The sequence below is a fragment of the Balaenoptera acutorostrata genome, chromosome 15 (genome assembly GCF_949987535.1).
Source record: "Balaenoptera acutorostrata chromosome 15, mBalAcu1.1, whole genome shotgun sequence".
NCBI lineage: Eukaryota > Metazoa > Chordata > Mammalia > Artiodactyla > Balaenopteridae > Balaenoptera > Balaenoptera acutorostrata.
Genome location: NC_080078.1, coordinates 11,777,453 through 12,065,810, shown reverse-complemented (window position 1 = coordinate 12,065,810; position 288,358 = coordinate 11,777,453). Strand labels below are relative to the sequence as shown.

General features: G+C 42.9%; 2 long non-coding RNA genes, 1 other non-coding gene and 1 pseudogene across 4 annotated transcripts; 2 read left to right on the top strand and 2 right to left on the bottom strand.

Annotated features, from left to right (window-relative positions):
• Positions 1–14,820: 14,820 nt before the first annotated feature.
• Positions 14,821–14,920, top strand: LOC114238479 (U6 spliceosomal RNA; annotated as a pseudogene).
• A 65,673-nt stretch (positions 14,921–80,593) lies between these two features.
• Positions 80,594–213,264, top strand: LOC130704819 (uncharacterized). The gene is made up of 3 exons (XR_009005297.1): positions 80,594–80,693; positions 173,610–173,761; positions 213,163–213,264. It is a non-coding gene; the product is annotated as an uncharacterized LOC130704819 (long non-coding RNA).
• Positions 158,471–167,661, bottom strand: LOC130704818 (uncharacterized). 2 transcript variants are annotated; one of them, XR_009005295.1, is made up of 3 exons: positions 167,538–167,661; positions 161,987–162,106; positions 158,471–160,444 (listed from the first exon to the last, which is right to left on the bottom strand). It is a non-coding gene; the product is annotated as an uncharacterized LOC130704818 (long non-coding RNA). The 2 variants fall into 2 exon arrangements; XR_009005296.1 differs by lacking the exon at positions 158,471–160,444 and adding an exon at positions 161,642–161,732.
• On the bottom strand, positions 168,443–168,515 carry TRNAE-CUC (transfer RNA glutamic acid (anticodon CUC)). Its single transcript has one exon. It is a non-coding gene; the product is annotated as a tRNA-Glu (tRNA).
• Positions 213,265–288,358: the final 75,094 nt, after the last annotated feature.

The window sequence follows — 288,358 nt, the reverse complement described above, 5'->3', positions numbered from 1 at the left end:
AGCCCCAGCTTGGGTGAGAGTGGCCGGGTATGGGATGAGGAAAACCTGGGCTTGTTGGGCTTTTATTTCTCTCTGCCCACCACCCCGCACCACCTGCCCGTGCTTCATGATTCCTTCTTTAGTGGGTACAGATGCTGAACTGAGTTGTTCTTGCATCCTTTCATATGTATTAGTTTGTTCTCTTCAAGTAGATATTGCTTTCATGGAGGGCTGGAACTGGGTCTTTTCAAGGGGTGTGCTGGTAAATGTTTCATAAATGGCTCTCTAGAAAAGAAAAAAAGCCCTGGTTTGTAGCATTTGCACATTTCTAAGGTGGAAAAAGCCTTGCACCGTGGCTGATTTCAGGCTACCAATGGGACGTCACTGAAGCCAAAAAGAGATGGGCATAATTGGCTCTCATTAGCCAATATGAACTGGTATGAGCCAGTATAAGCCAGTAGGAGCTGGCTTCAGCACACTCTTATGGCTCTGAGTGCAGATAGCACAGTGCTGGGAACACACAGTAGGTTCTCAGGAATTGCTTATCAGCAGCTTCCGCCCTGTGAGGATGAGCAGGAAAAGGGGGGTGAGGTATGCACCACCGGGGGCATTTGTTGTTAGCACCTTTGGAAAGAGATCCTCTGCCAGATGTCTTTCCCATCTTCCATCTGTGGCCAAGGAATCTCTCAGATACATTTTGGATCATGTCACCGTTTAAAATCTTCAGTAGTTCCCTGTTGCCTACAAGATGAGTTCTAGATGCTTTTGCATGGCATTCGGGGGTCCTTCAGTGTCAGATAACCAACTGCCTTATCCATTTCACCTCCAGCATTCCTTGACATGGATTCTATGTCCCATCTGATCTGCACTTCCAAACCACTCAGAATGTCCAGTGTCAAGCCTCCTGACCTTTGCAAGTGCTGTGACCTCTGCCTTGCTTGCCTTTCTTCCCCTCACCACCTGTAGAATTCTTAGTCTTAAGGCCTTGCTCATGTGTTGCCTCCTTTAAGGTACCAGCCCTGGCACCACTTGGGCAGTTAGACTCCCCCTAGAGTGCTCCTTGCAGTCTTTAGATAACTCTATTGGAGCATTGATCACACTGCATAATAATGTTACATAAACGTTTATCTATTGTGAGCTCCTTGGGGGGAAAAGGAACATTTATTTTTCTTATCCCTTGCACCCAGAGCTCTGCCTGGCACATAGTAGGTGCTCAACAAGAGTGCGTTAAATGCCTAACCAGAGAGAGAATTGTACTTCACATCTCCCCACTCTCTCTGTCTGTGATTCAACTGCGTAATTAGGAATTGGCAGCACTTTGAATTCTTCCCTCCCCACCTGGGCTTAAACCAATACTAAAAAGTTTTATTTGGTTGACTGTTGTCCTTTCAGGCAGATGAAAGTGGCAATTCAACCCTCTTTTATCAAACCCTGCATGTGTCAGAGCATTTGAAGATGATGTGTGTGGGAGCTCCGGCTCTCTGGTGATTTCTCTCAATTTAATTAGTCTGACCTTCTGTGATAATCCCCCTCGGATGTCCCTGGCTCCCCCCTCTCCTTCTGTATCATATTCAGGCTTCTGCCATCGTCAGCAGAAGACCAACTGCTCAGCTCAGCCTGTAGCACAATTCACAGCTTGGCTCTCAAAAATGAACTTTTACTCCAGTGGAGCTGCTCTTAGCATTAAAATTGGCCTGAGAGAGCTAGGAAAGTTTATCTTGGAGCCAGCATGGGGTCCGTCCCTCCAAGTCAAATATTTCTCTTCAAAACTAGAATGAGCTTTAGTGTGGCACTACCAGTGGCTTCCTGAAATATTGGTATATCTTTAAACATTAACATTTAGTTACAGTGCTGAAGGCTTTCTGGAGAGTTTTTAAGTCTTTCCTACCCCTCCTCGGAATAACCAGGGCTTTCATACCTGCTTTCCTTTCATTTCAGGGCATGGAGGAATGCACTGAACTGGTGCAATATGGGGCTAATCAAACAGTTATTTATTTTCAGTCCATCCTCATAGGATTTCCCAAATGGAGTAGAGAGGCCACTTTACAACAATCCAGAAAGTCAAAGTGGTAGCCCTGGAGCTTCTGGTCTTCATGATGCTGGGAAAATTCCTGGGGGTTTAATGCTCTCCTTTCAAACCCTTAGCCCAGGCTCTGAGCTAGAAAATTATTATCTTCTCCATTTCCTGTTTTGGAATAAAAATCTAGCAGTGTATGAAGGAATAACTTCTTTCTCAGCAGTATTAGATAGAATGGGGCAATTTTTAACATGGGCTTATTCAACATTTATTGATACATTCCCTGGGCCAGGAAACATTCTATCCCCTGGAGATACAGGGACGAATAAGGCACAGCCACTGCCAGTAAGAGATCCACCAAGTGGAAGAGATGAATGTGCCAACAGAGAAGCACAATTGAGGCACGTTAACAGGGTATCTGGAACCCAGAGCAGGGGGTAGCTAACTCTGTTGGGGAGAATTGGAGAAGTTTTCATAGAGGGTGGGATACTTGAGCTGGGTATTATAGGATCAATAGAGTTTCTTCAGCTGCTACAGATTGGAAGGAGCACTCTGGGCAGTGCTGTAGCACCTAGAGGAGTGGGCATGAGTTTGGGTTGGCTTGAGCACAGGGAACACAGGAGCGAGGCACTGGGTACTGAGGCTGGAAGGGACTTTGGAACCAGACTAGAAAAGGTTTTTCACTCAGTTCTAGGGAAATTGGATCTGTCCTTTTGGCACAGTGGCTATGGCAAGATTTGAAGGAGAATAAAGGTATACTCAGATTAGAATTTATAAAAGATAATAGAGGGTGGTGTTGCGGAGAGAGGGATGGAAAACAGTTAAGAACACTATGATGATAGATTCAGAAAAGAAATGATGAGGACCTCAAGGAAGTCAGTGGCAGCAGAGAGAGATGGGAGGGAGCTGTCTGTAGCTGCCAATAAAAATCAGCATGCAGGGGCTCAGAGGGTGACACTGGTGACAGCAGCCATCAAACACTATGGCTGCTGAGGAGCCTGTGAGTCATCAGAAGGGGATGTGAGGAAGCTTGGTGTCATGATGATTAACCAGATATGCAGGAGATGTTTCAGGGTCAAAGGGCCTCTAAGATTGTGTGGCAGAATACTTACTGCTCCTTGAATATCTATCCATGGGCTCACCCACATTTCCCAGCCCTCTTGCAGTTAGGTTGAGCCATGTGACTAGTTCTGGCCCCTGGGCTATCAGCAAAAGTAATCTATGTCAGTTCTAGGTTGAAGCAATTAAGAGCTGGCTCTTCCCTTGCCACAGTGTCCTGGAAGCCATGTCTTCCAGATGTGTAGCTATAAAATGCGAACCTTCTGGATCCGTGAGTCTGCCTTGGGGTGTTGCCAGATCCACAGTGAACTTTGCACAGTGATCCACAGTGAATAAAAAGTGGAATCTTATTGTTAGGCCACAGAGACTGTAGGGCTCTTTGTTACTGCAGCATAACCTAGCCTATCCTGACAAAGACACTTCCTTCTTTCTAAGGCTGCTGAGGCCTGCAGTATCTATGACTGCAGGGTATTTTAGCTCCCTTCCCACAGCTGATGCATCAGGAAAGTGTTTGGAAGAAACTACATGGCAGAGGTATGCTTATCTGCCTCAGAACACTTTGGCTTCTCTTGGCTATAGAATATGACAGTTTTCTCAAGCAGGCAGACCCTTGGGAGAAAAAAAAAAGATTATATGGTGAAATGCCAGAATCCTTTACAATGCCACAGAGATTGACAGTAATTCTTAGTACTCCTGGAGTATGTGTCATCCTGAGAAAGCATAAATGTATTACAGGCCTCCAGGGGCAGGATGAAAGCTTCTCCATCATCAATAGTATATGCCTCTTGTCAAACCTGAGGCGGAGAAGGAGGCCTTGGTGGGAAGGAGATTCGTCATCATGTGCCAGAGGAGGAATGGCTAAAGAACCTGGGGATGTTGGGCTGGAGGAAAAAGGACTTGGTGGGGGTTGCACTATTAAGTCTTTAGAAATTCAAGGGCCATTATGTGAAAGAGAGAGCAGATTTGATCCTGGTGGCCCTACAGGGCAGTTAGCCCAGTAGGTGGACGTTGCATGCAGATAGATTCCAGCTCAGTAGGATAAACATGCTACTAGAAGATGAGTTATTAGGGCTGCCTCAGTGGGTGGTGAGTTCCCCAACATTGAAAGTGCTTCATCATAGGCTGGAAAGCCACTTGGTAGAGAGGCTGCTGTGGTGAAAGGGGTAAGTGAACTGGAAGACAGTCCTCAAGCTGTGTGACCTTGGGCAAGTCAAGTGACCTTTCTGGTTTCTTTAATTGTGAATAATAAGTCCTACTTTCCAGGATTATGGCAGATATATGATGTGAAATATATTTACAGGCTGATGTTGAAAAATATTGGTAATAATAACATCATCATCAACTCCCACAATAATGGGACCTCATTTATTGGACACTTACTCTGTGTTAGGCACCATGCTTTGCACACATCTCATTTGACACTTACAATAACCATATGAGACAAGTACTATTATTAACCCATTTTACATGTGCGAAAACAGAGAATTGGAGTGACTTGCCCAAGTTCACACAGTTAGAAATTGGCAAAGTTGGGACTCTAGTCCAGGTCTGTCTGGCTCTGGAGTCTAAACTCTTAATTATTATGCTTGTTATAACTCTTCAGGATCAAAGTAGCAGATGCATATGTGGTTGCTGTGAATACTGCAAAGGACTAAGGTTTTTTTAAAGTTTAATTTAATTTATTTATTTTTGGCTGTGTTGGGTCTTCATTGCTGTGCGCGGGCTTTCTCTAGTTGCGGTGAGCGGGGGCTGCTCTTCGTTGCGGTGTGCGGGCTCCTCATCGCGGTGGCTTCTCTTGTTGCGGAGCAGGGGCTCTAGGCGCATGGGCTACAGTAGTTGTGACGCACGGGCTTAGTTGCTCTGCGGCATGTGTAATCTTCCTGGGCCAGGGATCGAACCCGTGTCCCCTGCATTGGCAGGCGGATTCTTAACCACTGTGCCACCAGGGCAGTCCCAGGACTAAGGTTTTATTTGAAGAGGCTCATTATTGGATGGACAACTGGTCTTGATGAAATTAAGTTTTCTTCTAATACTATCATTGTATGCATACTATTCAATTGTGTTATGGCTGATGGTTTACAATATGTTCCAGTTACCTACTGCTACATGATAAACTACCCGAAAACTTAGTGACTTAAAATGACAATAACTATTTTATTATTATCTCTCATGGTTCTGGAGGTTGACTGGGCTAAGCTAGATGGTTCTTGCTCAGGGTCTCCCGTATGGTTTCAGCTGGGACTGGAGTCACCTCAAAGGCTCCCTCAGGACATGTCTGTGTGGTGGTTATTGCTGTTGACTGGAACAACTACATGTGGCTTCTGCATGTGGCCTGGGCTTCCCCGCAGCATGGGGACTCCATTTCAGATTAAGCATATCAAGAGAGCCACATCTTTTGGCCTAGCCTTGGAAGTTGTATCTTTTGACCTAGCCTTGGAAGTTGCAATACATCACTTACTCCAGTCACAAGCCCTCCCAGATTCAGGAGGAGAAACCACATCCCCACATCTCAATGAGAGGGGTGCAGAAATCACATTGTACAAAGTGCATGTGAGATAAGCAGTGTTATGGAGGCAATTTTTAGACAGTACAATTTGCCACAAGCTGATAGGATGCATTCATTCAAAGGTTTCCTCTTGGGAGAGTAATAAATAATGAGTTTGGAAAGAAAGAACTGAGAATTTCAACATTGTTTCCATTTTGAAGAAAACCATCCCAGTTAGTATTTTCTATAATTTTTGTTTACTTAGACATTGGTCAACCCCTCATATAATTTTTATCAGCTTAAACACTGGCTTTTAATGCATCAGCCAAAGGCTGGTCTCTACCCTTCATGGAATATATTGTTATGTATTTATATATAAAAATGACCATCCAATGGCTTATAACTTCAACATTTATAGTTATATCTTTTTCTGCTGGAAAGATTTTGCTGGAAATTATTTTATGGACATTTGTTGACTGATTTTTAAAAAATTTCCTTATTTTAATACTTAAGAATGGGTGAAGGGATGTGGTGGTACCAGTCATGATACATCTGGTGGAAAGGAGAAATTTGAAAAAAGACTAAGATACTGTCTCAGGTTCACTTGGCACAGCTCTCCCGTTTGGGAATTATCCTTAGCAGTTTCTCCTTTGAATGGTCTACAAGGAGTGGAAGAGGACTGGATTCTCTTTGACTGAAGTGTGTTCTGAGGAAAATATGTTTAGGGACCAAGGATTTAGCATCGCCTTTGGGTCCTTTAGCTCATGTTCTTGATGGAAAGAATTCTGTCAGGGGAACCTAAGTCAGGAGTTAGGGAATCATGTCATCTGCTGTTTAATTTTGATGACTGGGCATTTAAGTGCCTGCCAGGCTATGTGCACAGAGAGAAAGATGGAAATAACAAATATAACAGCAGGAGTGAGAATCCACCTTGGGTCTTCAGGACGTTCTCAAGGTGTTGCCTTGCCCTAGTTTCTGGCACTGCGCATGCTCCTTCTCCTGGGGCTGCGAGGACCCACAGGTCTTCGGGCTCTTATTGGCTTCCCTTTGTTGTCTGTCCAATCCCTTGGAATCCACGTTAGGTGAGCACCTCGTAAGCCCTTTGATCTGCAAAGCAGTGCCTTTCAGAGTTTATGTCAGTGAATGGGGCACTGAGGAAGAATTGATGAACTCTATCGTGGACTGGAGTGGGACTAAGAATTTATAGAGGAAAACCAAGGCAGATGAAAGGGCACGTGGAAGAAGTGATTGCAGGCTGCATGGAACGTTGCTCTGTCCACCCAAAGAGCGACTATGTCTTATAGTATATACGCATGTATAAAGCAGATGGGATTCTTGTAAGCCAAGCAGGATGTGAACCTCTCACTTGCCCAGCAGTGAGACCTAAATAGAGAGAGAGAGAAATGAAGACTGATGGAGATAAATGCTTTATAAGAATAATTATTTTAGATTTTTAGACTAGAGAAGTTAGAATTTATAAAATGTATATGATATATATCACATATATGCTAAAAATCATATGTATGTCTTATATGTGTTGACATATACATATATACAGCTTGAAAACACACATATACATACACACACAGAAATAATAATGCAGGTTTGGGTTTTTTTGTTGTTGTTTTTTCTGGCAGGGAGGGTATTATTTACATTACCTTACACAGATTTTTCACTTTACCATAGAATCCCCTGAGGGTGACCAGCTCTCCTCCCTCCCTCCCCACTCAACCCCACTCTCCCTTCCTCTCTTCCTCTCTCCCTTCCTTTTTAATCTTATTATGGAAATTTTCAAGCAAACACAAAATTGGAGAAAGTAGTATAATGATCCTTGATAAAGCGTTCCTCTAAATGCCTCTTCTTTGGAACATTTACAGCAGAGTTCAATTTACAAAAAAGAATTGCCTGGGAAGTTTAGAAAGGTTCATCTTTGTGTAAAGTGAAGAGTAAATATATTTTATAAAATTATTCTTGGGAGATCTTCTCCTGACCTAATATAAAATCAGTAAATCCAGTAGAATAGCAATATCAGAAAGGCTGCTTCTCCACTGGTATGTTTTTTTTTTTTTTTTTTTTTAAATCCAGCCTCATGAGAATTTAAATCTGAGGAGAAACACTGAAAATATTTGTTTAGGCCAATGCTTCTGGCCAGTTTGTTATAATGCATGACATATGATGCAACTGACCAATTATTTCAGTGAAATAACCAAGTTGATAGTTTTAGTTTCCCAGCAAATTGACCAGTGGTTTCACAGAACCAACGTTTTAAAGCATGATTTAGACAGCACTCTTACTACACCAATGCTGTGTGGCCCAGTTGGAGGAAGGAAGGCATATTCGGAGCTGGAGGGGGCTCCAAATACGGGCTTAGTGGTCATCCAGGGGGCGAGGTGGATTGAGCAGGAGAAACTGGCCTTTGGGTCTCTACTCTTGAGGGGTCCCAAAGGTAAACTGAATTCCTGGAGTTGGCAGGTGGTGGCCAAGAGGTGGACTTGACTCATAGTTGAGGAGTTGAGTGTGAAAGAAGTCTGGCTTCTGAGGGGCACCTGGGAGGTGGGGAGGGGAAGGAGCTGAGGAGAGGTATCTCAGAAAGGAGAATGGTTCATGATGGAGTCTGTGATCCAGAGGAAGGTGTCAGAAATCTGTTCCTAGTGGGGCTTGTCCCCACGGCAGGCTAGGACCTCTGCGAATGCTGAGCCACAGTGAAACAGTGGCCTGTGTCACCTGCATGGAACCATCATGGGGAATTGCACAGAGCATGGCTCTCACAGTGCTGCACATTACAGACCCTGGGGAGATTTTACAAATTTCCATGCCCTCCAAACAGGTCACACTCCAAACAAATTAGGATCTCTGCAGATGAGGCCCAGGCATCAGCATTTTAATTTAATTAATTAATTAATTAATTAATTGACCATGCAGCTTGTGGGATCCTAGTTTCCCCACCAGGGATCGAACCTGAGCCCCCTGAATTGGAAGAGCGGAGTCTTAACCACTGGACCGCCAGGGATGTCCCAGGCATCAGCACTTTTAAAAGTTCCTTAGGCAACTCCAAGGTGCAGCCAAGTGAGAAGCAGTGGCATAGAGTATGAGACAGGGCACAGAGGCACTTGGGTTCTGTCTGCCACTAACACTTGCACGTTATATGATCTTGGACAAATCATTTAACTTCTCTGAGCTTCAGCTGTTCAGCTGGAACTTGAAGGGGTTGTAATAAATGGTCTCATTGGTGGTTTAAACAAACGACTCCAAGATTCTTTGAGAGCTGGAGTCTGTGTCCCCTCCCCTTGAATGTGGACTTCGTGATGACTTCCTAACCAATAGAATATGGTGGAAATGACACTGTGCCAGTTTTTGGGTCTTAGCCTTAAGAAGCTGACAGCTAGGGACTTCCCTGGTGGCCCAGTGGTTAAGAATCCATGCTGCCGGTGCAGGGGGTGCAGGTGCAATCCCTGGTTGGGGAACTAAGATTCCACATGCCGCGTGATGCGGTCAAAAAATAAAAAATAAAAAATTGTAAAAAAAAAACCAAAAAAACCCAAAAAACCCCAAACAACCTACTTGTTAAAAAAAAAAAAAAAAAAAAAAAAGCTGACAGCTCTATTTTCTGCGTCTTGGGACACTTGCTTTGGAGCCCAGCCACCATGCTGACAGGAAGCCCAGGCCACATGGAGAGACCACAGGTAGGTGCTGACAGACCCATCTGAGGTCCCACTGGATCTCAAGCATCACCTGCCAGGCATGAAGATGCGTCAGATGATATTGATCCCCAGATGTTGAGTCACTCTCAGCTTCAAATCTTTTTAGCTGATACCCCAGATAGGTTTTGTGGACAGAGACAAGGTGTCCCCACTGTGTCCTGTCCAAATTCCTGACCCACACTGTCCGTGAGCATAATAAAATGGGTATTTTACTTTATGAAGTTTGGGGTGCTTTGTTATGCAGTAATGATAACTAGAACAATCTCTCGGTTTTACCATTTAGGGAATATTGGAGATTGATAGTATAGCAAAGTGTTTAAGGGGATGGATTCTGGAGGCAGACTGTCCTGGCTCTACATTTCTCTGGCTATGTGAATTAGGGTAAATTATCAACTTTTCAAATAATTATCAATTATTCAAATTCTCATCTGAAATAGGATACTAATAATACCTACCTCATAGGGTTGTCATGACCGTTAAATAACTTAATACATTTAAAGAGTGAGTCCCATGCAAGTATTTACAAAGATTATAATGATGGTGGTGATAAAGGACATGGCTACATGTTACCTGTAGTTTGCAAAATGCTGGGATGGGGTGGAGTAGGTGGGGGGCTGTTGCATAAACTGGGCACGACCTGCCTTTGCCTAGCGTGCCTCCCATGTTGCTAAGTACATCCAGGGATCCACATTGTTCTTAGCTATTCAGCAGGTGTTCAAAGGCACCTTGGAACTGTATCATGTCTCTGGACCTGTCACTGTCACATTGCTCAGAAATTGGATTCTGCAGAGTAGAAACATGTGGCTTGTTGGCAAGGCAACTGGTTCAGAGCAGGGACATTTCCAGGCTGAGAGAGCTCGCCTTTGTCAATTGGGTTACAGCCCTCATAAAAACCTGTCTATTTGTGTTCTTTTCTGGATGCTCAGAGATGTCAGGCCACCTCGAGGGGGGAGGGGGGGAGTGCCGTCCTCGCATGGGTGGCTCCAGCTGCACCTCTTTCTTTGTACGCCCAGCTGCTAAAGCAAACCCTGGACCTCCTACGTGTGGGGGGTACCTGGGCCTGGAGTGGTGGTATAATATCTCTAGCGGGGAGGGCCTGCAGCTCTGAGTGCTTCTGACTTTTCTATTTTTGCCTCCAGGTAGATGGAGAGATTCGGGCGCGGGTTTGCAGCTCCTATGCTCCTGCATACAATGTCATCAATTTCCATTTTAAAAACCAGAAGGGTAGCCTTCTAATATATTGAGTTTTGGGTGTGACAAATAGAAATTTATGGCACGAGGGTTAACTGCTCAACTAAGATCTGTCAGCAGTGCCATTATGAATGAAATGAAAGTTGAAAAAAGTTTAGGTACTCAGGGTGGCATGGTGGGACTTGGTAGCTGATGACAAATTCTTGGTTTAAATGCTGGCTCTGCCATTTGTGGCCCATGTGATCTTGAGCCTCCACTGATAATATAGAAAGGGAATGCTGATGGCATCGTATCAGAGTACTCTCATGAGGGTTGGAAACGCTTGACAGATATCCAGCTATATAGACTGGGTTGGGGTATCTTCAAAAAGGATCCTTACACTAGTTTGTCAAGCTCAGATAAATGTTCCTTCATTCGTTTATTCATTTACTCATTCATTTATTCAACAAATATTTTTCAAGCACCTGCTATGTGCCAGGCACTGTACCAGTTGCTGGGGGTATAATTAGTGAACAAAACAATATGACTCCTGTATTTCTGGTTTAATTCTAATGGTGAGAAACAGACAAAATAAATAAGAAAAATGTGGTATATTAGACCGTGATAAGTGCTATGTAGAAAAATAAAGCAGAGAAGGGGGATGGGGACTCAGGGGGTGGGGGAAGCATTTCGGTTTTAAATACCATGTCAGGAAAGGCCCCTCTAAGAGGGTGACATTTGTGTAAAGGTTTGGAAGAGGTAAGGAAGTGAGCCACAAAGTTACCTGGGGGGAAAGCTTTCCAGGCAAAGCAGACAGGACATGTCAGTGCCCCCGGAGTGCACCTGGTGTGTTTGAGAAACAGCAAGGAGTCCGGTGTAGCTGGAGTGGGGTGAATGGGAGAGAAATGGGAATGAGGGCACGCTGGTTTCAGAGCCAGATTATGTAGGGCCTCGTAGGTCATTCCGAGAACTTTGGCTTTTTCTCTGAATGAGATGGGAAGCCCATGGAAGGTATGGAGCAGAGGAGGGATGTGATCCTACTTAGTTTTAAAAAATGTAATTAAAAAATTTAAAAAACAGCTTTATTGAGGTAAAAGTGACAAACAGTAAACTATACATATTTAAAATGTGCAATTTGAGAATTAAAAAAATTTTAATTATGGTATAATACACATAACATAAAATTTACCATCTTAGCCATTTTTAAGTGTATATAGTTCATTAATATTAAGACTATTCACATTGTCATGTGACCAGTATCACCTTGCAAAATGAAAATTCTATACCCATTACACAAAAACTCCCCATTTTCCCTTCCCCCCCAGACACTGGCAACCACCATTCTGTTTTCTGACTATGATTTTGACTACCCTAGGTATCTCATAGCAGTGGAATAATGCAGTATTTGTCTTTGTGTGACTGGCTTATTTCACTTAGCAAGGTTCATTCATGTTGTAGTACTTTTATGGAGAGTCGCTTTAATTTTGATGAAAACCAATTTATTAGCTCTTTAATGGGTTCGTTTTTTTAAGGTGTCCTCCTACTTTGATTTTAAGAGGATCCTTCTGGCTGCTGTGTTGAGAAGAAAGTGAATGGTGGGCCAAGGTGGAAGTGGGGAGACCAGTTAAGAGGCTATAACGAGAAGACCAGCAAGAGGTGATGGTGGTCTGGATTGCAGCGGGGGTGGTAGTGGAGGTGATGAGAAGAGGAGGGATTTGGGTGTCTCTTGAAGATAGAGCCCATGGGATTTTCTGATGGATTGGATGTGAGATACGAGAGAAAAAGAGGAGTTAACGAGACTCCAGCTGAGGGCTTGGAAGGATGGCATTGCTGTTACCTGAGACGGGAAGGCTGTGGGCAGGGCAGGTGAGGGCAAAGACTTGGAGCTTGGTGTTTGACATATTAAATTTGAGATGCCTGTTTGACATCCCAAGTAGGGGAGTGTTGTTTGGACCTGAGTCTGAGCTCTGTGTGATTCAGCCTCTGGTCATGCTGGGTTGTGTGTCATCCCCTGACATTTCTCTTCTGAATTTATATCCTTTGCTGAACTGTCACTTCCTTTATTGGAGCTCATATACCAACTGCATAAGTTCTGACTCATGTAAGCAGTTGCTGACGATTCAAGCTCAAGACCACAGCCTGAATCGACTTCATTTCTATACCACAGCTACACCAATTCCTACCTGTCCTTTACAAGCCTGTCACAATGTAGGTGCTGAGAGTGGAGTTACTTTCTACCTATGCCTTTGTAGTAGAGATTTTTAGGCCTTGCTGACTTTTGGGAGGAGAAGCCAAGGGACACCTCTAGCTTTTTCCCTCATTACTCTGAAAACTGTCTCTCCGGTGGTTTGAATTGTTCCCAGTTTGTAGGTTAAAAACCTGGGGGGCTAACACTAGCTAAGTCTTTGCTGAACACTGATGGTAGCTTCTAGTCACATGACCAAAGGGAGAAGTAACGACATTCTCCTTGGTCCTGCAGATGACCTTCCTCACTGCAAAGCATCTCCCTTGGAATGTTGCTGTTCATCAGGAGTGGACTTGGATCTATTTCCCAACTACATGGAGATTTGTTTGAGATGCTTCTGAGTCTCAGTTTTAAGAAGGAAAAAAAGAAAAAAAAAAAGAATTAATCTTGAAAGAAGACCGAACGACTAGCACTAATATATTATTGAGGCCAATAAATGCCTCCTTGGTCCCTTGGGCAAGTGAAACAGCGCCATCCGCTGGCCAGTTCCCCACACCATGTGACGTCTCCAGGGGGCACATATGCTGAGTTTATTATTTCAAGTGTCCTAGAGGCAGTGATCCCAGATTTAATATGCGGCTCCTCCAAAGATGCCAATTCCTTTTTAGGAGATTTTTGTATATTCTGTTTCCCTCCAGATTTCTACGTATTGTACTAAAACCAAAATAATTCCAAAAAGAAAAGTGATTCTTTTGCTCTTGCCTTGCTTTTTGCAGCATGCATTTTCATTATTCCTTCCTCTTTCTGGTTCTCATCTGCTTGCGGACATATTTACATTGCTGTAATCGTATTGAATTGATACAACTTTGTATTATCATTATTCTTAAAATTTACTGAGTGCTACTGTGTACCATACCCTGTGTGAAGAGCTCACAGCCATTTAAGAGCTTCATTGGATTCTCTTAACTACTCTTTAGGTATTCTTATTAGCCCTATTTGCTGGATGAGGAAACTGAGGCTCAGAGCAGATATTCACAACCACCCACTTTAACATTGAGAGAGCCTGGAATTTGGTAGCAAGTGTTTGAGAGTCACTTGTGCAAATCACTTAATTTTTCTGAGTCTTAGCGTGATTCCTTCCCACCTCCTGGGACCCTTGAGGGCTGAAAGGAGTCGTGTATATGAGAGTGCTTGATAAACTGTAGTTTTTATTGTAGTTCTAAACAGTAATTTGTATTTTTTAAATAAATAAATAAATTTATTTATTTATTTATTTATTTTTGGCTGAGTTGGGTCTTTGTTGCTGTGCGCAGGCTTTCTCTAGTTGCGGCTAGTGGGGGCTCCTCTTCATTGTGGCGCTCGGGTGTCTCATTGCGGTGGCTTCTCTTGTTGCGGAGCACGGGCTCTAGGCGTGCGGGTTTCAGTAGATGAGGCTCACGGGCTCTAAGTGCAGGCTCAGTAGTTGTGGCGCACGGGCTTAGTTGCTCCACGGCATGTGGGATCTTCCCGGCCCAGGACTCAAACCCGTGTCCCCTGCATTGGCAGGCGGATTCTTAACTGCTGTGTCAGCAGGGAAGCCCTAAACAGTAATTTTTAACCTTTCATTAATAATCTTCCTGTTGTTGGGTTCAGGTGGTCTTTCATTTATTTATTTTGGCTGTTAAAATGACATTGCAATGAACATCTCATGTAGCTTTAATTTTTATTCTTTAAAATATCCTTAGGATAAAGGGATATTATGGACTTTTAAGATGGTTCCTGATATGTATCTCCAAGAGTTGATATCAATTTATATGGCGTGTGTGGGGACTGGTTTTACTGCAGTGTTGTAATACTGGATAGTTTCTGAAGTTCCTCTAATGTAGTGAGTGTATTATGCTACCACATTATTTGAGGGGGCATTTCTTTGATTACAAGAGAAGTTGAATGTTTTCCCAGATGCTTGTTTACTAGTAGTATTTCTGTTTTTATGAATTGTCTTCTCTAGTTTTTTGCTAGTTTACGTATTGGGGACTTAATGTTTTGGTATCAATATGTATAAGTTCTTTACATAACGCAGACACGAACCCTTTGTTATATTTGCTGTGAATGTTTTCTCCAGATGATATTTTCCCTTTGATTTGAGTTATTTTAGTTTTGTCCAATGGTTATCTATTTCTATAATGTACAAACTGACCATCCTTCGTAATTTATTTCAACTTAACTTATGAAGTTATCATCTCTTGTGCTCTCTTTAGCAGCACATATGCTAAAATTGGAACGGCATAGAGAAGATTAGTCTGGCCCCTGTGCAAGGATAAATTCATAAAGTGTTTTATATTTTTTATGGCGTAAGAATTATATCTCAATGAAGCTGTTACCAGAAAAAAAGAAAAACCAACTAAAGAGTTACAGTAAAACAAGTTTCTTTTTAGAGTGAGGATTTTATTTAAGCTTTTCCTATCCATATTCACTTGTGATATGTGCCTGTAATTTTCTTTTTGTGTATTTTATCATTATCAGATTTTAGGAAGAAGATCATGCTTGCCTAATGGATATAAACGTACTGTTATCTCTTTTTGTGCTCTGGATATTTTATACAACATTGAAATCATCTGTTTCTTAAAAGTATGAAAATTGTTCTGGTGGAAACATTGGAACAAACTGCATTTTTTTTTTAGTTGTTATCAAATTATTTCTTCAGTTTCTTCCTCAGTTATTATTCTGTTTAGATTTATATTTCTTGAGTTATTTTTAGTAATCTATATCTTTCTAGAAATTATGCATTTCATTGAAGATTTCAGTTTATTAGCCTACAAGTGTGCATAACATTCTCTTCAGATTTGCAGAAAAAAATCTATTTTCTGTATTTTGTCCTATCTCCTTTCTCATTTCTAATTAAAAATGTTCCCTTAATTATATTTGACAGAGGTTTGTTTATTTTAGTAGTCTTATCAAAAAAACCAATATTTGAACTAATTTATCATTCTACAGCTTTATGTTTTACAATGTATTTATTTCAGCTTTTATCTTCATTTACTGCCTCTTTTAAAATTACTTTTCCCTGTAATTTTTAAATAGAAGGCTTTGTTAATATCAATTTGGATAATCCCAGCCTCAATAGTTTTATGGAGACTGAAATAAGTTGTGGGGAGAGAAACTGATGTATTATCATTGTGTGTTTATCAATCAGGGACCAGCAAGGACCAGAGAGGCTGCACCAGCCGTTTCAGTAGAGGGAATTCCTACGGGAACTAGTTAGGAGGTGCTGGAAACACTGAAAAGCCAAGTGGGCTGGTGAATTGGTGTAGAGATGAGCAACAGCAGCGAGCTGCTCCTCCCCACCCACACACAGCTGGAGGGACCGAAGAGTTAGGAGGGAATGTTCCCAGACCCCAGGGAGCCAGAGGCACATGTCTGCTGAGAAGCCACAGAAGGCAGAGCTGGGGCTGGGGACGGAGAACAAAAATGGGGAGGGTAACCTGGATTTTACTACCCTCCTCTCCCCAGTCTCCTCCCAGTGCCTCTCTTTGGCAGAAATTAACCAGAAGCCAGTTGGCAAAGGAGCCTGAGAAATGCAATTTGCAGGGAGTCAGGCTGAGCGGGGAAGGGCAGCCAGTGGACCCAAGAACGGACAGTGACCAGCACAGACACTTGCCCTTCAACCCAGGTGAGGTCAGAAGGGTTTTGTAATGCTAGTAAGATGACAGCCCCAGTACCAGGATGCTGTCATAGCTTTGCTTCGTCCTACGGGCCTCAGCTTCTCTACCCTCTTCTCATTCTCCCTGTCTCCCTTCTTGCTTTTGATCGCTGAGCCCATTTTAAAAAGTTAAGTCAAGTTTCTGTCCGGGCTCTTTCCCTAGTCAGTTCTCTCTCCTTTGGCCACCTTACCCACAGCCTTGATTCTAACCTGGACCTGCTTATGGGGGTACCCAGCTCTTTATTTCTATTTGTGATTTCTTTGGGCAACTCCAGACCTGGATTTCTAGCTGTCTAATGGGCATGATGGATGCCTCCGAACCCTTGTAGATTGGATTCATAATGTTCTTTTCCCCCCACATCTCTTTTGTCCCCTGCATTCCTTTCTCAGTTGATAGGACCTCCTCCATCCTGGCATCAGAGCTGGCCAGCTTGGAGTAACCCTTAACCCTTCCTTCTCCCTCCCATCACACACAGGTCTCTGCACATCTGTTCAATTTTGTGCCCTAAGATTTCTCTGTTTCTTTCTTCTTATCTCACTGCACCTGCACCAGCTCTGGCCTCATTATTTCTCCTCTGGTTTCTTCTAATTTTTGTCCCTTTCTCTATTCTCCCCCCTGTTCCAGTCCATTCTTCACATTAATGCAAAAATGATGGTTTTGGAAACACAAACTGGTCATGTTACTTAAGCTGTAAACTCCCAAAGGGCCTCCAAGTGCACAGGGTCTGTGCCAGGTGTCTTCACTCTGGGATCAGCTCCTGCCTCCTCGTCCCACCTCCTCTTTTGCCATTTTCCATCACCACTCTCTGATCCAATTGTGTTAGATTACTTTCTCTCCACTGAGCAGGCCGGGTTGTTTTATATTCCTGCATCTCTGCACCTTCTTCTCTCTGATTCTGAAAGGCGGTGGTTCTCAAAGTGGGTTTCTGGGCCAGCATCAGCATCACCTGGGAACTTACTGGAAATGTACTGATAGTGTCTCAGTTCCCAACCATACCTACTGAATCAGAAATGCTGGAGGTGAGGCCTAGGAATCTGGGTTTTTAACAGCTTTCCAGGTGATTTAAACGCAAGGTAAGTTGAGAACCACTATTGTAAAGGACTCTCCCTTGCACCTTGAGTCTTACTCAATTACAGATGCCAGCTTTGGGTAGCCTTTCCTGTTACCCCTGGGCAGGGATAATCACACACACGTATAAATACAATTAAAAAATTATTTAACAGACACTTGCATAATGCTTACAACCAGGCGCTGTCCTTAGCACTATAACAATTGAAAAGCTTTTAATCCTCATAACAACCAGAAGAATCAGGGGCTGTTATAACTACCACTTTCAGATGAAGGAACTGAGGCACAGATTGGTTAAAGTAGCTCAAAGTCATGCAGCCAGTGAGTGGCAGAGCGGTGGTTTGAATTCTGGTGGTCTGGCTGCAGTTTCTGGCCCTTTACCCCCAGCCCCCACTGCTCCTCAGCAGTATTAGCTGTATTCAAAGGATGCGCCGAGAGGCTGTGTGATGGGCAAACCAGTCTACTGTGCATTGCAAAAGTTTTCAACGGTGCTGCGTGTGGCTATTTCTTCACCGTAGCCAGCACCCGCCCCCGCCAAAGCCACTGAGAGTGGGTTCAGTGCAGGGTAGCTTCTCTGCAGGCTCACAGGTCTGCTTACAGGTTTGCTCTCTCTAGCTGGAGAGGGCCTGGGCTAATGATCTGGAAGAGCTTATTTCTTTTGAGGGCCAGCTGGCCTGAGGATCAGGCTTCAGTTGGAGTTTTTAATCTTGAATAAGTCAGACTATTTCTTGAAGTATTTTGGAGACCTTTTAGAAGATAATACGTGACAGTATTCTCCCCAGGATAGCATAGGCACTGCCCAAAGAACAGTTGGCTTAACTAGAGGTTTATAGAAATCAGTTGCAATTCTGAAGCAAGTTTCCACTTCTGTTTGGTTCCCTAATGCACAGGATTTCTAGAGTTCTCCAGATGAAAGGACCTCAGTACTTAGTGCATCTGTGTTACGTGTCCAGCACTGCATTCTCCACTGTGAAGATGTGAGAGAAGTATAAAATTGGCTTATGGGGGTCTCCTAGTATATATAGTTGGAGAGAAGAGATAAGGCACATGCATGAAGAATTAGGACAAGGCGTGATTTTATATATTAGCATACAGTAATTAGTGTGGATTCAAGTGCCAGATTGAGTGATACCAACAATTAGAGAACAGGACGGCACGTTGTAAGATGAAGATTGTATGTTATGAATAGTAAGTATAAAATGAGTTAGAGAAAGTAGATAAATGAAGGCTGGGGTGTGGAGGGGAGGTTTTAGGAGGGAGTGAGATTCGATCTGAGTAATGCAGGAAGATGATAAATAACATGTAATTGAGATCTTTACTGTGTGCTGTGTACTCTTCTGGGTGTTTTTCATTAATTCATTAGATTTTTATAATAGCCCTGCGAGGCTTATGAATAGCCTCATTTTACAGATGAAAGTTAAGTAATTGTTCACAGTGACACAGCTGGAAGGTGGGGGAGCTTGGATTTGAACCCACAGCCTAACTTCAGCTGTTATGCTTAACCACTCCACTATAGAAGTAGAGTTTGCTCTTTCTTCCAAGACACTTGGGAGTCCAACACTTGGGTTGCAAAAGGGTGAGGCAGGACCAACCAATGAGCAGCAGCATATGGGACAAATGGGGCCTGGGTGGTATTGGTCACTAGCTGCCAGGCAGATAGTCCAGCCATGTGTCTACCTGCTGAAGCTGGGCAGAGAGGCAGAAGCTATAAGCATTAGCTACAGGTGGGAAACAGGAATTGGCTGACCCTTGGGGGCGGGGGGTGGGGTCTTCACGTCCTCAGCCTCTGCCTTCTGTCACTTCCCTCCCCATCCTGCTAAGAGTCCCTCATTTCAGTGACTTGTTTCAACAGCCTTCCTTCCTAGCTTCTCTCAGCACCTGTCAATCATATTCTCCCAGCAAGGCTCCAATTCTGGAAAAACCCAACTGTCTATGAACTTTCTCTGAGCCCCAGAGATGAGCAGCCAAACTCTGGTAGAAAAAGTTACCCATCAAGGCCAATGGGGTTTATAAAAAAATCATGATTGCTGATCGCAGCTGCATCCTTAGCACTGCCCATCCATCCATCCTACTATAGGTACAGAGCTGTTATCTCTTGTCTGGATGCCTGAATCAGCCTCCTAACTGGTCACCATTCTTTTTCCCCTACAAACCAGTTCCCAACAGCACCCAGAATTAAAGAGCATATGATGTCCCTCCCTGCTTACTTCTCAGGCCCCCACTTGCTTCCTATTACCCTGAGAATGAAATTCACAAGGTCCTTCCTGACCTAGTTTCTTCCTGCCTCTTTGCCCTCATCTTCCCCTATATTCTCCCTTACTCCACTCCACTCACAGCGGGCTTTTCTGTTCCTTAGTACTTCAGGCCTTGGCACTCATTGTACCTGCTGCCTGGGGCTCCCTTCCCCACATATCCCCATGGGGGACTTCTTTCCACTATTCAATGCTGTCTGTTTAGAAAGGCCTCTCTCCCTGTCCCTCACCGTGGGTAAAGTTACTCTCTCTCCATTTTTTCTCGTATTTTTTTCCTTCAAAATATTAGCACCAGATGAAATCTTTATTTGTTTACCTCTTGTGACAGAGACTGTTAAATGCTTATTCTTTTCTTTACTAACAGAACTCTATTTTCTTTGTGGCAAAAGTACATCCAGCTGGGATTATATTTCCCTCTCAACCTCCCTTGAAAGTAGGAGTAGCCAGTACATTTTACATATTACGTATGGGCTAGGGCTTCAGGGAAGGCTCTTTAAAGGGGCCTGACTTAGTTGGGAGGCACCTCCTTTTGCATTTTCCTTTTTCTCTTTCTTCCTGCTAGGCTGTAAAAGGAATGGCGCTGTGGCAGCCATTTTGGAATACGAGGTGCTCTGAAAGATGGAAGCCACATGCTAAGAATGGTAGATCAGAAAGATTGGCAGAGTCTATATTACCCATGACATTGTAGAGCCACCCTATGAGTTTTGAATTGCCAACCCCCAGTTTTATTTTATGTGAGGGGAAACTAGACCTGTAATTTGCTTCAGTTGATATTATTTGGGTTTTCTGCTATACTCAACCAAGCCTATTCCTAACAAGCTTATTTATAATCTTTCTTCCTTGACTAGAATGTAACCTTCATGAGTTCAAAGACTTTACTTGGTCCTTTACTGTTGGTAACTTCACTGTTACTACTAAATCCCTGGGACCTATAATATTATCTGGCACATAGTAGGTGCTCAATAAATATTTACTGAATGATGAGTATATGGTAATGGAGAGGGCCAGATGAGGTTTCCTGAGGTGCTGTTTGTGGGGTATGGATCAGCCAGGGTAGGCTAGGTTATGCTGAAGGAATAACACCAGAATATCCGTGGTTTACACAATAGGAGCTTATTCCTGCTTTATTATGGTCATCTTCAGGTCTCAGCAGGTTTCCAGGTAGCTGTTCTCTCTGTCCACCATTCCCAGCTGCTTTGACATTGTAGCGTCTTTTCTCAAGTTCACCATGCTTCAGAGTTCACCCTGGCAGAAGAAGGGAGCATGGAAAACCATGATTAAGTGCTGAAATGCTTCTGCCTGGAAGCAGAAACGGTGACACATACCATTTCTGCTTATATTTCGTTGACCAAAGTTGGTCATACGGCCGTGACGAACTTCAGGGGGGCAGGATGGGGGAGAAATGGAAATATTGGAGAACACAGGGAGTGTCTGCCATAGGCTCTAGGCAACCTCTGAAACTGCTGGGGAGGGAGTGGGTAAGAGCCCTGAGCACACTCAGACAGGAAGAAATGGTAAGTAAATCCAACTGAGGACGCCAATCCAGGGGGGAGAAAATAAGCCATATGCACATTGATGCTTCCTTGAGTTTATGTTTTTTAAGTGTGAACATGACAACTTCTTGACCACACCGTCCAGCCTGTTGCTCATCCAGGATTGTTGATAGCATCTGCATGTGTGTATTAACTCTGGACCTCATTTTTGGTGCCTTCCGACTATATTCTGCTCTCCCACTTTGTCCTGCTATCTGGGCCTGCTCCCTAGGCAACACATTTTAAACCCTGAACTTCCATATCACCTGTTCTCTCATCCAAACTGTGTCCCATCACTTTAGGGTTTTGAATTAAGCCATAAACGAATTCAAGCTAAGATGTGAAAGTTTGATAAAATAACTCACCTAACATATTTGCATTTTAATGGAGGCTCTCAATGCCTTAAAGCAGAAGGGTTGTAATTTCAGGCACCCTGGTAAGCAGGTTGGGAAAATATTTTTCTCTAGAGGAGACTTTTAGTGCTCCTTAAATCTTTCACACTGTTCTGCAGACAGAACAGGGCTGACTCTCTAGGCTGATTTCTGTCACGTTCCAAGCCAGATACCACTTGGGGAGAGGGTGCAGTGATAACAGCGTAGGCCCTATTTTATTAAGTATATTGGCAAGAGAAGAAAGGAAACCTATTCAGAGGAGATGGACTCAGGTGTGCAGAGAAAAACAAATAAAGCATCCCACTACTCTGTCCCCTGATAAAACATCCGTTGGCTTTTGAATTATGCAGCTTTTCCATAAAAGACAACTCGTGCCTTTTGTGCAGTTGTGGAAACAGCTAGGTTTCTTCCCCACTGTTTGACATTTTCCATGCTTGTTGCTAAATCTTTGACAGAAGCATTAGCTGGGCTGAAGAATAATAGTGTTGTAAGAAAGCTGATAATGGCCTAGAAAAAAAAAGTATGTATAATACATACCTTGACATTGAATCGCTGAGTACTTTAATAAGTAATGCACACAAACGGAGGCCTTTTGTGTTGACATAAAATGTAAGCTCTACCTTTCTTCTCATTGAGAAGCATAAAGAACAGGAGAGGAAAATAGATGGAAGAAATTCAAATATTTTCCTTTGGGGACTTTGATGTACCAATGTGCTATACACCAATAGGTTCTTTTTAATTTTCTCAAGTGTTACAGAGAGAATGAGAGTGAGTGAGAGAGAGAATGAGAGAGAGGGGATAAAATGTGGGTTGCATTTCTTGATGTTTCCCAGAAACCAGTTCCAGACGTGAACTGGTTTCTTAGTCTAACGTGGCTTTCAGAATCACGGGGGGCACTCTCTGTAGGCTGACTTGTAGTGAGCACCACTGAAGTCAAAAGGGTCCAGGCTCCAGTGACCAAGAGCCAACCTCGGTGCCAGAGTGAGTTTGTATGACCTGAGATGAAGCATCTTCTGGGGTGGAGCCATTGGACAGGGCACACGGTCACAGACAGAGCCTTCAGGATGGGGAGTGAGTAAGAACAATGAAAGTTGTCGAATGTGTGAAGCAGGTTTCGGTGACTCCCGCAATTTTTTGACTTAGACTTTTTTGGAAAAAAAAAAATCCTTATACATTTTCACTGTAAAGACTCCCCTCCTGGAGTGTCAGATGACAAACGTGAAGCCTTCTTATTCTTTTCTCTCATTTTCAAGCTTTCTCTACAAAAGCTATTACTGCCTTCACCTCTCCCTCCCATCTTTTGCCCAACCTTCAAGCACTTATTGAAATGCCTCTTCCTTGGTGACAGCTATTTCCCTACCCCATGATGGCATGGAATTCCAACTCCAAATATGCCTAGTTGCCTCCTGTAGATTATTCTTAACCCTGCCTAGAAATTGATTGAGTTAAGATGTATTTTTGGCTGCAAGTAATCAAAAACGAGGCTCACAGTGGCTTGAACAACAAAGATAGTTGTCTCACATAACAAGAAGTCTGCTGTTAGGAATTCTGTGGTTGGAGTAGTGGCTTCCAAATGCCATCAAGGCTCTTTCTCATTTTCCACTGTGTCATCTCTGGGTATGGACACTGGGACCTCACGCTTAATGCCTCATGGTCACCATGTGGCTGCCGTAGCCTTTTATATTCAAGGAAGGAAGCAGGGATCTGAGTGACAAAAAGGATCGTCCCTTCATTGAGGAGCAAAAGAATATTTCCATGAAGTTCACCAACACATTGGCTCTCAAATCTCATTGTCTAGTGCTTGATCACATGGCTATTCCTAGCTGCAAGATGGGCTGCAAAAATCAGTATTTTGCCAAAGCAAATAGGATTGTCCACAATTGACTTAGACTCATCATGATTCATTGCCTGGAAATGGGTAGGTCCTGCTAGTGAGAAAAGCACTGAGGGTTCATAGGCAACTACAGCTTATATCTATCTGTAGAGGGTACATTTTTATCCTGCTCTTGGTTTGTGCCACGGATGTCTGTCTTACTCTGCAGTATATGTATGTCCCTGGGTAGTGACTATAAATATTTATACATTAAATAATTATTTTTTTCACTGATTTTCATTAAAAAAACTAAGATAAGTTTATAGGGAAAATATTTTGCCCAAGATTATACCAAATCACATGCTTAAAATAGATAATACAAATGTTGAAATATAAAACTCTATAGGCAATTTCCATATTTGAGCAATAGATGTGTTCCAACAAAGTGCCCATAGGTGACTTTATGTAAAATAAACCCTAAACTCTCCCGCAGGGGCATGACAAGTGGAAAGGGAACCCATGAATATCTGAGCATGCACTTTGTGCCTGGCACTGTGCCAGGCAATTTAGAGCGGCTTAGGTAAGAAATTGGCTCAAAGTCATACTTACTAAGTGAATGAGTTGTCATTCAAACCTTGCTCCATGTAGATCCAAAGTTCATGCTTGATTGTACCCCCACTGTCTTTATATAACTAGTGTAAGTTTCTTGCATCCACAAACCTTCACAAAGCGCTCAGAACCCCCTTTGCTGCTGCTGCTGAAACGTACAAACAAAAAAGAGTGACCCTTTAAAATTTTGAGACTAGAGGTTATATGCTTGTACTTGACCATTTGTTCTTGATTATGTCTCAGGCTAATTGTTTATCTTATGAATGGTTAAGGCTATTAGGGCCGTAAGTGCTGCTAACACATTCTGGGGTTTGGCACATCTGGCTTGGGATGACGCACGGGGAGTGTTCGGCTTGCCTTTGGAAGGTGTTTATTTTTCCTCGTTAAGTCTCTGTGCAGTCTGTGCTTTCTGCACATGACGATTTCTCCCTTCAGACTTGCTTTCAAGAGGAGTGTCCTGGAGCAGGTGCCTGGCTGCATCCTCGCTCCTCTCATGCCACTGGATCTGTTTTACGTGGTTAGCTCTTAGCAGAGACTCTGTGTGTGGGGTTTTTAAATTTCATGAGAAGGTGTAATATGCAAGACATCCGAAGGCCCTGGGCAAGTTGCATCCTCTCCCTGTACCTTCCTTCCTGGCTTATGAAATGAAAGGACCGACTAGATGATGTGTAAATTCACAACCACCTCTAAGGGCTAATTGTTTGCGATTTGTAATCCTTGCTTCTCAGGCCACGGGAGAAGGGTAAGAGTCTGGATTAGCTTCCTGTACAAAGTTCTGCGTGATTGTGGACCCAAATGCCTCTCTAGCATCATTTCCTGCCACTGCTTTTCACGGCCATGCTATAACACTAGCTGTTTCCTAAAAGCCCATGTTTCCTCCTGCCCTCACAACTCTGTCCATGTGGTTCCTCATCCTGGAAGGCCCCTCTGCTTTAAGGCACTCTTTCTTTATGGCTTAAATCCCAGCTCAGACCTCAGAGGTAGAAGCCTCTGTGAAGTCTTCCACAATCTCTGCCACTTCACACAAGCTCCCAACAGTATTGAGAGTTTTTTTTCTCTGCCTTCCTGTGTCCTGTGTGTATCTCTAATAAAGCAAGATCACCCTTTACTGCAATTTTTTGTCTCTTCTTTGGACTGGGAATTCCCTGAAAGACCATGGCTTGGTTCTCGGTGTCTCTAGCTCCCTAGTACAGTGCTTGGCATGTACATGGCACATAAATGATGCCATATGTGGTGAGCGATTGAATAGCTGCCCCTTCCTATCCTGCGAAGTCTACAACTCCTCCAGCTTTGCCTTGCCTTGCCTTTCCTCTCCTCTCCTCTCTTCTCTTCTCCTCTTCTTTTCTTTTCTTTCCTTTTCTTTTCCCACACCAGCTTGTGGGATCTTAGTTCCCCGACCAGGGATCTAACCCAGGCCCCTGGCAGTGAAAGCCTGGAATCCTCAGCACTGGACCGCCAGGAAATTCCCTCCTCCAGCTTCTTCTGATGCTAGTGCTGACTTCTATCTCATAATGCTGGAAGGATGTATTGTAATTGCCACTCCCCCTCTAAGTAATAGGGGTAATACCTTTAGGTTCGGTGGAAAAGTGGGGTGTCTCCAGCTTCTGGGTGCCCATTATTGAATTCTAGGCAATTTACAGCTTCCTGTATCTGTGCTTGCACTAACCCCTGGCTTGTGGTGATTTGAGATCCTTGAAACTTTCTAGTATTTGCAGAGAATGATCAACTATTGCTCTGGCTTCTGTGACACTTCAGATGGGTTGAGGAGTGATTTAATCAGGGAATGTGCCAGATGGATTGAGGGAAGGAAAACCAGAAGGTAGGGGGGAAACATAGAGGGAATCACAGAAGTCAAGGGAGATTCTGTGTTTGGTTTACTAGGAGGATGATGGTGTTGCATTTGTAGACATGTCTAAGACGGAAAGAGGGTCAAGTTTAGGAGATAAGATGATACATGTTTGATCATGCTGAGCTTGAAGTGTTTGTGGGACATCATTGTGGAATTGTTCAATAAGCAGTCAAAATGGAGACTTGATGCTGTAGGGAGATAAAGGTCAGAATCATAGTGAGAAAGACTAGGCTTGCTGAAGTTGAGGGGGTAGATGGGATTGCCAAGAGAGAATATACAGAGACAAGGAGATGCTGGTGAATGGGTACTTGGAGAACGTCTAGTCTAACTGTGAGCCAGAGGGATGCAGAAAGATATAAGAGTCCCAGAAGAATATAAAACCATTGAAATTTATGGAGAAGAGTTTGTTGAGAGATTGTTTGGAGACTCTCAAAGGGAACTCTTACTGACATATCCTAAATGAAAAATAGAATTTGTCTTCATGTTATGATACCCTCTTTAGCTATGTGCAGGGTGTTTGCAAGTTTGCATTTGAAGCCTGGTGATTTCACCCAGTCAACCTGATCAGCTGAGTGAGCTCAGACAATAGGCAACGAGAAAGACTTTGCATGGGGGTGGGGGAAATTTCAATAAGATGGGCGGGTTAGGAGTGTCAAATGACACAGAATCACTGGGTTTTTAATACTGGTAGAATTCTTGATTGCTTTTTAAAAAATAATATATGTATATGTGTGTGTGTGTGTGTGTGTGTGTATATATATATATATATATATATATATTTTTTTTTTTTTTACTCTCTTGTCTTTCCCTATGAGCAAAAGGTATATTTCTGGTTTTCAGGTAGAATAACTGGATCCAGGTGGGATGACCCTTATGCTTTAATTAACTAATTTATTTTTGGTGTTCATCCAGCCTCAGAAAGAGGCCGGTTTATTGGCAGCTATTCTATTGTTGTTGGTTTTTTTAAAATAAGCAGTTAGTACTCAGAAAGTACATTGGGAATTCTTATTTATTTATTATGGTAAAATATATAAAAATTTACAGTTTTAACCATTTTTAAGCATATAATCCAGCGGCATTAAGTACATTCACAATGTCATGCCGCTATCACCACCATCCATTTCCAGAACTCTGTCATCATCCCAAACAGAAACTATGTCCCCATTAAACATTAACTCCCCATCCTCTCTCCCTCCAGCCCCTGGCAACCACCATTGTACTTTCTGTCTCTGAATTTACCTAGTCTTAGGTACCTCATATAAGTGAAATCACATATATTTATCCTTTTGTGTCTGGCTTATTTCACTTAGCATATCCTTGGGAATTCCTGCCAGCTCCCTGGAATTTGGCTATCCCAATGTCTTGGCTGCAGATTTCTGGAGTGTGTGACATAATTCTTCAAGTATTTTCTCAGAGGCTTTTGCTCTGCCCTGTCTTGAAATGGTAAGTAGAAGTTTCTCTCCAAAGGAGCCACTTTGCACATTTTTAACACAACTTCCAATTGCAACAACTGTGCGATGGTAACCCTGGTGGTGGTTTCAACTTTTGAATTGTGGTACGTGGCGGTGTTGATCCACCACAAAGGCACCCTGCGTCATGTACTCCTGGCCACGTAGGGGCCCCTGGAAATCCTTCATTATGTTATAAAACACCTGGGCTTCCTTATCCTGAGTAATTGCGACCCTGTCCTATGAACACTTATCACATGTCAAAATACTTCTTCATTTTAATGGCTTTAATAAAATTTTTTTACAAGCCCCCATTTTTTTTATTATTAGATTAAACAGACATAAAATTACTCTGCCAAATTGACATAAAAAGTTTCTAAATGCTTATTCCCAATTTCTGTAATTATCTCCTTGTGGCCCAGGAGCACATGGTCCCCAGACCACACCCTGCGTAACACCCCTGTCTGGAACACCACATGTGGGGGCAGGTTGCTTGGAAACGTAAAAGATTTTTGTGAAGGATATTTTCTCTCAAGAAAACTTTCCTTCTTACTGACTCTTGACTCCTCATACTGTAGGCAGGGATTGGATTGCCTGAACTAATATCCAGCTATTACCCAGCTTCTGGGTAAGAGGCTGTCTTCCTATTGTTCTGAATCATGTTTGTGTTAAGAACCCTGATGTGAAGTAATGAAATACCATTGGCTAGAATTCTCATTTGGAGCTTTGCAGTTGTCAAATTTGGTTCTCTCAATATACTGTTGTAGGGTTTTGTTGTATTCATTCCCAAGATGGGTCACCAACATGCTATCCAAAAAAATCCTCCAGGCCACCTTGCTGAGCTAAGTGGTGCAGCTCTGCAATATATATACCAATTTCCAGCCAACTTTTTTGGTCTTATTGGTAATATTTAAATCTCTGCACAATTCCTGGTGCTGAGGATTGGATGTCTTCAATAACTCTACAAGTTAATTCGATGTTGAGTCTTAAGTGGCAGGTAAGTCTTAAGAGAAGCTGGGATCATGGGAAATCTTATCAAGGCCTATATTTGGGCTCCACAGATAGGCAATACTATAGTATATTTCTTTTCTTTTTTTTTATAAATTTATTTATTTATTTTTGTCTGCGTTGGGTCTTCATTGCTGCACACGGGCTTTCTCTAGTTGCGGTGAGCGGGGGCTACTCCTCGTTGCGGTGCGCGGGCTTCTCACTGCGGTGGCTTCTCTTGTTGTGGAGCATGGGCTCTAGGCATGCGGGCTTCAGTAGTTGTGACGCACGGGCCTAGTTGCTCCGCGGCATGTGGGGTCTTCCCGGACCAGGGCTCGAACCTGTGTCCCCTGCATTGGCAGGCGGATTCTTAACCACTGTGCCACCAGGGAAGTCCCTATAGTATATTTCTGCTTACAGGGTCATGATTAAAGTCAGAAGACAGCTTCTTAGCATATGAATCTCAGGATGCAGGTCAATGGGCTTCAAACATCTTGACATAGCAGGAGGCCTGTGGTGTAGTGTGTAAAATACGGATGTTGGAATTTAGATCTGCATTCGGTTTCTCCTCTGCCATTTATAATCTATATGAATTTGAGCAGGTACTTAACCTCTCAGAGCCTCATGTATTAAAAGTGTTAGGAGGATTAAATGAGAGTGTATATAGAGCTTGGTGCCTGGTGTAGAGTAAGCACTCACATGTTGGTTTCTGTCTCCTCTGTGATTTCTCTACTGTGGTCTAGAAAGCAGCTTTTGAATGCTCAGGTTATAGGTGGAAAGCACAGTCAATTGCTTCACAGTAGTGGTTGAGAACAGATTTATACTGCCTGCTGTTGCGTTTTTTGTTTTTTTTTCCTGGAGAGTTTGCAGTCCTTGTCGCTTAAAGAGATTGTGTTTGGTAGCAGTAAATAGGCTTTTAGGAAAATGGCTCTTTGATCCTGTTCAAGCATATTCTGCCCTCACAATAGAAATGCAGATGAAAACTTAAATGAGATATGACCTTTTACCTCTTGTTTGGGCAAAGATAAAGAGTCTGATACTGGACTTCCCTGGTGGCGCAGTGGTTAAGAATCCATCTGCCAATGCAGGGGACATGGATTTGAGCCCTGGTCCAGGAAGATCCCACATGCCAGGGAGCAACTAAGCCCATGCACCACAACTACTGAGCTGGCGTGCCACAACTACTGAAGCCCGCACACCTAGAGCCCATGCTCCACAACAAGAGAAGCCACCACAATGAGAAGCCTGCGCACTGCAACAAAGAGTAGCTCCCATTCACCACAACTAGAGAAAGCCCGCGCGTAGCAATGAAGACCCAATGCAGCCAAAAATAAATTAAAAAACAAACAAACAAAAAAAGAGTTTTATACCATGATGGGTTCAGGAGGATACTGGACAGCATGCACTGGGGGTGGGGGTCGGCGGGGAGAGTAAATTGGAACAACATTTGTGGAGAGCAAATTAGTAATGTCTGTCAGAATCCCGAATGCACATTTTACTTTTAGAAATGTATCTGTGCTTGCTCATATGCAAAACAAAGTGTTTACTGATATCATGTCATTTTCAAGATACATTTTTTTAAAATTAATTAATTAATTTATTTATGGCTGTGTTGTGTCTTCGTTTCTGTGCGAGGGCTTCCTCTAGTTGTGGCAAGTGGGGGCCACTCCTCATTGCGGTGCGCGGGCCTCTCACTATCGCGGCCTCCCCTGCTGCGGAGCACAGGCTCCAGACGCGCAGGCTCAGTAGTTGTGGCTCACGGGCCCAGTTGCTCCGCGGCATGTGGGATCTTCCCAGACCAGGGCTCGAACCCGTCTCCCCTGCACTGGCAGGCGGATTCTCAACCACTGCGCCACCAGGGAAGCCCCAAGATACATTTTTAAGTGAAAGATGCAAGTGGAGAAGAATGCATACAGGTTGCATTGTATGTATAGTATTTTTATTAAATAAAAAGAAAAAATTCATTCACATATCTAAAAAAGATTATTTTGGGCTAACCCAGACATATTTAACTGTGGAAACACAAAGGGAACAAAATGGGACCACAGTCTTAGCAGAAATGTGTAATAATATGTAGCTTTCGCTGTAGGTGTGAAACATGGGTCTTCCATAGCTCTCTTTTCCAGTAAGTTACATGAGGTCAGGTTGAGTCTGTTTTGTTCCACTCTCAGCACCTAGGACAGGGCTTGTCTCAGTAAACACTGTTGAATGAATACATGAATGAATGAATGAATGGATGAGGAAACTTGACCTTTTTCCTGAGCTTGCAACTGAATGAATCCTCCTAGCAGGAACCAGGGAGTTAGTGTATCACTGTATTCACCTAGTGTTCACTGAAAGTGTTTTGGAAGATCGCAGTTGCAATGGAGGAGACGCACAACTAGGACCCGTATAACCTGGGGCCGAGTGACCTGATAATTGATTCCTGGAAAGAGCCAGCAATATCATACAAGAGAATACTTGGCACCACTTGAAAGGGTAATTTACATAGAAAACCTCCTGTAACCATGTCAGTTTTATTAGTTATTTTATAAAGAAATATAACTGTTTATAATAGAGAATAAAGATAAGCAAACAATAATAATTAGTAGTCCCACTAGCCAGCTAGAGCCACTGTAGACATTTTTGGATGTGTCCTTCCAGTCTTTTTTTTTTTTTAACATCTTTATTAGAGTATAATTGCTTTACAGTGGTGTGTTAGTTTTTGCTTTATAACAAAGCAAATCAGCTATACATATATCCCCATATCTCCTCCCTCTTGGGTCTCTCTCCCACCCTCCTTATCCCACCCCTCTAGGTGGTCACAAAGCACCGAGCTGATCTCCCTGTGCTATGTGGCTGCTTCCCACTAGCTATTTATTTTACATTAGGTAGTGTATATATGTCCATGCCACTCTCTCACTTCGTCCCAGCTTACCCTTCCCCATCCCCATGTCCTCAAGTCCATTCTCTATGTCTGCGTCTTTATTCCTGTCCTGCCCCTAGGTTCTTCGTGACCATTTTTTTTTTTTTTAGATTCCATATATATCTGTTAGCATACGGTATTGGTTTTTCTCTTTTTGACTTACTTCACTCTGTATGACAGACTCTGCGTCCATCCACCTCACTACAAATAACTCAATGTCGTTTCTTTTTATGGCTGAGTAATATTCCATTGTATATATGTGCCACATCTTCTTTATCCATTCATCTGTCGATGGGCACTTAGGTTGCTTCCATGTCCTGGCTATTGTAAAAACTGCTGCAATGAACATTTTGGTACATGATTCTTTTGGAATTATGGTTTTCTCAGGGTATATGCCCAGTAGCGGGATTGCTGGGTCATATGGTAGTTATATTTTTAGTTTTTTAAGGAACCTCCATACTGTTCTCCATCGTGGCTGTATCAATTTACATTCCCACCAACAGTGCAAGAGGGTTCCCTTTTCTCCACACCCTCTCCAGCATTTGTTGATTGTAGATTTTTTGATGATGGCCATTCTGACTGGTGTGAGGTGATACCTCATTGTAGTTTTGATTTGCATTTCTCTAATGATTAGTTATGTTGAGCATCCTTTCATGTGTTTGTTGGCAATCTGTATATCTTCTTTGGAGAAATGTCTGTTTAGGTCTTCTGCCCATTTTTGAATTGGGTTGTTTGTTTTTTTGATACTGAGCTGCATGAGCCTCTTCTGTATTTTGGAGATTAATCCTTTGTCAGTTGCTTCATTTGCAAGTATTTTCTCCCATTCTGAGGGTTGCCTTCTCGTCTTGTTTATGGTTTCCTTTGCTGTGCAAAAGCTTTTAAGTTTCATTAGGTCCCTTTTATTTATTTTTGTTTTTATTTCCATTTCTCTAGAAGGTGGGTCAAAAAGGATCTTGCTGTGATTTATGTCATAGGGTGTTCTGCCTATGTTTTCCTCTAAGAGTTTGATAGTGTCTGGCCTTACATTTAGGCCTTTAATCCATTCTGAGTTTATTTTTGTGTATGGTGTTAGGGAGTGTTCTAATTACATTCTTTTACATGTAGCTGTCCAGTTTTCCCAGCACCACTTACTGAAGAGGCTATCTTTTCTCCATTGTATATTGTTACCTCCTTTATCAAAGATAAGGTGACCATATGTGCGTGGGTTTATCTCTGGGGTTTCTATCCTGTTCCATTTATCTATATTTCTGTTTTTGTGCCAATACCATACTGTCTTGATTACTGTAGCTTTGTAGTATAGTCTGAAGTCTGGGAGCCTGATTCCTCCAGCTCTGTTTTTCTTTCTCAAGATTGCTTTGGCTACTTGGGGTCTTTTGTGTTTCCATACAAATTGTGTAATTTTTTTGTTCTAGTTTTGTGAAAAATGCCATTGGTAGTTTGATAGGGATTTCATTGAATCTGTAGATTGCTTTGGGTACTATAGTCATTTTCACAATGTTGATTCTTCCAATCCAAGAACATGTTATATCTCTCCATCTGTTTGTATCATCTTTAATTTCTTTAATCAGTGTCTTATAGTTTTCTGCATACAGGTCTTTTGTCTCCTTAGGTAGGTTTATTCCTAGGTATTTTATTCTTTTTGTTGCAGTGGTAAATGGGAGTGTTTCCTTAATTTCTCTTTCAGATTTTTCATCATTAGTGTATAGGAATGTAAGAGATTTCTGTGCATTAATTTTGTATCCTGCTACTTTACCAAATTCATTGATGAGCTCTAGTAGTTTTCTGGTAGCATCTTTAGGGTTCTCTATGTATAGTATCATGTCATCTGCAAACAGTGACAGCTCTCTTTCTTCTTTTCCGATTCGGATTCCTTTTATTTCTTTTTCTCCTCTGATTGCTGTGGCTAAAACTTCCAAAACTATGTTGAATAATAGTGGTGAGAGTGGACAACCTTGTCTTGTTCCTGACCTTAGAGGAAATGGTTTGAATTTTCCACCATTGAGAACGATGTTGGCTGTGGGTTTGTCATATATGACCTTTATCATGTTGAGGTAATTTCCCTCTATGCCTACTTTCTGGATGGTTTTTCTCATAAATGGGTGTTGAATTTTGTCGAAAGCTTTTTCTGTATCTGTAGAGATGATCATATGGTTTTTCTCCTTCAATTTGTTAATATGGTGTATCACATTGATTGATTTGCGTATATTGAAGAATGGTTGCATTCCTGGGATAAACCCCACTTGATCATGGTGTATGATCCTTTTAATGTGCTGCTGGATTCTGTTCACTAGTACTTTGTTGAGGATTTTTGCAATAATGTTCATCAGTGATATTGGCCTGTAGTTTTCTTTCTTTGTAACATCTTTGTCTGGTTTTGGTATCAGGGTGATGGTAGCCTCGTAGAGTGAGTTTGGGAGTGTTCCTCCCTCTGCTATATTTTGGAAGAGTTTGAGAAGCATAGGTGTTAGCTCTTCTCTAAATGTTTGATAGAAGTCGCCTGTGAAGCCATCTGGTTCTGGGCTTTTGTTTGTTGGAAGATTTTTAATCACAGTCTCAATTTCAGTGCTTGTGATTGGTCTGTTTATATTTTCTATTTCTTCCTGGTTCGGTCTCGGAAGGTTGTGCTTTTCTAAGATTTCATCCATTTCTTCCCGGTTGTGCAATTTATTGGCATATAGTTGCTTGTAGTAATCTCTCATGATCCTTTGTATTGCTGCAGTGTCAGTTGTTATTTCTCCTTTTTTCATTTCTAATTCTATTGATTTGAGTCTTCTCCCTTTTTTTCTTGATGAGTCTGGCTAATGGTTTATCAATTAAACCAGCTTTTAGTTTTTTTGATCTTTGCTATTATTTCCTTCATTTCTTTTCCATTTATTTCTGATCGGATCTTTATGATTTCTTTCCTTCTGCTAACTTTGGGGTTTTTTTGTTCTTCTTTCTCTAGTTGCTTTATGTGTGAGGTTAGGTTGTTTATTTGAGATGTTTCTTATTTCTCGCGGTAGGGTTGTATTGCTATAAACTTCCCTCTTAGAACTGCTTTTGCTGCATCCCATAGGTTTTGGGTCAACATGTTTTCATTGTCATTTGTTTCTAGGTATTTTTTGAGTTCCTCTTTGATTTCTTCACTTATCTCTTGGTTATTTAGTAGTGTATTGTTTAGCCGCCATGTGTTTGTGTTTTTTACAGATTTTTTTCCTGTGATTGATATCTAATCTCATAGCGCTGTGGTTGGAAAAGATACTTGAATTGAAATTGTATTTCAATTTTCTTAAATTTACCAAGGCTTGATTTGTGACCCAAGATATGATCTATCCTGGCGAATGTTCCATGAGCACTTGAGAAGAAAGTGTATTCTGTTGTTTTTGGATGGAATGTCCTTTAAATATCAATTAAGCCCATCTTGTTTAATGTATCATTTAAAGCTTGTGTTTCCTTATTTATTTTTATTTTGGATGATCTGTCCATTGGTGAAAGTGGGGTGTTAAAGTCCCCTACTATGATTGTGTTACTGTTGATTTCCCCTTTTATGGCTGTTAGCATTTGCCTTAAGTATTGAGGTACTCCTATGTTGGGTGCATAAATATTTACAATTGTTATATCTTCTTCTTAGATTGATCCTTTGATCATTATGTAGTGTCCTTCTTTGTCTCTTGTAATAGTCTTTGTTTTAAAGTCTGTTTTGTCTGATATGAGAATTGCTACTCCAGTGTTCTTTTGATTTCCATTTGCATGGAATATCTTTTTCCATCCCCTCACTTTCAGTCTGTACGTGTCCCTATGTCTGAAGTGGGTCTCTTGTAGACAGCATATATATGGGTCTTGTTTTTGTATCCATTCAGCCAGTCTGTGTCTTTTGGTTGGAGCATTTAATCCATTTACATTTAAGGTAGTTATTGATATATATCTTCCTATTACCATTTTCTGAATTGTTTTGGGTTTGTTATTATAGGTCTTTTCCTTGTCTTTTGTTTCCTGCTTAGAGAAGTTCCTTTAGCATTTGTTGTAGAGCTGGTTTGGTGGTGCTGAATTCTCTTAGCTTTTGCTTGTCTCTAAAGGTTTTCATTTCTCCGTCGAATCTGAATGAGATCCTTGCTGGGTAGAGTAATCTTGGTTGTAGGTTTTTCCCTTTCATTACTTTAAATATGTCTTGCCACTCCCTTCTGGCTTGCAGAGTTTCTGCTGAAAGATCAGCTCTTAACCTTATGGAGATTCCCTTATATATTGTTGTTTTTCCCTTGCTGCTTTTATTATTTTTTCTTTGTATTTAATTTTTGATAGCTTGATTAATATGTGTCTTGGTGTGTTTCTCCTTGGATTTATCCTGTATGGGACTCTCTGCACTTCCTGGACTTGATTGACTATTTCCTTTCCTATATTAGGGAAGTTTTCAACTATAATCTTTTCAAATATTTTCTCAGTCCCTTTCTTTTTCTCTTCTTCTTCTGAGACCCCTACAATTCGAATGTTGGTGTGTTTAATGTTGTCCCAGAGGTCTCTGAGACTGTCCTGAATTCTTTTCATTCTTTTTTCTTTATTCTGCACTGTGGTAGTTATTTCCACTATTTTATCTTCCAGGTACTTATCCGTTCTTCTGCCTCAGTTATTCTGCTATTGATTCCTTCTAGAGAATTTTTAATTTCATTTATTGTGTTGTTCATTATTGTTTGTTTGCTCTTTAGTTCTTCTAGGTCCTTGTTAAATGTTTCTTGTATTTTCTCCATTCTGTTTCCAAGATTTTGGATCATCTTTACTATCATTACTCTGAATTCTTTTTCAGGTAGACTGTCTAGTTCCTCCTTATTTGTTAGGTCTGGTGGGTTTTTGCCTTGCTCCTTCATCTGCTGTGTGTTTCTCTGTCTTCTCATTTTGCTTAACTTACTGTGTTTGGGGTCTCCTTTCTGCAGGCTGCTGGTTCGTAGTTCCCATTGTTTTTGGTGTCTGCCCCCAGTGGGTAAGGTTGGTTCAGTGTGTTGTATAGGCTTCCTGGTGGAGGGGACTGGTGCCTGTGTTCTGGTGGATGAGCCTTGATCTTGTCTTTCTGGTGGGCAGGACCGCGTCCAGTGGTGTGTTTTGGGGTGTCTGTGACCTTATTATGATTTTAGGCAGCCTCTCTGCTAATGGGTGGGGTTGTGTTCCTGCCTTGCTAGTTGTTTGGCGTAGGGTGTCCAGCACTATAGCTTGCTGGTTTTTGAGTGGAGCTGGATCTTAGCGTTGAGATGGAGATCTGTGCGAGAGCTTTTGCCATTTGATATTATGTGGAGCTGGGAGGTCTCTGGTGGACCAATGTTCTGAACCCAGCTCTCCCACCTCAGAGGCACAGGCCTGAAACCCAACCGGAGCACCAAGACCCTGTCAGCCACCTGGCTCAGAAGAAAAGGGTGAAAAAAAGAAAGAAAGAAAGAAAAATAAAGAAAATAAAGTTATTAAAATGAAGAAAAAAAATTATTAAAAATAAAAAAATTAAAAAGTAATAAGAAAAAAAGAAAGAAGAGAGCACCAAACCAAAAAACAAATCCACCAATGATAACAAGTGCTAAAAACTATACTAATAAAAGAAAACAAAACAAAACAAAAAACAAACCCAAAAAACGGACAGACAGAACCCTAGGACACATGGTAAAAGCAAAGCTATATAGACAAAATCACACAAAGAAGCATACACATACACACTCACAAAAAGAGAAAAAGGAAAAAAAAATCTATATTAAAAAAAAAAAGGAAGAGAGCAACCAAATCAATAAACAAATCTACCAGTGATAATAAAGTCTAAATACTAAACTAAGATAAACATAAAACCAGAAACAAATTAGATGCAGAAAGCAAACCCCAAGTGTACAGTTGCTCTCAAAGTCCTCCACCTAAATTTTGGGATGATTCGTTGTCTATTCAGGTATTCCACAGACGCAGGGTACATCAAGTTGATTGTGGAGATTTAATCTGCTGCTCCTGAGGCTGCTGGGAGAGATTTCCCTGTCTCTTCTTTGTTTGCACAGCTCCTGTGGTTCAGCTTTGGATTTGGCCCCACCTCTGCATGTAGGTCGCCTGAGGGCATCTGTTCTTAGCTCACACAGGACAGGGTTAAAGTAGCAGGTGGTTAGGGGGCTCTGGCTGACTCAGGCCATGGGGAGGGAGGGGTATGGAATGCGGGGCAAGCCTATGGCAGCAGAGGCCAGTGTGACATTGCCGCAACCTGAGGCGTGCCTTGTGTTCTCTCGGAGATGTTGTCCCTGGATCACCAGACCCTGGCAGTGGCGGGCTACACAGGCTCCTGGGAAGAGAGGTGTGGAGAGTGACCTGTGCTTGCACACAGGCTTCTTGGTGGCTGCAGCAGCAGCCTTAGCATTTCATACCCATCTCTGATGTCCGCGCTGATAGCCACGGCTCACGCCCATCTCTGGAGCTCGTTTAGGGGGTGCACTGGTCTCTTGCCTCTTAAGCAGGTCCAGACTTCTTCCCGGACTCCCTTCCGGCTAGCTCTGGCACACTAGACCCCTTCAGGCTGTGTTCAAGCAACCAACCCCATTCCTCTCCCTGGGATCTGACCTCCGAAACCCGAGCCTCAGCTCCCAGCCCCCGCCCATCCAGGCGGGTGAGCAGACAAGCCTCTCGGGCTGGTGAGTGCTGGTTGGCACCAATCCTCTATGCGGGAATCTCTCCGTTTTGCCCTTTGCACCCCTGTTGCTGCGCTCTCCTCCGTGGCTCCGAAGCTTCCCCTCCACCCACCCCCCATCTCTGCCAGTGAAGGGGCTTCCTAGTGTTTGGAAACTTTTCCTTCTTCACAGCTCCCTCCCAGAGGTGCAGGTCCCATGCCTATTCTTTTGTCTCTGTTTTTTCTTTTTTCTTTTGCCCTACCCAGGCAAGTGGGGAGTTTCTTGCCTTTTGGGTAGTCTGAGGTCTTCTGCCAGCGTTCGGTAGGTGTTCTGTAGGAGTTGTTCTACATGTAGATGTATTGCTGATGTATTTGTGGGGAGGAAGGTGATCTCCACGTCTTACTCCTCCACCATCTTGAAGGTCTCCCCTCTCCTTCCAGTCTTACAACACACACACACACAGAAACACACACACACACACACACACACACTCCTTTTTAAAATAATCCCCTTTTTGTTTCACATAAAATAGAAAATTTCTCTCCTTGTTTGGCCTTATTTCTTCCTTTGTCCTTTGCCACATGTGAGCAATGATTTACTATTCACCTTCTCTGAGTTACAGTAAGTCCCCTACATAAGAACGAGTTCCATTCCGAGAGTGCATTCGTAAGTCCTATTTGATCTTAAGTCCAACAAAGTTAGACTAGGTATCCAACTAACACAATCAGCTATATAGTCCTGTACTGTAATAGGTTTTTTTTAAAAAATTAATTTATTTATTTATTTAGTTTTGGCTGCGTTAGGTCCTTGTTGCTGTGCACAGGTTTTCTTTAGTTGCGGTGAGCAGGGGCTACTCTTTGTCGTGGTGCGCAGGCTTCTCATCGCGGTGGCTTCTCTTGTTGCGGAGCCTGGGCTCTAGGCACGCGGACTTCAGTAGTTGTGGCTCGCGGGCTCTAGAGCGCAGGCTCAGTAGTTGCGGCACACGGGCTTAGTTGCTGCACGGAATGTGGGATATTCCCGGACCAGGGCTCGAACCCATGTACCCTGCATTGGCAGGTGGATTCTTAACCACTGCGCCACCAGGGAAGCCCCTGTATTAGGTTTATAATATGTTTGCATCTTTGAAAGTTCACAACTTGAAGGTTCGTATGTAGTGGACTTACTGTATTCCCATACTCTGGGTATTCTTACACTGACACTCTACCATACTGTTTTAGATTGTAGTGCTCTTTCCTGATTATACTCCATAACACTAAGATGATTTCTTCTATCATCATACAGAATGACTTTCAGTTCTCTGAAATGCCCCATCCTTTTCCTTTGTTCCTTCTTCTGGACTTCTCTCTGCCTTGAAAATCACTCCAATTTCTGTTACCACTTAGTTCTTTTGTGTTCTTCAAACCTTGTTCTCAAATATTTCCACAAAGAAGGCTTACATAGCCATCCATTCAATTAGATGTCTCTTCTCTGCATTTTTGTTATACATTGTGCAGACTTCAGAATCTTAGTGTGCTCATGGTATACTGTTATTTTCGGCTTCCTTGTCTGTTTCTCCTACTAGAGTATAATCATTTTTTTAAAAAATTTTATTTATTTATGTTTTGGATGTGTTAAGTCTTCGTTGCTGCGTGCAGGCTTTCTCTAGTTGCGGCCAGCCAGGGTTACTCTTCGTCGTGGTGCACAGGCTTCTCATTGCGGTGGCTTCTCTTGTTGCAGAGCACAGGCTCTAGTTGCATGGGCTTCAGTAGTTGTGGCACATGGGCTCAGTAGTTGTGGCTCGTGGGCTCTAGAGCGCAGGCTCAGTAGTTGTGGTGCACGGGCTTAGTTGTTCTGTGGCATGTGGGATCTTCCCAGATCAGGGTTTGAACCCATGTCCCCTGCATTGGCAGGCGATTCTTAACCACTGTGCCACCAGGGAAGTCCCTAGACTGTAATCTTAAGTAAGGGAACAATGTCTTGTTCAACCTAAAATCCCTGAAAGCGAGTGACAGGACTGAGCACATAGTAGATGTTCAACAAATGCAGACGGGTAGAGCAAAAGCATAAAATGCACACAATGCTTCATAGTGTGTGTGAGGGCTTTCACATGCTTTATCTTGCTCAGCTGGCTTTTCCTGGTATTTCCATTTTAGGTGGAGAGAGCATATCTTGTGAGCCACCTTTGGCTGTTCTCTGCATATTCATCACTCCTCTTCATGGGAGCAGGGGGGTCTATCTGATTGGTAGTCTGAAAAGAGTAATCTGGACATGCTGTTTCCTTTTGGGAGTGAGCTATGCACCCAGAGTCTGAGGTACCTTGTACTCCTCAAGCTCCAAGCCTTCCTTCAAAATCGCCCTGGCCCCTGGCAGCCTGTCCCAGCCCAGCCTGGCCTGGGACTAAATGAGCTATCTGCCTCATTCTGGGGTTCTGGTGGCAAGGCCATTTGTCTTTCATTTTACTCTGTCTTCCAACCTGCCCTCTCTCAGGAATAAAGGTAAAAATTCTGGTCTTTGTCTTCTTTTTTGTCTTGTTTTTCGACTTATTTAGGGCTTGGGTGGTGAAAAGACATAATATTTATTGAGGTGCCCTTTGCAACCCCAATAGACGATTTGACCATTATTTTCATTTAACTGAGGAGGAAACTGAGACTCTGAGGGGTCCAAGGACAGGTCTACGGTCATGGCATTGCAGGGACCAGATATCAGGTCCTCTGACTCTCCAAACTGTGCTCTCTCCCTTTGAGGTATTTTTTGAGTTTTCTTTCCACTATCTGGACTGCAAGCTGTAGCCAGAATTCCCACACTGGGTGGAAGGAGGAACTCAGGAATCTTAAAGCCTCTTCCAAGTCTGAGTCTATAATTCATCTCCTGGGGTGGCATATGATTATCTATTTCTTTTCTATTCCTCCCCACGGGTACACACTGTGTTCGGTACATGTATGTTCACCACCAGCCTGATTGTTTAGCCTGAGAGGCCCTAAGAACAGAAACAGGCTGTGTAAACATTCACTACAGATGGTTGCAAAGGAGCAATGAAGTCATGTCTTCAGTATGGGAAGCACTGAGCAATGGTTTTCTCAGTCACACCCATCGGCACAGGTCAAGGCACCATCAATCACATCATCCTCAGAAATAAGGACTGTCAGCATAAGCCTGAGGGCAGGAGCTGATGGGCTGCCTGACCACCGTTTCCATCCCCTGCTTTTGGGGGAGCTGAGCCAGGCTTCCTGTTACAGCGTGCAGTTTCTCCAATAAGCTCAGCTTCGGAAAACAGTTTCCCTTTACTTTTTATGTGTTTTCTGGGCTTTCAAGCCCATGGGTATTTTGAGGGAAACATAGTCCATATGCTTCTGATTTACTTACATTAAGCTTGCCAGAAGTTTCTTTTGTAAAATCTATCTCACGTCTGGGAAACCTTTTCAGCCTGTTTTTTAAAGCCTTTTAGCCTGGATCTTCACACTCAAAAGGAAGCAGAGAATTGAAACAATTATTAGGATATAATTGAGACCAGAAAACTCCCTTTGCCTTTGTTACCTGAGCATTTCTGGGAAAAGGTAAAGCTAGAAGGCCTCAGCTATAGAGGTAATTGCCCTAGTTATCCACTTCACATTTCATGTGTGGACACAATCTTTAAAGACTAACATCTTTCTTCAAAGCACCATGTGCAAGGTTTTGGTTTTCTAGTTAAGTTAATCTTGGCAAAGTGTCCCTGGTCTGTTTCCTATTCAGAAATCTCTGAATTTGAGTAGGTTATAAATTTGATAAAGTGCTTTTATTTATTTATTCTTTGCTTGGAGGAGAGAGCGACATAAATCCAAGGAAAAATAAATGTACATAAAACTTTCAAACGATACTACTAACTTTCAGATGATAAGTATTATTATTTTTATTAGCAGTAAATGTCAAAACACTGAATAGTGCTTGGGAGAGTTGAAGAGGTGGGAGAAAGAATATACTGAAAGACAGATAGGGACGATCTACTTAAGAAACAGGGAAAGAGAATTAGAGCTAACCGCCCAAAATACACATCAATTTAAGAAGCGAAAACTCTGTTTTTATAGTCACGTAAATTCCTAACCTAGAAGATTGGATGGAAGTCAAATGCTGGTGTGAAGCGCTGGGACCCCCTAAAGAAAAGAACAGAGTCTCCCGTTACACCTCCCACCCATCCAAGCAGGGCTGGAGTTATCACACATTGTTTACGTATACCTACTGTCAACTTTCAGCTGAATTTCAGTTATTCCCTTAAATTTTAGAACATTTTCATAAGGTGAAGTTCTGATTTTGGAATTTGATTTTCTACTTTTTTCCCTTTACAACATTGAATGTGTGTTTTCACTGAATGGTGTTTATGCTGAGATGTTTCCGAAATTACAACTAGTGAAAGTAGAGAGACCCTGCGATAGTAAAGGAAAAATGAAATGTCTTGGGAAAGAGCACAGACTTTTTTTTTTTTTAACATCTTTATTGGAGTATAATTGCTTTACAATATTGTGTTAGTTTCTTCTGTATAACAAAGTGAATCAGCTATACGTATACATATATCACCATATCTCCTCCCTCTTGCATCTCCCTCCCACCCTCCTTATCCCACCCCTTTAGGTGGTCACAAAGCACCAAGCTGATCTCCCTGTGCTATGTGGTTGCTTCCCACTTGCTATCTGTTTTCTTTTTGGTAGTGTATATGTGTCAATGCTGCCCTCTCACTTCGTCCCAGCTTACCCATCCCCCTCCCCATGTCCTCAAGTCCATTCTCTGCGTCTGCGTCTTTATTCCTGTCCTGCCCCTAGGTTCATCAGAACCATTTTTTTTTTAGATTCCATATATATGTGTTATCATACAGTATTTGTTTTTCTCTTTTTGACTTACTTCACTCTGTATGATAGACTCTAGGTCTATCCACCTCACTACAAATAACTCAATTTCGTTTCTTTTTATGCTGAGTAATATTCCATTGTATATATGTGCCACATCTTCTTTATCCATTCATCTGTCGATGGACACTTAGGTTGCTTCCATGTCCTGGTTATTGTAAATAGAGCTGCAGTGAACATTGTGGTACATGACTCTTTGTGAATTATGGTTTTCTCAGGGTATATGCCCAGTAGTGGGATTGCTGGGTCGTATGGTAGTTCTAACTAAAAAACTATTTTTAGTTTTTTAAGGAACCTCCATACTGTTCTCCATAGTGGCTGTATCAATTTACATTCCCACCAACAGTGCAAGAGGGTTCCCTTTTCTCCACACCCTCTCCAACATTTCTTGTTTGTAGATTTTTTGAGGATGGCCATTCTGACCCGTGTGAGGTGGGTGATACCTCATTGTAGTTTTGATTTGCATTTCTCTAATGATTAGTGATGTTGAGCATCCTTTCATGTATTTGTTGGCAATTTGTATATCTTCTTGGAGAAATGTCTATTTAGGTCCTCTGCCCATGTTTGGATTGGGTTGTTTGTTTTTTTTGATATTGAGCTGCATGAGCTGCTTATATATTTTGGAGATAAATCCTTTGTCAGTTGCTTCATTTGCAAATATTTTCTCGCATTCTGAGGATTGTCTTTTCGTCTTGTTTATAGTTTCCTTTGCTGAGACCACAGACTTTTAAAGGGGGAGCATAGGTTTCCAATCAGGCCCTGTCTTTTAACTTCCACAGTGCATGGAATTCCCCAAAGGGGTGGAGATGTTGGGAAAGATGAGGGTAGGAGAATGACAAAAGTTGGTTCCCAGGGTGACTTTGTGGGACTCCTTGCTGTTTCAAGTCCTTTGAGCAACGACTTCTAGCAGCCTTAGGGCTATGATCATATCCATCATTGTCTCTGTTCTTCTCAGTCTTCTAAGAAAAAAAAAAAATCAAATCCTGCACTTCGGATTAACAAAGGGCCATGGTGATTATATAATCAAACATTTTTATTTTACAGTTGAAGACACTGAGACCCAGAACTATGACGTGACTCTCTCCCGGCCCCCCAGCTTGTTAGTGGCTAATCTAGGACTCAAACCAAAGTCTGTTGACTTCTATTCCAGAGGCTTTTCCATTGCAGCAAGTGTCAAGATATAATTTGTCCTCAGAATAGATATAAGTTGCTCAAAATCGTATGATATTAATATGTTTATAATTTGTCATTTAAACATTTAAAATCTTACAAATATGAATGTTCAGGTAATTATGTATCACTAGATATTGCTTCATAATATTTCAGTCTGAAATTTTGTATGTTGAGCTGGTATAAAATCAGGGATTTCTCTCCTGTCCCCAAGAGCGTACTACTTTTCTTGCCTACTTAAAATGGTTTATTTTTAAATAAGAGAAACGCTTCTTTTCCCCCATCCAAATGAAACCAGATGAAATCTTAACTTTCATTTTCTCCCCTTGGAATTATGCCCTGCCTTATCTGAATATTTGCCTTGCCAAAACGTTTATCTGTAAGTCAGCTGGTTCTAAACTTGGTTCTCCTACTCCCTATCTAGGTAGATTTGTGCATGTGGTTTACATTCCCTGGGCATCCATGTCATGATTCAAGGAAGGCAGTACTTGGGTTAAATAGGCAAGTTTCTTTCTGGCATTATATGATCATACTCAAAGCAGATATATTTTCCTGTTTCTTTGGGAAAAGTACTCGAAGAAAAAAAAATTTAGTAGCTAATCCAGAATACTGGTGACTCCCATCTTTCACATAGGAGAAGACAGAAAATTAATACAGGTAAGTTGACCACAACATTTTCTGAAAACTTTACCAGGTGGCACATGCTGACATTCGTGTCAGACTACTGTTCTCTGATGGTGCAATGTGAAATGTTTTACTAGTACAGCTGTTTTGACATAGTGTACTAACATGTTCCCGACACAGGCATTTCCCATGTGTTGCTAAATTCAAATCCTCTTTAAAGAATAATTCCAGATTGATTCCATATACAGGGCTGGGTGGAGAGTGTGCATAAACATTGTCCTCATCATACGTCTTAGGTACAGGGGACAAGAGATTCAGCTGCACTCCCATCAGGCAGACACCACAGTTCTGAGTGTAATACAGAACAATGCCACTTCCTTGAAACAGAGAGTCACCACTGGCTTCTCAGCGTGGTGGTAAAGACATGCTTTTAGGTCACTTCTACATCATTATTGTGACCTAGTTTTCATTATTCAGTGGTTACATTAGTGTATATTTTATTGTGTGCAAGTTAAGATATGCAAGAGCAATTTGTGGTTGTGCTTCCATTTGTCAAAATCTCTTGCACAATTGCCAGCCTTCTTCCGTAATAGACCAGGGCCTCTGTTTTGGGTGCTGCCAATGCAAAGCTTTCTTATGAGAACAAACCGCTTAAACCAAGGTCAAACAGTTTCTTAATGTGCTTGAATAGAAGTTCAAAATTAAGGTTACAGAGGGAGTAAATGCCAAAGGTCAGGAAAGTACAGGTTCAACGTCAAGTCCTAATGTTTCTGCTTTTCTGGCAAGAAAAGACAACTGGAATCAGAGAATGGAACGTCCAAGGAAAAAATAAGCAGAAGATGATACTTCAGTTGTGGCTGAGAACCTTTGGACAACTCTCCTCTTCTTCCTTACTGTAGGGGAGTCAGCCATCTCTCAAAGCCTGTCAGCACACTCTGGTCTTCTCTGAAACTTCTTTGTGAAATAGAGTGGAAAGAATGCAAGTTTCAAAGTCAGCTGAGCTTCAACTTCTAGCTCATCCATGTCCTAACTCCATGACCTTGAGTATGTTAACTTCTTGGAGCCTCGGTTTCTTTACCTTTCAAAAAATAGAGGCAGGGATTCCAATTCTTCAGCATAATGTGAGGAATCAATGATACAATACGTGTAGAAGTGACTGTACTATACTTCCCACATAGTAGATGCTCAATAAATGCTACTTCTCCTTAATTTCTGTATCTGCCTATATTAAGACAGGAGCTATTGTTTGACCTTACAAGTCTTCCTTTCTTTATGTGGATGTTGGCCTGCACAGTGTTTCAGAGCATTGTTTAAAGAGAGGCAAGGGCCTCTGGCACAAGGGCCTCTGGTCTTCGCTTATGACATGGTTCCTGTGGACTCTTTAATCTTCCAAATATCAGATTCTGCATGATTTTCTACATTTTCTTTCCCTTAGTTGATCTCCTGGGATTTGTCTCCTTGCCTACCTAAAACTGCTGTACCTATGAGGTCTCTGAAGCCTGACTGGTCCCCTTCCCTTCCAGCCTGAGTTTCAGTATTATCCCACAAGGCTCTAGTTATTTCTGGCATCATAACAACAGCTAATAGTTGTTTGGTGCTTACCAGGTGTGAGGCATTGTGCTAAGTGCATGATGTCACTTAGTCTCACTTAACATGATCTCATAACAACCCAAATGAAGAAGATGCTTTTATTATCTTCATTTGGTAGTCACGTACCTGAGGCTTGAAGAGGTTGAGAGACAGGCTGAATAAATGGCAGAACTAGGATTTGAATCCAGGACTATAAAACTTCAAAACCAGTGCTTAGCTGCTGTGCTAGAGAGATTTTTCTGGACTACCTGGCCACTGGACTCGCTGGATGCAGTTGGTATAGAACTGGAGGGCGTGAACACTTCATCCTCCAGGGGGAAAGATTGACAACAGAAGTCACCCAGCTGAAATATTCAGTGGCTATCAACAGGATGCAATTAAGCCTGTAATCTGTTGTGATCACCTGAAGGATCATTTGGAAATGAGAATTCTTCCCAACGAGCAGTTCAGATGATGTAGGTGTCCATGTTTGATACCCATAATGTCTGTGCTTATCATTCCAGATGGACGAGCAGGAGATATCTCTGAGTGTCTTCAGAATGAACAGTTGTAGGAGTCTGAGTAGTGACCGTGCAGCCTCTCACCCTGTAGGATTCTCGCACACAGTAGAGCTCTTAATTCAATAGCTGTGTCCATCCTTCCAGAGCAAGAGAGCAGTATGGCCTCAGCCTTTGGGAAGACACTATTGACTGGTAGAGTTGGTGACAAGTTGGAGAGCTCCCTTCCATTCTGGCCCTCAGCACGGTGACATCACCTCCTTTTGTTCTACAGCCCTGGGGGAAGGGATCCAACATGGAGTGGGGGTGGTAGATTTTGACTGCTAGTTTAGAAATAACTCAGGGAGGCAGGGCACCCAGGTTGATGCTTACAGAAAAAAAAAAGAGTTTCTAAAGTTTCTATAGATAGCGTGCACTTATAGTCCCTTCTCCCATTTTGATTACCAAGGCAAAGAAAGCAGGACTGCCCCAGTTTACTGGGGATTTGTGACCTAGCCAAAGGGGTGCTTAATTTGGAATCAGACAAGGCTGGGTTTGAATTTCCATTCTGTTAATTTTTAGGAATATGATCTTTGACAATTTAGTAATCCTCTTTGAGTTCCCCCGACTTCATATTGGGAATAATCACATAGTGGCAATTAAAAACTGGCCTCAAATTCTTTGATCCTCCTCCCAGTGAAAGGTGGGTGTCTGTGTCTCCTCCCCTCATATCTGGGTGCATCTTGTGGCTGTTCCAGTCAACAGAATGTGGCCGAAGTGATGCTGAGTGGCTTCTGAGGCTCCTCCCATCCCGTCTCCGCTTGGGGTCTTGGGACACTTATTCTGGCAGGGAGACAACTCCAGTGTAAGAGGTCCAGCTACCCTGGAGGGGCCACGTCTGTAGATCCTGTTGAGCAACCAGCTGGCAGCAGCATCAAGGGGCAGCCATCTGTGTGAGCCATCTAGCACGTCCAGTCTAGTTGAGCCCTCAGATGACCACAGCGTAGCCGATGTCTGACCACAACTATGTGAGAAGCCCCAGATGAGAGCTGCCCAGCCAAGCCCTTTGCAGATTCCTGACTCATAAAACCATGAGCAAAATCAAATTGTTGTTTTATACCACTAAGTTTTGGAGTGATTTGTAATGCAGCATCATTAACCAGAGCACATACCAATTTTGAAGGGTCACTGCAAGGATTAAGTGGGAGAACATCTCTGGAAATCCTTTGTGCTTAATAACTGGTGAGCAAGTGTTTCTTCCACACTGGTTCTCTTCCCATCTAGGGTTGTCATTGTTGCCCAGGATGACCTTGTGTCCCCAGGATAGTGGGGTTTTTTGCAGAAGCTGGAAGCATATAATGAGATCATCCCCTGAGTGATGCCCTCTCTTGTGGTTGTGTGTCTTGAGCCCAAGTCATGGTCTTGGGGACACTTGTGTTAAATGGAGGCCATGTAGGTAGACTTGAAAACTGGAGTAATACCTGGAAAGGTGGATACCATCATTGAAGTCTTACTGCCCCTCTCAGAGCTCAATGGGCTTTTCTCATTGCCCTTGCTGCGGGAAATTCCTACGGAAGTGATTTAGACCACCTGCTGACTTCAAGCTGGCTGCTGTTCTTTTTCTGGTCACTTACTATGTTCAAATTTGTCCTGATGTACCAAGGAGACAGGGAAAATGGAAGTACTGATGGAAAGGGGTAAGGTTGTGGGTAGAGTAGTAAGGTCAGGCCCTTGAGAAAGAAGAGTCACAGGGCATCAGTCTTTATGGGGTGACAGTCCTACACGTGTCCTGGAGGGGGAGGTGGGGTTTGCCCCAGTTAACAGGAGGAGTCGGTGACAGAACTAATTCTACCTGGCATGGATGGTGGAGGAGTTCCTGAGACTTAGCTGGGGATTATTTACTTGCCAGGAACATAAACCACCACACATGCTAATGTAAGAAAGAGGTGTTTTTTTTTTTTTTTTTTTTAACATCTTTATTGGAGTATAATTGCTTTACGGTGGTATGTTAATTTCTGCTTTATAACAAAGTGAATCAGCTATACATATATCCCCATATCTCCTCCCTCTTGCGTCTCCCTCCCACCCTCCCTATCCCACCCCTCTAGGTGGTCACAAAGCACCAAGCTGATCTCCCTGTGCTATGCGGCTGCTTCCCACTAGCTATCTGTTTTACATTTGGTAGTGTATATATGTCCATGCCACTCTCTCACTTTGTCCCAGCTTACCCTTCCCCCTCCCCGTGTCCTCAAGTCCATTCTCTATGTCTGTGTCTTTATTCCTGTCCTGCCCCTAGGTTCATCAGAACATTTTTTTTTTTTAGATTCCATATATATGTGTTAGCATATGGTATTTTGTTTTTCTCTTTCTGACTTAATTCACTATGTATGACAGTCTCTAGGTCCATCCACCTCACTACAAATAACTCAATATCGTTTCTTTTTATGTCTGAGTAATATTCCATTGCATATATGTGCCACATCTTCTTTATCCACTCATCTGTCGATGGACACTTAGGTTGCTTCCATGTCCTGGCTATTGTAAATAGTGCTGCAGTGAACATTGTGGTACATGTCTCTTTTTGAATTACGGTTTTCTCAGGGTATATGCCCAGCAGTGGGATTGCTGGGTAATATGGTAGTTCTATTTTTAGTTTTTTAAGGAGCCTCCGTACTGTTCTCCATAGTGGCTGTATCAATTTACATTCCCACCAACAGTGCAAGAGGGTTCCCTTTTCTCCACACCCTCTCCAGCATTTATTGTTTGTAGATTTTTTGAAGATGGCCATTCTGACTGGTGTGAGGTGATACCTCATTGTAGTTTTGAGTTGCATTCCTCTAATGATTAGTGATGTTGAGCATCCTTTCATGTGTTTGTTGGCAATCTGTATATCTAAGAGAGAGGGTTTTTATAGTCATGATATGGGGGAATCTCAAGGCATCTAATAGTGGATTCAGAGTGGGTCTCAAGGAGCTGAAAAGGCAGCAGAATTATATCCTTTCTACCTCCCTTCTTCCTTCCCTTCTTCTGGGGCCACATGGTTTCTTGTCTTGGCTTCACTTGGCAGACTGATTTCATCTTCAATACTCTTAATTTGTACTCTGATATGACTTCTGGTTACCAGTGGCTTTGTGTTACTATGGTAATAGAAATGGTAGTAAATATGATAATAATTGTTATTATATATGGAGAGCTTGCCACTGTCCAGGTCCTGTTCCAAGTGCTTGCCCTGAAGTAATTCTTGCGAGAACCCTATGGGGTAGTTAACTATCAAGGTCTCCATTTCATAGGTGACGAAACTGAAGCCTAGAGTTGTTAAAAGTAATTGCCCAGAGCAGCACAGCTAATGTGTAGCAAAATTGGAACTCAAATCCATGTCTGTTGTCTTAGTGCCCAGCATCAGTTGCCTATCCACAGACCTGGATCTCTAAGATAAAGTTTCTTTTTTTTTTTTTTTTGCCCGCACTGCGCGGCTTGCAGGATCTTAGTTCCTCCAGTAGGGATTAAACCTGGGCCCACGACAGTGAATGCGCCGAGTCCTAACCACTAGACCGCCAAGGAATTCCGAAGCTAAAGTTTCTTTAAGGGTAGAAATTTAACTAGCTGTGGCCCCGAAAGTGGTTTTGAGTCAGGTATCCAGTTGGGGTGTGGCATATAAGACCTCTGTAGGCTCAGGGTTGGGGTGGGGTAAGGGGGTGTTCCCTACAAAGGGAATGTGAGTAGAAAGGAAATATTGGGCCTCTTTAGCAAGCCAAGGATTGAGGAGAGGTCAGAGCACAGAGCAGTGTTGTCCCTGTGGCCCCTCTGCCCCAGCAGTGACCTCTAGCCGGAGCTGGGACTGGCACAAGCCTTCCCTGGCAGAGGAGGCCAGTCTGATGCGCCAAGGCCTTCTTCCGCCCGTGTCCAGTCAGGTCTGCTCCTAGTCAACTTTCTGCCTTTTCCAGGTGGACTGTCCCATCCTCTCTTCTCTAAGGGACCCAAACTTCAGCAGAGACCTATGATTTAAAACAAATACAGTGACTTTTCAATGTTGAGATGGAAATCACAACAACATTGGAAAGATTTATTCCTGCCTTTATGACCTCAAGGCCAGGCCCATTTCTGCCCAGTAGCCCAGTTGCATGAATGCATTAGCATTTGCAAGAATGCCACGTGGTTCTGTGATCTCTCTCCTCCCCTTCAGACCATGTAACTTCTGGGAGGAGTTACCGTTCCCCTTGGTTCTCTTGACCTTGGCTAGGCCACAGGCAATGAGGGGGCTGCAGCTGGGCTCCTTTTCAGCAGTGCCTTTGGGAGGTAGGGAGGCCTTTGGTAAAACACTATGCTGGGCTCAGCTCCCTTAGTGAGTGAATTGAGATAAGAGACCCAATAGAACCAAACATTTGGGTGTCAGTGTTTATGTTTGGGAGGGAAGGACTTTATTTGGAGACTTGCAAAGGAGGCTCTGCTCTTTATAAAACAACAGAGGGAAGTTTAGCCTCTGCGTGGGCAGCTTCCATCAGGGAGCAGATGGGGCTTTCAAGACACAGGAATGTTTCCAGACACCACATGTGCCTTTGGAAGGCAAAGGACAAGTTCTGTAAGGAGCTGAAGGGAACAGGGTTGCCCCTGGGCCTTGGGAGTCCTGATCATTCCTAAGAAGGGATAAAGCTCCCCTCTGTCCCCCTTGCCAAGGACCACCCTCAGCCAACACTGCCGACAAGAGCAAATCAGGCAGGACTGATGTCTCAGGAGGACAGCTGGCAGGGAGGATAGGGAAGGAGATGGATCAGACTAATGAGCCTACTTATCCTAGTGTCAGAGTAGAAGGGCATGGGGCTGGGGGCATGCAACAACCTTGATGTGGCCTGAGTGGATCAACTTTAACCTGTGTGTTTGCCCAGCACAAGACCTGATCATTATTACCCTGAACTAGTTCTGGGAGAGGATGCTGACGGTTGATAACTCACTCGTGGGCTCAAATGGACACCTTTTTGCCCGCTTTAGGGCTGTATGTAGTCTGCTCATGTTTTGTCGTGGACTCTCATGTTCCTAAGGTGCTAAGGACTCCCAGGTGATGTTACCTGTCTAGTGTTGGGTTTGAGGTGTAGCAGGGGTGCTGGACGAGACGGTGTCTGAGAGTTTGATTCAATCTGCACATCCTTCCTGGTTGGCAGAAAGAGAGAATTAAGGGTGTTCTCTGTACGGCCATTAGTCACCCTCCTTGGCTACACGTGAGTGTTTGCATATGTGCACGGGTACACACTTATATGCGTGCATGTGTATTTGTGCCTGCATATGCTTAGTCTGTTTCTTATTATGGTATTAAGGGAGAATTTGTGGAGAATATGATAATGGATATTGTCATTCTATACAATGAATCTCAGAAGTTTAGGAGTGCTAAAAAATATAAAAGAAGTTAAGACATGCGGCTATTATATGAGTAGGCTCTGGAATCCATCTGACTGGTTTGAATCTCAGTTCTACTCCACATACCAGCTGTGTGATTTTTTTGTTATTTAACTTCCCTGAGCACCAGGTTTCTCATTTCAAAGACCAGGTTAATCATGTGCTTACCTTACGGGGTTATTGTGAGGCTTAAATGAGATAATCCATGGAAAGTATTTGGCACGCTGCCTGTCCTGTTGTAGAGGATTTATAAGTATAAGTTACCACTATGGTTACTCAGTATCTCTAACAACCTCTCCATATTGCATTATGGGTGGGCATCATGTCTTTATCTAAATCTTTGCTGAACTCATGCATACTTGTAGCTTCACTAGCCTTTGGAGAAAATGCACCCCAGATGGGTGTCCCTGGGCAGCTGGAAGCCCCTGTGAGCAGCAGCCCTCTTCCAAGTCACTGTCGCACATGTCAAGCGGAGTGTCTGCTGGCTTGGGATTTTGAGTGCCTGTCCTCTCCTGGCCTCACTCCAGGTTGGGACTTCTGGCCAGATTTACCAGAGCTCTGTTCTCAACTAAAGGATCAAAGCAACTTCCCTCCAAGATGAATACGTATCCCTCCATGAGTTAAATAAGTTCATTACCTAATTGAAAAAGCCACGCAAATGGCAAGAGATGCCGTGGGAGAGAGTGCATGTGGTGTGCAAATGTGTGTGTTTGTGCATGTGCGTGTGTGTGAATGAGTGTGTTTATGGCTGTGTGCACCCCCATGGAATGAGGTGAAGGAAAATGAAAACCATAAATCCCCTACTGCTGTTCATGGAGCATCTTTGGAGTTTGAGTCTGAAGATTATAGTTGAACTCTGCCAGTTCATTCATTATTTAATCCTTTAATTGATGACTGTGGTGGAAAGATGACAGCAGCACATCCTTGGCAGGGAGGCAAATTCCATTTATTTGTTTATTACAGTTGCACGATTTAGCTAGTGGAGAGCGAGTGATGGGAGGTCACCCATGCTTCATGGTTCAAAATGTTGTTATAAAGAACAATTAATCCACTTAGATATCTGGCTCCATTCAACCTGAAGAATCTCACTGGATGTAAAATATTGTGGAAGAGAATGTGGAGGAGGGAAAGGATTTTTCCATTTCCTTGGCTCCCTCTTACTGTCTGGTCTTCCAGAAGTGCCTGGGGTTTTCCAAGATGATGAATATTCAAGAGTGTTGGTACCATCTCTTAGCTCCTGTTGTTTTACTGCCAGCATCCTCTCTATGGCAGTTAACCACACGTTACCTTAGGATGTTTTCCTGAATTGCTATGTTAAACTATTAAAATTTCTATTATTCATTTGTTATCTGTATATTGTCTTCTTAAAAAGATTACAGACTCCTTGAAGGCAGGGATTATCCCTTAGCTTTGGTACAGGGGAGATGCTTAATAAAACAGGACTAAATGAGAACTGACATGAAAATTGATTGAGCTCCTATTGTGGACCAGGACCTGTGCTTAGAGGCTTCATATACGTTTGGCAAGATTTGAATGTGGAGAAAATGGAGATACAGATCTATCTGAATTCCAAAATAACATAAAACATAACACAGCATTATAACATTAGCATAACATTAACACAACATAATAAAGGAAAAAAATACAAAAACTGTAAAACAGTAAAAAGAAAGAATTCAGTTTTATAAATTTGGAGAGAATATGGTAATCACTCTAACCAGATCCTCTTTACAAGAGATTTAAGTTTCATATTTACACTCGCAATCTGAATGTTTATATTCACAAAATTTTCACATTTACCATGGTCTTCACATGGCTCTTTCTAAGGTTTCCAATATACTTCTGTTGGCAAATCCACAGGTTCCTCAGGTTTAGTGCGGAAAATAGAAGCTATTCTGGGTACAAAGAACTTTTTAAAGAGTAGACTTTATTATTATTATTTTTTTAGAGTAGTTTTAGGTTTACAGCAAAATTGAGCAGAAAGTGCAGTGAGTTCCCATATACCCCCTGTCCCCCACATCCACATGCTCCCCCACTGTCCATATGCCACACCAGATGGTACATTTGTTACAATGGATGAACCTACCTTGACACATTGTCACCCAAAGTCCACAGTTCACATTAGGGTTCGCTCTTGGTGGTGTACAATCTATAGCTTTTGACAAATGTATGATAATGTGTATCCACCATTATAGTATCACACAGAGTAGTTCTGCTGCCCTAAAATCCTCTGTGCTCTGGGACTTAGTGGTTTATTTAGACATTGAAAGACATAGGGGACTGAAGTGAAGTTTGGGGTAATCTTTCATCAGTGATTTTAGCCTGATCTACCAAAATGAAGGGTTCAAAAGTGTTCACTGGGAAGTCACAGCAAATCTCCTGTTTGACCCTGTCTTGTTTCATCTCCCTTCAGAGCATACATAATGTGCTTTTGTTCTACCTTCCAAATCTCCAGTGGTTGCCTCTCACTGGGACACTAACTCACCACATATGGGGAAGGGGACTCTGGGAAATGCAGTTCTTGGCTTTTTTAAAGTGATGCTTACGTGAGGAGACCTCCAAACGGACTAGTAGTGCTGAGGTGACAACAGTCTTGTCATAGTTGACCATTCTATAGAAAGTTGACCTTTCTATAGCATTACACCCTCACCCTCCTGGAAAGTTCACTCTCCAGAGAGGCTCAGCCCAATGCACTGAATTTATTTCTGGACTAAGCATTTATCTTGAATCCCTGCCTCCTTCCCTGTTTTGGAATCCAGGCAGGATAATCTAAAGGAAAATCCAAAGACACCTGTATTTCTTCCCCCTTGAGCTTAGAACATGTCTAATGCCAGTCAGAAACTGGAATCAAATCTAGATGACTATGGTCTGTTGTGTTTTATAACTTCAAGATCTTTTTTACTTCTTGGGCTGTATCATCCTATATTCTTAGGCCAAAATATCGTTTCTGACCCTCTTCCATTTCTTTTCTTAATATAAAAAATAACATTATACCTTCAAACTGTGTCATTATTTTATAGTAACATATTGTGTAAATCTTAATCACAGCACCTCATAGTGGAAAGAGTAACTTGTTGAAACCAGAGTCTTCTAGAGGGCAGGTCATGATTTTACTGAGATATCCAGGGGTTAATTTTGGGACACCAGATCCAGCGGCAATCCCGAGCCTTATCCCAGGCTCTCTAGGACTTCCCAGCCTTTTTTGCTCCAGTTGTAATTGATAAGTGGCTGCTTTGTCATGTGAATAGTAAGATACAGCAGGCACTCAGCTCAGCACTGCATGTGAGATAGGAATCACTTGGATGTCATGGTCATTGTCATCAAATTGATGTGAGTCCATCCTGTGTAAAGCCTTTCCATTACTAAAACAAAAGAAGAAGAGCAGTGAGCTTGCCAGCATTTATTTATTCAAGGAGGCTTGAAGTACAGGTGGCAGCATTGATAGCACTGAAGATAGTTCCTCCCTGCCGAACAATTTCATTGTTTTGGGGTCACACTTCACAGTGAATGGGAACCTCTGAAGATATGAAATGTGTAAGTAAACCTCCATAGAAAATTATTTTCTGTTGTGCACCCCCTACTTGCAGGTTCAAGTTGTCTTTATATTTTGCTCCTTGTATTTCTAAAGCTTCAAATAAGAGTTAATGATTCATTCCTGCTCTTCAGATGGTTTTGGTGTCATAAATAGAGGCTCTTTTAAATTTGTGGCCACTTAAGTTTACCAGCCCTTGTCTCGTCTAATCAAATTTGGATCATCACTTGAAGCATCAGAAGGCAGGCTTGTCGCCTAGAACTCCTGAAAGTTAAGAAAAACAAAACCCCTTTTGCTTTTTATTATAAAAACAATGCAGGTTTATTTTGGAAAACCTGGAGAATACTGACAAGCAAAAACAAAAAATAGAAATCATCTATAATGCAGTGCCCAGGGTTGACCACTATCAAGATTTTGGTAAACATATATGTTTTTAACCTCTCTGTCTTTATTTGTATACTTATTCCAATTCCAGGCCCATCTATATATAAACACCCCTGCACACAATATATCTTATCAGTGATTATGGATAGGTACACTATGCACTCTGCTTTACAGTCTGGATTTACTTAAATATTTATGTATATTTCATTAGTTATTCTGTAGTATCATTGCTAATGGCTACTTCCTGCCTTTTAATGGTTCTTTACACAATGATGTTTAATTTTATTGCTCATAACCAAGTTTTCTTAATACATCTATAGTAAAAGCTTGTCCAGTCAAGCCAGAGAAATATAGATGTCAGAGTAATCTGACCAAGCCCAGGCCGAAGGTTATTATGTTTACTGTCCCGTGAAGAAAGATTTTGCTGAGCAAACGTGAATGTTGGTGCCGGGGATGTGAAACGGATCTAAAAACAACTGTGTTTCAGGAAAGTAATTTAGCAACAGTCACTTTGCCTCTCTGACTTGAGGACAAATATAATTTCCTTTACTCCTTCCAATATACCTAACGGGGGCCAGGAAATACTGATTGTGGAGCCATTTGTAGGCAGTCATAAACTATACTACAACCAGTCTGTATGTATATGGTATTGAACATAAAGTATGTGCAAGAAATTTTGGTAGATGTTTGAAAAGAAATAAGGACAAAATCCTCCCACCAGAAATGAGTGTCAGGTGCTTGTGTCTATACTAGTTACCCACTCAATATCCACTGCTTTCTTATTTTTTTGCTAACAGTGTCCCAGTTTTGTTGTGGGTATTGTTGCACGTGCCTTGCTCAGATGAAATGTTCACTTTCCAGCCTCCCTTGCAAGTAAGAGTGGCCATGTGATAGTATCCGGGCCAATGAGTTGTAAGTGGGAGAGTCTGCAGTGGGGCTGGGGGGAGGGGAGCTCTGGGAATGTTTTGACTTTTTCCAGCAAAAGAGACAGACTTAGCTGCCATGCTCCTTCTCTTCTCTTTCTCCTATTTTCAAGCACTGAACCTAGATTTGATGTCTGGTGGTGTGGCAACCACTTTTTGATCTTGAGGTAGGGAAAAGGAAAAGAATTCCTGATCTCTGGTGGCATTATTGAGCAACTAAACTAACAGCAGCAACTTCCCATCTCTGGACTTGTTATATGACAACAATAAACTCCTAATTGTTTACATCACTGTTAGTCAGTTACTCTTTCTTACAACTGAATACACTCCTGAAAAACACACTATTTGAATGCAGAGATCAATAACAAATGCAAATGATCGATGGTGTTTCTTAGGAACCGTGCAAAGTTTCATTTGACTGGAATGGCGGATATATCAAGAATGGGGGATATGAGTTTTTGGGGATAGATTGGGGTCATAAACAGGGTTTATATGTGAGGCTTGTCTGGAATATCTTGAAAGTAAGTGAGTTTATGCTCAATTTGGTAAACAGTAAGAAGCTACTGATAATTTGGGGTCAGAATTTGGGAAGTGTAAGCTGGCATTAGAGAGATGGATTGGAGTGGAGACGGGTAGGAGATGGGGCACAAGTCAGGAGGCTTTTGCTGCAAACCAGGTAAGAAGTCCTCAAGTAAGGTGGTGGCTATCTTAGTCTACTTGGGCTGCAAAGTAGACACATGGTAACAAAATACCATAACCTGGATGGTTTAAACAACAGAAATTTATTTCCCACAGTTCTGGAGGCTGGGAAGTCCAGGATCAAGGTGCTAGCCAATTTATTCCCGGAGAGGACTCTCCTCTTGGCTTGTAGATGGTTGCCTTCTTGCTGTGTCCTCACGTGGTAGAGAGAGAACGTTCTTAGATCTCTTCCTCTTCTTCTAAAGGCACCAGCCCTATTGAATTAGGGTCCCACTCTTATGACCTCATTTATCCTTTATCGTCTTCTCGCAGGCCCTATCAACAAATAGAGTCACACTGAGGGTTAGGGCTCCAACATATGTACTTTGAGGGGACACAAACATTCAGTCCATAACAGTGACTGTGGGGTGGAAGTAAAGGGTTGGTGTCTGAGGAACTGCAGCAGTGGAATCTACCAGACCTAACATTGGTTGATGTGGGATGCAGGCAAGTGATGAATCAAAGCTGTCTCTGCGAGTCAAGCTTGAGTGACTGCAAGAATAGTGGCACCGTGTATAGAATTAAGAACCTTAGGCAAAAAGGCATATTTTAGAAGAGTTGGGTATTTAGGCCAGTTGAAATGGAGGTGCTGACATGACATTCCGGAAGAAATGAAATGATGTGGCTTGTTATACATTTGGGAGTGGGGTGTTTCCTATGTATTAGTGGTCCTTTGGGTGTAGTATGCCATTTAATTATCAAACCACCCTGTGGAGTACAGCTAGTGTAGTCTCTGTTTTATAGATGATGAAACAGACATTGTGGTATCCTAGGCTGGAAAATTATACCCCATGTTATTGGAGGAAACCTGTCAAACTTGATCATCCAAACTGCTATGGGTGGTCTTTGTGAACATGGAGAATGTTAGTGGTTTGGAAAATTGGAGACAAGCAAATGGAGCTTGGATTTCCAACCAAGAAAGAAGATGGAATCTGCAACTAAATAGGTTTTAAGAATGCCTAATGGAAGATTAAAGGGCTGGCACGGGAGCACCTAGAAAAGGAAGCCGTAGATCCTCGCAGCCAGTGTGGGTTTGCCACGAGCAAGTTTTGTGTGATTAACTTCATCCAGAATGCTGAAAGTCAGCATGGTGTTTGACAAGAAAAAGGAGAAGTGAGTGGAATAGTTACTGATTAAAGAGCTCTATTTTTAAAGGGACTGATTTAAAAGTAAATGTTAATCCAATGAGAAGTGTCTAGTGACATGCTTTGGAGCTTTGCTCTTGCATCCTGATTTTTTCCTTTTAATCTGTGATTTGCATGAATGTTTAGAAAGAGGTTTATTAAATTAACCTACAACATGAAGCTGGAAGCCTAGTAAGCATGTTAGAGATAAAAATCAATATCCTGAAGGGTATAAACGAAAGGATGAGGTGGCCAGATTTAACCAGATCAATGCATTGGGAAAAGTGTCAGGTCCCATACACAGGTCCAACTGCTCCCAGCTGGAAAGACATGGCTTAACAGCACCTCCTATGAAAAGGAGTGTTAGTTGAGATAAACTATGTGATATGGCTGAAAAAAGAGTAAAAGTGGGACTTCCCTGGTGGCGCAGCAGTTAAGAATCCACCTGCCAATGCAGGGGAAAATGGGTTTGATCCCTGGTCCGGGAAGGTCCCACATGCTGTGGAGCAGCTAAGCCCGTGCGCCACAACTACTGAGCCTGCTCTCTAGAGCCTGCGAGCCACAACTACTGAGCCCGTGTGCCACAACTACTGAAGCCCGCATGCCTAGAGCCTGTGCTCTGCAACAAGAGAAGCCACTGCAATGAGAAGCCCACGAACCACAGTGAAGAGTAGCCCCCGCTTGACACAACTAGAGAAAGCCTGCGCGCAGCAATGAAGACCCAACGCAGCCAAAAATAAATAAATAAATTTATAAAAAGAAAAAGAAAAAAAAGAGTAAATGTGATCTTACCTGGCATTATTGCAAGCATATTGCAAGCACTTAACATCTCTGAGCCTCAGCTTTCCCATCTATAAAATGGGCATAAAATCCTCACAGAGTGCTTATGGGAATTAAATGAGGTAATGGAGGGAATGCATCTAGCAACTGCAGTGATACACAGTAAACCTCAGTAGATGGGCTTGTTATGTGATGAACGGATCAAAGCAGTGCTGGTCCTCAGCTAGGAGCGGGGAGGACTCAAGACACACATTTGGTATCTTGGGGAGGAAGGATTGGGCTTGGTCTCCATGGCTCCAAGCAGTGGAACCCAGTGGGTGAAAGCTTCAGAGAGGCAGAATTGAGCTCAACTCAAGTCCTGAGAATGACAGGTAACTTGAGAAGTGCTTCTAAGGTAGCAAGTTCCCTGGCACTGGAGGCATTTAAGCACAGGTTGCTGCTGCCTTGCTGGGGATATTGTAGAGGGACTCAACCATCGGGTGAATAGTTGAACCAGAGTTCCTCTAACTTTGAAATGTGATGATTGGTAATTTTGGCTGTGGGGGTGGTTCTAGAATAGGAGTGAATCAACTCTTGAACTCCTTTTAAAGAACTTTTTATTTACTTATTTATTTACTTACTTACTTATTTATGGCTGTGCCGTGCGGCATGCGGGATCTTAGTTCCCCGAGCAGGGATCGAATCCACACCCCCTGCAGTGGAAGTGTGGATTCTTAACTACTGGACAGCCAGGGAAGTCCCAGAGGAGTTCTGTTAGAACTTTATTTTTATTGGTGGTCTCTTGACCACAAGAAGAATGGGCTTCCTTTGAGCAGTTAGAATCAAGGTGGACGTGTGCACCTGGAGCCCTCAGAAGGCCAGTCCTACCTGCAGAAGCACCCCTGTACTTTGAAGGAAGACCTTGACACAGCCAGGTTACCCTCACCCAATCCTTATAGAATCTGGTTCAGCCCTGGCACGTAAAACCTGTTGAATGAATGTTTGAATATATGATTCAGTGAAATAAAAAAACCATCATCAGAACCTAAGCTTCCAGCATTGCTTATCTTACCAGCGTCAGGGCCCTATTCTGGAATTTCTCAGCTAAAAATTCTTCTCGTGCTCATGCGATGTTATAAATCTTTCAGAATATGTTATAACCACATCTGAGTACTGTTAGTTCGTATAATAAGCCAGGAGGAGGAATTCGTTTTTGGTGAATATGAGTAAAAAAAAAAATCCTTCTGTTTAAGCCCACACCTCTTTGAAGGGCCTGGCATATGTTGCTGCGAACCCAAAACTACTACTAACATACCCTGCCTCCAGCGAATGATTTGTGTTCCTTTGGAAACAGTCTCCCATGGGAAGTGCTAGAAACAGAACCCTCACTCCCCCTGCTTCCCCAAGAACAACACAAGTCAACAAATCTGGAATCCTTGCCTCTGTCCTTTTTAAAACAGTTGTTGCTGAGAATCAAAGTCAGCCCACAGTGCATATGGCTTGATTCAAGTGGCTACGTAGAGAGAACACAGCTCCAGGAATATATATAGTACATTCTCAGACTCTCTGCTTTTGCTCCTTATCACTCCATGAATCAGTAAACAGCAGCTTGTCACCATCAGCACCAGTAATCAGCCGGACAGATTCTAGTGGCTGTAGTCTCATCTCTTATTTCCTTTGAACTCCTGAGAGGCGAAGACTGTCAGAGGTTTTATTCCACTGTTTTTGCTTTCTGATGCTTAAAGTGAGAACTGCGTTAAGTTGGCTGCATGGTCTCATCTTGGGAGTGATTGGGGACTTCGGGCGGGGGTGGAGGTCTACTGTGGGTCCAAGACAAAGTGGAGACCTCAAGAATATTGGGGAATAGGGAAAAAGGTTCAAGTCCTCCTCCCTGGGTTTGTCTTGGTATGTCTCTCTTTGCCATGTGAAGGTGAAGCAGATGGTACTCCAAGGTAAAATCTTAAGGTAAAGAAATGGGAGGACCTTTTGAATCGCATGTGGGGCTCAGTCTAGATCACCAGGCTTTTGACTAGAGAGCGATTTTTTAAAAAAATTTATTTATTTATTTTTGGCTGTGTTGGGTCTTCGTTTCTGTGCGAGGGCTTTCTCTAGTTGCGGCAAGTGGGGGCCACTCTTCATCGCGGTGTGCGGGCCTCTCACTATCGCGGCCTCTCTTGTTGCGGAGCACAGGCTCCAGATGCGCAGGCTCAGTAGTTGTGGCTCATGGGCCCAGTTGCTCCGCGGCATGTGGGATCTTCCCAGACCAGGGCTTGAACCCGTGTCCCCTGCATTGGCAGGCGGATTCTCAACCACTGTACCACCAGGGAAGCCCTAGAGAGCGATTTGAAGTCCTGGACTCTGCTAGGAATGTAGCAGGGATGGAATGATGGCAGCCATGGCCAGTGCTGGTCAAGAGTTTGGGGTCTGGTCCATTTACCTTTTACAATCACTAACAGCAGTTGTCCTTCAGCAGGCAGAGGTGAGTTTATGCAAATAAGTTGGGGATTTTGGTTTAGCCTCCTGAAGAAACTTGCATTGTTAAGAGAAGCTCTGGTTTTCATTAGCAAAACTCAGAGAGAGAGAGTTTGTGCCTCGAATCTGATTAGCAGGAAATCTGGACTTGGTAGGGGCTCAAACTTCTGAGTTCTTGAAAAAGCTCACTTCAAAATAAGTAGACTTCTGGTGTAAAATGCCTTTAGTATCTGGATCGTGGAGTGACTTAGTATTAGTGGACTCAAATTTCATTGTATTCTCTGGGTTTTTTTTTTTTTCCATTCAGAGAAAATGTTCCGTAGAAATACATAGAAGGTGGGTTCAAACATTGCGAATTGGTGGTGTTTGTCCAAGAACAGATTAAGCAGAATGGGGATGAGGCTTCTGTATGCAGGTGGTATATAATTTAAGATTGAGTCACAGGAACAACTTAATGGAATTATCTAAAAGTGAGTTGTTAAGAAGGAAGCAGAGAGCGACAACAAAACAATTTCCTATTGCTAGGAATCAAGTTTGCTCATTGGAGGTAGCAAAGTACTTCTGTATCCGAGGGTAAGGAAGACCTACCGTAAGGGACTTGAGCATCTGTGGATTTTTGTATCCACAGGTGTGTTTTGCTGGGGGACGGTTCCTGGAACCAATCCCCTGCAGACACTGAAGGATGACTGTACAGTAAGTGAGTGAGATTATTTGAGAATTGGTATGTGAGCAGATAATGATCAGATCTTGGGAGGTAACTCAGGGAGAAATGGGATCAGCTTAAAATACTTTTCAACCCTTTAGGCCTGGAGACACCTTTGGGAAGAGGACCAGGTGGTGAGAAAGATGTTGAGAGGTTGAAAATGTCTTAGCTCAGAGGGAGGCGGGAGGAACAGGAGCCCCTCATCTAAGGGCAGGCTGAAGGTTTAAAAATGCGTCTGAAGCTGTGTTCTGGGAAAGTAGTGTTGAAGCTGTCAAGGCTTGGGGAATTCAAGTATTGAAAGAAGACAGGTGTTACGGGATTTTAGACCTCATGCTATCACTGAGAGCAGGTTTGGGAAATTCCCTATAGGCAGCTGAGATTCAGAAATCCTTCAAGTGGGTTTCTCCAGCTGGGGCAAACATGGAAACTAAAGAGGATGTCCTCCTTGGAGGGAGACATTATGGGACAAAGCTAAGGCATATCTGAATGGGAGGAAGATGCAGCAGCTATAGAAATGGAAATGTTGCACAAATAAGTAAGCCTTGAGAGCCTTCTGATTTGGAGAAATACAGACAAGGGTATGTATGCTCCTGGGGTCAGGGGAGGGTACCAGGCTGTAGATTTTTGATGGAGTAGCTGCTGTGTTACTGGGCAGAGCCCTATTCCAGGAAGTTTAGGGTGCCAGGTATGCAGGGTTGGAGAGAGAATCATGCACAAATTATCGGGGGAAATACGAAGTTTTATTGGCTGGACCTTAAAGGAAAGGTCTTGAGGAAGGATGAGGTGACTGGTTCTTTTTGCCCTTTCCAAGAGGTGTTTTCTTAGGATACGGCAAACTTAGTATCTTGATGAAATTCTCTTCTTCAGGTGAGTATTAACTTTATAGGTGGTGGACTTTGGATACTGGGCAGGACTGACTGATGTGGTGGAAAAGCTGAAGCCACGTGGGCTTTTTGGTTCCTCCTTTACTTTTTTTTTTTTTTTTTTTTGGCTAATCCCTTCACTAAACTAATATGAACTCCTTATCTGTGATTGGTGATAACAACATGGATCTAGATTACATGAGATGTTGGGTTTAGGAAATGTTATATCCACTTGGGAATTGACCGTAAGATTGTAAACTACTCTAACAGTCATATTTGGTTTGGGGATTAAGTGCTTTTTCTAAATATTGTGGAAACGGGCCTCATGCTATTGTATTGTGTTTCCTTATAATTCCCTGAAATCCTGGAAAGATCAGACATTCAAGAGATTGGGATAATCACATTTGGAAGGTGTTAATGTTCCTGTGGGAAATATACCAGTCTGTGAGAAAGCTGAAAAAGAAACCATGGCCTCGAATGCACTTCCTTTGGTTGGGGTTGAGTGGATTCAGAAGGAAAGGGAAGAAACCAGGCGACTGTGTAAGATGATATTGAGGCGTTAATTGCTCTGAATTAATCTGAATGAATGAGGAGGGAAGACGAACATATACAGATTTTTAAATATTGAATCAGTTTTGCCTTTCTGGCATAACCCCAATCTAGTCATTGTAAATTATTATTTTTAGATACTGTTGGATTCATTTTGCTAATATGTTGTTTTCAATTTTTGTACCAACATTCATGAGAGAAATTGACCTGTAATTTTAATTTTCCAGATCATCTTTGTCTGGTGTTGGTATCAAGTTATAGTAGCCTATAAAGTTGCCTATTCTCTGAAAGAGTTTATATAAGATCGGAATAGTATTTTCCTTGAATACTTAGTGAACTCTACTGCACATCCGTCTGGGCCTGGCTTTACCTACGTGGAAAATAATTTTAATTACAGAGTCAATAATTTGACTTTCATGATTATAAGACCATTCAAAATTTCTATCTCTTCTTGGGTCAGTTTTGGTAATTTATATTATTCTAGAATTTTTTCATTTCACTTAAGTTTTCAAATTAATTAGCATATTCTTTTCCATAGTATTTTTTTTAATATATTTATTTATTTATTTTTGGCTGTGTTGGGTCTTCGTTGCTGTGCGTGGGCTTTCTCTAGTTGCGGCAAGCGGCGGCTACTCTTCGTTGCGGTGTGCAGGCTTCTCATTGCGGTGGCTTCTCTTGTTGCGGAGCATGGGCTCTAGGCGCGCGGGCTTCAGTAGTTGCAGCACGCGGGCTCAGTAGTTGTGGCTCACGGGCTCTAGAGCTCAGGCTCAGTAGTTGTGGTGCACGGGCTTAGTTGCTCTGTGGCATGTGGGGTCTTCCTGGACCAGGGCTTGAACCTGTGTCCCCTGCATTGGCAGGCGGATTCTTAACCATAATGCCACCAGGGAATTCCTTCCATAGTATTCTTGTATTATCATTTTAACTTCTGTTCTATCTTTAGTTATGTTTCATTTGAAATTTTCTGCTATTATTTATTTGTGACTTTTTTATTTCTGCTTTATTGAATCTCATTAGAAATTTGGGTATTTTATTGATCTTTAAAAATAAATCAACTCTTGGATTTGTTTATTCCTTCCACTGTACTTTTGTTTCCTATTGCATTAATTTCTGTTCTTATCTTTATCATCTCCTTTCTTCTACTCTATTTATATTCTTGTCTGTTTATCCCCCTATTCCATCCAAGTTCTTAAGTTGGATGTGCAACTCATTAATTTTTAGCTTTTCCTTTTTTTTTTTTTTTTTTAATGAGGATCTTGAATCAGATGCGTATGTTTGATTGATTGATTGATTGATTGATTTTGGCTGTGTTGGGTCTTCGTTTCTGTGCGAGGGCTTTCTCCAGTTGTGGCAAGCGGGGGCCACTCTTCATCGCGATGCGCGGGCCTCTCTCGTTGCGGAGCACAGGCTCCAGACGCGCAGGCTCAGCAGTTGTGGCTCACGGGCCCAGCCGCTCTGCGGCATGTGGGATCTTCCCAGGCCAGGGCTCGAACCCGTGTCCCCTGCATTAGCAGGCAGATTCTCAACCACTGTGCCACCAGGGAAGCCCTAGCTTTTCCTTTTTAATGTCAGAATTTAGAAGTGTAAATTTCCTTTTACCTATTCCTTTATCTGTATGCCACAAGTTTTGATATATAGTATTTTTGTTATATTGTATTTGATTATAAATGTTTAAACATTTCTGTTATTTCTATGTTGATTCATGAATTATGGGGAAATATGCTTTAAATTTCCAAATGTATTGATTTTTTTTAAAGTTAATTTTAAAATTGATTTCTGTCTCAATTGCGCTGTAGTAAGAGAACATGCTATGCATGATACTTAATTCTTGAAAATATTTTGAGAATTGTTTGTGGAATAGCTCATACTTATTTTTTGTAAATATTCCTTGTGTTTTAGAGAACAGTGTTTATACATTAAACCTAACTTGAGAAATGTGTTGTTGATATCTTTATATCTTTCTTTACTTCTTGACCCTTCCTTTCACTTAGAGTGTGGTCCTTAGGACACTGTTTAACGCAGAGTTTTTAAGGTTTCTCTCCCCTGCTTTGCTTGGACACATAGCCTGGTCTCCTCTTCCCTTAGGTGTGGCCATTAATCTCCAAAATTCTAGAGTCTTGGAATTAGCGTTTTCCCAAGGCTACCCAACTTTGGTGTTTACTTACGAGTCTCATGTTATAAAACATTTTTTTTGCCCTTGGGAATTTTCCTTATTTTCTTGTGAGCTCAGCAGTGCACTTACATTTTTTGTAGTTCTTCCATCATCTGACTGTTTTGTGGGGCTGTTTCAAAATATCTGAAGCATCATATTGCCAGAGGCAGAATTCTCTAGATATTCTATACCTACTCATCCCTCTGCTCCCTTCTCACCTTTTGATGAGGTCTAGAGTAAAACATAGTCCTCAAGGATGCCCAGTGATCTGCCATCTTCTTGGTGAGAAGGAGATAGAGCTCTTCTCCTAGAAGAGAAGCAATTTCAAAAGCATTATTTTCTCTCCAACCCCTATTTTTAATGTGTGACTCTTCTCTCTTCCATCCCAGCTGGAACAGCTGGTCTGAAATTTCATATTCGTTTGGTAATACTATTTACCCCTCACTTATTTATACAGAGATGTTTTAAGAGGAATTTCAAAGAAAGGTAGAATATCACGGTGGTAATGATGGTACACTTAGAGGGAAGTGGAGGGAGAGAGCAGGAAGGAGACAAAAGGAATGGAAAAAAATGAGATTCGGAGTAGGTCTTAGTTTAGACATAAGTTACATAGTATAAGTGAGAGGCTATTGGCATAGATATATGTGCTGGGCCCCTAGATTTTCAGAAAGGATTCCCTTCGTAAGTTAATACTAGTAACATAAACAGATAAAATGACAAAAGATTGCTTTCCTACTATGTTTATGCTCTGATTTAGGGGATCAGCGTTCAAGACATAAGAAACATCTCTTCCATTAAGTGCTTACCAGTTAGTTTGTTGGACAAGATATAAACAGCAATAAGAACAGTACTCAGCAGTGTATGATCCCTGCCAATGCAGAGTGGTAACAGTGTTCCAATTGGGGCAAGTTCACTGCAAACCAATGGCGTCGAATAAGTCTTCATAGAGAAAGAAAGACTGAAAGTGGCTGTGAAGGATGCATTCGATTTTCAAGGAGCGAAAGAGAAACAGGGACCAATTCTCTACATAGAGGAAATGTCTGTCTATCTTCCCCACTCCTGACGTGGGCCAGCTTGTGGGGCAGGTTGCCCACATGACTCAGAATAGAAACCTAATATTGCTGACTTAAGAGTTCTACAGCTTTCTAATTTTATAAATGAGGAAACCGAGATTTGGGGTACAAGGTCATAGACCCCAGGTCTTCTGACACTTGGTCTATTAGTCTTCCTTCACATACTGTGTTTAAAACCTCCTATAATTATACTACTAGTTCTCGGTTGGTCAGGAGTTACTTCAGACCATGACTGGAGTACGACTAATGCCTGGACAGCATAAGCTTTGCACGGACAGTAATTATGTAAGAAAGAGTTGTTGATTTTTAGTTTTTATCTACTTCGGAACTTTCTAATTCAGTGAAGTCCCTGCAATAAATAATTAGTTGGTATTTGCAAACGCTTACGTAACTCTTGAGAAAGGTGCTATATTAATATAAAGAAAAAGGCCCTTTGGTGTCAAGCTCAGTACCTCTGAGCCTGGAAGTATCAATTAGCTGACAAATTCCTAGAACAAAAGTGGATTTGATGATCTGTTACACAGAGGAGTCAAGGCAAAGACACAGTAATCACAAGTGATTGAGCCTGGAAAAAAGAGGGAAGACTCCATAAACCACCAGAGAGAGGACTCTTGATTTTCATCTAATTTTTGATGATAGTTTTAGCAATATCTGCAAAGGGGAATATGGTATTTTAAGCTGCCTTTGTGTGAGGTTAACAGGCTCTGTCTGTTATCCCTGTGCATAACTGGGTGGATGCTGTAACACTGCAGCGAGGGATACTAGCACCAAGTTCTGGTAGGTAAAACCTCAAGGCAGATAAATTGTCTTTTGAAATAAATGGAAACCATTTGATGATAGCCTGAGAGATTGCAAAAATCAGGCATATATTGAAAAAGAAGAATGGCTTTTCTCATAGGGCAACTGGGAGCTCCAAGAAATAATGTGTTTTACAGTAACTAACTAAATCTCATTCCTCACTCTGGAACCATCTTCCTCGGGTAAATACTATATATTAGCTATTGGTTAGAGCCGTGTGGAAAGGCCCAGTCATGTTTCTGGGCCTGAGCCTGGGACTGCAATTCTCTGGAAGCTGATTTCTTACTGTCCAGCTTGATTTTCTAACTGGCGCGTCTCCTGCAATTCCACCCATCACTTTTGGGGTCCATTTCGCCACAAACCTGCTTCCTCCAGCCAAATGCCGATTCTTTCTTCTATTACTCCACTTCTACTGGAAATTCCAACCTTTTTTTTTTTTTTTTTTTTTTTTTCAGGTTAAGGGTTTGAAAACATCATCCTAGAGAAAAGCGTTCCTTTCTGTTTCTAAATCGATCTCTCCTTTTCTTGCAAGGTGCCACGTCCTTAAGCCATGTACTGAGAGGAGGCTGCGTGGGTACTGGTGCTCATTCCTGGAACTCCCAAAGAAGACTGGAAGGGGTCTCAGATAGAGTACCACTGTCCCCATTTTTCAGATGAAGTGAAAGAGGCCCAGAGAACTTGTCAATCATGTCATAGCCATATTAATGTAAAGCAATTAGAAAGAAGAGTACCTGACACACAGTACACAAATTATTTAAATTACCAAGAGACAAAGCAGGAGCTTAGTCGGTGTAAGACGGACCAGTTTAGAAGGGGATGGTAGGAGACTTCCCTGGCGGTCCAGTGGTTAAGACTCTGTGCTTCCACATGGGTTCGATCCCTGGTCGGAGAACTAAGATCCTGTATGCCACGTGGTGTGGCCAAAAAAGAAAAGCGAGGTGGGGGGGGGGTGGTATATGGGGTCAAAGAAAACCCACCAGGGTGGTTCACAGTTGGTGCTTCCCAAGTTTTGCATGCCCCAAGTTTCACAAAATGGTAACACTTACAGGGCACACTCAGCTTGCTTGGGGCCAGGGATGTAGGGTCCAAGGCCCACCTGCTACCCTGACAGCTGGGAGATAAGCATCTCAGCTCCCTGTAACTCACTATGCAAAGCCCAAGTTAAGCATTTGGGAAAAAAGTTGAGACTTTGACAGACAGTGGATGGGAAGTTTGGCTGAAAGGCTGTGTGGACTGGTAAGAAGGATGGCTCAGACAGTTAAGATGTCAGTGGCAAGGAGGCCCAAGAAGATGTGGCTGGCTGTGCTTTGAGGTGCAGCCCAAGAAGAGCTAGGCCAGGCCTGAGCACAGATAGGAAAGCCCTGAGGAAGTCTCCGAGAGTCCTGTGTGAAGGTAGGGCCCCATTCTTGGGGAACTGAGGTCTTGGAGACACTAGCGGCGCTCAGTGCCCTGACCTGGGATAGAGTTGGCCTCAAGGCAGAAGGGAGGATTGAGCTGTAGGTGGGGCCTGTGGGGTGGGGGATGGGCAGCCAGACAGGCCTTCAGAGGACATGGTGGGTGTCCTTGTCTCTGACTGTGGTCAGTGTTCTTCCCTCCACCGCACACAGTGATTTCAGCTCCTCAGTAGGTCAAGTGGGCAGTTTCCATGTCAGTGGCACCTACAGGATGTAGGTGCCTTGCCCGCTGGGAGTCATCCCTCCAGCTGTAACCCAGCCAGAGCCTTACCTCCCTTTTCTCCACAAAAGAAAGTTCTTTCCATTAGCCACAAGCAACAAGATGATCTCCCATCTCTAACCATAACTTCTTACAAAAATTAGTTCTCTTTTCTCTGATTATAAGAGCCATCAGTTTTGATCCAGAAAATGTAGAAAAGATAGAAAAATACAAAGACGTGAATAAAAGCATCCACAATCTTACTGCAGTATCTTAATTCTTCTAGACGCCTTTTCTGTATATTACAGCAGAGTGGTTAGAAACAAGGGCCTGGAGTCATAAAGGCCTGGAGTCATAAAGACCTGGGTTTGAGCCCTGCCTTTGCCACTGATTAGGTGTTTTATCTCCAGCAAGTTGCTTTACTTCTGTGTATTATTTCATTAGCTATAACTTGTAGGTATTGATGCCTTCCTCTTGGGTTTTTATGAGAATTAAGTAACATAATGCATATAAAGTACAGTTCGTGGTACCCAGTAAATATTTAATAAAGGATAGTTTTTTAAGAACAGGGATCATGTGCTATATAGTATTTTAAAAAGTGTTTTTTAATTTAACTGTGTAATCTTAGTATTTTTTTAATTTTTTAAATTTTTATTGGAGTATAGTTGATTTACAATGTTGTGTTTCTGCTGTACAGCAAAGTGAGTCAGTTATACATATATATATATCTACACTTTTTTAGATTCTTTTCTCATATAGGTCATTACAGAGTACTGAGTGCTATACAGTAGGTCCTTATTAGTTATCTATTTTATATATAGTAGTGTGTATATGTCCATCCCAATCTCCCAATTTATCCCTCCCCCCGACGAGTGTATTACATATGAATATTCTTTTTTTTTTAAATCAATGACACTTTTTTTTTTTTTAATTTTTATTTATTTATTTATTTATTTTTGGCTGTGTTGGGTCTTTGTTTCTGTGTGAGGGCTTTTCTCTAGTTGCGGCAAGCGGGGGCCACTCTTCATCGTGGTGCGCGGACCTTTCACTGTCGTGGCCTCTCTTGTTGCAGAGCACAGGCTCCAGACGCGCAGGCTCAGTAGTTGTGGCTCACGGGCCTAGTTGCTCCGCGGCATGTGGGATCTTCCCAGACCAGGGCTCGAACCCTTGTCCCCTGCATTGGCAGGCAGATTCTCAACCACTGCGCCACCAGGGAAGCCCACATATGAATATTCTTAAAGAACAGTCATTACAAATCTGCATAGTGTTTCTAACCCTAAATTCTTATTCAACGATGCAACTTGCTTGGACTGCTATTCATAAGAGTCAGATTAGAAAGTGTTAATAGTTGAATATATTCCAGCAATCACTTTTATGTCTGTTATAGTATGTTTTATGCTGAAGATATTCTGGTTTGCACTTAGATAAGTCTAGGATCCATGTGCTTGAGTTTTCATTATTAGAGTACCTGTAATTAAAAGTTTGTTTACACAGGGAATTAAGAGTTGTCAGATATTTGCCAACAAACTTTAAAAATTAGACCCTATTCAAACGTGACTCTATTTAACACAAACTTGTATGGCATAAGTGTTTGGTCAGTTTGCAGATGATTTTCAGATGTTTTGGCAGTGCTAAATATAAAGCAAATGGAAATTGCAAATTTTGTAAACAGTATAGGATTTCATGAAGTTGATGAATGTGATATAGTAGGATGGCTCATTTCTCTCAAATCTATTGACAAATAAGGATCTCACAAGCAATTGAATAAAAGGAAATCAACCAAACCGAATAATAGAAAACAAAGAACAAGATATTAAATAGAAAAAACTGGAATGTCAAAGAATTTAGAGGAGCGCCTTTCTTGGGTCCTCTGAATATCTTATAAGTTATGCTTTTCATGATTGTGTCAAAGGTGTTGTGAAGGGTGATGTATCTATATTAACATAAAACGTTGTTGGGAAAATTGTGCCCAAACTTCCCAGTCACCCCTTAAATCCTTTTTGCTTTTAAGAATATGATTAGAATTTTAACCTATAGTTTATTAAATAGAAAACAGAATCATCTCTTCATACCTTCTCATTTTATTTTTCAAGATGAAGTTGCAGTCAAAAACTTTCCACTCTTCACACTGAGATTTTGGTCCCTGCTTTACAAGTATTCTTTTAAAGTAGCCCTTTTCCATTTTCTGGTGCCAGTCATCCTATCCAAAACCTTCTGTGTATGTTCTTCTGCATTGCTAACAACCAGTGTAGTGTGTTTCAGTGGGTGAGTGGGCTACACCCAGGTTACTCGCTCAGTGTGCTTCCCAGTGACTTGGTGACCATAACCTTCAGTAGACAAGACCTGAACATCCACTTGAATTAGTATGCCTTGAACTTTTATGATTCGTTTAATCTTGATTGTCCAGCTATGCTTATTATTGTGGCTTAATTAATATTGTTCAACTGGAAAGAGTCAGTGGGGGAGGTTTGCGGATTTCCCTTCCTGGATGGAGAGCTTTGAAAAAGAAATAGATGAGCATCAATTCTAGATTCTGGAGACTTTCATCTGCTTGCAGGTAGAGGGTTGAACTCATATGATATCTTTGATGTGTCCTCTGGTTATTGCATATTCAAAAGTGCCCCGGCATCTTCAAGCTGGGACCTTTCAACCCGCCTCTACCTCTCTTTGTCATTTGCATTGACCAGGTAGAAACAGAAACGGTATAGTTTACACCCTTTGGAGTTTGCACTGATTCTACTCTCCTTTGGTTTCTGATGATGGGCTAGTTTACATTCAGTGGTTGAGCTAACTGCCGTGCTGTGGGTTCAGAGGAACCCCTTAGCCTTCTCCTGTCCCCTTGTTCTTGCTCTGGTCACCATTCATTCTTTTCGCCTGTGTGTGTTTTCCAAATTAGTAGTTTGCTCTTGTGTGTTGACCTTTTTAATATTCTGTATTTTGATTGGTTGGTCTTAGCATTCTCTCTCATTTTCAGCCTGGCTGACCCTCCAGGGAAGAGGTGAAACAGCTATCCAATAAAAATACAAAATACTGAAAAGGTCAAAACGTACTATTACAATAAATTACCATAACTCAAACAGGGAAGTGGGCATTAAAATTCCCATACGTACAAGGATGGAGATTGGCATGAGAGTTGAAAATGGCACCGCATTAATGCATTTGGATGTCAGAGTTCACCCAGAAGAGAGTAAACATTCTAAAACCAGAGTCTGAACATTATCTTCTGAGTCTCCTATGCTGTCACATCCTGGCATTGTTGGATAATATAAATGCTGCACGGAACCAACTGCTTTCATCGTTTCTCCTTCTTCCCCAGAAGTGGGGACAAGAGGGGAAAAAAAAAGAAAGAACAAATATAGTCTCTGCAAGATGAAACTCTTAAATCAGGCTTGCAGAGAACCACTGACAATTTATGGCTGGTCAAGGCACAGAGCATCCGTTTTATTTATTTTATTATCTGGGTTCTGTGGGCTGTCACTCGGCAGAAATGTCATGCGTATAAGATAGAAGAACAATTTTCAAAGCCCTTTTATCCCCTTCCCAGTTGGAATATTTATTCTAGGGATACTCTGCAAGATGTTGCAGAGAACGCTGAATTGGGAATTAGGAAACCTAGTTGTAACCCATCTCTGTGGTGGACTTCCTCTGGCTTATGCAAGTTACTTACACCCTTAACCTCGTCTGCCCTTACAATAACATCAAAGACTTTGTGAATCTTACACAGGACATTGGAGATCAAAGTACCGAAGTCAGTGTCTATCACTTTGTGAGTATCAAGCAATACCAACTCCCAAGCTCCCCCTCCTCCCAAACGCTGTGATCTTGGCAAGTCCCCTAACCTCTCTGAAACGGGATCGTCATCTTTTTCCTAGAGCTAGAAGAAATCTAATGGTAGAGTGTATGATTCAATGACTTGCCAGGAAGTCCCCCTCCTCCTTCCATCCCATGTGAGAAGCGGAAACGAAATAAATCAAATCTCCAACCTGGAAGGCCATTTCATATTGGTTGGATCAATCGCAAATCCATTTTCCCTGAGACGTTGCCAGCAAACATCACCGGTGGCTACTGACAGCCGGGTTGTTGGCAGCTGTGGCCTGCTCACCTCGCCTGCCTGTCACCCGTCATGATGGCAGACCCCCACAGGGAGCAGGGTGAGCCGTCAAACGCCTGACAGAACTTCAGGGGAGGGAGCCTCCTGCTCAGGGCCAACCACAATCTAATTGGCTCCTGCTTCAACAAATTATCTCTTAAGTGGTGGCGTGAAGAGAGCTGTGTTAATCTACTAAATCATAAACCTTCCCCGCAGTGTGATGCTAAGATCCAGACAGATACTAATCTCCAGCCGTACTGTCAGTTATGGTTTTGACACCAACACTTTGAATTGCCAACAGAAAATTGTATTTGACATTTAATTCCAATCATGCAGCCTTTCATTGAAAGCGCTGTCAGTTTACCTTTATTTGGGAGAAGGGGAGACAATATGCTCGTGTCTTCTGGTAATTTTTCTTCTCCTGGTAGGAGGTGGGGGTGGAGAGGAGAAAGGAGGAAAAATCAAACTTCAAATAATGTACCAATTGAAGAAGTACTTTAATCCTCATGGCAGCCTGATGCTGAATCCCACATGCCTTTGGTTTTTAGAGTCTCAAATTTGCCGCATTCCAGCAAATCTCCATCATTTTACACAGATTAGGAATTAATTCAGGTCAAATAAGGATTAATTAATCAGTAGAAACCAGCCAGTGGCATCAGTGTGCCAACAAGCATTTTAAAATAATCTGCTCTGATTTTGAATAGGTATTTTCCGAGGGTGGGGCCTCTGGAGTATTATTGCAATCAGGTAGCCAACAGAGCTAGAAAGGAGGGAAAATGTCAGTTTAAATCTCACCTGCCACTGAAATTCCACCTTTCTTAAACTGGGTCCTGGGAAGTGAAGAGATGGAAAAAGGGCTGGAAAGAGGTGCTGTATTCAGAGGGCAAGAGAACAAGCCTTAAAGGCTAGGGTTCTCAAGCTCGAGAGTGCTTGGGAATCACCTGGAGGGCTTGTTAAAAGACAGATGGCTCACTTTAGTTCCTTTTTATGGCTGAGTAATATTCCATTGTATATATGTGCCACATCTTCTTTATCCACTCATCTGTCGATGGACACTTAGGTTGCTTCCATGCCCTGGCTATTGTAAATAGGACTGCAATGAACATTTTGGTACATGACTGTTTTTGAATTATGGTTTTCTCAGGGTATATGCCCAGTAGTGGGATTGCTGGGTCGTATGGTAGTTCTATTTTTAGTTTTTTAAGGAACCTCCATACTGTTCTCCATCGTGGCTGTATCAATTTACATTCCCACCAACAGTGCAAGAGGGTTCCCTTTTCTCCACACGCTCTCCAGCATTTATTGTTTGTAGATTTTTTGATGAAACTGAATTATTTGTAGTGAGGTGGATGGACCTAGAGACTGTCATACAGAGTGAAGTAAGTCAGAAAGAGAAAAACAAATACCGTATGCTAACACATATATATGGAATCTAAAAAAAAAGAAAGAAAATGGTCAGAAGAACCTAGGGGCAAGACGGGAATAAAGATGCAGACCTACTGGTGAATGGACTTGAGGATACGGGGAGGGGGAAGGGTAAGCTGGGACAAAGTGAGAGAGTGGCATGGACATATATACACTACCAAACGTAAAATAGATAGCTAGTGGGAAGCAGCCGCATAGCACAGGGAGATCAGCTTGGTGCTTTGTGACCACCTAGAGGGGTGGGATAAGGAGGGTGGGAGGGAGGGAGACGCAAGAGGGAAGAGATATGGGGACATATGTATATTTATAACTGATTCACTTTGTTATAAGGCAGAAACTGACACACCATTGTAAAGCAATTATACTCTAATAAAGATGTTAAAAAAAAAAAAAAAGACGATGGCTATTGGGTACCACCCCCAGAGTTTCTGATTCAGCGGTTGGGGGTGGGGCCTGAAAATCTGCAGTTTTAACCACTTCCCGGGTCATGCTGACATTGCTGGCTCTGGACCAAACTTTGAGAATCACTGCTTCAAAGTCAGTATAGCCTTCAGACAGGACAGGATGGAATCATGTACTATGAAACAAGAGAAAGGGGCTGAGCAGACATTGACCCCCCAAATAGTACAGAAAGCACATCAGAACTTTCAGGTGTGGCAGGTAGGTCAGACACGTGACTCCAAACCAGCCAATATTGGAGGACCAAGGGATCAATAATGTGGTGTGGCTAATCTTTTTCCCTTCACTTGTTGCCTTCCCAGCCCTTTGACTATTTCGGCAATACAGAGGGAAGGAAGGAGTGGGGCCAAAGGTCAAACTGAAGGTAACCTATCTGAAGTACTGGAGATGAAATGGAAGGGAAAACTATTGGTTGGATGATGTTTTCTCATCATTACTGGGAGGCACTCAGGTATAGTGGAAAGAGTACTGGATTGGGATTCAGAAAAATCTAAGTTAGGGTTAAGTCTTGGCTTTATAACTTAACTGTTACTTGAGATCTCTAAGCCTCAATTGCTTCATCTGTAAAATGGAGGTAGTAATATCAAATTAAGTGAGAAAATGCACAAAATATTTGCTCAATAAATGTGTGCTTCCTTTCTTTCCCACAGATGTCCATCATCCAGGCCATTTTTTTCCTTCATGTGAGAGTAGCTGTGTTAGTGTAATAGGGAAGAACCTTTTGTATTCTACTACAAGTTAATCACTAAAGGGGCGTTGCCTACAAGCTTTAATTATACATAATGGCCCATCTCTGGGATCACCTCCAGGTCAAGGGGACATCGTCCCAGGTAATGAGCATTAAGCTAAAATACCTCTGTTGGACTTCCCTGGTGGTGCAGTGGTTAAGAATCCGCCTGCCATTGCAGGGCACATGGCTTCGAGCCCTGGTCCGGGAAGATCCCACATGCCACGGAGCAGCTAAGCCCGTGCGCCACAACTACTGAGCCTGCGCTCTAGAGCCCGTGTGCCACAACTACTGAAGCCTGCACACCTAGAGCCCGTGCTCCTCAGCAAGAGAAGTCACTGCAGTGAGAAGCCTGCACGCAGGAACGAAGACCCAACGTAGCCAAAAATAAAAAATAAATAGATTTATTTAAAAAAAACAAAACAAAAAACCTCTGTTTAGCTCACAGGAAACATCCGGACCAGGCCCACCTGTGAATGACTGCAGGGAGGAAGAAATTAACACATCCCTTCCCAAGGCTGATGGGAACCAGGAAGTATTTGACTTTACTCCCTCCCCTTTTAGTATAAAAGGAGCCTGAATTCTAAATCAGGCAAGGTGGTTCTTTGGGGCACGAGCCCACCATCTTCTCCATCTGCTGGCTTTCCGAATCAAGTCATTATTCCTTGCCTCAAGAACTCATCTCTCGAGGTTTGGCCTGTTGTGTGGCGAGCAGTACAAGCTTAGACTCCATAGCATTAGTATCCACTCCACTGTTGTTATTGAACAGATAGAATTGCTTGAAATGTCCCCTTGACCTGGAGGTGATTTTGTTACCCCCACTTCACTCAGATCAGACACTCATCTTTGTGAGAAGACCCTGTGAGGTCAGTTTGCTATCTGAGCATTTGGGCTGGATAGGAAGGGAGGGGGAGATGATGAAAGCTGGAGAGGGATAAAGAGAAGGCCTGAGGAGGAGAAGGAGGTGGTCTCCCCCTTTTTTGTAGACTCTAGGGCCCCTAGGATGGCATCTAGTGCTGCTCGGGAGAGGAAGGCCTGATCCCTGCAGTGGGAATTCCACTCAGAGATGTTGCTGGGAAGAAATACTCCACTTATATGAATGTGTCACACAGGAGGCATTCTATTCCCATGGCAACAGTGACAGAAACAGGCAAAACTTAGTCTCCTTCAACTGGGCTTTTTTTTTTTTTTTTAATATTTATTTATTTGGTTGCACCGGGTCTTGGTTGTGACAGGCGGGCTCCTTAGTTGCAGCAGGCAGACTCCTTAGTTGCGGTAGGCGGGATCCTTAGTTGTGGCATGTGAACTCTTAATTGCAGCATGTGAGCTCTTACTTGCAGCATGTATGTGGGATCTAGTTCCCTGACCAGGGATTGAACCTGGGCCCCCTGCATTGGGATCGCGGAGTCCTATCCACCACGCCACCAGGGAAGTCCCTCAACAAGAAGCCAAGTGTGTCTCTTGGCTTCTTGTTAGTAATTCTTCTGGGTTGACTTAAACTTTCTAGCCCTTTGTATGTCAACCACCCAAGGGGGATGCCAGACCGCCATGGCTTGGTGAGGGGGTTTCATTCAACAACTATTGGCTGAGTGCCTCCTTGGGGGGCTGATTGTTAGGGGCACACAGAGGAATAAGACACAGACCTATATGGCCCTTGCCCCAGAGGACTATAGGGTCCTGTGGGGGGACATTTAATCTCAAAATTATTTTGCACTATGGAATGTGTTACAACAGGACCAAATAAGATGACAGATGACAGCCACTGATTCAGCAAGAAATAATCAGGTGGATTTTTATGATGAGGAACTTGGCCTTGAAAGGAGAGACTAGCAAAAACCTGGCAGGTCTCTGTCCTGGAGGAAACAGTGTTGCAGGCAGTTTATAAAAACGGGTCTGGTGGCCAGAGGCCGGGGTACAGGTGTTGTTATGGTTAATTTTATATGTCAACTGGATGGGGCCAAGCCCAGATTAAACATTATTTCTGGGTATGTCTGTGAGGGTGTTTCTGGATGAGATTAGCATTTGAATTGGCAGACTCAGTAAAATAAATTGCCCTCCCTAATGTGGGTGAGCATTATCCAATCCTTCAAGGGCCTGAATAGAACAAAAGAGTACAGGAAGGAGGAGTTTGCCCCTTTTGCTGCCTGCCTGCCAAGTTGGGATATCGGTCTTCTCCTGCCCTTGGACTGGGACTTACAGCTGTCAGTGTTCCTGGTTCTCAGGCCTTTGGACTCGGATTAGAACCATACCACTGGCTTTCTTGGTTCTACAGCTTATAGATGGCAGATCATGGGGCTTAGCTTCCATAGTTGTGGGAGCCAATTCCTTATAATAAATCTCTTTACACCTATATCTCCTATTGGTTCTGTTTCTCTGGAGAATCCTAATACAGGTGACAATGGGGAAGAAGCTCAGTTTTCAGAATTAGGCTATCTAATCAAAACTGAGCTGCCCTAAGTCTGAATGCTCAGGGTGTGGAAGTCGAGCTCCCAATTCTTCCCAATTAAAAGCAAGAGTGGCCCAGAGGTTTGGGAGGGGTTGAGCCTTCACCTGGGCCCAGGAGGCTCCAGGAGGGCTGGTTGGGCAGGGATCAAGGTAGGCCCTTATTCTCATTGGCTGCATCCTGTTTGCAGGTGGTGGGTGTACCAGACAAAATCTTGAAGGCCCTGTACCACTCTTTTCCAGAAGTGGTCTGTCTGGTACTAAAGGGAGAGACTGGAGAAGAGAGATTCCACTGGGGCCATTGGGCTGTAACCTTCAGCTGCAGGAGGACTCCATTGCTCTTCTGAAGCTTCCAGCAATGAAAGAGGGGCCATTCCTCAAATGCTTGCTGCCTCTTTTCTTTTTTCCATATTCCCTGCCATTTCTTGGGAGTGGAGAATGGGGTGTAGGGAGTGTGTGTGTGTGCGTGTGCGTGCACTTGTTTGCACATGCTTCCTCGCTGGTCCACGTCTAATACTCTTCTTTTTGTGAGAAGACCTCGAGGCAGCGGCAGCCAGAGCGGCTGTGGCAACAGCAGGGACCCACATTGTTGAGAAACTCAGAAGATGTGTGAATTGTCCATTTCACACTGCTCCTTTAATGCCAACGCCCTCCCTGGTGATAATGAAACAGGAGGACAGGAATATTGTGTTTTCTCTTCCTGCTACTTTCTGGGGCAGCTGGCTGCTATGCAGTCTTGTGAAAACTGTAGTCACCAAGTGAGAGCCACCTGACCAGGGTGCCGGATGCCTCCTGGTCCTCTGGGGTGTTTGTTTATTGCATCTTTCACCATATCAAGGCCTAATGAGAGTAAGCCTATGTCTCCAATCTTAACTGGGGGAAGGGAGCCTAGCACAATGCCTTTCCTGAGGTAGACATCCAGCAAACATTTATTAATGATCATGATGGTGATAAGCACAAAGAGAATTGGAAATATAGTGATGGTAAGATTTGGTTGATGCCTCTTCCCCCGTCCACCTGACACCAGATTTGAACAGGAAGAGTTATATTAGTATTTGGAGGTTTTTTCTCTACGGAGCATCATCTTTATAGAACATCGCTGCCATCAAGGTCAACATGTAACCTTGGATCAGTAACTTTGCATCTTTGAAGTCTCAGGTCCCCCCACTTCCTGGAGTTATCATGAGAATCAAATAAGATCAAATGTGCTTAGTATAAATTAACTCAATATATATCAATGGTTATGATAATTGCATGGCATAGTGGTTAAGGACGTGGACTCTGGGGCCAGACTGCCTGGGTTTAAACTCGGACTCTGCTGCTTACATGCCATATGATCGTGACCTCTCTCTGTCTCAGTTTCCTCATTTGTGAAATGAGGATATGGGATTTTATGACAATTGAGTAAATTAATTTTTGTAAAGTGCTTGGAGTAGTTCTTGGCATGTAGTAACTGCTGTCTAAGTGTTCACGAAATAAGTACATGAAATTAGGTATTGTACTACAAAGTATCATATGGAGAAAATCTCTTGACAATGAGGCAGACAGTAAAATCCAACTTTTCCTAAAATCGCCACTTTTGGATGATTTCTGTATTGGCCAACTTTACCCGCTCAACATACAATCTCACATCTCAGTGGCTTACAGAAACAAACAGTAATTTCTTGCTTGTGTTTTAGGTGGGCTGCTGTGGGTCTGTGTGTCTCTTCTCCATGTATCTCATCACTCTGGGACCCAGGCTGGAAGAGTAGTCCCAGTGTGGGACATGCCCACACTTCTGACAGAGGAAAATATCAATTATTCTGAGCAGAGCTCTGCAATTACATTGAAAACTTCTGTTAGGATGTGGCATGGTCAAGCCCAGGCAAGTCACGTGGCAGGGGACTTGAATGCACAATTTCCTTTCTAGGAAGGGGCTAGTGTAAATAGTGTAGCTCTCTACTGCAAGAACCAAAGTAGTGAGGAGATATGGTACCATTTCACATGAAGAACACTTGAAAGCATTTCTGTGAGTTCATAGAGATACTCATCCTTTTTTTTCTCCCTCGTTATGGTACAGGTGACTGAATTGTTATCCCATAATTTGTTTTAACTAGTCATTTATTGATGAACAGGAAAGTCATGCTTTTACAAACAATGCTGAAATAAATAACCTATGCCCATGTCATTTTGCATGTGGCATTGCTGGGTGTGCAGGACCAAAGATTTATGTTATGTTTGTCTGTCAGCTTGTTCTATCATGGACTGGGAGAACCGAATTAAAGTCTTCTGCAGCTGGCAGGTTGCTGTTTATTTTTCTGTATGTCTAGATAATTTCTGCTTTAGGAATATTGCTGCTATGTAATATGTAATCAGGTATATAAATATTCATAACTGATATCTTAATTGTGGACTGTACCCTTTAGCATTATAAAATGTCCTTCTTTGTATCATTTAATGCTTTTTGGCCTTAATTCTACTTTGTATAGTATTAATATCATAAACTCTGCTTTCATTTTGTTTGTATTTGCCTGGTATACCTTTGTCCAGTCTTTTTTAAAATCATTTTGTTTTATTCTATCTCTTTACAACATAGAGTTTGGATTTTCTTTATGCTATAATCTGAAAAACTTTTACTTTTAATAATGATTGAGGCTCATCTACATACTGATATGTATGCTTGGGTTTAGTTTTTCATATTATTTTATGTGTACTCTTTATAATTGCTTCTGCACATTTACTCTGTGATCTTTGTGTGTGTGTGTAGTTCTTCTGATATTTAGGAAGGCTGGTACCTTTGTTGTAGTTGCTACCATCATAAAATTAATTATAGCTTTATATAATTCTCATAGTCCCTATTTCTTTACACAGTATCTAACGGTTTCCTAATATGAACAGTTATAAACTTAATGTGTTTCCTGTTCTTTTGTCCTTCCTTCCTTCTCCTTAGTTTCCCAAATTTAGTCAATAATATTGTCTTGCTTGCAGTTTACATTTGAACTGTCAGTAAGCTTTTATTTTTTCTCATACACCTCGGGTACTTGATTTGTCAGCTTTAAATAATGTTCTTGGACTCTTATCTGTTACAGATGAGGTAAATGGCAGAATTACTATATCTCCTTCCTTCTTGGTCTTCCCTGGTCCATTTTTGTAAACTTTTTTTTTGTTGTTGTTCTTTCTAGATTGTCAGGGTATATAACACTTACATTCTCTTCCACCATCCAAACCTATGTTTGTGTTTCATTTTTTGCTCTTAGGTGAATGTATTTAAGACTCTTGCGCTAGAACCCAAGGCATTTCTCACACTGCTGTGGATTATCCTCTGTAAGTTTCCTCAAGAACTGCTGTGGAATAACGTTCCTTGAGTTTTTGCAGGTTCAGAACTGTTTGTTCAGAGTCATTATTCTTGGAGAATGATTTGGATAAATATAAAATTCTTGGCTCAGATGTTGAATCCTTGGGGATTTTTAGGCACCTCTCCAGTGTCTTGAAGTGTTGAGTGTGGAGAAATCTGAAGTCAGCCTGATCTTTCTCTCTTGTAATCGAACTTTCAAATGCTGGATCAAAAGATTCTGTATCTTTAAAGTCCAGCAACTTTGCCAGGCAATGTCTCAGTGTTCACTGTTCTGGGTCAGTTTTCCTGACCATGAGAGACCTTTTCAACACGTAAAATCAAGCCTTTCATTTCAGGCTGGTTGAATTGTATTGTTAAATATTTGTTTTCCTTCATTGTTCTGGTTCATTTTATTTTTTATATTTTAAGGGAGTCTAGTATTGGGTCTCCTTTGTGTGTCTTTCACATCTATAATTTTATCTCTCATGTCTGTAACTCATTTCATTTTGTGTTCTTTTATTCAAGTTTCACATACCTGTCTCTATATCCCTTATTCTGTTTTCTTCAGTGTCTGTTCTGCATTTTGCACCTTAATGCTTTTGTTTTCATTTCTGTGGTGTTTATTCTATTTATTTCTACTTCTTCCTTGAGCTTTGCCAGCCACATTTCATTGTAAAATTTTTGAAATGAATAATTTTTCTACCTTTTGTCCATATTTTTTCTTATAGACTCTCTGCATTGGTGCTGAAGCAGTTATCTCTATTATTATTGTTGTTGTTATCTGTCTATAATCTATATGATACATTTTTTAACCTTTATATCTAAATTCTTTTTTTCTTTTTAAATTTTTAAATTGAAATATAGTTGATTTACAATGTTGTGTTAGTTTCTGGTGTACAGCAAAGTGATTCAGATATATATACATACATATATATATAATCTTTTTCATATTCTTTTTCATTATGGTTTATTACAGGTTATTGAATATAGTTCCCTGTGCTATATAGTGGGAACTTGTTGTTTACCTATTTTATATGTAGTAGTTTGTATCTGATAATCCCAAACTCCTAATTTATCCCTCCCCCACCCCCTTTCCCTTTTGGTAACCATAAATTTGTCTTCTGTGTCTGTGAGTCTGTTTCTGTCTTGTAAATAAGTTCATTTGTATCATATTTTAGATTCCACATATATGTGATATCAGCGGAGATTAGGCACATTCAGGGTGGTATGGCCGTAGACAACGTGATATCATATGATATTTGTCTTTTTCTGTCTGATTTACTTCACTTAGTATGATAATCTCTAGGTCCATCCATGTTGCTACAAATGGCGTTATTTCATTCTTTTTTTTAACGGCTGAGTAGTATTCCATTGTTTATATATACCACTTCTTTACCCATTTATCTGTCAATGGACATTTAGGTCAGCGGTCCCCAACACTTTTGGCACCAGGGACCAGTTTTGTGGAAGACAGTTTTTCCGCAGATGGGGTGGGGGGATGGTTCAGGTGGTAATGCCGGCGATGGGGAGCGGCAGATGAAGCTTCACGTGCTCGCCTGCCACTCACCTCCTGCTGTGTGGCCTTGTTCCTAACAGGCTGTGGACTGGTACTGGTCCGCAGTCCAGGGGTTGGGAGACCCTGATTTAGGTTGCTTCCATGTCTTGGCTATTGTAAATAGTGCTGCTGTGGACACTGGGGTGCATGTATCTTTTCGAATGAGAGTTTTCTCTGGGTATATGCCCAGGAGTCGGATTGCTGGATCATATGGCAACTATATTTTTAGTTTTTTAAGGAACCTCTATACTGTTTTCTATAGTGGCTGCACCAATTTACATTCTCACCAACAGTGTAAGGGGGTTCCCTTTTCTCCACATCCTCTCCAGCATTTGTTATTTGTAGACTTTTTAGTGATGGCCATTCTGACCAGTGTGAAGTCGTATCTCATTGTAGTTTTGATTTGCTTTTCTCTAATAATAGTGATGTTGAGCATTTTTTCATGTATGTCTGTATGTCTTCTTTGGAGAAATGTCTATGTAGGTCTTCTGCCCATTTTTTGATTGGGTTGTTTGCTTTTTTGTTATTGAGTTGTATGAGCTGTTTGTGTATTTTGGAAATTAAGCCCTTGTTGGTTGCGTTGTTTGCAAATATTTTCTCCCAGTCTGTTGTGTGATATTATAGATGCGATTACTGCTATTATTATTCTTGTTCCAGCAATGAATAATGATGATAACGCCATTGTTGTTGTTGTTGGTGTTATTCATAACGGAATGAGCTGGGTTTTCTGAGCCAGCTCATGGGCGGGAGATCCTATGTGGGGAGGGGCCCGGGCAGCCTCTGATGCTCGCTCCCTCCCGTGCTCCACAAAGATAGACTGCTGCTGTGAGCCAGCGGGGTCCCAGAGCGTCCAAGTCACCTGTTCTGGCCACCTAGTCCCTGTAAACATTCAGTGAGCCTTCACCTTCAGGCCATGTCATTTAGGTGGCACTTTCTGAAATTTGTCCCTGCTGGACTCTCCCGTCTCTATTTTTTCTTCTACTCTTCACTTCCCCTAACTGAATCTCAGTCCAGTCGCGGCCTGTTCAGGGCACCCTTACATGTACTTTGGGTTATATTCATCTTCGAATTCTGTGGAAACCACAGTTTGTGTAGTTTATAATTCTCTTTTTGCTTTTGTGTGACTTCTAGGGGGAGAAGGAGTAAAATGAGGAGAAACCTACTTATTTACGTAGCCATGTTCAGACTAGAAGTCTTGCTTCTGAAACCAGCTTGAAATCCATGTACTGTTGATATTCTTTTGCAGCACTGTTGTGTGGCTTAATTTAAAGCCTGGGGTGCTTGGTTGTAAGGAGAGAAATTTGCTTTATAAAATAGAGTTTTCTCTCAGCAAGGGACAAAGAATACTCGGAACAGTGTTATTCTTCATGATAATGGTACTTTTAGTATCTACCAATTCTGGATAACTGTCTCAGGAATCCAGAAAAGATGCTTTTACAAAGCAATTATCAAACTTGTATCATTTATGCCTGCCAGCTCTGAGAGTGGCTGTCCTGTTTATTGATTTCTGATCCAAAGCTGGAGAACGACTAGAATTTTGGCACCCAGTGGTGACATCAGAACAGCCCTGGGTTATAGTGCAAAGGGTGCTCTCATACACAGTTGGTAGGGATATAAATTGGTACAGGATTTCTGGAGGGACTCTGGCAGTCTGTATCAAGAGACTGGAAAAAAAAAATCATACCCTTTCACCCAGTAAGCCTATTTTTAGGAATTCAGCTTACAGATATAATCAGAGACTCAGTCAGAGATCAGTGCCCAAAAATAATTACAAAAAATTGGAAACTGCTTAAGTGATCAAGGGTACTAGTTAAACTGTGGTGCATTCATAGGATGGAGTAGAAATCATTCATTAAAATAATCTTTCTGTTAACATTTCAGTGATGTGGGAAAATGCTTGTGGCACTATGTTAGGGTAGGATATAAAAATCTCTAAACCTTGTGATCTTAGTTATGTGAAATATGCAGAGAAAACAACTGGAAAGAAATCAGCATTAATAATGATCATTTCTAGTTATGAAACAATGGAGTCATACTTATTTGCTGTTTATACTTTGCTGTGTTTTGAAATTTTTCTACAATGAGCACACCTAATGTATTTTATATTGTCCTTTTATTTTTAATTTAAGTTTTAAGGACATACATTCAAGTGGGACAAATTCAAAAGGTATAAGGATAGATAGCAAACATCTCTATCTCTCATTCATTTGTTCACTCATTCATTCAGTTGCCTACTTCTTCTCCCTGGAGGCAGCAGTATTATTAGTTTCATTGGCATACTTTTGGAGTTATTCTATGCAATCCAAGTAAATCCCCCCACACAGATATCTATTTTTCTCTCTCTTTCTTATATAAATAGTAGCATACCTATATGTACACCATTCTGTTCCTTTTTTTTAACTTAGTAATATTTCTTGGCAGTGATGTCATATCAGTATTTAAAGAACTTAGATTCTTAGGAATTCTGGCATAGAATTTCATTCTTCACAAGTATCTCAGTTTAAAAAAAATCAACACAAACTATTACGAATCCTTTTTTGTTGTTATAAACAATGTTGTGATGAAGAACCTTGGACCTATGTCATTTCAAACATGTATGGCTTTTATAATCAGTAACAGCTGATTACAACTGTCAACAGGGCTCAAAGAGGTGGCTTGTCAAAGACAAGTTCTTGTCTCTGTCCAGCTCAACAACGCCGTGTTGATTGGAACAAGACTAGGATGGGCAGGAGAGACCGAAAGGAAGGAAGCTCTTTCATGGCTGGGGGGATGCAAGCTGTGTCGTAGGTATAGCATTAATTAAGTTAGGCTTCTTTCCCAAGTAGCAGTTAGTCCTCTTTAGAAAGCTTTGTCCACCTGACTTACATCCATGGAACATCTCATCTAAAACTCAATGCTCATAATCTACTGCTGTTATCTCACAGTGTCACCTCTGCAAACTTTACCTCCTTTGACTCTTGTGGTTACCCTATGAAATAGGATAGAGCAGTTAATACCCTATCTCATGGGCAGGGACAGTTAGCAAGCACTGGATCCCCCATTTGGTTACTATTCTAGTGTAGACAGGGCCAGCTCTCTCCAGTTCCAGCCTCTGGTCTCTTCTTCCTGACCATGATGTACATGACAACTTTAGCCTTCTCAACTTCTTTCTTCTGATAACCATTTATTGCAAGACAACTCATTTACTTACTAGGGGCAATATTTCACCACCTGCTTCTCTTGGAGATTTTACCAGGATGTCACATTGCTTAAAACTAGACCTTCTGTGTTTGATTTCTTCATTGAGATTTTATGGCTCTGGTGGGCTATTTCCAACTAAAAATATTGCAGCTATTCTCATTGGCACTGAACTTTAGGGTCTCTGTCTCCAATTTATCTCAGTGTTGGAGCAGACCCAGAGCTGTTTTCTGAGGAAAATCTTGGCCCTGAATGGGGCTACTCACGCAGCTCACCTCAAACTTATATCCTGGTTGGGCTCCTTAATTTATAGGCAAGGATGTCAAACATGCTTTTTGCTCTGCTGGCTGTTAAGCATGAAGATCAGCTCTTAATCAGCACTGTGGAGTGTCTGTCCTCCAGGTCCTTGTTGGGGGGCAAAACCCTGAATTCTTTGCTACCTAATTCTTAACCAACACTCAGCAAAACTCTAGTCTTCTACTCTGATTGCCTGTATATCCTTTATTGCCACCTGTCTATAATACCTTTCTCTCCTCTAGAATCGGACTTAAAATTTTAATATATTCATTAATTCAGTCAACAGGTAGGCATAGAGCACAACTAGGTACTAGGACTAGGTACAAGTCTACGTATTGGGAATACAGTTGTGAACAAGACAAAGCTCCTACTCTCAAGGAATTTATATTCTATTTGGAAGAGAAAGATAGACATTGAACAAATAAACAAGTGAAGATATAGTATGTCAGATAATTGTTAAGTGCTATAGAGAAAACTAAAGGAATTTAAAAGAAATAAAGTGAAAGTCTGTGTGTGTGTGTGTGTGTCACACGATTTCATATAAGTAGGTTTGGGAAAGTTTCACAGTCATATAACATTTGGATAGAGATCTGAAAGAAGTGAAGATGTGAGGCACTTACTTAGAAGAGCATTCTAGGTGGAGGGCATGGTGGGCACTGAGGTCTTTAAGCTTAACTGGGCTTCTCATGTTTAGGGACCAACATGGCTGGAACAAAGAGAGAGAAAGGAAAGTGGAAAGAGTTGAAATTAAAGAAATAATGGTGGTGCACGGAAGGGCACCGTGGTTAGTGTGGGTGGCCTGTAGGTGTATTAGGCAGGGTTCTCCAGATGTGTATATTTGTTATTATATATGTATAATATACTATTATTTATACTATTATGTAATTAAGAGAATTATGAGGAATTGGCTCACACAGTTATGGAGGCTGAGATGTCCCATGACCTGCTATCTCCAAGCTGGAGACCCAGGAAGCCAGTGGTGTAATTCCAGTCTGAGAGCTGGCAGGCTTGAGACCCAAAAAGAGCTGATGTTTCAGTCTGAGCCTTAAAGAGAAGACCAGTGGCCCAGTTCACATCAGTCAAATAGTAGAAGTTCCCTCTTACTCAGCCTTTTTGTTCTATTCAGGTCTTCAACTGATTGGACCAGGCCCACCCACATTAAGTAGAGCAATCTGCTTTATTCAATCTACAGATTTCAGTGTTAATCTCATCCAGAAACACGCTCACAGACACACCCAAAATAATGTTTGACCAAATGTCTGGGCACCCTGTGGCCCAGTTAAGTTGACACATAAAATTAACCATCACTGTAGGCAATAGTAGTTCTGGCTTCTGCTTGGAGAGAGATGGGGAGCCACTGGAGAGGTTTGAACAGGGGAGTGACATGAGCTGACTTAAGTTCTAGTAGGACCCCTGGCTGCTGTGTTGAGAATAGACTAGGGCAGGGAGGAGGGGGAAGGGCAAAGTGAGGGCAGAGAGAAGAGTTAGGAGGCAACTGAAATAGACTAAGTGAGAAATGAGGGTGGCTTGGACTAAAATGGTATTGGTGGAAATGGTGTGAAAGTGTTCTGTTTCTAGATACATTTTTAAGATAGAGCCTCTGGGGCTGCACAGGACTTTGTACTGTTGTGACAGCACCTCTCATTTTTCACTGTAATTACTTACTCCTGCATTTGTTGCTATTTTATTAGTCTTTGTAAAAATAGCAACATGGTAATAATGGCTAACATCTATTTTTAAAAATAATTAATTAATTAATTAATTAATTAATTTTTGGCTGTGTTGGGTCTTCGTTGCTGCGTGCGTCCTTTCTCTAGTTGCAGTGAGTGGGAGCTACTCTTTGTTGCGGTGCACAGGCTTCTCATTGCAGTGGCTTCTCTTGTTAAGGAGCACGGGCTCTAGGTGCGTGGGCTTCAGTAGTTGTGGCATGCGGGCTCAGCAGTTGTGGCTCTGGGGCTCTAGGGTGCAGGCTCAATAGGTGTGGTGCATGGGCTCAGTTGCTCCAAGGCATGTGCGATCTTCCCAGACCAGGTCTCCAACCCATGTCCCCTGCATTGGCAGGTGGATTCTTAACTACTACGCCACCAGGGAAGCCCTGGCTAACATCTATTGAGCTATACTCTGTGTCAGGGACTGAGCACATGTTATCTCCTTTGATTATCACATCAACCCTATGAACTTATTACTTACACAATTTTATGTAGGGTGTTCATCAGGTCTGGAAATATGGATAATATTATTTATATTTTAACAGGTTGAACATGTCCTTGATGACATTTTGTATATTTGTCTCTGTTTTCACCCTTACAGGTATCCTGTAAATGAGGTTTAGAAACTTAGCTAAGATCTCATGCCAGTCAATGCCTAGCACTGTTTAGTACCGTGCAGGTGTTGAAAATAAGCCATATTCATTCCTTCACAGATATTTCTGAGACCCACTGTGTGTCAAACAAATGGAGGACTGGGGACACAGCATTGGAAAGATAGAGTTGCTTCCCTCTTGAAGCTTGTGTTCTAATGGAATGGCATAGTGGGGGGTCAGTGAGTAATCCTTTTTGGTGTGAGTGGAAGAATAGAAAAAGGCCTTGGAGTGGTGAGTAGGCACAAGATAGTTGGGAACCTTGTAAGCCCAGGTGAGGAGCTTTATTCAGATAGGAAGCAATGGCTCTAGTTAGGTAAAGACAATGAGAGCTCTGTGTATGACAAAGGATTGTGTCTTCCCGGCTCATCTGCTGTGTCTTTCCCCCACCCCCATTCTCCTACAGTGCAGTTACAGAAAAGTACTGGCTAGACTAAAACTCCTATCGCTTTGACTTGATGCTAGGCTAACAGGACACCTCCTCAGTGGGACATCAAAGCAAGTGACAGAGCAGCAAGAGAAGTTGCCTCCAGAGCTGGGAGAATATGTTATCTCTGCTGCTGCCGTTTAGAGGACAGAATCGCCTGCAAGCAGCTGTGGTTTGCATTTGAGCATATGGCTGGGCCTGGTACGGCCCAGATTTCACCCGAATGCCCTTAACGAGCCGGCAGCTGCTTCCGCCACTGCCTCACCATCCCTGCCCATCGCCCCGGCCTGCCCCGCCATCTCCACGGCAGTCTTCTCTCCAGCTGTCGGTTGCGGGGTGGGGTTGTGGGAGCCAGAAGCAGCTAGCCCCTTCTGATAGCCGATCACCTGCGGGCACCGTGGCCCACCAGGGTAATGGGCAACACAGGGAACACCCAGCGTGGTCAGCTCTCCTTGGAACTGCAGACAAAACACATAAAATCAAAACAGCCCTTATGCAGCAAGTTTAATTTCAGTATAAGTCACGGTCAGCTGGTGGCATTTCCTATTTGGGGGAAGATCCAGGTTGCGGATTGCAGTCGACCCTAGGGTTATAAAGAGCTGGGTTCTAATGTTGGTTCTGCTACTAGGAGCTGGGTGCTATTGGGCAAGTCCCTGAACGGCAGTGAGCTGGATGGAATCAGAGCAGATAATAACTACCATCACCACCACCACGACTGCATTTTATTATGTTCACTATGTGCCAGGCACTGATCCAAGTGTTTTCCATGTATGAGATCCACAAATATCAACTATCTCTATTTCAGTTTGCTCCCTCCCCCCATTTCAGAAGAGTCATTTCTTCCCCCCACCATAAAATCATACATGGAGCCCACATTTAAAACAGAACCGCTTCGTTAGAAGCAGAAACAGGGGACGGGACTGCCACTCTTCACCGCCATTTACTGTCCCCTCCTGCCCTGAAGTGTCTGCACCGAGGATTATGGCTGGAAGACAGCTGGTGGGAGTGCGTTAGCCTCCTGTGGCTGCTGTGAAAGTGGTGGCTTGCAGCAGCACACGTGTGCTCTCTTGCAGCCTGGAGTCCAGAGGTCCAGTCAGTTTCCCTGGGCTAGAGCAAGGTGTCGGCAAGGTGGGGTCCTTCTGGAGGCTGTAGGGGAGAATCCGTTTTCTTGTCTTTTCTAGCTTCTCGAGTCTGCCTGCATTGCTTGGCTTGTGGCCCTTCCTCACATCACTGCATCCTCTTGCTTCCATCCTCACATGTCTTATTCCCTTCTGTAGTCAAATCTCTCCTGGTCCCCCCCTTATGAGGACCCTGGTGATTACATTGGACCCACCTGCAGAAATCAGTATAATCTCTGTATGGAAGGACCCTTAATTTAATCACATCTCCAAAGTCCCCTGTGCCTTGTAAAGTAACATTCACAGATTCCAGGGATTAAGATTGGGATATCTTTGGGGGTCATTATTCACTGTACCCCAGGGACCATCTAAGTCTCCTCAGCCTAGATAGCTCTTCACTACACTCAGAATTGGGCACATGGAGTCTTGCCAATAATGTTCACTTATGTATTGATTGATCCTTTTCAGAATTTTCCCCCCTGTAGTGCAGTGCAGTGGATCGGGCAGTGTTTGTTCTCTGAGCCTTAGTTGGGTGGAGTGTGAGGCCAGTGGACATGGTAAGGGTCCTTGTGCTCCCCATCAGCCATGCCAGGGGTGCCTTTGATCACTGCGGCAATGTCAATAACAATTATTTCCCCCTTCGTGATTAGCTCCACTTAAGCTGAGTCTAAATGATATCAAAACAGCCAATTTGGTCAATTTACTCAGTTTGTCAATTTAGTAGAAAATTAAAAAGTCAATTAAATTAGTGGTTTGAGTGAATCGACAGGTTGTCTTTCGGACTCAGTCCAGTAAGGAAACCCTATATAGACAGCTTCCAGAGATGAGAGTCCCACCAGACGAATACTGTTAATTCTCCTAACCGGACATTCTATAATCATGGTGATGAAAATAATACCCTTTCTCCACATTTTCAGAGATGATAGCTATTTCGAGAAGCCCCACAGTGATGATCTAATTTTGTTGTGACAACATCCTGAGATAGAACAGCTGAGGAAACTGAGGCAGGGAGGCTAAATAAGAAATTCCAAGAGAAAGACAAATATGATATCACTTATATGTGGAATCTAAAAAATAATACAAATGAATTTATTTGCAAAACCGAAACAGACTCACAGACATAGAAAACAAACTTATAGTTAGCAAAGGGGAAGTGGGGGAGGAGTAATAAATTAGAAGTATGGGATTAACAGGTACACACCACTATATATAAAATAGACAAACAACAAGGATTTACTGTGTAGCACAGGGAACTATATTCAAAATCTTGTAACAACTATAATGGAAAGGAATCTGAAAAAAAAGTGTAACTGAATCACTTTGCTGTACATCTGAAACTAACACAACATTGTAAATCAACTATACTTCAATTAAAAAAAAGAAATTTAAAGATTCATAGCACCAATGACAACATAGTCCTTTTAAAATACGCTAAGAACTGATTTAAGCACCTTCCATATGTTAGCTTATTTAATCCTCTCCAGAAATCTGTGAGGTAGATTTTTATACAGATATTATTATCCAGATTTTACAAGGAGTAAGTTAAGGGCAGAGCTGGGATTCGAACTTGGGTCTCTTAACAACCTGCTTTTCTCTGTAGGTCAGGAGTTCTCAACTTTGGCTGTATGTTAGATTCACAAGAGAGCATGAAAATATAAGAAGTCATACACATAAGGTTCTACACTGCAGCTCTATTTGTAATAGCAAAATACCTGGAAGTAACCCAGAAACCGCTATGTCACATCCCACGCTAGAATACCATGCCTCTGTGAAAAAAGGAGTGAGGAAGATCTCTATGTAGCATGAGGGAGCAGTCTCCAGAAGTCAGTAAAGCTAAGTATGTGGTCTGCTACATTTATTTAAGAAAGGAAGGGACTATGTGTTTTCTGGTGAGAAACTCTACAGGACACTAGTCCTCATTTCTTGGTTAATAATTTTTTGCACAGTGACAAAGAAAGAGATAGAGCAGGCACCTCTGGATTAGAAGTTTAGGAGATTATCAATGAATTGTAACAAGGAAAGGCTGGGAAAAATTTAAACTGATTTAAGTAATCATATTGTTGCTAGTAGTTGATAGTGTTATTTGGAGACTCTTGGGTATAGTAAGGGATAAAACTAATTAATAATTATGAACTCGGATACTGGGATTTTTTTAGAAAATGGAAGATGTTACACATGTAAAAATCACTGAGGTCAATAAAAACCCTGTAGTCCAGGATTTGAATTGGAATATGATGTATGGCTGAACCACGCTGACTCTGTTTTGTCAGCTCCATCTCAGGCCCCCAGTCCTACCTCTTCCCCTTTCTGCATGACTGAGCTTTAGTCTACTCACAAGGAATGCGGCCAAGCAAGATAAGTTCCCTAGCAATTTTTACCTTTGCCTTCATCTGCTATGAAAACTGGAAAAATGAGTTTTGCTGATGCAGATGGGTTAATGGACATGAGACCCCCCCGGGGGAAGAAAAACCCCTGATTCCCATTGGTGCAGACATGCTTCTCACTTGGTAGTCAGATCTATTTTTAGATCCTTTAAAACTCCCCTGTACCCCTTTCTGATGCATGGAGTGCAGCCGTGAATGCCTCTGGATTGCCGTCCGCCTGATCCTGCCTGTATATAAGTCACCTGCGATAAACTTCATAATTGCACTTTGGGTTCCCTGCTTCGTTTTTCAGTCTCAAAATTCCTTCTCAGTTTGGAGGATATTATTCAATATCTCTTCCTCCCAAAAGCATGATGTAAACTCTTTTCTTCCCTTAAAACATAAAATATTTTCCAGCTTTATCCACTGCAAAGGCCCAGAAACAATCACCAACTCAGCAGCAACAAGCACCCTTAGCGCCTGGATTGTGGCCTCTAAATACTATTTTGCATAAAACCAAGCCAGGACCTCTTAGAGAAATGGATGATTCTAGTTTGGGACAGGAAAGTACCTATGGGCCTGAAGCATCTTGTCACAGGAGTGCAAGGAAGCTATCAGTGATGACAAGGATTATCTCAGGAGGACTCAGAAGAGAAATTAAACAGCCTCCCACCGACCAAAGGTAGGATAATTTGAACAGAATTAGAATAACAAATTGAAACACATTGAGTACGTTTATATTAATGAGTTCTTAATGACACTCTAAAAATAACAACTATGAATGTTTCGTCACGTTTGGCGGATGCTAGGGAACCAGCTCCTTATTTTAAAAACTGGTCAATAAAGAGAAAGTATCAGGCATTTCTGCTGCCTTTCCTATTTGAACTGTTTCTCAGGTAACCCCATGGTTGATAAAAGGAAGTTTCTCTTTATAGAAACATTGCAGCTGCTGAAAGAAGGAATCATAGATTTGGAAACCCTAGGTTTAAAAAACCCTAAAAAATTAATGAATCTGGGCTTCCCTGGTGGCGCAGTGGTTGAGAATCTGCCTGCTAATGCAGGAGACACGGGTTCGAGCCCTGGTCTGGGAAGATCCCACATGCCACGGAGCAGCTGGGCCCGTGAGCCACAGCTGCTGAGCCTGCGCGTCTGGAGCCTGTGCCCTGCAACGGGAGGGGCCGCGATAGTGAAAGGCCCGCGCACCGCGATGAAGAGCGGTCCCCGCACCGCGATGAAGAGTGGCCCCCACTTGCCGCAACTAGAGAAAGCCCTCGCACGAACCGAAGACCCAGCACAGCCAAAAAAATAAATAAATAAATAAATAAATAAATAAATAAATAAATAAAAAAAAAAAATTAAAAAAAAAAAATTAATGAATCTGGGTGATGATTATTAACACATCATGAAAAAGAGGCAACTAGACTTTAAATATCTTTTTTTTTTTTAACACTTTTAAAAAAAATTAATTTATTTGTTTATTTTTGGCTGTGTTGGGTCTTTGTTGCTGCGCGCAGGCTTTCTCTAGTTGCGGTGAGCGGGGCTACTCTTTGTTGCAGTGAGCGGGCTTCTCATTGTGGTGACTTCTCTTTGTTGCTGAGCATGGGGTCTAGGTGCGTGGGCTTCAGTAGTTGTGGTTCACGGGCTCTAGAGCGCAGGCTCAGTAGTTGTGGTGCACGGTCTTAGTTGCTCCGTGGCATGTGGGATCTTCCTGGACCAGGGCTCAAACCCGTGTCCCCTGCACTGGCAGGTGGATTCTTAACCACTGCGCCACCAGGGAAGACCTTTAAATATCTTTGATTGGAGTATACAATACTACCTATGAAATAGTCTTATCAGATGATTCAAATCTGAATTTTATTAGGCCTCCACATCTAATGACTAATTTACAGGAAGTACGGGGACAGGGGAACATGTTAAACCATGCCATGGGGATTCAAACAGCAAAATACAGACAGTGAGAAACTCTACAGGACACTTGTCCTCATTTCTTCATTAAAAAAATAAATAAATTTCATAATAAAAGAGAATGAGATAGAGCAAGAACCTATAGATTAAAAGAATTTTAGGAGCTACATCAACAAATTATAACTCACAGACCTTATTTGCATTCCACCTGTAACAAATGCCTAAAAATATATCAAACAGCAGGAGAAATTAGATTTTGATAGATTTGAGGAATTATTGTTATAAAGATATAATATTATTATTATTTGGTGTGATATACTATTGTAGTTATTTTTTAAAAAGGAGTCCTTATCTTTCAGAGATACATACTGAAGTTTGACATGTGGGATTTGTGTCAAAACAATTGTATTTTTGGGGAGGGGGGGTGAGAGGTGGGTGGGGACACAGGTGAAACAAGATTGATCCTGAACTGTTAATTACTGAGAGTTGATGTGGTACATGGGAGGTCAGCATAGTGTCCGTCTGTGTTGCGTGTTCTTAAAATATATAACAAGTTTAACAATTTATAGAGAAATAATTCTTATTGAATTGCCTGCGGTAAGGCCTGGGCTCAGTTTTGCTTTTGTTTCTATTTGAAAGCTCTCTCTGTGATTTTTAATGTGCAGCCCAAATTCCAGAACTTCCTTTAATTTTCTTGACCTCCCCCCAGCAGAGTTTCGAATTCAGTCCCCCTAGAGAGATGCTGTACTGCGGAAACGACCCTTCCCAGTGTGATTGATCTCATCTTTACATATTTTTTTTCAGCTACCTCAGTTGCAGGGTGTTAAGATCTATTTTTCTATTAGTTTTTCTAATTTCCCCAGCTGGTTTGAAACTTCAGGAAGTTAATAGGCATTTTGCACTTGATTTATTTTGCCCTTGAGGCCTCTGAGAATGCCTGACAATAATGAGCTGACCCATTTTTAGAAACAGGGTGTGGTTCCTAAGATGTCCCTGTCTCCTTCCCTCCAAGAGGAAATGCCCATCTTCATGGGCACCTGCAGCAACTCAGTTCGTGTCAATTTCAAAATGCTCGGGAGAATGCGCACAGTCTCTACAAGGAGTTAGCAATCAACGGGGAGGGGGGAGGGGGTGTGAGCAGTTCCCTAAAGGGGCTTCTACCCACATGTTTGAGTATTCTGTCAGGTCAGGGAGGGCCATTGGGAAGCTACTTCAAAGGACCGCATGGGCCTAGAGGGCAAGGACCTTTTGCACTTGGAGCTGATGAACTCCCAGGAGCAGTGTGGACTCAAGAACCACCCCCTTAATCCCACAGACAAAGTGTCAGAGGAGGGCAGAACTTCCCTGGAGCCTGGGGAGAATGTTGGGTCTATCCACTGTGTCCAGAAACATGCGGTGGGTACACCCTGTGCAGTTGTCCAGGGTTGTTTAATGCCCTCTGTCACTGTCTTGAAATTCCTAATAATTTTTGAAACAGAGGCCCCTTTATTTTCATTTTGCACCGGGCCCTGCAAATGATGTACTGGATGAGAGGAACGATTTTGGATGTGACACTGTGGGGGGGGTCAAACCACCTCTTGATCCAGGCCCAGATGATCTTGTGCTTGATTTGGAGGACTGTGTAGAACGAAAACAGCAAGAAAAACCAGGAATGGAGAGAGAGGGATGCCACAGTCAGCAGGAGATCAATACGAGTATTTTTAGTACTGGTGGAAGGACTTTTCCCCTCCACTGGGTCTCTTTTGAGCTGATGCCAGCAGTGAGAACAGGGCTGGGGAGATCAGATGTCTTCAGTTTAGGAGATAAGTATACTTAGAGAAGCTGAGCCAGCCACCCCGGACTGCCTGGGGGAGGGGGCCTTGTTAGGGCAGGAGCAGTGGCAGTTCAGAGATTTCCTGCTCAGTGCTCTGAGCCCTGGAGCTGGGCCTCAAACCCAGGTGGGCCAACCCTGAGCCCACTCTCCTGCCCCTTTCATTTTTTTGGCTGCGCCGCACAGCCTGCGGGATCTTAGTTCTCTGACCAGGACTGAACCCGGGCCTGCGGCAGTGAAAGCACTGAGTCCTAACCACTGGACCGCCAGGGAATTCCCCTTTTTTTTTTTTTTCCTCCTCCTGCGCGTTTCAGAGAGTCCTTTATATAGGCAGCCTATCCATTCACTGGCTCATTCACCAGACACAAACACACGTATGCATTTTTACGTGTGTGTGTACATACACATATACATACACATACAGATACACAAGCACACACACACACATCCACAATTCCAGATATAGTTTTAGGCCTTGGAGTTCTAATGGCAAACAGGACAGACAGGGTCTTTGTTCTCATGCAGGAGGAGGCAGATGGGTAGGAATATGGTAGGCAGAGATGGAGGTCCCCATAGCGTCAGGAAACATGGGGCAAGGTGTTCAGTGGATCAAAGTTCAGTCATCCTCTGAAATCTTGACCCAATCTTGAAAATGATCAAACCAGTGTTGCTTCTTTCGTTTTCAAATATGCCAGGTAATATGATTTGATTAAAAGAGATTTGATTAAAAGATTTAACATCATCATAATAGCCAGATTAACCTCGGAACATTACTCTCCAGCAGTGGTCCTCCAAGTGAGGTCCCTGGACCGGCGGCATCAGCATCCTCTGGCAATGTGTTTGAAATGCACATTCTCAGGCCCCACCCAGACTGAATGAATCAGAAACTCTTGGGGTGGAGTGCAAGAACCTGTGCTTTAAGAAGCCCTCTGGGTGACTTACGTGCATGGTGAGGTGGAGGACCACCGTCAAAAGCCACCTCCCCTTGGACCTCGAACTCTCTTCCATTAGGGATGACTCTGATCCCCTCTCACCTTTGAGAACGTTAACTGTTGATCAAGAAAGAGCCTTCACACCCACTGCCTCATGTGTCCTGATTCACACCTGGGCAGCCACACAGCCTCTTCGTCACTTTCTTGTTTCCAGCCTTTAAAATCTACCTTATGGAGTTTTCACTGAGCTACGATTCCTCGTAGCAGAAGATTTGGGAGAGCTTCTTGAGAAAAGGGACAAAATAGTGGAATGAGGTATTTGGTTGATTTTTGCCAGCTGCTGTAGTCTCCCCTCCTCTACCATCTGTCTGTCTGTATCTATAGCTACCTACCTACCTACCAACCTGTCTTTCTTCTACTATCTATTGAGTATTTGCCCTTTTGTCAGTCTGTCCATCTATGTACCTGTCTAAGTGTCTGCCTGTGTATCTGTGTGTGTATGTATATATGTATCTATCACCTGACAAAGGAGAGTGGAAAGGGAGAGAAAATAAAGGGGAAGGTGGGGTTTGAGTAAATTTTTGGACTTCTTGGAGCCTCAGATTCTTCAGATGTTAAAGAAGTGTGTGCTCGTGTGCCTGTGTGCGTGTGCGTGTAACACTACTATTTCACGTGATTACTATAAGGCTTAAAGGTGAGTACCTATGACACCATTTCCGACTCATGCAGAAGGTGGTCAGTTGATGGTCACAGAAGCTGAGTCTGAAAGGAGAAGAGAAGGAGAGAAGGGAGGGGAGGGAGGGAAGTGTGAGGATGGGCTGAGCAGGAGGGAGGAGGAACAGAGGGCCGGAGAGGCGACAGGAAAGGCCTGTCCAAGTCCAAGGGGACTGACTTGGAATATAAGGCAAGGAGGTGGGACCGAGGTGGCAGGGAGCAGGTTAAGTTTAATGATGGAGGGTCTGAGGACCTGGAGGGAGAGGTCGAAGGTGGAAGAGCCAAGTGGCATGAAAATAGGGTGCCCCAGAAATCAGAGGGAAAAGCACTTTTTAAGGCAGCTATTAAAGAACCTAAGTGAATGTACCTTTAAATGAATTGCGTGTTTATGTTTCTGGAATGGAGGTGTGCCTGGGGATGCTTCTCCCACAACTCACCCACCCACTCCCCACCAAGCTGTGAAAATATATACCTGCTTCTCTCTCCAAGTCGTTCTACCAGCTATTTATCTGTAAAGATTCAAATCATGAACTGAAACTCCAAAGCTTTTTATGGGCATTAGGGGAGTATTAAATAGGAAGATTGGAAGCAAAATTACAGTTCCCCCAATAGATTTTTGGGGGAATTGATAAAAATCTGCTTTTAATTAAAAATAGAAAGCAATAAGGCCCCCTATACACAAACAGGAAAGCCTTTGGGGCTTAGTCCCCTGTGCAAATGTCTATGGATGTCTGCCGGGCTCCCAGCCTCAGCTGCCTGGTCTGTGGGCCTCCAGGAAGAATGATTGATGGGCTGGCTGGATTTTTGGCTGAGAGGTCTTGCTAATAGATACACGAAAGCAGAGGTTGTAATGCAGCTCACAAGATGAAGTAATGGGCTTGTCTCTGTCTAGGTAGGGAATTCTGCCAAACCCTGTGTTTTAAATAAAATGAGGCTTTTGTGGTTCTTGGCATGGGCCCGCCAGTGCAGGCTAACCTTGGCATCTGTGTGCTGGGCTTTCTCTAGAATGTGGCTGAGAGTTGACGAGGGCTCAGGGGTTCCGCAAGGGCAGGGATACTGGGCTTGGGGACCCTCCCCACCAAGCCTATTCCTTTTTCAATAAAGGCATCAACTCAGTTGCTCAAGCTGAAAACCTAGGAATCAGCCTTGATTCCTCCCAGATCTCAAATCTATCTTAAGTCTATTCATTTTTCTCTATTTTCGCTGCTTCCACCCCAGGCCTGCCACCAACATCTCTAACCTAGATGCTACAAGACTTTCTTAATTAGTCTGCCAGTTCTCTCTCTTTCTCTTTTTTTATTGGAGTATAATTGCTTTACAATGTTGGGTTAGTTTCTGCCGCGAAGTGAATCAGCCATACGAATACACACATCCCCTCCCTCTTGGACCTCCCACCACCCCCGCTCCCCATCCCACCCAACTAGGCCATCACCGAGCACCGAGCTGAGCTCCGTGTGCTGTACAGCAGGTAGTCTGTCAGTTCCCTTGCTCACCCTCCACAGCCCACCCTCCTGCTAAAGTCAGAATTAATTTGTTTTGAGATTGTGGATATTTTTTTTACTGTGTATAACAATCATCCATTTCTTTGTATTATTGAGTGTTATTCCATTATATGAATATACCACAATTTGTTGATCTTTTCCCATAAGGTGAACATTTGGGTTGTTTCCCATGTTTGGTTACAGCGAATAAATAAGGACATTCATGTACAAGTTGCTATGTTGCTAAGAACACTCACATACAAGTATTTCTGTAGACGTGTATTTTCACTTCTCTTGATTAAAACCTAGGAATGGAAGAGCTGCATCACTTGATTTGTGTATACCTAACTTTAAAAAAGACTTTTTTATTTTTTTTTATTTTTTTAATTATTTATTTATTTATTTTTATTTATGGTTGTGTTGGGCCTTCGTTTCTGTGCGAGGGCTTTTTCCAGTCGTGGCAAGCGGGGGCCACTCTTCACCGCGGTGCGCGGGCCTCTCACTATTGCGGCCTCTCCCGCTGCGGAGTTCAGGCTCCAGACGCACAGGCTCAGTAATTGTGGCTCACGGGCCCAGCCGCTCCGCGGCATGTGGTATCCTCCCAGACCAGGGATCGAACCCGTGTCCCCTGCATTGGCAGGCAGATTCTCAACCACTGTGCCACCAGGGAAGCCCAAGACTTTATTTTTTAGAGCAGTTTTAAGTTCACAGCAAAATTAAGATGAAGGCATCCCTGCCCCCACACGTGCTCAGCCTCCCCCATTGTCAGCATCTTCCGCCAGAGCAACGCATTTGTTACAACTGATGAACCTACATTGACAGATCATTACCACCCGTAGGGTTCACTCTTGGTGTTGTGCATTTTAGGGGTTTGGACAAACGTACTGTTGACCCTGTACAATGTGCGTTTGAACTGTGTGGGTCCCCTTACACGTGGGTCTTTTTCAGTAATAAATACTACAGTCCTGCACAGTGCAAGGTTGGTTGAATCCATGGATGCCCAGGAACAGCAGATACGGAGGGCTGACTATAAGTTATATGCCAATTAACCCCCATGTTGTTCAAGGGTCAACTGTGTAACGACATGTATCCATTATATAGTATCATGCAGAGTATTTTCACTGCCCTAAAAATATTCTGTGCTCCTATTCACCTTCCTCCCCCACCACACACAGAATGATCTTTTTGTGTGAAGTCCTCAGCAGGAAAGTCAGTGCAGCCCTTTAAAACACACACTGAGAAACCAGATCACCTGGGTTTGAATTCTGGCTTCTACCACCTGCTGGCTGTGTGGGCTTGGCAAGTTACTTAACCTTTCCATGCCTCAATTTCCTCAGCTGTAAAATGGGGATAATGGCATCTACTCATGCAAATTTTTGAGAATTAAACTGATGTAAATGAAGTACTTAAAATAGTACCTGGTACTATATATGTTCATCTCGGTATACATATACGTGTTACTATGCATATAATGGTTAGCTGTTGTGGTTATTATTATTCTCATCAATTTATCCTTGCTCCTAGAAAACTCCAGACTTCTCCTCATGGCTCCCAAGGTCATGCATAATCTACCTTCTGCTTGCATCTCCAATCTTAAATTCTCTTGCTCGTGACCTTCAGCCATCCTAGCCTCTCCCTCTTCCTCAGACTTGTCAAGTTCCGTCTTTCTTAAGCTTTTTTATGTTTATTCCCTCAGTCTGGAGTCCTTCTGATGACTGGTTCACTCTCTTTATGTGTCTTTTCAAATATCACCTCCGCAGAGAGGGCTTCCACTTGCAATGTGAATCAGGGTGTGGCTGGTTGGCCATTGAGATCACATGGCAGCCAGTGCAGAACATGGACTGAAAGTCCTTCTAGAGAAGGTTTTCTGAAGTAGGAAGGCAAAGTGAACGTGTGAGAGTTTCCTAAACCTGAGCAGGAGGTCTGGGCTGGCAGTGGTCCCTCTCACTGGTCCCTTAGTTGACAGATTCCCTGGGGATCTCACTTCCTCTCCAGTGGAGGGGTTCACTTGGATACAAATTTCCTAGATACACCTCGGAAGGCATGAGTGGGCCCAGCTATATGATGAGGTTGCCTTGACTCTATGTAGGGTGTGGGAACTGAATATGGCCCCCAAAGATTCCACAGCCTAATCTCCAGAACCTGTGAATGTTACCGTACGTTGCAAAAGGGACTTTGTGGGTGTGATTAAGTTAAAGATCTTGAGATGGGGAGCTTCTCTCCGATTATCCAGGTCGGACTGATATGATCGCAAGGGTTCTTATAAGAGAGGGGCTTGAGGGTCAGAGTCAGAAGAGAGGGATGCTTTTTGAAGATGGAGGAGGGGCTACAACTCAAGGAATGCAGGTCACTGTTAGAGGCTGAAAAAGTCAAGGAAACAAATTCTCCTCTCAGAGCTTCCAAAAGGAACCAGCTCTACAGACGTGTTGACTTTAGTCCACTGAGACTAGTTTCAGCCTCCCTTTTTTTTTTGACTTTTAAAAATTGAAGTATAGTTGATTTACAATGTTGTGTTAGTTTCAGGTGTACAGCACAGTGATTCAGATACATATATATATATATACACTTTTTTAGATTCTTTTTCCTTATAGGTTATTACCAAATATTGAGTATAGTTCCCTGTACTATACATTAGGTCCTTGCCGGTTATCTATTTTATATATACTAGTGTGTCTATTTTAATCCCAAGCTCCTAATTTATCCCTCCTCCAACCCTTTCCCCTTTGGTAACCATAAGTTTGTTTTCTATGTCTGTGTGTCTATTTCTGTTTTGTATATAAGTTCATTTGTATCTTTTTGTTTGTTTGTTTTTAGATTCCACATATAAGCAATATCATATATTTGTCTTTCTTTGTCTGACTTACTTCACTTAGTATGATAATCGCTAGGTCCATTCATGTTGGTGCAAATGGCATCATTTCATTCAGACTTCTGATCTCCACACCTGTAAGAGATTAAAATTTGTGGTGTCTTAAGCCACTAAGTTTGCGGTAATTTGTTACAGCAGCAATAGGAAACTCATACATGCAGCCGGGACCCTGACAGTTAGAGCCCAGGACTCTCTCTGCCTGTCCCCACCAGTGCTGACTCTTTACATCCCCTTTCTCTTCTGTACTCAAGCTCCAGGAAGGTCAGTTAGAGGCTGCTGAGGCCTTGTAGCTGTCTGGTCGAGTGACATCAGATTCAGGTGATGGTGACAGCCATCTCCACTACTTCCGGTCCTGGCCTGCCCTCATTCTGTCTCACCTGTTAGGACAGAATTGAAAATATATGGCTCATATTACACCCTTGACTTAATTTATTCTCTGTTTCTGACTCCTGGCCTGGACTTGTGAGAAATGTTGAGCGGGCCCCACCCAGGCCTGTAATTCAACTTTTGCTTCCCCATCTCCCTCTATTTATTCATTCCTCACCTCACTCACTTATTCATTCATTCAGCAAATATTTACAGAGCATGTTCTATGTGTCAGGCAGTGTTTTAGGTGCTTGGAATATGTCAGTGGGCAAAATGAAGCTTGGAGCTTATAGTATAGTGAAGGGAGAAGACAAAATGCAGTAAATATAATAAATAAATCCATTTATAATAAATCAATAATGCTTATCCTTATGGACAAAATAAAAAGTATAACGGGGTAACAGGAGTGCAGGGGTGAATTGCAGGTTTAAATAGGGTAGACAGGGTAGGCCTTATTGAGAAAGTGACATTTGAACAAATTCTAAAAGGAGGTGGGGGAATGGGCTGGGCTGCTAGATGGGAGAAGGACATTTAGGCAGATCCAGCAGCCAGTGCAAAGGCCCTGAGGCAGGAGCACACTTGAAGTCTGTCAAGGAGGCAATGTGTCTGGAGTGGGAGGAGTGAGAGGCAGAGTAGTGGGAGGGGAGCTCACAAAGGTAAAGGGGACCAAACCACACGGGGCCTTGTGGAGCATCACAAGAACTTTGGCTTTACTCCCAGGCCATGAGGAGCCACTGGAGGGTTTTGAGTAGAAGAGTGACATACTGAGACTTTTTAAAGGATTCCTTTGGCTGCTACACTCATAACATCCTGGTCAGTTGATTAAGAGATAGCTCTTGTCTTTAAAATGTTCACAGCCTAGTAATGGTGATAAGACTGACACATACATAACAATAATACAAGCTAGAAAGTAGCAAATGGCAATGAAAGACACTCAGATTCTACAAGGGCTCTAATACTGAAAGAGGAGAGAGAGACTGATTTCAGCTGGGGTAACAGAAGGTGGACTCTTAGTAGGTAATTCAGAGGAAGAGCCATTGAGATGGGCCTTGAAGAATGCGTAGGATCAGACATGGAGATCTGATGATGGGGTTGGCACTGTGGGTCCTAGTGTGTGGAACAGAGTGAACTCAGTAGTTCAGAGGCTATCACTTAGGCAGGTGGGTATCTGACCATGGAGTGCATGCCAATCACCAAGCAGCTTGTTCAAAGGCAGATTCCTGGATCCCACCTTTGGAAGTTCTCATTTGGAAGGTTGGGGAAGGGTGCATTTTAATGGGCACATGAGTGATTCTGATGCAAGTGTGGGGTTGCCCTCTAAGAAATGTTGTCTTGGGCTAAAGAAGGGAATGCAGTAGGAAGTATGTTTCGTCAAGTTGGAACTAACAGTCTGAGTCCAGAGTACCAGACTGGGGATTTGGCATGTTATCCCGTAGGGACTATTGGATGGCTTGGAGCTCCAAGTCTGAGCTCCAGTTAAAGGCCTCTAGCAAAGACCTGATCTAAGGCAGCCTTTTTTTTTTTTATTTAATTAATTAATTAATTAATTTATTTATGACTGTGTTGGGTCTTTGTTGCTGTGTGTGGGTGGGCTTTCTCTCGCTGCGGTGAGTGGGGGCTACTCTTCGTTGCGGTGTGTGGGCTTCTCATTGTCGTGGCTTCTCTTGTTGTGGAACATGGGCTCTAGGCACGCAGGCTTCAGTAGTTGTGGCACTTGGGCTCAGTAGTTGTGGCTTGCAGTCTCTAGAGCTCAGGCTCAGTAGTTGTGGCACACGGGCTTAGTTGGTCCATGGCATGTGGGATCTTCCTGGGCCAGGGCTCGAACCTGTGTCCCCTGCATTGGCAGGCAGATTCTTAACTACTGCGCCACCAGGGAAGCCCAGGCAGGCTTATTTAAGAGTTATTCATCAGTCATGTGTAGAGTGAGGCAAACACACAGGGGAGGGAGCAACAATTGCACAGGTGGGTGTGAAAATCAGCCTGAACTGGGACCAGGGCATGGGGGATGGGAGGTGTGAGAGATGAGAGGCCAATGAAATGGACTGAAAATGCCACATGCAGAAGGACTCCATCCATCTTGATCACCTCCTGTGTGCTTGGCATGAAGGAGATGCTCAAGAAACCTTTCTGAAATGAAAGAATTCAGAGGACTTGGCTACTGCTTGAATGTGGGGAGCAAGAGAGAGAAAGAAGAGAGAAGTAAGGAGGAGGCCATTGAGTACAATAGAGGCTCAAGTCATGAGGGAAACTCAGAAGATACAGAAAATAAGAGAAAGACACAAACAAAGCAAATGAAACACAACTAAACAAAACCAAAAAACAAAACAAAGAGTGACTCAACCAGAAGACAAAAGATCAACCATGCACAGCAGAAGACTTGGGCTCTGATCCCCAGAGCTTCCAGACAAGTGGGGCTTGAAGAGCTGAGTTTTTTGTAGAGGCCCAGCCCTAGAGCCAGACTTCTGGGGTTCAAATCCTGGTTCTACCTCCTACTAGCTGTATGATTTTGGACAGGTTACTTCAACTCTGTATATGGCTCAGTTTCCTAGGGGTTGTGAGATTAAAAAAATAATACTTGCATAGGCTTACAGCAGTACCTAGCACATAACAAGTGTCTGATACACTTAACTGTTACTGTTGTTGTTAGAAGAGAAAGGAGCCCCAGTTGAAGGTGGAAAACCACAAGGCAGCTACATGGGGCTGGGGTGGGACTGGGAGGTACCTATTGGCTCTGTTTGCCTTCAAACCTAAGGTCCCGGGACAGAATGATGGGGCCACGCAGTCTGTGGGCCTGGGAGGCAGGAGGCAGCTTCTTGGGGTGATGGGAGAGAGAAGAGGAGAGAGAGAAATTGATTGTTTGTGGGGAGAAAAGGCTAGACTTTGAGCTCTAAGGATACTGAGAAAATGAACACATGGCTTCCATAGTGAGGGTCCTTCTTGAAGGGAGCGGAACAAACCTGCCTGGGCAGGGCAGCAGCTAAACTTCCCGATGCCCTAGGGGGTACTTGGAAGACACTCCAGAGCTGTGATTTCAACCAATAGCCCAAGCAGATGGGTTCAATAAAGCCAATGGTTATTTACATCAATGCAAAGACTGTGTGTGTTTATTTCTGGCTCCTGGGGTCTGGAAAGGAAAAGGAATGATTGAAATGAGGAATGTGGTGAAAGGAAAAAATGGACAATCTAACAAGGAAAAAATGTTCATGCTTAGCCTAATCCCTTTCATCCCAGGGCCTCTGAGGGCTCAGTGAGGGGATCTTGTAAGCCCTCCAAAGACCTCAGACCCATACCAGCTGGCATCCAAGGCAAGGGCCCTGTGAATCACTCTTCTGCGGTCAGGGGACAGAGGGCTGGCATGGGAATGGACGAGGAGCAGAGGGGTGCCTACTCGGACGTGCACGGGGGTTTGAATCCTGCCCCACCCTTTCCTTGCGCTGTAACATTGGGCAAGACCAGAACCAATCTGTGCTTCAGTTTCCACATCTGTAAAAGGAGTAGAGTCATCAAACATCCCTTGTAGGGGGGTTGTAAGGATTAAGTGAGTTACAGTAACTGGGGAAGTGGGGAAATCTAGTACCTGAAGGAACAGGCTAAGCCAACCCAGGCCCCCAGAGGCAGGGTCTGGGCTATGATGGTCTCATGGGGGGAGTGGAGCCTGGTGGGAGTGCTTGTCTGGAGCACGCATGGTGCTATAGTTGCCGCTTGTGGCTTTTGAAACTGCTGTACATTTTCTGGCCAACGCCTGCCTGTGTGTTCAGGGGAAATGCTCTCTTTCTCTCCAGGCGAGGGAGCCTGGCGTCTGGTTGCCTTCTCCCTCCTGAGCCTTGCACTTGGGCTCCTTGGCTGTAGTTGGGAATCAGGCCTGCATCAGAACCAGTGGGAATGCCTGGGAGAGTGACCTTGGGGGAGGAGGCCTGGCTGAGGGCCCCCAAATCTCTTAACTCCTGCTTTTCTCAGGGGAGAAGAAAAAAATTAAAAAGAGCATGCAGGGTTTTCTAGGTCTGTAAATGCCCTTGTCCACGGTTCTTAGGGGTTCCTTATGAATCAGGCCCCACCAGACTTAGTGCCAAGTGCATGGCTCTTTAGATAAGACCTGGCAGCTCCTCAAGCTGAGCATTTTAAGGGCTTTCTGATGCTGCAAACACTTCACCAGAGCCTCGCCATGGGGGAGCTACCTCCTGATGGTGCCCCTCTCCTGAGGTTCCGGATGCTGGAAAGCTGGACCCTTGGACCTGGAACCACCAGTGAGCTGGGAACCATTATTAAGTCAAGGTCTGGTCTTTTCCTTCATTTCGTCCCATACAATCCTGGGCTGTAGAAAGGCTTTTACTTTTTATTTTTATGCTAGATGAGGATACTGTCTCAGTTGCCCTATGCCCGCTGAATAGTCAGCGGTGGAGCCTGCGGGCAAGTGCTCTCCCATTAAGAAAGCTCTGTTGTGTGCATTCTCCTGCCTTTTCCAGATGATAGGGGTTTCTGAGTTGGGAGCACCTACAAAGCATGCTCTCTAACTCACTTCTGCATCCCAAGCAATGCCTGGCACAGGATAGGTGCGTATGACCATTGACTAAGTGGTTAAATGAAGCACAAAAACTGGCTCCTCTGCAAAACACATCAAACTGGAGAGGGAAGCAGTGGAAACCATGGAAGGGCAGGAAGTGGGATGTATGAATCCAGCTGCAGGACTGGCCCCATGACGGTATGGCGATGGGGGAAGGAGAGGCTGCTGTTCAGGTGGCAGAGCCAAGGGGCACGGGTGAACTCCAGCTCCATTCAGCTGCCTTTCGTTTCCAAAAAATCCCCCAGTGCAGGGGCAGTCGGGCTGTAGGAGGAGTCTCTGGAGAGTGACATTTCTTGAAGTTGGCTGAGTAGCAGGGCTTTGGTTATAAATGATTGATCCCACTTGGCGGGAGTCTAGGCGGTGCCAAAGCTTTCAGGGCAGGGTCCTGACTTCAGAAATACGGGTCTGGTAAGAGTTAGGCAAGGAGGGCAGGACCCAGCCAAGGTGGTTGGAGTTCAAGGAGAGGTCTAATTATGGACTGAATGTGTGTGTCCTCCCCCCAGTTCATATGTTGAAACCTTATTCCCCAATGTTGATGGCATTTGGAGGTGGGACCTTTGGGAGGAAAATTAGGATGAGATGAGGTCATGAGGGTGGGGCTCCCATGATGGGAATAATGCCTTTTAAGAAGAGAAAGAGACAAAAGATCTGTCTCTTTGCCATGTGAGGATACAAGGAGAAGACGGCCGTTTGCAAATGAGAAAGAGTGCCTTTACCAGACACTGGATTTGCGGATGCCTTAATCTTGGACTTCCCAGCCTCTAGAACTGTGAGAAATATGTATTTGTTGTCAAAGCCACCTGGTCCATGGTATTGTATTATAGCAGCATCCTCTCCCTCCACATCAGCCTAACTGTTCAGTGTTGGTATAGAGCTGGAATCCAGTTTTACAGGGTAGAGAAATAGACTCCACCTCTTGATGGTGGTAGGAGCTGTTACATTGCAAAGGGTGTGCATATAGGGTGGGGTGGGGAATGTAGCTCTTTCTGCAAACAACTCTGGAGCAATCTTCAACTTCTACCTCTTGCAGAGGACTGGTTGCCCAGTGCTGTTGAATCTACCTCTGCAGTATCTCTTCAGCCATGTACCTATTTCCATTTTCCATCACTGCAATCCCTTATCTCTTGCTTGAACTTATGCAGTGGCTTTCTAACTGGCCTCTGTGTCTCCCGTCTCCCCCTTGCACCCCAGTGCATCTTCCCAGGTGCTTCTGGAGTGATCTTCCTAAAGCACATCTGACCAAAACACGTGTGCTCAAAACACTGACAGCATCCCATTGCCTACAGGAAAACATTCAAATTTCTCAGCATGATATTCAAGGCCTTCTGTGATTTATTTTTTCGACAACATTTCCTGGCATTTTCCACCCACATATTCCAGAAACACCAGACTTTTCTCCATTCCCTGAAAGTTCTCATCACTTTCCCTTTGGCTAGCATACTTTCCTCCACTTTATTGTAGACTGCCAGAGTCCTGAGCGTCCCCCATAGCTGAGCTCAAATATCTCTTCCCTGCATCACATTCTGTGATTGCCTGCATTTCTGTGCCTATAAGGCACTTTGTCTACAGGTCATTGAGCAAACACTCATTCAATTAACTTGTGCATGTGTTGCGTGCTGGGGTTATAAGGTGTGTCTTGTCTGTTTTGCTTATTTGTTTGTCTGCTTGCTTGTTTGTTTTTCCTTAACCATGAAATTGTGAGCCCCACAAATAAATGGAATATGCCTTCCAGTGTGTACCAGGGTAGTAGGTGTTCAGCAGACCCTTGTAATTCAAATTGAACTAAAACGCATTGGCTTCTGGGCGAGGAAGAGAGTCATCTTGTGCTTCATATGAATGATCAGATTCCATCGATGTGGAATACAGTATAAGATGCACTTAACGTTAAAGTGCTACTGAACATAATTTAATCTTTCTTGTATGATTCAAAAGCTCTCCAGAATCTTGTAGTGCTGCAGGATCATCAGTGCAAGCACCCATTCTCATTGTGTGGCCCTGCCAGTCAGGAGTTCAGGTTGGTAGAGTTCTGGGGAAATCAGAATTCTTCTTTGTTTTAAACCAACAATTTGCCTAAGTGTTTTAAAAGTACATATTATAATCAAATGCTTGATTTAAAAAACTTTTTTTTTTTTTTTTTTGGACAGAGCAGGTTAATTCTGGTGAGCTGTGGGGTGGATGAGAGTCTAATTAATAGTGATTATCTGGGAGCTGAGCTCGCATGTTCCAGTGCTTGAAGTTGAGGTTCCTGAACTGAAAGCACAGCAGCCACATCCCGGGACAGTTACACCAGTGCCACTAAGGTTGTAAGGTAGCACAGGACAGGAACGTAACTGTTCTTGTCTTGAGCGGATAACACTAGGCAGGAGGGGTCCTCAGATCAGATGGGAAGATTGAGTGATCTCTTGCATCTGAGTTAGGAACTGCTTTCTCTCTTTAGTCCAGGCCTGGCCAGAGGGATAGAGCAGGTCTGAGCTGAGGGACTGGATACTTTGGGAAATCAGCAAACACAACTATAATCCTCATGATGTAAAATAATCTGCTGGATTTCTTTCGGCTTCAGCTCTTGGAAGTTGTCACTCCTGTCCTTGACAATGAAAAGAAGGGGAACAAACTGAAAATCAGTAACTTTCCTTGGACTCCTCAGAGAACTGAGGTTGACAAGCAAACCACCACCTTGAAGTATGGAGAGACAGGCAAATCCAGAGAGCCACAGCCAAGGCTTGTTTATCTGAACCTGAAGCCACTGGGGCCATAAGCAGATAGGAACACTTACATGGTAATCTTGACGAATTGCTGGAGGCTGAGTGTGGACTCACCTGAGAGTGAGAAACTCCTGCATTGGGTGATTGCAGCATAGAGAGAGTGATTGACAGGGATGTTATAAGGGGTGGGAGGGACAAATTGGGAATGCTGTTATAAGATACCTGTTCTACATGTGAAGTGGTACAGTCTTATTTGAGGTGGACTTAGATTAGTTAAACATGCGTCTTGGAAACTCTAGGGCAACCACTAAAAATTTTTTAAAAAGAAGTATAATTGATAGGCTAAGAGAGGAGATAAGATAGAATCATATAAAACACTCAGTTAAAACCAGAGAAGGTGGAAAAAGAGGGAGAAACACCCCCCAGAGAACAAATATAACAAACAGAAAACAATAAAACAGTCATCGACATGGGAGATAGTAGTCCAAACTTGATCAATTATCACTTTAAATGGGAATGGGCTACCTCAACTGAATTGCATCTGCAAAGACTCTTTTTCCAGATAAAGTCATATTCACAGGCTCTGGGTGGGGGTAGGTCATGGACATATCTTTTGGGGACATTACCATTCAACCCACCACAAGGGGTTTAGGCCAAATAAACTCCAGGTCTCACTCAGCCCTCAAAGTCTCTGACATAAAAATAACAAAGTGCAATGATCTCTACTATATAAGGAATGAATCCAAGTTGGTAAGAAAAACATCAGCACCCCAAAGAGGTAAATGGACAATCCATACATACAATAGGGAGTTGCTCCAATAAGTAAGCAAACATTCATGGAAGTTCTGCTTTCCTCATGCTAGAGAGATGCAAACTGAGACTAAAACCCAGTGCTAGCAAGGATGTGATAAAACTGATGCTTACATGTGGACCCAACCATTTATTCCCAGGGACTGGCTCACTGTAGGCACTTATATTGAATTGCTGCTGGGTGTGTTAATTGTCAAAACACTTTGGGGGAAAAATGTGGTAACATACTCCAAGAACCTTGAAAATAAAGGTATCTGTTGCTGAAAAAAATGTGAATGGTGTAAAAACACCAATTACAAGACAGTTTGTCAGAGTGGATTAAAATATAAAAAGAGACCCAAGTATAAGTTGTTTATAAGAAACCTACTTTAAGTATAAGGACTCAGATGAAAAGTAATGGCATGGAGAAAGAAATGCCCTGCTAACTCTAGTTGGAAGAAAGCTAGAGTAGCTATGTTAATTTCATACAAAAGCAGACATTAAGAATGAGGAAAACTATCAGGGATAAAGAAGAAATTGTGTAATGTGAATTCTCCAAGAAAACATAGTAATCCTAAGTGTGTATGTGCCTAATAAACTGTCAAAACATGCAAGGCAAAAACGGAGAGAACCACCAGGAAAAGTAGACAAATCTGCTATGGCAGCTAGAGACTTCAACAGTAATTGGTAGATCAAGCAGGCAGAAGATCAGTGAGGTTATACTTGACCTAAAATAACATGCTGTGTTACGTGGAAAACATACTTTTCTGTTGTCCTTATTTCCCTAACCTCTTTGAAATGTCTGAAGAGATGACCATAGGGTAAATCTAGAAACTCTATTGGAATTTCATTTGGTTTTTAAAGAACCCTGGTTCTATTAAAGCAAATAATTATCCTGCCTTTGGTTTATAAAGACAGAAAATAATGGTACTTCTATGACCTTTGATTTGTATAATCACTGCTTTATTTCAAGGTACTTTTATGTTGGGGATGAGAGGTGGGCAAAATGGGTGAAGGGGGTCAAAAGGTATAAACCTGCAGTTATAAAATAAATAAGTCCTGGGGATGTAATGTACAGCATGGTGACAATAGGTAATAATATTGTCTGGCATATTTGAAAGTTGCTCAGAGAGTAGACCTTGAAAAACACAAGAAAAAAATCATAAGAAATAAATTTTTCGTAACTGTCTGTAGTGATGGATGTTAACTAGACTTGCGATCATTCCACAATATATACAAATATTGAATCATTATGTTGTATACCTGAAACTAATATAATGTTATGTGTCTATTATACCTCAATTTAAAAAAAGTATTTTTGTGTGCCTGAGTTCATTTGACCCTCACAACCAGTATCTGTAAAACAGGTATGAAAATACGCACCAGGCAGATCTTTTCCCTTCCCTTTTATAGGTTATATAATCTAAGATTCAAAGAGGTGAAGTCACTAGGCTGTGATTACCCAGTTAGGAAGTGACAGATCTGGATAGAAAACCCAGTTCTTTCCATTCTTACCCTGCTATTCCTTCCACTCCACTAGGTTTCCTCTGAAAATAACTGGGTTTGAGAGAGATTTCGTCGCATACTGCTATTTTGGACTTTGTAGACACAGCATTAAGGGAGACACCCCCCACCAACACACTCCAACATCTGTACAATATCCCCTCCCAAAGATGTTTTTTGAAAACAGCAGCTAGTGTTTATGAAGTCACTCTGGATTTGACAGGATGCTGTCAAGTATTCAATGCCTCCCACCTCCCCTCCCTCTCTCTTTTTCTCTGGACCACTCCCTCCACCAGTACCCCCTACAGACCTTTATTGGAGGCTTCCGTTGTCTCAAGAACGGAGTCAGAGAAAAAGGGCTTCAAATGCTTGGCTTTTAAGATGCAATCCTGGTGCAAGTCAGAGAGATTTTGGAGAATCAGTTTTTTTTTTTTTTTCTACTTAAGATGAGATTTTGAAAGAGGGGACTCTCACTGGGGTGGGTTGGGATGATTTGTAAGGCGGTAAGGGGCCTGCCAGTGCTGTACTCTGCCTCTCCACAGCCCTCCTGATGCCCTGTTGCCAAAGGGAGGTGGGTGACAGAACTTCCCAGTGAGTGTGAGCACCTCAGCCTAGAGGGCACGGCTGCTTTGCAGGAGCTGTGCATGGTGTGGTTGGGAAATTACTGCAGGAGTCTAGGCTGGGGGATGAGAAACCAAGTTCCTGATGGCCCTGAACCAACAAGGTGAGGGCAGCAGAAGCTTGAGGGCTCCAAGGCCAGGGTGGCAGGTAGCTGAGCAAGGGCTGTTGGTGTACCCAAAGTCTCATCATTACACAAAGGGGACACTGCCATGCAGAGCACAACAGCTCTGGGGCAGAAACCAATGCAATTTCCATCTCCATTTCCCCTGCCACCTTCTACTACAGGGACCCAAAGCGTTAACGGTGTTTCCTTAGCTTTCCCTGCAGCTGGGAGTGGCCGTGGTGTCACCAAGCGACAGCCACTAACTTCCAGACTTCGTGTTTTGTAAAGAAAATAAACTCTCTTGGTTCCCAAGCTTGAGCATGCATCGGAATCACCTGGAAGGCTTATTAGAACACGGGTTGCTGGTTCTGATTCAGTAGCCTGGAGTGGAGCCCGAGGATCTGTATTTCTAACAAGGACCCATGTGATCCTGACGCAGCCGGTCTGGGGACCAGACTTTGAGAAACACTGATTTAACTCACCATAAATCAGGACAACAAGTATTTGCAGTGGAACGCAATCCTAACTGATACCAGGCCACGCCTGAAACCAGACGGTGACAGAGACACCTTAACAGACGTCAGCTTGGAGAGGTGACCTGAGGACTTGACAGAATGCCGCATCCCCAAAACACAGCTTTATAAATCTACTGAGAGTGGAGGGCCAGAACTTAAATGCCAGAACGGGCAGCCAGGCTGGAGACAGAAAAGAAGATCCGGAATTTAACTGAGTTCGCCATGTATTGGCAAGACTAAAGTTTTCAGATGGGGTTGTGGGATGGAAATTAAGTTCAGCTTAGAAAAACAAAGTTAAATTTTCTTGTCCTCTTCTGAGTAAATGGCTTGTGAATTCATACGTACATATTTAATAGGGCCTCCTTAAGTTTGGGAAGGGAAAAATAGAAAGCCCACAGGGAAGTATTAAATGAGTAATGTTCGGCTTAATTTACTGTTTATGATTTTTAGATGAGTGAAAATTGACTGTAATTGGCAGCCTGAAGGAAGATAGTTTAAAAATTCATTAACGCACACACAGGTCACATTCAAGGAAAGGGTTGCAGAATCCCTTTGTAACTGGGATCTCAACATCCCATGCCTACTTGTCTCCCTATCTCAAACGATTTGATAAAACAGAATGCTGGTGTAGTCAAAAGTATTCGTGCATCTTCTTACGATGGGATCTGACCTGTATTATAGGCCACTTAATGTGCAAACACACTTGCATAATTGAAAAACAAGACAGTGAAACACAGCATAGTGAAATGTCAAGTAAATGTTACCCATTTACCCATATATAACACAAATGTGTACCAAGCACTGGTTGTAGGTTGGGGTGTGCTGGGAGGGGTACGCAGGTGAATATGACATCTCCCCAAATGGATTTTAAGTTCCTTGAGTGGAGGGGCTAAGACAAATCACCAATGTCTTTAGGATTAGGTGGGATATGGCAAGTGCACTAAAAGAGTTACTAAAAAAGGGGTGGGGGACTCATGAGAGGCCCTTGGTAAATTGGAGGCTAATGTTTGAGGTTCCCTTGAATTATGGGTGGGATTTTTGATAGTGAGGAGCAGATATTTTGGCATTAAAAAGAGACCTTAAAGCACATTTAGACTGACCACTGACTGGAGGCTTTTAATTCCCTTCAGGTTCTGTCCAAACAGTCATCGCCTCTGGTCATCTCATCTTTTCATTCATTGGCTTGTTCAGCATGTATATGATGAAGCTCTTGTGTGTTGACGAGGCAATGAGATGGTGAGCAAACCCAGATTTAGTCTCTGCCCACCTGGTGCTTATGGTCTAGTAGGGGAGACAGCAAACAATGAAACAAGGAGTCATCTGGGGCTAGGAGAGCCTGGAATAGGGCAATGATCTGCTTTCTGAAGGGGTGGAGCCTGAGCCTGTCAAGAGCTAACGGATGCAAAGGATGAATTAGGTTCAAGAAGGGAGAGAAGAGCTTTCCATGTGAATGGAACTGCCCGGGCAAAAGCCTTGAGGCAGGAGAGTCTGGTGAGAGGTTCTCAAGGGGGCAGAGGGAACAAGAGGGCAGAGAGGAGGGTGAGGCCAGAAAGAGCAGAGCCTTATAGGTTGCAGGGAGAGTTGTGCTTTTGAACCCTAAGGACACTGGAAAGTCTTAGAAGGTTTTAAAGCAGGGGTTGAATGGTAGGGTAGATGTGTGTGGGAAAAGGGGATTGTGAGTGTTTGTGTGAGAGTGTGTGTGTGTGTGTGTGTGTGTGAGTGAGAGAGAGAGAGAGACATAATCAGATCTGTATTTTGAAAAGATGCTTCTGTTGCATCTTGAAATGCACCCATTGACAGGAGACCCCTTACCTGTCCATATGTGGACAGCCTGATTGGTTAGAAAGTAATACTTTATAATAGGTCACGTATCTTTGGATGTTCCAAGGTAACTAGCAGGTACCTACACACTTTCTGAAGGCGAAGCAGCCCCTGATCCTCCACCTGTTTCTCATCTGACTTTACCTGAAGTCCCCTCACCACACTGGTCTTTTCCCTCAGAGCCTGCTAGAGTCTGGCCCCTGAAGTGTGATGCTCAGAGCAAACCCAGAACCACAGTATAGTCTGTCTGGCATGTGTGTAGGTCCTCTCTCATTCTAGAGGCTACACTTTTAGTGCAAGCTAAGGTTGCGTTAATTTTTTTGGCAGTCAGATCACACTATTGACCCGCGCTGAGCTTCCTGACAACTCTAGCTCCCCAGGCTTTTCATATAAACTGCAGCTGCACACTGTTCCCTGTTCCCGCATATGTGCCTTTTGGACCCAAGGGCAGAACCTTACATTTGTTCCAATTAAATTTTATCTTGTTAAACCCAGCTCATCACTCTATCCTGTCAGAAATGCCTGGAGCCCTTATTAGGTTTTCCAAAATATACGCTGTACTCCCACAAGTTTCCACCCATCAATCTACACATATTTGAATGCCTTTTCTGTGTCAGCTCTGTTCTCAGTATGGAGGATTTAGAGATGTTTAAGGCTCTGTCACTGCCTTCAGAGAACTCACATAGATGTATAAAGGCAAATATAATACAGTGCCTGAGGTGTAATAAAAGAGGTACTGGGTTTTATGGTAACAGGTGGAAGAAGTCCCTGATCTAGACCTGGATGATGGCATGGAGCGTGAGGGAAGGCTCCCTTGCAGGGGTGGCACCCTCAATAAATCCTGTATAAAAAGTAGAAGCAGAAGATACAGGTATAGATGGTATTTCAGGCAGAGGGCAAAGGCTCAGAGGCAAGAGAGAGCATGAATGTACATTGAAGAACCTGCAAGCACTTCAAATACTAGCAGTATAATGTATGGTGGGGAATAGTGAGCCAGATCATAAAAGGCTGAGGGCTTTAGACTTCATCCTCACGGTGATGGGGAACAGAAAAATTGAGTTGAAGAAACACCACTGAGGCTGTGAGTGGAGGGGATTGAGCACATCTAGAGGTGGAGAGGGCACTGGAGCTGTTACAGTGCTCCTGGTGAGGGCTGATGGGGGTGATAGATCTGGGATCAGATCAACAGGTCTTGGTAATGTTTGGGAGGAAGGAGTGAAGGTTGATGCCCAGAATCCCAACTTTGGCACATAGTGGCAATCTTCATTTGGATAAGAAATTAAGAAGAGGAATAGGTTTCAGTTTGGGCATTTGAGGTTGATGCACTGAGACATCTGGTTAGAGATGTCCAAAAGGCAGCTGAATACATCCATCCATGGGGTCTGGAGAGAGCTGGGCTAGAGATAAAGATTTGGGGATCACCTGCCCAGAGACAATAGTTGAATATGGAGTTGATGAAAATGTTCAGGAAGAGTGTGTGAAGTAAAGAGAGGCTGAGATGGAGCCTTATGAGGTCAGCATCTATCCATCCATCCATCTATCCATCTATCCATCCAGCAAACCTCTGATAGGTCAAGGACAGTAATAGATGTCCTCAAGGAGCTTATATTCTGGTGGTGATGGGGAGAGACAGGTAATAAACACAGAATAAACAAGAAAATGAGATAACTTTAGTCATCCACAAGTGGCACAAAGAAGATAAAATAGGGTAACGTGGAAGGGAGTGACTAGGTGAAGCTGCTTTAGCTAGGGTGCTAAGGGGAAAAGGAGGGGCATTTTGGTTGAGGCCTGAATGAGAAGGAGGCGTCCATGTGACAATCTGGAGGAAGATCACAAGATGACTAAGAAGAAGCAGGTATAAAGCTCCAGAGACAGGAATAACTTGGCCTTCGTGAGCAAGACAAGCCAGAACAGCTGGGGAGTGTCCTAAGCAAGAGGAAGGAGGGTGGGGAGGGACGGTGGGAGAGAGGTGGGGGAGGTATATTGTAGGTCATGTAGAATTTTACAGACCTTGCTAAAGAGCTCAGTTTCCATTCTGGTTGTGATGGAAAGATTTGGGGGGAATTTTCATTAGTGATATAGTGTGATCTGATTTATGATTTGGAAAGATCATCATTGCTGCCACGTGGAGGATGTATTCTAGGCAGGCAAAGTGAAGGCAGGAGACCAATTAGGTCACTGTTAGCGGTCCAGGCAAGAGATGGTGGTAGTTTTTCACTAGGGAAGTCGCAGGGGAGGTGGGAGAAAGGGTCATATTCGATAGGGGTTTTGGAAGTTTAGCTGAAAAAACATACTTATAGTAATCAAGGATATGCCTAAGTTCTGTGCATGCACTTTTGTATGGTGGAGATGCTATTTGCTGAGATAGGCAAACCTTGAGGATGGAGCGATTTTTTTCTTTTTGTAGGAGGTGGGAGTAAATGGTTTGCTTTTTGTCAAGTTAGGTTTGAGTTTTCTCTCTGTCATTCAAATGAAGATGTTGGGCAGGCAGTTAGAGATATGAATCTGGAGCTGAGGGACGAATTTAAAAGTGGTGATCACACCTAGGCAGAATTCAAAGCCATGGGAGTGGATGCAAATTTCCAGAGTGAGAGAGGAGAAGAGAACAAACAGGGGAAGGAGGTTCATCAGGAAGCCTGGAAGGAGAGTTAAAAACCAGTGAGGACTTAGACGAAGAGAACAGACTTGTGGTTGCCAAGGAGGGGGTGTGGACAGGGATGGACAGGGAGTTTGGGGTTAGCAGATGCAAACTATTACATTTAGAATGGATAAACAACAAGGTCCTATCTATAGCACAGGGAACTATATCCAATCTCCTGGGATAAACCATAATGGAAAAGAATATGAAAAAAAGAATGTCTCTGTGTATAACCGAGTCACCTTGCTGTACAGCAGAGATTGACACAACATTGTAAATCAACTCTACCTCAATAAAAAAAAATTTAAGAGGAAGCAATGAGGACAGGTTTTAAGAAGAGAGGTTAGTTTAAATGAGGACTGAAGAACATTCATTGACTTTAGCAAAATACAGGACGGTGGCGATGTCTTTGCCAGAACGTTTCAGTGGTGTTGTAGGTTGAAGATTATAAGTGGGAAGTGAGAATATGGAGAAGTTACTGCATATCTTTTTCAATAACCTTTACTCTGAAAGAAAGCAGAGAGATGTGGTAGTAGCACTAGTGGGAGGGAGAGCTTTAAAAATAATACTCATAAGTTTTAAAGATGGGAGAGACTTGAACTTATTTAAGATCAATGAAAATGGACCATGGGGAGGGAGGATCATGAATTTTGGGAGACTGAGAAGACAATTGATGAAATGAAGTCTCTGAGGAAGAGGGAGAGTGGGAGATGCAGGTATTACATGGTAGGATCAGCCTCATATGAGGGAGGGAGAGCTCAGCCGCTTAGATGGAGAGGAAAGGGCAAAGGGTGGATATTGATGTGAATAAGTTTCACCTGATGGATTCTATTTTTCAGCAGGACTAGGAAGCAGTGGCATCTCTTTTTTTTTTTTTTTTTTTAAACAATTTTTTTTTTTTAATGGGAATTATTTATTTATTTATTTATGGCTGTGTTGGGTTTTCGTTTACTGTGCGAGGGCTTTCTCTAGTTGCGGCAAGTGGGGGCCACTCTTCATCGCAGTGCGCGGGCCTCTCACTATCGCGGCCTCTCCCGTTGCGGAGCACAGGCTCCAGACGCGCAGGCTCAGCAACTGTGGCTCACGGCCCTAGTCGCTCCGCGGCATGTGGGATCTTCCCAGACCAGGGCTCGAACCCGTGTCCCCTGCATTGGCAGGCAGATTCTCAACCACTGCGCCACCAGGGAAGCCCCCAGTGGCATCTCTTAAAAGGAGACGGGGAGGTGGAAGGTAGGGAGTAGAGGAAGAATCTGTAGTGTAAAATAGATGAACTATTACATAGGGTCGTGGGCTCAGTTATGGTTAGAGACCACAGTCCAAAGGGGGTGTAAGTTTTCTTCGGTAGAGTTTGGCATGTGGCGGGGGTACTCCTGAAAAGTAAAACCTTGGGAACTGATGAAGACACCACCCACGTTCTTAGCCAGGTTAGGTTAAGAACTTTGAATAAGACAAGCCAAGGACCGATCCCTGTGGCGTACCACTAGAGTTAATGCAGAAGCAAATATTCTTCCACAGTCTGGCAGCTCTTTGAATTGTCGAATGTAAAGTTATCTTATGATTCAGCAATTCTACTCCTAGGTGTACACCCAAGAGAAATGAAAATATATGTCCCCATAAAAACTTATACATGAGTGTTCATAGCAGATTTTTAAAAAAATTTATTTATTTTATTTATTTAGTTTTGGCTGTGTTGGATCTTTGTTGCTACGCAGGGGCTTCCTCTAGTTGCAGTGAGCAGGCTTCTCATTGCGGTGGCCTCTCTTGTTGCAGAGCATGGGCTTTAGAGCACAGGCTCAGTAATTGTGGCACGCAGGCTCAGATGCTCCGTGGCATGTGGGATCTTCTCGGACCAGGGCTCGAACCCGTGTCCCCTGCATTGGCAGGAGGACTCTTAACCACTGTGCCACCAGGGAAGCCCTTCATAGCAGATTATTCATAGTAGTCAGAAAGTAGAAAACAACCTAAATGTCCATCAGGTGATGAATGGATACATAAATGTGGTATGCTGACACAGTGCAATATTAGCCATAAAAAGGAATGAAGTACTGATACATGCTACAACATGGATGACCCTCAGAAACATTAAGTGAAAGAAGCCAATCACAAAAGATTTCAACTATATGATTCTATTCATATGAAATGTCCAGGACAGAGAAATCTAAAGAGACAGAAGGTAGATTAGTGGTTGCCTAGGCTGAAGGGGATGGCAGGGTTTGGGAGTGACAGCTAATGGATATGGAGTTTCTTTTTGGGATGATGAAAATTTTCCAAGATTGACTGTGGTGATGGTTATACAACTCTAAATAAAAGCCATTGCGTTTTATACTTTATTTTATTTTTTTTATAAATTTTTTTTTTTTTTTTTTGGCTGCATTGGGTCTTTGTTGCTGCGCGCGGGCTTTCTCTAGTTCCGGTGAGCGGGGGCTACTCTTCGTTGCGGAGCATGGACTTCTCATTGTGGTGGCTTCTCTTGTTGTGGAGCACGGGCTCTAGGCATGTGGGCTTCAGTAGTTGTGCCTCATGGGCTCTAGAGCGCAGGCTCAGTAGTTGTGGCACATGGGCTTATTTGCTCCGTGGCATGTGGGATCTTCCCAGACCAGGGCTCGAACCCGTGTCCCCTGCATTGGTAGGTGGATTCTTAACCACTGCGCCGCCAGGGAAGTCCCTGCATTGTATACCTTAAATTGTAAATTGTATGTATGAGTTATAGCTCAATAAAGCTGTTTAAGAAAGTGAATACTCTTCTGATATTCATTCCATGAGAACAGAAGCTACTTTTTTAAAAATAAGTAGCCTTTCTTATCCATTGAAAGACTTTATGAGAAATCTTGCTGAAGCTAGTATACTATGTTGACCACATTTCCCTGATCTGTTGCCCGTCTCAGGTTTTGGCTAGATCTGACCTGGTCACTTACTGAAGGGCTGGTAGAGTAGAGAAGGACTCAGATCTGGTGATCAGGCACAGACCCGTATACAGAAGCTGAGGGAAGTTTCCATCTGGCCCATGAAGCATCTTCCTTAATGACTGTGGTCCAGGCAGGTTGTGAGTGATGGATGCCCAGATCACCATGAGGAGGAGACTACAGTGATGGTGCAAATTGAGGGTCCTGATAGGAGGATTCAGGTGGGTAGGAAGGTGGTTGGTTTTGGGGTTGTCATTCTGCAGATTCCTGATAGTTGATTTAGGGTTGAGACTCAGGGCTTCTAATTTGAGGAAGAGGCTAGCCAAAACAAAGCAAGACCTGAGGCCAAGGGATCCAGGGTACCGGCCAGCTTGCTAGAATAGGTGTTCAGGTCAAGGACTGAGGCCCTTCTCCCTGAACTGAGACACAGGGGATAAGGGCAACTATCTGAATTCGGGCCTGAGCTCAGGGACAGATTATTTGTAATAGCCTCCCAATGCTGAGCCCCAGGAGGTGAGGCTCTTACCTTTGGGCAGCTTTGGTCCTGCGTACTGGCGTAGGGAGGCAAGCAGGTGGGGAGGGAGTAGACTCAGATGTGTGGAGGAGAAAGGCTGCAATGCCAAAGGCCAAGTGTGTGTGATCTTAAAAAGTCCTGTACCCAGTGGAGAAACCGCATGTGAGGCTAACCTGCCATGGCGAGTTCTTAACGAATCCTTGCTGCTTCCTTTTTTAAGTGCTCAGAAACCATCTCTTCTAGAATCTTTCCTGGATCAACATAAAGCACACTTCTCTGGATTCCTCTAGGGTTTAGAGGCAGGATTCCAATCTTTTTTCCTGTCTCAGAAAATTGGCAGAAGTAAGACATGTTCTTGGTTCTGGGGCGGGGGGTGAGGGGAGCTTTTAAAAGGAGGAACTAGGTGGAGGGGCTAAGACTGGAGCCGAGAGAACTATTCTCCGCAAAGTGTAGACTGGGGGCCACGAGCATCAGCACTGCCCTGGAGTTTGTAGAAATGCAGAATCTCAGACCCCATCATAGAGTTCAGAGAATCAAAATCTGTATTTTAACTGGGTCCCTGTATGAATCCTCAGCCATTAAAGCTTGAGAAGCACGCTAGATGAACCCCATACTCACTAGGTGAGAACCTCTGGGAGTGGGACTGGGGCGTTTTTAACAAGCTCCCAGGTGATGCTGATACTCAGGTCCGTGGACCACACCTTCAGCAGCGAGATTCTAGAGAAGGGACTGGTCTCTCATCACAGCTGGGGGCCGTGAGTAGTGTGGAGTTGGGTGGAGTCTGCATAGCGCCCGATACTCCTGGCCAGGCTGAGGAATGGCAAATTCGGGAACAACCGTGGGAACCTGCATTAGTTCCCCACACAGGGACTGTTGACATTATAGCCCTTGAACAAACATTACAAGGTACCCTACCTTGTGGGCTGCCAGAAATAACTGGAAGACCCTTTGACAAGGGCTGGTTATCTTCCTGAGTAACTTGGGGGGCTTGGATTCATTATAATGCGACCCTATTTTATCCTTCCCAAATGGTAAGGCCTGACATATTGGAGATTTTTTCTGTCTATCTATATATCTATTTATCTATCTATCTATCATCTACTTCTTGATCTATCATTCACCTACCCACACTCCTATATACCCACACAGACTATCACTTTGCTCCTTTTTTTTTTTTAATAAATTTATTTATTTATTATTTATTTATTTATTTTTGGCTGTGTTGGGTCTTCGTTTCTGTGTGAGAGCTTTCTCTAGTTGCGGCGAGCGGGGGCCACTCTTCATCGCGGTGCGTGGGCCTCTCACTATTGCGGCCTCTCTTGTTGCGGAGCGCAGGCTCAGTAGTTGTGGCTCACAGGCCCAGTTGCCGCACGGCATGTGGGATCTTCCCAGACCAGGGCTCGAACCCGTGTGCCCTGCATTGGCAGGCAGATTCTTAACCACTGCACCACCAGGGAAGCCCCACTTTGCTCTTTATTCATGAACTTTGGCTTGCTAATTGCTGCTGTGCAAAATAGTCTGGATTGGCCATACACTGCTAAACTTTCCCATGAGGATGAAAGGCAGGGCTCTGAAGAAGGCATATAGGAAGGAGCGTTCATTCTCCATGTGGGATGGCAACTGCAAAGGTCAAAACCCTGGTACCATTAAGAAACACCCAAAACAGATGCTCATGGGAGGCCACAGAGCGGAGCCTTTTACTGCCGTGTCCTGGATGCTTTAAGAATTCTTGATGTGGTTGGAAGCTAATGTCTTGAAATGAAGTGTCCTGTGTCTTTAGGCTTTGTGGAAATTCACTTAGAGTTAGTTGCATGCAGCCGTAACGGTCAGCAGTGGAAATCAGGGGTGCCTTCAATGACAACCAGTCCTCGTGAGCGAGCACAAACGACCCACAAATGGCCACAGATCGGCAGCTCGTGGGTTTTGTGCAGTGGAAAATTGGCCCCATTGGAAAGACATGCTGGAAGGAGCAGCGCCGTGCAGCAGCCCTGGCATCATCCGAAGCCCCGTGTCTCCACCCCCAAACAGCTGCAAGCCCCGAGTGAGTCCCTTGGTGTGGCGTTCTGCGATGCAGGTGGTTTGACGGGCACAGCTGCCTGCACAGTGTGAGTGGCAGGGCCGGGGATCTCACCCACCCAGAAGAGAGGGCACAAAACGGCTTCACGCCCTTCCAGCGACTCTGCTTCTGCCAGTGTTATCACTCCTCCTCCCAAGCTAGAAACCTTACTGCCAGCTCTGACACTGCCGTCGCTTTCCCCCTTCCTATGGCTCTGGTTCTGCACAGCTTTATCCGGAGGCCTGATGTCCTTTCCCAGCGCTGGGTCAGCCGGGACAGGGAAGGAGGGAGGCTGGGCACACAGGGCAGCCACCTAGGGTAGGGCAGGCATGGGGGAGAGCTGACCTAGTTCCAGCACAACGTCTGAAAGCATCCATCAGTCTCATTAATCCTAGAAGGGTGAGCTCCTAAGAACCCATCCGTCAGGGTTGCCCAGCAGCAGGGTGCCTGGGTGGCAGCCGGTATGTGGCAGTTGGTTTAGGCAGGACAGCGTGAGAGCCTATGGCCCAGGCTCTGGCTGGTTCTGCAGAAAGGGCGCATTGGGAGGGGGGAGGAAGGCAAGGCTGCTTCTTGGGGCTTCCATGTGGGATTGCATCCAGATCTAGTTGGCATCAGTGGGAACAAGGGGCAGGGGAAACCCAGGACAGGGGCTAGGACCCAGGGTCTAGAACTGGGAGAGTGACTTCAGGCTAAGTTCCCAGGGCAGTAGCACTGAGGTTACTGAGGCTGCCCTGACTTCCTCAGAACTGACTCCAGGCCCAACAAGAGCTTCAGCTTTGCATTCGTGGGGCCATTAGCCCTGAAAGCTGGGCAGCTGAGGCTGTAAAACGAAGCAGAGTCCTTTACACTAAATCTGTTACCCAGCTCTGTTTTCTGTTCCCAGGGACCTTTGAGTTTCCCTCTCCTCCCCATTTCTGGTGCTAGACCCACCCCTTCGTATTTCGATGACTGTCCTATGCATCCTCTCCCCAGAGTTGGTCCCTGGAGAGGCAGTGATGGGTAATCACTAAAAGCTGTATTTGATATCCCAGCTCTGTGACTTTGGGTAAGTGACTGAATCTCACTGTGCCTCAATTTCCTCATCTGTGAAAGAAAGTAAGATCATCATAATAATAATGATAATAATGATAGATGAAAAAATAATAAATGTACTTCATAAGATTGATGTGAGGATTAAATGACTTAATATAGCAAAACTCTTAAAACAATGCCTGTTTGTTGCTGTTGCCACTACTGCTATTATTATACTCCTACTCCATACACTCCAACCCCTCGACACCTTCCCTTATCCCCCAGATGCAAGCTCTCACCAAATGTTGTGGTTTCTATTCCACAAGTATTTTCTCTCTCTTCTAATTATCACCATGTCATTTTTGAGCCCTCATCACCTCTTGCCTAGAAATAGCCTTCAGATTGGCCTCCTTTGATTGGCAGTTAAGTCCCCCTTTGAGCCCTTTTCCACTCTGCCTCAAGAGTGTTATTTTTAGAAAATGCAAATCACACCATGTCATTTCGGTCTTGCTTGCAGTAACTCCACATTGCCCGTGGAACGAATTTACGCTTCTTCTGACCCCACGTCCTCTTCTGAACTCTGCCTGTATACCTTTTGCTCCAAATACATTCAAATTCTCACTCTGACAAATCTGCCTCCACCTACATTTTCCCTTCTGCCTGGAATTTATTTAATTTTTCTCCCTCCCTCCTCCCTTCTCTCTCTTCCTTCCTCTCTTTCTCTCTCTCTTTCTTTCTGCCAAGTAAACTCTTATTCAAACTTTAAAACCCAATTTAAGTTTTCCACAGTTCCCTCAGTGCAAACTGGGCCCAGTAGACTGCAGCCCTTGCAGGCCAGGATAGAGTCTTATTCACTGCGTGCCTTTCACACCCGGTGTAACCCCCACATGGGCAGGAATGAGATGGCAAGTTAGGAAAACCTGTCCCGCCCCCATAAGGACGTATGCCTGAGTGTGAGCCAGGGAAAGCGAGGTGGAGCCGGTAACTCAGGTAGCACCAAATAGGGATGTTTTCCAAATCTGCCTAAAATTTCAGATGCGTGGCCACCCCTGGGACAAGGCATCCAGATGACAGCAGTGGGTACAGAAGAGCCGAACTCCCTAATTTTTCAGCTTTCTAGGCAGCATCCACTTTCAAATTCAGAATATCCAGAGCGAGAGATTCAGGAAGACAGATTCAGAGCAGCTCCAGCTCAAGCTGCCATGGGTCGGACTGTGAGCAGCTAGGGATGGAGATTCTGGAATTCTCTGAGGGGAGGACGTCAGCCCTGATACAAAGAAAGGGCCAAGTCTGCCTGAACCCAGGTGGGATGTGAAACAGTGGGAACCAGTAAGTAAGAGTGGTGTTGGTGCCCGTAAGTAAAAGGGCCCATGCGGGGCAGAGCCAGGCTATTCCAAGCTACCAGGAACTGGGTTCTGGTCACTGTTGCTGCTGCATAAGCCATCCCAAACCTTTTTAGGTGCTCATGAGTTGCCCACAGTTAGACACGGTTTAGTAGGAAAGGCCTGTCTTTGTTCTGCATGGTGTCAGCTGGGGTGATGTGACTCGGGGCTGGAGGATCTACTCTCAGATGGCTTCATATGGCTGGCAAGTTGGTGCTGGCTATCAGCTGGGAGCTCAGTGAGTGCTGAGCCAGGGGGTCTGGTTTCCTGTCATGGGGGCCTCTCCTCAGGCTGCTCAGGCTTCCCCACAGCATGACGGCTGAATTCCAGGAGTGAGCATCAGAAGAGAACCAGGTCAAGCAGTGTGTTGGGAAACGAGAAACAACTGGCTTTCTCGGTGGAAAAGCCCTATTTGTCATGTTTGCTGATTTCCATGATGCAAAGACCCCCATCATGGCCCATTTTAAGCCACTGAACACAGAGTTCAGAAGAGAGGTGCACAGTTGGTATGAGCCAGCTTCAGCACCCACAGGTGGAGATGGTCCTGGCCTTGGGTGTCACTTAGGGTCACTTCTGCAGAAGTCCACAGACATGCCCGTATTCAGAGGAAGAAACCTAGACCCCATCTCTTCATGGGAAGGGTATTGAAGTCACATTGTAAGAAGAGCTTGTGGGATGGGAGGTATTTTTGCTGCAATTTAGAAAGTACAACAGGCCATAGACTACAGAGGAAATGCCTGGAGAAGCCAGGTGGATGATGTAAGTTAGTGAAGAGGTTGGGTGTCAGGTGACAAAAGCAGTTGTCATGTGCCCTCAGTGTTGGGGAGAAACAGGATGGAGGAGGCCCTGGAGAGCACCCACAATGGGAGAGACAAACACCTTTGAGCCCAGAGTCAGCCCTCAGGCCCCTTGTTGGCAAACTTAGGTTGAACAGTTTCCAACTCAGGAAAGACTGGAGGTCATAAATTGATCCTTTTTTTAAAAAGCATATTAACTTTTAAGACTTGGTTACAAAGATAACAAACTGCTTTTTGGCTATTATTAGAATAATCTGAAATTAGTAGACTCAAATGACATTTGCATTCGATATTCTGGTAAGCAGTGGCCCTATGAAGTGGTTCTCAAATCAGGCCCATTTCTTCTTGAGTCTGTCTTGTATTCCAAAGGCACAGTAATTGTTTTGTGTATATATATATATATATATATATATATATATATGTAACACACACACATATATTATTGGCAGATGTCAGAGTAGGCATTCAATAGTATTTGCTAACTGAATAAAGTAGATCTGGCACTGTGTGCTGTGATTCCTGTTTTATTTGCCCTGTGAGTCTCTGTTTCAGAATGAGGAGTCAGACCCACATTGGCTGATTTAGCCAAAGGACATGCATGGCTGGTGACCATGGCCATCAGGGTGATGTTAGGATTGGAATTTAGTGTGTGATCCTATAATTCCTCTTTGTCCTTTGCCACTGCACCAGGCAATGCCTCCTAAGAAGCAGAGCCAGGCTTCATTATTCGAAGGCTGATTAGCAGGCCCGCAAATCATCTAGACTCTGGGTTTCCCTTCTCTCTGATGAGGATGCCTTTTGGCAACACCTGCCCCTGCCAGAGAGAAAGGAGGGGCAGGAAGAACAGTGACATTCACAGCAGGAAATTTTCATACTGGCTGGAAGCAGCTGCTAAAATTAAATGTATGGATTATTTGTGGGTTTCATTATTCAGACTATTCCTGTTCCCCACTGACACAGATAATTGGAAATTGACTATACTAGCTCTTTGAAAAGATTACAGGAACACAGTGAATGATTTATGTAGTTGCATGAATGGGAACGTGGGTCTTATGATGTTGTATGTGTGTGCTAATAAAAGTCTTCAGTATATAGCTTTCAATAAATCATTTAATATTTACTGGTAACTTTCTATGTATCAATATTAAGTTTAGGAATTTGAAGAAGTAGGTCACGGTCTCTGACCTCCAGGGAAACATGATCTGCCCATGAAAAGTTATATAGCATTACAATGAACCAGTCAGTGGTTGAAGCCAAGAATGAATTGCTGTTAATTTTAGGCCTACAGACCACACAGTGGCTGATTCTTTCACAGACATTGTCTCCTTTATTCTTCTCAATGGTCTTGTGAGGTAGAGGTTATTACCTCTTTTTTTATCAATGCAGATACTGAGGCTCAGAAGGTTAAGTAAACTTGGCCATGATCCCTCAATCAGCGGAGCAAGTATTCAGTGTCAGTACCTTTTCGATTATACCCCATTTGTCCTATTTGTTGTCTGTGAATCTTCAGATTCCATCCACCTTTTTTGAACACTAGGCGCCATCACGACTGTGCTCTTGCCTTTCAGCTTCACTTCATTTCATCCCCGTGGTAGCTCGGGAAGGCTAAGTTTGGAGGTATGCTGAGATCAGAACAGCACAGGGTGCAAGAGGAGGTACAGGCTGGGGCTTCCCTGGGTTGGGCTGGGGATGTAGAAGAACTGACAAATAGTCTGTATGAACTATAGCCGCGGTGGGAGAAGTGGAGTGCTTTGGAGAGAAAAAGCTGACCCTTGCACTAGGACTGAAGAGCAGGTGGGTAGTGCAGGTGGGGAGGGGAATGGGGGCAGTGGAGAGGGCATGAAGAGGTAGGTAGAGCAGCAAAAGCAAAACCTCAGAGCAGGGAAAGTAGAAAACTGCTTTTTGTTGCTTTTGTGTTTGATTTGGGTTTTTTAGGTTTTTTAAAAAAATATTTATTTATTGGCCCAAATATTTATTATGTTGATTATCTGTGAAAGACTATTATTATTATTTTCCAAAAAAAACGATAAACATATGAATGGATAAGAAAAATGTGATTATATATATGTATATATATGTAAATATAATGAAATATTATTTAACCATAAAAAAGAATGGAATCTTTCCATTTGTGACAACATGGATGGACCTTGAGGGCATTATGCTGGTGAAATAAGTCAGAGAGAAAGCTAAACACTGTATGATCTCACTTATATGTGAAATCTAAAAAAAACAAACAAACCATGAGATTCTTTCAGGCCTTTGAGTTTCAAGGTACAGAAACTTGTCAAACCAGCTCAAACACAAATGGTGTTTACTGTATTGCAAAGAAATCTCACAGAATCCAAGAAAAAAATCCAAATAGAACCAACCTCTCAGGAACTCTGGCTGGGAACCAGAATGATAACGGAGGTTTTGTTCTCTTTCTGTCTCTTTCTCTCTCCGGGGTCACATGCTGCTGGTTTGCTCAATTCTGCTCCTTCTGCAGACTGACTTTTCCTGGATAACTGTCTGCCCCAGTCCCTGAGTCTATGTGCCCTGTCAGCTCCAGTGCTTATCACTCCTATTGGCGAAACCTTCTATGCCTTTTACTGAAAATTCTGGTGAGAATTAGATTGGACCCATTTATCTGCCCGAGCACAGCCATAGGTCACACTGGCTGTCTTTGGGTCACATGTCCATCCCTGGTCCTGTGAGCTGTTACTTGAGAGGGTGAGAGCCCTGGTCCTTCCCAGACAGTGCAGAATTACCCTTAGTGTGGCTTCGTAGTGTCTCTACTGCTGTGCTGTGAGCTTCTTAAGGGCAGAGACCCTGGGGGTGCCAGGCTTGGTGTTCAACACATAGTCTGATGCTCTGTAAATATTCTTTTCTTAATTTTTTTTTTTCCCCCTTGTTGGAAGATGCTATCCTTCAGGAAGGACCGAGAAGTCTGCATCTTAGATATTTATTCAACTGCCATTAAGGAGTGTGCTGAAGCTAAGAGGACTCAAAAAGTAGTCACTGCCAGGAGGTAATGATTTGGAGCTGTGTGCTCCTCTTATGAACAGGATCCATAGATTATCTTCATTAGAAAAACAAGACCAAAAAAAAAAAATCCCACGGAAGCAGAACAGCGGTAGCCTGGGATATGTCCTCCAGATAGAATTTAACTTTATGTCGACTCAGGCCCCTGAAAGTGTGACAGAGTAGTAAACGCTTAATTGGAATATCTTGGAGGGTGGCCAGCCCTAGTGAGCAAGAATTGCAGAATTATGACAAGTGCTTCGCCAAATACAAGGCCTACTTTAATGACTAGATAAGAATCATCAATAAGCACAGTGTTTATGTGAAAATGATGCTGATAAAGTGATTGCCAAATATCCAGAGTTGATTTTCTTAAGTAGATTAAACATCCCCCTTCCAATTTTGTTAGAATTGATAAGGTGATTGGCAAACATATTTCTAAAATCACTACAAATCCCAAATGAGCTAATTCTGAAGGTATGTTTTACTGGTTTAAAAAAAAAAAACATTTACTACCAACTTGTGAATTTGTAATTGCTAAAGATGGCACTACGTTTTAATTGTTTTCTTGGGGACAAACATTATACAGGGGATGTGTGTAGCTGTGTGTAAAGCACTTACCTTCTGCTAAGGTGGGTGTATGTGCACTATTCATATTTGGGCCATATCAAGAAGTATTATTTGGTGGGAAACACAAGGGAATAGGGTTCTGGAAATCAAAGTTCTGGTCTGTGGGAAAGGTAGCTAGAGCAGTCTTTCATCCTGCATACTCTTCTGCAAGGTGACTGTCCTACTCCATCAAGCAGTGGAGAGTGTCCACCCCTTTGACTTGGAGTGGGCCCTGTGACAGCGGTGGCCAATGGAGTACAGTGGTATTGACTCTATGCCAGTTCTAGGCATAGCTCTTTGCTGGTCCAGCAGCTTCCACTTACTCCCTCTTGGGAGCCAGCTGCCATAGAAGTGTGTCTTTCATGGCTGTTCAAAGTCCAAGCCACGTGGAGAGGCCCTGGAGGATGTGACACCTTGTGGAGTGAGAGGCCGAGGAGCACCAAGGCACCACACATGAGAGTGATGCCATCTGGGAAGTGGATTCCCAGTCCCTGCCTCCCTGGCTAGTGTCACACAGAGCAGAGGGACTCTATTCAGCTAAGACTTCTTGACCCACAAACTTGTGAGCAACAGAAGGTATTCAGGTGTTGGGGTAGTAAGTCCCTCGTCCCTTCTGAGCCTCAGTTGGTCCATCAGAAAAATGACAATGACACCTTTTTCTCTGTCTCATAGAGTTAGTTTCAGAGCTGTTGTGAGTTCGAATTGAGATAATGTCTGTGAAAATCCTTTTATAGGTTAAGGATGTTTAGAAATGTGGGATGGCTTGTGCGCTCACAAATGTGGTGTGCCCCCAAATGCCCTCCGAATGTGAGGTACGCTGAAGCTCCAGAAGACCCCTGCATCATCCATCTCTAGCCCTTCAGGTTCTCTGGTTTTTTCTTATCCTCTGACCTGCTTACCTGCCATAAGTCATAGGCCCTCAGGAAAGGGCAGGAGAGATCCTGATTCCAGAATTCTGCTTTATGATTCTCGTACCATCAACTCAATTGACAACTCATATACTTACTTTCTTTTTTTTTAAAATAATCTTTTATTTTATTTATTTATTTTTATATTTTACTTTTGGCTGTGTTGGGTCTTCCTTTCTGTGCGAGGGCTTTCTCTAGTTGCGGCAAGCGGGGGCCACTCTTCATCGTGGTGCGTGGGCCTCTTCACTATCGCGGCCTCTCTTGTTGCGGAGCACAGGCTCCACACACGCAGGCTCAGTAGTTGTGGCTCACGGGCCTAGTTGCTCCGCGGCATGTGGGCTCTTCCCAGACCAGGGCTCGAACCCGTGTCCCCTGCATTGTCAGGCAGATTCTCAACCACTGCGCCACCAGGGAAGCCCTCATATACTTTCTTTTATCCATTCATATGTTGATGGACATTTAGGTTATTTCCACATCCTGGCTTTTGTGAATAATGCTGCAGTGAATATGGGAATGCAAATATCTTTTTGAAATCCTGATTTCAATTCTTTTGGGTAAATATCCAGAGGTGGGATTGCTGGGTCATATGATAGCTCTATTTTTAATTTTTTTGAGGAATCTGGAATGGTTATCTTCTTAACTCCTGAAGAAACCTGTGTTTTGCAGGTCTCTGCTTTGTTTCCATTTATTTTCTCCATTCTCTGCATCATCTATGTTTTATTCCAGGTGGTGAGTAAGAAGTAAAATTCAAGTCTAGACTTCGAGGAGTTTTATCCCTATTATAAACCATGCCACTTGTCCACTTTCTGAACTCAGTTTCCTTGTCTATAATTAACACCTCATCCTGTCTCTAATCTAATATGGTTGTTTGAAAGCAGCCAAAGTGTAAATCTCTGGGAAAGGACTGTTTAGATACATCCTAAGTCATAACAGATTCTTCCCAAGCTGTTGGGCATCAGTGCCTTGTAGAAGTCTCTCCTTGCTCTAATGATTACTGTAAGGTAGAGATGATAGCATTTAGCATCTTGGTATCACGTTACATGGATTTCATAATGCTCACATGGGAAGTACAGTTTCACTGGCTTTTCAGAGTCATATGTCCTGGGGTTGGATGGGGCATTAATGATTAGAGTCCATTATTCTTTTTCATAAAGCAGAATTCTTGCCTTTTTCCTAGGTAGTTTCTGTTAAATGAAATTGTACAAGAAAGAGCCTTATAAGCTCACAGCCCTATACCAAGTGCAAGGTATTATTACGACATTGCATACAAATACATTCTGGAATCACTGACCTCAACTGAAAGCTGTATTCTTACCTATCACAAAGAGTCCTGCTCTCCAGAGAGAGCTGTGAGTCAGATGAGCTAGGGAAATGCTGTATAAGCACATGATTGTAAGCCAGTGTCTTCAGACTGTAGAAAAAGAAGTGACGGGCTTCCCTGGTGGCGCAGTGGTTGAGAATCTGCCTGACAATGCAGGGGACACGGGTTCGAGCCCTGGTCTGGGAAGATCCCATATGCCGCGGAGCAACTAGGCCCGTGAGCCACAATTACTGAGCCTGCGCATCTGGAGCCTGTGCTCCGCAACAAGAGAGGCCGCAATAAGGAGAGGCCCGCGCACCGCGATGAAGAGTGGCCCCCACTTGCCACAACTAGAGAAAGCCCTCGCACAGAAACGAAGACCCAACACAGCCATAAATAATAAATAAATAAATTAAAAAAAAAAAAAGAAGAAGTGACGGTCAACAGGAAAAAAGATAGATGCACTAAGAAAAAAAGCATCTTATACCAACCTCATTTAATTATTTTGATGAGATCCTTGGACCGCAGGATTTGGAAATATAGAAGATACATAGATTCCTGGAGGATGTAACACCTTGTGGAGTGGAGGCCCTGGAGGATGTGACACCTTGTGGAGTGGAGGCCCTGGAGGATGTGACACCTTGTGGAGTGAGAGGCCAAGGAGCACCAAGGCACCACACATGGGAGTGACACCATCTTGGAAGTGGATTCCCAGTCCCTGGCATTTGATATCCTTGTGAACTTGAAATTTGGGTTGTATACCATTACAGTCAGATGGATTAAACATAGATTGAACACATGGACCCCAAAGATGTTGATAAATTAATGTCAGGCCAGAGAGGAGGTTCAGGAGGCTGAGCTGCAGAGCTCCCCTCAGGATCACATCCCAGTCTATGTTTCAGAATCAGTGCCTTGGACATTATAGAAAGGGTAGCAATTGTTAGTATGCTAGATGACACACAGGAGAGTCAGATCCATCTCCTGAGGCCAGAGTGTGGGCTAAACATAAGAGTATAGAATTTAACTGGAATCACTGTGGAGCTGTGCATTTGGACTGTATTAGTCAGGGCTCTCTAGAAGAAAAGAATCAATAGGATTGATTGATTGATTGATTGTAGTACTTGGCTCATGCAATTATGGAGGCCAAAAAGTCCTGCAATCTGTTGTCTGCAAATTGGAAAACAGGTAAACCCGGTGGTATAATTCAGTCCAAGTCCAAAGACCCAAGAACTAGGATCACTGATGTGTGAGGGCAGAAGATGGATATCCCATCACAAGCAAAGAGAGCAAATTTACCCTTCCTCTGCCTTTTTGTTCTATTCGGGCCCTTCAATAGACTGGACGATGCCCACATGCATTGGTGAGGGCAGTCTTCTTTACTCAGTCTGCCAACTCAAATGCTAACCTCTTCCAGAAACATCTGCACAGACACACCCAGAAATAATGTTTTACTAACTCTCTGAGCATCCCTTAACTCAATCCAATTGACACATAAAATTAACCATCACAGCACCTTAAATTGCTCAGTTACAGCCTGGAGGAGAACTGGTTTAGCAAGTGTGAAAAATTAAAAGGTTTTCGTTGACTGTAAGCTCAGTGTGCATCAGTGTCATGAGAAGTTTGACAAAAAGAGAAGGAAAGGAAAAAACTCAATAAAGCAACTTTTGTTAGGATTAATAGAGACAAATTAGCTGGTCTGAGCAAGGTGAGGGGTCTACTCTGCTGGCCCTGCACGGGTCAGATCACTTCTGAAACAGTGCACTCAATTCTGGGCCTTGCTCTGAGCCAGACCTGATACCCTGGGGCACAAATGAAGGAGAGAGCCCCTGCAGGTCCCTCCCACTTGTTTGGAGGGTTCTGGGATCCCAGCTCCCAGCCTAGTGTGAAAGACATTCATTCATTCAGCACCTATTCTCTGAAAAGCACAGGAATGTGTCCAGAGGTAGATCTACTTTGAAGCTGATGAAGCTGAAGCTTCAAACTCTTCTCTTGCCTGGGTCCCTTCTAAGGCCTTGATGAGCCCTGGCAATGTGTCTTGATGGTTGTATGTTTTTGCTTAATTTGTAAACCTAAGCTACTATAAGTGGAATTGATTAAGAGTGCTGTCTCTTTCTGCTCTGACCTCCCTTTCATGACATTACACTTTGTTGACTTACAAAATATTCACAACCTAAAAGTTGAGGGTTATGTTTTATTCGGTGGGAGTTTTTAGGACTTCAAGCCCGGGAAGCAGCATCTCAAGTAACCCTGAGAGAACTGCTCCGAGCGGGAGGTGAGGGGGGAGCCAGGACATATAGGAATTTTGCAACAAAGGGCAGGTAGTCAGAACATCAAAGATGATTGTTAATTAAAGAAAACCAGAAAGTGCAAGTTAAGGAATTTAGCGCTTTTCTAATATGGGAAGAATGCAAGGGTCTGGGCTCACTGAAATCATTCCTTTGATATGCACTCAGCTGTCTGGGGCCAGTATCCTGTGTTTTCATATCCAGAGTTTCCTCAGGGGTCACCATAGGGAGTGGCTGCAGTCTGATGGCTGCTAGATGGCAAGTATTCTTTCCTTCCTGAGTTCCCTCAGGGCTCACCAGCTCACGTAGGAGGGCTGCAATCGCTGATGACTGTGACATCCTTTGTTTACTGCTATGGCAGGCAATATTCCATTTATCAACTTCCTTCCACTTGTTTTGAGTGTCACCAGAGGAGTGGTCATCTGTTTTTTTCATCTTCTGAAGGGGAAGTTGAGGTGGTATGCATTTTCAACTGGGTTTAGTGGCATGGATGGATGTAATTTGCTCATTTCTAAGTATAGTCAGATTCTTGCCTTCCTGGTGTAGGTATGGCTTCCAGGAATACTCTTAACCTCCATGGTACTGACTTACCTGGTATCATGACACAGTGGTACAAGGCCAGAAGTCATATAGTAATATGACCGGATCCTACAGAACCCAGAACCAGAAACAAGTAAGAAATGGGGGAGAAAGAAGATTTGAAATGTATAGAGTCATAATCTAGTCTGAGGAAAATTCTTCCAAGTATGAGACAAGTAAAATTGTTAACAAGGATTGATTCCTATCCATGTTTAGACAAAATGGAGTTTCCTTCCTGTAAGATAACATAAAACTTACCACACCCCTGCAACGAGGACATTTATGACACATTGGTAAAGAAGGGTCATCAAATCAAGAGAATCTAAGATATATCCCTGAACAAAAACACTTGTCCCCAAATCTTATAGCTATTATAGGACATAACTTGATAAATGTAACATTACCATTGACAAGCTGTGATGCTAAAATAAACATTTCAAAACTCTTGATAACACAAAACAAGTTTCGGTCAACCATACTCGCTCTGAAAAAAGGTATAAGAAAATTTTTATCATATGAAAAGGCAATCAAAGATTATGCAGTTAAAAAATTGGAGGTTAAGGAAGTATTACAGAGGGATATCAGGCAGTTGAGGAATAAAAATATATGCTATTTTTGGGGTTTTGTTATATTTGTCAGTTTTTAAAATTTGCATTTTGCCGTGAGTTTCTTCTTCATGCTAAACAGATATTCACTTTGTACCTAATCTGGTGTTTATAATTTTATTACTTTCCTTCATGAAGTCCCCCTGAATTGTATAAACTACAGGATTCAGAAAACCTACATCCACCCTGGCTGGGTTTCAGAGAAATTCAAACATGAATATGGCCAGTGTCTGGCCAAAGAGCTTGTCGTAAAAGAGGGGAGATAAGACAAGTTCACCCAAGAAGAATGCCTTGGGGAACGTGCTGAGGGCCTCAGGAGAAATGTTCACCAATTGCTCTGAGGGTTCCGGGGTCTCTGGGGCACCTTCACCAATATCTCAGCCCTCCAGTCTGCTCTTCTCCTTGCATTCACAATTCTCTTCCTAAAAGAGACACACCTTTTATTAAAAAACCCAACCTTCCCTGTGCAAACCACATGCTCAGAATTGGAGCACCTGAGTCTCTCTTATACTTTTCCTTGGCCTAGAGTGTCCTTCCCCTTAAGTGACTTAGGAGGTGAGTCGTCAGCAGTGTCATAAAGGGTCAGTGGCTCCCTCCCTCACTAGCCATCTGACCTTGGTTAGGCCATTTGACCTTTCCTCAACCTCTACAGTCGGGGTTAAAATGCCAACTTCAAGGGCAATTGAAATCCACTAAATGAGTTAATGTATGTAAAACATTGATCAACTTTAAGCTCTGAACAAATGTTAAATGTTATTACTACCGATTCTTCAAAGCCCAATTCAAATGCTACCTTTATATTCAAACGCTACCTTTATAAAGACTCCCCCCACCCCATCCCTTTGACCATTCCTCACTCTGTGCGTACCTCTCTTTTTCACGTATTTCATTTGCTGTTTTACTATTGTTAAGCTATTCACTTATTTATTCATTCATTCTTTTATTTCATAAATATTCATTGAGCTCCCCTCTGTGCCAGATACAAGCTTTCTCCCTCACTGCATTTGTAAACTGGGCAGAGGCCATCTTATTCTGATTTGTGTGGCCTTCAGCACTTAACTCATTACCTTGCACTCAATAAAGGCTCGGGAATGGCTGTATTCCTGGGGTGACAGGTGGGGATGGATGGTCCCTGGCCATAGAGCTGAGCCCTGTTTCCTTAAGGTAGAGGCTCCACCCTGGCTAGACGTTAGAATCATCTGGAAGAGCTTTAAAAGAAGTAGGAATGCCTGAGCCCCATCCCCTGAAACTCTGCTTTAATTGGCCTGGAGTGAGGCCTGGACATTGAGTTACTTTTAAAGCCCCGCAGGTGATTCCGATGGGTAGTCGGGTTTGCTAACTGCTCCTCCAAGATAATCTTATTATTTGGTGACTGAGAACTGCCTTTAGTTCACTGGCCCATCATGAGGATGACTCTGGGATCACAAACCCTACTTAACGTCCTAGTGCCTGGGTCTTTTCAGGTCATTTGCGGTTTTGATGCACCTGCCAAAGGCCAGGTCAGGTACACTGCCAATAGCTTTCTAGTTTTTTGATCCATTGCTCTGTTATTTCATTGAAATGAGTTAGCAGGTGCATCAGGGCAATGTGGCCATGCCAGGACCACACATTCTCCTATGTTTCTCACCTTTCTAGAATTTTCTGCCCTCCCCCACCAAGGATTGAAAAACAAAAGGGCTCTGACCCATCCACACAAGAACTAAAGAAATGTTCAGAGTTTGCCCCCACCCCGACACCTCCATTTCTTCATTTTTTCTCACCTTCCTAGGTCCTTAATAAAATGTTTACACCTCATTTATACGTTTTTAGTCAGCTCAACCCTGTGTTTTCTTTCTGTTCTCCCCTTGAACAGTTTCCCCTCCAGGCCTACCACCTGTGATTACGCCTCCCAAGCAGACGTGCCAAGCGGTATTTAATAACAGGGGTGCTCCCCCGACAGTGGTTTTGATAAAGGTGGAGGGGAAGTTTCTTTCAGGGGTGCACTCGGCAGAGAAAGCCTGGCGGGGTATCACAATCCAAGATGTTCCAGGCTCTACCCATAATTATACCTTCTCAACCTCACCTATCCACCTCCCTTTCAGAGGAAAACTACAGTGGGTGACACTCACCTCCCCGGGGGGGAGGTGCTGACGCCTTAAAGCAGAGCCGGCAGGAGTTTGGTAGGGAAATGAAATGCATATTTCAGTCTTCATCTGCCCTGCAGGTGCTGTCAATACCAGAGGAAGAGTCCTGGCTGCAGTCGGAAAGATCATTCATCCAGGCGGTTAAAAACAACCACCTGTACCTTTATAGGGGGCTTGTTTCCAAAAGAAATTATGCCTCCATTACAGGCCATTTTAGACCATAAGTGATATGTTTGCATTTCCACAAGAATGTTTACCTTTCCCTGCGGGGAACCGAGGCCAGTCAGCACTGCTCGGGAGCAGCACTGCTCGGGAGTTAGTAACAGTGATCAAAGCTCTTGACTTTAGCTCAGGGAACCAACAGTTAGGTTTTGGAGTTGAATTTCAACTCACTAATTGGCTCTGCAGGTGCCTTTATTTTTCCTTTCCACTCCCTGAGTGCCCGTGTCTGTCTTGGGCTGGCTTCCCTGGGTACTAGAGAATTCTAAATAAGGAAAGGAGCACAAACTGACCCAGGAATGGGGCTCTCTCCATCAACAGAAGGTTAGTTTTGAGATTCTTGCCAAGAATCTTTTGTCAGCTGGATGTCACTTTCATTCTTCGTGCCTCCGTTTCGGTATAATTATGGTATTTGCTTACTAGGTTTATATGAAAATTAGGTGAGATAATGCATATAAACTCAGCAAGCGCACGGCGGAGTGTTCCTGTTCATTAAATGGGGGGGGGGGGTGCTGGTGGTTTTCATTTTGGTGTTCTTTCCTCCCAATATGCACATGGGAACCAAAGTCCTATCTGGAGGACCCGCTCTTCCCGCTTCTCCCCAGGAAGGAACCAACGAGGAAATACAAAAAAGCCTTCTGAAATCCTCAGCACAGTGGCAAAGTAATAGTTGGAGGGCTCTCTTGAAGCTTTCAATCCATGATCCCACCCTCTGCTTGATACATGGCCAGAGATGCACCCTCTTTTTTTTTTATTTTTTTATTTATTTGATTTATTTATTTGGCTGCGTTGGGTTTTCGTTGCTGTGAGCGGGCTTTCTCTGGTTGCGGCGAGCGGGGACTCAGTAGTTGTGGCTCGTGGGCTCTAGAGCACAGGCTCAGTAGTTGTGGTGCACGGGCTTAGTTGATCCGCAGCATGTGGGATCTTCCTGGACCAGGGATCGAGCCTGTGTCCCCTGCATTGGCAGGCAGATTCTTAACCACTGCGCCACCAGGGTTTTTTTGTTTTTGTTTTTGTTTTTTTGTTTTGTGAAGTCCTGTCACATGATTTCTTGACCTTATTCCCACCTGCCTTCCTCCTGGACACTTTCTGGGTTGGCAGTGTCTCTATTGAAAGGGGAGTGACTGCTGGATTGTAAACTGCCAGGGCAGAGAGCACATGTGTGTTGTGTCCACCATTGCTTCTCTGGTGCCTGGCACTGCCTTGGTCATGGTAGTCTCTTAATGAAATTAAATAATAACTGAACTGAAAAAACCCGAAGAGCCTTTGGGGCTGTAACACTCTCTCAAGTACTATGTCCTCTATGGTAGGAAGTAGGTTCTTTCTATATACCAAGGAGTCTGGGTCATTTATGATGAAATTTAACTGACTACAGTTGGCTGGTGAGGGAACTATGGGAATCCTTTGGGCCCCTGCTGGGTGGAGTGTTGGGGGCAAAATAGGCCTTACTGTGTCATTGGTTTGGATGAGAAGTCACCCCTGAATCCTCTTCAGGATGTGCACTCAGGGGTTTCCTAAGAGCAGAGATAGGTACCACCTTGGTGCTTCTCTCTCTCAGGATGTGGCTACCCGGTTCTCCAGTGCACCCAGCTCTCCCCAGAGGCGGGTGGAGCATCAGTGCAGCTTCCAGGGGGAGCAGGAGAGCAGCAGAGACTGTGATGGGTCCCTTCACCTCCTGTGCCCATTCACTCATGGGTAGAATGACCTACCTCCAGGGCCCATTGGGAGCTCTAAGGAGATGATGTGTATAAAGTATATCTCACAGTGCCTCACATAGAATCATGTTCACTCAGTGTTAGTTTTTGTTTTCCAAGTGGTTTGGAAGTAATCGAGTATGAGCACATGACTGCCTTTAAATCCACGCAGTAGTCTTCCATGATTTACCTCCACGGTCTTCCATGCTTGGTCTCTTCTAGTGAGACTTCTTGTGTGCCAGGCATCATGCTGTGTGCAACAGCCTGGTGTCACCCCATTATTGGAGGGAACTTAGAATGTTGAAGGTAGAGTTTGTAATTACCCTGTTCTTCAAGTGTTCCTTGATGCCACTTCCAGAACATGGGCCTGGAAGGGCAAGTGGTCTGATATGGGGTGGAAATTCTTTTTTTTTTTTTTTTAATATTTATTTATTTATTTGTCTTTGCTGGGTCTTAGATGCAGCATGCAGGATCTTGTTGCGGAATGCAGGATCTAGTTCCCTGACCAGGGATCGAACCCGGGCCCCCTGCGTTGGGAGCTGAGTCTTAACCACTGGACCATCAGGGAATGGGTTGGAAATACTTGGTCATTCTTGATATCACTCATGAAGGTCATTAAAATGTCAACAATATGCCATTTGTTCTTTTTTTTTTTTTTTTTTTTTTTTTTCACACACACTGTATTTTATTTTTACAAGAGATAGATAGACTGACACCAAGCATTGTACATGGATGACCACAACAAAAGCAACAATGATTGCAATTACCAAACATGAAACACACTTATACTATGTCATAATGCCATTTGTTCTTATCTAGAGAACTGGTCTCCAGTCTTACTTGCCTGGCATACAGTGGGCACTCAACCAATTCTTGTATTCATGAATGAATGTGTAGTGAGCTTAGCCCTTGCTTTTTTCAAGGTATTTCTGGAAGAATCCCTTTGGAATAAACAGCCAGGAATAGCAATTATTTGTACTGAATGTAAAAAAAAAAACACGCATGAGAACCACAGAAGTGTTGCCTCACCTAAGGAAAGAAAGAGATAGAGAAAAAGAAAGAAAGAAATCATGCATTTTCCTTTTGCCATGCATCTTTCTGGAACCCCATATTTAAAGAACTGCTAGACAGCTATCAAGAAATGAATCAGAGTATGGCCTGTGGGGAGGAATTGCTCAATGCTTACAATGAATGAGGTCAAATTTGCGTTGAAATCTGGCAGTTGACCATTGGGATACCTCAGCCTCTTCCTGTCGACACTTCTGACCTTGTTCACCTCCACATCTTTCCTTTTCAGACAGAAGGACTTCTTGAGCCTCACAGCTACACTCTTATCTTAATCTGAATCATCACTTCTTCACAACCAAAGCTTCTCCATGAGTGGCAGACATAGCTTCAAATTCAGCAATTTTCTGTTTTTTGTCCTTTGTTCTGATTATTCATTGTCAGTAACAAGGTACTCAGAGACTTCAGTGGGTGGTGGGATAATGAAAAAATATTGTCCCCACAAAGAGGAAGGCGATGCTCTCCCTCCCTCCCTCCCTTCTTCCTTCCCAATGTCTGTCTGTCTCTCTCATTCTTAACAACATTTTTGTAGCAGAATGAATCATCTAATTTAACACTTGTGAAAAGAAAGTCATAAATAGGAAGAGGGGGTGTGGAGAGGAGGAGGAAGGTGGGTAGGACAGGAGGTTAGAAAGTGCACATCTGCTCCCATTGGAGGATTACCGGATGGAACTACTTCCCTTCATTGTGTTTTTTGGGGATCCCAACAGCGCACAAAGCTCAGTCTGCATCCATTAGGATAAGCACAGAAGTGGTGGGGGTGTGGAGCCCGAGAGCCACAGGCTCCCAGGCGATGCCTGCACTCTTGGGATCTGGGAGCGGAAGAGTAATGCGTCTCAATAAACAGCGTATCGACCACCGAGGAGTTAAGTGAACCTGCGGTCTCTCCTCTCGGCTTTCCCCCTCACTGGGTTATTACTGGGCTGTATTTGTTCCCTTTGCCTCGTCTTCATCCAGAATCAATACCCAGCAATGATTTCCTCTGACCAGTGTAAATTACACACAGGCGTGATGGGGGCCTGTGGTGACTGGGCAGGCAGTTCCCAGGCTGTCTGTCCCTAAGGCACGTTCATCACTCCAACCCTCTCGGGGCTGCCGGGCTGGATAATCTGACCCCAGAGCCTGGGAAATGGTGGCATGTGTGCTAGTTAGCAAGGAGACTGAGATTTGTCTCTCCAGGCCTGCAGAATTCTGGAATGAACATGGGAAGAAAAATCACACCAGAAAGGATGCACGTTGCCTTATGGCAGAAGAGAAGCCATTTCTTCTTTGCTTTCATGTGCTCTTCTTTATCTGTGGGCATCTGCCTTCTCTCTTACCTCCACACAGTGTGTGTTGGAGGTAAGAGAGAAGTGTTGATAACCTGGATACTGGTGTCAGGCAGACCTTGGTTCAAGTCCAGGCTCTGTATCTTATTAACTGTGTGAACTTGGCAAGTTACTCAACCTCCCAAGACACACTTTCTTCTTTTGGTATTAAAAATACCTCACTGGCTTGTCGGGGGGATTAAAGGAGAGGAAATATTTCACATACTTCGCTTAATACAATTCCTGATAGGTTCTCTATAAATGAGTGTCATTGGCATTGTTATCCTGTGTAACTTTCTTCCTTGTATTATTTTTAAGTTATTTTTTTTCCCCTCTTATGGGTAAGGTTCTAGGAGAGCAAGATGTGGAAAGTGGGACTTTTTACATATCAAGAATGTAAGATGAATAAGTTGAAGATGTTTGTATTTATTCTTCTGCCTGCGCATGGTTATTTCTTGTGCAAGAATAAGCTGGTCTCTTCAATCATTGCACCAAAGAGGATAATACAACCTCCAGAGGTCTGCCTGCTGGGGCTTTGACATTGGTTACTTCTTGACTTTGTTCTGGAGCCCACTGCCCATTGGGAACACTGGTGTGTACCCAGGCAGAGTACCAGCATCTGACAGCTGGATGTAGAGGTCTGAACCTCAGGAGGAAGGAGGTTGGAGACCTCTATTTAGGAATTCATCAGTGTGTGACCTGAATCATGACTGTGGGTGAGAGTACACAGGAGTGTGTGTAGTGGAAGCAGGACCGTAGCAAAATCAGGGGGGGCACTAACGTTTAAGAGATCACCGGGGAAAAAAGATCCAGTGATGGAGAACGAGGCAGAGTGGTCAGAGAGAGAAAAAGAACCGGAGAGAGAAATGTCCTGGTCTCTGAGGTTGGCAGAATAATGGCCCCTGATGTCCACATCCTAATCTCATAACTTGTGAATCTGTTTCCTTATGTGGCAAAAGGGATTTTGCAGATGTGATGAAGTTAAAGATTTGGAGATGGGGAGATTATTCTGGGTGGCCCAGTGTAGTCACGGGGGTCCTTATAAGGAAAGAGGGAGGCGGGAGAGTGAGAGAGGTGACAATGGAAGCAGAGGTCAGAGTGATGCGGTTGCTGGCTTTGAGCTGGAAGACGGCCACAGACCGAGGAATGTGGCCAGCTTCTAGAAGCTGGAACAGGCAAGGGAAGGATTCTCCCTAGAACTTCCAGAGGGAACTGGCTGACGCCTTTATTTTAGCCCCATGAGACTCTGACCTCAAGATCATAAATATATATTAATAAAGATAATAAATTTGGATTGTTTAAGCCACTAAGTTTGTGGTAATTTGTTATAGCATCAAAAGGAAATGAATACAATCTCTCAGGGAATAAAGTGGTCAGTGTTGGAGGGAGTGGTCCACTGTGTCTGAATTGGGTGAACGGTTGGCAATAGAAAGGGTGTCACACTAAGTCAGGGTAGTGCATCCATTTTCCAAAGGGGATGGAGTTGCAGGTTGGAGGGCCAGGCTCAGGATGAGGGGTGGGGCTTCGTTTACCAGGGATATGAATGATGAGCCAGGCCAGAAGCGGGGGGACATGGCACCAAGCCTACCTCCTGGCGTAAGCCAGGCTCTGGGGCAATCCACCCAGCTGCAGCGACTGTAGGGACGGTTGGGAAAAGGCTGGGCAAACTCTGGTTGCTGCTCAGGCAGCACTGGCAGATGGGCAGTGAGCAGTAATGGGTGGGTGGGGGTTCCCATGAAGGGGGGGCACACCTAGCTGGACAGTCCTGTAGACTCTTGGTATCGGGAATGCCTCTCAGTAGGAAACAGGCCAAGTCACTGACTAGGTTGGGGTTCAAGTTTAAGGCTTCAGTCCAAGACGGGATCTGGAGTATGAAATAGGTGTCCCGGAGCTGGACTAAAGCAGAAGACAAATGAAAAGGTGAGATTCCCGATAGACACTGATTTGGGTGAAACAGGTGCTAGTCTAGGTGTCAGAATAGGCTCCAGAGAAGGAGAGCAGAGGAGCCTAGGACATGGGAATCAAAGCTGGGTGTCAGGGTGCTGGCCTGGTTCTCCTTCTTACTCCAGTTCAGTTCTGTGACTGTGGCAGAGATGGGGGCCGGGCAGGTCATGTCAGAGAGGTAGAAATGAGGCCAAGAGACTGGGGTAAACAGTAACCAGGAGCGAAGTTCTGCCTCCCCCATGAGTTCTTCCGATACCCCTGGTTGAGGCCTCTGGGCTGAGGTTGGAGCAGATTCGATGGTGAAGGCTGGGATGAAGGAAGATGAGTGTGGATGCTCGCTTAAGGGAACGTCAGCTACTTTTGTCACAACCCTATTTCGGAAACGGTGAAGATGCTGAGGCTCGAGAGGAGGTGACTTGCCCAGGGTCCTACTAAGCTGTTACGTGCCAGAGGCAGAAAAGGCTGAGGTCTCTGAACTCCCTGTCGGGGGCTCTTTTCCCTGCACGGCCAGCTCTGCAAACAGGGCCTGAGCATGATTTGCATTTGGCCTGCACCCACCTGTGCATATTTTACAAGGATCCCGCAATCTTGGCTCCCCTTTTGTAGGGAACATTCTATTTATTTGAACACCTGAGACCCCAACACTAGGTTTGGTAGAGCCTTTTCTTTTTTTTTTTTTTTAATAAATTTATTTATTTATTTTGGCTGCATTGGGTCTTCATTGCTGCACGCGGGCTTTCTCTAGTTGTGGAGAGCAGGGTCTACTCTTCCTTGCGGTGCGTGGGCTTCTCATTGCGGTGGCTTCTCTTGTTGCGGAGCATGGGATCTAGGCGCACGGGCTCAGTAGTTGTGGCTCACGGGATCTAGAGCGCAGGCTCAGTAGTTGTGGTGCACAGGCTTAGTTGCTCCGCAGCATGTGGGATCTTCCTGGACCAGGGCTTGAACCCGTGTCCCCTGCACTGGCAGGCGGATTCTCAGCCACTGCGCCACCAGGGAAGCCCCGGTAAAGCCTTTTCTATGTTGGCGATGAGTCAGCTGATGTGGGAAGGAGGTGGGAAGGGTCTGGTAAGAGAGCTAATGGATTCTGTGTGGAGATAAGACCCTTGTATTTTCTCTCCCTTTTATTTTACAATTAGATGTCCTCCCATGGAATATTTCTTCTGAATATCTCTCCGAAGAAGAAACCACTCATTGTCACAGATGGCAGAGTGAGATGTAAAAATAAATGAATGTGCAAACCAATATTTGCTGAGGAGCCGTGGTTCTGAACAGGGATAGGTGGGGCCAGGGTGGGTGGGGGGTTGGGGGGAGCACAGCCAACTCATTTATGTGCTATTAACGATTAGGCCTGCCTGGGTCCCATCCTCGGAGATTTTGATTGGGTTAGGTTTGCAGTGGGGTCCAGGCATCCAGAAGTGGTTCTGATGCACATCAAAGATTGAGAACCATGAAAGTAATATTTCGCCTGTGACAATTTCACTTTGGGGGGTTTGATTATCCTCAAGTGGCCCCATAGCTCCATGGCTCCCCGAAATCTGGGCAGGGGGAGGAATCGGAAACCTATGCGGGATAGGCCTATGGTGGGAGCAGATATGAGTGAGCCTAATTGACTTCCCAGAGTTCAAACGGTGCTCTGTTAGTCTCTGTTTGCCTGCTTCATGAAAAGTCTGGAGTTAGGCTCCATTTTCTGGAGAAATATTATGAGAGCGTAGTATGCATGAATTTGAGCATTTTAACATCACCCCTGGCAGTGTTAAAAGCCTATCACCTAAGTCTTTCCACGTCTTCTCCTTGCTTAAAAGCCCCATGCACGTTTCACTTCCAGAACAAGTCACCGGCTCTTAGAATACAAGATTTGCATTAGCCTGCTGGCTTCCTCTGATGGGGCTGCTCTGGGTGTGCAAACCTAGGCTTCTCTTTTTCTTATTTTACCTAACTTGGCACAGGAGGGATGAGTATAGATTTTGGTCTGTGATGCTGGTGGAATATTTCCAGATGCTAAGTGTATAATGCCTTTGGTTCTGCTGTACCTGCCAAGCGAGAGCAGAACAAGTGTGTGCTACAGCACAGAACGGAGAGTAAAACAAAAGTGTGACAAGGTTCTGCTGGCGTGCTGCACTTGAGGAGGAATGAACACAAGGTCATTAGCATGCGTGCCGACCTACATTTTTTTCCCCTTTGTGTGTAATTTTAAAGAATTTTGAATGGAAAGATAGTTGAGGGGAACAGGGAAAAACGATTTGATGGAGCAAAAAGTATCTATTAACAGTGTATTTCCCTGGTTCTAATTCAAGGAGATTTTCTGAAAATTGTTGAGCAGTGACTAGAGTCATGTTGACCTGAGAGACAGAGGTGAACTCTCTCCCAGGAGGGGAGGTGGTCAGGAAATGAACTCAAGGACCCATTGTCTTCTCTCTCTCCCTGTGTGGTGTCAGCTTGTTTGGTGGAATCTTTCTCAACAGTGGGAGGCGTTGGGCCACATGCAAAAATTTATGAGAGAGAGTAGAAAAGTGAGTATCTGAAGGCAGGTGTGTAATAGGATTTATCTGATCTCTGACCATGGACAGTCCTGGAATCCTGCAAGGTCTCTTGTGCCCACAGCACTTGTAGCCCTTTTGGAAGTTGGTCCCCATTGCCTGCTGATGGACTCTTATCCTGGGCTCTGCCTTTCTACAAGCCCTCTGATGATAGCCATTGCCAGACATCCAAGACGCTGGTTGCCACCTGCATGGCCTGCCTCTTGCCTACCCCTCCAACTGCCCCTGCCCCATTGTCGGTCCGTTTGGCCCCTGGGTCTTGGTCAGGTCCACTCCCAACAGACAGTCCAAGGCTATGTCAGCATCCCAAATACAAGCTTCTTTTGTTTCCTATTACACTTTCCATGGAATTTATTAATGCTTGACCTGTATTATTTCTAGCTATCTTCATGGACAGTCACAAAACAGTCCTGGGAACCTGGGTTCCAGTTTTGAAATCTTGGGCGTGTTGCTTAGTTGCTCTCTGTGTGAGTGATTTCTTCCCTCAAAAGGGACAGCAGACCCTTACAACATTGCAGCTTGGTAGACCACATTGTCAAAAGGCGCTTGATAAAAAAGACCTGCACTGATGTCTTGCTGTCTTTATTGGGTCTGTGTTTGCTGTTTTTTTCAGAGTATATCTCAGCTCTCTGAGACACAGGCCTCCTCAGTGTGGGACTCGAGTTTGTGGTTCAGTCCAGAGAGCGCTTAGAATATTTCAGAAGTGTTATAGAAAGCCATCAAACATTTTCTTTTCTTTGAAACAATTTTATTCCAACTCATCTCTTCCATTTGCAATATCATCATCTTTTACATCACACATCTACTTTTTGAGTCATGTAACAAAAATTTTCAGAGGCTTTTATCACTTCTGTCCAAACCTTGATAACTGCTATTTGATAGTGAGTGTGGCTTGAGGGCAGGGATGTAACAAGTGTTTCTGGGAAGTGAAAATTGAGCCAAGTTCAATGTGAAATGCCTTGAGTATTTTCATACTTGCATAAGTTCTCCTGCAAGTAGCAAGCATAGTAACTTTGAAGTTAAAGTACCAATTGTACCATGTAAATAAGAGTATCTGTGTTTATTCTTCTTTGATGGGAGTGAGGATGAAATCACCCGTGCTAAATTCTTTGGAAGACTTCGGTTGTATTTAAAAAATTCTGTTTGTATTTTAAACGCAGGGAAATTCACCCTCTCATACTTTAGCCTACACCTTAGTGAAAGTAAAACCGGCAGCTTATAGTGTTTATCCCATTAGTATTCAATTATATTTCCCAGATAAACAGCTGGAGGCCATCTCTTCAGTGACAAATGTGTTTGATTTGACTTAATCACCACCACAAGGCACATCATTTACCAACATTTGCTGTAGTACAATTTTAACAAGCAGGGTGATTCACCCTAGAAGAGAAGAGAAAAAGAATGTTAAACACCGAGAGACACAAAGAGAGGAAAAGGCAAGCATGGAATTAGAAAGGTATTTGTGCCTTTAAAAAATTCCCACTTTCATTGAACCCGTAACCTTGATACAGAAAAGTGCACAAATCTTAAGGGTACGTATGGTACGACGAACTATCACAATTTGAATATATCCAAGAACTAGAACATAGAGCAACCCAGAACCACAGTCTCATACGCTTTGTATGCCTTCCTCCCCCAAAGTAACCAATATCTCTTATGTTCTGATTTGTTTTTACGGATCTTGGCCACTGTCATCCTAGAAGTTTCTCAGCCAGGCTCTTTTGAGGAAGTCCTTGGTCTGCTTGGCGACTACAGTTTCCAGGAGTCAGGTGCTAAATTTGAGCACAGTGTCCCAAAGTTTACTAGAGGCTGGACGGAGAGCAGAAGAGGCAGGACGGGGAGCTAAGGGTTGTGATGGGAGATGTGAAGCTACAGTCCTTTCCCCTCCGTGTCCTGGGAAGCCGCAGTGCTCTCTCTCCTCCTGCTACTTACCTCTTAGGCATGGACACCGGCAGACACCTGATCTACATCCTCTCTGGGTTGCTGTAAAGCTCTAATGACATAATGGATATGAAAACACATTGAGCAGGATAAAATACTGTACAATTATTGCATCCCTTAACCAACGTGATGGAGAGACGTTGATAGCACAGGGAGTTGTTTTGAACAAGAGGAAGACAAGTGCACATATATCCAAACCACAAAAGGCACTGATCCTAATGGTTTTAAGTGGCCCTAAATGTTTCTCTGGATTTGGAAATGTGCCATTAACTTAACTCTGTGGGCACAGCCCTGATAGGGCCAGAGTCTTGTAGTGACACCCACGTCTTAGAGCATTCGGGCTGCTATAACGAAAATAACCATAAACTTGGTGGCTTATAAACAACAGAAATTTACTTTTCATAGTTCTGGAGACTGGGAAGTCCAAGATCAAGGCACTGGAAGATTTGGTGTCTGGTGTAAAGCCTGCTTCCTGGTTTGCAGACAGTCATCCTCTTAGAACAACCTCACATGGTGGGAGCTCGCTGGGGTCTCTTTCATGAGGGCATTAATCCCATTTATGGCACCTTTGCCCTCATGATCTAATCACCTCCCAAAGGCCTCACCTCCAAAAACCATCACGCTGAAGACTAGGTTTTGTTTTTTTTTTTTTAATTTTATTTATTTATTTATTTTTGGCTGTGTTGGGTCTTCGTTTCTGTGCGAGGGCTTTCTCTAGTTGCGGCAAGCGGGGGCCACTCTTCATCGCGGTGCGCGGGCCTCTCACCATCGCGGCCTCTCTTGTTGTGGAGCAGAGGCTCCAGACGCGCAGGCTCAGTAGTTGTGGCTCACGGGCCCAGCCTCTCTGCGGCATGTGGGATCTTCCCAGACCAGGGCTCGAACCCGCGTCCCCTGCGTTGGCAGGCAGATTCTCAACCACTGCACCACCAGGGAACCCCTGAAGACTAGGTTTCAACATATGAATTTTGGGGCGATACAGTCAGTCTACAATACTCTATATGATCTCATTGACATTATTTTTATTATTACTTTTTTTACAATCCTGTGTTGATCTAATTGACTTGCTGTGTATATGATCTTATTTCCCCAATTGCATTTGATTTATCAGAAATGTGAACTGTTGATTATTAATGATTATTAATTCAATAGATTATGAATACATTATCAGAGTATTGGAAAAAATCAAGATATATAACCTACTAATAGAGAACTATTTTTACATGAAAGGGAAGCATATTCTAATATTTATGATGTGAAATAGTGGCCCTCTGGTGCTTTGATTAGACTTCTGGCAGCTTTTGGAACGTAGACAGGTAGTGTATAGGTGCTGTGTTAGTCCTTGGAGATATAATGGTGAACAAAGCAGTCATGCTCTTTGCCCAGTGACATTTCAAATTTCTCTGCAAGTTTTTCTTATCTCATTTAGTTTCCTTCTTATTTTTTTGTGTGTTCCTTTCAGTCTTTTTTTTTTTCCCCCTGGCTTTCCATTCCTAGGTCATAGAGGTCAGAAGTGTTCTATCTTGAATAAGTTTTCTGAAATTTCCTTCTTTATTTTGGTGATTTGCTTCTCCTTTTAGTCTAGATAGCAACATTCTTTCCTACCTGTTCTGTGTTTTTGTTTCACCAGGTCTTCTGTTATTATTTTATTTATTATTTACTTATTTAGAGTATGTTAGTGATGGTGTTGGTAATGTCTCTTTACTTACCCTTGACAGAGGAATATACTTTTAGTCATGGTTCCCACTAATGGCTGGGTATGTGCATTGCCTACTGGGTTCACTTATGCACTGGGTCAGACATGCTTCTCAGAGATTCAGTGAATGAAGCTCTTGAGACCAGTCATCAGTATGTGGTAGGTGTACTCTAAGCAGGTTCTGGTAGTCAAGATGGGACTTTTTTCTTCCACAGCCTAAGGTTCTAACAGGTGTAGGAAATGAAGCCCTACCTACAGTTCCCAGAATGCACTGCACCAATAGCTCTTCCTGTGTGCCTCCCTCCCCGGGAATTTACCTTCCAGGGTGCATCGTACTCCTGTTCTCCCACCAGCCCAGCCCATTTCCTGGGACCAGTTGTTTTCTGGGAGTGACAGGTTCTGACTAAATATTGTAAAGTGCCCCTGATTTGGGCGGGGAGAGGTAGAGCTTGGAGGAAGAGGAATTGCACTTGGATGGCCTCAAGAATTGCACTTGGATGGCCTCAAAAATCAGCATTCTTGCAGGAGAGGGGATATTTCTCAGGTTTCCGATGATACGTACTTTGAACCAGAGAGCAAATATGGATGAAGGAAGGAGTGATATGTATCTGCTTTCAGCCCAAGTGAGCCATCGATTGTGTATTTCCTTGCAGTTCCATTGCTTCATAAAGGACAGTCTCCCCAATTCTATCCGGAAGTAGGTTGACCATTGGTCCTGTTTTCTTAGGGAGTTGTGAATTTTAATTTTTTCTGTCTTTTTAAAGGCATTTTAATTAAAAGTTGGGAAAGGCTGTTTCAGGGCTGCTAAGTAGATGGTATTTAAAACTAGAAGCTGAATACAGCCGACTGCTGCTTAATGTTGTAATCGTACTTATCCTTTTCTCCCTCAACCTGTCTTCTTTTCTGCTTAATGAAGTTCTTTGTTTTCTCTCATCACAAATATTATTTCTGTTAAATAATTTGAGCTTTTCTATTTCTACTTAAATACAATTGGAAGGAAACTTTTTTTCTACTAGTCTAATACTGTTTCACAATTAAACCTGTTTAACTAAATAAATTGTGGGTTTTTTTCTATTCTTGGTATATTTGAACTTACAGCTCCCTTCTGAACTTTAATTTTAGAGTGGATGGGAGATGTACTATTGGACTCACTCCCCTATTCCTAATCCCTACTTTTTGTTATGCTTTTGTATCTTGGAAACTGCATCTTAATTTTTTTTCTTCTTTCCTTCTTATCTCTTCAAGTTCTCATGGTAAAATGACAGTACAATATTCAAATTACTTATTTTAGTAACTTTCATCCTTTTAATGTGTGATCAGGTATGATAGGTTAAAGATTATCCTTCTAATGTAGTTTTCGATAAGTGATGTTAACTGGCCTTGAACCTCTTCTCCATTTGTCCTTAATCCCTAGAGACTTCTCCAGTCTCCCAATATTCAGTAGCATCCATGCATGATGAGCTCTAACCCAGCCTCTACCCTAAACCCAGGCTTGCACATCAAGCTGTCTGGCTGACATCTCTTCTGAGTCAGAGACATTTCACAGTTAAAGCCACCAAAGCACTCTGGATTCTTCTCCTTTTCCACCCAAATTCCCCCATATTATATCTCCCTTGTTCTCATCTCAGCAACCCCATTCTACCAATCATCTAGCTAAAATCTTTAGAGCCACCCTAGACTTTCCTTTCTCGCATCGTATTCAATCCATAAGCAAATCTTGCCAGCTCTAGTTTAAAAATACATCTTGAGTCTGAGCGCTGCTCACCTCTATTTTTCTGTCTCTACCATCACCTAACTGGTTTTCTTATTTCTGCTCTCGACTCCTCGCTGTCTAATCTCTTCTGAGCAGCCTGAATGATCCATTTAAAATGCAAATCAGATCATGTCCCTCCTCTGCTCCACCCCCCCCCCCAACTCCCCATCTCACTCAGAATGAAATGCACGGTGCTTTTCATGGTGGGCAAAGCCTCGTGTGATCTTGCCTATGGCCTCTCCTCTTTACCTCTCTTCTCCCTTACTGTTTTTCCACCAGACCCCTGCATGGATCAGTCCCTCCTTCTTTTAGGTCTGTTCAAACATCGCTTTATCAGCAGTCTTTCCTAACCACCCTGTTAGAGTAACACTCTCAATCACCCAATCCTTTGACCTCACTTTGCGTTTCTTTGGAGTGCTTGACACATTATGTATTTATTAGTTTATATGTTTACTGTCTGTCCTCCCCATTATTTTGTTCACTGCTGTATCTTTAGTGCTTAGAACAGCTCCAGGGCCAATCTATATTGATGAATGTGTAAAAGAATGGATCCTAATTCATTAGATTTGCACTTTCCATTTCATCAAATATCTTTACTCTGGTTAGTAGTTTCAAACTGTGTTTCTGCTATAGAACATTCTCTGCAAACAAAGTCATGTGGAGAAGATTAAATATGCAAAACTGATATAACTGGAGTCACTTGATTGAGTAGAAGGGTGGGAGCTGAGACATGGAAAACCCCTCTCTCTGAGTTCCTCATGGCAGCCCCTGAGTATGTTTAAAAACTACCAGTATAGGTTATCTCACTCAATCCCCGTAATTATTGAAGGAGGCAGATATAATTAGCCTGTTTCATAGATGAAGTAAACAATGAGATGGAGTAAGCTGGCCAAGAAGACATGGTGAAATGAATAAGCCACATGGCCACAAAGTGACAAAGCCAGACACCAACTCAAGTCAGGTAGTTGACACAAACACTTCTCAAAAACTCATGCTCAGAAATGATACACAACATTTCCATGCACATTCCATTGGCAAAAAATAAGCCATGTGGGACACCCTGCATTCAAGAGAGTTTGTAAAGATCCGGTCCTGATGTAGGACCTGCCCACTGTGAAAGGGAGACCAAATTTCAGTGTATAGCTAGATATCTCTGTAACAGCCCCTCCCCCGTTCCTCCTAAAAATATCTTCATTGAAGTCTATATTGCTTCTTGAACTTCTGAGAGGTTGGATTCTTTGGAGAGAACTTGAAATTCTGTGACTGGAGTCCAGTGGGAAAATCAGACTGTCCGAGGGGCCAAGGAGCAAGGCGACAGCTGACTTCTGGCTTCCATGTACGTGCAGAGCACAGCCCTCAGGCACATTTGTGTGTACATTTTTATAGCAGCTCTTCCAAATGAGCCCAAACTGGACTTCAGAGTCCGGCGATTTCTGAAAGTGGTTCACTGGACCGCCCCTCCAGGTTTCCATATATATGAGTTGCCACATGGTTGTGCAGGGGATTTGGGTTGTAATTTTGACAAAAGAAGGAGGGAGAAACTGTACATTTCTCCTGTGGAGAAATGGGTGCAAAGGAGAATAATGATGAAGATGATATGAGAACTGGCCCTACCAGCTATGTAGACAAATTTTTAACCCTTAGAAAGGGAGGACATGGGACCAGAAGCTGAAGACGTTCCCATAAAAGTTATGTTTCACATATACATGGTAGGATTGTACTTCCTGGATCCGTTTTATTTGAGTGGAGCCACGTGACTAGTTTTGGCCAGTGAACTGGGAGTAGAAGCAACATGTATCAGTTTCAGGCAGAACATTGGATTCCTGGTGAAGTCTCACCCAGGCCCTCTTTCCTTCTGCCACAGTAACCTGCAAATAGTCAGCTGGTAACTCTTCCATCTGCCTGGGCTCTTGCCTGGTTATAATGAACAAAGCACCATCTGCAATGGATGTATAGGAAGGGAGCAATTAAGCTTTGCTTTTGGGCCTCTGGGATTTGGGGGTTGTTCGTTATTGCAGCATAAACTAACCTAACTTGACTGATACAAAGTTCCTTGTGAGACTGTAGCATAAAAATGTGCTGTTTTCACAGAAGGAGGCAAAGTACAACACAGAGTAGATGAGTGCGCATTCTATCACTTTCACATCAGAGCATAACAACAGCACCAACTCTGCAGCAGCAGAAAAACAGAAGCAGGGTCCACCATACCTAGCAGAATAGAAAGAAAATCACATCCTTTGGGATCAAGAAACAGGTTAAACAACAATCTTTGAGGTTTATTTGTTTCACCAGCTAACATTGCCCTAACTAACATAGGAGATTATAGCACATGCAACTCAGCTAATAATCTAAGAATTCTGCTCAGATTTTTTTTTTCCCCAAAGTCCATCTCTGGCAGAGCTGCTAATGTCCCCACCCCCATTCTTTCCCAAATAATGCATAGTTTTACTAGTTTCGCTCCCTTTTCCTAGGATTATGACTCTCTAATCTGAATCTTACTTTTCTGACCTCTCTGTTAAGCAGAGCTATTCTATCACAGTTCCTGATCCTGAACTGCATTCACATCCTCAAGAAGGAAGTCAGAATATCTCCATTTAACAGGATCCATTCTGCAAAGATAGTTGAGAAGCTATCTCTAATTCTTTGAACCTACCTTTTGTGTTTTAAACTCTATTCTAAATTGATCATCAACTATTTATTCCTAACATGGTCTGCTGATCCCAAGGGGATTCCTGGTAAACATTTCATGTTCTCCATGTTTTACATATGCATTGTGGGGTGATGGACACAGCACTGACCAGGGGACTAGGAGACCTGGGTTCTAGTCCTGTCTGAGCCTGCTAGCAGCTGTATGACTCTGGGTAGATTATTTCACTTCTCTGGATGTCAGTTTACAAAGCTTAGACCAAGAGGGTGTCTCTGGAAGAACCAACAGAACTGGTTCCATTCCTGCCATTCTAGTTCTTCATTGGTTCTATGTTTGGTGGTGTGGATGAGACTAGATTTTTCTATTATCCTGCTTTCCAAAAAAAGCAAATGACATAACTGGACTGAAACTCAAGGTGCTGACTCATGGAATGATATTATTTTGATGCATATCAGCTTCTTTGTTTTAAGGGAAATTCCTATTCTATTCTATTCTATTCCCAGTTGGCTTTTCCAGGTGTCTTGGAAAAGTAAAACTCTAAACCTTGTCTTTATTCTCCCTCCCCCTCTCTCTCTCTCTCTGACTCTCTCTCTCTCTCTCTCTATCACACACACACACACACACACACACACACACACACACACACACACACACACACACACACACACACACACACACACACACACACCCCCCCCCCCCCCCACCCATATCAGCCCTTAGTATCAAAAAGGCAGTCTGGCTGCCTTGAAGCTTTTATTGTTTTAGAGATGCTTTTGGTGAGTGACTGATACTGAATGGGGCTTTCTGAGATAATAGGATGAATGAAATTGAAAAAAAATCGTGAGGGATGAAAAACTTCTCAGGAAGCTTTAAGGAAAAGTTGCCATCTCATCTGGGCTGCGTGCTCTTGCCTGTGGGGGACACTGCAGGGGCAGGATCTTAAAGACACTGGAGAGACAGAGCCTCCTGAGCACAGCTGGCATCAACGAGACACCCACAGCTCAAACCTCATCTCACAGCTTGATAAAAATTAAACATAAAAGACTCTTCCTGCTCCATAGAAATGGAAATATGTGCTGTTTTGAGTTGAGAAGTGCTACCTCTAGTAAATGAATCATTAGCTTCCAGCCCCACCTTGCTTCTGAATAATGGTCCATGGATTCAGAGGCAGTTGCTCATCATTGAAGGTAATTGCTCATTACATCTCAGAGAGAGTTTGCAAAACTATCTGCCAGGCGTCTCAAAGCCTTGTCAACATGACCTCAGGAAGACCCTTCTCCACTGGAATTCTGACTCTTTGCATGGAGTCATTGGCTCCCGTAGTCTGCTTTTTGATCTTGGAGCAGCAACACTGAAAATCACATTGGGCTTTGTTAGGCTCTGCCAAAGTGGGGCTGGAGGGAGACTGCCAAGGGGAGGAGGAAGTCGAGAATTGCTTCTTCCTGTCTGTCTGCTCCGGGTGGACTTCCTGTTCTTGTTAGTGCCACCCCAGCAGTGGTGGTTTCTTCCTCTAGTAGTAGCTGCACCCACTTTGCAGTTTCTCCAGCTCTTGCGGACAAGCTCCGTCATGCCCCCTCAGAGCCACCAGCATCAGGCGTCCATTCTCCCCTCCTCAGAGGTTTGGGGCCCCATGACCTCTCCTCTAAGTTCTCTAAGTTTAAATAATTCCAGCCTTTTTCTTTGTTCCTCCCGTCCTAGAGGGGGCAGCTGCTCCCTGCAGTTGCTACCTCTGTGGTAACTTCCGGTTACCTAGTTAACAGCTCTATACCTAGGTGATCATTGCTTTTTATGAAATTCTGTGTTGAAATAATTTTTGTGATTTCTGATTCCTGAGTGGACTCTGACTGATACAGCCCTGTTAAAAGATTCGTTTTTAAGTTTCTGATTTTTTTCCTATGAATTTATGCACACACATGCATACACACAGGTATTATATGTTTAATTGTAAGTACAAGACTTTATTTTTACAAAAATGGCACAACAGTCTTTGTCTGCTGTTCAGCAACTTGCATTTTCCAGCTAATTTTAAATATGAAGAAATAAGATATAATAATAAGAAATAAATACTATATTCTGAAGAACTTTCCAAGTCAGTACATATGGGGTTTCCCTATAATTTTTCATGTCTGCATAGTGTTTCATAATCTACTTAATGATGACCATTTATAGACCTTTTGGTTGTTTCTAATTTTTTTGCAGTTACAGAAAAATGTTTTGGTGAATATACTTATACACAAACACACACAGGTAATTTTTTAGGTGCATGTTTTAGTATGTATCTTTAAGACAGGTTCTTAGTATTGGAATAGTTTAAGTAACATGCACATTAACTTTTTTTTTTTTTTTTAGATATATGCATCAAACACCCTCAAAAAAAGCTTTATCATTACTGCCAACAAGGTATGATTGTACCTAAAATGAAAAACCCAGTCTTTCCCTTTGGTGTAGGGAAAACCCTCAGTTCAGTCCATCTCCTGTGTGTTTCTTTTACTACTTACACAGGACACTTCACTTCTGACACTTCTGGTCATCAAATATGTGGAGGTTTTTCCTTATACCAAGCAATTCTCTGTGACACCAACTACTGGGTGTCCTACAATTTAATTCAATTCTGACACTATCTGCTTGGAGATAGCATTAGATCCTATAGGTTAAGGGCTCAGTTCCACCAGAGCCCCCCACACCCACTTCAGACACTGGATGCAAGGCCAGGTTATCACCTGATCTTTGGACCAACCTGCTACAGATCAGAGGTTCCAATGACCCCCTCCTTATTCTCAATTAATTTGCTTGAGCAGTTCACAGAACTCAGGAAAACACTTACTTATAGTTAGCATTTTATTAAAGAGCATGATAAAGGATACAGATGAACAGCCAGATGAAGAGACACATAAGGTGTGGTCTGGGAGGGTCCTGAGCACAGGAGCTTCTGTCCCCATGGACTTGGGATGCATCACCCTCCCGGTGTGGATGTGTTTGCCAACTTTGATGCTTTCCGAACCCCAAACTATTGGAATTTTAAGCAGGATTCATCATGTAGGCATGATAACTTGTTAACTCCATTCCAGCCCCTCTCCCCTCTCTGGAGAATGGGGGTGGGGTGGGGCTGGAAATTCCAAGCTTCTAATCATGGCTTGGTCTTTCTGGTGACCAGCCCCCATCCAAGAGCCACCCAGGAGCCCACCCAGGGTCACTCATTAAAATAAAAGATGCTCCTAGTGTTCTTATCACTTAGGAATGTACAAGGGTTTTAGGGACTCTGTGCCAGGGACTGAGGGCAGAGACCAGTATATATATATATATTTTCTATTATCTCACAGTGCCCATCTGCTTCCTCTCTTTTATGAATTCCTAGAAGTTTCTGGTCTGCTGATGGCACACGTTTTTGTATTCCACTGGTAGTATTGATTTGCTGTTTCTTCCTGGGTAGGGAGAGTGACCAAAACCTATGCTCAGCTGCCATCTTGATCCAATTTTCCCAGATACCAGCTTTCTCCAGTGGCCTTGATATTCTTCTTTCAATAAATCTTAAAATCTTCTATTGCCAATTATCTTGCTTCCAGGGCATCTTGAAAATGTTTTGGATGTTTTTGCACAAGTAAAGTGATTCAAACAATTTTTCTAGACAAGTGAGTTTCTCTCTCCTTGAAGAATAAACCCTTACAAAGGAATATTAATGAGGAGACTTATGGTCGAGAATTAATAGTAACCGTAATAAAAAATAGACAACATTTTTTGAGCACTTATATGCACCACATCATGTTAAGGGCCTTTACACTTCACATATAATTTAATGCTTACAGCAATTTTATTTTATAGATGTGGAAACTGAGGCTTACAGAAGTTAAATAGCTTGCCAAAACCATACATCCAGCAAGTGTCAGAGCCAGAATGTGAATCCAAGCAGTCAGACTTCTTTTTACCATTTAATCATGAGTTTATTCATCAATATATTAATTGAACACTTAGTGTAGTAGTCAGCCTCTGAGATGGCCCCCAGTGACCCCAGTCTCCTAGTATTCACCAGGAGGTCATCCTCTCCCACAGTGGCTAGGACTGACCTATGTAACCAAGAGGATATTGTAGAAATAACATGTGTGACTTCCAGTGTCATAAAAGACCTTGTGGCCTCTGCCTTACTCTCTCTTGGATCAGCCATGAAAGTGAGCCACTTTGGAAGTCTGCAGTCAAACCTTCAGATAACTGTAGGCTTACATCTTGGCTGCAGTCCCATGAGAGGACCATAAACCAGAACCACTCAGTGGAGCTGCTCCCAAATTCCTGCCACAGGGCAACTGTGTGAGATAATTCATGTTTCTTATTATTTTATGCCACTTGGCTTTGAGGTAGTTTGTTACACAGCAATAGATAACTGTTACATTTAGTATGTGTCAGGTTCAGTCCTGGGTGTTGGGGGTATAGAAGTCAATAATGCAGACAAGATTCCCTTGTATGTTATTTGTTGCTTTTCCTTTGCTACTTTTAATATTCTCTACCTTTAATTTTTGTCATTTTCATTACAATGTGTCTTGTTATGTGTCTTCTTTGAGTTAATCCTGTATGGAACTCTCTGTACTTTCTGGATTTGGTGACTGTTTCCTTCCCCAGGTTAGGGAAGCTTTCAGCTATTATGTCTTCCTCAGCCCCTTTCTCTCAGCCCCTTTCTCTCACTTCTCCTTCTGGGACCCCTATAATGCAAATATTAGTGTGCTTGATATTGTCCCAGAGGTCTCTTAAACTGTCCTAGTTTATTTTCATTCTTTTTTCTTTTTTCTGTGCAATGGTAGTGGTTGTGATTCCTTGTTTATGTCTTTAGTTGTTGAAGATCTTTTCTGGCCGGTTCTGGTCTTTTTCATTGATGGCTGTTCTGCAGATGGTTGTGATTTTGGTGGACTTGCGAGAGGAGGTGAGCTCAGGGTCTTTTGACTCCGCCATCATGGCTGATCTAAACAAAATATTTTAAGAAGGAAAAAAAGTCACTGTTAGTTCTACTACACTTACTATGGCAACAATTTTTAGTTTTAAATTAAATTCTGTTCCAGTTAGTCTCTATGCACATATCTTATATACTTATAATTGGAGTATACACATAAGTATAAATTCTTCATTTCTTAATTAATGCTTTTCTAGAAAATTTCTGTAATGTGACATGTTCTTCATAATTATTTTTGTGGCTATACAATGTCAATGAAAAATTAATCAGTAAATCTAAGAAAGAAATGGAAAATTTTATTCGAGCCAAACTGAGGATTATAACCTGGGAACGGCATCTCAGAAAGCTCTGAGAACTGTTCTGCCCATTAGAAGTCAAAGCACAGTTATATAAGTTTTCTGAGACAGAGGGCTATACATTAAATGATATACAAAGTGGTGTGTCGTTGTGACCCCTTACCAGATCAAGAAGGAATGTTATATTTTAAGGAGTTGTCTTGTTAATGCTAGGAGAATGTTGCTCTTTATGGCTGAGCAGGTATATTCTGTTGATGGGGAGGTTTGGTTGATGTATAATGCAGATATGTAACACGCAGTAGAGGGGAAAGAGAAGGCCAAAGGGCAGAGAAAATTTTTAATGTTTAAATTTTTCTTGTGTTGCCATAAAATATGAATTTTATTTCACAATAATATATCATGAAGCTAATTTCTCATACCTTACTTAGCTATTCCCACATTACTAGATAGATTCTTTGCAGTTTCTCAGTACTGGCCATAATTCTGAGATCTTTATTCTACTGCACGTAGCTTTTTGTTTCTTTCAAATTATTTTTTTCTAACAAATCCCTTGAGTGGAATTACTGGGTTAAAAGGTGTATTTATTTGTATTGCTCTTAATGCACATTGTCCTGTTTTCCAGTGTAATTGTCAATGTAAAATGCTATCAGCTTGAGTGTTCTTGTTTCACACAATTGCACTAAAATTTTTTTTCCTTCTTTCTTTCCCTTCCTTCCTTCTTCCATCCCTCCCTCCCTCTCTCTCTCTTTCTCTTTCTTTCTCTCTCTCTCTTTCTTCCTTTCTTTCTTTCTCCTTCCTTCCTTCCTTCCTTTCTTTCCCCTGCCTTCCTTCCTCCCTTCCTCCCTTCCTTTCCCCCTCCCCCACTCCTCCTCTTCTCTCCCTCCCCCGCCCCCACCCTCCTTCCTTCCTTCCAATTCCATAGGAGTAGAACAACACTTAACTTTTGCTTTGATGACCATTTCCCCTGTTTCGCCACTGCTTCAGAAATGTTTTTGACTTTCAGTCTAGTCCAAACAGGAGGACATTATGAGGAAATGACAAGTGGCAATTAGGAAGATTATTGGAGTTAATATAAACTGTATGGGGTCCCAGAGGCTTCGACCAGTTACCTACCCGGTGGCTGGTGAATAGGAGCCCTTATTAGAGGCTGACCCATCCTGGATTCCCCTCCAGAGCCAGGTCTCAAGAGCCGCCCCCCCCACCCTCCCCGCAAGAAAAGGAAACAGAAAGGAGAGACAGGGCTTCTTTCCTTCAATACCTGATTTTCATTAGGTTTGAAGCAATTCTTTGTTATAGTTTAAATTGGTTCTTTTGTTCAGCCTGAAACCTGCCATGCTCACCGCTGTGCAGGACGTGTGGGATTCTTGCTCCAGGACTCCTGTGAATGAAGGATGGGATGACAGGTGATTAACCAGCTGCAGGGCTTGCCCGCCTCCTCCCTCTGGGAGGCCTGGGGAGGGCAGCGCTCTGCCCCGTGTGAATTTACGTGGGGTGGGGGGTGTGCTGAGAGGATGGGGGCGGGTGCAGGGCTCCAAGCTCAGCCTTGCTGTTAGGAAGACCCTCTTGCTCCTGTTAGATGCAAAATAAAACATTATCTAACCTCCACCCTCCCTCCCTGCCTTCCTCCCTCCCTCCCTGCCTTCCTCCCTCCCTCCTTCCCTTCCTTCCTCCCTCCCTTCCTTCCTCCCTCCCTCCCTCCTTCCCTCCCTCCCTCCCTCCCTCCTTCCCTCCCTCCCTCCCTTCCTCCTTTCCTTCCTTCCTCCCTCCCTCCCTCCCTTCCTCTATCCCTCTCTTCCTCTCTTCCTCCCTCCCTTCCTTCCTCCCTCCCTCCTTCCCTCCCTCCCTCCCTCCCTCCTTCCCTTCCTTCCTCCCTCCCTTCCTCCCTCCCTCCCTCCCTCCCTTCCTTCCTCCCTCCCTTCCTTCCTCCCTCCCTCCCTCCCTCCCTCCCTTCCTCCCTCCCTTCCTTCCTCCCTCCCTCCCTCCCTTCCTCTATCCCTTTCTTCCTCTCTTCCTCCCTTCCTTCATTCCTCCCTTCTCCCTCCTTCCCTCCATTCCTTCCCCTGTGAGATACACACAACAAAATTTACCATCTTAACCATTTTTACAAGTACCGCACCGTAACCCATTTCACCGCTGGGGCCACGCTCCATCTTAACCATGTTTAAGTTCTTCGATAGTATTAGGTACATTCACATTGCTGTGTAACCATCAGTGCCATCCGTCTCCAGAACTCTTCCCATCTTCCCGTCTTTCCATACTGAAACTCAGTTTGCATTAAACAATAACTCCTTCCCCCTCTTCCTTCAGCCCCTGGCAACCACCATTCTGTTTTCTGTCTCCATGATTTGACTGCTCTCCGTCAAGTCACATAAGTGGAATCATACAGTAGTTATCTTTTTGTGACTGGCTTATTTCCCTGAGCATGTCTTCAAGGTTCATCCATGTTGCAGTATATGTCAGAATTTCCTTCCTTTTTCAGGCTGAATAATATTGCATTATACATACGTATCACATTCTGTTCATCCATTCAACTGTCAATGGACACATGGGTGACTTCTACCTTTTGGCTATTGAGAATAATGCTGCTGTGAAAAATGGGTGTACAAATATCACTTCGAGTCTTTGCTTTTCATTCTCTTGGGTGTATACCCAGAAGTGGAATTGCTGGATCATACGGTAATTCTATTTTTAAATTTGGATGAACTCCCATACTGTTTTCCATAACAGCTGCACCATTTTACATTTCCACCAGCAATGCAAAATTAACTGCCACCTCAATTCTGAGTTACTGAGATTATGTAAACATGACAGGATAAAAAGATGCTAACTTTTCCAGGTACCATCTGCAGATTAGAGACAGGAGCAATGAACCCATAGCCAGCTCTGGCAGGCCAGGTCAGATAGAATGTTCCCAAAGCATGTTCCTTAGAACACTAGTTCTTCAGGCTATTGGTGGACAGTCAGTGAAAAAAAGGATTTGGATTTCAGACAGATTTCTGTTTAAATATACAAATGCTCATGTGACTTTCATAAGGGTCTCTATCATGCATCAGCTCTCATGCTTACTACTTACCTTGGGATCATTTTTTGGAGGACCATTTCAAGGTATTAGTATTGCACAGGACATATTTTGAGACAAACTTTTCTAGGCAGATGAAGCCTCATATTTTTACGTTTTCCATATATAGCAATTTCTGTATTCCATAGGGAAGCAAAATGACTGTTTTAGATTCAGGCAGAACTGGGTCCAAATCATGCTTCTTCTACATGTTAACTATATGAACGTGGGAGAGTTCTTTAATCTCTGCAAGCTTCAGTTTCCCCTTTTGTGAAATGGTGGAAATTTTAACATATTCACAGGATTGAGTGAAATAATGAACATGATTCATCTTCTTCTTCCAATCATTTTACCTGCTGAGTTGCTAGCTCTGCTAGTTGCAACCTATATAGACAATTGGAAGGTAATGCTTTTTTGTTATTGAAGCTGCCATGTTCCTTTCTTGGGTGGTAACAAGTTCTTCTAAGCCTGTTAACTAAGTAGTTTGGATCATTGTTTTATCCGATGCTGTCGACACATCCACTGAGCCTGAGGAGTCATATTCGCTGAGGTCAGCCATCTGGTCTGACACACAATCAGGACAAGAGAAGGCTGTCCAATACGTTCATCCAGATGCTGCAAATAGTCACGAAAGTTCATTGCTTTGCCTCCTCATCAGTCACCGCTAGTTCTTGTCTGGCATTGACTGATGAAGTATGACTCTTGCACTTACTCTGAGGAGATCTGATGTTTCTTGCTATGTAGACCTGGTATCTAATCCTACCCCTGCAGCCTTCCATCCCCAAATGGCTTCACTGACTATGTTCCTGATTTCTCTTTCTGTACTCACTTGGAATCTTTCTTCAGGTCCACTGGCCCTCCGTTAGTGCTGGCAGCTCATGGAGATCTTGCCTCCCTATGTAGATAACCTAGGACATATCCTGTTACTTGCTCCCTTTTCTTTCTGCATTTATGCCTTTGTAAATCTCTCCTGCCTTCATTCAGCAAATATTTACTGTGTGCTTTATATGATAGATAGCCTCCAAAGATAGCCAGCAACAATTTCTGCTCTCTCTGTACGTCCGTGTTGCTCCTTCCAACCCAGAGACCTCTTTCCTTTCATCTTGACTGACTTGTGACTTGCTCTGACCAATAAAAGGCAATGGAAGTGATGCTGTGTAGATTCTGGGCCTACATCTTAAGAGGCTTGGTAGCTTCTGCTTTTGCTCTCTCTCTTGGAAGTTTCAACTAAGGAAGTTGGGATGGACTAATGAATGATGAGAGACCAGAGAGGGAGGCTGCATGGAAGAGAATCAAGATGCCACAGCCAACAGGACTAAGGCTCCAGACATGTGAATAGACCAACCTGGATGTCCTGGCACGAACCAAGTTCTCAGATGAATGCAGCCTCATCAGTGACAATGTAGAGGGAAAAAACCTGCGTGGCTGAGCCCAACCAACCACAGAATTGGGAGAAATAATAAATCATTGTTGTGTTAAGCCAGCTTGACTAAGCTGCACAGCTTGTGGGATCTTAGTTCCCTGACCAGGGATTGAATCTGGGTCCGCGGCAGTGAGAGCGTGGTATCCTAACCACTGGACCATCAGGGAACTCCCAAACTTTCTGTAAAGGATAGGATAGTAAATATTTCAGGTTTTGCGGGAAGGCTGTATAGTCTCTGTTGCAACTACTCAGCTCTGCCGCTGCAGAGTGAAAGCAGCTGTAGACAATCTATAAATGAATGATTGTGGCTGTGTTCCCATTAAACTTTATTTACAGAAAGAGCTGGCAGGCTGGATTTGCCTGTGGACGATAATTTGCTGACCCCCGTGTTAAGCCACTAAGTTTTGGGATAAATAACTAGAGAGGTAACTGAAACCGCCTACTCATATGCTCCTGGCACTGTGGCGAGTGTTGAGATATAATTGTCTATACGAAAAAGTCATTCCTGCCTTCAGGGAGCTTGCAGCTTGTCCTAGCTCTATGGAAAAAGAGATTAGAGCCAATAACTCCTGTCTAAATAACCTCCAAGACTCAAATGTCACTAGTAAGAATTCAGTAAAATGGATAGCTATTGAAGGAATGTGCTGGAGTCAGAGCTGGTGGCGTAAGACAACCATTTAATTATGCTCATGGACTCTGTGGGTCAGGAATTAGACAGGGATCGCTTACCTCTGACCCTTGGTGTCTGGGTCTCAGCTGGAAAGAGTCAGTAGCTGGGGGTGATTTGTCATCTGGAGGCTAGAGCCATGCAGAGTCATCTTCACCCAAGGGTCTGGGGGTCGATGCTGGCTGTTGGCTGGGCTCTCAGCAGGGGTTGTCCCCTGCAGCATCTCCACACATGGCCTGAGCTTCCTCAATCAGAGTGGCCCTAGGTGGTTCAGGGCTCACAAGTGAGCATCCCAGCGAGCAAGGTGGACACCTTGGAAGTCATGCAGTGACCTCAATGTGTTCTATTAGTTATGTCACTAAGGCCAGCCTAGGTACAAAGGAAGGGATGGAGATACTGCCTCTCAATGGAAAGAGTGTCAGAGAATTTACAGACACGTTTTAAAACCACTGCAGTGTCTGATATTGGTATATGAAGAGGATTAAGTAATTCAGTTTTGAATAGTTTTGTGGGTTCTGAACATTTCTTGTCAAGGCAGATCTGAGTTCCTGTGGTTTTGGAGAATAAATAACATTGGAAATCATGCTCACTGATGGTCATAGTCTTTACCATGTAAGGCCTGTGCTTTTCGCATTTTTCACAGTAGCGCAGTACAGTGACTGAGAGCATGTACTGTAGAGTTACATAGTCCTAAACTATGGTCCCAGCTCTGCCATTTGCTTGCTGTCTGACCTTGGACCAATTTCTCAACATTTTTAAGTCTTAGTTGCCTCATTTAAAAATGCAGACAACAATATTATACTTCTCAGAATTGCTCTGCCATTCTAGTGAGACAGTTCATGTAACTAGCAACTGGTGAGTGCCCAATCAATAGTATTATCTTAAAGCAGACTGTTTTGTGAATTTTGAGCATTTAGTCATAAGGATAAGGATAGTGGTAAAAATAATAGGGGAAAGAGCTAAAAGAAAAGCAAAAAAATCACTGAAAAATCCACTTATCCTGAAAGCAATTTTAATTTTGGTAAATATACTTTCAAAATAGAAGAGGTCTCTATGTCCCTTTATACATAGAGACATAAAATTATACATACATACATAAACACACACAAACACATATATACCTGTGTGCACACAATTTTATGCAAATGGAATAATATTCAAATAATGTTCATGGTGTCATATAACCTTTTTAAAAAATATAAATCATTCAATTTATTTAAACTAAAAAACAAAACAGTTCACCCATTTCTTCCACCCTCCCACCCCCTTCCTCTGGCAACCACCAATCTGTTCTCTGTATCATGAGCTTGTTCTTTGTTTTTTCTTATAATCTTTTAAAATCAACACTATGTCATGAATATCTTCTGAGAAAAGTGAATAGCTCTCCACCACTATTTGAAAAGCCAACAGTAGTCCACTGTACAGACTTACTATAGTTTAACTTGTCCCCATTGATGGACATTTAGGTTGTTGTTTGTTTGTAGCCTGTAAGGTGGCAGTTGTGCCCTGAAGATGGTAATAATGATGTCCTTAGAAAGTGAAATCTAAAAACTAGACTCAGTAACAGCCTAGGGCATTCAGTTGTGCCCTGCTCCCTTCAGCTGGACAACTCTGCCTTTCACCAGGAAGCAAGGATGCAGTATAAATCAGCCCTCAGTTACCTTGATTCATCCACAGGCTTTGTCATGAGCCCGCTGAATTCATTCCCCATTTCTGTCCAGTTCCAGCCTCTGTCTGATGTCCTTGGCTCCCGTCACCTTCCTCATTCTCTGTCTGGTGGTTCCCTTTCTCATGATAATATTCCTTTAGTAAACACATGGCCCTCCTTGGTGTCGACTTGCATAGGCTCCTGGCTTTCAGCAACTCCAGATCCATCCAGCATGAGCTCACATGGCCAGTATTTCTATTAGGTTTGCCCAGCCTCAAAGAAAGGGAGCCACCAATAAGAAAACCATAAGCATTGTGGTAACGGTGGAATCATTCCATATCACTGAAGAAAATGTCCCAGACACTTTATGGCTAGCAGATTTTTCAGTGGACTTCTGGTCCAGTCTTTCTGCTATGAGCAGCAAGCAAAGGGAATGACCCTTAACACGAATATAATGATAAAAGGCAAAAAGGTGATATATATTTTTTTTTGATGAACTATTTTTTAATATGTAAAATATTAAGCACAAATGAAAAACTAAAACATTATCCATCAAATACTTGTACCCAAAGTCTAACAAAATATCATGAGAGATAGGTTCAATTGAAGTAATCTCCACCTCAAGGATGGTGTTCAAAGGTATCACTCCCCTAGGAGAGTTGCTCCACACTCCTGACCCTTGATCCCTGATTGGGATCCCTGGCTTCAGACACCCAACACTGCTTCACCTTATTTTATTGTCTCTCAGAAGGCCCTAGAATGACTCTCTTTGCTTCCCCAAGAATCTCTGTTATCAGCCCTTCCTATTCTTGGGGTCTCTGACTCTTGGATTTTGGATTTTGTTTATTTATTTATTTATTTATTCATTCATTCATTCATTCATTCATTCTGCACTGCGTGCGGCTTGTGGGATCTTAGTTCTCTGACCAGGGATTGAACCTGGGGCCTCGGCAGTGAGAGCGCCGAGTCCTAACCACTGGACCACCAGGGAATTCTCTGGATTCTATTTAAAGTTGCTATTATTATACTGTGTAGGCCCTTACTTAAAACTGTAGACTCTGAAATTCATATACTTTCTTTTTTTTTTTTTTAGGCATATTTTTTTTTCACACACACTGTATTTTATTTTTACAAGAGATAAACTGACACCAAGCATTGTAAATGGATGACCACAACAAAAGCAACAATGATTGCAATTACCAAACACGAAACACACTCATACTATGTCATAATATTGACATTCAGTCCAGTAATCCTCCACAAAAGGTGATATATTTTTAAAAGTATAAAAAAGATGTATAGCTGATTCACTTTGATATACAGCACAAACACACGCCATTGTAAAGCAATTATACTCCAATAAAGATGTTAAAAAAAAATAAAAGTGTAAAAAAGAGCTATTGGAATTTAGAACAGGAGAAATGTGCCGGTCTCTGATTCATAACAAGGGGCTGCAGAAGTCTCAACTGTTGTGGGATAATGTTTCTAAAAGGATATCTTCCCTATAAAAATTAGATGAAAATACATCTTAACAAGAGATAGGACTGGAAGTTCTCCAAATTGTCTTCTACTCACTAGGTTGGTGATGCTAAATTCTCAGAGCTTATGTCTGCTGTAAAATGGGACTGGCAATATCTGGTTCATAGAGTATTCTTATGATAATAAGGATTCCCTAAGATAATATCAAAGGGCTTTGTAAGAGATGGTCTTCTCATTACTGCTGTTATAAATATTCTTAAAAACTATAACCTCAAAGTAGCTTCCATTTTGTTTTGCACATTGCAGGTGTTCAATATTTATTGAATTACTATGATAAACAATGTAAAAGTATCCAGTTATTAAGGAAATTCCTTTTTTCAAAATTTCTTTACCCTCAGACTCGATGACAGTTCTAATGTTCCCAATACAATTGTTCATAATAACCAAAAGGTGGAAAAAACCCAAATCAACTGATCAACCGATAAATAAAATATGGAATATCCATACAATGGAATATTATTCAGCAATAAAAAGGACTAGAGTGTTGCTACATGCTACAACACGAAGACCCTCAAAAACACTGTGCTAAGTGAAGGAGGCCAATCATAAAAGACCCATACTACGTGATTCCATTCATATGAAATATCCAGAACAGGGAGATTGGTAGAGACAGAAAGTAGATCAGTGTCTGCTTAGGATGTGCTAGCTAAAAGGTACAGCGTTTCTTTTCAAGCTGGTGAAATGTTCTAAAATCAACTGCAGTGATGGTTGTAGATATCTGTGAACATACTAAAAACCACTGAATTGCACACTTTACATGGGTGAACTGTGTGGTATATGAATTAAACATCAATAAAGCTGTCCAAAAAAAAAAAAAAAGGTTCTTTAAAGACCCAGCTAAGCCACTTACAAAGTTTAGGCAGAGAGAAGTCTATTTCAGCTCATATCCTAAAAAATAAACTGGAAGGGAAGCTCCTCCTGGAAAGAGGCAGCCCTATGGTGTATGGGCCTGCCATGTCCTCTCCAATTCTGTCTGAACCAGCTGGGCACTCGGCAACTGACCACCAATAAAACCAAGCCAGGAACACTCAACTCCATTGATCAGTGACCTGGGACACAATCCCATGGCTACCTCACTTGCTCTCAATCTCTGGAATGTTCTAGGTCTGGCTTCTAGGTCCAATAGTGCATGGTTCTTATTGCATTCAGAAACTGAAAGTCTCTGACTCAGACGACCTTGTACATTCCTGGGAGTTGCAACCTCTAGAGGGATGTTGAATGTTGGGGTGCGGCTGAGGCTGGGGCCGGTGGAGGGTGGGGTCCGATCTACCATCACCTCCAATAGTATTCGTGTTGTCCACTTTTCTCATTGTTGCTTTTGCTATAGTTTTTTGAGATAGTCACAGGAGGGTCTGTTGGCTTCCCACTTTCTTTTAATGGCGCTTGAGTTTCTTTTTTTTTTTTTTTTTTTAATTTTATTTATTTATTTATTTATTTATTTATTTATTTATTTATTTTTGGCTGTGCTGGGTCTTTGGTTCGTGCGAGGGCTTTCTCCAGTTGCGGCAAGTGGGGGCCACTCTTCATCGCGGTGCGGGGACCGCTCTTCATCGCGGTGCGCGGGCCTTTCACTATCGCGGCCCCTCCCGTCGCGGGGCACAGGCTCCAGAAGCGCAGGCTCAGCAGCCGTGGCTCACGGGCCCAGCCGCTCCGCGGCATGTGGGATCCTCCCAGACCAGGGCTCGAACCCGTGTCTCCTGCATTAGCAGGCAGATTCTCAACCACTGCGCCACCAGGGAAGCCCGAGTTTCCTTTTTTTTTTTTTTTTAAACATCTTTATTGGAGTATAATTGCTTTACAATGGTATGTTAGTTTCTGCTTTATAACAAAGTGAATCAGCTATACATATACATATGTCCCCATATCTCTTCCCTCTTGCGTCTCCCTCCCTCCCACCCTCCCTATCTCACCCCTCTAGGTGGACACAAAGCACCGAACTGATCTCCCTGTGCTATGTGGCTGCTTCCCACTAGCTATCTATTTTACATTTGGTAGTGTATATATGTCCATGCCACTCTCTCACTTCGTCCCAGCTTACCCTTCCCCCTCCCCGTGTCCTCAAGTCCATTCTCTATGTCTGCGTCTTTATCCTGTCCTGCCCCTAGGTTCTTCAGAACCTTTTTTTTTTTTTAAGCTAGTGGTTACCAGTGAGGAGATGGAAGGGGGGAGGGGCAATATAGAGGGAGGGGATTAACAGGTACAAACTATTAGGTATAAGATAAGCTACAAGGGTATAGTGTACAACATGGTGAATATAGCCAATATTTTATAATAGCTATAAACGGAGTATAACCTTTAAGAACTGCGACTCACAACACTGTATACCTGTAACCTATCTAATATTATGCGTCAACTACACTTCGATTTTTAAAAAATGGCACCATATGGTCATTGGAAATAAGAAAGGGCCCATTAGAAAGCCCAGCGATAAACCCACGCACATATGGCCACCTTATTTTTGATAAAGGAGGCAAGAATGTACAATGGAGAAAAGACAGCCTCTTCAATAAGTGGTGCTGGGAAAACTGGACAGCTACATGTAAAAGAATGAAATTAGAACACTCCCTAACACCATACACAAAAATAAACTCAGAATGGATTAAAGACCTAAATGTAAGGCCAGACACTATAAAACTCTTAGAGGAAAACATAGGAAGAACACTCTTGACATCAATCACAGCAAGATCTTTTTTGATCCACCTCCTAGAGTAATGGAAATAAAAACAAAAATAAACAAATGGGACCTAATGAAACTTCAAAGCTTTTGCACAGCAAAGGAAACCATAAACAAGATGAAAAGACAACCCTCAGAATGGGAGAAAATATTTGCAAACGAATCAACGGACAAAGGATTAATCTCCAAAATATATAAACAGCTCATTCAGCTCAATATTAAAGAAACAAACACCCCAGTCCAAAAATGGGCAGAAGACCTAAATAGACATTTCTCCAAAGAAGACATACAGACGGCCACAAAGCACATGAAAAGATGCTCAACATCACTAATTATTAGAGAAATGCAAATCAAAACTACAATGAGGTATCACCTCACACCAGTTAGAATGGGCATCATCAGAAAATCTACAAACAACAAATGCTGGAGAGGGTGTGGAGAAAAGGGAACCCTCTTGCACTGTTGATGGGAATGTAAATTGATACAGCCACTATGGAGAACAATATGGAGGTTCCTTAAAAAACTAAAAATAGAATTACCATATGACCCAGCAGTCCCATTACTGGGCATATATCCAGAAGAACAGTAATTCAAAAAGACACATGCGGGGCTTCCCTGGTGGCGCAGCGGTTAAGAATCCCCCTGCCAGTGCAGGGGACATGGGTTCAAGTCCTGGTCCGGGAAGATCCCACATGCCGTGGAGCAACTAAGCCTGTGTGCCACAACTACTGAGGCTGCGCTCTAGAGCCTGCGATCCACAACTACTGAGCCCGCATGCCACAACTACTGAAGCCCGTGCGCCTAGAGCCCGTGCTCTGCAACAAGAGAAGCCACCGCAATGAGAAGCCCGCGCACTGGAACAAAGAGTAGCCCCCGCTCGCCGCAACTAGAGAAAGCCCACGCGCAGCAACAAAGACCCAACACAGCCAAAAATAAATAAATAAATAAATTTATTTAAAAAAAAAAAAAAAAGACACATGCACCCGAATGTTCATTGCAGCACTATTTACAATAGCCAGGTCATGGAAGCAACCTAAATGCCCATCAACAGACGAATGGATAAAGAAGTTGTGGTACATATATACAATGGAATATTACTCAGCCATAAAAAGGAACGAAATTGAGTCATTTGTTGAGACGTGGATGGATCTAGAGACTGTCATACAGAGTGAAGTAAGTCAGAAAGAGAAAAACAAATATTGTATATTAACGCATGTATGTGGAACCTAGAAAAATGGTACAGATGAACCGGGTTGCAGGGCAGAAGTTGAGACACAGATATAGAGAACAAACGTATGGACACCAAGGGGGGAAAACTGCAGTGGGGTGGGGATGGTGGTGTGCTGAATCGGGCGATTGGGATTGACATGTATAAAGTGATGTGTATAAAATTGATGACTGATTAAAAAAAAAAAGATTCCATATATATGTGTTAGCATATGATATTTGTTTTTCTCTTTCTGACTTACTTTACTCTGTGATGCTTGAGTTTTTCTTTTTGTGAAATAGGGTATATGGAACCCACAGATTGCTTTTCTCTATGCAGGTCTATTGACCCTACAGTTAGTGGAAATATATCTCAGATTTCTATGACATCACATACATTTTGGAAGAAAATACAAAAAGGAGATATCAGAAGCTGCTGCCTGATGCTTTTTCATTGCATTTCTTAATATCAATATCAATGTTCTGAAGTGTTCTGTAATTCTAAGGCAATGCTGTTCATTCATTTTTTATTTGCATTTGGACAGGGCTTAGAGAACAAATTTACACGTACGTTTAACTTTGGCTCTTTAAGATTTGGAATTCAAATGATCTGAACTCAATGCAATATTCGTATAATGCAACCACTGTACACTTTATATTTTTCAGAGGGCTTTACAAACATGATCTCATGAGAAAGAGGGCTGGACCAAGAATCAGGAGTCTTGGGTTCTGGGACTGGCTCTCCCGCCAACCAGAGGTGGCACCTTAGGAGATCCACATACTCTTCTTGGACCTTAATTTTCCAGTTTATAAAATGGGTGAGTGGACTTGATGATCTCTGAAATCCCTTCTATATCAGATATTTTGTGATTCTGTGTTCATCACTGATAGTCATTTTGATCTAGCACAGAGAATTAGAGAATTAGTGTCAAAGTTTTATCATTGCTCTATATTTTTAGTTTTTCAAGATTGGAATTCCAAATATTCCTCTTAGGTGGTTTGCTTACAACTAAAATGGAGTGCTATGAGTTGACATAGGGTACTTTGCTATGGCCCAGGTCAAAGCCAAGTTAAAGTCGGAGCGGTGGTTGTCACACTTGACTGTGTAACAGAATCACCTGGAGGGCTTGTTAAAACACAGGTTGCCAGGCCTCATTCCCAGAGTTTCTGGTGGTGCTGATGCTGCTGGTCCAAGGACCACAGTTTGAGAACTACTGAGCTAGAGGTATGTTAGCCCAGCGAGATTGCTTTGTTTTGCCTCTGTTGCTAGAGAAAAGCTAAGAGTGTTCCCAAGTGTTTAAAGAAAAGGGATTAGTTTGTCTTGGACACCTCCTCCTCTCCTTTTCATTTTCTCTGATTAATTTCTAGCATGATGTAAGTCTGCCTGGCCTGGGTATAGAGTTTGCATTATAGGGGCTGAGGCTGGGATGAATGGACTATCTTAAGCAAAATAGCCAAGAACTAAGGAGACAGAGAAGTCATAGTATCAATAGTTGAATAAACGAGAGTTGTATCTTCCACAATCAAGAAAAGCAGTGATGATAAGGAGGGAAAGCAGGGAAAATCTGTATAACCGTATGTACTAGTGATTCTGTTCTGAAAAATGTGGCAGACTTGTTCACCAAAATGTCTCCTTCTCTTTTTCTTGAATACATAGCTAGACTGCATTTCCAGCTTTCCTTGTAGCTAGATGTGGTCATGGATTAGTTGTGTTCAGTGACTTGTGAGTGGATGTGATTTTTGTGCAGCTCTAGAAAGTAGTCTGGAGATTTGTATAAGAGACTGTGCCTCTTCCGTGTTCCCTTTTTCTTCCTCCATCTTCTGGATGGAAATTCATGGAGTCTGAGTCCCTGAGTCACCACCTGGAGGAGAGCTGCCTGATTACATTCAGGAACTCTGGAATTTTTACATGAGTTAGAAATATATATTTACTGTATTTGAGCTCTTATAAACTTTTGGGTCTGTTTTTTACTGCATCCACATCCTAATCAATTAGCATATATTCCATTATTTCTCAATATTAGAGGACCAAGCTGTGGGGATGGGAGAAAACAAAAGTTAGGACCAGATAAATGCATATCAGATCCTAAATATGAGCTGAGAGCTATACTAACCAATGTTCCCGTTAGAGTTAGATCAAGAAGGGGATCTCTCGGCACTTGGGGCTTGTGAGTAGAACCCACATAAATTCACACTAAAATCTATTGAGAGATCCCAATTATACTCTTCTGTTTTCAAGATGAGAATATTATAAAAATTAACATAGGCTAGTTGGAAAATATGCCACAGAATAAGGAAAGGGGACCGTCTCTCAGTGTACTCAGTGGAGAAATACAGTTTTGGAAATATTAACTGCGAGGACAAAAAGAACTTTTTAGAAACTATTTGTTGACCACAATAGTTGCAAGAAGGCATGACCTTGATTAAAGAAGAAGCAAAACAATAAGACAAAATGTAAGAGGTGAAGGGTCTAATGGGATGAGATTCAGATTTAACAAACTGAGGCAGAAAGGGAGAAAGAAGTACTAAAGGGAGAAATCAATGAAACTGATACGAGTGCCAAGATGAAAATTCCAAGGCAAACTTGAGAAGCTCTCTCAGAGCTCAGGGGAAAAGAACTAATAGATAAGAGCAAGAAAAATTCGACAGATTTGGAGGGCATGAAACAAAGATTAAACTTAAGAATTATAGAGATTTCTGAGGAAAGAAACAGAGCAAATGGAATAAAATGTAACGATCAAAAGTATGTTGAAGGAATCTATATGAATTTGAAAACACATCTGAATTTAAAGATTGAAATGGCTTGCTATGTTCCAGGCAACACACACACACACACACACACACACACACACACACACACACACACACACACACATCCTGGAAATTAAAAAAAATTCTAAGAATTAAAATCAGCCACTTGGGACTTCCCTGGTGGCACAGTGGTTAAGAATCCACCTGCCAATTCAGGGGACACGGGTTCGAGCCCTGGTCCGGGAAGATCCCACATGCCGCAGAGCAATTGAGTCTGTGCTCCACAACTACTGAGCCTGCGCTCTAGAGCCCGCGAGCCACAACTACTGAGCCCGCGTGCTGCAACTACTGAAGCCTGCACGCCTAGAGCCCATGCTCTGCAACCTAGAGCCCGTGTTCTGCAACAAGAGAAGCCACCGCAATGAGAAGCCTGTGCACCGCAGCGAAGAGTAGCCCCCGCTCGCTACAACTAGAGAAAGCCTGCACGCAGCAACGAAGACCCAACACAGCCAAAAATAAAAAATACAAATAAATAAATAAATTTATATAAAAAAAATAAAATCAGCCACTCAAAATTATTTACATATCCAGGCAGAAAAAAAAAATCAGTTTTACCACAAGAGAACAAAAATTCAGTCTGGCTTCAGACTTCTACTCTTTAACATTAAATGATAAAAGATGATGGAGGGGCTTCCCTGGTGGCGCAGTGGTTGAGAATCTACCTGCTAATGCAGGGGACGCGGGTTCGAGCCCTGGTCTGGGAAGATCCCACATGCCACGGACCAGCTGGGCCCGTGAGCCACAACTACTGAGCCTGCGCGTCTGGAGCCTGTGCCCCGCAACGGGAGGGGCCGCGATAGTGAAAGGCCCGCGCACCGCGATGAAGAGCGGTCCCTGCACCGCGATGAAGAGTGGCCCCCACTTGCCGTAACTAGAGAAAGCCCTCGCACGAACCGAAGACCCAACACAGCCAAAAATAAAGAAATAAATAAATAAAGTAGCTATTAAAAAAAAAAAATGGTTGCAGGGACTTCTATTATAAAAAAAAAAAAAAAAAAAGATGATGGAATAACATCTACTGGTTTTATAGGGAAATTGTTTAGATCCATGGATTTTGAACCAGGCTGAATTTTCGTTTATGGTTGAAGGTAGAAGCAAACTATTCTAGGGACTGTAAGGATCTAGGAAATTTACCAACTATTTGCCCTTTTGTGGGAAAACTTTTTTTGGAAGACGTTGTCTAATTGACCCAGAGCTGAATCAATATTATAAGTTCAAAAAAGTCAGTGATCTGATAGCCTTTGTATAAAAAATGATCTTTGAGCTTCTACACTATCCTCTATTCAGCCTGCTGGCCTGGAGGGGGTGCTGCGTCCTGGTGTCTGTAGCAGGCTCGCCTTGCTCAGCCACATCCCCGGGCAGCCCATCTAGCTCTCTACTCTGTATTCCTGCTATCCAGGAGCCCAGAGCAGCTCAGGAGAGCCGCACCTCAAGGTGTCCTCCCTCCCTGATTGATGCTCTGCAGCCAAATAGACATGACTGTGCCCCAGGATGGTGCAAGAGAAGCCTCAGAGGCATGTTTTGAAGTCCTAGATGAAGAATGAGACCTAGGGTCTCTGCTGTGGACTGAACGTTTGCATCCCCCAAATTCATATTTTGAAACCTAATCCCTAGTGTGATGGTATTTGGAGGTGGGGCTTTGGAGAGATGATTGGGTCATGAGGGTGAATCCATCATGAGTGGGATGAAAGCCCTTATAAAAGAGACCCCAGAGAGCTCCCTTGTCCCTTCTAGCACGGGGGGACCACCTGTCAGGGCCACCTGTGAAAGCAGGAAGCAGGTTCTCATTAGACACGGAATCTGCCAGGGCATTGATCTAGACTTCCCAGTCTCCAGCACTGTGAGAAATAAAGTTTCTGTTGTTTATAAGCCACCCAATCTATGGTATTTTTCTTAACAGCAGCCTGAATGCACTAAGACAGTCTCCTTTGCTCTCCATAGTACCTTCATCCACCTAAATACCTGCCCCTCTCAGGCAGAAGAGGGGAAAATAGGCACACCTACATGGGAGGGTGGAATTTCCCCCTTCCTCTTTCTAGCTGGACCTCTCTTAAATATATACCTTTAATCTAGGTCATAAAAACAGTTGGTTTGGGATGTTTGGGGCCAGGGAGATTAGAGAAATTTAGACAAAACTTTCTTTAGATAATGCCTGGGATTGCCAGGTATTATCTGCTACAAAATCCTAGTTTTGAATTCTAGAAGCTGAACTTTAGTTTTCTTCTATGCTTTCTTTCTCTAATAAACCCCTCCAGGTAGCTGGGCATTAGGGGCTGATGAGGGCTGACTAGGATGAAGGCTATTCATAGAAAAAGACAAAATGTTACTATGTTACCTTTATATCAGATGATCCCAATTTATATATTTTTGTATAATATGAAATATATTATGTGTAAATACATAAAATTCAACAAGTTATGAAACATGATTATTTCTGAGTAGTAGTATAATAGGTAATTTTTTCTTTATATTAGCCTGAAATTTTATTTTTCTAAGCTCACTATAATGCTCATGCATTGCTTCTGTCATAAAAACAATAACTGTTGCTTAAAAATACTGTAAAAGTAAGAACTCTGGGGACTTACAATAGCCAAAACAGACTACGTGACAACATTCAAAATGGTGACAAATTTTAGGACAGAAATGTAAGATTCAATATGGTAACAAGTCTGTATACTCAAGGGTCAAAATATAATTTAACTTTAAAAAAATCAAATGTGCTTATTTTTAATTAATCATAGTGTTTAGGTAGAAAAATCCACTCACTTGGTCATATGTTGCCGTGGCTATTTATAGTACTTATCATACCAATACGTGAAATAATAGAAGTGACATATTTGATGTAAATGGGCATTGTTTTGTCAATATGTATAGTCTTCCCTGAAATTGATCTGGTAGTCAGCTTGCTTCTCCTTCTTACCGAATGCTAATTCTGGCAAGAAAAAGCCAGAATTCTGTTCCAAAACCTGGCTTTCAGCACCTATTTCTCTCTCTTCAAAGGAGAGAAATGGAAAGGGCGTTATAAAACAGGAACCATAGCTTGTTGGGAAAGATGAATCACCAAGTGATGAATCAAACCAGGGCCACTGATGGTGCCCTAAATCATGAGAGCAGCCTGTCAAGGGGAGCCCCATAGGAGATTTAGAACTGGTACCACTCGTCCATCTCCTTCAGGGCGCATTCATGGGCCCATGTGCTCATGTGACAAGTGATATTTGGGGATGAGGAACTCCTGGGGTTCTTATCAAAAGCTTCTCTGACTAATTAGAAAGGAGTCAGTCCCCTGCCTTTCCCTGGAGCTGTGTTACTAGTGTGAGGTGCTAGAAATGGATGTCTACATTTATGTCATTCCAACTCCAGCCCAGCTGTTTAGCATAAGCAGCCAGCTCTCAGCGGACTTCTCTGCTCTCCTCCCAGAACTAACAAAAGGTCAGTTGAGCAGTACATCAAGAGTGCTCTTCCTGAAAACTTCTCGATTACGAAAATAGAAATGACGTTCCATGTAGAGTGCTGACATGTCAATGAGTGATAATCCCACCTCGCCAAATCCCAATGCGGAGCGATCAGACTGCCTCACTGGTTCCTTCTTCCTATGTTGTAGGGTTGTATCCTGAATCCTGTGATATGTGTTAGGATGGAATTTTCTAGAATCACCTGGCTTTCTCTCTGGCAGTTCCACTGTCTCAGTTCAGTGTCTCTCTTAAATTGGACTTAGCTGTCAACCAGCGGCCCTAGTTCGATGCTCCCCTCGCTGCTGGACTTTCTGTTAACTCTCTTCTTCAACCAATTTTCTTAGCTCAGTTTGAACTTGAAGTTGTCATCCACCCCACCATTTGAGCTTGGGCAGAGCAGTAAACAGAGCACCCAGCAAACTGGTTCAAAAGTGATGCTGTTAGGTAGAGTGTGGGCTATTTTCAAAACAGACTGCCTGAATTCAGTCAAGCAACCAGCACCCAGGCAGTTCCTAACTGGTGGGTTGTGATCCAGCCCTCAGAAGTGTTGATATCTTTCAAAGCCGCCTGTGTGCATAGACGCAGCAGGAGTTCCTATCAACTGACATCCTTACGATCACGCCTCTTAATCGGCACGTCAGTTCTGGGTACCCTTAGTTTTCTTGTGCTTTGCTAGTATGTTTCCTTAAGGAATTAATTTATTCTAGTTAATTTTAAGGCATGATATTCCTCCATTAAACCTGATTCCACTTAGAAAACGTTATGTTCTTTCAGTGTCATAGAATTATGTAGGAGCAAGAAATTTCAATGACCTTCTGGGTCTGGGAACTGGAAGTATAATTTGCAGTGAAATCCTTCTATTCCTCCTCTTCTTCCTTCTTTTTCTTGTCATTCTCCTCCTCCTTCCATATCCCTCCAGGACCTCAATATGTAACGTTGTTAATCTAGATTCCAGAGGTGAAAGCCTTGCCTGGAATGGGGTAAGAACACTCCTTCCCCCTTTTCTGCTTTAATTATAAATATGTGAATCACAGTCCTAGGAAAACACATGGGGAAAGAAAAGAAATATATAGAGAAGGAGGAAAAATGCCTGGCCAGATGTCCCCCAGCCTCCCAAGGCATCCACCAGACAAGTTAATAACTTAAGACAATGTCTGACAGGTTGATATTTCCAGCTTGCATTCCTGAAAAATATTTTGGGACCCAAAATATTGCAGTGCCTCCCTGCCGTGTGAAATTCTAAAAGGAGATTCAGAAAAGCAAAGAGGAATGCTTAGAAAAAGGACTGTTTCTGATTTTGTCAATACAGTTCAGGGGTCATAGAAGTTGTTGATTTAAAGAATATAAGACTTGCTCTGTGGGCTCAGTTCTCAGGGAGAAATTTGCTAGCTGGACTTAATCACTACCTTCAACTTTAGTGACTTTCCACAGTGGACACTTGCTCCTTAATTTTATTTCTCTTAAGACTCACTTGACCCTTTATGTTCTTGTGGCCCTTTGATGGGTTGAGTTATATTAACTCCTGTGGATTTGCTTCCTAGACCCCAACCCAGTGGGAGGAGACATCATACCTCTGACCTCTGTCTCACCCAGTGCTGGGACCCCTCGTCTTCTATATCCTCTTTTTCTCCCCTTGGCGCATCCCGGGTGGTTCAAGCACAGCACAACATCTTCTTTTTTTTTTTTTATTGAGGTAGAGTTGATTTACAATGTTGTGTCCATCTCTGCTGTACAGCAAGGTGACTCAGTTACACACATATAGACATTCTTTTTTAAATATTCTCTTCCATATGGTTTATCCCTGGAGACCGGATAATAGTTCCCTGTGCTATAGATAGGACCTTGTTGTTTATCCATTCTACATGTAATAGTTTGCGTCTACCAACCCCAAGCTCCCAGTCCATCCCTCTCCCCCCCCCCACAACCTTGGCAACCACAAGTCTGTTCTCTATGTCTGGGAGTCTGTTTCTGTTTTGTACATAGGTTCATTTGTGTCATATTTTAGATTCCACGTATAAGTGATATCATACGGTATTTGTCTTTCTCTTTCTAACTTACTTCACTTAGTATGATAATCTCCAGTTGCATCCATGTTGTTACAAATGGCAGTATTTCGTTCTTTTTTAATGGCTGAGTAGTATTCCATTGTGTATATATACCATATCTTCTTTATCCAATTATCTGTCAGTGGACATTTAGGTTGTTTCCATGTTTTGGCTATTGTGAATGGCGCTGCTATGAACATAGGGGTGCATGTATCTTTTTGAATTATAGTTTTATCTGGGTATATGCCCAGGAGTGGGATTGCTGGATCATATGGTAATTCTATTTTTAGTTTTCTGAGGAACCTCCATACTGTTTTCCACAGTGGCTGAACCAACTTACATTCCCACCAGCAGTGTAGGAGGGTTCCCTTTTCTCCACATCCTCCCCAGCATTTGCTGTTTGCAGACTTTTTGATGATGGCTCTTCTGACCGGTGTGAGGTAGTACCTCTTTTGATTTGCATTTAAGCATAGCATCTTCTTGGTAGCCATTAATGGGATCCTGAGTTGCCCACAGCAGCAACTGCCATGGGTCCTCTCTACACTGACCTTGATGTCAGCATTTGTTCCATGAGTGCTACAACTGTTCTGTTAGGGTCTTCACGTAGTGGCCCGGGTCCTCTTGCTTTCTCATAACCCCTACTCTCATGGAATACATTCCGCTAGAGCCATTGGACAGGGCTTATAGGGCCACCGTCTGCCTCTTTGGAGCTCTGGGTCTTGCTGCCCCTGCTCTCCATCACAGGGAAGAAGCTCTGGTGTGGGTGAGAGCACCTCCTCAGTCTTAGTTAAAGAGGCAGAATAACATCAATTCAGAGGAACGCTGGCTACCACTCAGCAACGAGAAAGATGTGGAGACAGGGGACCAGGCAACCCAGAAGGGCCGTTCCTTAGAGTGAGTTATGATGCGTGTGCAGTTTTCAGTGACTTGCTGTGTTATTCGCCTGGATCTGAGAAACCCTGGTCTCCAGAGGCCGATGATGACGCTCCCAGGGCAGTGGCTGATCTTCCTGCACAGCATCTGTTTTACATTCCTACTCTCTGTACATGTGCGTAGTTGGCTATTTGCCTGCACTTGCCTCTCTCTCCTTCTCCCCCTCCTCCCGACAGCTTTTCTCTTTGGAAGAACCAGATCATTTCTCTCCCCGAACAGGTCTTCCCAGGGAGGAAAATGCCGAACAATACCAGATGTGGCCTTTGGTTTGTGTATTTCCTGGTTCCGCCCACCCGCCCGCCCACCCGCCCGCCCACCCAACCAGGGAACCTGGGCAGAGCAGGGCCTCTGGAAGCTCTTCCCATTTTGTGGACACAGCCCTGAATTCCAGCCTTTCCAGAAGGGCTTCAAATCACCTTTGTGACAGTGGTTAGTGTTAGGGTCAACGTGGGCGGCTTCAGGTGTGACTCCTAGAGCTGTGAGCTCCGGGTTTTTCCCTCCCTGCCTTCCCCAACCTCCCCACAATCCCTTCTGCCTTCATTTCTAATTGGAAAAGTAGGGGAGGGAGGTATGGTTAAAGCAGAGATACTAAAATAGGTCAGGCCATCATGCAGGTTCCAAAATAAACATCATTAATGCCAAGTCACTGAACCATACAGCCCAAGCTGACAGTGCCCCGTTTGCCTGCTGCTTCTGACTTGGGATTTTAAAGAAACAGTGAAAGGACTTACAAAAGAGCCTCCCCAAAAGGGAGGCAGTTTTGGGGTGAGTTGGGGAGAAGATGGGATAAGAGAAATGAGGAAAGACCCTGCCATACCAAGATTTAAGTGCAAACCAGAATTTGCCCTTTATAATCCAGGTTGCTATTTTTGGTTATCAATGTGGGGTATGGAGGGGACCAGAATGGGGAGGCATAAACGTATTCTTGCCCCAGTGCAGGTTTGAACTTTATGAGGGTGGAACAGTAAGCACACAACATAGGGTTTTATGCATCAGCACAACTTTGTGTTAAATTGTTCTCAGCGGGTATCTTGTAGGGGCATGTGAATATGAATGGCCCTGTTGTTCTGGAGGTTGAATTGCAATTACCGAGATGTGATAGGAAACGTGGCCTTGATGCTGCCCAGTAAAACGGTATTCCTCCACTTATGTATGGCACCTATGGTCCATTTAGTTTCATATACACAAAGTAATCTCTTTGGTAGTCAAACTCCCATGAGCCACCCAGAAAACAGGGAAGCAAGAACTCTGTTGCCTAGCAACCAATGGACCATTACAACACTAGATAAATCGAATCGATATTGTTCTAAATATTGAACCTTCAGATGATGAAAAAACCCTCAGAGCTGTGTCCATAACTTCTTGGCTCTTTCCTTTCCTAGACTCAGCAGCTGAGTGGGACCAGCTTGCGTTTTGACCATCTGCAGGGTCCTACAGGGAGGGAGAGGACAGTGTGCTGAGTTCCACAGCATAGCCCATCAGCAGTGATTCCAGAAAGGGGATTCCTAAGGGCTGAATCCCTGGAGTTTGGAGCCTCCCGTCCACCTGGCAGCACTGGCTGGCCTGGAGTGAAGTCACGGTCCTGAGCTCCTAACTTACTGGCATCTGGTCAGGGCTCATTAAAGTTAAAGAGACCAAGGTCACTCTGCCAACAGTTTCTTCGAAAGAGCTCCAGCGAGCAGTCAGGGCACTCCATGGCCAGTCCTCTCATTAGCCGCTGACCCCCAGCTCCTCCCCCTCCCTCTCATCGCCAAGCGCCAGCAGTGGACTGTGCCTTCTCTGTCTGCCAGCACCCCTCAGATTGCCACTCTGGGGCTTCTTTTCCCTTAAAGTCTCTTTTCCTCTATTTTAAGGCAGCCCTCACAATACATGTTTGCCCAGGTCCCGACACCTTGATAGGAACCAGCCCAGTTTGGGGGAACTTTGAACAACATCCAGCTGCCTCGGTCTTCTAACTAGTGATTTTTCTTCCTGGAAATAACACTGTGCCCTATTCCTAGAAACAGTTTCCTGTCAAAATATTCTTTCTGAAGAGGCTACAATAGGTACTCTTTTAGAAGCTTCCTTTGGGAGCCCCAACTGTAGGCTTCTGTCACAGTGCTGTTGGAAGCACTCAGTTTTTCACATGTATACTTGAGGGTTGACCTTGGTGAGTTACTAAGGTGTAGAAGAAGAAAACTAACATGAACCCTGACACATGCCAGGTGCTGCACGGGTGCTTTAACTGGGACTGCTCATTTAAGCCCTGTGATACCCATATGAGGTCAAGCTTTTATTTCCACTTTACAGATGGGGAAACTGAGACTTAACAAGGTTATAGGAATTTGCCTTTAAGAGAGAGTTGCAGTGTTCTAACAGGTGGTAATTCCAGCCTTCTCTCTGACCTTTGTGTGGTCACTGAGAGGTATATGGCTGGGCAATGGGCCCTTTCTTTTTTTTTTTAAACATCTTTATTGGAGTATAATTGCTTTAAAATGATGTGTTAGTTTCTGCTTTATAACAAAGTGAATCAGCTATATGTATACATATATCCCCATATCTCCTCCCTCTTGCGTCTCCCTCTCACCTTCCCTATCCCACCCCTCTAGGTGGTCACAAAGCACCGAGCTGACCTCCCTGTGCTATGAGGCTGCTTCCCACTAGCTATCTATTTTATGTAGTGTATATATGTCCATGCCACTTTCTCACTTCGTCCCAGCTTACCCTTTCCCCTACCTGTGTCCTCAAGTCAATTCTCTACATCTGCGTCTTTATTCCTGTCCAGCCCCTAGGTTCTTCAGAACCATTTTTTTTTTTTTTTTTAGATTCCATATACATGTGTTAGCATATGGTATTTGTTTTTCTCTTTCTGACTTACTTCACTCTGTATGACAGATTCTAGGTCCATCCACCTCACTACAAATAACTCAATTTCGTTTCTTCTTATGGCTGAGTAACATTCCATTGTATATATGTGCCACATCTTCTTTATCCATTCATCTGTCGATGGACACTTAGGTTGCTTCCATGTCCTGGCTATCGTAAATAGGGCTGCAATGAACATTGTGGTACATGACTCTTTTTGAATTATGGTTTTCTCAGGGTATATGCCCAGCAGTGGGATTGCTGGGTAATATGGTAGTTCTATTTTTAGTTTTTTAAGGAGCCTCCGTACTGGTCTCCATAGTGGCTATATCAATTTACATTCCCACCAACAGTGCAAGAGGGTTCTCTTTTCTCCACACCCTCTCCAGCATTTATTGTTTGTAGATTTTTTGAGGATGGCCATTCTGACTGGTGTGAGGGGATACCTCATTGTAGTTTTGATTTGCACTTCTCTAATGATTAGTGATGTTGAGCATCCTTCCATGTGTTTGTTGGCAATCTGTATATCTTCTTTGGAGAAATGTCTGTTTAGGTCTTCTGCCCATTTTTGGATTGGGTTGTTTGTTTTTTTGATATTGAGCTGCATGAGCTGCTTGTAAATTTTGGAGATTAATCCTTTGTCAGTTGCTTCATTTGCAAATATTTTCTCCCATTCTGAGGTTTGTCTTTTTGTCTTGTTTATGGTTTCCTTTGCTGTGCAAAAGCTTTTAATTTTCATTAGGTCCCATTTGTTTATTTTTGTTTTTATTTCCGTTTCTCTGGGAGGTGGGTCAAAAAGGATCTTGCTGTGATTGATGTCATAGAGTGTTCTGCCTATGTCTTCCTCTAAGAGTTTTATAGTGTCCAGTCTTATATTTAGGTCTCTAATCCATTTTGAGTTTATTTTTGTGTATGGTGTTAGGGAGTGTTCTAATTTCATTCTTTTACATGTAGCTGTCCAGTTTTCCCAGCACCACTTACTGAAGAGGCTGTCTTTTCTCCATTGTACATTCTTGCCTCCTTTATCAAAGATAAGGTGGCCATGTGTGCGTGGGTTTATCGCTGGGCTTTCTAATGGGCCCTTTCTTATTTCCAATGACCATATGGTGCCATTTTTTAAAAATCGAAGTGTAGTTGACGCATAATATTAGATAGGTTACAGGTATACAGTGTTGTGAGTCGCAGTTCTTAAAGGTTATACTCCGTTTATAGCTATTATAAAATATTGGCTATATTCACCATGTTGTACACTATACCCTTGTAGCTTATCTTATACCTAATAGTTTGTACCTGTTAATCCCCTCCCTCTATATTGCCCCTCCCCCCTTCCCTCTCCTCACTGGTAACCACTAGTTTGTTCCCTGTATCTGTGAGTCTGCTTCTTTTTTGATATATTCACCATACAGTGCCATTTGAAAAGAGGGGGTGAAGGACAGGAACTAACACTTTCTGTACAATAATGTGCAGGATGGTCTCCAACGTGCAAGGGAACCTCTCAAATTATGAGACAGGGTGGGACAGGAGAATATATTTGTTTTCCTTCTGGATTTCAGCAGTGCTAGCTCTGATAATTCATGTAGGTCCTTGGGATGTGTGTATGCCTGTAGAACCCAACATTTACCTCCAAGACAATTCAGGCAGGTCCCCCTTTTCATTATTCTCCTGATGCTTTGTTCTCCATCATATTATCCCTCAAGCTTGGATTAAATTGTCCTCACGAATGTGGGGGTGAATCAGGAGACTTAAAACATTGGAGGAGGAAACTTAACATTGTCCAGTATAATTTTCCCTATAGCCCAGCAGGCTCTCCACAGGGGTCCTTCTCCCCACACTGGTCCCCTTCCTTCAGGACCCTTTTATCAAGCATCCCATTCTTCCCGTCTCCATGGGGCACATCTCCATCTACCTTCTGGGAAATCTATCTCCCTATCCTCAGGGAAATCTCTGAATCTCAAGATCCATTACCACTTTCTCCATCCCACTCCAATGGTACATTTATCCTCATCTGAGTCATTAAATTAATGGTAACACCCTGGGCAGGGTGGGTGAGGATGTGCAGCAGGGAAGTGATTGCTTTTCCCAAGTCCCCAAACAGGGTGCTTGGCAGGGCTGGGAGGCCTCCATATCTTCTCTCCCAGCAGACTGAGTTCTGCTGTCCCAGGGCAGAAAAACTACAGAAACCTTCCCAGGTCTCAGGCCAGGTGATGCCATAAGACCCCACCAGGTGTTCTGTGCATGCATCCTCCCTGGACAGGCCTCTGAGTCACTTAATTGTCACCATCATAACCACTATTTGTAGCTCTGCTCCTACAGGCCAGGCCCTGTGCAGTGTGTTATTGTATTTGCTCTTCTAATAACGCTGCAAGTTAGATATCATTAACGCCCTTTTACAGAGGAAGAAGTGGAAGCAGAGAACGACCATGCCGTTTGCCCAAGGACACCCAGCCAATGGGTGTCCTTTTGAAATGAGTGTGATTTGAAATGAGTTCTGTCTGAAGTCAAGGCTCTCGTGCCTGTTCTGAAGCGTTGACTTTGCAGAAGCTGGTGGGAGGAGAGGGCTTACAGGAAATGCTCTGGGAGCACAAGAGGGACCCAGGAGGTGACTGGCAGAATACTGCCTTCACCTGGGAAATCAGGTGACCTGGATTTTAGTCCCAGTTTTATTCAAATTTATTTGAATAAACTCCCAGCTTCTTTTTCAGCATCTGTAACATGAAGGAAGAAGGTTCAGTGACCTTCCAGTTCTTGGAATCCAGTTCAGTCCAATGGCCAGAGTTCTGAATCCCCTGGAGGCAAAACTTAGGAACTGGATCCAAACCAATGCAGCCTTTAAATGTCTGTTCTTCCAGACTTCATTTGAAATGAATAAAAGACATAAGTAATCTTTGCATGCATCGCCACTGCCAGGGGACCACAGAACTGAGTGACTGAGGTCTCCTCCTGCCTAGAATGAAATCCTTCAGTCACTGTTTCCTTGGCTGTGATTTCTTTACATGTGAATAAAAGTCTCTGTAGGAAGGTATTTCTGGTTTTAAAGAAACCGGAATCTATAAAACAAATCGATTGTTTAGATACTATGAATGTTTATGTTATAAAAGCATTCTGAAGAATTCCTGTTTTTGTGCCATTCTACAATTATTATTATTAACAAATCAAGTAATGGAAAGATAGTTAAAAATTAGGGATAGAGAAACAGGGCCAACGTATAACCAGTCTACTGGTTTACCTTATTCATAGCTCACCTGATAAAAGTTAGGATGATGTGGGACTTCCCTGGTGGTCCAGTGGTTAAGACTCTGTGCTTCCAATGCAAGGGGCACCGGTCCGATCTCTGGTCGCGGAACTAAGATCCCGCATGCTACGCGGTACGGCCAGAAAAATTAAAAAAAAAAAAAAAGTTAGGATGATGTATGTTTGAGATAACACTCATTCCCATATAGATCCTTTGCCTCCCTTAGATGTGTTTCTTCTTTTGAAAATGCCCTTGCTTAGATCTATCAAAATCCTACCTATCCATTCCCATTCTCACTTTTAATCATGTATTGTTTTGCATTATCAACCAGCTATGCCGAGTGTGTTTGTGCAAATTGATTCCATTACTAAATTTTTCTTTAAGAGTGTTACCCCTATCTTAGCCCCCAGGTGACTAGTGGGATAGTCACAGGCATTCAGTGTGTACTTATTGACAAAGGCCATGACCGTGCACCAGGGAGCTGCTGGTCCAAAGAGAGGTAGAGACCCAGAGAGCGGGCATGAACCCCACTGGAAGGCTCAGCCAGGCTAAGCTGACCCACATCCTGGGCTGTCCCAGAAACTCTGCACACCTAGGAGCTAGAAGAAGACATGTTTGCTGCTGTAAGGCAGTGTGTTTTGGGGAAGTCAGGTATGCAGCAGCACCAGCTGGTTAATATCTTATTTTTGTATGGGCATAGTGAGTACTGTGGGGAGAAAGCAGGGTGGTGGGGGAAAAGAAAGGTTTCTGGGTTACCTGGGGGAGGGGAGGATGCTGTTATTTGTCTATCACAGGTCCCGAAGGACCTTGTAGTCAAAGTTTCTCTGAACTTTCCATACCTATCCTTGTGCCAAACAGGCCATTATGCCAGATTTTTTAAGGCAGGAATTCAGTGGTGACCCGTACAGAGCTAAAAGGGCAAAACTGAAAGGCAGTAAGAGAATAACCTTTTAGATCAGGCAAAATTGATGGCCTGATTCCACAGCCCCGAAGGCTGGTGTAGCTCAGCAACTTAGAGCAACCTTCATTCTTGTTGGTTTAGGTGACGTCTGTTCATGCTAAGAGTGAGGGTCCTCCACTCTGCCTAGGCGCAGGAGAGAGCTCTGAACATTTAAAGAAATACAGGCATAATATAATTCAACCTTGATGATGATAGAACTTTCCAGGGGAATGGCAATAATATTCAAATCAGTATTACGATCATCATTTGGAACTATTCACATGATACTTTAAGCCACTGTTGTGGTGTTCTTCCTTGCGTAGAAAGATAGAATTTTTAAAAAATGGAACACTTGAAAAACCACTTGATACCAGTAATGTGATCCCAGAGGGCTTTGAAGAGTATTGGACTAAGCTTAGAAAAATGATAATTATCTGTTACCTAGAAAAAGCAGTTAGGTCATTGCAGAGAGAGCAATTCAATTTTAGTCCACGTATTTCCACACAAATTTCAGCCTCCCATGCAATTAGCTAAAATAACTAAAATTGGGGAGTGTACAAAGGCCATGCCCATGTGTACTAATTAATGATTCAAATTAAGCAGAATCTATAAACCTGTTGGCAGTTACTTGTTTGAACTGACTTCTCTTTCTGTGATGACGGGCCTTCTGGTGAAAGGGACCACCCAGTCCAGAGCGATGCCTGCCTCTGGCAGGTCCAGAGGTACTTAGCTTCTGTGCCAACACTTGGGTCTCAGTGTGCTGTTAAAGGAGAATTGCTGGCTAGATTTCCATGTGTATATGTCTTACCTTCCAAGATCTTTGAGGGCAAGCACTGAGTCTTGAACCACTCTATTTTCATCTCTGTGTCATTGTGCTGAGCATGGTATGGTGTCTTAAAAGTTGGAGTTCCAGAGATATTTTTATTGTTATAGCAGATCCATTTAATTGGCCAACCCAGCCTTCATTCGTGATTCCTTTCTGCCTAGCCATCTTTGGCCTAGGCACATGTGGACAGTTCCAGCAAGCAAGCTGTAAACAGAAGCCTCCGAGTGGGGCTTTGGGCAAGTATTTTTTTAAAAATTGGCATGCTGCTTTTGCTATTTTACCCCTTTTTCTTTTTTTTTTTTAAGGTTTTTTTTCATGTAGTCCACTTTTAAAGTCTTTATTGAATCTGTTACAACACTGCTTCTGCTTTATGTCTTGGTTCGTTGGCCGCAAGGCATGTGGGATCTTAGATGTCTGACCAGAGATCGAACCCACACCCCCTGCACTGGGAGGTGAAGTCTTAACCACTGGACCTCCAGGGAAGTCCCCCCTTTTTCTTCTCCTTGCCTGGCATGCACATGTGAGGTTTGGAAGCGCAGCAGCCTTCTTGCGACCATAAGGCAACGACAAGCACGCAGATGAAAAGTGTACACCTAGAAGATGGAAGAGCAAAATGATGTAAAGAACCTGCATTCAGCGGTGTGTTGGACACGGCTGTACCAGCTTGCGAGAGTTGACTGTTAAATTTCCAGAAATTTTGCAAGCCTGTTGTTCAGCACAGCTATTATTATTATTTTTTTAAGTTATTTATTTATTTATTTGGCTGGGCCTGGTCTTAGTTGTGGCATGCGGGCTCTTAGCTGCGGCATGCGGGATCTAGTTCCCTGACCAGGGATTGAACCGGGCCCTCTGCATTGGGAACGCAGAGTCTTAACCACTGGACCACCAGGGAAGTCCCCTCAGCACAGCCATTACTAAAAATTACCTTATATAAACTTACAATTAAATAAATTCTATTAAAACAAAGATAATGCCCATAGCTCCTAATTTCCTAATTCTTCTATTACATTTTACTATTATCTAATGCTCTTAAGGTTAGTTACATCTGTTACATGCATGGTGGAAATACTCTGTAATGGTGTGCTACTGAGTATTTCTTCCCACCTCCGAAGTCAGTTATATCATGTTGGAAGTTTAAAATCAAGCCATGGTGGAAGTATGTACACTATGGAAATTGGCGAATATGACATATCAGGACTTTCCCTTCAGGATGGTTGTTAAACATTTACCAACTGGGTTTCTGATGGCATCACTGAGTTACCATATCAGTTTTAGGACTGTTCTCTCCCAGAATTCTTTCTGGATGATTCAAACAAACCCCAATGTTTTTAAGCCAAAATTAGTCAAGTTGTTTGGTATTTGCAGCAAAAAATTTAACTTACATAACTATTAAGTTATTTATCCCACTCTACCAATCACAGGTGGAAAATATTCAATGTAATACCATGGATGTGCAGAAGAAGCAAGAAATCCTACTTGGAACTTAAGTCAGGCAGTTGGAATTTGCAGAAGAAAATCTTGGCTGCCTGTAGTGTTTGAGACATTACATAAACATCTGATACTTGACTCTATATCAGCACTTGGTGTCAGCATATAAATATTGGGTTGGAAAAGTAGATAAATTGATTTTCCATTCCTCTCATTCTAGCATCTTCCTTTTCATTAATGCAGTAGTGATGGATCCTATTACTAGTGTAACAATCCATAATGTAAACATATTATTTCTCTGGTCAAAGAACAATTATTTTTGAGGTTATATAATGTGATAAACTGTCTCTGAATTATGACCATAAAAATAATAACTCACTCTTCTCTCCAAAGCTATCAAAAAAATCACAAGCTCTATAACCTATAAAATCTCTAACCTTAAGCCATTGTTAGATATTTTTCACACTTTATGAGTTAAAATAGACCCGAGAGTTAGAAAAAAGAGGCAGGTATTGATACACCTACTTTACACCTGGGGATGTTAAAGCTCAGAGAATTTAAGTTGTTTCTTCAAGGTAAAAAAATAGAAAGTAGGGCTAGACTGCAATGAGTTGTATCTTTTTGTTACTCTTTTTCTCTTAGAATCACATTTCTGTATTCCAGTGTAAATATTGAGTTTGAATGCATGAAAATCATCTTTCTGGTATTTCCACAGCATGGGTGGATTTTTTTTTTTGTTTTTTTGTTTTTGGCATTCCTCCTGAGGCCATTAAGAAGAGCCAGAGAGATCAAGTGTTTGGGTCTTTGAATGCAAAATAAAATATTGCAAATGGAACTAAATTCTTTAATGGGGATTCTTGGTGGAGAAAAATATATTCTGGTAAAAAGTGAGCAGGCTGTTGGCTTCGTCCTCCTCTTACAGAATTTCCTTTAGCTTCTTAATCTTCTATTGATTCATCTTTTATTGAGTACATATTTACTGAGCACCTAATGTGTGCCAGGCAGTCTTTTAGATCCTGGAGAACACAGTGGTGGGGAAAAATGTCCCTGCTCTCATGGGATACGTGTGGTGGAGAGATGGAGTGAAGAGGACAGTTAGCACGTTACCAAATAAGGGAGCGCCATGGAGAAAACAGAACAAGGTGATGCGTTTCAATGTGGCTGTAGTTGGGACTGGGTAATTTGATAGGGCCCTTAGAGATGGTTAGGAGGAGAAATCTGAATAACACCTGGCAGTCCTGCAAAGATTGGGATGGAACCTAGGGGCAGAAGAAGTAGCAAGTGCCATGTCTTGGAGGAAGGAATGAGCTTGGTAAGTTCATGCAAGAGAAAGAAAGCCCTGTGGCTGGGTCATAGTCAACAGCTGATTTGTGGCAGGAGATGGAGTTGGAGGATTATTCAGGATTAGTTATGTGGAACTTTTAGACCACATGGGGAGGATTTTGTGTTTTATCCTAATTGCAGTGGAAAACCATGAAATAATTTTAGGCAGGGGAGCGACGTGAACCCATGTGTATTTTTAAAAGAACAAAGGTGCCAATGACATAATCAGGACGATCATTAGAATGCAAGAAATATTGGTGGCTTGATGAAGAGCGGTGAAGACAAGGGAAGTTTTGAATTTGAGACATAGTTTTTAGATGGAGCCGCAGAAGGTAGTGATGGATTTGATGTGGGGCTGGGGGAGAGGTGAGTGAAGAAAATGAAAAAATTAAGGGTGATGCCTTGGTTTTGGCTTGAACAACTAGAGAACCATTTACTGAGCTGGGGAGACTGAAGGAGGAAAAGGTTTTGAGGGGAAGCATCAAGAGTTCTGTTTCATGGGTTATCTTAGGGAACCCAGTAGACATCTCATTATAGATGGCACGTTGTCACATGGATATAGGAGTTTGGGTTATTATAAAAGATTATTCATAAGTAATGTTTAAAGCTAGTGACGTAGCTAATTTATGGAGAAAGTAATGATAGAGAAGGATAAACTAGAACTTCCTCAGCACTACTCAGTCTTCCTCTCTGCCTGACCTTCAAATGCCCCAGTAACTGTTCTTCCTCTTCCAGCTCCTTCTTATGGAAATTTGCTAAGTTACCACCATCAGATCCCCTGCCTCCCTCTACAGGTTCCATTACTCCTGGGTGACCTTATTCATTCACATAGCTTCAACTGACTATACTGGTGAATTCCCAAGTCTTTGAGCCTGTCCTTGTCTCTGTCTTTCTCTCTCTCTCTCACACCCAACCTTAATTAAATCAAACCCATTCAATTCAAATCCATTTAAGTCAAGCAGCATTTGTTGGACAACTTCTATATACCAGATACTGTGCTGAGCAGGTTGGTTCGTCATTGGTGGCTGTATAGGATGGTATTACTTTGGTGAATCTAACCTCAGCCTTGAAGGCTTAGAAGGTTGATTCTCTCGTCATATTAAGTGGGCCAGTTTCTCAGGGTGCAAATTAACCCAGCTCACAAGAAACTCATGTCTATAAATCAAAATGTCAACTCACGGGGCTTCCCTGGTGGCACGGAGGTTAAGAATCTGCCTGCCAATGCAGGGGACACGGGTTTGAGCCCTGGTCCGGGAAGATCCCACATGCCACGGAGCAACTAAGTCCATGCGCCACAACTACTGAGCCTGCGCTCTAGAGCCCACAAGCCACAACTACTGAGCCCACATGCCACAACTACTGAAGCCCGTGTGCCTAGAGCCCGTGCTCTGCAACAAGAGAAGCCGCTGCAATGAGAAGCCTGCGCACTGCAACGAAGAGTAGCCTCTGCCTGCCGCAATTAGAGAAAGCCTGCACAGAGCAACGAAGACTGAATGCAGCCAAAAATAAATAAGTAAAATAAATAAATTTAATTTAAAAATGTCAGTTCACTAATTTACAATGGGAAATACAACGTACAGGAGGAGCAGGCATTCACATTAGCCTGATTTGCACATTTTCTCCATCTTGGAAAACTACATATAAAGTCAAATTGTCAGAAGGTTGCATGAATTATAAGAGATCAGAGCAAGGGGCCTTGGTGGTGGATTTGAATGTTTAATATCATCAGGCTCTGATGGTCTGATGTATCTATGTCCACAGAGAAATCAAACAAATCGTGTGTTCCTGTGGGCTTCCTAGACTACTGGAAGAGAGCTTTGATGGGCACTGCCAAAATGGATCTCTCTCATTTTCCCTCTTCTATGTTCTCTGATAACTTCTCTCTTCTGTCTGATACATTCTATCTCTGGATGAGTTAATAAAATCAGTTAACTCACCACCAGGTCTTATTCTCACCTAGGAACCATTCTATTTCAGTAAGAGTAATGCACATATTTCAGATTTATTTCTTTAATGTGTGGAAGGTTTTGCTTAGCTCTTAGATTTATTTTCTTCGTTTCAAATTCTGTAGCCTCAAATTCCTAGAATAATGTTTTGCAAATAAACATCTTGTGAAATGTTTGTTGAATGAATGAATGAATGAGTGACTAGATTCACTTTTGTCTCTATGTAGCTTGAATGGTTAAATAAGAAAAGCAGGTTTTATTTAACATATTTAGTTGACTTTAACAAAAACTGAATGGCTGAAAAAAATAATTTTTCTAGCCCACCTCCCAAGACCCAGGGGTCTATCAGTGTTATAATGTTCAGGGTGACCTTTATGTCAAAATGGATTCCAGAAGGACACTTTCATGGCTGCATTCCGTACATACGCCAAGGAAGATAACTTTTTGCTCCACTTTTTAATTTTGATTCAACTTTAAACCTCTCCTAAGGCTCTCCTAAGAAATCACTTTCAGGCTGCCATCTGCTTTATCATTTCTCCTCAATCCCAATATTCTTTTTCTCATGTTAACAGCATGGTCAGGGTCAGAACAGACCCAGGTCACACCCAGTGGGTGGTCTTATAACTGAATACTTTTCTGGAAGTCCAATGTAAAAAGCCTGTGATCCCAAAATTCCATTTCTAGAAATTTGTCCGGAGGAAATAATTAAAGAAGCAGTTGAAGATTTATATGCAAGGATATTCCTTATAGCATTACATTAGAACAGTGCAGAACAGGCACAAAATTAGAAAGCATCCAACAATGATTGGTTAATACAGTACATTCGTACAACAGAGTTTTATGCAACCATTAAAATCATATTTTCAAAGGATGTTTATGGGCATGGGAAAGTGCTTGTTGTGCACATGGTTATTATTATTATTTTTTAATATTTATTTATTTATTTGGCTATGTTGGGTCTTCATTTCTGTGCGAGGGCTTCCTCTAGTTGTGGCAAGCGGGGGCCACTCTTCATTGCGGTGCGCGGGCCTCTCACTATCGTGGCCTCTCTTGTTGTGGAGCACAGGCTCCAGACGCGCAGGCTCAGTAGTTGTGGCTCACGGGCCCAGTCGCTCCGCGGCATGTGGGATCTTCCCAGACCAGGGCTCGAACCCGTGTCCCCTGCATTAGCAGGCAGATTCTCAACCACTGCGCCACCAGGGAAGCCCACATGGTTATTTTTGTTCCCTAGTATCCTTTCCTTTTCCTCTGAGGGTTATGATGGGAGCCCTCCCATGTTCTATATGGCAGTAGCACTCACATGCCTGAAACCTATAAATTTAAAAGTCTAATGTGCTCAGCCTTCCAAACCCCAAAGACTGAAGCATCTTATTCTACAGACTTCTCTGGGCTCCCACTAAAAGATACATGAAGGAAAACAATAAAGGAAGAATTATGCAATGACCAACCAGGGACTATCCTGGGCCAAGACTCCTTATAGGAGCCCATAGCTATGTCAGTAGGTGGGTTCAGGGTATGGACCTCATAAATTATCACAGAGCAGGTAGAATAAGCAGAATATTTAGCCCGTCTTTTGGGATTTGGGGCTAAAAGTAAGAGGATCAGTTACTACTTTGTAAGTCTTCTACCACAAATAGCCACTGAAGCATATGAAAAAATTAAAAAATAAGATTTACCTAAAAATGGAAGGTCGCATGATGTGTTTTCCTCCTCTTACTCATTTCAGCATTGGCACCAATGGAGATACCAGCCAGAGGGCAGCAGGAATCCTTAAAATACATGGCAGCTGCAACAGCAGCAGTGGACAGTGTCACTGACACTAGTTCTACCAGAATATTGTGACATTGGGCATAATGCCCAAATTCTTTGCAGGAAACCATTTCTGCCTTCTCAGTGCATTAAGATGGGAGGCAGAGACTGTTCCTATTGGCTCCGAGAGTGGCCATGTGAAACAGTCCTGGCCAGTCAGAGAATTGTATCATCCTGGACACAGGGACTGGCTCAGAGATGAGCAGGGGACCAATTCAGGGGTAATGATATGAGACTTCTGTTAGAACTTGCTATGAAGCTGTGAGGAGAATCCCAGAGCCGTGAACTGCCATTCTGCCAGCCTGAGGAGGAAGCCAATCTGAGGTGGAGACCACACAGGAAAGCAGAGCAGCGGTGACAAGAGGTCAGGCCTTAGGGACTTGGCTTGAAACTCCAGATTCTACCATGTCTGATACATGCTTATCCCTGAACTCTCATCTATGTGAGCCCATAAATCCCCTTTTCTGCTTCAGGCACTTTGAGTTATATTTTCCTCTCACAACCAAAAGACTACTAACTGATCGGCTGCCTATGAAAACTAGTTGATAAAATAGCAGGAAAAGTCATAAATTGCAAATTTTGTGTGTGTGTGTAAAGAAATGTACCATAATGTTAACAATGATTATCTCTGAATTGTGGGATTATGAGGGTTTAAAAAAAAATTTATTTTCAATACTTTCTGGAATATTTCAAGTTTTCCCAAAAAACCCCACATATTCATTTTAATAATAATAGAAAGGAAACAAAACCCTCTAGGCTCCCCTTCTTCTTCAGTGACGCAGGCGGAAGGTCATATGGCCTTTCTCACAATATCAACAAACATTTCACAGACTCTCCTGACTCTGTTTCAGATGAAGACCAGAGAGCTCAAGCTGTAGGTTAACGTTGTGTTTAGTTAGATAATTGGAAAGGAACTATAGTGATTGAGTAGCTTAAAGAGTATTTACATTCTTGACTCAGTGTCTAATACAAAGGCCCAAAGGCAGTCAAAAGTCTGCTCAAAAGGCCCAATGATGGGATTTACTGCTAATCCCAAGAAGGGAACTAAGATGGCTGCTGATGGCAGTCTTTCCAAGGAGGCTGAGGGGAGGCTGGTGGTACAAATGCTGTGAAGTCTGACAGGAGAAAATCAGAAGGACTTCCTTTAAACCCTCCTATGCGTTCCAAAGCTCTCATGTGTCTTCTACCACTGGCTTTGCCAGCTGGACTTCCAGGAGAGGAGAGGGGAGGGGAAGAGAGGGAGGGCCCGGAAGGGAGCGCCGAGAAGGCCCCTCGGGAAGCATGGCTGCAGGTGCCACCTCCTTCCTCACCCTGCATCGTCCCTCCGTGGAGGATTTCACGCTTCCTGGGAGGCCGTGTAGTGAATTAAGAGCCTGAGTTTTTAAAAGGGACTGCAAAGCTTGACAGCAGGGACCGTGATAACATTTATAGGTCTCCACCAAAAAGAAGTTAAATAAATCTCCTGCCCGGCAACACAAAATCATCGCTTGCTACCTTTCTGTGGTTAGGAGGGAACTGCCAGCTCTGGAGGCCCATCTGCTTCCGGTTACTCTCACACAGGCTGAGGCCACAGGGGTGGAATGTTGTCCTCACCCTTCAAGTGTCAGCTTTCCGTCTACCTCTTTTGTCCACTAGAACTAATTGCCCCTTGTGGGCTCACCCCATATTTTAGGCACATTTCTAGTGGTGAGAATGCAGCAAGACTCTCAGGCGTACCGTAATTACATGTTTGTGAGTCTACTGTCTCCCCATTTCCTCGAAGACAAACTGTCTTACTATTCTTTGGAATTTTCTCCCTGTTTCCCCTGCTCCTGTCCCCTTAATAAATGTGTGGGTCTGATTTTGAATTTTCATAGCTGGCTCTTTTCAACCCTCCTCCCAACCAGAGAAATATGGGTGGGCCAATTGCCTCCCTACCCCGTAGAGGACCAGGGAGAGTGAGCTTCCCCAGCTCAGCAGCTCACAGGGGTCTTTGGCCCTCGACCCCCTCTACTGCCCACTTTTCTAGGAACCCTGAGGTATTATGTTGCCCGAACATTGGTAATGTGTGCTCCAAGCACTGCCTCTTTCTTTACAGGTTTTTCCCAAATTAAAATGCACAGTACGTAGACAAGACTCAAGCCTTTTACTTCAAGCTCTGCTGAAAGGTCCCACTTGGAGAAAGGATTGGATAATGAAATAATTAAAGGCTTTAGAGTCAGATAGCCATGGTCTTGACTCCCGTACAAAATTAGACAAGTAACCCAATCCACATAAGCTGCAGTTTCCTCATCTGTAAATGAGCAGAATAATACTTGTGTTATAAGGGGGTTGTGGGCATTAAATGGAATATTTAATCCCAGGCACATAGTAGAAGTTCAATAAATGTTCATTTATTTCCCTATTTTCTCATTTTCTGGGTTTTTCTAGATTTTTCTAGGTTTTCTTAGTTTTTTCTCAGCTGGAGTACAAGGGCTAGTGATGACTTACCTGAGAGTCCAGTCCCTAAAAGCCCTGCATGTTGGTTACTCCTGGGAAGATATATGTCCATGTCAGGAGGCCCCTAGGTGGAATCTGGGGTGAGCATTTCAGGACATGGAAGGCGGCCAAGAGGGGGCTTCAGGCCGGCATCTAATTCTGTGTACCTCAGATCAACAATGCACAGAGGTTGCTCCAGCCCTGCATGGTAGGGAGGGCCAGTCCCTTGTGCAAAAGCACTGGCAGGTTCAGATGTGAACTTAGCCACAACGAGAGACATCCCCCCTCCATTCCCTGGTCCTCACAGGGAAAGGTTTGTAGCCAGTGGGGATTTTGATGGACTGATGATGAAGGCCTGATCAGCTAAATAGGATCTATATTCTCAATATGACCTATATTATATACCAGTGCTTGAGAATGAACCTGCATTCTCTAAGTAAAACCAGGAGGGGAAGTCAATTTGGGAGCCACAGACGATCCCCCCTGAGATGCTGGCCCTCCAGAAAGGAGGAAGAAGCAGTCCAAGGGCTTGGCTTCAGCAACATAGGACAGGAGGTGACTTTACGACTCTGGTTCACAGCGTGTGGGGGCCAGCGGATCCTGAAGGCTCTCCCGGTGCCTGGCCAAAGGGAGAGAGGGCTGGATTTCCAGAACATCCTTAGCATCTGTAGCAACTCCTACCACTACGTCAGCTGAGGCCCAGGTCTGCACAGGCATTGCCCGCCCATCCTTCTTTTCATCGGCATCCAGATCTGATGGGAAAGGGTAGGTGCTAGGCAGCAGGTATACACTGTGCTTGGAGCCTAGGAGTCAGTGCACTTATGTGAGACCCAAATTAATGTTTCATTCATTTCTTTTCTAACAGGCTCACAGAGCTAGGATCCCTTTTAGTTCAGTGTTGGCCTATAATGGTGAGGAAAGAGCAGTTGCTGCCCTGTTGTCTTTATCAACACAACCCTACTCTGTGATTCCGTCTACCCAATAGCCATGCATTCCTCCACTTGTTACAAAATAATCATTAAGCCCCTGCTCTGAGGCAGGCCACATGCTGGGGTGGTAGGTCCCCAACTCAGGGTCTATGGACCTGGCCAGGTTGGCAGCAAAAGAAACAACTCTGGAAACTGTTAAAAATACCAATGCTATATTACTCAGCTATAAAAAAGAATGAAATAATGCCTTTGCAGCAACATGGATGGACCGAGAAATTATCATACTAAGTGAAGTAAGTCAGACAAAGACAAATATCATATGATATCACTTATATGTGGAATCTAAAATATACAAATGAACTTATTTATAATACAGGAACAGACTCACAGACATAGAAAACAAACTTATGATTACCGAAGGGGGAAAGAGGTGGGTAGGGATAAATTAGGAGAGGGATTAGCAGATGCAAACTACTATATATAAAATAGATAAACAACAAGGTCCTACTGTATAGCACAGGGAACTATAGTCGATATCCTGTAATAAACCATAATGGAAAAGAATGTGAAAAAGAAAAAATATATATAACTGAATCACTTTGCTGTACACCAGAAACTAACACAACATTGTAAATCAACTATACTTCAGTAGAAAAAAAAATACCAATTCTGGGGCTTCTCAGTAGGTCTAGGTAAATTCCAAATAATCTGTCTTTTTAAAAAAGTTTTCATTTGAGTGTCCCCGTATTAGGGATACAAGAAAGAATGACCAGGACACTGATCTAACTCACTCACAGAAAAGCAGAGAATTAAAATACGAGGTATGGGCTGTGAGTAAAGCATTTACAATGCGCTATGGAGACCGCAGAAAGATTGCTAGTGCCTTGTGAGAGCTGTAAAAACTTCCCAAGAGAGGGGACTTTTGAGCTGGGTATTGAATAGTGGGTGCAAATTTGCCAGGTGGATAAGGGAGTAAAAAGCACTTCAGGCAGAGGAAGTAGCCTGGGTGCCAGGGAGAGCTTGTTTGGCTGAGGAATTGTGAGTAGCTTGGAGGTATTTATGTGGCTGGAGCATGGGTCTCCTCTTGGGGTGGAGGAGTAGGTAGAGAGAGCTGAGGCTGGCCAGGTGCATGCAAAGGGTGCTGCATGCAAAGCAGGATGGGAGCTTGTACCTTCTTCCTTGGGCCACTGGGCACCACTGACGTGAGGGGCAAAAAGATCAGATTTACCCTTTAGGAAGATCACTATGGCAGCCTGTATGGGGGGTGGATTGGAAGGGGTCAGAGAGACAGGGAGAGCAACCAAGAGGTCTTGTTTCACCTGGGCTGTTGAGGATGAGGGCCCTAAGCCTGTGCTAAGGCTACCACAGTGGGAATGGCTGTGGGGACAGCACGTAGAGATATTAATATCTCTGTGCTTATCCTAGACATGTGTCAGGCACTCACGTGTTCCTGATCAGGAACCTGCCCCTCTACCATCTCCAATCTGCATATGGCTGGGCATGACCCCCAAATAGGCCGTGATTGCTAAATTAAGTAGCACAAACCACCGTCATCATTAATGCAAACACACAGGGAAGTTTTAGAAATCCTGGCAATGCTTCCTGGCAAGTGTAATGAAAAAATTAATTGAATAATCATCCCATGTAAATAGATTTCATGTGAGCTCTCCTTTTGGTGGGAGGGAAAGGAGGGTAGGGGGAGAATCCTGTGATTTATGGCTTTGAGTGGTATAATGGATTAGGCTGGGTGCCCCGTGGCGAGCCTGAGTCTGCCTCGGCCGGCACTATGAGGTGGTTAGATCATTTTGAGCAGTGTGGCTCAGGTGACCCAGTGCAGGCATGAGAGATGGGGGTCATTAAAATCTGCCACACTGTAGGAACTCTCTTTAAAAAGAGACTCAAAGGCTTGCTTTGCAGAGTAGCAGCATTTCTCTTTGGGATACAAGGTGTTCTATCACTTAGAGAAAACTGGTGCAGATCCAAACCAAAAGGATAATGATGGAAAATAAATTGATAGCCTCAAAGAGAGGGGTGGGGAAGGAGGAAGGAGAAGAGAGATGGGGAGCCACCTACAACCCGTGGCAAAGGCTCCTGTAAAGGGAATGATGAATGAGTTAATATCAGGTGGGAAATATTGACTCGTATGCACGAGACTCAAAATTAGAATTTCTGAATCTGCACAGCCAGTGTGGGTCAAAGGAAAGAACAACTGGGAGTTAGAGGTTGACTTATTAATCCTAGTTTAAGACACTTGAGCATGCCCTTCTGCTAAGTCTTAGTTTCCTTGAATGCAAAATGGGGATATTAATATCGATACCAACAGGTAATTCTGAGTATCAAATGTGATTATGTATTTGCAAGCTGTGTGTGCATGTATTTTCATGCATTTGCTCACAGGAAATAGGGAGCTAAACGCAGAAGTTACAGTAAGGCACAATCTCACCTTGCTGCAGCAAAACACAAAGAGCCCTGAATAGAATGGCCAAACCCAGCCTGGACTATTCATTGGAGGCCCCACCCCTGGTGAATTCAGCACTAAATGCACAGCGCTCTGGGAAGTAAGCTAACATTGAGCTGAGGGCAAGGTCATACGTTTGAAGGGATGTATGTTTCCATTATCAATCAGCCTAGAGAGAGGAGGGCAGATTTTAGAGGATGACAGCAGACTTTATTCAAGCCTTGGAGAACTGTGTTCTGGACCTTGGGTGGAGGAGACACATACCTGGGCACTGACCCTGTAGGGAGGGAAGCTGCCTCTTACAACCTGGCAGCATTCCAGGAGCTTGGGACCAAGCGGCCTGCTCTGCAGGGGCCAGGTCTGTGCATCTGACAATAGCTACATCTAGTCTAGAGAATTAAGTTCTTTTTACTGTCATTCTCCTTCGTTAATTCCAAGCCTTTCTAAAAGTCCAGTAAGCATTACAGTATGGTCAGGCCTCCACTGATTCTCTCCGGCCACATGTGCAGTGATTCTGTGAGCAGCAGCTGCCTGCGAGAAAGAGTGGTCAGGCATCTGCCACTTTATTGGGTATGCCTCCTGTAGCTGATTATGTTTTCCAAAGATGGTCACAATAATATCTCCCATCCCACATTCTCTTACCACATGACCTTGACAACCCTCTTGTGGAGTGATGGGCTCCATGTCCTCTGGCCCTTGAACCTGGGCAGACCTTTGTGATTGCCTCAACAATAGAGCAAAGGTGGAAATGATGCCATGTGATTTCTCATGTTACATGCTTCTGTCTTGTTCTCTTGGGATGCTTGCTCTTGGAACCCAGCTACCACAGTATGAGGAAGCCAAGGCCACATGGGGAGGACACAGGTAGATGTAGATATAGATGTCCCAGCCAACAGATTCATCTGAGGTTCTGGTCAGCATCAGTCACCAGACATGTGAGTGAAGGCACCTTCAGATGGTTCCAATCTCCAGCTACCCTGCCTGCCAGTTGTCCCTGCAGGGTCCTTCTCAAATCTCAGGCCTAAAGAAGCATTGAGCATAACAAAAATGGTTGTTTTGTGTCACTAAGTTTTAGGTTGGTTTGTTATACAAAGATAGATCACTGGAACACCCCTCATGCTTATTTTCCAGTTGAGGTTCGCTGAAAACTTGAACTCAGAAACATCATTTAAATTACCTGAGCTGTCAATATAAAAAACCTTAGAAGGCGAAATAGAAATAGAAATGAAATGAATTGGTGGACAGAGGGTGGGTGGAGGGGGGCACATGACAGGAAAGTAGAAGGGATATTCATCTTATCCAAGATTTATTGCCTCAAAGGAGTAAATAACTCTATAGGAAAAGGCTTTAAAAAAACACATAACAAGCTATTTTATTTGAAGTAAGACTCTGTTTTTACTAGGAACCAGAATTCAACTTAACTATAAACCAGAACTTACCACGTTAATTTACTGAACCCAGGCAGAACTGGTTCTAAGTATCACTTTTATTTTTAGTGAACCACAAACCAAATCAAAGTTCTTTAAAAAAATTGTGAATGTAAGCCTTCCATTGAAATTACAGTCAAACCTATATATCTTATAAAAATTTTTTGCCATGTTAAAAACTATTGTGCTATGAAAATGTTATGTTATTCTCTAAAATGAACCTGAAAAAAGACCCTTCATAAATAAATAAATATATCATTGTTCAAAGTCCCCTGGGGTACCCACTAATTCATTCAACATTGATTGAATAAAATTGTGAGAAATACGTTATTGATATGAACTGAGAAAGGGCATGCCACTTCACACACCAGTTCCCAATAAGCCCCAAGTGCTTTGTATATTGAAAGAGCTGTACAAATACTTGTTATATGTCACATGATATATGGGAAAGACCCAGGGTTTTAGAGTCTTATAGACCTGGGTTATTATTACACCTCAGGAAATTTGCAAAACCTCTCTTAGCCCACTTCATCATTAGTCAAATGGAAAACCTATGCCTACTTCATAGGGTTTGTGTGTGCACAGCTGGGTGTGTGTGTGTGGTGGGGAGAGGAAAGAGAAGAGGAGGGAGGTGAGGAGGGATAAAGGGAGAGAGGGAGGGGAGAAGGAGGGAGATGGTTAGTTAACCCCCCAAAAGTGTCCTCCCTTTTGTGCAGTGTAGATTCTCTCTGAGAATGGGTTGTCCAGCCAGTGACTACATTTGATGACTGCCTCCCAAGCTGCTCCCATCTAGGTGAGGACTCTCCTCTGGTCTCACCATGTGAGACCATTTTTTTTTTTTTTTTTTTACCATGCGGAACACTAAACTTTATTCACTTTATTTATATATTTAACAGTTCTAAAGTATTTACTTCTTGCTTTGACAAAAAATGAAAAATATAGGAGCACTGACCAGCTCCTCTTTAGGAGAAAAGGGTTATATATACAGCTACGGAGAGCTACGGTTCCTCCTTTACATACAAAGAAAAATATTAATAAAAAAGTGCTTCATTGATCAAAAAAGGGCTAAGAGCTACAAGCATTTATTCACACTGTACATCAGACCCAAGAAACCCGTAGGAAATTAGGAAATGGGTGTGCCTTTGTCACTTCTTCTATCCTTGCCTGCCAGTGGATGACACTGCAGAGTGTGATAATCCACTGAGATTTGGGGTCTTATTTGTTACAGCAGCTGATGTTGTCCTAACTATCACATTATCAGAGGAGATAATGTATGCAAAATGGTGAGCCCAGTGCCTGACAGCAGTGCTAAATAAGCGTGTTAGTTTGTCCCTTTGAATGAATGAAGGATCTATATCTACCTGCTTATTCAGAATCTAATAAGAGGCAGCACATTCGTTGAGTTGTAATCTTTCAGGTTATCTTTGTGAGTCCTGACACACCAAACGAAATCTGTTTGCAAAGTCTTGAATTGTGGCTGAGACAGGTGTGTCACTGGGATAAATAGCCAATGAGTGGAATACATTTGCTTCCGTAAAGCATGTGGTTCTTTTGAAATTTCACTTTAGTATTGATATTTGTGCTGTATAGTTAGCATCACTGAAAGAAGATAACAGGTTTTTGAAAAGGCTGGAATGCTCTGATAGAAAAACTCACATCTCAAGATGTGGTTTATCAAAGAACCACCAGGCATTGCAAGGTTTTCTGGCTCCCAATCATGAAGGGGTAGAATTTGATATAGCAGAGAGTAGCCACAGGGCCACGTGAAATCCTCCTGTCATTCCTTCCACTAATTAAAATCCCAAGAATTAAAAAAAAATAAAAATGAATAGTTCATGTAAAAATGTTTCATTTTAACACACAATAGCAAAGCAAATCGTAACAATAATATCATTTGCTTTTCTTTGAAATCTAGTGATTCAGAAACGTGAAATGTAACATAATATCTAATGGACTAGCAAAATGAAAATTTTCTGTTATGTCTCCATATTACATCACTCGTGCATGATTAGATAAATTACTTTTAAACATTCTGATTTTTAAAATTAATTTTTTTTTCTTGTCAATAAAATTTAAGGAAGCCACCCAACTGCCTAAAAATAAGCTATTATATTTGAATGTTAAAATGCTTTAATTTGTGTTGACAATCGGTCTTGAAGAATAATGCTCTTCCCTCTTTTTTGCCTCATGTTTTATTGAACCAATGTTTGCTTGAAAGAAGGATTCTTCAGTGTTCGCTTTCTGGCTACATAAAAAAAATATAGCTGTAAAATATATATATATAGCTGTGGAACACTTCAACAGAAAATTTCTTTTCGAAAGTTGAGTCTGAACCTTTGTTTTGTACATGATTTCCTGCTAGTTCTGTGATGGATTTAGTGTGGGGTGGGAACCAGGCAAGGGGCAGGCTGGAGTGTGTGTGAGTGATCCGCTTTGGCTTGAGCTCATGGCCCTTAAGTAGGAGTCCAGTTCCTGAAGGAGGCAGCACAGAGAGAAAAGGATGAAACCCATTTTTAAAGAATGGTGTCTCATTCCAGGTTCTCTGCAAAACAGAGCCTGAGGCTTAAGGGCTTAAGACCGAACACTTTATTGGGGAGTGGGATCCCAGGGTGGCAGGAGTGAGGCTGAAAGCTGGGGAGCAAATATTGAGGGAGTGTTTCCAGCTGATTACAGCTTCATCACAAGGTGACGTCTCCATCACTCAAGTAATCTTCAGAGAGGCTGTGTTTCGGAGAGGGAAAGGGGGGGTGGATTTATATATTGACATCCATCTCCCATTGTTCAAAGTTTGCCCTGCATTTCCAGGTGAAGCGTGAGTGCCTGGTGGGTCCTGAGGCACTGTGTACCTTAGGGGCTCTGTGAAAGCCCCAGAGTGGCGGCTGGGATGCAGAGGTGCATGGCACAGGTGTGAGGCAAGACGCCATGTGGGCAGGCTCACTGGTGACATCGGGGACCAGTAGTAACTGTCACTGTGGGCACTGGGTCTGTAGTGGCAGTGACAGCAGTAGCAGAGACCTTGCTCTGGGGCCACCTCAGCCAGAAAGCAGGGCGGTTATATGGAGCTGGGATAGGGTGTAACTGAATCCAGGACAAATAGCAAGTCCAAAGGAAATGGGGTTTTAAATGAAAGCTTTGGTAACGGTATGTTAAAATTACATTTTGCTGAAGCACATCCTAAATTGTGAGGTGTGAAACCACCACGACGAGGGATATAAACTCAGGTTCATCTCCCTTCCAAGCCGCGCTTTTTCTGCAGTTCCCTTCTGGTTGTTAGTGCAATGCTGGCTTACACAGGCACGGTAATGGCCGAGGAAGGCAGGTAATTTGTAAGCAACATTTCAGGTTCCCAGTGGATCAGACATGGAGGTGCGTTTAATTGCATTCACTGGAGAAGCAAATGATGGTAATAAGCTTGTGCTAAATGTGGATGGGGTGGAGTCAGGTGGGAAAAATCCACGGCTGCGTTGCTTCCCTTCCTTCTCTCTGTGTCTTGCCCACCTTGATTGCGAGATCTAACAGGATGAAACAGCACCCAGAGTTGCCTTTGGATAAGTGGGGGAGTGTTCTTTCCTGCTCTGTACGACAGAAGAGCTATCGTGTGTGTGCTTCCTGCTCCCTTTCCAGTGCAAGGCTACAAGTGAGTTTCTGTTCTGACAGTCCACAGCCACCTGTTCTTGACTCTTCCAGGTTTCCTAGGAAAAAAGCAAACAGCTGAGGGAAGGGACATTGAGGTGGGAACTGCAGTTCACCATGAGAGCCCTGGGAAACAGTCAAGGGGAAATTTAACCTAAGGAAGGCTGAAGTCTGCAGTTGAGAGAACTGTAAACACAGCAGCCTTGGACATATTACTACACATCTGCTCTGGAAAACTTAACAGGCACTTTATAGATCCACTTCAGGATTTCAAGGGAAAACTCAGTGGATGGAATGTCTTAATTGCTAATCTGGGTGACTTGACAGATCACCTTTGGATACCTGTCTTTTTTTAAAAAAATTGAGTTATCATTAACATACAATATTATATTAGTTTCTGGTGCACAACATAGTGATTCAATATTTTTATACATTAGGAAATGATCACTGCAATAAGACCAGCTACCATCCATCACCATACAAAGTAGTTACAATATTATTAACTGTATTCCCTATGTGTACATTACATCTCTGTGACTTATTTGTCTTAGAGCTAAAGGTTTACCTCTTAATCCCCTTCACCTATTCTTTAATGTGAAACTCAACTTTCATAATTTGTTTGAAGCTCCTTATGTATCAATGCCTTGCTCTGTGGTTTTGGAGAACTTACATGTTAAGTTTAGTTCTATGACCTATTTTCTGAATGTTTGAAGTATTTGGTTATATAGTTTTCCCTGAATCTCCAAACAGTTATAACAGTTAGTAGCCAAAGACCATGGCTTTATATGATATGAATAACCTTAGTGTAAGTAACTCTAAAGTAGAAAAAAACCCCATAAAACTGAAAGCCTACTTATTCAGGGGGCATTTCTATGAGTTTGTTCTTTGTTATCAGATAAGATACTGATTCAATGTCTTTAGATGTTTGAGGAGCACTCAGGTCTTCTATTTCTTCCTGAGTGACTTCCATACACTTTATCCCTCAAGACAATGTCAATTTATTCTGTTTTCAAATTTATCAGTATCAGGGTGTTTATAGTGTTCTCTTATGTATATCATGTCTCTTATTGTCTTTATTTTAATCAGTTTTCTTTGAGTTACGCCTTTTCAATCATGATATTGTGACTTCTTTCTCTTTTTTTCTCTTTTTTTTTCTTTATTTATTTTTGGCTGGTTGGGTCTTCGTTTCTGTACGAGGGCTTTCTCTAGTTGCGGCAAGCGGGGGCCACTCTTCATCGCGGTGCGTGGGCCTCTCACTATCGCGGCCTCTCGTTGTGGAGCACAGGCTCCAGACGCGCAGGCTCAGTAGTTGTGGCTCACGGGCCTAGTTGCTCCGCGGCATGTGGGATCACGGGCTCGAACCCGTGTCCCCTGCATTGGCAGGCAGATTCTCAACCACTGCGCCACCAGGGAAGCCCCTGTCTCTTTTTCTTAAGTACGTTCAGTGAAAGACTGTTTACTTTTTAAGCCTTTTCAAAGAACCTACTTTCATCTTTAATGATCCTTTGTATTTTATCTTTATTTTAGACTTCATTAATTTTAGCCTGTATCTTTATTATTTTCTTCCTACTTTCCTTGAGTTTATTCTGTGTTCTGTTACTAACTTCTTAAATTAGATGCTTTGATCACTAATTTTTAGTCTTTGTTTTTTCTAATATAAGCAGTTAAGATTATAAATTAAACTTATGAGGATTGCTTTAGTGCATGCCAACAATTTTGATGTAGAAGACTTTATTATGGTTCAGTCTCAAGTATTTAAATATTCCCATGATGATTTCTTCTTTGACCCATGAGTTATTTTAAAGTGTGTGTGTGTGTGTGTGTGTGTGTGTGTGTGTGTGTTTGAATGTTGATACAAGCATACAAGCATAGGATTGATTATATGTATGTTTGGAACCATCCACAATAAAAAAATATATATTCTTAAAGTGTGCTTCTGAAGTGTCCAAATGCATTGGATTTAAAGTTATCTTATTGCTGATTTCTAATTTAATCAGTGTGGTTGAATGTGATTTATCAGATGTCGGTTCTATGAAAAGCTTTAAGAACTCTCTGACCTGCAATGATGCCAATTTTTATAAATGCTTTATGAGAGCTTGGGAAGAATATGATTTCCATAATTGTTTGATGCAGGAACACACACACATATTCATTAGGTCAAACTCGTTAATTGTGTAGTTCAAACCTTCGATAGCTTACTGATTGTCTACTTTATTTATTCCTAGGAAAGATGCATTTTACTCTCTCACTCTGTTGATGGATTTGACAATTTGTCTTATAGCTCTGTAATTTTTATCTTGTAAATGAGACTATGCTATTAATCATGAACAAATATAGAACTGCTGTATCTTCCTGGTGAGGCAAACCTTTGACCATGATACAACCCTCTCTGTTGATAAAGGTGCTCTTTTGCCATAAAGTATAGTTTATTTGATATCAGTAAGCTACACAAAAATTTTTCTTCTGTGTTTTTAATACTCATTTTATATACTAGCATATCCTTGTTTTTTAAAAACCTCAGTTTGACATTCTCTATTTACTGGTGAATATTAGTCTATACATTTAAAAAATTAAAAAAAATTTTTATTGGAGTATAGTTGATTTATAATGTGTTAGTTTCAGGTATACAGCAAAGTGAATCAGTTATACATATACATATATCCACTCTTCTTTTTTTTAGATTCTTTTCCCATAAGTCTATACATTTATGACTGATACCGTTAAACTTCTTTCTGGCATTGTAGCTCCTACTTTCTATTTGATTTGCCTTTTCTTTGCTTTGTCATTTTCTTTTTCTGTCTGTTTTGGACTGATGGTATTTTAAAATTTCATGTTCCCCCTCTACTGTTTTGGAAGTTTTCACTCCAAAACAGTCACTATTCTTAAAACTTTAATATGCTTAAAAAACATAAATTCCAAAGTTAACCAATATCTTTTCTCTCCAAATAATAATAGACCTTAGAACACTTTAAATTCAGTCACTTACCCTGTTTTACATATTATTGTAGATCAATATTTTTTGCTGATTTTTTCTTTTAACCCATAAATTATTTTTTTTTGTTTTATTTTGCAAATGCTTTAAATCAGGGGTCAGCAACCTTTTTCTATAAAGGGCCAGGTTTGCTGGCTGTAAGGTCTTTGTTACGATTTTTCAACTCTGCTGTTGTATCGTAGAAACTGCCATAGACAGTATGTAAACAAATGAGAGTCTGTGTTACAATAAAGTTTTATTTTCAAAAACAGGCAGTGGGCTGAACTTAACCCATGATCCATAGTTTGCCAACATCTGCTTTGGATATTCTGTCATGACTATTGCTTTATTTAGTTAACATTTTTTCTTGAATCTTAGACTTCCCTTGTAGATCATCTCCTTTTCCCTGATGTGTATCCTTTGGATAGCCCTTTAGTGAGGTCTGTAGGTCATAGATTCAGTATTTCTTTGACTTTGTATTTATCTTAATACTCCTTCTTGGATGGGATCATAGTTTATCTGGATGTATTTTCTTTCAACACTTTATTTTTTTGTTATGAAATAGCATATCCTATTATTTCAGTATTTATTTTTCCAATCTAAGTCTCCATCTCGATGAGCCAGTAAAAAAATTCCAACTTAGCTATTATTGTCGGGCCATCTTCCCTTCTCTGTCTTTATGACTATATTTAAAAGTTCTTAGATTCACTTAGTGGTGAAGCATTAATAAAAATGACAGTCTCTTAGCACTTTCAAGTTATTAATCTGTGCTTTTCTGGATTTTATAGTTGCTGTTAAGGAAGTCTCGAGGCAGTTTAATGGGCATTGTTTTGTAGGTGGTCTGACATTTGTACCTGGCTACTCTTCAGATTTTCTTTGCCTTTGGGGTTCTGTGGTTCTACTGTGATGTACTGTGGGTACATCAGAGTATCCTTTCTAGGTATCTTGCTTTAGATTTGTAGTGTTTCCTGAATCTGAAGATTCACATCTTTTAATATTTTTGGAAAATTCTTAGCCCTTAGCACCTTTAATATTTTCTATTCTGTATATTTTTCTTCTTTTGGAACTTTGGTTAGGGTGTATGTTAGACCATATCATTCTTTCCTTCCTACTGTTTCCAATTTTCCATCTCTTTGTGCTTCATTCTGGATCAGCTCTTCCTGTCTATTTCCAGTTCATTAATTCTCTTTTCAGTTGTGTTTCTTAGCTCTTCCAGCCATGATGAGTTCTGAATTTTAATAATTACATATTTTTTCATATTTAGGGGTTCTGTTCAGTTCTTTTGCAAATCTGCATGATTATTTTGGAAGTTTTGGAAATCTCCTAAGTTTTGCTCATTTTAAAATTATACCTTTTATTTCTTTACATATTTTAAATGCAGTTATTTTGTAATCTGTATATGATAACTCTGTGTTTTGCTTGAGTTATGTAGCATAAGTGCTAAGACTTTTTCCCTCCCTCCACCCATGTGTTCATGTTTATCATGATCAATGCTATTTGTTCCAACAGAATCTGAGTCAAGTCTCCTTGACTCTGGTATCTTTTTATCTTCTCTTTGTGGAGTGTGAGTTTGGGGGAAGAGGGGAGAGAGAGAGAGGGAGGGAGGGAGGGAGAGAGGGAGAATGAGAACAAGATGGGATGTGGGCCCTTATGGTTAGCGGACCAATTTCTGCTCTTTCTTCTGCAACTTAGTTTAAAAAAAAGTCTTCTCCTAGGGTTATCACTGAGGTCACTCTTGGGCTTTGGGTCATTTCCCTAATTCCAGGCAGAGTCCTAAAATTTCACTTTAAACAGACTTTTAGGCCCAATGTTTCTCTTGCCTGACTTCACCCACCTCTCCCCAGTGGCTGTGTTGACTCTGCTCCCAGTCTGTGGAAGACACAGAAAGTGAAACTCAAGGGATTTTGGCCACAGCGTTTTGATCTGTGGGAAGAGGGAGGCAAAACCGGGTCTCTCTGTGTTTCTTTCCCTTCCAGGTCTCTCCCTCCCTCAGGATATCGTGTCTTATTTATTTTCTTTACTGCATTGCTAAATCCTTGTTATTGCTGGAGGTATTTAGCTTTGAGCAATTATAATCATTCTCTATTCCCTCTCTAGCTTTCCTTCCAGCCAGGGAAAAGCAAAGGTGAGGCTCTGAGATTCTGGGGGAGGGCTTTCATTTTTGAAGCGTTTCTACATCTTTTCCCCTGACTGCCTCACATCCCTCAGCCTGCTTCTCTAGAAATTATGAGGTATTTATGAGATATTTTAGGATTGTGTCCATTGACCATCTTTATTCTGTTCTGCTTTTTGGCGGCACATGGGTATAAGAAGCACTAATTTCTAGTCCTTTTTTTCTAGACTTTCCAAAAGGATGATGCCATAAGCTTATGGTCCTTTGTTTTATGATTATTGCCTGTTTTTACGTTTATTTTTCTTTTAAATTTATTTTGTTAGTTTTGAGAGCTGGAGAAAATATTTATCTCTTCATATTGCTTGTGCTAGTGGTATGTTTAAGAACCTTGTAGATCACTGTGTATGGGAGTGAGAGCTTTAGAACCAGGAAGATGGAGATTAAAATTCTAGCCATGCCATTTATGGTGATATAAAGTTACTTATTCTTGGTGTGTCACAGTTTTATCATTTAATATAGTGATAACTTTTATTGTTGTGAGGTTCTGGGATATATATTATACATATGAATTTATATATTATATATCTATGGGCATTCATATAGATATAAATATATAAATAAAACAAGGTTTGTTCTCTCCAGGAGATCATTTTCAAGGACAAACTGAAAAATAAGTTGTTCCTTAAATTGTCTAATGGAAGGCTGCTCTGGATGATATACAGAGGGTATCCTAACCCTGATGGTGGTAGAGGAGCAATGGTGAGGATGCACCTGATCAGGTAAGTGAAATGACCTGTCAGAGATAGCAGCAAGAACAGAGGTGTTACCAGCATGAACTTGGGGGACCAGGTGAGCAGTAAAACTAGGAAGGACTCAGGGACCAGGCCATGGAAGCCTTTTACGCCCTCCATGCTCTCTGTGCTTCCACTAAGCGTAGGGAATTTATCCTTGTAGTAAAGGGGAACACTGGATGTTTTTAAGCTGAGAGTACCACAGTCAGCTTTGAGTTACAGGAAATCTAGAAGCCTTGAGAAAGATGGTTAAAGAGGATGTGGCAGATTGTATAAATGGCTGCAACAATATCAGACATTCCACATGCTCTTCGTACAATATGAGGTTGACACTCCTATTGTGGAGGAGTATCTGGGCAGACTTAAAATGCCGCCTGACTCCCAAGCCAGATCATAGGAGGGAAGACAGCTTCTGCCTAGCTCTCTTGGTATGCTTGCTCTTGGAACTCAGCCACCACACCATGAGGATGCCCAAGCGTTTACAGAGAGGTCCACAGGGAGAGGAGTTCAAGACCCCAGCTGACACGGCTGAGCTCCCAGCTGACAATCTGTACCCACTTACCAGCCATGTGACTGTGCCATCTTGGAAGTGGACTTTCCAGTCCCCAGTTGAGCCATCCCATCTACTGCCACATGGAACAGAGAAGGGCTGGTCCTGCTGAGACTTGCCACAATTCCACACTCAAGGGCAAAATAAAGGGTTGCTATTGTTGTAAGACCCTACGTTTTGTGATGGTTTGCTACGGGGCAATAGATAACTGATACCAGGGAAGAGAATAAAAAGCAGGGGCAACTATTAGGGAACATAATTGTTCAGGCAAGAGATGATGAGGGCCTCAGGTAAAGCACTAATTAATTAATTAATTAAACAGAGAATTATGACATGCCAGCCACTGTGCTGTGTTATGAGAATACAATATGAACTGGGTGGACGAGGCCCCTTCACTGGAGAAGTTGGCTGGTTCGTGGGCAGTGAGCATGTAGTGTAGAAGGGATCCACTGAGCTATTTTATCATATTTACCTGTGGATGTATACTCTCCACATCCAACATGAAGAGGAAATTCTTAAACCTAGAAAAATGCGTTCTTATGGGGATAAAGGTTTTGGCATCCAGTGGCATGAAAGTGACTTTGGCTTTTCTTTCTAAGCCTCATTGACCATGTTAGGAAGTGGGTTTTTTGTCTTTGTCTCCATCAGAGAAACTCTTCACGGAGGCACTTTTCTTGCTCCTCTGTCATTAGGTGATTTTTAGTTCAAAGCGCAGAGAAGCACTGGCTATTTGCATCAGTGCTTGTTACATTTTTTTCAGAGGTGGAGAGTGGGAGGATTACCACAGTATTCTTTTCAAGTGCTCTCAGTCCCTGATCAAAGGAAGGGTTTTAGAGTCTTAGTTTGTCTCAGATTCAATATAAGACTATTCTTGGTTTGGGGTTTTGAGTAAATCAGTTTTGCTTGAACACGAGAGAGAAAGGGCACGGACCCATGCATTGTAGACCACAGAGTCCTACACAAATACCAATTATTTTTATTATTTTAAAATGGAATTTGGGGTGTTGTGGTAGTCAGATAATTAAGCATTAACTAGGACATTTCATTTAAAAATAATTATTCATTTAATAATTTGTACCTTTACAAAGAACAGCCACAGACTCTCTCCATCTTATTTTTGCCACAGTGTATGGCCTATTCTTTCTTTTCCTCTTTTATGACAATAATGAAGAGTCATGCCCTGACTTGGCTGCCCAGCCAGTACAACCTGGCTTTGGTTGTCATCGCTCTGCTGGGAATGACTTTTTGAGTCATCAGTGATTTTTTTTGTTGCCAAATTGTTTGAACTCTTCTTAGTGTTCAACTGGTCTAAACTCTTTGCAGCATTTGGTACTGTTGACTATTATCCAATTCTCAAAACTCTGGTCTCCTCTGGCTTCTGTGTTAACATGCTTGGTTCTTACGTCTCTGACTGCTTCTTCTGCCTCTATTACTGGCTTTTCTTTCTACCTCTTTCTTCTTCTTAAATGTTGATGTTCCCTAGGGTTTAGTTCTTAAATCCTCTCCAATCTCCAGAGACATTATCATCTATTTCCAAGACTCCCATCCATCCAATGGCCATCTACATTCTAATGAGTCTCAAAAACCATGTCTACTGCCCTTGGAGCACATATGCTTAGGAATTTTTGAGGATACAAAAATGAACACGCCATAGTCTCTCACAGCAAGGAGCTTACAGTGAGTAAGGTGGATGGGATGTGTCCATACAGCTTCGAGAGCTGTGCCTTTTCAGTGTGGACTTCCCCATTAGGTCTGGCACATAGCAGCTTCTCAAGGTAATATGACCAAAAGTGACCGCTTCCACTGCATCTAAAGGACATTAAAACTGGAAGGGTTTAAGACTGACACAAAGCAGGGCTCTCTGTTTTATTTGAAGCTGGAGAGAAGCCTGCTGGTCTGTAAGTAGGAATGTATCAGGTGGCGTTCCTTTGTTGTAAGCAGTAAAAATGGACTCCAGCTAGTTTAAACAAAGAAAAAGGAGTTTATGGAAAGGATGGGCGATACTTCTTGTAACTGAAGAAAGAATTGAATAACCAGGCATCCTGAAGGAAAGGTGCCAATGCCACTCTGGAAATCTGAGTGATAGAAAAACACAGACCCTCATGGCCCAAACCTGGGCTCAGAGGTAGCTCCACCCAGAACTCCCAAGTAAATGAAACTCTTCAGGCTTAGACCACAGTCTCCCACCACAGTGGAAACAGTTGGATGAGGGAAGCACAGTACCTGGCTCATAGGAGGCATTAAAGGAAATTTTTATGAATGAAGAAATAAATGAATCAGGTCATTAGCTAGATTAGATGACATCTACCATCTCTACCAATAGTACTAGAATTCTTCCCCAGGCCAAGGTGAAATTTTCTGGGCATTTTAATCTGGCTGGTGTAATGAATAAAATATATTTCTTTTGGGAAGGCAGGAATACTGTGTGTAACTGTCTAGTTGGAATTCAAAAATCACCCTGGTCATCCCCAAACCAGATGAAAATAAACCCAGAAGAAACATCTGCACATCACGCTGTTGATTTTTTTTTTTCACTGATAGGAGCATTATGGGATGTTGAGGGATGCCAGAGAGGATGCAATAATGTTCATCTGGATATAGAACACTTGAGATTTGACAGTTTCGCATTTTTCTTGATTTCTGTTAAGGCAGGATCCTGACAGGGCTATATTTTGCCACACACTTTCGCTGTTTTCTTGTAAATGGCAGTGAACGAAAGAGGGGAAATAGAGACACCGTATTAATCAACTCGGTTACAATTTTATAGCACTCTGCCCAGAAGGCCACACTGAACTATCAGTGTCTGTCAGAAAAGCACATGACTCAAATTAAAGACTGTAGAAATTCAACAGGTAGACAGAGGCCGGCTTCTGTCAAGCAGGCACTGTGCCCTTAAGCCTGTCTGGGCAGCATTTGCTACTCAGGACATGAAATGGACAACTCTCTGAATCCACTGGAACATTTTCATGTCTTAAGCCTTGTTTTGGGGGTTTTTGTTTTTGTTTCTGTTTTTTTGGCAGCACCCAACATCTAGGCACCAATTTTTCTACTATTTCTGCAGAACAAACCAGCCCAAAACTTAGTGGCTTAAAACCATAATTTATTCCACTCTTACAGTTCTGTGGATGCACTGGGCTCAGCGGTTCTGATGAGCTGGGTGGTTCTCACTTGTGGTCTCTCAAGCAGCTGCAGTCAGCTATTGGTGGGGCTGGAGTCTTCTGAAGGTTCAACTGGGACGCATGCCTAAGACGATTTCCTCACTCATGTGTTTGGTGCCTCAGTTGGATTCCTGGGCAAGGTGCTGGCTTGGGCACCTCTCTCTTTTCACACAGCCTCTCCAAGTGGTTAGCTTGGGCTTCCTCGTGGCATGGCAGTTTTACAGCAATGCCAGCTTTCCAAGATCTCCGGATGGAAGACATAAAGCTTCTTCTTTTTTTTTTTTTTAATTTACCAGGCATATCAGAATATTTATGGAATTCTTTTTATTTATTTATTTATTTATTTATTTATTTATTTATTTTTGGCTGCGTTGGGTCTTTGTTGCTTCGTGCGGGCTTTCTCTAGTTGCAGTGAGTGTGGGCTACTCTTCGTTGTGGTGTGTGGGCTTCTCATTGCGGTGGCTTCTCTTGTTGTGGAGCATGGGCTCTAGGTGCGTGGGCTTCAGTAGTTGTGGCTCGCAGGCTCTAGAGTGCAGGCTCAGTAGTTGTGGCGCACAGGCTTAGCTGCTCCGTGGCATGTGGGATCTTCCTGGACCAGGGCTCGAACCCGTGTTCCTGCATTGGCAGGCGGATTCTGAACCACTGTGCCACCAGGGAAGTCCCCATAAAGCTTCTTATGTCGCTGCCTCAGAAGTCACACAAAGTCACTTTTACCACATTCTGTTGGTCAAAATTAAGATGCAGGGCCCACTGAGATTCAAGGGGAGTGGATTCCATAAGGTCGTGGATACTGGGAGGTTTGCATCATTCTGAAGCTGTTTTTGGAGCCAGGTTAGGACGAGCCTCTTGCCATATATGCTGCCTCTGTAGAAGCTGTGCATGGTCTTGCTTCACATGCTCTGTGCTTTCCCCACTCTGGAGTCCTTTCAGCTCCTCAAGGTTGCACTGTTCCCTTGATCCACAGGCACCTACCTGCCTCCCCAGACACACTGCTTTCCCATCCCTGCCCCTTGACCTAGTTAACTGTTGGTTGCTTATTCCCAGATCTCAAATACACAACACTCTTTCAGGGAAGGAGTTCTTGGCTGCCCGGGCTCAGCCGCCAGCTCTTCTCCTACAAACTCTCAAAGAAATGAGTTCCTTCCTTTCATGGCACCTCGTGTGGTTTGTTCTCACATCAGCCACAAGATAATTTGATGAATGGATGCCTCCCCTGCGAGACTGAGCTTAAGAGGACAGCCTCCATATTCTGTGTATCTTTTAAAAAAATCCATATCATGTTCCCTACACTTAGCACATAGCTCAGAAACCTTTGTTAAACGAGTAAATGAGCCTGCCTTTTTGGACAGCTGTGCTCTTTTTGGGGAGCTTCTCTTTCAAGATCATTTCCTTATCTTATTGGGAACAAACTTTCTGATGGAGAAGACAGTTGGTTGAATGCAGAGGACCAGGAGCTTTTTAAGGGGATGAGAAAAGAGAGCAACCTGGTAGGATTTCCAGAGATGTCACCTTTTTACCAGGATATGGGGGGTGGGGTGGGGTGAATCTGACTCCATGAGGATGACCTGTATTTTGGTGATGAGACCGATTAGTGAGTTCTTGCCTGAGCCAAGAACTGAGAACTGTCGTCCCGTTTGGTGCGTGCAGCAGGCGATTGGGCTGACTGTGCCGAGCACGCGGGAAAGAAGCAGTGGGTCCTGGCAGGTGGCAGGTGGGATATTTAAGCAGCAGCAGAGCTGGTGCGAGTCTGGTAGGACCTGCACGTAGATTCACAGAATGCGCAAGGAGGCTCAAACAATTGAAAAGCGGCTCTAGCCACTGGCGATGACCTAAAAGCTGGGAAGCTTTCTGGAGGGAGCACAGGAGGTAACCTGCGCATCTGGTCCACCAGCCTCCTTTATTCACCAAGTGGTATAACTGGAGCCTCTATTCTGTTTCGCCCCTTTTCTGTGCGTGCTGCGTGGTTCTGACAGCCACGCCTCCCAGAGTCTCTGGTTGTTTATGCCCTTGTGCCTTCCTCACTGCTTCCCACCAAATGTGAATAGAGGCGCCCCACCTTCAACCCACCCACACTGACTTCCCTAGAGAATTTGGGTTGGGGAATGGTGGGAAACGACAGCTTGGGACAGGAAACAACTTAATAATGGATATCAGATATTGCTGTTCCTAAAATTTATTGACCAGCCCTCGCCACAGGAAGTCCCTTAAAAACTATATTTTTCCTTGGTTTGGGCTGAATGTTATTTTGTGGAGACCCAATCCTCCTTAGAGCAAAGACCCAGTAATACCTTTTGCAGCTGCCTCAGCCCCCAGTAAAACTCTTTGAGCCTGCCAAGTGAAAACGTCAAGTCTCTCAACAGTAAAAATATTATAATTTAAAAAAATCTTAGCCAAAATGCCTTCATCAAAGAAGACGCCTTTCACTAAGGAAGAGAGATTTAAACTCTTTGCTTCTGCCGCTTCCATTTAGATTTTCCCTTGCACAACCAAAGTCTCCTTTAAAGGGCACTGGGGCTAAGTCTACATGCCTAGATGGGCTGCCAACCCTCTGTTAGGAACTGTGTTGCCTGCTGGGTGTAGAGCAGTGAAAAAACACTCATGGTTGTTATTCTCCCCAGGTTTATTCCTTATAATCCTGTCCTTCCTCCCATGGTTTTCTCTCTTTGAGCACAGGCAAGGCTTTGGGTAGGGCTGAGAGCTTGCTGATGCGTGAGGTGATAATTAGCCAAGACCAACATTTACCTCTGATTGAAGGAACTAAAGTGTCTCCCTTGACCGAGAAGAAAGTAGGTTTTCGGGCATTACGGTGACTGCCTGCCTTGGAGTGACCATCTCCAGCCCTTCCCACAAGGCCTCCTGTGCTCCACTGGCACGTGGAGCAGGCTGCCTAGAACCACCCTCACTCTCCTCCTCCCTCCATGCCCTGCTTCTGCAGCTCCAGCTGATGGACACCTCCGCCCCTGTAGTTGGCCTGGAGTCATCTCATCTTCCCCGTAACTTTCCCTTACATCCCTTGACAGTAGGATCGCCTCCTTGTTGTGCTCCTGCTGAGCCTTGTAGATTGTCATGCGTGCACGTGTCCACCTGGCCTCGGTGAGCTCCGCGGAGGGTAGTTTCTTGCATCTCTGTGTCCTGCGCTCGCAGCATCATGCCTGGCGTAGTAGGTGCTCAACAAACACCTGGGGACTAAACTGGGCTTTTAATGCTTGATCTTTGTGTTGTCAAGTGGGATAGATGCTGTCCCTCCGCCAAAAGCCTGTCTTGTTTATTGCCCCACCCCACTGTAAAGTATGGGGTATCAGGGATTTTAAAGACAGCATCCTGATCTGATCTGCAGCTCTGTGGCAGTGAGTAGGCTGGGTTTGAATAGGGTGATAGCTTTATCTCAAGTCATTGTGTGCATATTTAAAAAAATTAATTCATAATAAATCAACAAGTATTGATTGAATTATTAGCTGCCTAGGGCAGCTAAGTGCCATTTAGGCTACAAAAGAAGGCTACTGAAATGTAGCCTGGCCTCCAAGAGGGGTGGCCTGGCTGGGAGGGCAAGGCCCTGACTCATTAGGTATAGGGACACTTTGAAGCATCACAAGGAGAGTCAGGGGCTTTAACTGTCAGAGGCAGTGATGAGCCCCTACCCACTTCTGTTCGCAGCCCTGATAGATTTCACAAGAGTTTCTCTCTTTTCTAAATGTAAACAGTTAAAAATTTTTTTTCCTCTTACTGAAAATGTCAAAGCTATGACTTTTTGTTTAAGAAAGGTCCAACTCTCACACAAAATTTAATTCTGGAACTTCATCAGTATGCTGCTTGTTTTATAGGAATGCACACATTTTTTTCATGCAAAAGTAAAATAGATGGAATTTTTTTTACTTCATTGTTATTTTGTTTTGTTTATTTACCAGCCTTGTTTAATGATAAATAGCATATTGTTTTATCATTGCCCATACAGACATTCCTAGCTGCTTCACATGATGGTGGGAACCATAAAGTGACCCTGTAAACTTAAACCATGCAGAGTGATCTTAATAACCAAAGGGAAAATTTCGATTGTTCAGTGGCCTTTAAATTTTTTGTCAAAACATTAAAAGCATTCTTGCTGTCAGTTACAAATGTGTAGGAAAATTTTAAAAATAGGAAAAACTGTATTTCTTTGGTAAAGTAATTGAAAACATTTGAAACATTGAGAATGAAAACATCTTATTTCTCTGTAAAAAAATTATCAAGAGTAGTTTGAATAGTGCTCAACTTCTCTTTGTTTAATTTATGATACAGAGTGAGCATTTTGGTGAACTGTCATACTCCTTTCTGAATCCGAATCAGCTTTTCAACATTTCATTCTGTGTGCTTTCAGAGTCGTCAGATAGCTCTCGGAGTGTTCCTTTCACCTGAAGTCTCTTGTAAGCATCACTTCCTCTGGGACATGATCTTGTTTTTCTAAAATCCTTCCTCATTTATGTCCATACATTTGCCTTCACTAACTTGTTTTGGCTGCAAGTCTGGGGTCTCTCAGGCAGTGTCAACATTCCCATGGTTTTCTATAATGCCATTAACATTAGAATCAAATTTCACCTCCAGTAGTATCTCTTTTTGTTTCTTTGCTGCACTCTGATCTTTGTTAGCTAGTTCCCTCTTCCACTTACCCATTTTTATAATATGTCACACAGGTTTATCACTGGTAGATAAAGAAGCAACACAAGTACACACTTTGCTGTCTGTGTGTGAACTGAATGACAGATTGTTATTCATTGTTATTCAGATTGTACAGTGACCAATCACCAACAGACTTTGAAAGAAAGGATGTGGTTGTTCATTGATCATGAGATTTGTGGACTAAAGAGCTAGCAGTAAAGTTTGAACTTTATGCATTTACTCAGTTACTCAATTTACTCAGTCACAGGCTTGATTCTATATAATGTTGGCTTTTGTGGACTGGGAACTAAGCACGATTCAAAACCGGAGAAAATCTGTCTTGACTTTTTTTTTTAATGGAGTAGTTTTTTTTTTATTTGTTAATTTTATTTACTTATTTTTTGGCTGCATTGGGTCTTCGTTGCCGCGCGCGGGCTTTCTCTAGTTGCGGCGAGTGGGGGCTACTCTTCGTTGCGGTGCGCGGGCTTCTCATTGCGGCGGCTTCTCTTGTTGCGGAGCATGGGCTCTAGGCGCGCAGGCTTCAGTAGTTGTGGCCCACGGGCTTAGTTGCTCTGCGGTATGTGGGATCTTCTTGGACCAGGGCTCGAACCCATGTCCCCTGCATTGGCAGGCGGATTCTTAACCACTGTGCCACCAGGGAAGTCCCTGTCTTGAATTTTAGAGTGAGTTCCTGTTTTGATAAGTATACAACCTATTTTGTAATTTAGGAACTGCCTGGCAACTGTTGAATGTGCATTCTTGCCTACCCTTCCCCATGAGTCTGGAGGCAATGTCCTAAGCTTTAACTTCTTCCCAAAGTGCTTGCTTGCTCATCTTTGCTTTGGATGGTTGAAGCCAAGAAAGATTTAGAGATTCTTTTTCTGGTCTTGTTTGTCTTAGCCCTGAATTATCTTATCTATAAAGCACCACCTATTGGGTTTAGGGTATTAGCTTTACATTCATTCATTCAGTTATTTATCAAAGATATATCAGGCAGGACTTCCCTGGTGGCACAGTGATTAAGAATCCGCCTGCCAATGCAAGGGACACAGGTTCAAGCCCTGGTCCGGGAAGATCCCACATGCCATGGAGCAACTAAGCCCATGCGCCACAACTACTGAGCCCACACGCCACAACTACTGAAGCCCATGCACGTAGAGCCCATGCTCCACAACAAGAGAAGCCACCTCAGTGAGAAGCCCGCACACTGCAACAAAGAGTAGCCCCCACTCGCTGCAACTAGAGAAAGCCTGTGCCCAGCAATGAAGACCCAAGGCAGCCAAAAATAAATAAATAAATAAATTTATTTTTAAAAAAAGTTATATCAGGCACCTTCTCTGGCATAAGCACTGTTGAACAAACAGAAATGAATTTAACATGGGTACTGCCTGTTACAATGTAGTAGAAAGTTTCACAATTGTAAATTACAATTTATCCGCATCATTTGCAGATTCACTAAAATTTATTTGTAACCCCCAAATGGATACTCGCTGTACTTTCTGGTCATTCACAGACATGTGCAGAACAGCAAGAAATTCAAGTCGTCCAACACGCACATTTCCGGTTGAGGTCAACAAGGCCACTCTCTGCCTTCTTGTTTCAGCTTCATAGAGAGATGACCAGATGACGGAGATGGTAGGGAGCAGCACACAGTGGTGTCAGAAACTCCAGCTCTGAGGCCAGTTGGGTAGGGCTTTGAATCCCAGCTCTGGCACCTATGTGTGGAGGGGACTCAGATAAATCACTTAGCACTCTGAACCTCATTTTCTCTTCAGGAAAATAAGGACAACAGAATCTACCAGAATGTATTGTTTGGAGGAGTTAAGATTATAACCCATGGGAGACATGTATCTATATATGTACATATTTCCTCTAGGAGCCATGATTCAGCATTTGATACTTTAGTGTTCCTGGCAACTTTATAGAACATAAGTACCAGGAAGAATGACAATTGACTGTACATCTTAACATGTAAATTGTATGTTAAGATTGTTATTAACTTTGCAGTCTTTTTCTTACTCTACTTTTGTCAGGCTGTTGGGGAAATGGGTTCCTACAATAAAAAGTATCTGAATTTCTGTTGATGTAACAAAGAAGGCTTAGAACATTCAAATATATTTGCATAAATACTAGTTTACTCACTTTAACAATATTTTAATCTAAATAGGTTACTAGTTTAAATGTATTTCAAATTTCACTTATGTGACTAAAATTGTCCGCATGGTTGATGTAAGGAAGGAAAATTCATAGTCCTGGGATTCCTTATGGCCAGTGGGGATAGATAGTTCTACAGCCATTCCTTGTTCATGCATAGATTATTTTTCTTCCCTTTTAGAGTCTGATATTATCATTTCATTCACCTGCCATCTTCTTTATTACTAAAACTTTCAAACATACAGAAACATTGAATGAATCATATGGTGAATACCTGTACACCCACCACTTAGATTCAATGACTGTTAGCATTTTGTCATATTTTATTTATATATGTGTGTGAATATACACATATAATTTTTCCAGAATCATTTATAAGTTGTAGAGATAATGACATTTTGTCCCAAATTATTTCATCACATATGTCCTAGGAATAAGAATATTCCCCTATAAATGATAATATCATGAGCAAATCTGTGAATTTTATAATACTTCTCTGATATGATCTAATATCCAATCCATATTCAGATTTCCCCACTTTTCTCCCTACATATGTTTTATAGTTTTTTTGAACTGAAATTCAGTCAAGAGTTATGATTTGCATTTTGTTATTTTGTCTCTTTGTTCTCCTTAATTTAGAATAGACCCTAAATTTTCTCTCCATGACATCAATTTTTTCAAAAGTTAGAGTCTATAATTATTTATACATTGTAAATTACAGTTAAATAATTATCTGAGTTTGAGTCCTAGCTCTAGCTGATGAAATTTGTGGTCAAATAACCATTAAGAGCTTTAGTGTATGTTTCTATATTAAAGAAATTAGAAAAGATTAAAAAAGATAATACATATGAAATTGCTTTATAGATTATAAGGGCTGTATAATCTGTTATTTTTAATATCATTATTTAAAAGTTATTTTGACAGCCATAACATTACCATTCTATTATATGATGGTTATAATAAATTAAGTTTAAATTATAATTTAAAAAAATAGGGTCAATGAGCTGTTTTCAATTTCTAAAAAATGAACAAACTCTATATTCAGTGAAACTCACTTTGAACCCTTCTGTTTTAGCCAGTATGAGCACAAAGAGAAGATACTGATGTGCATTTTCTACTACCACTGAGATTAAAAATGACTGATAAGTTTGCTGACCATGGGCTCCCAGAGAGCCTTCCAGAGACAACATTCCTGCTTGATGCTGTATGATAAATTACCAGCTCTGGCCTCTTTGCCAAGATCCCTGTGGCTGGGCTCAGGCCCCAGTTTAAACTCCTATAGGACGTTTGCTTTCACCCAAGGTGGAGTGACAGTCATGGAATTTACCATCCTGCCAGAAACAACCAAAAAACCCAGACAAAATATATAAAACAGTGTTTATTCTTGTTTGTTTTTTTGTTTTGTTTTTTAAAGAATAGTGATTCCTGAGAGACAAGAAACAAATGAAGGGAGCGCAACACTGCCTCAGCTTACTGTCTTGAGTTTCCAGGCTGTGACACAGGGAGTGAGACCCCAGGAGGAACCCAGCAGTCTCCCTGGATTGAAAAGATGGGGCTGGGAGTCCAGACCAAGGTGACTAGAGTTCATAGGGCAGAGTACCGAAAGGGAGAGAGCTGCATGAAGAGATAACCCTGGAGATCTGCAGGAATCCCCTCAAGTGTTAGCAGAGTGCTGATGAGCACATGCATAAAAGGATAATTGAAAGGATCACAAAACAGTACCCAGAGCTCACCTGGGGTCAGGAATAGTTCCTGTTTCCACCAACCAGACTGGAAAATTTTGTGATTCATGGGAAATAGGGTAGAATACTCAGGAAGGTCTTGCTGTAATAGTGGGGGATAATAGCCCTGTCCTGGACCTGCCTAACAAATCATAAAAGCAAGACCTCAAAAGATCGAACTATTCCCAAGTAACTTAACTGTATCCCAGAGCAAAGCTCAAATAGTTATAGGTGGGCTTCCCTGGTGGCGCAGTGGTTGAGAATCTGCCTGCCAGTGCAGGGGACACGGGTTCGAGCCCTGGTCTGGGAAGATCCCACATGCCGTGGAGCAACTAGGCCCATGAGCCACAACTACTGAGCCTGCGCGTCTGGAGCCTGTGCTCCGCAACCAGAGAGGCCACGACAGTGAGAGGCCCGTGCACCGCGATGAAGAGTGGCCCCCGCTTGCCACAACTAGAGAAAGCCCTTGCACAGAAACGAAGACCCAACACAGCCATAAATAAATAAATTAATTAATTAATTTAAAAAAAATAGTTATAGGAATACAGAAACATCCAGCATCCAACAAGGTGAAATTTACATAGTCTGCTGCCATGCAATAAAAAATTAGCAAGCATACAAAGCAGCAGGAGAACATGGTCTGTAAGGAGGAGACTAATGAGTCAATCAGAACAATCCAGAACTGACACAGGTGTTAGAATTAACAGACAAGGACATTCAAATAGATTTTATAACTATATTCCATATGTTCAAGAAGTTAAGTAGAGTCATGGAATATATGTATGTGTGATATATATATATACCTCTCCAAGTCAGAGTTGTAGAGATGAAAACTGTGATGTCTGAGATGAAAAAAAAGCATACATGGAATGGGTTTAGCAGAAATTTAGACATAGCAGAAGAAATGTTTTGTGAAGTTGAAGACATAGCAATAGAAACTATCTAAAATGAATTACATAGTAAAAAGAAAATTAAGGAGAAAAAAGTGAAAAGAGTATGAGTGAGCTGTGGAATGACTTCAAACAGCATGATATACATGTAATTGGAGTCCCTGGAGGAGAGGAGGGGGAGGGTATAAAAATTCAGAGGAAAAAAATGACCAAACAAATTTCCAATTTGATGAAAACTATAAGCATACAGGTCTAAGAAGCTCAATGAACTACAAGCACAAGAAACATAAAAAACACTACACTGTGACACAGTGTAAGCAAGTTGCTCAAACCACTGATGAAGAGAAAATGTTCAAAGCAGTCAAAGAAAAAGGACATGCTCTGTATAGAGAAATAATGATAAGGGTGACATTTGATTTCTCATCAGACACAGTGCAAGTGAGAGGATGATGGGGAACACTTTCAAAGTACTGAAAGAAAAGTTTGTCCACTTACAATTCTATACCCAGTGAAAATCTTTCAAAACCAAAGTGAAATAAATGTACTTTCAGAGATACACACAAGCTGAAAGCATTCATTACCAGCACATTCCCACTACAAGAAATATTAAGGGAAGTCTTCAGGCAGAAGGAAAAACAGAGTAGACTGAAATATGAATTGACACAAGGAATGGAGAGCAACAGAAATGGTTACTACAAGAATTTTTTCTTATTATTTAAATCTCCTTAAAAGAGAATTGACTATTTAAACCAAAATATTAATAATATATTTGGGGGCTTATTTTATATATATATATATATATATATATATATATATATATATATATATATATATATATATATATATATAATATATCTGTGTGTGTGTAAAATGTGTGACAACAATAGCACAAAGATCAGAGGGGAGAAATGGAAGTATATTTTTGTAAGGTGCTTATATTGTTTGTAAAACAGTACAATGTCCTTTAAGGTAAACTGATACATTTAGAAACAAAGCATTAAAATAATCAAACAAAGAGTTATAGCCTATGAGCAAATATAGGAGATACAATGGAAAAATAAAAATACTAAGCTAATCCAAAAGAAGGCAGAAAAAGAGAGTGTCACAAAGAACAGAAGTTACAAATAGAAAACATATGGCAAGGTGATAGACTCAAGTGTACCATACCAGCAGTCACATTAAACATAAATCTTGGTGAATGTACATGGGCCTTTGATAAAAAATGTGTATTCTGCTGATGTTGGGCGGAGTGTTCTATGTATGTCAATGACATCCTGCTGGCTGATTGTGTTACTTAATTCTTCTGTATTGTTGCTGATTTTCTATCTAGTAATGTTATCAGTGGCTGAGAGTGGGGTAGTGAAGTCTCCAACAATAATTGTGAATTACTCTATTTCTCTGTTCAGCTCTATCCATTTTGATTCATATATTTTAAGGCTCTGTTGTTTGGTGTGTCCACATTTAGGATTGTTGTGACTTCCTGGTGGATTGGTCCTTTTATCATTATGTGATTATGTATGTATCTCTCAATGGATAATGGGGCGTTAGTGTCTTATTGCCAGCCTTCTGAGTGACTTGTTAATGATCCTCACTCCTGGACCTTGACCCTGTCTTTCTATGATCTGGTCCTCAAGTACTCTAAAGTTTGCCATCACTTACTTGTGAAACCATACACCGTTACTTAATCTCCTTAAGCCTCAGATTTCTCATGTGTCCACCAAGGTAGTCCAGTGGATGACTTTTAAGGTTTTTTCCCTCTAAAAATCTTTGTATCCCAATGATTCTGGGTGGAGAAAAAGAAAGATAATAGGAAAAACCTGTTTCCTGAAGCGCTGTACCTCACTCCCAAATATGCTGGAGCCTGTTCTGCCAAACCCAGAACAGATTTTACCAGCTTCCTACACCCCCTTGACTTCCAGAGCTGTGCGTATTTTTAGAGAAATACAATCCATGTGTTTTTAAAAATTAATTTACACTTAAGTTGACAAAATATTGTTTTCTCAAAGATTTCTGATGTCTTATAAACATTTTCTGCCTTCTTTGTAAGCTCTTTCTTCTTTAGCGCCCATTTGTATTTGCCCCAGTAAAAGCCTGAGATCCCACACCTGGGGGAAAAAAAGTCCTTGAATTCATTTACACTCCTAAACCTGCAAGGTTGGATTGGATCCATCAGATCTTGTCTTCCCATTGTTTCCTAACAGGAGTGTGTGACACTTTTTCTAGCAAAGTGAGGCTCACCAGCTCCTGATCCAGCCCTAACTGGGGCAGGCTGCACAAGCCGGGTGCTGGTGCTACCACAGAGTTGTTATCTGGGTTGATGAGTTCCATGTTCCTCCACGTCCTGTCCCGAGGCTGGGCTGCTGCCTCCGTTACCCTGCCTGGCATTGCTGACGCTCGGAGCCCTGCGCCAGGCACCTGGCAGGGGTGCTGCACAGTCTCTCGTGTAAGTGCCTGGGTGCATCCACCTCCAGCGGGCAGCTAGGCTCCTGATGATCCAGCTAAGAATGTTCCATGCCGAATCAGACCTGGGCTCTTACCTGCACAGATCTTAGATTCCCTCGCATGGCTGCTTCCCCAGGAGGCTCACCTGTTTCCAGGGATGCCAGGTAAGAGGTGATTCTGGTTTCTCCCACATTACAACCTCCAGCTACTATTCTTTTGGAATCTCTGACACACTCTGGGAAGGAGTCAATCCATTAAATCCTTCTCTTCTGATTCTTCCGTTTCACATTTCTGGGAACTTTAAATTGTTGATTCTGTTTTCCAAAATCCACAACGTCCTCCCAGCTAGATATGCCCCTCAGGGGGTGACAGTGGTGAGATGAATCTCCTCTTTCCTCCCTCCTCTGGTTAAATGTCCCTGGGTTGGATGCAGATAAGGCTAGAGAGACAGGCAAAAGCTGCTGTTAGAGAAATGGTTCTCACACTTCGTACCAGAATCCTCTGGAAAACTTGTCAAAACTCAGATTGCTGGGTCCCATCCCAGAGTGTCTGATTTAGTAGGCCTGGGAATTTATATTTTTAGCAAGTTGCCAGGTGATGCTGGTGGTTGTGTTCTGGGGACCACATTTTGAGAACACCACCATATTTAATTAAGCAAGGCACGTGAAGAACAGGAATAAGGGAAAGGCTTTGGAAAGACTGAAGCCGTGATTGCTGAGCCTGCCCATAACAGGCCCTTGGAGCACTTCCATGGGCAGGTACTGGGCCTTAAACAGGTCCTGCCAAGCTGGCTTCCCTCACCCTTCCGACCTTGCTCTTAGCTGAAGTGAAGGCAGAGAAAGATTATGTGGTCTACGCTGTTGCCACCTCCCACCACCAGTCATCCCTCTCAGCCCTTCTCTGGGGCTCCCCTGCCTCCTGAGGCAGCCAAGGAATGTATGGAGCTGAGCGATGGGGATGATGACCTACTTGGGGGAAATTATAAAAAGAAAACCAAGAGCCGACCAAATGGCAAGATTTAGTCTGTTCTTTCTTTCCTCCCTCCCTCTCTCCCCCCTCCCTCCCACTTTCCCTCTCTCCTTCCCTCCCTCCTTCCCTCCCTTCCTTCCTTCTTTCCTCCCTTCCTCTCTCCCTACCTTTTTTTTTTTTTTTTAAGAGGTGACATTTGAACTGGGTCTTTTTAAAAATTAATTAATTAATTAATTAATTAATTTTTGGCTGTGCTGAATTTTTGTTGCTGTCCGTGGGCTTTCTCTAGTTGCGGGGAGCGGGGTGTACTCTTCATTGTGGTGCATGGGCTTCTCATTGCGGTGGCTTCTCTTGTTGTGGCACACGGGCTCTAGGTGTGCGGGCTTCAGTAGTTGTGGCTCACAGGCTCTAGAGCGCAGGCTCAGTAGTTGTGGCTCAGGGGCTTAGTTGCTCCGTGGCATGTGGGATCTTCCTGGACCAGGGATCGAACCCGTGTCCCCTGCATTGGCAGGTGGATTCTTAACCACTGCGCCACCAGGGAAGCCCCCTCCCTTCTGTTTTTAGTTTGTTGTATTTTTCAAGCACTCTTAGAGGTATCTTTTATGCAGGTGCATTTACAATGTATTCCATGCACCCCAGTGTGATGAACACATTCTTTCACTTAACACTGTCCTTATTCACGTGTACACCTAGTATTCCTAGCATCATCTTTTATACATGTGTCTGTTTATCTTAATGGCTTTATTGAGATATAATTGATATACAGAAAGTGGTACGCAATTTGCTAAGTTAGGACACATGCATATAATCGTGAAACCTTCACCACAGTCAAGGTAATAAACATACCTGTCATCTATCTCCTCCAAGAATTTCCTCATGCCTCTGTATGTGTGTGTGTGTGTATGTGTGTGTTTGTGTGTGTGTATTGTAAGAACACAAAGTTAAACTTATAGAAAAGAGACAGGGGGAGGGGATCATGGGGAGCTGCCATTCGATGGGTGCAGTTTCAGTTATGCAAGATGAATACGGTCTAGAGATGTTCTGTTCATGGTGCCTGTAGTTAACAGTATGGTATTGTATGTACACTTAGAAATTTGTTAAGAGGGTAGATCCTTTTTTCTCTTTGAACTTCACATTCCCCCTTTTGTGCTTTCAAGTGGGCCCGTGGTGGGCTCAGCACCTCTCCCTGTTCTGGGGAGTGATGTGCGCTGGTGTCCTTGCTACCGGTGTGGCTTTCTGTGCAGACAGATGTGGCCCCGCTGCCATTTAGCCCGTGCCTTGTGCACCTGGGCGGAAGACTGGCCATGCTAATAAAGAATTACAATTTACATGAAAATGACAAGGAGAAACGTGAAGAGACTGATAGGGTTTGCCCACAGCCAAATCCTTTCTGCCTGAGTACATTCGATTTGAATTCCTCTAGAAACACGGGCTCCACACTGCTTGGGCAATATTGAAAAGGTCAGTGGAGGCAATGTCAGACATGGTCTGTGGTTGCTCTACGAGTGCTCGCTGGCGATGCATCACAATATATTACAGTCGCCACCGCCGCCCTGCACGCCGAGGGGCTCTCTCCATTTATCTGGTAGCTGCAGATTTTTTTCTTTCTTTTTCTTTCCCACCTTTTTTCCTGCTCCTCCTGAATATGCTATACAGCGAGCTAATAAGTTTTTCTAAGACACAGTGAGGATAAATGTTTTGATCTGGCTTCCGCGCGCGGCCCTCCTTGGAGCATTTGCACATTAAACATAAATCGCAGTAACTCCAAGGGCTTAGATGTCTGCACACAGTGCTCACCTTGGAGAGATTTCGGCTTAACGCAAACCTAGTGAGCTGCTGCCCTGTTTGCCTCAGGCGTTGCTGTGTGGAGGGGCTGTCCTTCAGGCTTTAAAGAAGCGTATCTGTGACTCTTACGGAAGTAAACAGCAGATTTGTAGTCAAGAGACTGGGATGTCGCAGGTTGGGTTCTCTGGGAGGAGATGCTGGGACAAAATTTGGGGTGCAAGACATTTATTAGGGATCCCTTATGAAAGGAAGGGACTGGGAAAGAAGTGGAACTCTGGAGCAGCCCCCATAAATCTTTGGCCAAAGCGGCCGCTTCTCTGAAATCTGCTGTCCACCAGCACCCTAGGTCAGATGGAAATGTCTGAGCCTTTATACTCTCACTGCATTCAGGATCAGGATGTGGGCTGCCTCTGTGGTGTGACCAGGGGCACATGGCTTTCTGCAGCCGACCTGACGTGCTGACAGTTGGAAGCTGGGGGCTGACCGTTCTCCCTGCTGCAGGATAGCAGGCAGGATCCAGGTATTAACAGTGTCCAGTACAGGGGTTCAGATTCTGTGTTTCTGGACCAGCTACTGTGTGAACTTGAAGGGCTTTGCCCTCATGATCTAATCACTTCCCAAAGGCCCCACGTCCAAATACCATTGCAGCGTTTGGGATTAGGTTTCAGCTTTCGGGGGGCACAAACATTCACTCTGTAGCACTCCCCTTAATCAGGCCTGGATTTTTTAGGTGGCCAGTCTTCAAAAAGAACAAAAAAAGACTGACCTTTGTCCATCTCAGTTCCCCTAAACTATTTCAATCCATCTGTGCAATGAGATCTATAGAAATGCACCAAGAGTGGAATTAGCCTAATTTGACGAGAGTGTAATTCAGACCTCAGAGCAGGAGGCAAAGAGGTTCTTCAAGCATGATGGCCACTCCACCAAAACTGGCTGGTGGCACTAATTCAGTGTTACCCATAGGCACAGGCTGCCAAAAATAACCACTTACGTTAGTCCTGACCACTTCCAGCTTCTTCTGGACACTGAGGTCAGCAGATTTAATCCTCTGCCCTTCACTTGTCAGGCATCGGGAGTTGCCTGCAGGTTTGGCCTTTAGTGGCTTTGTGTATCTCCCTTAAATTTTGTTGCCTTCTCAGCTATGGATTTGAGTGATGAGTTTCTCTTGTGAAGTCAGGGCATATACCTTATCACAAGGACTTCAGACCTGGTATTCAATTTGTCAACCCAAATGATACAGCCCCTGAACTTGTTTAGAAAATATTTTACAGAAATTAAATTACACTCTTGCCATCTTCTTCCCAGTCTCTAGGGGAAATAAAACCAACCTAGTTTAGCAGTCTTTGTGTGTTCATTTTTGGTCGCACTGCTCAATGCTGAAATAGGCTCCAGCTGGGAAGCTGCACTCATTCAATGAGAACTTATTGTTTACTTCATTTTATTTATTTTTTTTGGTGTCTCTATTATTGTATGGTAAACATTCTTCTCCCAGCATTGCGCTAAGCCTGGAGAATGCACCATTTAAGTTTCAGGGTCACACCTGTTTTCTATTAGTTGTCCATTATTTTAATTCTCTGCCTATTGTGTGTGTTCTGAAAATGTAAGTAAATCAATGTCTTCATTCAAAAATGAGACCCTGAGTAGCATTTCACGAGTAAAATTTGTATTATCTGTATCAAATGTAATGAAGACTTCCAATGAATAACTCTTGATTATCAGGTGCACACATCCTAGGAATCCAAGAAGTGAAATAATTAGGAGCAAGAAGAAGGTTTCCAAACCACAGATTTCACAGAGCAACCATGCTAAGTGATTGGGTAAAAGAATAAGGATGCTTCAAAAGTGCTCTCTGGAGAGTGAATGTGAATGATGCATTTAATGGAAAATAATCAGAAAACATGCTTTTGACAGAAAAAGAGCAAAGGAAAGGAGAGAAGAAGGGAAGGGATCAAGAGACCCTGGTTCTATCCCATCTCTGTGAGTAACCAGCATGATGGAGTGAGCCACTGCCCCTTCTGGAACCCTTCCAGTCCCTGTTTCTTTTTCTGTAAAAATGAAAGATAAAAGAAAACATCTGCAAGAAACGTCAAACCGTTGAAGTGAGTAATAGCATTCATGTGATCCCCCATACATCTATATTGGTGCGATGTTTATTTTGTTAAATTAGATATTTGAACTAAGTGGTGTCTATTTGACAAACAGCTAGTGGTTTTTTTTTTTTTCTAAAAAAATGTTAGAATCCATTGATTTAAACAACAAGCAGTCATGTAGTTATTCTCAACTGGGCTCCTCATCGGAACCACAGAACACAGAAGCTGATTTGTGTGACTATTTTTTCTCAATTCTTCCAAGAGCAGAATATGACTAGTACCTTTCTAGATGACCAGAGAGTTTAATTTGTTACATACAGTTGATGCCTTAGGGCATTAGGGATTAATTCTCTCTTGGAGCACCGGTTGAGAATTCTACTAGTTCTTCAGACAATGTTAGAATATACTTTCGAAGTTCTTAACCTTTTTTGAGTATATAGACAAGGGCTTCTCAAGCTTTTTTATAGGCAGGGCACACATAGAAAGGGACGGTTTTGCATGGTACACTGTGGGAAATAGAGTGCATTGCCTGTGGCCAGAGGCTGTGGGTCTAGGAGCAACATGGATCCCAGGCCGTGCCTGGCTGCCCAGGGGACCTAAGGGATCAATATTTTGGTGCATCCACCCTTATGCAGGATGCCAGGTGCTCAGGCACATAGGCAAGGAAGCTTTGTTATAGACTGAAAGTGGGTGCAGCACACACTGAAAGAGAAAGTCTAGGTTTTCCTGGAAAACATGGGTGGAATGGTCAGGAAATTTACATTTGAGCCATGGATATGCTGTGATCTCTTTACAGGGCTCTGTTTTGGGGTACTTTAAAAAAAATATTTATTTATTTATTTGGCTGAACTCTTAGTTGCAGCATGCGGGATCTTAGTTCCGGACCAGGGATCAAACCTGGGCCCCCTGCATTGGGAGGGCGAGCCTTAGCCACTGGACCACCAGGGAAGTCTGCTTTGGGGCACTTTGATTTGCTCCTACCTACAGGTAAAATGTCCTCCAAAGACCCTGGTGAATATTGTCTACTTGGACCTCGTTCTGCTCTAACAGAATAGGTTAGAAGACGTGTCTGCCACCTGGGGCCTCACAGGATTAGTTGCTGCTTTCCCCAGAGAGTGCGGTCCTGGGTGTAAAATCTACTGCCAATATTTTCTGTATGCACGTGCATTGGGAGCGATGTCACACACCAGTTGCTGGCAGAACCAGGACTAGAACCGGCTTTTCTGACTTTTCATACAGGGCTCTTTCCCCTATATCACACCACCTCTTCAAAAGATGCTTCCAGGATGGTACATTCATACCAAGAAGTGGGATGGTGGACGTGAACAACCTTAAAGGTGCGTGTGCCTCTGTGTGTGTGTGTGTGTGTGTGTGTGTGTGTGTTTGTATGAGTGTGTAATCATAGTGATGGATTCCATTGAATGCTGAATGTTGAAAAAGGAAAAAGGTACTCTTTAACATGCATGCAAATCCTGACTATTCTTTCCTCCCCAATCCTGGTCCACACTGTGGTAGACTGAATCATTGTTCACCATTATTCACCTCTCCTTGTAGTAGAATTATACATTCATGATCTTTGCCATTTGCCTTTGCAGCAGCTCCACTAGAGAGAGGGTGGAATATTTCTCCCTGCACTATTAATGTTAGGTTTGGCCAGGTGACTTGCCTAGGCTAATGGAATGGACAATGGGCCAGTTCCAGGCCAAGGCCTTAAGAGCCTTGCTTGTTTCTACCCATTCTCTGTGCTCTGGTGACATGCGTTGGAAGCATTTCCCATAAGTAGCTGCTGCCCTGTCAGCTTGGATCCCAGAAAGAACACGCATTGAATAGATGTCAGCCCAACCTGTAGCTTGTGACAGAGCCATCTGGTTGAGCCTAGCTTAAGTCAGAAAATTCATTGTCAACCCACAGAACCCTTAGTGTGAGAATAAATGTTTATTGTTGTAAGGTACTGAGTTTGGGGTTGACTTATTTTGCAGCTTTATCGCAGCAATAGCTGACTCATGCAAACATGGTACCACATTTGGTGTTTGCCAAATGCTTTATTTGGGGGTATAAAGAAGAAAAATTTTGGAGTTTCAATGTAGACTAACATTTTGTCTGTATATCTTAAGGACAAAGGAAATGTGCCTCTCTCATGGTCATAAAACAACACTGTATTTTTGATATTCTATAACATGTTTCTTTGGTATAAGAGGAGAGGGGATGTTAGGGAATTGCAGACAGCCTTCCCAGGTGGGCCTTTACATAGCAAGGGATTTTGGGGCACAAAGGAAAAAAAAGTTAATTTGTGGGAAGTCCGTTCTGTTGTTCTCTCTTTAACTGCATGAGGATAATGTAGATAAATGTGGCTATGGAATGCTTGCCACCGAATGCTGGACCCAGCAACCTATATTTTTAGGCTGAGGAAGGTTTGATCAGAGTTCTGGGCCTACAAAAAGCCTCTGATTGATTCTTCCATTATCTACTTCACTGATTCCTTCCCTTTAAGTCGTAAACATGATAGACTCGCCCACATTCTAAAAATGACCCTCTAGACTCCAGTGTTCACTGCTAGTTACTATCCCAGGCTCCCTCCTCTTTTTTAGGGTCAGACTTCTAGAAACAGTAGTTTGGACCTGCTGCCTCTACTTCCTCCCCTACTATACACTTTTCAGCCCATTATGGTAAAACCTCAATCTTTCCTTTCCCCCCACCAATGACCTCTGTATTTCCCAGTGTTCTGCCTTTCACATGACTAGCCCTCTGGGGGATTTAAAACTGTTTGTCATGACTTCCTTTTTTATTTTTTATTTTTATTTTTTGCCAGTGATTCAGTGATTCTTTGTCAATTTTGGGTCACAGGTATCTTTGAATTTCTGATGAAATCTATCGATCCTTTCTCCATAAAAAGGTTCCTATTGACACACAAAAATTTGAATTTTTTTTTTCAGGGGAAGTGTTCATGATTAAGAGTCTTTTTGATCTTCTGTGACAAGTAACAACTGCCTGTATTTATTCTGTATCTCCTTCATGGGCCCTCTTCCATGCATAGGTCCTCAATATGGCTTTTTTCAGGGATCAGACCATTTCCATCTTTTCTCATTCTACCTGTGTGACTCCCTCCTCCACTCTCAGGTCCTATATGCTGAAACTCCCCCAATATACATTTGTTTTAATTCCTTAAAGGGTGGCCCTTCATCTCCTTGGTGTCTCTCTGTGATACTGTGATTTATACTAAGAAATATATAATTGGTCTTCATCCATAGTTTCTGGCACAGAGCTCCTAAAATTCTTGGAATTTCCTGTGATGAGAGAGATAAAGGTATCTTTTGTTGTGTTAAGGAGGTGACTTTTAGACCACACCTAATGATGGGGGCCGGTTGCCAGGGGAACCAAGCAGGTGTTTAGGAGGTTGGAACACCTTCTAAACAGGGAGAGGAGGGGGAGAGGGGCTGGAGGTTGAATTGATTATCAATGGCCAATGATTTAATCAATGTTGCCTATGTAATGAAGCCTCCATAAAAACCCAAAAAGATGGGGTTCAGAGAACTTCCTGGTTGGTGAACACATGAAGTTTCCAGGAGAGTATTAGTGTGGTCAAAAAGGATGGAAGCCCTGTCTCCCTTCCCGCAGACCTTGCCCTGTGCATCTCTTCCAACTGGCTGTTGCTGAGTTATATCCTTTCATAATAAACCTGTAATCTAATAAATTAAATATTTCTCTGAATTCTGTGAGCTGTTCTAGCAAATTAATCAAACTTAAGGAGGAGGTCGTGGGAACCTTTATAGCCGGTTGGTCAGAAGCACAGGTGATGCCCTGAGCTTGCGACTGGCATCTGAGGTGGGAGGGGGTTGGGAGACAGTCTTATAGGACTGAGACCTTAAGCTGTGGGATCTGATGCTCTCTCTGGGTAGATAGTGTCGAATTGAGTTGAACTGTAAGACACCCAGCTGGTGTCAGACACTAACTTGGATGTATGGGGAAAACACCCACACATTGGAATTGGTGACCAGAATCTTACTCTCCATCCTTTGTGAATCTCCTTCTGTTATCTGAGGCTACCTACTTCTTGGTCTTTCCCTTCCCTGTCTGGATTGTTCTCTGTCAGCACTGAACAGTCAATAGTTCTTTACCATGATCCACAAATATAATCTCTTTGCCCTCGTGCTTCCTAGTTCTTCCACGTCACCTCCCAGACTAATTTTAACTAGTTCTTTAAGGATTCAGACCTACCTCCTGACCTGTCTAAGGAGAAAACCTGAGTGCTATGCCCAGTCTGGGGAAGTTCCTCTTCCTATGTTCTCAAGTTTTCTGTGCATACCTTTCATTATGCACTCGTAATGAGCTGAATGGTGAATAGGTGGTGAGGAGGAAGAGTCAGCATGCCCAGATGTTATATCTGTCTCCCTCAATGGGCAGTGAGCTCTTTGAGGATAGCTACCTATGCTTTTTTTTTTTTTAACCTTTGTAACCTCAGTTGTGAGTTAAGTGAAATTGAGTCATGGATATACCATTTGTACTACTAGAGCAAACCTCACCTGATGCCACCACTCCCAGTGGACTTTCCAGCTGCATGAGTTGACAAACATTCTCTTTATTGTTTGAGCAATGTTTTGTGTGAGTTGCAACTGGGAGCATCCTAGCTGATGTGGTATTTCAGCACCATCCTCCTGCCATCTGAACCCCACCCCTCCTAACCTGAGTTTGATTTGGTCTCCCTTATCTTAAGAGCGAGAGGTTTAAGGTTATTATGGTTTGGTGGGCTGATGGCTAGAAAAGTCACATTCCATATCTGAAAATGGAAGTTCTCTAAATATACCGCTTTTTTGCTGACTGATGCTATAAATTATCTTATTCCCTCCTCCCCGTCCCTGCCCCAAATTTAAGCAAAACATTTAAGCAGATGATCCTTTTGAGGAAAACAGTATAACCATTAATTAAAGAATACATAAAAGTTCTAAATAGACATGTAAGGCAAGAAAAAGTTTGGATATTTATCTTAAAATTATTTAGAAAGAAAGAGAATAATGGAGTCATTTTGACAACCGAGGGCTCATTCTGGCAAGCAATGGGTGAGTCCATGGGAGAGATAAGGACTGGTTCCAGTATGTTCCTCATCCTAATGTTCCACTAGCCTGGGTGGCTTAAGAGATGCTACATCCCCTGCTGGGCTTTATTTTCTTCTTCTATGAAATGAAGGAAGAGAAGCTGCTGATCTCCCAGGTCCTTTCTGGCTCTAAACATCCATGATGTATGGTAGTTTGAATTCAATTGATTATTTTCCAGACTCTTCGGCTCAGCCCCAGTGCTCCCTGCTCAGCCTTTCTGACAGTGATAAGTTGCAAAGTCATATAGAAGGGAGTTTTCTGTCTTCAATTTGGGAGACATATCTAGCTCTATTACTTGGGGTAACTAAATTCAACTCACATTTGATTCAATGTTGACTGAATAGTTACTTCAGCCAAATGACAAAGTTGTCTCCTGGTTTCCCTTGTGAACCTTGGGAAACCTGATGATTTTCCACTCTCTCTCCTTCCATCAACAAACATTTATTGATTGTCTACAATATCTGTAGCCTAGATATTGAGCACTAGAGATAAATCAAATGGGACCTCGGTCTTTTGAGGATGTACCAAATAGTGCTTTAAATAAAACAGACTTACCTGGGTTAGATTCCTGCATCTCCTATTTGCTAACTGGGTGACCTGGGTAAAGTAGTTCCATTTATTTAAGCTTGGTTTCTTACTCTATAAAAGTAGGGATGATAGTAGTATTTATTTTAGAGGGTGTGTGTAAAGACAATATATAAAGGCTAGCACACAGTAGATGCTCACTGTAGAGAGAGCTTAGTTGCTCATGTGTTATAATACATATAAAAGTCCAATAATTGATTTAAAGTTTATGTAAAAATGCTTAGCTTTTACTTAATTTACGGGAAGATGACATTTACTTAATTTACTGGAAGGTGATAGGACTTGGATATGAATTGGGGTCTTGCAGAGAGGAAAGGGGTTGAAATTGGATTCTAGACTGATGACGTGGTTAAGATAAAGGTTGGCAGCATGCATAAGATTGGGGGATGATTAAGGTGCCTGTGAGAATGGAGAGAGAAAGAGAATCTCTGGCATCCCTTGGAGATAAGACAGGAAGTGTAGGATATAGTCAGAATCTCAAGAGCTCCAAATGCCATGGCAAAGAACTCTTCAGTCAATGGGGAGCCATTGAAGGATTTCAAGAGAAATGACATCACACTTCTATTTTAGAGTTTGGATCTTGGCAGGAGGGCTAGTCTGAAGCAGGGACCAGCCAGGAAGCTCATGCAGTTTAAAGCTTGGAGATGAGATGAGACATCACGAAAGTTGTATCCAAGTTACTAAGAAGCAGGGATGGAGAATAAGGGGGGAATCTGAGACATGTTTTAGAGGTAGAGATGATAACTTTTGGTGGTCTACTGGATGGAAGAGATGAAAGAATAAATGAAATGATTTTGAGATGTTTAACTTGGGCAGCATGGTGATTGGTGATGCCATCAATGGAGATAGAGAGAATTTGGGATGTTTGGTGGGATGTATTATGATGGGGAAAGATAAAGTTTTTATTTGGTCTAAAAGTACTTGTGAAACTCATTCCCTCCCTCCCTCCTTTCCTTCCTTCCTCCCTCCTTTCCTCCCCTCCCTCCCTTCCTTCCTTCCTTCTTTCATGCTGTTCAAAAACTCTTCAAACATATCCTGTAAGTTATGCCTGGAGTTTGGTATACATTGTAGAATAAAACAGACTTGGAAACTGTGATTGGGGCATTTATTATTTAGTGGAGGAGAGAGCTATGTGGTACCATGAGGAAACAGACTGGGAACAGGAGAACAGAAAAATGGCGGTAGGGGAAGAACCAACTTAGTGAACTGAGAAGGTAGGCTTTAAGCCAGGGCCTCAAGGACAGAGGAAGCTAGTCTCTTGGAAAGGAGAGAACAGAGCCTTCCAGGTGGAGGGACTAGCATATGCAAAGGCTCTGAGTGTCCCAGGAAGTGGAAGGAGTCCAGTGTGGCAGGTGAATAGTTGGTGAAGATCATGGGATGAAGCTGGGATAGAAGACTAGGGACATAGCATGCTGGAATTTGTAGGATGTCATGGGAGTGGGATGCAAAGAAAAATATTTAAGCATGGATATTACATCACTAGATTTCTAAAAGAAAATGTTGTGTGCTATGTAGAGGAAATGTGCAATCAGGGACACTGGTTAGGCTATTCCTTTTTAGATATAATGGTGGCTAATAAAGGAGATGGCATAGAGTGAAGCTGGAGAGAAGGGTTGAGGTATATTTTGGAGGCGGTCCTCACAGGTCTTCATCGTGAGGTGGGCATGGGCAGGAATGAGGAAGAGGGAGAAATCAAAAACAACTCCTGGATTTCTGGCTGGGCAGCTTGTAACTGGGCCCATTCATTTACTGTGAAGAAGGTAAAAAAGCAACAAGAGAAGATCAAGAATATAGGTTTAGACATGATTTATGAGACATCAAAAGCAATGCCAAGTAAGCCACTGGGCATATCATTTGGAGCTCAGAGAAGACACCTGTGCTGAATATAAAATTGTTGGAGTCATCAGCAATCACTCGTTTAATAACATTTATAGAGCACTTACTATTCCCTAATAAGTGCTGGGAATAAATTGGTTTAAATGAAAGACAGGGCACCTACCCTCATGCAGTTTACATTCTAGCAATGGAGATAGACAGCAAATAAGTACATAAACAGGATAATCCCTGAATGTGATAAGTGATGGACTAGAATAAGCGTGGGACCCTGCGTAGCCCCTTTGAGCAAGGAAAGACTTTCCGAGGGGGTGATGTTTGAGGACAGGATTTTCGGAGGAGGGAACTCCAAGTTGGAAAGCCAGGAGCTGGGGAAGGGCTTGACATGCTCAAGGAACTCCAAGAAGTCCTTGCCGCTGGATCAGGAGAGATGAAGGAGAGTGAACAGCCCCAAGCTGAGCATTGGCTGCCTCCAACATTTATGTCAGTGAGAAGGAGAGGTTGACCAGACAGCCAGCTGATGCTCAGCAGACAACTGGAACTCCAAGACTGGAAACTGGGAATCAGGTTTGTGCCAGAGGTAAGGATTTGGGAGTTGTAAATGCAAATGTAGCCCTGGAATCAATGGGGAAACAGACAGGCTTGCCCTGGTAGAGAGCATGGAGCAGAAAAAAAACCAAGCACAGAACTTTGGGAGAGAATGAACAAACCCCAGAGGGGACCTAGAATCAGCCGTCTGAGAGGTGAGAAGGAGGAAACAGAGGCAGGCTTCATGTTATGAAGGACAAGGTAGTCCACATCTCAGGAGCAGCTCAGTGGTCAAGTGCAAGAGAGCGGGGGAGATGAAGCAATAGTTAGAATTGCACTGGAACGACTGGATGAAAGTGGCATTGCAGGAGCCTGGCGTGAGCACAGGAGGTAAGGAAATGGGCTCAGCAAGCAGGAATTGTTGTTTAAAAGTTCACAGAGAAAGAAAAGATGGACTGGGTAATTGTTTGAGAAGGAGAAAGGATTGTAGGAAGTTTCTTTGTTTTTAAGAATTTCTTTCTTTCCTTAGAATGGGCTCAGGACCAAATCTGGGCCTTAGTGCTGAGGCAGCAAGTTTTCTTGACTTTTTTGGAACTCCGGGCTGCTGAGGCTAAGACAGCCACTCCCCATTTGGCCCCAAACCCTTGCTTTTGGCTCATATGAAGAACAAACAAATCAGCTGGGCAAGTAAGCCTGGTGCTTTGATCCAGCTTATTTTCCAAGCTTTAAACCACATTTGCTCTAAGCTGGCTGGTAGTTTTCATCATACCCCGTCTGATTTTCAGTTCTCATGCCAACTCCTTCATCTGAAAGTCTTATGCATAGTGGGTGCACAATAAATAGTTTTGGTTTGGTTGGATGGGTGTGATGTACAAAGACCTTTGCGGCTCCCATAGAGGAGCAAGCATGGTCTCATCACATAACATGGGGTGTGCACTAACCATTCATGTCATATGTGCAGGTGCATGGTGTCCCCACTGGAGAGATTCTGTCTAGGACGGATATGTCACTGACTGTTCTTTTCAAGCATGAGGAATTTCCTTTGCCAATGCCTCAACCTTCTAATTGCATTTAAAAACAGATAATGCTTTAAAAAGTCAAATAATATCAAGTAGCAGGTACCGGGGAAGTAGAAATACAGTGTAGCCAGTGTGTGCATACCTCCTCTGAGATTCAAGATGTCAAACTGTGTTACTTTGGTTATTGCTTTACAGTATTTCAAATCGCGTTACATTATATCATGCCACTCTGGAATATGAAGTGAGCCCAAAACTGTCGGATAATGGGCAAACACAAGGGTTGCCTGACAGTATGAATTATCCTTGAGTGGTTTGGCATAAAGTAATCACACCATTCTTTAAGGAGAGGGAAAAAAAAAAAAAGAGCTAGACACTCTGGACAGAGCAGCAGTGTAATCAGATTCACTGACCCACTCTGGCAGCTGCCTGCAGGCTGGCCGGCCCGGAGCCCCTTCTGCACTCCACAGACCACGTCAGGCGCACCTGAATCTAAAGACAGAGAAGCTGCACCAATCAAGGTCTCTCCTGATTAATAGAGCTGTGGCTCACCCAGCAAGGGAAATTAGTGACAGGTGGAAATGACCATTTAATTCATCCCACAAGGCTGCACTCTCTCAACAGACTCGTAGCAGCCCGATTCAATGACCCTGTCACGCTGTCACAGAAAAGTGGCACCGCTTTCTGGGGACGGTATGATTCCCAACTTGGAGGATGCGGCTTTATTTTACAAACAGGCATTTCACACGCTCTGTGTTTGTGCATGTGCTGCTTTATTCTACGGGCAAAGACATTCTATTTTTAAAAGTGCTTTTTATAATCTGGATTTGCATCTCTATTAAAACTGCAAATGATCAACCATTGATGGTGGAGGCTCAGGGTAAACTGTCCAGTAGAGAAGTCAGGCAACACGTCCCAGAGGTCTGCTCCTCGCTCATGGGTAGACTGAGGGGTCCTGGTCATGGGGTCAAGTCAAACCAGGAGGGGCATTCTGAAGGCAGATTGAGGCCAACTAGCAGTGTGAAGAACCAGGATTTTTATTTAAAGCAGCCGAGGTTAGTGCGGGAACAACATTACCAAGCATCACCGAGAGGCTGCAGCCTGGGCACGGTCAGCTAGGTCACTCTGAGGGTGACAAGAATCAGGTATAAGCGAGGGTCACGGAGGGAGGTTCAGAATGAAGATGTGGCTCATGGATACGTGAAAAGCTGAGACAGAGCCCTTACTTGCCTCCACATTTTTTTCTGACAATGTCCTGACTTGTATTCTGTGATCTAGCCGGTGGGTCTTCTCTCTGCCCTGTCTTCCCCTGCAGGCTGCCATTTGTTTCCTTAAGATGCATCCTTGATCCCATTCTTCATCTACTCAAATTGAATCCTTTCTTCAAAGCGTGACTTAAGAAGACTTTCTTGACTTCTCAGCCGGCCCTCATTTCTCCATCTTGTGAGCTCTTCTTGTGAATAGCTCTTGACTTCATACAGCATTTCTTGGAAGTTGAGTCAACTCCCAAGTGTCCTGGGAGACCCTGCTGAGGTTCTGGAGCCATTTGAGCCTCTTTTAGAGAATCAAGATTCTGAAACCAGGACCATCCAGTGACACAGGCAGACCCTAATCAAACAAGCATCCAGGTTTGGGGGGATGATGAGAGCATGGCAAGAGGCATGGGGGACCCACCTAGAGGCTTCAGAACTGTGTGTTTCAGATTCCATCTTGGACCAGAGGGCAGCCGTGGGGATGCATGAAAAGTCAGAGAGAGCACCTCCCTGCAGTGGGATTTTTTGCCCTTGCTCTGAATGTAAACTGTGTGACTTCTCTTCCCTTTCCCCACCACCCTTTCCCTAGCTCCTGAGTGCTCTCACTCACTGGAGTTCCAAGTCTCTGGGGCTCCCTCAGTCCATTGAACAAGGGAAGATCTCTGGGGATCTGCCTCTGAGTACCTTCCCAGGGGTGATGGCACTTAGCAACACATCTTTGAGTCCCCCAGAGACCTGCCTCAGGGGATTTCTTGCTCTTTACGAGGAGGCCTATTCAAGTTGCCAGAGAAGAAACTCCCTTGGTGGTTGTGCAGCCAACCCGCAGAAGGCCTGACATTGTGGGTTCTTTCACCTGCCCCCAACCCTCCTTCATAATGTGGTTGCTGCTGCTGGTCTTGAATTAGCTCTGTCAAAACCCACTTACCCTAGACATTTTTGATTTAGAAGGTGTATTAGTGTTTTTCAGAGAACCAGAACCAAGTGGATATCTATCTATCTATCTATCTATCTATCTATCTATCTATCTATCTATCTATCTACCTTGCTATCTATCTCACCTCTCTGTTTATCCATGTTATCTATCTTCTATCTATCTACCCATCTATCTTTTATCTATCTACCTATCTATCTCATCTCCCTATTTATCCATGTTCTCTATCTATCTCATCTATTTATCCATATTATCTATCTATCTATCTACCCATCTATCTTCTATCTATCTAATCTATCTCATCTATTTATCCATATCATCTATCTACCCATCTATCTTTTATCTATCTATCTCATCCCTCTATTTATCCATATTATCTATCTACCCATCTATCTTTTATCTATCTATCTCATCCCTCTATTTATCCATATTATCTATCTACCCATCTGTCTTTTATCTATCTCACCTCTCTATTTATCCATGTTATCTATCTATCTCATCTCTCTATTTATCCATATTATCTATCTACCCATCTATCTTTTATCTATCTATCTATCTCACCTCTCTATTTATCCATGTTATCTATCTATCTATCTCATCTCTATCCATATTATCTATCTATCTACCTATCTATCTATCTCATCTCTCTAATTATCCATGTTATCTATCTATCATCTATGTGTCTTAAAGAATTAGCTCATGTAATTGTGGGGGTTGGCAAGTCCAAAATCTGGAGAGCAGGCCAGCTGCCTGGAGACTTAGGAAGAGTTGATGTCACAGTCTTGAGTCTGAATTCCTCAGGGCAGCAGGTCTGGAAACTCAGGCACGGTTTCTTTGTTGCAGTCTTGAGGTAGAATCCCTTCTACCTTGGGGAACCTCATTCTTTGCTGTTAAGGCCTTCAATTGACTGGATGAGGCCCACTCACATTATGGAAGATAATCTGCTTTACTCAAAGTCTACTGATTTACTATTAGTTACCTAAAGTAACACCTAAAAATGCCTTCACAGCAACATCTAGACTGCTGTTTGACCAAACAAGTGGTCACTAGAAGCCTAGTCAAGTTGACACATAAAATCAACCATACAGAAGGGAAGGGCCATATTGGGTGAAAACTTTAAAAAAGTAGAGCAAGGGGAAAGATATCTATTCTTCTTTTATCACTCATATTCGATGTCACTTCCTATGGAAAGACATCTCTGGACCTTGGGCTTCCCATCTCCCCAAGGACAGGTGAGGGCCTCATCTCTGTACCTTGTTGAGTGCCTGTGGTTGTTGCCTTTCAGGCTGTTTTGCAAGGATATATTTATGTATCTGGCACCCCTTTTAACAGTGAGGCATTCACCATGCAGGTTTTTTAAGAGTTCTGAATCAAAAGAACTGGTTCCATGTTGAGCATATAAGTAAGTCTTCCTCACTACTCAGAAATGATATACTGAATATTTACTTTTATTTGTGTGTCCCTACCCCCGCCCCAGTCCTACAGCAGATAAGATTAAAGTATCATTCGACTGGGTTTTGCTGTTTAACCCTTTTTGTAAATAACCACTCATGGGTGAACAGAATAGGACAGTTTCAGAAAATGATGGGCATTTCCCAAATCCTCCCCTTGTATGAGGCTGGGCTTGGCTGTTATGTGAACTGATACATAACAAGACTGGAGGCTCAGATCCTACAGACACAACAGACAGAAGAATGGGACCCGCAAAGATTTCAGATATTTGGAACTGATAAAAAGATAGAATTTCAGAACAATTCTAGATAAGTGGGTTCGAGTCAAAATCTTGCTGTGGTTAAAACTCCCATGAGCTGTCAATAGATATAAAGGGTGAACTTGAAGTGGAATAGAGAAGACAGGATTCAAGGGGTAGGGGCTGAGTAGAAATGGGTACAAAACACAAACAAAGCAAGATGTATATGAGATTGTTGGTGGGAACAGAGTTTATCCCACCACAACTCATGGGATGGAAAATTGGACTGACTTAAAGCTACCAGATCAAGTGTGCAGATGTAGGATATCTTCTCTTTTACTTATTTCCCACTGAGTTAAGTGATGCATGGAAAAAAAAATATCCATGGAATCCAATGCAATACTAGTTTTAAGTCATTGAAATTGTTTTGATCTGGGGCCTTCACATTTGTTAGAGGCTTTCTTTATAAACTTGGCACAAATTAGAAACATCCTTATCTTTGTATTTAATATTTAATAAAAACAATGTAAGAAAAGAAATGACCTCTTAAAGGAGTAGGAAATGAAATGACTTCCTACTATCCTATCTTTGGCTCATGGCCTTTTGTGTATATTGACACCTCAAAAATGAATGGTGATTCTTGTGTCCTCACCCCAGAATTTATCTGTGTTGAAGTTAGGATTTCTGGAATTTTTGATAGTGTTGACATAAGATGGATGAGGAAGGTGAAGAGCATGGACACCTAAGAAGAAAGGAGGGAAGGACAGGGTGGGGAGGGGAGTAGATGGGCAGGTAGATCTAGGTAATTATGGAGCTGAACTTAATCTGAAAGCCTTAGGAAAACTATATCTAACAGGACTTCTTGTTAGCATTCCTGGCTCAAGTTCTATCACACTGACTTTCTAAGACTTTGAAGCCACAAAGAGACACGGTCTGATCTTCTTAACAGGAGTTTTTGATGGCAGTTAGGGACTGCAAGTGATCTTATCTTCTTTATTGACTTATCAGAAAGCTGTGTGCTTGCTTCTCTTCCTTGGCTGCCATGTATAACCTGGGCCTGCCGTGCAGGAGTTATAGAATTATGGATTCTCAGTCGTTTCTCCGATATCTCACTGCTGGATAATGTCATGACTGAAGATGTGGCTGAGTGGGGCTTAAGTGCGTATGTATATACTTGTGGCAGCCCACGTAGGTCAGAATCTGGAAGTACATCCACCTGTTGGATGGTAACCAATCAATGAACTAATCCAATGACTATTGAATGCCTACACTGTACCAGCATGAGAGCTGCAAGAGCTGGGAAGAATTCCAGGTCAACAGTCAGAACAAGGTAAGGGTAAGATGACAGTCAGTTGGTGGCAGGCCAGGGACGGGTCTGTATCTGTGCCAGGGCTGCCCTAGGCAGGAAGATAGAAAGAGCTTGTCCAGAGGCTGGGGATGGACAGAAACTGAGGCAGACAGTAAACGGCAGAAAAATCTGTAAGAAGGTAGTAGGCCCTTGAGCACTGTTACAGGTTGAATTGTGTCTCTCTCAAATTCGTATGTTGAAGTCCCAGCCCCCAGCACCTCAGCACTTATTTAGGAACAGGGTTGTAGCAAATGCCCTTAAGATGAAGTCATACTACAGTAGGGTGAGCCCTTAATCCAATGTAACTGGTATTCTTACACAAAGGGAAAATTTGGCCACGCACAGGAACACCAGCAATGTGAAGATGAAGGCAGAGATCTCCAAGACAAGGGGTGCCAAAGATTGCCAGCATACCCTCAGAAGCTAGGGTAGAAGCCTGGCACAGATTCTTTCTCATAGCCCTTGGAAGGAACCAAACTTGCTGACAACTTGATCTTGGATTTCCAGCCTCCAGAACTGTGGGTCAATAAATCTCTGTTGTTTCAGCCACCCAGTTTATGGAAATTTGTTATGGTAACTCTAGCAAACCAATAGAAGCACCAGCCCAACCAATTCCTGCCCCTGAAACAGGGCAGTCTGGAGAGATGGTAAGAGGCTAGCTCTAGAGAGATAAGTACTATGTCACAAGGAACCCAGACGCAGAAATGAGGGTTCTGATGCTGAGGGACATGCATGCTGATTCCAGGGGAGCTGAGCTTCCTACAGTCAGAGGCTGAGAGAGAGTGGAGTCTCTGGGAAGGAATTAATTGCACCTGTTGCCGGCGAGGTCGGCGCTTTGCCCAGGTTCCCCCCCACCCCCGCCTTTTTTTTTTTTTGCTCTGTGTGGCTTTCTCTAGGTTTTGCATGATTTCCTCTTAACTGTTCACACCTGCAACCTTTATCAGCTGATTATCCTCGGGCTACTGGAGCTTCACCCAGATGAACCAGACCAGAAAGTGTCTGGGAATTTAATTTTCCCATAGCAGCCGCTTGTCAGTGCATCCAGGAGGAACAGTCTCTGTGGAGTGAATTATACTCCAGGTGTATTAGTTCCCTATGGCTGCTGTAACAAATGACCATGAATTTGGTGGCTTCAAACAATACAACCTAATGTATTATCCTCCTCTCTCTCTGCTATTTACTGTCTCATGTCAGGTTGCCTGAGAATAGACTCAGAGACAAGAAAGTGATTGATGGAGGATGTGCTCCCATGGAAAACTGATCAGGAAAGGGTGGAAGCAAGTAGGGGAGGGGAAGAAGCCAAGCATGGGTTAATTCCTGGTGAAGTTCCGATGTCAGCCTAACCTCCAGGGGAGCCGAATGAGGCAGAATAATGGCTCCCACAGGTATCAGGTCCTAATCCCTGGAACCTGTAAATGTTACTTTATTGGAAAAAGGGTCTTTGCACGTGTGATTAATTTAAGGATTTTGAGATTATCTGAGTGGGTCCTAAATGCCATCACAATTGTCCTTACGAGAGAGGCAGAGGGAGATTCAACCAACATAGAGGAAAAGATGGGAGAGATTGGAGTGATGGGGCCACAAGCCACAGAATGCTGGCAGCCACCAGAAGCTGGAAGAGGCAAGGAATGGATTCTCCTCTAGAGCTTCCTCAGGCAGCCAATCACCTTGATTTTGGCTCAGTGGTACTGATTTGGGGCTTGCAACCTCCAGAACTTCGAGAGAATAAATCTCTGTTGTTTTGACTCACCCAGTTTGTGATAATTTGTTAAGCAGCCTCAGGAAATGGATCTGGTATTCCTACTTGGTTCTGCTTCCCTTGCCTGGAACATGGCCAGACTTGCCTGGGGCAGGGCCTGTGCATATATGATACATTAGTCTTCAGGGACAGAGAAGAAGCCAAACTGTAATTCTGCCTTTGGAAGCATAGACACACCATCTGAGGGTGTGTGTCCTTTCTACATAAACCTCTCTCTGGTTTGAAATGTGCTTGTTTACTAACAAGTAAAATGATAGCAGAAGTCATGGGATTACTTCCCATCCAGTGTCTTTAGACACATAGTGAATCTGGTTCTTGCCAATGTCTTATCGACAGGGGACCCACGAAATGTGAGTGGGAAATACACTGATGCCAGTTAGTGGACACCCACTTGGCTTAATAAACAGCAAAACTGTTGTTGAATTTAAGTGCTTTTAGAGAGTTACACTAAAGAGAATGTTGTGAATCAACAGAACTGAATCTTTTTTTTTTTCAAATTAAGGAAGAAAGTGTTTCCCTTTTAGGGCCCATGCTGACAATCCCTGTGTGTGAGTGATGGAAAAGATTAGAGAAAAATAATAGTAGTTCGTCCAGGGCTCAGGATAAAATGCTGTTGGAAGGGTTCACTTAGTAGTTCATTAACTAAATCCAGTCCACAATGTACCCAACTTAATGATCAATTGTGTTCTTAAGCAAATAGTGTTACATTAAGGCTCCAATGTAGTAATAAATATTCCTTTTGCAATTGCCCTGTTTTTAAATGTCTAACACTTTGGTGAAATCACTACAGAATCGGAAACTCTTTTTAGGGAGGGAGGAAGACCCCAAACTTGACATAAATATTGACCCGGTTAACCAGATGAGTTTGGAGTGATATACTGACATTATTGTCTTTCCTATTCAATGCTTGCCTTGTCTCAGACAAGGAAACTGGGTCCGATTCACCCTTTCTGTCCTCAGGGCACATGGCCTGGCACTCAGAAAGTTCTCAACAACCATTTGGCTCCGAATGTGGGTTCATTTCAGTTCAATAAACACAAAGCAGACCAAAGATTCTGGTGTTGTCACAGTAGAAAGTGGTTTAGGGGGTGGGTGATACAATCTATCTATGGTCACTGGTGGTTTTACATAAATTAGATTTGCAAATGAGTGAGAGTTGGCTTTGTGAGTTAGATCATTGTTTATTTAGGACTCAGTAAAAGAAACCCTGGCCTTTCTAGTCTTGTCAAACTTCTTAGTAGTATCCAGTGTTCTGGGTCTGAAACCTGTCTGGATTACTTGAGAGATGAAGCGTGCCTAGAGACAGGGTGGTGGGGTGGGGAGAGTGAAGGGAAGAATGTCTCTTATAAGGACTCTATTCTCTTCACTTCTCTGAGACCAGGATTTTTGTCGCAAGCCCATTTCTTCCCACTGGTTGAGTGTGACCCAGGAGGATACTGTCCATCCTGTCTGGCTCCATTGAGTACCATTGTAGGCTCTGGCTTTGGTGGCCAGAGTTGATCCAGAACATCTCCAGTTTGTCCTTTTGACTTTTCCCTCAGTCTTGGCTCTCCTGGATCCTTAACCTGTTCCTTCTCCCTTCTCCTTTCTTATTTTGGCTCCGCCTTTTCCCCCAAGCCACCTTGTCTGATGATTCAGAATGGAGTAAGCTACGCTCCTGGCCTGACCTTCATGTCTCTAGCATGGCAGAACTTGCCGTACCTGTTCTCTGGCTCCGCTTGGCTCTGCACAGTGCCCACCTGAGTTCAGGAGGCTCCTCTTCCACTCACCTTGCTCCCTCAAGGGAGGGGATTGGATGTCTTATTCAGAAGTCCCTTGGGGAAAGAGAGGCATAGGTCAGTAGATTAAACATTTGACTTGTTTTTTTCTTCTCCTTTCTGTTGACCCCCTCTTCATTTTCCCATGGTCTGCCTTCCCTAGCTTCTCATATCTGGGCCCACTGATGCTCCCACAGAGACTCAGCCCACCCCTCACCTGCCCATGTTCTTGAGCCTAACCTGATGGAGACCAGATGCATTTAGATGCTCCATCTCTCCATACAAGGACTTGCCTTTGACTTATTCTTTGGGCAGCTCTGATCCTTAGATGATGTCCAAGGGCTGCCCTCTGGACCCAGAGTCACACCACCTCTCATTTGCTAATGGAGTCCCTGTGCTTGATTTCCCCCATCCCCTATCCTAGAACTTGAGCTTCCACTGGCTTCTCTTCCTCGGTCCTTTGAGTAACCCCAGCTTCTCAATGAGAATGGGGACGTTCCTTACTCTTGACCAGACCCTACCCTAGATGAAAACTACTGGTGATTCTTGGATTTCTCTATGCATGTTCTGTTTTTATGACTTGAAGCCATGCTTATTCACCTACTGGGAACCTCCAATTACATCAAAGACCCATGGTATCAACTGTTTCCCTGAATGGTGATGAGAAAATGCCAAGCCCTTCGGGCACTGGGCCATGCCTGATTTGCTGATTGTTCACTGTGGATCTGACTAATCCCCCCACCCCTCCGCAACTGGCAGACAGACAGTTCTCACCCTGTTCTCCTCACTGCCCTATCTTAGTCTAGAAAGCTGCCATGCTTTACCAACAAATCCAGGGATAGGACTTTTTGTTGTGTTTGTTTCAAGAGCATGGAATTTTAAGTAGTCCAGACAGCCAAAACACAAGCAAAAGCACACATTGAAATACAGAGGAAAACAATTCCATGCTATATGGGTGATGATACTGAAACTCATTCAGAAATATATTTAATGACTCTGATGCTCTTGAGTGTTTTTTTAAACACTTATACTTGACTGAAATGACTTTATGCCTTTGTATTTCTGTGTTCCCTGGCTGTTGTCTATAGTTACATGAGTCGTGACTTACAAAGCAGCACGACAATGTCTTAAAACAAATTTCCCACATAGACTATTACTAATTTGTCTTATGATTTATGATTTTCAAAGCTCTTCCTTAGACCTTAGTATATTGCATTAAAATGCATCTAGTGCTTTGAAGCCGTCAGTGGGGATTTCTGTATTTGTTTCAGTGTTCAGCCACTGCAGAAACATTTCAGAAATTTTAATTTGGGTTCCAAGACATGCAAACCAGGGACATCATTACATCAGACTAGAACAGTAGTGCTTACATGTTAGCAAGCATCAGAATCTTGTTATAAACTGGAAAGTTTGTTAAAATACAGCTCACACTACCCTCTGCCCCTCCAGTGTCTGATTCAGTAAATCTGGGGTGAGGCCTGGTAATCTGCATTTCTGACAAGTTCCCAGGTGATGTGAATGCTGCTGGTTCACGGACCACATTTTGAGAACTCCTTTGCTGGAGCATCAGTTCTTGATCTGGATGGACAAGCAGAATACCTGTGAAACTCTTAAAATATATAGATGGGATAAGGAAACACATACAGAAATGTCATAGCAGATATATATATATATAGTCGTGACCAATTAGAAATAAACTAGATGTCCAAGAGCAGGAGAAGAGATTAAATGTGTTATATTCATACACCAAACGAAAGTGAAAAATGAATGAACTGGAGCTGTATCTATCAACATGGATAAATCCTACAAATATAAGATTGAAAAAAGGAAGTTGTACAGGGATGAGTATAGCATATCATTTGTTTAAGGCTCAAGAATCTGTAAAACAACACTACGTATCATTTCAATACCTATCTAGTAAAAGTATAAAGAAGTATAAACACACCTAGGGGAAACAGAGACCCCAGGTCATGAACATTGGTGACTCTGGGCAAGGGTGGAGAGGTAGGGTGACCCTGCCACCACAGAGTGGTTCTGGGGGTGTTCAAATGTATGTGCAAGGCTTTGTTTCTTAAACTGGGTGGTGGGTTCACCAGTATATATTACAGCTTTCTTCAAACCTTTTCCACAATGTGAAGGACGATAAATGTACATATCCCCACATTCCCACCTGGGGTGCTGATTTTTACAAAGGTCCACCTGGGATTCTTATACACAGATTACTTGCGTGCCCCTCCTGAAATATACCCCGTAGTTTTGACGCAACTCGATAGTGCTCCGATCATCCACTTTACTCACCAGACTTGGTAATGGATACCTTTGAAAGTAGATTTGATTTTTGGAAATGGCCTAATACCAAAGGTTTGCCACAATGCAGAAAGTCAAAAGACAGTACTATGGTTTGTAAAGAGGAACATAGTTGGGATGCAAACATGAACTCTTTTTTTTTTTTTTCTTTTTTGTGTTTTTTTATTGAAGTGTAGTTGACTTACAATATTATACTAGTTGTTAGTTTCAGGTATAAAATTTAGTGATTTGGTACTTTTATACATTACACACCATACAAAGTTATTACAATATTATTGACTATTGCAGACATAAACTCTTAATGAGACCACTCTAAAGGGACAATATAGGCATACATAGGCTAGGAGATATGTTACCAACTGATTGCCTTTGGTTTTAATCAGTCCTTGAATGCATATGAAATGGTCAAACCATAGATTGGAAGGAAGAATACAGTTTCATAGCTTCTTTGTTTCTAAGAAGTCAATAAAAACCACTCTATAAAGTGCTAAACTTAGCCTGCCAAATATACAGAACATTTCTAGAATGACTTCCTTCTAATACCAGTTTAGAGCATGTTCAGAATTCTGCTAAGAGGAAAAGGATGTGTTCCCAGTTTCAGGCCCTCCCTGGTAAGGGGTCCTGACATTAGAAGAAGCCTAAAATACATACTGTGGGCTTGGTGTGTGGGTGGTGAGGTGAGGATACGGATATCAGAGGCTGAACAGGTCCAGACTCACATTATGCAATGGACAAGCTAAAAAGTGTCTGTAGTAACTTCGAAGGCAAGCTCAGTGCCTCTAAGGCTACAGCACTGGTGGAAAAAAAAATTAGAAAACAGAATGTTACTGGTGAGTGCTGGCTTTCCCTTCAGCAGAGAGAATGGGAGGTTTTTTCCTTTTTTGGTGGTTCTCTGGTCCCTGCTTTAATCACCACAGTATATGTTGAGCGTATGTAGGGTAGATAAATTTTTTTGGGGGGGGCAGATTATTTACCATTCCATGAGGAGCTTCGTAAAAACCGGGTGGAGATGACATTCCGAGTTCTGTGCTTTGCACTGGATATAGTAATGAGTGAGACCCAAGGAGCGGGTGAGTATATGCATTTGTGGAGAAAAGGGTGCAGGTGGATATTGATGGGCAAAGGATATGGCAGTGGAAAGATGACTCATTGCCCACCAAAGTCTGCTCTTCCAGGGATCAGAGTTTTACTGGGAAGTGGCTGCCCAGCCCGCACAGGTATGATGACTGGTTCTTGCCATGAACTGTGTCTAAAGTGCCATTTACATGCTAAAGAGGTTAAATGTGGTTGTGCCTTTTCCCCCATCCACTGGCTGGATTGAGGGGACTCTAAGGCTGGAAAGGATGGGCAACCACAGATAGAAAAAGGCTGGATCCCTGAATCACCTTGTGGAAGGCTGCTGACCAGCCAGGAACACCTGCATTGGGCTGTCGCTTGGATAAGAAATGCATTTCTTTTGTGTTAAGATACTGATAATTTAAGTTATTTGTTCTAGCCGCTAGTGTTGCTGTAAGTAGACACTCACATAGAATTTCAATAGGATTGTTTCATGGCTACCATAGGAAGGGCAGATATAACCCAGTTATATCTGGTACCAAAATTAAAGACAGGAGGAGAATATTCTCTAAGGTGCCTGCATTGGACACTCGTTCTGGAGTCCTTACTTTTGGCTCTGGCTGATTGCTTTCAGCTTTGTTGAGAGGCTGTGAGTTGTCACCTACCCCTTTTATTGTCCTGCCATGCAGGTTTTTACTGAGCACTTGCATGAACCAGAAGAGCTTTATGTCTTGCAGTAGGGAGCTCGCTCTCTCTTTCTTTTTGCTGGAAGAAATGAGAAAATGCATTCCATTTGCCACTGGTCATGCTGTGATGACAGATAATTAGAAAGTTTAATCAATCTTGTTTTGTCAGCATGACTTTCATATCAAAAAGGGACTGTGTTTAAAAAAAGCCACAAATAAATACAAAATTTAGGACTGTGAAGCATCTGTAATGAAGTGTAATGATGTTAAGGAATGATATCTCACAACCCTGTCACCAAACCTCTTGTGTGTATCAAATGCTCGTCTCCCACACCTCTCTGTGCTTACATTTGCACATCATTTTCATTTATTTATTTGCCCTTCCTGTCTCACAGATCACTGCCCCAAATTTCATTGACATGTATGGACGGGGACTCCACAGTGTAACTTACTCCTTCTTGGGCCCTGTTATCTGTCTCAGCACTTAGCATATTCAGAACAGGCTTTTTATTTATTTATTTATTGAAGTATAGTTGATTTACAATGTTGTGTTAATTTCTGCTGCACAGCAAAGTGACTCAGTTATACATATATACGCATTCTTTTTTATATTCTTTTCCCTTATGGTTTATCCCAGGACACTGAATATCGTTCCCTGTGCTCTACAGTAGGACCTTGTTGTCCATCCATTCTATATGTAGTAGTTTGCATCTACCGACCCCAAACTCTCAGTCCACCCCTCCCCCCACCCCCTCCCCCTTGGCAACCAACAAGCTTTTAAGTCAGACAAACCCACTCAAATTCTGATTTTTCCATTTTCCAGCTTTGTGATGTCATCTCTCTAAGTGGCATCTGTTTCACTAGCTGTAAATTATGGATACCTTTACCAGCCTCCTAAAGCCATTGTGATAACCGAGGAGGTAACACACATAGGTCCCTGGCGTGCTGTCTGGTACAGAATGCTGAGTCTGTGCTCTTGAAGATGTGGAATCTTTTCTGCTTCGTTTTCTAACACAGAGCATTTTTCCCTTCCGCGGGAAATAGATTCTCTAGCTTGATGACTAGAATTTATCAAGAGTTTGGTTGATGCCTCCCCGCTTCCCACTGCAAGGAGCTTGCTTGGGCGCTTGGGCATGTAAACAAACCGTTACACTCAACCTGCTAATGGAAGTGTTTTCCGGGGGCTCCAGGGCAGCTTGCCTGCACACCCGCTCCACCGCCTACCTTGGAGAGTTGTATATATTGATCTTACCCCTTTCAAAGAGGAAAAAGCAATCTTTCCTTTGGAGAATACTAGAGATTGAGGTGTGAGAAGACTCGCAGTCAAGGAAGATGCTTTGCACGTGGATGCCTGCTGACTGTGTCTTGAGGCTTATTCCTCGGCCAGAAATCCTGGAGAGGTTCTGGCAAAGAGGCTGAAGCTGGGAGTTGTGAGTATGTGTCATTTCTGGTGTGATGAGCCGTGGAGCTTAGTTAAGGGTATAGCTAGAGGCCAAGTAGTACTTGGGTGTCACACACTGTTTTAATTTTGTTTGGTTCCACTTGTGGTGGCATCTGATGGCTTGCGTATGGATGTTGGCTACTGCATATCCCCTTCTTGTTTTGTTTCTCTCTTTATTCTTGGTTGTTCCACTGCTGGCTGCTCTATCTCCACAGATCTAAACTGTGCCCATTTTCCAGACCCAACCGATGTCTTCCTCCTTTCCAAAAGTGTTTCTTGGTCAAATTCGCTCTACAAGTGCTACTTTTTTTTTTTACTTTATTCCACTCATAAGTGTGCAGTTTATATTACAGCCAGTGCATAATGTAAGGTTATTTCTTCATTGTTTAATTGGTTTTTTTCTTGGTTTTCCAACTGGATAGTAAGTAAGCTGATCGATGCAAGCCTTCATCCATTTAACCATTTTACCAGCCGATATTGACCAGTGTCCATGTGCAGACACTGTGTTAAATTGCTTTCCCACGAGTAATTTTATTTTATTCTTCACAAAACACCCTAAGGGAGTTACCACCCCAGTTTCACAGATTTTTCTTTGAGCCTTATATTTCTGAAAAATTTGCCCACAAATCTAGAACCTGAATCACACGGCATATAAGCACGAGATCTGGATTTTAATCGCTGGTCCCAAGTGTAATTGTCGTCATACCAGAGTGAATGCTCTCAAGGTTGACCATGCTCACTGCTTATTTTGTATCCATCAGAGTAACCAGTAATGTGCTTCACAGATAATTAAAACTTAATAAATCTTGATCAAGCCTTTAAAAAGGACACTGTAGGGATGCTTTCTAAGAATGCTTCTTCACTTTTTAACTTAATTTCTTCCTGTACTTCAGAAAAGCTGAGTGGAATTTAATATAATTTATTTAAAATTATGCTTTAGAATTTTGTTGATAATTTTATGACAGCTATTGGGATAAAAACGATTTGGGGTTTATTGACCTGTTTGTGGTTTGCTTGTGTGATTTGCTTTAGAGTTTGGCCCAAGCTGGTGAGAAGGAGGAGGAGAGGGGGCAGAGTCAGAGACCCAGGGCCTTGATCCAGGCTGTGCTAGTGTTTTCAGAAGACTGACATTATCATGAAATCAATATTTATAGGCTCAGTGACAAGAAAGCCTGCTTTGTGGATGGAGTAAACTGCTGGGAGCTCCTAAAACATTTTCAGCTGAATTGTTCTCTAGCTGCACAGGCTTGGTTTTTAATTAAGCCCCGGGGCCTGTTACCTGGATGCTTTGATGTGTGGGGTGACCCAGATTATGGCCCCTCTTGGGAGGCCATAGAGTCTCCATGGTGGCCTCTTGATCATCAGCTGCAACACAGCCCTGTGTAAGTCTAGAATGACGGCTGGGGGCTCAGCACCCGAATCCTCAAAGCTTTTCTTGCCACAGCTTCTTCCAGCCCCACCTTATGAGATGCCTAAATGACATATATCCAGAGTGGAGGGCCAGGCAGCTCTTTGACACCAAGAAGCTTTTGCTCCAAACCATAGTGCATTCTCCTGGTGAACTAGACTGGGTGTCACAGAGCCTTTCTTTTTAGCCTAGGGGCAGACTCCAGACATACAGCTAAGGCAGGCTGGACAGACTCTTCCATTCCGTTTCTTCTAAGCCCATACCAGTCACGTTTGGCTGTCTGTATTCCGTCTCTCTAACAAGTGAAGCCAGGCCGATTGAAGGAAACACTAGCAAACCATGGAAGAAGCGAATGGAGTGTTTATCCTCATTCTCAGAACAGAGTGGACCACTCATCCTTCCTGGAGTGAAGCACCCTTGAGCCTTCTTCTGCTTCCTCCTCTCCTTCCCTCCTCCTCCTTCTCCTCCTCCTCCCCTTCCTCCTTCTTCTTCAAATCCTCCCAAAGCTCAGAAGACGTAGAAACGCAGGAATCTTCCGTCTCAGGGCTAAGTGATTCCCAGACGGGAACTGACTATAACCAGCCCCCACTATTTCCACCCCAGACTTACAGAAGTAAGGGAGAAAAAAACACAACCAAGAGAAAAAGAGGAAGAAAACCTAAACCCCTAGCCTAATCAGTCAGTGAATGTCCCTCTACTTGACCAGTGCACTGGAGAACTGCTGGCACTTAGAGGAGAGGGTGTGGGCAGGTAGAGAGAAGTGACGACCACCCCTCCCCTACCTCCCCACCCCCGCCAGGAGCAGGCACTGCTGCTTCTAATAAGGTAAATGTGGCAGCAGCAGACAAAAGTGCCATCAAAATCTAGCTTAGGGAGTCAGAACTACATTCTCAGAGGAGCTATACCCAGACCTATGGGTGCTTCTCTTATTGAAAAGAAAATTTTATCGTCCATTAAGCAATATGTGGGGCTCTATTTTAGATCCTAAGAAGAATCTTGGGGCAGGGGGAATGCATAAAATATGCTTGGGGACAACACTGTTACAATGCACAAAAGTGAGAAAGAAACATCAAAAAGTGAAAGGAGATATCAAATGCCGTGGGTCTAGCAAGACTGACAAAGAAGAAAATAGAAAAGACACAAATGACCAAAATCAGGAATGAAAGAGGAGGTATCATTATTAAAAGGATGATAAAAGCATGCTATGAACAACTCTACACCTATAAATACTACAGCTTAGGTAAAATGAACCAATTCCTTAAAAACTCACAAACTACCAAAACTCACTCAAGATGTGAGATAACTTGAACCTTTAATTATTCAGGAAATTAAATTTATAGTTTAAAATATCCTGTAAAAGTTATCTTTAAGACCAGCTGCTTTCACTGGATAATACTACCAAAAATGTAAAGGAATAGAACCCATTCTATATAATGTCTTCTAGAAAACAGAGAGGAAGGAACATTTGCCAACTCATTTTATGAGGCCAGGATTACCTTGATATAAAACCAGACAAAGCAGGTATAAAAAAATGAAAACTGCAAATCAATATCCTTCATAAATATAGATCTAAAAATTCTTTTAAAATATTAGCAAATCACTTTCAGCAATATGTAAAAAGAAAAGAATACCATAACTAAGTGGCATTTTTCCCCAGGAATGCAAAGCTGGTTCAGTATTCAAAATCCATCAATATTACATTGATTACATGGTGAATTACTCACCATGTTAATAGTCCAGTGAAGAAAAACCACACGATCATATCAATTAATGCAGAAAGAGCATGTGACAAAATAAAACATCTCTTCATGATAAAAATTCTCAGCAAACTAAAAATAGAAGGGAACTTCCTCAATCGAATAAAGGACATCTATAAAAAACTATAGCTAACATCATACTTAATGGTGAAAGACTAAATGCTTTCCCTGCAAAATTGAGAATAAGGCAAGGATGTCCAGTTTCATCAGTCTTATTCATCATTTCACTGGAAGTTCCAGCCAGTGCAGTAAGGCAAGGAAAAGAAATTAAAGGCATACAGATTGGAAATAAATAAATAAAACTCTCTATCCACAGATGGCATGATTTTCTACACAGAAAATCCCAAGACATGTACAAAAACCTCCTGAAACTAATAAATATATTTAACACAGTCACAGAAGGCAAGGTGTGATCTACAGATTTAATAAAATTCCAGCAAAATCCAAGCAATATCTATATATAGATATAGACAGGCTTATTTTAGATTATATGAAAAGGCAAAGGATTCAGAATAACTGAAACAATTTTGAAAAAGAAGAATAAAGTGAAAGGAATCACATTACCCAATTAAAGACTTGCCATAAAGCTACAATAATCAAAACAGTGTGGTATTGGTGAATGGCTAGATACATAGATCAATGAAAGAGAATAGAGTCCAGAAATAAGCCTTCGCAAATTTGGCCAATTGATTTTTGATAACTCTTTGAAGGAATTCAATGAGAAAAGATAGTTTTTTCAGTAAATGAATTTGGGACAATTGGACATCTGTATGCAAATAAATGAACCTTGACCTAAACTTTACACCTTATACAAAAGTTAACTCAGAGAGGAGAGATAATCTATTTAAAGTAAAATGTAAAACTATAAAATGTTTAGAAGAAAACATAGGAGAATATCCTTGCTACCTGGGTTGGATAAGAGTTCTTAGCCATGAAACCAAAGCATGATTCATAAAAGAAAAAAATTGGTTAATGTGGTTTCATTAAAATTAGAACTTTTACTCTGTGAAAAATACAATTGGAAAAGACAAGCTACAGACTGGCAGAAGATATTTGTAAATCACATATCTGACAAATGATTTGTATCCAGAATATATAAAGAACTCTCAAAACTCAGGGGTTAAAAAACAAAAACAACAAAAAACAAGTTCAATTAGAAAATGGGTAAAAGGCTTGAACAGAAACTTCACCAAAGAGAATATATGGAAGTCAAATAAGCATATGAAAAGATGTCTAAGATCATTAGCTACTAGGGAAATGCAGATTAAAACCATGATGAGATATCACTATATACCTATTAGAATGACTAAGAAAAAAAAAAAAAGGAAATTACTGATAATACCAGTACTTCAGATGGGAAATAATCGGAACTCTTATGCATTGCTGGTAGGAATGCAAAATGGCACAGGCATTCTGGAAAACACTTTGGCAGTTCCTTATAAAATTAAATATACTCATCACATGACTCAACAATCCCACCCTCAGGTTATCCTAGAGAAATTAAAACTTATGTTCATACAAAAACCTATACAAGAATGTTTATGTTCATAATTGCCACAAACTGGAAACAACACAAATATCCTTCCATGAGTAAATAAATAGAAAAACTATTCATTTTGTGGTATGTCTGCACAATAAATACTACTATATAATGAAAAGGAATGAACTACTGATACACAGAGCAGCTTGAATGGATCTCAAATGCATTATGCTGAGTGAAAGAAATCAGTCTCAAAAGTTTACATACTGTCTGATTCCATTTATATGATCATGATAGTTAATTTTATGTGTCAGCTTGACCAAGCCATAGGGTGTCCAGATATTTGGCCAAACATTATTCTGGGTGTTTCTGTGTGGGTGTTGTTGGATGAGATTATCATTTAAGTTGGTAGACTGAGTAAAGCAGATTGTCCTCCCTAATGTGAGTGGGCCTCATCCAATCAGTTGAAGGCCCGAATAGAACAAACAGGCTGATCCTCTTCTGAATACAGGAGAATTCCTCCTGCCTGACTGCTTTCAAACTAGGACATAGGCCTCTCCTGCTTTGGACATGAACTGAAATATCAGCTCTTCCTGGGTCTCGAGCCTGCTGGTCTTTGGTTGGGGTGAACACTACCAACTCTCCTGGGACTCCAGCTGGCTGACAGTCCCTACAGACTTTGGGTCTTGCTGGCCTCCATAATCACGTGAGCCAATTCCTTATAATAAATCTTTCTCTATATACGTATGTACATATATACACAAACATATATACATGTAAACATAGCTCTAAAGGGATAGCGTGAGGGGTTTTTGTTGGTGATGGAATGGTTTATATCCTGTTTCTGGTTACATGAATCTATTCATGTGTTAAAGTTTACAGAAATGGATATTCCCCAGGAAGCCAGTTTTACTGGGTGTTAATTTAAAAAATAAAGATGCTTTGGGAACCCAAAGTAGGGAGCAAACAGGAGATGGATGGATTAAAGGCCAGAAATAGCAGAGTATCAGGCAAGACTGGGAGGGGGATTTGAACTGGGCTTCAAGGAATGGCTAGGACTTCAATAACAGGAGAAATGGAAGGTGGATGGTGTTTGGAGGGGACGGGATATGCCAGCTGAAACAACCAGAATGAACCAAGGGGAGAGGCAGTACTCCAGGGGCTGTGATCATAGAGGGGCAGAGCGGGAGGAGAGGATTAAGCCAGTGAGGAGGGTCAGTCGGTGCCTAATTGTAACGGGTTCTGAATATCTGAGTGAGACATTCCTACCTAGTTCTTTGTGGGGGAGTCTTTGCAGTTACTAAAAGACTCTGAGCAGTGATTCCATACCAGAAATCCAGGAGGATCAAATTCCAGGGGATTTTTAAGCTTCCTGAAAGCCTTCTAGGGGGAAAAAGATACCGAAAGAAGGTTTCTTAGATATTCATTTGTAAAATTCTTTAAGTTTACAAATGAGACCCTCTATAAAATATTGTGTTCACCAGGGAAATAACTCTGGGATTGATCTAAATCCTTTAGTCTCAAAGTATTTATGTCAACATCTGTCTCAGGCAAGGTCCCGGTAGGAAACAGGTGGCACACTCCAAAGGAGAAGCTGGGAAGACTGGAGTGACAGGGCTGTTTACACAGATGTGGGCCAGGTTATAAGGGGACTGATGGGACGCAGTCGGGAACCCTGGGCTGGCGATGGCAGGAAGAAGGCTCAGGGGAAGGGGGTGGTCCTAGAAGTCTGCATGAGCTGATGCAATAGGAGTGTGGTCCTAGGTGGAGGAACCAGCACTGCCAACCACTGCCCAGCAGGGAGGGAGCTGGGGAGGTACGCTCTGACCTCTCTCTCCTCCTGCCCTGCAGGCTCCTGGTTCAACTCCAGGGAGCCAGGGGACCCCATTGATGGAGTCCACAATGGCCAGTCTCCTGGGAACAGGGGGTGGGGTGGGGAAAAAGATGAAGAGCGTGTCTAGGGGAGGAATGGCGGATAACCATTACGCTGTCATTACCCACTTGGGTTCAGGTCCTAGGTGTGCCGGGACCTCAGTTTATAATGGTTGCAGGGAGAAAGGAGGGAGCTGTGGTGTGGACTGAGGCAACCGAGGTAGACACCGCTGGCCTTCATCGAGTCCTCACTTAGCCTGTTCAGCCCTGATCAGAAATTTCCAGCTCTGTGACCTTCTCCAGCGGAGTGAGGAGCTTTCAACACACTTTTGCATATTTAGGAAAGCACTTATTATGCTGCGTTAATTGCTTGTTTATAAGTTTGGTGCCTAGTGACACATATAGGGGCCCTAAACAAATACTGAGGGAATGAAGATAGGTCAAGTTCAGGGTTTCCAGTGAGCACCTAGATTCTGCTGGGAGATTTCCAGTGATAAGGGCTCACATATGGGGGATGGCACTTCAGGCATTGCCTGGGGACCCAGGCTTGCTGGCTCCTTTCGCTGCCTTTGTCCTACTTTATACCCATCAGTCAGAGATAAGGAGAGCAGCCTGCACTAATGGGATGGAGCGTCAACCACAAAGAAGTAGGCGTCATGAGGAATTATGAAGAGGGGGCCCTGGAGACCGGAACGCCTCTTGCTGCATCTTTCCTAATTAGCAGCAGAGGTCCTCGGGGGGCCCTTGGAGACCCGCTAACGACCATTAACTCCGCAAAAGAACATTGCCATCACTGTCACCATCTCCGATATGGCTCCTTTAGTCCTCATGGGAGGCTTGTTTCCTTGGCAGGTTCTGATTTGGGCAGAGGCTTGATTGGGTGACACTGAGAATGCCCCAAAGCTATGCCCCCAAACTGTGCTATGACTGATAAAAATCATAGACATTTAGAATTGGAAAAACCTTAGAAAGCATCCGGTCCAATTTAATTCAGTCTACTGACAGGAAACCAAGGCTGAGACTGGCTAGGCCATCTTTATCGAGCACTTACTAGGACCTGGCCTTTGCAAAGCACTTTGCAGGGAGAACCTGGTGTACTGGGTACCATGCACTGCTGGGAGGAGGACGCTATCTCACCAGGCACACCTAAGGGCTGGAAGGAGACCTCCAACTTCAGTCCACTCTCTGCTACTAAGACACCTGTCCTCAAAAGGACCACGTCACTGAATTCAAAGGCATGGGCACTGGGGCAGCGTGACATATCACTTAAAGAAATTCAGGACAGACTTCTTTGTAGGGCCCTGCACCGTCAGCCGGTGTTTGCTGACTTAGGGCAGCAGTTGGAGCACTAATAACCAGCGGCGTGGCTGACTTCAAGACATCCGGAGGGGCTGGAAGTTGTTTCCTGATCAGGTCCTCCGGCAGGTGCATGGAATGCCCTCATTATGACATTTACTGTGAGTCTCTCTCTCTCTGGGTCTCTTAAGACCAGTGTCACTGCCTTGTCACAGAGAGCTGTCTTCCAGTGTCTCTCAGAGTGCTCTGCTCTATCAGTGGCAGGCATCATTGCCCTCCACCATGAATTTTCTACTCACCCACTCCATTCATTCATTCATTCATTCATTTGTTCGTTTATTCTATTCCAAACAGTTAGTATCTCCTTCATGCCAGGCACTTTGGATGCAGAGATGAAAAAGATAGCCTGTCTTTTTCAAACTAGCTTAACAGAAAAGAGAAGCTTCTTGTAAGGATATTGGGGTGTCTCACCATAGCATAACAAGGGGGACGATGCAAGCGGCAGGCCTTAGAACTACCTCTCCTCTCTGCTCCTTTCTGGACACTAGTTTAGTTCTTCTCTGTTACTCACAAAACGGTGGGAGAAGATATTGCAGATCAAGCCGCCCAAAGGTAGCCTGGATTCCTCTCCCTCCTGGAGAGGGAACTGTCTCAAGTGCTCCATTCCTGCATCTGGTTCATGTGGTGGGGAGGGGAGCCAGGTGAAGAATGTGGTTGTCTGGGGCCCTGGGAGCGGGGAGAGGCCCCTGGAAGAGGGGGGATGAGCAGATAGTCCATTGGGGTCCCCCTCATAGTTGCTGCCTTTGAGGAGCTTACCTGAGAGGAAGCCTCTAAACGCTGTGCTGTGAAGAGTTCTGGAAAGGAGGCTTTTCTAGATTTTAGAGCTCCAGACCCAAGTTAGTTTGACCCAAGCCTGGTACCGAGGGCTCCATGGAACACACCTAACTGAAGCTGAATCTTGAACACAAAAAGGTGTGTGTGTGTGTGCGTGTGTGTGTAGGGGCCATGGAAGGTTGGGATGGGTGGCTTTCCAGGCAGGGGAAACATAAACATAAAATAAAGCAGGCTACAGAAGCATGGCCCTTTTGGAAATTACAGTATTTTGGAGCAGTGGTAGCATAAGATAGGAGGCAGCAAAGGCTGGGAGGGGCTGGAAAAGTCGGGGAAGACTCGTGCAAGAAGGGCCTCGTATGTTCCCATGTCTCACTCAGCAAGTTTGATTTTATCCTATGAGTGGTGGAGAGCCCGCAAAGAATTCAAAGTCAGGGAGAAACACGGTCTGATTTTCTTGTTGGGAAGCTCACTCTATTTGGGGGACTTGTTGCAAGGAATCGAAACCAGAGTTGGGGGAGTTAAGAAGGGGTGTTGGTCTAGGTCCTCCAAGAAGCAGAAACAGAGACAGGATTAAACATGCAAAGGTTTTATTAGGGGAAACACCTGTGAGTTTCTGTGGAGGGAGTTGGAGAAGGCTGGGAGAGCCAGCAGACCGGGATGCAAGCCTGACCATGAGCAAAGGAGAAAGGGAGGGATGGCGGGGGGAGTGACGGTGTCCTAGATGGCTGTGTATTCTTAGGAAGGTTTGGAAAGGCTGTCAGAGAGTCCTCAAGCCGCAATCTGCCATCACAGGGGCATGTGTCTCCCAGGAACGGGTCTGTGTATTTTCCTGTCATCCCTCCTTAGACAGTGAATTTCCTGGTGGGACTGTCATGCTCAGTCGTGGGCAGGGAGCCCCAGATCGGGCAATGGATTTCAGAACATTCAAGCAGTGGAGGCCTTTGGCCAATTACAGTCCCTGCAAAGCACATTCTCATGGCTGTCACAGAAGTGTAAACCAATAATCCAGGAAGATTATTTAATTAGATTAATTAGACATATACCAGGTCACCAGCAGTGCAGCAAAAGGACATGAGAGACATTGGAAGGTATGATCAATTGGAATTGGTCATTGATTGATCATCATTACAAGGCCGTTATGTACCATTGTGCAGGTTGTGCACTGCACAACTTTATGTGAGTAGCCCAGCCTGCCCAAAGATGTGTAGCAGCCTTAGATCAACGCCGCATTTTATTTCTATATCCTGATTGTCTGGCTTAGTGCTTGACACATGGTAACCATTTACCCAATGTATGTTGAATATGAAAAAATCCAACTCCTGCTGCCAAGGAACTCATTGTCTAAGGAGGGTTGATTGGTAAATATACAATTAAAATATAAAGTGGCCAGTGCTTATAGCAGGAGCAAGAGTGAGCTCTGAAGTTTATGGAGGTAGCTAGTGGCTGACAGGTGACTAGAATCCTCTATTTTGTTTCCTGAGCTAGGCAGACAATTCCCAGGCCTTGGATCAGTCAGTTTGGACTAGTAAGCCAGAACTTGAATTTTTCTTTATTATTATTATTTTTTAATTTTTAATTTATATTGGAGTACAGTTGAGTAACAATATTGTGTTAGTTTCAGGTGTATAGCAAAATGATTCAGTTATACATACACATGAATCTATTCTTTTTCAAATTCTTTTCCCATTTAGGTTATTACAGAATATTGAGCAGGGTTCCCTGTGCTATACAGTAGGTCCTTGTTGGTCATCTATTCTAAATAGAGCAGTGTGTACATGTCAATCCCAAACTTCCAATCTATCCTTCCCCTTCACCCTTTCCGTTGGTAACCATAAGAAGAATTTGAATTTTTCAGACAACTTTTATGTGCCAGGCATATGCATACATTATTCAACAAATATTCAGTAGTGACAACCATATTCCAGGCACTGTCTTAGGTGCTGGGGATTCAGCAATGAACAAAATAGACAAAGCCTTGCCCTCTTGGGGCGGAGGGCGCAGTAGGGGGGTGGAATTCACAGAATGAATAAACAATAGAAGAATGCAGTGTTAGGAAAGAAGGCAAGATAAAAGAAATAAGGAATGTGTGTGTGTGTGTTGCAGGGAGGGGTTTGCTGTTTTGAGTAGGGTGGTTAGAGAAGGTAGAAAAGCCCTCACTATTAAGAGGATTTGTGTCCAGATCTAACAGAGGTGAAGGAATAAATTACGTTGAAACCTGGAGGAAGAGCATTCTCTGCAGAGGGCGAACAGAGTGGGCGGTGAGGCTGTTTTAGGAACTGCAAGGTGCAGGCTTGGGGGAGAGAGAGAGAGAAAGGGAGAGAGAGAGAAAAAGGGGGGGAGAGAGAGAGAAAAAGGGGGAGAGAGAGAGAGAAAAAGGGGGAGAGAGAGAGAGAAAGGTGGGGCTAAGACTGGGCGGCCTTAGATGTCTTAGCCAGGACTTTGGATTTTGCTTTGACTGATAAAGGGACATCCTTGGAGGATTTTAAGCACAGAGCCATGTGAGCTGTCCCATTTTAGAAGGCTCACTCTGGCTGCTGGCTTGAAGCAAGAGTACAGGGTGACAAGTCTGTGATGGAGTTATTAGCATTCTAATTCAGAGTGAGAACCTTGAGCCACACTAGATTCTGAAGTGCCTTTTGAAATACCAACACATGGTTAAATGAGGTGAAGTAGGGTGTGTGTGGTAAGTACGTTTTAAAAAGAGGCAAATTATTTGAAAGTTGGCCATCAATGTGTTGCATACATCCACTCTTGAAAACCAAAACCGGTTCATTAACGGCCATTTCTGATTCCCCAACCAAGTTTACGGGGGCTGCATTCCTCTCCCCATATTTTAAACCCAGCTCTGTACTCGATTATCACAAACTCTGTTTAACCATAGGGTCAAAAGCCTGGTTTAATTTTGGTTTTCAAACATTCTGTTCTTGTAAAGAAACAAATGCTTTCAGGGGAGCCTGCTTCAAAGGGACCTGGGAAGGAAGTTGCAGACTGAAGTGTAGCTGCTGTTGCTATACTGTTTTCCCATTTAGTTATCACCTTTCCAGCTGCTTCCTTTGGAAAACCTTTCTGTTCCCTTATTTGAAAAGAATGTTACATTCTTATCTTTAGAAAAAAATTAACCAATGGTTTTCTCATTACGGTTGTTAGACCTTAATCTCTCATTTTGCTGAAAAGAAAGAATTGGAAGCAAGGAAGTCAAAAGGAACTGAAATGAAGAGTCTTTCTAAATTAGAAAAGAGGTTAGAGTGTGAACTGGTAATTAGCCTTGACAGCTTAACAAGGGGCATCTACCTGTATCTCAGGTGAGACAGAGGCTAGAAGCCTCTGAGGGTTTGGGGACGCATCACTGGGAGGAAGCTTTTAATAACACAGTTAGTAACACAAGAGGAAGCTCCAGCTCTTTAGACCTGCCTCAAAGTGCCTGACTGCCAGGGTTGCACCTGGAAGTGAATTAAAGAGAAGCATCTGAATAAGGTCTTGGGGATGACACCACATCAGACTAAGTGGGAGGGATGTTAGTGTTGGAGAAAAAAAGATACTGGGCTGGATCTTGGTCATCCCAAGGGGTAAGAATTCAAAGGAGGCTCACATTTGTCATCTACCATCCCAGCATCTAGAGCATCCAGGTAGAGAATTTCTGAAAGACACAGATCCCCTTCCCTTCTCTCAGCAGTGCAGTTTCTTGCTGGTGAGTTTTTCACTGCTGCAGGGGACACTGAGGCCATTTGTGGGTGCGATGGGCCTCTTTCTTCATTCTGATCCATTAATTTACAGCCTCTCTTCTTCCATGACTTGGGCATCCCCTGGCACGCCTGCTGTCTCACTCCTTTCAGTTTGATGATTTGACCTCTGCCTTGCCCTTTAATCCTGGGTATCCTGCCCCTGCCACCATAGGTCACTTGCTGAACTAACAGTCTATCCCATCATAGAAGTGGTCTTCTCTTGTTATCCAGGGAGTCACTCAGGCTCTGGGACTTTGGTTTATACTCCAAATGGTCGACGTGTGAATGTTTCAGGAGTATATAAATCAGGAACTGGTTAAGCAGCCCTGGGAGACAGCTGTGTTTAACAGGTGGCCTGAGCTTGAATGATCCTTGAGTGACGGCTCTACTGATTCCCAAAGTAGAGCTTAGGTAAGGTGTTTTCTGAGCCTCTGTCCTAGTGTCTGTACCTCGGGGTGGTTATAAGAATCTCATGTGGCAGCAACTATGAAAGAGCCGCTGCTCAATACATGTGTTTTCTGTGCCTATGATTAGAGCTTGCTACTGTCGACCACTGGGCTGGTTGACTCATCCGCTAATGACCCAGACCCTGGACCCTGCCTGCCAGCTGGGATCCATGGTACCCACCTACTCTCATCTGCCTTTGTTGACATTGAGGACTTATCTCCTCCCCTGCATATTTTGGCCAGACTCCCCCACTCAATGACCATCCCTTACCCTGCCCAATTCCATCCTTTCCTAACCAATCCATTCATTTTATATCTCCTTTCCTACATTGTTTAACCTCAATTTCCTCATCTGTAAAATGGGAATAACAGTAGTACCTACCACACAGGGAAGTTGGGAGGTTGAAATTCACATGGGGTATTGAGAGGATGTAGTCAGGTAATGTGTGTAGGCACCTAGCTCAGTGCCTGGCTCACGGAGAGCACTCAGTGGGTGTTAGCTGTTATTATTATTATTATTATTATTATTGGGATTATTCTGTAGTCGTCACCCCCGGTTGGCTCACTCTCTTCCAGGCAAACAATGCTATGGTGAACCCAGTGAAGGATTCTCCTGAATCTCCTGCCTTTTCCTGATTAACTCTTATGTTTTCTTCCACTTGCTTTCTCATCGGCATCCCTCCTTCTTATGGGATGGATGGAGCAATCACATACTGAGAGCCTACAGGAGTAAAATAAAAACAAGCAGCAATGTCTTTCCTCTCTGAATTTATAATCCACACCCAGCCTTTATAAAACTAACCCATAGGGCAGGGGCTTTATTTCATGCAAATGAGGGAAAATCTGGATTGTTTTGATATAGGGATGATGATTTTTACTGAACAACATGCTGTATGGGGTTTGACCCAGGCTGAGCATATTTGTGCCAGGACTGGCACTATCCAGTGACTTGATGCCAGTTTGATACCTTCACACCTGTCTGTGCAGAGGCTGATGACAAAGATTGTTCTAAGATGTCCTTTTGTCTCCTTGTTGAGAAAGTGACAACAATTAATAGGATGGGTGCTCTGTGTTTATTGCTTTCAGTGTGTCCCTTCTGGAGAAGATTACCAGCAACCTCAAACACGGCCTACGGTGGTCCATTTTGTATTTGAGACCTTGTGCATTCCTTCCGCACGATTCTCAGCATATTAAGGATCTTTATTCACTAACTCAAAACAGTCACTATTCTTGAGTGTTTTCTTTGCTATGAGCAGAATCTCAATGTGCTGAAAGAAAGTTAAAAATGAAGCTTTTGCAAAAGATACTCTCTCTTTTGTTCCCCTAAAACTTGGACAGGATTGAAGAATACTCTATAACGAAGTGGGTGGTATTGGTCAACTTGACCTAGAAGGTCTGTCTGTTTGCATGAAAACGATGGCTTTATGCAGCCACGCTCGGTCCCTACACTTTACCGTTTCCCTTTGTGATAGTGAAACTTCAGAGCCTCTCCCAGGGATGAGACTTGCCTCACAGTTACTCATGTGCAATTCTCTGTCGACATTATTGGGAATTGCCTGCCATATGGCTGAAAGCACACTTTCACCCTTTGCTGGTTAGCTACTCCTCACAGTAATGATTCCGTTTTCCTGAGTGAATTTAATTGCAAAACAGTAAGTAATTGCCTAAGTTGGTGATACATAAAGGTTTTGGTGGCTCTCTGGGGAGTTTTCCCCCCATTAAGGGCTGTTGTGTATGTGATTATAAGGTTACGTCCTCTCTATTCTGTGGAATGGTCAGAACCTTATTAGAAGTCCCATTGGCCAGTCCCTGATCTAGACCTCTCACCGGGAGTGTGGGGGGGACCAGGTGACGAGGGCCTGGAGCCCCGGATCTGCGTGTTCCTGATAACATTTCATTTGCAGGAGGAGCAGAGTAGAGATTTTGTAAGGTCCGCAAAGGACCCAAGAGGAGCATGGAGACCAGGATTATGTGGATTCAAGTCCTCAAGGGACCCCAGTCCCCCAATAGTAACAGCAGGTGGGGTCCAGAACTATCTCTGGTTAATGGGACTGTTTTTTTTTTAATGATCTAGTTTTTTCTTTTTATGATTTTTATTGATTAGATCACTACATATATTATAAAATTAGATATTTTTATTATATTTATATAATAACCATATTTATGCTCTAGTTCCAGCTAAATGCCCTCCCACCCACAGTGGATTTTGTGAAAAGAGGCCCAGTGACAAACTTTTAAGGTTTTCTTTTGCATCCTTGGTCAGGGTGTACCAAGTGTTTATGGGGTGTTTGTTCCACAGTGATTACTCCTTCAGGCTTCCTGTCAGTAATATGTGATGCAGACTCTGCTTCTCCCAGTCATTCTGCAGCGTGGGAAAATACCATGGGCTATATGAGAAAGCACTTACTGTGCAAAGCTGTTCCCAAAAAACCCTAGCTGTGGGCAAGGGACTAGATAAGACATGTGGCTGTAGAGGAGAGGCTTTAGTTTTGGACTAAGGGAGGAGAGAACATTCCAACGCCCAAGAGGAAATAAATGGATCAGGGTGGGGTGAGACAGGGTGGGAGGGGAGCTGAGAAAGTGGGTGAAAGCTCAGTCCCAGAGTTTTTCTTTGTGTGCGTGTGTCTTTGCAGATGTGGGTGTCTGGGTGAGGGTGGTGGTAGATGCAGAGCATTGGGGTAGAGTGAGGAATGGTAACAAACAAGGGTGAGAAGCTGGGTGACGTTAGAACCCTCTGGGGATTCCAGAACCTGCTTTCTGCTTTCTCTTCCTGCAGTGCTTAGCTCAGCCAGCTTGGCTTTGCACCCATCAGCATGCATGTGGGAGCCATGGTAAGGTAATTAACACTCAGATGTCTGACACTAAATATTTGGAATCCCACAGCGTGCTGGGGTGGGCAGATTTCAGGGGTTGCTGCTTCTTAGGAACAACCAGCTGTTCCTGCTCCTCCTAGAAAACAGAACAAGATGAGGGCTTAGAGAAGAGAAAGATTTATTTGGATTTGATGAGGGATTTCCTGGCTGTGAAAACGCAGAGGGAAATATAGTCTTTGGGATGGGACGCCTATAAGAGATGTGAAATCTCCTTCCTTCCTGTAATTCTAGCAAGGAGGAGAGCAGCTCCCCTGCCTTCACTGTGCAGTTTCTGGAGACAGGGACCCAGTCCAAATACTCACCCCATGGCCATCCCAACCCCCAATTAAATGAAGAATGTTGATGCCAAGGAGAATCAGGGGTCATTTTCCCACCTTCATTGTGTACATGTTGTACATAAATCCAGTTGTTTGAATGTTTCGATTCAACATTGGAAATAATGATAGTTAACACAGAAACACTTCTATTGGAGCATGCTCTTATTAGAAATTGGTTCTAGCTAGATGGAGGGAAAGTGGCATGCTGCCTTTTGCAACAGAGATAACAAAACAGCATTTGCCAAATTAGCTGAATTATTGTGAGTATATTATCCCCAAACGAGTCAGTTGGTAGACAGCATGTTGTATAGAAGGTTACAAGCCAGGAGACCTTAGTTCAAGTTCTGTCTCAACTTTTTGGAGCCTCAATTTTATCATCTGAAATATAGGGATTAATTGTTTCTAATTTTTCCTAGCTTGAGGAATTTTGTAAAGATCAAATATTATAATGTATGTGGAGGTGTTTTGAAAACCGTAAAAGCATGGGGTGAAATAAGGTATACTCTTGTTTTTATTCAAATGATGAGTGCACTCCTTGTCTTAGGCATTATTTGTGAAATTATATACCGGCGGGGGAAAAAAACGATTAAAATCAATTAGATAGTGTATAAATACTTGTTGAATCTGAATTTAACCCAGGATGCTATTTCAACACTGAATTCAATGACATTTTACTTTAGTTATGTTAAAATAGTCTGTAGACTGTGATGTGCTATTCAGATTTAAAATATTAGTAAGGTAGCAATATTAACAGCATTCATGGCATTGAAAGACAGCCCAGTGTTGTGGGTAAGAATAGAGGTTTTGGAGCCAGGGATCACTTCCCCTCTGATATGTCCTGGCTCTGTGATTTGGGACATATAACCCTCTGAGGCCTTAGTTTCCTCATCTCTGAAATACAGATAACAATACTAGTACCAACCTCACAGGGTTGTCGTGAAAATTCAATGAGTTTAAACATGGGAAGTTCTTGGAGCAGCCCTGGACACGTGGTCAACCCTTAATACATGGTAACGATTGTTACAAGAAATGCTACAAAGAAATGATGAACTCTCGGGGTTCCCTGACTCAGAACACTGACCATATTCATGGTCCACTAGGTTGCCATGTACCATTGCTCAGCTTGATACCATTTAAAAAATATGTTATGATTATGAAAATGGGCTCGATGTGTTAATCCAGAGATGTCACTTGTTTCGTGAAGATTTATAAATTAAAATACAATTCACAAAGCATAAAAGTCACCATTTTATAGTATATAATTCAATGGGGTTTTGTTTTAGGCATAGTCACAGAGTTGTGCAACCATCACCACTATATAATTCCAGAATATTTTCATCACCCCAAAAAGAAAGCCCATACCCATTAGAAGTCACTCTCTATCCCTCATTCCCTAGCCCCTGCAACCACTCACCTACTTGCTGCTCTATGGATTTGCCTATTCTGGGCATTTCCTCTAAATGGAAATATATCACATGTGCCTATTGTGTCTGGCTTCTTTCACTCAGCATCATGTTTTCAAGGTTCATCCATGTTGTAGTATGTATCAGTAGTTTTCTCTTTTTTAGACCCAAATAATATTCCATTGTATAGATTTACCACATTTTGTTTTCCATTCATCATTTGATGGACATTTGGGCTATTTCCACCTTTTGGCTATTTTGAATAATTCTGCTATGAACATTTATGCACAAATTTTTGTGGGGGCGTAAGGTTTCAGTTCTCTTGGACATATACCCAGGAGTGGAATTGCTGAGACATATGAGAACTCTCCATTGAACTTCTTGAAAAATACATTTTGCTTGTTCATCTGAATTTAGCATTTGATTAGCTTTTTCAGTTCATGCACAAATTTTTCAAACGTAAAAAAAAAAAAGAGGGCTCTCACTCATCGTAGCTATTCAAGTCATAATCAGGACATACTGCCATAGGTGACCTTGGAACATGAAATCCTGATGACATCTCCCTAGTGAAGCACCTAACCTTCATGTGCTAGAACCAGCCAGGAGATGGACTTAAATACCAAATGATAAATGGCTAGAGCTGGAGTACATAATATTTCTTTTAAATCCAAGTTGGGAGGGGATGGTGGCCCCTCAGCTGTTCTTATATATCTGGGAACATGTGCTCTGAGCTGGTTCACAGTGCACACAGCCTTCCCTGGAATAAACCAAGAAGAAATCAGATTTGGAGGATTTGGAGCATGATTGTTGGGTCATATAGTAAGAGTATGTTTAGTTTTGTAAGAAACCATCAAAGTGTCTTCCAAAGTGGCTGTACTATTTTGCATTCCCGTCAGCTATGAATGAGAGTTCTTGTTGCTCCATATCCTCCTCAGAATTTGTTATTGTCAGTGTTCAGGATTATGGCCATTCTAATAGGTGTGTAGTGGTGTCTCACTGCTGTTTCACCGAAGAAATTCATAGCTGTTAAATGCTATGCAGGAAATGACAAGTAAGTCTTGTGATAGAGGACAGGGGGAGAGTAACCTAGTGTTTCAAAGGAAGGCCTCCCTGTGGAGGTGACTTAAAGCTGGAACCTGAAGGATGAGCAGGAGTCAGTAATATAAAGACTGTTTGCCTATTTGCTCTCAAATTATTTCCTGCCCTTTCTCAGCTCTGCTCTATATAGGAAGGGGCTGGCCTTTGTAAACTGCAGTTCCTAGGCTCCCTTTCAAACTGGCTTCTGGCTAGATCTGGCAAATGGGAAGCACTGGCAGGAATTTGGAGGGGGTGGGAAAGAGACAGTCAAGGTGTATCTCCCATCTTCTTTCAGCTTTAGGGGGCATTTCTGCAGCGACTGTGTCTCTCCAAGGTTCAAGCATCTGCTGTGCAGGCCCTTCCCCTGCAGTCCCAGCTCCTGCTTGGGGCCCCAGCTCCTGGGTTCCATCTGTACCACCTCCCACCTTGGTCCCTTCATTCCTGGGATTGGTAGCACCTTTCTGCAGGTTGCTAACCTCTGGGTTCTCACTTTCCCCGTTGGCTCTTCCAGCTCTTCTAAAACTTTTGTAACTAATTTCCCATAATAGAAGCTCCTCTGTTGAAGCACCAGGGTGTGTGTTATGTTTTCCATGAGTGGGCCCTGATTATCACGCTGGAGTTGGATGTTGGAGGGAAGGGGTTGCATTTTAGGAAGGACGGAATGGCTCAGTCAAGGTCGTAACCTGGAAAGAACTTTGGGTGTTTAAAGACTCATGAGGAGGCCACTATGGCTGGAACACTGTGATCCTGTAAGGAGAGGCAGGAGAGGAGGTCAGGAAATTAAAGGGACAGCTCATGATGGGTCTCCTAGTTTGATATAAAGAATTTGGGTTTTATTCTAAGTACAATGGGAAGTCCTTGAAAGGCTTTAAGCATGGGTGTGAGCCTAATAGTTAATTACTTCCTCATTAGTGCCAACTACTCCTTGCTGTTAGTTGTTACCTTATCACACTGTGTTGTGAGTTATTTTCTTATATGTCCCCACTAGACTGTGGATTTCTTATGGGAAGGGTCCCTGTCTTATTTAGTTTGGTTTCTCTAGCAATTACTGCAATCTCTGGTGCATAGTAGGTGCTTAAAAATTGTCTCATGACTTCAGTTTTCATTTTCTCTCCTTATTGGATCCTTGGAAATGGTGAATTAAATTGTAACATCAACTGGCCCCGAGTGACTCATGACTCCTGGTGTTGCAAGTAGGGGCACCCCTTCCAGGACCCGAGAGTGGGCTCTTGTCTAACGCTTGTAAATGAATTGTCCGAGGAGACAAATGTGTTGACAAAGCAAGAGACTTTATTGGAAAAGAGTGCCCAGGTGGAGAGCAGCAGGGTAAGGGAACCCAGGAGATCTGCTCTGCCACTTGGCTCACAGTCTCAGATTTTATGGTAATGGAGTTAGTTTCCAGAGTGTCTCTGGCCAATCGTTCTGACTCAGGGTCCTTCCTGGTGGCACGTGCATCGCTCAGCCAAGATGGATTTCAGTGAGAAGGATTCTGGGAGGTTGGTAGGACATATGGACCGGCATCTCCTCTATCCTTTTGACCTTTCCCCAATTCTTCCAGTTGGTGGTAGCTTATTAGTTCCGTGGTCCTTACCAGGACCTCTTGTAAGATAACTCATGCAAGTGGTTACTATCGTGCCTGGCCACGGTGGGCAGTTTCAGTCAGTGGTTCCCCTAACCCTGGTACCTATGCCTTGTTTACTGCCCTCCCACATTGACTATGGGTTTGGCCATGTGACTTCTCTGGCGGGATGTCAGCAAACATGAGGCTTGTTCTCTTGGAATGTTGCTCCTATCACGTAAGGAACTTGAGCTATCCTGCTGGAGAAGCTGCATGGAAATGAATGGAATCTCCCCAGCCAACAGCCCGCAGGAACCACCAGGCATGTGAGGCCGTCTTGGGCCACCCAGCTTTAGCTGAGCTCCTGCATGACTACAGCTGCATGAGTGACCCCCAGTGAGGCCAGCACAAAACTTCCCAGCTGAGCTCAGCCCAAACTGCAGAATCGTGCATAGAAAATCATTGTTGTTTGCAGCCACTAGATTTTGGTGCTTTGTTAAACAGCAATAGGTAACTAATAAAGTTAGAGATGTAGAAAGTGGAATAAAAAATATGAGTTAAGAGCAAGGTGGTAGGGAAGAGAGGCTTGGAAGAAAGATGTTCAGGGGCTTTGGAATATCTTTGGAGAGGTGGGACCACCCCATGGGGAATGGGGGGAAATGGTATCATGGTACTTTGCCCCTCTTCTCTCTTACTTCAGCCTTAACCTTGACTGATAACCAAGGTCTACCCCAGCTCCGGTGTGAATTTGATCTTGGTTGGGAGAACCATGAAAAGCCAAAATCACCCCTCTCTCTGCTGCCTTTTTCTGAGACTGGAACTTTCTGTGCCATGTGCTGGTGGCCAACCCTGAATAAGAACCTCCCAGTGAGTTCCTTGGACCATTGCTCACTTCCTGTCATTCTTGTCCTGCCTTGTCCCTGCCCTGACATCCTCCTTTGGTCTTGAATTCCCCCTTCTAACTGGTTTTTGGAGCGGTCTGCTGTCTTCCTGGTAAAATTACACTGTTGGGGTTCATATTGCCATCTGCTATGTAGAGTACATGGTGGGGGACATGAATCTCTAGAAGCACTGCTCTCAGGGATGGGTTTGGTGATGTAATGATGCACAGGGAGGCACAATGGGGGGGGGCTGTAGAGCTATGTGATTTTGTAGGAGGGACAGTGGAGCAGGCAGAGACCATGCTGACTTAAGACAGAGCTCCAGGTTTAGACAGGGGACTCCAGGGCCAAACAGATGCCATCTCCAGGGTTCACAAATGAATCGGATTGCTCCCATTTGACGAATCATGTTGGAGGGAAACAAAAATCCATGCTTAAAGAGAACTCTGAGCATTTACAGTGACCCAGTGTCCGGCTGCAGACAACGATAAAGGCAACACGTAAGCAATGGTCATACCACAGAGGGACAAGGTGCAGAAGTGTTATGAGACCCCCAGGGAGTGAGTAGGCTCAGCAAAATTCAGCCAGCATGGGGTGAAGATGAGGCCAGTGTAGATGAGAGCAGGAAACTCCCAGTTAATTAGTTAAGGATTGTCAGAATGTCTTTAGTAAGGAATTAACAGACATTAAGGTCGCTGAATAGGTTGCTATGGCATGCTTATGCTTACTAAAACATGCTACACTGTATAGTTTTCATTCCAGGGTAAAAGTTTGGTATCTTCAACAAACATTCTAATTACCTTCTTAATATCCCCATGAAAACTTCATTATCTATACCTCCAGGTGCTTTTGAAGGTACGGGGGATGGGTGGGCATTATCCATGACAGTCAAAGTAATGGTATTTGGAAGAGGCTAAATTAGGGCCCATGAAGAATTAATTCTTCTTTTTTTTTTTTTTTAAAGAATTAATTCTTGGTAGATGTTTTTATGCTATACCCAACCTTGAGATAATGGGCCACTGACTTTCATAATAATGATCATAATAATTAGTTACTTTTCTCCCCATTTTTTATTGAGGTGAAATTAATATAATATAAAATTAACCACTGTTACGGGTTTAATCGCATCCCCTCCCCACCAAATTCATATGTTGAAGTCCCCCAGTATCTCAGAATTGACCTCATTTGGAAATAGGGTTGCTGCAGATTAGTTAGGATGAGATCCTGGTGTAGTAGCTGGGTCCTTGGATCCAATATGACTGTTATCCTTATAAAAGGTGGAAATTTGGACACAGAGACACACAGAAGCTGTCCATCTACAAGGCAAGGAGAGAGGTCTGGAACTAACCATGAGACAACTTGATCTTGGACTTCCAGCCTCCAGAACTGTGAATCAATAAATTTCTGTTGTTTAAGCCACTCAAGTTCCTGGTACTTTTTTATGGCCGCCCTAGCAAATTAGTACAACCATTTCAAAGTGAACAGTTCAACGGCATTTAATATATTCACAATGTTGTCTAACCACCACATCTGTCTAGTTCCAAAACATTTTCATTATCCTCCTCCAAGCACCCTCCAGGTGAAATCCAACCCCTTAAGCAGTCACTCCCCATTCTCCCCTCCCCCTAGCCTGTGGCAACCGCCAATCTGCTTTCTGTCTCTATAGATTTAGCTATTCTGGATGTTTCATATAAAGGGAATCATACAATATGTGACACTTTGTGTCTGGCTTCTTTCACTTGGCATGAAAGTTGCTACTTTTTATTTGAGCATCTTCTGTGTCCTAGCAATGTGACGTGTAGTTTATAATCTTCCCAAGAAACCTGCAACGTAGAAATAATCTGCCCACTTTTCAGATAAAGAAACTGAGGTGCAGAGTGCTTAAGGAACTTTTCTGAGATCTACCAATCTCTCTAGTCATATTTCTAGCCAGCCCAGTGACTCTCCCTGAAGCCCCCTTGGCCTGCCTTGCCTGCTGGGTGGATAGCTCTGCACGTCTAAAAGGAGCAGGTGCGAGATAGCTCGTGGGAACTTGCTGTACAGCACAGGGAGCTCAGCTCGGTGCTCTGTGATGACCTAGGTGGGTGGGATCGGGGGGGGGGGTCCAAGAGGGAAGGGATATATATATATATATATATAATCATTGTATATGATTCACTTCATTGTACGGCAGAAACTAACGCAACATTGTAAAGCAATTATACTCCAATAAAAAATTTTTTTAAGAAGGAGCAGGTGCAATAGACTTGTGTCTTCCCGTCACTAGCCGTTGCCCTTCCCACCACTGTACTCATCTTTTGCGCCACCTGTATCCTGGAGGCTGGCCTCTACCATTGGGATCGCCTGGTTCCTTTGCCTTCTGGCTTCCAGTTGGATTTGGCCAATGGGAAGTAGAGACAGGAGATGAGAGGGCAGGAGGAAAGATTGAGCTGTTATTTTCCCTGCTCCGTTTCTGCAGGGCTCTGTCTTGGCTCTTGCCAGGCCATTTCTCCTCCACAGCTCCAGCCACCCTATTTCCTTCCCTGTCCCTTCAGCCTTAGGGCAGTGATGACTTCCTCTTCTCGCTGGTCTCTGGACGTCTCACCACCACCTTTGGTTCCCTTAACCCTGCCTACAACTCCCTAAGAATTTCCTTCATTGGAGTCTCTCCATTTGAACCATCCAGGTGGGGTGAATTCTCTTTCCTGCCAGGACCCTATTAGGGGTGATTAACTAATCACCAAACTTCGTGTATCACTTTCATGATTTCTGCCATACCTACATGACACCTGGGCTATTGCTTATTTACTGGTGTTTTCTGAAATCATTCAATTTTTGTTTTTTACCCACTAATTACTTTAGCTTTACCCTAAGCAATAATATCCATGAAATCATGGGTTTGATATGAAAGTTATATAGTTTTTCCTGATACATATTATAATATATACATAATTCTTTAACAGAAACTGTATCTGGGTACCACTGCACGGCATCTTGCACTGACTAGATAGATGATCTTCTAGGCCCTTTTCATCTCAGACAAGCTGTGATTCTAGATTAACACCTGAAATTTTGGTGCTTGTCTTAAGTCAAAAATATCTCAGTGGTTGATGGATTTAAATTGTTTTCTTTCAGCTGTACTGCTGCCGTAAACAGAAATGAGGAAAATAGTTCTATTCTTTATTCTTGCACTGATGAAAAACTTCTGAGTGCTACCAAATGTGGAAAAATCATTTGGGCTTTCACTGTATTGTTGTGCAAAGAACGAAGATAAATCTGGTTTTGTGCAAGATGAAATCTTCTTTCCTCAGGTCGCCCTCACTGTGGGAGATTTGGGAGGAAGAAAGGAAAATAGAAACTTGACTAACTGTATTCACTGCAGGGAAGGGACCCGGATTCTCTGCACATTGCTGGTGGCGAGGCGAGGTGTGGGCACTGCGGCTGTGAGCAAATCCTGGCAGACTGTGGTTTGAGAGCACCTGGCCCTTCTGAGAATGAGGACGAGGGGAGACTCCAGCAGAGGGCATTCCAGAACTGGGATGTGACTATCCTAGCTCTTTGAAACTTGTTCCCCTGCTTCTCTTAGGGCTTTGAGGAACTTGGATACACCCCTTCCCACCTGGATACACTCCATTCACTGTTCATTGAACACAAGTCTTCTTACCCACTTTCTTGGGCATCAGCGTCTCCTGGAGTGCTTGTGAAAACATAGGTTGCTGGGCCTTGTACTTGGTGTGTCTGAGTCAGGAGGTCTGGGGTGGCGCATGGAAGCTTGCATTTCTAACAAGTTCCCATGTGATGCTGCAACTGCCGCTCTGGGGACCACGCTCTGAGATCTCTTGAGATAATAATGCCGAGTGTCTGCCATGTGCCAGACCCTTGAGATGGAAAGATGAATGAGGTAGAATTCTTCCTTCAAATTGCTTACTTTGCAAATAATTCAAACTCTCCGAGGTCAGTTGCCTCATCTGTAAAAAGAGAATAATTATCCTTATCTCACAGGGCTATTGTGAGAATTAAGTGATATTGAGTCACAGACCTTTGCTATTTTAAAGGACACATCTTGAGACCTTTGCAAGTCCCCAATTCTATGAATACTATTAAAACATGTAATTTTCTCTATAAAACTTAGTTAAGCATAAGTGAAAATTTTAAGTGACCCTTTCAGGCCCCTAATGATTCACTAAATATAGGATTAAAGCAATTTATAAAGCAATTAAAATAAATTCTTGCTGGAACACTCGCTGAACGGTTTCAGAAATTACTTTCTCTTGATTCCTGATAGAGTATCGGGTGCCTCCAAGCAACTACCAACTTCGATATCTCACCCTTGAATTTATCCAATACTTCACTTTCTCTCTATTTCCACTATTCATATTTGCAACTGGCTTATAAGTGGGACCTTCTTTCTTTTTTCCATAAAGACACAAAATATTTTACATTGACATTGAATAGAGAAAGCACCAAGGCCACGTCAAGATACAGATGCTGGGCAGTAAGCTAGGCTTGCTCACTAGTTCAGATCTCTTCTAATATATCAACCACGCTGCAGGTCTGCCATGTTGTACAACTCTAGAAGACGTCTTCCATATTGTAAATCGTGTCCCTTGGAGTTGTGCAAAATAGGGGTGTTGCCTTTCCACATGGAGGTCTAATTTGTGATCACGTTGTAAGACTTCCAGGTTACTCACAAGATTTCAAACCTAAGATTTGGAAACTCGTGTTAACTTTGCAAATGCCAAGGCTCTGCTTGGTATGAGAGTGCCTCTTAGAATATCTGGAACATCACTGATTTTCAAAAAAGCCTCTTTCCCATCTTCCACTTTAATTTTGGCGTTTCTGGTGTCGGCTTCACTCTTTCTAACCTTGGGTCTTAATATGGCAACCCCTCCAGTTTATTCTCTTGCCTTGGGTTGGCCCAGGTTTGGTTGGCATTTTGTCCACCACTGCCCAATAGCTGTCTCCAGGGCCTTTGGCTGCTTCAGTCTATAACATACCAGCAGGAGAAGCAGGTTTGCGTTTGGTGCCAATTCTGCCACTTCCACTGCATGACCCAGAGCAAGGGGTGTAAACCCTTTATGCCCCTTTGTCTTCCACCTTAGATGGCTTCTCTCATTGATTTTGTCCATTGGGCTGCTAAAACAAGATGCCATAGACTGGGTAGCTTATAAACAACAGAAATCTGTTTCTCACCGTTCTGGAGGCTGGAAGTTCGAGATCAGGGTACCAGCATGGTCAAGTGAGGGCTCTCTGCCTTGTCAAAGATTTCTTGTTGTATCCTTACATGGCTGAAGGGGATGGGGAGCTCTCTGGAGCCTCTGTTATGAGGGCACTAAATCTCATTCATGAGGACTCCATCCTTATGACCTAATCACCTGAAAGCCCTACCTCCTAATAACATCACCTTGGGGGTTAGGTTTCAACATATGAATTTTGGGGGGACACGTTCAGACCATTGCACCCATAAATAGTTTGTTTGGAGAATAAAATGATAGAGAGTCACAGAGGCATGAAATTTATTTGCAGGAAGGGTACTTATATATCATCTAGATTAGCTAATTCCTTTATTTTTGTAGTAGGCATAAAAAATTTCGTTAGACTTTGATTTTCCCAGAAAACATGTGTTTTAATACAGTGGCATTATTACCAAACAAAGCAAACGTTGTTATATTTTTATGGAATAAACTTAGAGATTTCCGAGTTCCTGATCTACTGCATCATGCCTTGGATCACGAAAATCAAGTTTAATAAAAAGTAGCTTTCCTATTCTTTTCTGAATTTAGGGGATTCAGGTCCTGTTAAACAATGGTCTGCCTTCCAGGTTAAGGAAAGTCCCCGCTTTCCTCTGGATGGGTTTTCTGTGGCCAGGGCTTTGTAGAGCAGCCAGGGTTGTTTGTGTGGGGACCTCTACCAGTAATCGTGATATTCAAGAGCTCTAAACAGTCTGGAGAGCCCAACGCCTGTAAATGGGGCTTTTGGACCCCCTTAGATCATTCACTGAGGCACCTGACCTTTGTGACTCATATATCTATGTCTTTGGGATTGTTTCTCTCATGTGAATTACAGTGGTTCCTTTCTAATTTGCAGGCTACCATTCCCAGCAAGAACTGAGCCATTTTTGAATATTCAGAAAGGGCAGCACTGTAATATGACTGTTTACAAATAAATTAACACGCATTTCTTGTTAGCTTGAAGGGAAGCAGAGTGCTGAGTTCAAGGAAAATCCTTAGATTCTGAGTGCTGGGGGGCCTTACAGCTCATCTCTGATGCTCGCATTTTAATTCTACTTCTTGGGACCATCTTAGTAAGTCTTTTCTAGCTCTTTGGAACAGCTATTGAGATATTTGAAGACAACTGTCATACTTTTCCCTATGGCTTTTCTTTTCCTAGCTGAGAATGCCAGATTCTAAAATGATTTCCTACAGGATACAGTCTTAGTTTCCAACACTTCTCTGGACACTTTTCCCCAACACTTTGGATTGTCAGTATCTTTTTTTTTTTAAATAAATTTATTTATTTATTTATTTATTTATTTTTGGCTGTGTTGGGTCTTCGTTTCTGTGCAAGGGTTTTCTCTAGTTGCGGAGAGCGGGGGCCACTCTTCATCGTGGTGCGCGGGCCTCTCACTGTCGCGGCCTCTCTTGTTGTGGAGCACAGGCTCCAGACGCGCAGGCTCAGTAGTTGCGGCTCACGGGCCTAGTTGCTCCGTGGCATGTGGGATCTTCCCAGACCAGGGCTCGAACCCGTGTCCCCTGCATTGGCAGGCAGATTCTCAACCACTGCGCCACCAGGGAAGCCCGTCAGTATCTTTTTTAAAGAGGGGTGTCCAGAAATAATTGTATCATTCCAGGTGTTATCTAACCAGAGAAAAGCATTTTGGGAGTATGACCTCCCCAATCCTAAATAAAATAATCTGTTTATTTAACACTGCTTGGGGCAAACGATAGCTGGAATTAAATTCTCACCTTCAGTAAGAAAATGGTAGATTAAACAACATCTAATACAGAACTCCAGTGTTCAGAGGTCTGGAAACCATCATTTTAGTCATAAAGATGCTCATAATAGCTACCATTTATTTAGTGCATACATTTTACACGAGGTATCTCATTTAATTCTTATAATTCCATGAGGTATGTATAATATATTATAATAATGCCACTAAATCCCATTTTGCAGATGAGGGAACTGAGGCTCAATGGGACTCAATAATCTGCCAGGTAGTAAGTGCAGGATTTAAAGCCCATGTACTTTCTGCTACCCTCTGTTACTTTCTACGATTTTGGATGGTCAGGTGAAAAGAGGTGTTTAACTGAAAGACTTGCTGCCTTCATAGAATTGAAGCGTTATTATTTATAATGGAGAGAAAACTTTGAACCTCAGCGGGAGAGAACTACTGTGGAGAATGCAGATGGAACATTTGAAACAGACACCTTCTAAGATTCCGTGATAAATACAATTCTCTCAGCTTCTAAGCAGTGTAGACTTTCCAGATGGAAGCAAAGCCTGTGAGCTTGTACCTCCATGACATTATAGCAGCCAGGGTGCAGGGCTGGGGTTGGGGGGAGTGGGTCCAACAAGTTTTATACAAAATAAGTAAGTAAATAAATACAGCGAATGAAAGTAGTTAGGTTAAGTGTCATGCAGACAAAGTAAAGGATTGCATTATTTCTGCCTCTTCTGTGGGTCATGGACGTGAAGTGTTCTCCATCTGGCAGTGCAGAGGAATCACCTGATGGGTGTATTTAAAGGCAGATTCCCTGGGCTCTGATGCCCGTCCAACAGGCCTGGGGTGGGACCTAGGGTTTCCATTTCATAAAGCTTTCCAAGGGCTTCTGACCGGCTGGTAGAGTTGGAAGCAGACAGTGAATTTCCAACCTTGGACTCTAGGATGACTTAAGTCTGTTCAGCAACCAGTCCCTCACAGAAAAACACCTGAATTTTATTTGCTGAATTGAACAGTTGGCTGGGCATTGCAGTTTCATGCACAGTTAATGCATGTATCAGATCATGGGTCTTAAGAATAGCAGTGACACAAATGTACACAGGCTACCATGCCAATAGATCAGAAGAGATTCATGAAATTATCTTCCAGCTAAGAGGCAAATTCTGTAATTTTCAGTATTCTTTTCGTGTAGTGTGAGAGTTTGCATAATTTCCCTGTGGTAGAATGCAGAGGATTCAAAACAATAAACTAAGAGATCTACCAATTCATTGGAGCACAAAATTTAAATCCGTGTTTGCTAACAATATTTCAATTTCTGGGCAAATCTGACATGGAGAGACTGAATAATTATATTTCCATCTTTGCTTTGGGAGGAGTCTATTTATTGCTTTGGTTAAGAATGCTAAAAACCTGGAACTCTGTACTGTGATATTTACCTTTGTCAGATAAATTTATTGCTTAAGATTGTATTGATTTTGTCTTATAAACATATTCATCAAATGATCGCTCTAGGTCATAGAGGGAGAGAAATTCAGCATTCAGTTAGGCTTTTTGGGTACTGAGTCCCTGCCTCAAGAAAATAAACATAAAAACATAGTAATAATTAGCTGTATATTTGCCTCAGAGTTTACAAAACATTTTGAAGTCCTTGACCTGGTTTGATTTCCCCCCGAAACTTTGAAGTGAGGAGACCAACTTTGCCATGAAACTTCTTTAGATATAGAGCCATTATTCCATCTGTGTGTGCTTTTTCATCAATTTGTGTTCAAAAATGTTGATGATGTGCAACTCCTGAGAATCATGTCCTTAATAGAAAAACTTCTATTAACCCAAACTTAACCTAAAGAGGCTGTTTCACACTCTATTTGTAGAGGGAGGTAAATTGAAATGAAATGAGTAGATATCAAAATGGCTAACATTTCACCTTTCAACTAATTAAGTAACAAATTTATTCATACATCCCTCAAATACATATTGAGCATCTGTAACGGTATTTCCTTCCAAATCTTGAGACTGTATCGGGTGGTGATTAAGAACACAAGCTTTGGTACTAGCAGGTTTGGCTATGAACCCCTCCTCTGCCACTTTTCCCGTGACATTGTACATGCTGCTTTTTTTTTTTTTTTCTTTCCGTTTTGGCTTCCTTTCCTGTAAAATATGGATAATAATAGTATGACCCGGTATCATCTTGAGGGGGTGAGATTACAGGAAATAAAGTATACAGAGTATTTACACAGTACCTGGCATGTAAAAGGGGCTTAATAAATTATAGAATAAAATATTACTCTACAGTGAAAGCTGCTGTTCAGAAAATTGACCACAGCCAGCAAAGACACTTGGCTCTGTTTGATGGACCATGTGTCTCTAGAGCGGAAGTGTTACTCAGATATTTAGAAACACTCTCTGCAAGACATTCAGAGGTGAAATCCTTGTAATTAGCTATCGTGTCAGTTTGCATTATTTTGGTTATAAGTCAGAGGAAAGAGAATTTACTGGTTCTTGTAAATTGTCAAGCAGCAGGACTAAATTTTAGGCAAAGCTTGATCCAGTAGCTCAAATAACCAGGACTTGGTTTCTCTTGGTCCAATGTACTTCCCATGGCTTCCTCCCAAAGCTCCATGTGGTGGCCCCATCTCATTTCCCAAGTCTCTCCTCAAGTAAAAAAAGAAATATCTATGGCAGCTGTGAGCCCCACATCCCTCCAGGGCTAGGGCAAGACTGAGAGGATTGAGGCACTTGCCTCAGATGCAAAATTTAAGTGGGCATCAAAAAAACTCAGTAATCAAGGTACATAATGTTTTCATGCTACGTGTAAAAAAAAATAATGCAAAAATCCATGATGAACAGAATATCAAAGACTTAAATAAAAGAAGAATCAGAGTCAGCTGAAGAGAGATGCTTTCTCCCAGTAGTTCCATCAAATGTCTTTTTTCTCCTCTGGGCCCTAACTGAGTTATGTCCCATCCCAGAACCAATTGCTGTGGCCAGAGGCATGGGACACGCCCACTGGCTTCAGCTAATCAGGGTCCACTTCTGAAGTGGGGTGGGGTCAGTAGTAATCAAGCCAAAGAACAATGAATGGGAGAGCTGGCTCCAGAAAGAAAGACCATAAAAATCACAGTATTGTTACCCTAGGAAGGCAGCATGAATCTCAGGTGTCAGTAAGATATGTTTCACTATAACCATTAATTTAATTAACCAGATTCCATCTTTTCGTCCAGCCCCAAAACTATGTTTATTTGCTTACCATTACAAATTGATATTTATCATGATTGTCAAAAGTCCATGTTCTGCTTATTTTGCCTTCCTCACCCCCAGTTTGTTTGCTTTTAACAAGGTTAAGAAGGAAGAGGTGTTGGTGTGGGTAGGAGGACTCCAAGAGGATTGGGTGTCCATGGACCTACACTGTTAAGGTAGAGGGGGATCCGTGAAATTGTAGCCCTCAAGGTCTTCTTTGTGTCTGTCTACAGTCATAATAACTCTGTGTGTGTGTGTGCGCGTGCACGTACGCATGCTCTCACCTTTGGCAC